Source organism: Kogia breviceps, chromosome 3 (assembly GCF_026419965.1).
Source record: "Kogia breviceps isolate mKogBre1 chromosome 3, mKogBre1 haplotype 1, whole genome shotgun sequence".
NCBI classification, from domain to species: domain Eukaryota; kingdom Metazoa; phylum Chordata; class Mammalia; order Artiodactyla; family Physeteridae; genus Kogia; species Kogia breviceps.
Genome location: NC_081312.1, coordinates 101,505,808 through 101,754,839, shown reverse-complemented (window position 1 = coordinate 101,754,839; position 249,032 = coordinate 101,505,808). Strand labels below are relative to the sequence as shown.

The following is a 249,032-nucleotide window of genomic DNA, read 5'->3' as shown; positions in this document are numbered from 1 at the left end:
ACAGAGCCAAGGGGACACAGACATAAAACAGTGGCAGCTGGTGGTGAGTGAAGGAAGAGTAACAGGGGGCCCAACCTGCGAGGGTCAAGCAGGGCAGTCTTCAGGGCAGGTGACATTTATGCCATGGTCTCCAGTCCCTTCCCGGCCCCCTTCCCAGCACTCATGCCCCTGGGAAGGGTGGTGGTCAGGTGCCAAGGGCCTCAGTGTTGCTTATGTGGGAAGTCCCCTCCTTGCCAGAACTTCACCCCCTAGAGCCTGTTCCTTTGTGCTGAGTCCTCATCTTCACGTCACAGGTCAGCAGCCCAAGCCAGAAGAGGAAACTGAGGCTCAGGGAGGAAAAGACTAGCCAAGGGTCACCCTAGAAGCCAGTGATCTGATCTCCAGACTCCCAGCCTGGGGTCCTTTCAGCCCTGCTGGGGTGAAGCCTGGGGTAGCATGAAGCTGAGGGGAGGGAAGGGGAGTGGGCAGAAGGCTGAAAGCGTGGGGCCCAGGTAGCAGGAAGCCAAGCTTTGAGGATTTTCCCAGGCCAGGGGGAGGGGGCTCTGATGTGAGTGAGGAATGAGAAACAGAGGTCCCTGGGGACTGCTCAGACTGGTTTCTCCCCTCCCCAGTTTCAGTTCTGCTTCACTTGCCCCCTGAGACCCTGGTATTGGTGGTGGGTTGGGTGGTGTTGGGGTGACTGTTAGTCAAGCTCATCTTGTTCCTTGGGGGTGGGGTGGGGTGATGGGCCCAACACCTGTCAGTGGGTCACCTCCTTCAGCCTGCCTTCCTGTCCCCACCAGATCCCACAGTCTGAGAGAGGAGACTGGAGGCCTGGCTGGGCCCATCCTCAGTGGGTGGGGGTGAGTTAGGGCAGGGCCTGGCTGACAGACAATGTGACCTGTTGATGGCCTCTCCTGCTTTCACATTTTGAAGCTTGGAACCTCCAGGGACTAGTGACTGGCGCTAAAACAGGGCTTGGGGAATGTTTGCTCAATGAACTCCTACTTTATAGGGCTAAGTCGAAAAGCGCTCACCCCCTTATTCCATACTCAGTGACTCACAGGGCACAAAGGTAAGTCCCTGGCCATAACAGGTGTTGTGGGCGAGTGGGGACAGGGTGGGACACAGTCCCCATCCTCCCAGACAGCAGGAGAGGCCCTGGTTCCCCAACCAGTGTGCTCAGGGCACTGGAAAAGGCAGTGGTGGTGGTGCTGATGGGGGTGTAGACAGGTGGGACCAGCCTGACTGGGGTGCTCAGGTGGGTGGGCTGGCAGTCCCGGGCCCTGCCTCAGCCTGGAAGAACACTTTCCATCTCCCCATGGAGATGTGAGCTCAGAGACCACGCCCCAGATTTATCAAAGATGGTCCCCATTTGGGGACTTGGACCACCTTGGCTTTGCCAGGGACCTTTGTGGCCCTGTGGGAGAGGTGTCTGGGGCTGCTTCCATGTCTTTGGTTCTCTGGGGTCTTTCCAGGGTTGTGGGTGCATCCTTTAGGGGCTCTGGCCAGTGGCAGAGGGACCTCAGGCCTGCCTTGACTTTCCCACACACACAGGTCCTGGTGGCCTGAAACTCTGGGAGCTAGGAGGGACCACATGTCTCTCAAGCCCACCATCTGCCCTCTCGTTCCCCTCACCCCACACCTCATTTCCTCCTCTTGGGGGGGAGCTCAGCTCACTCAGGCTGACGTTATCTTTTGATCTTGTTCCCCGGAAGTCCCCAGGCATGTCCCAGTGGCTGCTGTGAAGAAACTTGAATCGTGGGGGGGAAGTCCAAAAGATGCTGTCGTTGAAGTGCCTCCGGCCACCCTGGGCTCCCGAAGGTCTCACTTCCCCGTCTCGGAGCTCCCGTAGGGCTTCGGGGACAATTTTTGGATCTTTAACAAAGGGCCTCTGAGAGATTGGCTTTTCTTGGGGCTGCCCTGCTGCTGCGACACTGCGGGGTGGGGGATTTTGGCAACACCAGAGGCTCAGCATGGCTGAGACTCCCCTGGGCCAGCTTAGCTGCCCGAGCATAAGCCCCTGGGCTGCCGCAGCCTGGCCTGTGCCTCTGTGAGGACAGACATCAGGATGGCATTGTGCCTTTGGGATGAGCACTCCAGTGCTGGCCAGAGCGCTGACAGCAGTGAACCCAGGTGGGGAGCATTTAAAACCAATGAGGTAGTGTGTTAGCACAGCAGGTACTACCTTAGGCTGGCCAAAGCAGTTCTTGACTTCTGCCTTGTGGACAAGTAGGAGTTAGCTAGGCACGGAAGGAGCAGAGGGAAACTTCGTGATCAGAGGCACAGAGGAAGGGAGCAGAATGCCACAGCTTGGGGAACTGCAAGCGTTTCCATATGACTGAGGTGGGTGGAGTGGATGTGTGGGGACAGAAGGGCAGAGGGTGGGCAGAGCAGCTCTGAAAGGACCCCAAGGACTAAGGCAAGGAGCAGGAACTCTCCCTGGAGCCAGCAGTGGGGTGGAGAGCTGGGACCCTCCTGGACCACTTGCACATCTGTGCAGGGAGGCGTCCTGCACGAAGCTGGCCTGGCAGATGGCAACTGACTCAGCTCTGCCTCTGTGAGGGCCAGCAGGGGGTTGTCTGCCTACAAGAACAACCTGAGCTGTGGTGTGGGCCGGGGCTGGCTCCTCTGGGCTGCCCTCAGTCCCTTCCTGAACTCGGGTCCTACTTCCGAGGGTAAGCAGGTTGGTACAGAGGGGAGAGCATAAATTTGGAGTCACCCAGTCCCGGGTCCAGATCCAGGCTCTGCTTGTGAACACCAGGTTGGTGAGGCAGTGAGAAAGTGGCACAACACACCTTGCTAGTTACCTTTGACCCAGCAATACCACTTCTGGGAATTTGTCCTACAGAGACACCTGCACACATATGACGATGCACAAGATCATTCATAGCAGTACTGTGTGACAGCAAAAGATTGGAAACACCCTCTATATCCATCACTGTGAGACTTGCTTAGACTAGGGTATGGAACACTATGCAGATGTAAAAAAGAATGTGGAAGGTTTCTATGTATGAATGTGCAAAAAAGTTCTGGGATTTTTGTCAAGTCAAAAAGCAAGTACAAGTCATTGAAGCACAGAGAAAACAGCTCATGCCCAGGACTGGGGCAAGAAGCAGCGCGACATGCTCAGGAGACATGGAGAGTTCAGTGTGCCTGGAATGCAGGGGCAGTTACGGGCAAGTGAGATGGAGACTAGCTTGGGAGGGTCCCTGGGCTCAGAGAAGAAACTGAAAACCTCCAGGAGCCAAGGGACAGTTTTCAACAGGTGCTGACCTGCTTTTTCTGGTAACAAGATCTGGCAACTGCAAAGCAGTAACTCCCATTTATAATGTGATTTATGCACATTGTCTCACTATTTTTTTTAATAGTCTTTTTTTAAAAAAATTATTTTATTTATTTTTGGCTGTGTTGGGACTTAGCTGCGACACATGGAATCTTTGTTGAGGCACGTGGGATCTTTTCGTTGCGGCATGCGGCCTTCTCTTTAGTTGTGGCGTGTGGGTTCTAGAGAGCGTGGGCTCTGTAGTTTGAGGGACGCAAACTGTCTAGTTGAGGCGCGCAAGCTCAGTAGTTGTGGGGAGCGGGCTTAGTTGTCCCACGGCAGGTGGGATCTTAGTTCCCTGACCAGGATAGAACCTGCATCCCCTGCATTGTAAGGCGGATTCTTTACCATTGGACCACCAGGGAAGTCCCACATTGTCTCATTTAAACCTCTCAACAACTGCAAACCCCATGAGGGAAGTGCTATCGTCATCCTTATTTTACACAAGAGGAAATGGAACACAGAGAGGTTAGGGGACTAGCCCCAAATCGCACAGCAGAGCCAGAGAAAGAGCCCAGCCAGCCTGGTTCCTGAGCCCACACCTGAATCGCTTTGCTATCCTGCCTCTCAGAGTGGTGGCCTGGAGGGGCGTATCCTTAAGAGGACTAGCTGGAGGGCAGGGAGAGTCAGGAGGCTGTGTAACAACCCCGACTAGAAGTAATGAGGGCCTGGGAGGAAAGCAGTAGCTTTGGGGATGGGGATTCAGGTGTAGATTTGAAAGCTTTTAAGGAGGTGGAAACAAGACCCCGTGGTGAGTGGGGTGTAGCTGCTGTGGAGGGGGAGGAGCCCAGATCCATTCATTCATTCACTCATGTTAGCAAAATCGTCAGTGCCCCGTGGGTGCCAGGCACTGTTCCAAGAATTGGGCTTGCCTCCGTCACCAACGCAGACAAAGGTCTCTGCCCTTAAAGAGCTTTCTTTTTAGCTGGTGGAGACAGACAATAAATAATACACACAATAGGTATGTTAATTACATAGTCTTAGAACTGTTAAAAAAATGAAGGTACGGGTGAGTGGCAGTCCTGGTCAAGGAAGCTTCTGAAGTTTTAAATGGGGTGGTCAGGGTGGAGTGAGCCTTATCAAGGTGACATTCGAATGAAGACGTAAAGAGGGTGAGGGAGTGAGCCTTGCAGATATGGGGGGGAGGGGCATTGCAGGCCAGGAGCAGGAGCTGGAACATCTGAAACGTTTGTTAGATTCAAGTGGAGCGCAGAGTGGGCAACTGGGGAGAGATCTGGACAGGGAGAGGGTGGGCGGCACATTTGGGTGTTTGGGTGTCAACAGCACAGATGGCATTTAATGCCTTGAGGTGGAAGTAGATCAGGAGGGAGAAAGTGAAAGGTCGTGCTTGGTTTCAGCATCTGGGCCATCCATGATGGAGAGAGAAGCGAGGGAAAGTTTGGGGAAGATGACAAGCTGTGAGTGCCTGAGGGGGCATCTGGGAAGCAGTGTCCAGCGGGCATGTGCATTATTTGGTCTGGAGCTCCAGAGAGGAGCTGGAGGGCCAGCATCCTGAGGATCCAGGAGGGGAAGCTGGGGGTGGAAGAGGTCTGTCTCCTTGGGATGGTGCGGGCAGAGAGAGGAAAAGGCCCAGGACAGAGCTCTGGGTGGGGACTCACTTGAAGGTGGCACCGGGAGGAGAGGGGAGAACCAAGAAGGGGCCAGTAGGAGCAGCGGTCAGAGAGGTGTGAGGAGGTTTGGCTGTGCATCTCAGGAGTCAAGAGGGCCCATGTTTCAAGAGAGAGAGTAAGTGGCCAGAAGCATGGAACAATGCTGAGAAGCAGAGTGAGATGTAGGCAGAGATGTGGCATGGAATAACCATAGAGACGCTGCCCGTGACCTTGGTGGAGTGTTGGGTGGGAGTCAGATCTCAGAGGTTAAGAGGTGGGAGGTGGGTGGCGATGGAAGCGGTAAGTGGAGACTTGCTTTCAAGAGGCAGAACCTGGAGGTCAGGGTGAGGGGAGCTGTTGAGAGAGGTTTCTGGTAGGATGGGAGAGACTCAAGCAGTGGGTTTGATGCCAAGAGGTAGCAGCAGGAAGTGGGGGGAGGTTGGGATGCAGGCAAGACAAGGCCAATGCCGACAAGTTTCCTGGAGCCTCTCTGGGACACGTCTGGGGAGCCGCGCTCCTACTTCGCTCTGGTTCCTGAGTCTTGAGCAGGGAGGAGAGGGATGCCAAGGAGGTCACGGGAGGGGGAACGTGGTCAGGGCCAAGCGAGGGACAAAGGCAGGAGCAGAGGGAAGTGTCGACATCTTTTACAGAAAACATGATGGTTGTTTCCACTGTGATAAGAAGACCATAAAGGAAACTCCGTGAAAGCAGGGGTGGCTTCTGAAAAAATTTCCAGAACAAGTGGGTGCAGGCCCCTCTCCCAGCCTGGTTCTACCCCCACGCCTAAAGCGGGCAACCCTCAGAGGGACCCCAAACAGAAGGGCTTCCACGTGGGGCAACCCTATGGACACAGAGATGGAAGGAGGGTGGGCAGGGTGGGAGGGCAGCTTTAACGAAGACATGGAGGCAGGGAAGCCTTGTGACACCTGGAAAGCAGGACCAAAGGGACAGCTGGGGAGAGAGGCTGAGGCCTGACCACAGAGACCAGCCTACCAGGCGGGAGCATCAGGGTCCTGCTCAGCAGGCCCCGGGTGCTAAGGAGTCTTTGCTGAGCGTGACCTGACCAGAAATGCCCACTGGCCCTGTGTCTATCTCGTGCCCCCAGCCTACGGGCACCTCAAGGCACTCACCACACTCTCCAGGGCCTGCGCCAGAGGTCCCAGCAGGGAATGGCCACCTGGAGGTGGGGCTTATGAGGATTCAGGGAAGGAGTGCTGCTTTGTCACCTCTTCCCTTTCTGGGCACACCTGGACCTCACCAACTGAATCTGCAGAGTTACACACTTGTCTGGGCGTGGATCTTCCCCCTCCTGTCTAAGGTTTCTTAGGAATCCACCTACTTCCTCTCTTCTGAAAATTGGAACAAGCTTTTTTTAAACAAAATTTACTTAATTAATTAATTTATTTTAGTTTTGGCTGCATTGGGTCTTCGTTGCTGCGCGCCGGCTTTCTCTAGTTGAGGTGAGGGGAGGCTACTCTTGGTTGCGGTGCGTGGGCTTCTCATTGCGGTGGCTTCTATTGCTGTGGAGCACAGGCTCTAGGCGTGTAGGCTTCAGTAGTTGTGGCTCACGGGCTCAGTAGTTGTGGTGCACAGGCTCAGTTGCTCTGCGGCATGTGGGATCTTCCCGGACCAGGGATCGAACCTGTGTCCCCTGCATTGGCAGGCAGATCCTTAACCACTGTGCCACCAGGGAAGTCCCCGGAACAACCTTTTAACTTTAGGGAAAAGGAACTAACCCTTTGATAGCCCTCCCCCTACACACACACACACACACACACACACACACACACACATTCCCTCCCCACGGTGTGAAAAAGTGCCAGACCCGGAGCTGGTTCTTACCCACCTGTGTGATCCTCATGAAGACCTCACAGAGAGGACGCTGTTCCCCGCACTCCCCACTCAATTCAACAGGTGGGGAAGCTGAGGCCAGGGGAGACAGAGTGACTCACCCAAGGCCGCATCATGTATTGAGTGGTGAGGTTACTGGCATGACATGGAGAGGCCTGGCCATGGGGTTATCGGCATATGGCCAGCCACAAGCTCGCTGTGACAGGGTAAATTCTTAATCTTCCACTCCTATCTTCCACTCCTATCTTGGGTGTTAGTTTACCGGATGCCTTGGTTTCCTGTGGCTCTCATGGATGTGAGAGAGTTCCTCCATCCCTGGTGAAAGGCGCTCAGGCCCTCAGGGCCTGAGGAAGTTTCCGAGGGGGTACCTGGCACACGGCTGGCTTCATGGACACCCTTCAGTTTCTACGGGGACTCAGGATTGGCCGCTGGTGGCCAGAGCTTGGGGTCCACGCACGGAGGCTGGACCTGGCTTCCCAATTGTGACCCCCCGGCCAGCAGCCTGCTCTCTGCTTGGCACCAGTGCCCCACAAACACCCCAGCCAGAAATGCCCCACATTTCTCTGTGCCCGCTTGAGTACAAAGAGTGCAGGCTCTGGACTCAGAGATGAGGCTTTGAGACCACCTGTTTCATCCTGGGCAAGGCCTGTGAGCCCTCTGAACCTCCATTTCCTCACCTGCAAAGCTTGGGTGCTCACAATGACACCGTCCCCAGAGGGTTGCTGAGGATGAGGGGAGATCGTTCTAGAGCCTGGCTCATAGGAGGTGCTCAGTAAATCCTGCTTCCTTTCCCCCAGGGCCCCAGCTTCCTGGGACGACACCCCCCCCCCCCACTGTCAGCTGCTAGGTGCCAGGAATTGGGGAGCAGAGTTTTAGGACTTGGCCCTGCTCCCGGGAGGTGATGGCTCACCCTGGGGCTTTAGACATCATGTCTCCTTTCAGGGCCTCCCTTAGGAAGGAGGCCATGAACTTCAGAGCAAGAATGAGGAAGCACTGCAGGAAGTACCTCTGACAGGTCCACCCATGACATTTGTGAGGCTCAGGCCAGAGTACAAATGGAGGCCTACATTACATATATCTAGAGATTTGTTATAATCAAGCTAACAAACTGCTAAACAGAATATGTTTTAGCCTCCTACACTGGCAAATGTACCTTCATAATCACCTGGGAGGCCAGGCTGCATTTAGAATTCTTGGACTCCTGGAGTCCAGTGCTGGAACGTGGCAGAGTGGAGAAAACCAATCCCCAGCCCTGCCCCTGGCCCCAACCTGGGCCTCACGTGTGACCTCCCCAGGCCGTTGGTTTGTGGTCCGTTCACACACCTGGCAACAGCTGCGCTGGGGAAAGGCCCATGCAGACCATGGGGCAGGGAATTCTAGGGTCCTGCCTTTGGAGGAGGGACATGGGCCTTGGGTGGGCATGTCCCCTTGGCTCACGGACTTTTTGCTCCCCTATTGGGGGTGGTGAGGGCAGAGGAGGACCAGAGTGCGTTCTTCTGGAATGTGGGGTCCAAGGCAAGGGCCCTTCTTGCCTAGGTCTAAGTTTGATGCTGCTCTCAGGACACGCCCAGGACCTGGCTCTGGAGTGAATGTCCTCACCCTGCTTGCGTCCCAGCACTTGAGGCATCCCAGAGCCCCACGGGAGCAGGGTGACATGGGCCACTGTGCCTTGCTGAGCTTACAATCTAGGGAGCTGGCCCTCCCTCCCCCCAGACACCAGGGGGCTCCTCTCTAGCACCAGCCCCTCCCTTGCTACCCAGCACACCTCACTTTCCTCTTGCAGGTGTTGGGGAGTCAAGGGGGAGTGGGGAGGAGTGTCTGCTGCCGCCTGCTCCCACCTCTCCAGGACCCTGACCCTACCCTGCCTATTCTGGTTCTGTGGACCGCTCAGAGCTGGGCCCTGTGGGCAGTGGGCAGCCCTCCCTAGCTTGTGCCAGGAAAGTGGGACACTGACTCTACTTTAGCCAATGTTTCTCGCTCACTCAGCTGAAAAGCCACTGCTTCCCTGAGGCTCCTAACCCTCATTGGGCCTGGCAGCTCCTTCCCTGATGCTGTGTGACAGTCCCGATGTCAGGGCTCCCACACCTGTCCTGTCGCCTGGCCGGCTCCTGGGTGCCTCTCTCACGAGGGCACAACATCTGTCACAGGCGATCATCCTCCCCCATCGGTGCCACCTGCCTTTGGGCTCAGCAGGACCTCTTCTAGGCTCCCATTACTGTACTGTACATTCCCCCTCTTGCCCTAGAGGGTGTGGTGAACAGACCCCGCTGTCAGGTTGAGAAGCAATTCAGAGACTATGTCCATTGGGAGAGGAGGGCCCTGGGCCCTGGGTGGAGGGCAGTGACAGGGGTTTCCCGGCAAGGCTGACCTGTAACCTAAGCTGTGGCCAGGAGGGGCCGGTACCAGCCCTGCTCACAAGTATGTGGTCAGGAACACTGGACTGGAACGCTCATCCTCCCTCAGCCATGTAGCCTGTGGTGCCGGCTGCCACCTTAGGAACGAACGACTCCTGCAGACTCAGCCCCCACCCCCATCTTTGTTCACTGACGGCCTCGTTCTCGCTGTGTCAGCGTCATTGCTGTCCCCTGCCAGGTGTGGCCGCTGTCCGGCAGCCAGCACAGCTCCCTTGGGATGGAGACTCCTTGTCATTGGGGACTGGGTCTGTGACTGGGTGAGGGGGTGCCCACCTCATCCCGCCAGGTAATGGGGGGAGGGAGATGCACCCATCACCCCTGGGCTGTGGGCCCCCCTGGAGGTCTCTCCTCCTTCATCATCCGGATGGCCGCTGTCTCCCTCCTGGCAAGCCGCCCCTCCCCGCTGGCCCAACGGGGACCAGTGGCCTGATCTGTCAGTCAGTGAAAAGACTCCATGATGGGGGGCAGTGCCTGGGGCAGTTACCACATGTGGGGCACCCCAGATTCTCCCTTGGGTGGGACCCAGGCCAGTGGCATTAATCTGAGAGGGGAATCACTGAGACCGTCCTCTTTCCCACACCTTTGCACCAGCTGTGCCCATCTCAGTGTCATCCCCCTCCTTGTGGGCCTCGAGCCCTGCCAGCACCCCCTTTCTGAGAAGTCTCCTGACTGCAGAGCTCCCCAGCCAGTCTGACCAGTCAGACCCATGACCCGGTTCCTGGAAACCAGCCGTGTGTACCTTCTTGATCTTACTCTGCCACCCCCCTCTGCGTGCGCTGAGCCCTTAGGACCTTACAAGAGGTGATGGGCTCATGATGCTCACAGCATTCACCTATGCTTCAGTTGCCCATCTGAGAGACAGACACACCCTGTCCCCCACCCCATATCCCAGACAGAATGACCCAGCTACATCCTGGTGGGAAGCACCTCCCTCCTCTGGGAAGGGCTCGGGAAGCAATCGAGGATCTGACCTCATGTTTGCGTTCATCCGGCCCTGTCTGATGCCACCAGATGTCCCGGGAGCTTCTGCAGGAAAGGGGAGAGTGGGCAGGAGGTGGGGCTGCAGGACAAGGAGCTGGACCTGACCTTAGCCCCTTTGGGGGCAAAGCTGTCCTTTTTTCTAACTGGGGTCCCAAGCTGAGGGGTAGCCCAGGCTGCACAGCTAGGTTGCCCGTGCCTCCTTGCCCAGAACTATCCCTGACACGTGCTAGAGATTTGCAGGGGAAAGAACACCAGTGAATACCAGGCCTCGAGCCCACATGAGGGCTGTAAAAAGGAAGGTTTGTGGCTGCAGCTGACATGGAGGGGAGGCTGCTAGGGGCAGGGGACAGGAGACTCTGGGACACTGTGCCCTTCTGGGAGCATCACTGAGCTGGGCTTGTGGGATGGGCTGGAGGACCAGTCGCTTTCTCTTTCTGGACCATATCTTTCTAATGAGATCATCTCCTGCTTCACTGCCCAGCCCACCTGGCTGTTGCAGGAGCAAATGAGGTGATGCAGAGACTGAAAGCATAAAGGTGGTATTATTATTAGCAGGAGTCATATTTGACTTTCTAATTAGCTTCCTAAAAATAGCCACGTTTATAATAGCACAGGGAGAACCCTAAGCTGGAGCTGGCGCCCTGGATTCTTGGTACGGCTCTGTGGCAGCCTTGTTGTGTGACCTTGGGCTGGGCCCTGAACCTCTCTGAGTATCTGGTTCTAGATGGAGGCTAGACAGTCTCTGAGGGCCACAGGCCCGGAGTGTGAAACAGTAGTCAGATGCAAACTCAGGGAGGAGGGCTCCTCTGAGAGACTAGATCAGGGCAGTTGGTGCCTCTGAGGCTATCTCTGGCACCTGTTGGGGAATTTACAGGGGTCTTTAGTCTGGCCTTGATCCTGGGGCCTGGGGGCAGGCTGCCTGCCCCATTCCCACCACAGAGCCCAACCATTAGAAGGCTCTGGGGATTACAGATGAGAAGGGTCAGAGAGAGAGGACCTGGGGCCTTGTGGGGCGGGGTTGAGGGTAGGTGGGAGGAGAGGGGCTGCACACTCACCATGGGACAACCCGATGGCTGGGAATCCATTCATTCAGCACATGTTTATTGAGTGCCTACTATGTGCCTGGCGCTGTGCCACATGCTGTGGAGGTGAGGGAGGCCAACCTAGACCCAGTTCCGATCTAGTAGAGGAGGCAGGCGCTCACCACTAACCACACAACTAAACCTCACAAAATACACGCAACTCTGACAACAGCTAGAGAGAGGGATTCATGGTGCCAGGGGCACATGTAATGGAGAATTTGACTTAGTTGGGAGGTCAGGGAAGACTTCTTGGAGGAAGTGTCATGGGTTGAAACTGGAAGATAATAATAACTGGGCAAAGCCGTTATTGTTAATAATTGGTAATAACTGGGCACAGCACGGGGTGGGAGGGGAATTCCAGGCAGAGGGAAAAGAGGAGCAAAGACTGGCGAGCAGAAGAGTAGAAGGGGCAGAGGAAGAGCTGGGGTGGCTGGAGTGGAGAGGAGAGGGGTCCCCAGGAGGCCTACCTTGACCGACAATGTCAATGTGACGAAAGTCCCAGAAGGGGGAGGAGACTTTCGATTTGAAGCTCTTATTGTGGTCCAGGCCAAAGGTAATTGCAGTTGAAGCAGGGTCATGTTGACAGTGAGGCAGGGCAGGGTATTCAAACCATAAAATCCACAGCCAGACTCAGATGTCAGCGTGAAGCAGTGGGAGGGGTCACGGTGACTCAGAATGCAGACCCGGACATATACTTACAGGATAAAGCCTACAGGATGGGGTGTTTCTCCCTCCAGTGCGGCCCTGTCTGGTTTCAGCTCTGGGAGGAAACACCTCCTGTCTGTCCCTGTGAGTCACTGGCCCCTCCAGGGAGTTCAAGCCTAGGACCTGCCAGGACGCTGCCCCCCATGGGTCCCCATCTCGATTTTTCTTGCCCCTCTGTCCCCAGGGTGCTGCTGCTGTGACTCTCCAGCCCCCTGCCCCCACCCGTCTGCTCTCTGGGCAGGAAGGACCAGTCAACTTGTGAGAATAAAGGGGGAACTGGAACAACTGGCTCTTACAGGGGGCTTTCCTGAAGACAGTGCCCAGACTTGGGTGTATGGGGACACTGATGGGTTCCCGAGGAGGGTGATACTGAAAGGGGCTCCTGGGAGACCATCCCCTACACAGCATAGCTAGGCTGGGTGCTGAGGGCCCAGGAGGGTATGACTTACCCCAGCAAACTACAGCTACCTGGATGGGACACGCCAGCCTCCTGGGCATTTTAAAACTTGGGAGAGGCAGGGTTGTGGGGTCTTTCTGGACTGGGGACCCCTGATATCCTCAATGTCCCGGACCGTGCACTGCCTCCTGCCCTGGGACTTTTGCCCCTAGAAGGTGGACCTCTGGGACTTTGAAGGGAGGCCTCTGGAGATAGTGAGCTTTCAGTCAGAGCACGGATTCTGGCTGCCACCAGATTCTAGGAGACTGGTTATAGGAAACCTCTCCAGTGAGTAGTGTTAGGGCTACTGAGGGGTGAGCCCTCTACATCTCTTCTAGGGCTTGAAGGGATCATCCCTCAGACTCCTCTCCCTTGGCTTCCTGGGGAAATTCTCTCCCTTCACCCAAGGGAGGCCTGAGATGGCAGCAGAGACTTCTAGCTCCTCTCTCCGCACAGCAGTCTGGTCACCCTCCTTGCCCCCCATAGTAGGATTTCGGTAAAGGGACAATCCCAGGGTCCATATCATGGACACTCAGTGTGGAGACCTTGGGAAGTTAGTTCCTTCTTAGGTCTAGCCTCATTGTAAGACAACTTTCTGTGCAGGGCTGCAGCCTAGGATGCATTGTCCTTTCTAGAGAGCAGAGGTTGGATGGAGCCAGGTGCACATTCCAAAATGTTCTCTATGCTGGTGGGCATGTAAAGAGGGTGAAAGGGCTTCTTTTCTCCAGTGCTCAGGTGGGGAAACTGGACACAGAAGGAAGAGGGGACTGGCGTGAGGACAGCACCCAGGAGTCCTGATGTTCAGCCCTGTGCACTCTTCCCACCCTTGGAAACCCTGTTCTGCCCCTCTCCCCCCCATTCCATGTCCCCCCAACCCCCACCACCTGCCCTTGGACCTTGGGATGGACCCTTGGGGAGGTGGCTGGGAGCCCGGAAGCTTTCTATTCTAGGGCAGCAACCCCCTCTGCTGGCCACTCAGGGAGGCTCGAGGGGATGGAAGTTTCCTCTGGTCCCTGCTGGTAAACCCAGTAAGCCCAGTGAGCTGCTGGAGCCCCAGAGGGGCTGATCTTTATTTCTCCCCAAGGCCAGGCTACATGCCCCCTGAGACCACCCTCAGCCTGGCCTGCCTCCCCACCAGGCCCCAGGCCGGTTCAGGACACTGAGAGTGGAGGTTGAGCCCCAGCCTAGGGCACAGGTCCCAGCCTGGCCTCTGGCAGGCTGAGTGGCCTGAGACAAGTTTCTGTTCTTACCTTGGCCTCAATTTCCCCATCTGTTCAATGAGCAGGTTGACACAAGGAGGTTTCCCCCAGACCTCAGCTTTAGGGCTCTCTCTCTCAGCCTACCTCTTGTCCCCATTCCTGTTTTCCTGGCCCCTCCGTGCCTCTCTCCTTGGTGTCTGGCAGGCCCTAGCTCAGGGAGCCCTCCCTAGGGCACACCCGCACCTCCCCACTGCAGCCCCTCCCTGCTTGGCCCTTGATCTGCCTTGGGCCTGGTTGGCCCTGCTGGCTTAAGTATTTCCTCCTCTCACCTAGGTACTGTGCATTCTGAGCAGGGTCCTGATGGGTACGTAATAGGACCATGACATTATTCAGCTTGCCCGCAGTAAAATGGCATAACACCCAACTCCCAGAGCTGTTATAAGGATTAAACAAGCTAATAACATGTTTGCAAAAGAGGTTTGTAGGTGGTGTGTCGGAGGCCACGCTTCCTCACACCCCTGCGGGCAGGGCCACGCCAGCACGAGTGGCATTTGCTAGCCACAAGCCCACCTTCTGAGGGTTGGGATTCAGGTCGGACCTCTGCAGGGTTGTCCAGTCCTGGTTCTTCGAGGTGAGAGAGGCCTGAAGGAAGTCTGGTGAGAGGGAGGGCTGAGCCAGGTATAGCTCCACTACTTACCAGTACTAGAGTAGTCCAGGGGGCTGGTGGGGTCTGGAGTCAGAGCCCCCGCTTTTCCCCCCAACACCCCCCCTTCCCCCTCAACCCTGCCCAGCACCCCTGGGCAGGGCAGGTCTCAGCTTCTGCAGGAGAGAAGGCAGGACATCCCCTGGCACCATCTAAGATACCAAACTGATCGGAGACTTTATCCTGAAAGCTCCCCTCTCTTCTCAGGAGCAAGTCCACAGGTCTTAGTTGAACATGGAAGGTCTCATGGGCCGGGCCTTTGTGCTCTTTCTGCCTCATCTCATCCTTCTTCCTCCCAATCCCTACTGGCCACTCTGAACTCCTTGGGAAGCATTCTGTTCACAGGCGACCCTAGGAGAGGGGTGCTAATAGTAAGTAAAGGATGCAGAGACATTAAGTGGTCTGCTCGAGGCCTGTGAGCCCAGCTAGTAGTGCGGGAGATGGGAATGGATTCCACCTGGAGATGTGCACCTGCTAGCTCTGCGGCCCCTGAGGACTCAGGTGGGGAGACCAGCTAGGGAACTTTGCAGTGTTCTAGGTGACAGAGGATGGAGGCCTGAGTGGGGCGGGGCCAGGGGTTTTGGATACACTTGGGAGAAGGAGAAGGAGGTGCTGGAGTTTGAGGCTTTGAAGACTGGGCAAGGGGGGCAGGGCCAAGAGAGCTGGCGGCATTCGGTTTGGGGGTGGTGTGGGTATGGGTCATGGGAGGGGCCAGGGTCTGGGGCTCAGGAGCAGAGCCACTTGGGAGTTATTTGCCCAGAGCTGTGGGACTGGACGTTGGCACCTAGGAGTGTGTGTATAGGGAGAAGCCCCAGGAGCTGCAAATCAGGGTCTTCCCAGAAACTGGGGGTGCTGAGGGCCCAGACAAGGTTTGAGGGCCAGACATGTGCCCGGGAGAGGACCAGTGGGCAGCAGGGTCCATCGGTGCCCCCAGGACAGAGGGAACTGTAGCCCTGGGGTGGCGGGGGCAGGTGTGTGTGTGTGTGTGAGAGAGAGAGGACTTGTGGGCAGGAATTGCACAGACGGAGGTTTCTCTCTTTTTTTAAAAAAAATTAATTTATTTTTGGCTGCATTGGGTCTTCATTGCTGCGCGTGGGCTTTCTCTAGTTGCGGCGAGTGGGAGCTATTCTTCATTGTAGTGCACAGGCTTCTCATTGTGGTGGCTTCTCTTATTGCGGAACATGGGCTCTAGGCGCGCAGGCTCAGTAGTTGTGCTGCACGGGCTTAGTTGCTCCACTGTGTGTGGGATCTTCCCGGACCAGGGCTCGAACCTGTTTCCCCTGCATTGGCAGGTGGATTCTTAACCACTGCACCACCAGGGAAGCCCAGACAAGTTTCTCTTGATTTGAGGAAGAGCTTTCTCATCAGTGGAGCCCCCAAAGATAACAGAGGCTTCTTCTTGGGGTCCTGAGCTCCCTGTCACAGGAGGTGTGTGAGTCAGGGCTGGATGGCCTCTCTGCAGGTGTGGGCTGTTTCTGAGGGGATTTTTGCCGTAGGTGGTGAGAGATATGAGGCCAGAGAATCTGCAGCTAGTTGGAGGGCATTTCTTCCTAAACATTAAACAGACCCCTTCCTTGGCTGCAAGCTCTGACTTGTGTGTGATGGACCCCAGGCCTCTTGCATCACCACAAAGAGCTCCTGGCCCTCCCCAGGTCTCAAGCCCCTCTTCTTGGGGTGCTTCCCCTGCCTCCTTTCACCCCATGCCCACTTCAGAGCAGGCCTCTGAGCCAGGGTTTCCTGCCTGGCGTCACAGGAAGAACGCTAGCAAGGAGATCCGGCAGTAGCTGCCAGCCCCCCATTCCATTCCCGTTGACAGGCTGACCCTGGGGAGGGGGCTCCCGAGATGTTTCCTTAGACGTTTAATTGAAATTGCACTGCTTGGTAATTAGCAGAAGCAGCACACTGTTCTATAAATGACTGTAATTATAGTTCCTTTCTGCAGCCAAACCTGGAGTTTCACGGATCACCTGGGGGAACCGGGTGAAGGGGGGATGGGAAGAGAGGTGTAGACTTGGTAGTGGAGGGCCTGCCCTGGGCCAGACCCTCACGACGAGTTTACTGTACTCACAAGGCCCCTCCACAGACCCCTGGGGCCTGGAGATGACATGGTTCAAGGCCCCAGTGTGACAGAAGGGAGAAGCCTGGAGCAGGAGGGAACTTGCCTGGACTGACAGAGGCGTCCAAGGCAGAACCGGCATTGGAACCCAGCCTTTCCCTCAGCCAGACTGATCCTCTCATTTAGGGTCTTGGTCCATGCCAAGCGCTTTCTCCTCTCTTGGTGTTTCCCCACTACTCCCTTCAGCCTGGCACACTCCCCTCCCCCATCTCTGGGATACCTTACTCTTCCCTCTGGTCTCTGTGTGACAGCACCTCCTCCAGGAAGCCTTCCCTGAACCTCTGGGTGGGGTCAGTGCCTCCTCGGGTTCTCCATGGCTCCAGGGTGTCCCTCTATCCGCCAACAATGATCCTACACTGGGTGGACCTGTCTTCTTTAGAGATTATGATCTTGAGGTCATGGACCCCATTCTATTCTCAGTAAGGAACTGGAGCTGGCTTGTACTGGCTTTTGAGAACTAGTGGTTAAATTTTGAGGAATTTTGTGAACTGGTTGTTAAGTGCAGCTATTGTTAGTAATTAAATTACATAAATTTACAATTAAATACATTTCGTTAAAAAGGGAAATACACAGTAAAACCTCATCACTTCCTAATGACTTTACTGTTACCCATGCTCATAAGGTTATTTATGTCCATCGTACCTGGTGGTGGAGACGCAGTATACAATGGTGTGAACCAGCCCAGCATTCAACGACATCACATTGGTGGCTGATACCTGCTGCAGTAGGAATGTTAACACCACAGAAATGGACAAATGCAGACTTCCCTGGTGGTGCAGTGGTTAAGAATCCACCTGTCAGTGCAGGGGACACGGGTTCGAGCCCTGGTCCGGGAAGATCCCACATGCCGCAGAGCAACTAAGCTCGCGAGCCACAACTGCTGAGCCCACGAGCCTCAACTACTGAAGACTGCGCGTCTAGAGCCCGTGCTCTGCAACAAGAGAAGCCACCGCAATGAGAAGGCCGTGCACCGCAACAAAGAGTAGCCCCCGCTCGCCGCAACTAGAGAAAGTCCGCGCGCAGCAACGAAGACCCAACGCAGCCAAAAATAAAAAATATAAATAAATAAATAAATTTATTGTTTTTAAAAAAAGAAAGAAATGGGGAAATGCCACACATCGGGGCCCCTCATCGCATCCCAGAGAGCTGATGGTGAAACATTTCTCAGCTCACCACTGAATTCGGCTCTGACCCGCCTTGGCACACAGCAGTGCTCAGTGAAGTGTTGCCCAACAAGAGGAGAGAAAGAATGTGGGCTTTACCTCAAGATGCAGGGTTGTCTGCTTCCAACATCTGCCACCATTGCTGACTCTGGTCACTGCCCGATTTTCCTCTTGGGGCTCTTGTGGAGGCACAGGCCTACAGCTGGGGCCTGTATCTGAGGGCACTGGGGTGGAGGAGAGGCATATTTCCCAAGACAGGGCTGAGGGACCCCAGAGAGTCGGCAGGTGTGGGCGGCCTTGGCAGGGCTCACGGAGAGCTGGGCCTGGAGGAGGTCCTGCCACTTCCTCTCCCAAATGGTCCATGGCAGTATGCCACCTTCCCGCACCCCTTCCAGCCTGGCCATGGCAACAGGTGTGGGCAGAAAGGCTGGGCTGGTTTCAGAGAGGGTGTGGGAAGTGCCTTCTCCCGCAGAACTTTGGGTAAGAGTTGGCCCTTTCAGGTTCTTTCTTAAAAGTGGCACTCCTCTCTTTGGGGAGCAGACCCTTGAGAATCCCAGGTCAGGAATGAGGAAGGAAGGGGAGGCTGAGCACTTTCTACCCATTGCCACGCACAAGGCAACCTGGCTCTACCCCTCATTCTACAGAGGGCGATACTGATGAACTTGCAGTTCACTTAGCCCAGGGCTTTCCCGCAGCTTTTTATAGTGGTTCTCAACCAGGGGCAATTTTGTGCCCCCCACCCCTGGCACCCAGGGCACATTTGGCAATATCTGGAGACATTTTTTTTTTTTATCATCACAACTGGGAAAGGGGTGCCACTGGCATCTAGTGGGTAAAGACCATGGATGTTGTTAAATATCCTACAGTGCACAGGACAGACCCTCACAAGAAAGAATGATCCAGGCCAAAACATCAATAGCGCTGAGGTTGAGAAACCCTGACCTAGAAAGATGTACTCGGACACACACATGTATAATGTCAGAGGACACTTCAGTCCCGAGTTAGGAAACTCTGGTCTCCAACCTCTTAACTTATGAGAGAGGAACTAACCAAGGGCAGGGGGGATGGTAAACAGCTTGTTCAAGGTCACCCAGCAAGTTCTCCTGGTAACCTGTGCAGTATGCAGAGTACCTGCACACAGCAGCAACTCCATGAATGGTTGTTGAATTGGGAAGAAACCCAAGAAAGGATTGGACTCTGGGCTGAAACTCCTCTCAAGGTTGCCCCAGAGAGGACCCCCAGCAACATGCTCTTGGTCCTCCTTGGACCCCAACCTGTCAGCAGCCATCGCCACTTCTGACCGGCCCCTTCTTCACTGCGGTGAGGAGGCCTGAGCCAGGCTGATGGTGGGGCAGGCAGGGCTGTCTGAGGGATGAGGGGGAGGGTGGGTTGAAGCCAACATCACACATCTCAGCCAGAGAGGCCACAACAGTTTAAGGGTACACCATGGAGGTGAGCAGCCAGGGGTAAAGGAGGGCTGGATCCAGTTGCAGGTGGTGATGAGGGCTGGTGTTACCTCCCCATGGCCCCGTGGAGGGGCCAGACTTTCTGATCTTACTTGACAGACGACCTGACAGATGACCCAAGGTCCTTGATTAGCTAGAAGCCCTTGTCTGGTGCCTGCTTCCAGAACTGGCCTTGGAGAGCCCACTGGGGTTATGTCTCTAGGGACCTCAGCTGTCTCCTTCGTTGTCCATCTTCTTCACAGGAAGCAGAATTGCAGTGTGAGGCATGCAGGCTCTACAGCTCTATCCAGGGTTTTGTATCTGGGATTTACTCCTTACTGGCTGTGTGACCTCGGGCAAGTTACTCAACCTCTCCTTCTTCAACTGTAGAATGGGATTAACACAACAGTATCTACCTCATAGGGTTGGTGGGAGGATCAAATGAGGTAATTTTTAATAAAGCAATTAGAAGGATACCTGGCCTAGAGTAAGCACTCAATGAATGTGAACTATTATTGGTGGTGTTTTTATTAGGCTGCTCACGCCTTCTGGGGCAGGTAGGAACTAACCCAGGGCTCTTATCTCTGGCATCTCCATCTCTCTGCTGCCCTCTAGTGTCCACTGACTGCACTGTTCTGAGGGAAGGCAAGGTGGTTAACTTGGTGTGTCTAGAAAGATAATTTCTTCCTTTAGATTTCAAAGGAAGTCTGCCATTTAAGGAAACCTTATAGTTGATTTTTGGATAGAGTCGAACAACTAATTTCTTCCCGTTTCTCCCAAATAGAACTCACTTGTGGACTGGTATTTGTATATTAGTTTGCTTGAAGCAGTACCCTGGTACAACAAGGGGGCAGTGTATCTTCTTGATATTGATGATAACTGACTATTTCTGTTTTTACAAGTGTGATGAGCTTTGACACCCCCAACACGTTTCTGCAAACCTCCTTACTCCACCAGTTAAGGCAAACACTGCCCACCCACATTCCCAGTGGTGGGGATAACCAGTCCGCGTCCTCAAATTCTCTCTCTCTCTCTCTCTTCGTCCTACAGTTGGGTGTGAAAGTTGCGTAACAGCAGAGTCCGTGTCGGTTTTGCTCACAGCGCTAGCTCTGGTTCCCATCACAGGGTCTAGCACATAGTAGGTGGTCAGTACATGTGTGTGGAATGAGTAATGCACTCGCAGCAACCAGTGGCCATGTGGCCTCCCCTCCTCCCGCTCCATCCTCCCCCTCTACGGACACTGTGAGAACCACAGAAGAGTAGGGCGTTCTGTGCTGAGCGCTTTTGCTGTGCAAAGCTAAGTGCGATGTATCCGTGGGCCCTGGGGAGAGATTTTTTTTTTTTTTAAGGGAAAGATGAAGGTAAGGGGAGAGCATGGCTGCTATGAGAGGGGGCGGGCGGGTTGGAGAAGGTCTGGATACCTATTTGGTTCTGCTGATGGGAGGTCAGTGAGACAAAGGGGAGGAGCAGGCAAGAGTCCCAGGGCCCCCGAGTTCTGGAAGTCACAAGGCTACTCTGGTAGCCTTGAGCTTGGTCTCCCGCAGCACACCTGTGCTTGGGGACAACATGGCCGATGCTCACCCCAGGTGCCGGTCAGCTCTATAGCTCCTGCCTTGGCCTCAGTGGAACGCACAGCACCTGAGCCAGGTTCCTTCTCCGGGCTTTAACATCTCTCAGCCACGCCCTTGATCCCGCCCTCTCACCTCCAGCCAATCCGAGAACCTCAGCAACTCCCACCGCCTCCACCTGCAGCAGCTGCGCTTGGCGCGTTCTGATGCTGGGTTACCTGCGCTGGTTTGCAGAAGCCCGGGCCTCCGCTTGCCCCACCCCGTCCCACCCCTGAGGGTGGTGGAGGGTCCGGCAGCCAAGTGCCTGTGCCAGTCGTAGGCCCCCAGGCCAAGCGGGCGCTGCCCGGGATTGCCCTTTCTGGAGGCGGTACCTTCTTCACGTGCGCGCTCTCCATCGGCAGGGCACGGATTCCAGGAACGGGGCAAGGGAGGGAGCTGTGGTGCGGGCTCTGGCTTCAGCCCAGTCTTGGCTCCCCTTGTCGGGCCTCAGACTCGTCTGATAAATGGGGATTTGTGGCTGCCGGGGTCCGCTCTGGGACGATTTAGCCTTTACAGCTAGGGCAGGCTTTCTAAGCCAAATAAGTCCACCTTGGGCTGGGGCCGGCTGTCCCGTCCCCTCTCTGGCCCCGCTGTAGATTCATCCTCTCTTCCCCTGTCCTCTGCCTCCCAAGCCCACCATCCTCTTAAACGCTGGCGGCTGAGCGTCCCAGCCCCACGCTGTTGCCGTGGGCTTTGGCTCCACCTAGTGGCACAGTGTTTAACTTCAGAGGCGCTGACCAGTTCTGGGGCGAGGGAGGTGGCTGGTACACTGTGGATATACCTGGATGCCTCAAAGAGATCCAGGAGAGGACAAAGTGGCATTTCTCTGCCTCAGCCCTTGCTGCAGACCTGGCTGAAGGCTACCTCAGCCCAGACCCTCCCTCCTATTCCGAGGGAGGCTGGGGTACTGGGAGAGTACCAAGCACAGATGTCCCTCCAGACCCCTCTGTCTCTGCAGAAGGTTTTGGTAACACCACAAGGGCTCTCAGAGGAACTAGTGGCCCTGCCATTCCTGGCCACATCACTACACCACCCCCCCGGGCTGGCCCTGACACCCAGATGCTGCTGTCCCAGGGCCACCCCAATCCTGGGAGATCCTGCTTGCCTTCCCCTGAGTACTGGCACACAAACCAGCGCTATTCCCGCTTTTCTCCCTGCCTTCATTCTAGGTCCTTCTCAGCCATTTGCTCTCCCCAGCTTCTTCCTACTCACCTCTCTGCACCCTTCTGTCTGTATGTATGTCTGACTGTATGTCTGTCTGCCAACCTTTCCACATCCTCTTTGTAGGGCACTGCCCTTGAGCCACAGAGAAACCTCTCACAGCCCACTAGTCCTGATGTCACCTGCCCTGAACACAGGCTGTAGTCCCCATATAGGTTTGGGCAACTGGTCTGTGGCTGGCTGTGAAAACAAGGGCAAATGGTCCCTCCCCCGCCCCTCCCATCTACTCACCCTCCTTGGTAGGGAAGAAGCACCTGTGACAACCTCCAAGCCTGGCCTGTTTCAGCCTCCACGCCCTTAGCAGATCCAGCCACTGGTTGCAGTAAGAAAGCCCTTTTTTACGTGACATATGACATGACATGACATGAACTTGCTTCCATCCCTGATCTTAATTGGTGTCTTCCTCATTGGGAGCTAGACTCTGTCTCCACAGTCTAGCCAAGGTCACGTTTGTCCTTAGCGTGTGTGTGTGTGTGTGTGTGTGTGTGTGTGTGTGTGTGTGTGTGTAAAGGGGCGTATGCTTGGGGTGGAGGATAGGGAAGATGTATTGGCCCAGGTTACTTCTATGTTGCCCGCAAGAGGAGCCCATGACCTGGGGCCTCCACAGGGGCCTCGTTTGAATATTTGACAGCTGGAAAAAAATTACCGGCTCTAAGATAAGAACACCGCAAAATTGAAATCAATAAATTCTTAATCAAATGTCCAACTGTAATGTTATATCAACCTCATTAATTGTTAAATTTAGTATTCATAAAAATTACATTACACTTGAAAGAATGTGTGGGTTAGGTTTTTCTCATTTTACAAGAATTCCCCAATTGTAATTTAAATCAGTTACTCCTAGCCAAATGGTTTCAAGAGCAAAATTATAAATATCCTTTCAAAAATTTTACAAAGATTTTAAATATTTTCATATGTTTGCACTGATGTGGGGTGCAGCTGTCAAAGATAAAAATGCCTGGGCTTATAGAGGTCCTAAAACTGTGCTTTGTCTCAGGATGAGGCAGGAGTCAGTGCGGCAGTGAGGCTGCCGGGGTTGGCATGGGGTACAGGAAGGCCTGGGGACAGGCAGGGGACACTGGTGGCAATGGGGAGAGGGAGGCATAGTGTCTCCTCCCCGAAACCTGGCAGGGAATACTCTGGGCTACTTATTCACCTCTAAAGTTGGGGTACAGGGGCTCCTCTGGATTTACAAGGGTCTTATGGGTGCAGGGAGGGACCCACCAGGTAGATGAGGGAAGAATAGGGCTCAGGCTTGCGCTCACCCCATGGGAAGTCCATGTGGGTGCTCAGCCCTTGTGGAGTAAGTTCTCATAGGAGGGTTGTGATGGGTGGCACCATGGCCAGCCCTCAGAGGTGTACTTTGCAGGGATCCCCAAACTGGGAACACTTCTCTGTTGAGGGCTCTGGTCCCCTGGCTTCCAGGTCCTAACCTCTCCCCTCCTCCACCCTGTTTTACTCTCACCGTAAAAGTTCTGTCAACTCTGTCCCATATTTTCCTTCATTTCACTCTCTCTGGCCAGAAGGGATAGCCTAGGATCCACTAAAAGAAACAGTTCCCCAAGTGGGGTCCCCTCTCCTCCAGGGCATGAGCACTCAGTCTTTATCAACCTTGGCTACGTAATCGCCAGCCTGGGTAGGGAGGACAGATGTCATTCCATCCTGGGAAGGTCTCCTGACCCTCAGAAGACCATATGACCCCTCCTAAGGTGAAAGAAGGGAAGGAAGAAAGGAAGAAAGGAAGGAAGGAAAGAAGGAAGGAAGGAAGGGGGAGGGAGAAAGAGCAAAAGGAATTTAATGCTAATTTAATAATAATTTAAAACTGTCTGGGACTTCCCTGGTGGCACAGTTGTTAAGAATCGCCTGCCAATGCAGGAGACACGAGCTCGAGCCCTGGTCCGGGAAGATCCCATATGCCGCGGAGCAACTAAGCCCCTGTGCCATAACTACTGAGCCTGCGCTCTAGAGCACGCGAGCCACAACTACTGAGCCCACGTGCCACAGCTACTGAAGCCCGCATCCCTAGAGCCAGTGCTCTGCAACGAGAGAAGCCATTGCAAGGGGAAGCCCGCGCACCGCAAGGAAGAGTAACCCCCACTTGCCGCAACTAGAGAAAGCCCGCGTGCAGCAACAAAGACTCAATGCAGCCAAAAATAAATCAAAAAATAAAATAAAATTAAATTTTAAAAATGGAATTTAAAAAAATCTCTAAAAAAAATGTTTTAAGAGTCACCTTCTGCTCCTTAATATTAGAAAGGCCACAACCTTGAGACTTGTCTCCAGCATCAATTTCTCTCCAAACATCTCTAGGTCCTTCCCACCCCCCACTCCAGACTGTTTAGACTGTTTGTTAGAGTCAGGGTGGGGTTAGAACATAGAAGAGACTCACTCTGAGGAGGAAATAAGGTAGGGGTGAGTGCAGTTTGACTTAGTGACAGTTTGACACAGCCTGGATCTGTGCATGAGAAAAGAAACACGTAATTTTCATGTATGGCATCCACACCCTAAGCTAAGTCACAGGGGGTAGTAAGGTGCTATCAAATGCAATGAAGTTAGGTGGGCTACTTTGAGAACCCATGATTTTCTAAGTACTTTATTATCTTACTTAATCCTTACAACAACCCTGAAGAGCAGGAATGATTAGCCCCATTTTTAAAAAATTTATTTATTTTTTGGCCACGCGGCGCAGCTTGTGGGATCTTAGTTCCCTGACCAGGGATTGAACCCAGGCCATGGCAGTGAAAGTGCTGAGTCCTAACCACTGTACTGCCAGGGAACTCCTGATTAACTCCATTTTACAGATGAAAAAATTAAGGCTGAAGCAGCAAGTCCAAGGCCACATGTTCATTCAGTGGTTGACCTAGGATTTAAACCCACGTCCCTCTGGCTCCAAAGCTTTTGCTTGTTTCACAATGCAAAATAGTATTACTGTGTCTGTGGTCTGCCCAGTGCCTCTCTGGATTGGAGACTGCCTTTTCCCCATCCTGAGGCCCCATCAACCACAGAGGCTGCTGGTCCCTGGCTGCAGGGCTGGGTGGTGACACAATCCTGCTCATCAGGCCTAGTATAATGGCCCTGTCCACTATGATTGACTGAGAGGTCTGCATGTGACCCAAGCTGGGCAATTAGACCTCCTCTGTAAGATCTGTGGTTGTTGGAGTATGGGGTCCCTCTACCTCTAGGAGGGTGAGCTCTGGGGATCATGGAGTCTGCAGCTGCCTTGGCTGCTTCTTGCCACATGCAGGTGCCTGCAGGAGGGCACAGACAACATGGAAGAAAGGAGAATCAAGCGACAGGGAGAGGGCTTCCCTGGTGGCACAGTGGTTAAGAATCGCCTGCCAATGCAGGGGACACTGGTTTGAGCCCTGATCCGGGAAGATCCCACACGCAGCAGAGCAACTAAGCCCATGCGCCACAACTACTGAAGCCCACATGCCTAGAGCCCATGCGCCACAAGAAGGGAAGCCACCGCAATGAGAAGCCTGCGCACCTCAACGAAGAGTAGCTCGCCGCAACTAGAGAAAGCCCGCACGCAGCAACAAAGATCCAACAGAGACAAAAATAAATAAATAAATAAAATTAATTTTTTTTAAAAAAGAGACAGGGAGAGAGCTGCAGAGAGGGCATGTGAGCCCTGAAACACCATTGGATCACCAGCTTCTGTGCTGACTTTTCAAGTTTATGTCAATGAATTTTTATTTATTTATGTATTTATTTTTGTTTAAGCCAAGTTGAGCTAGATTTCTGCCACTTGCTACTGAAAGAATTCTGACAAACACTATTCTATAATTAAAAGTGTTATAGACATGAAGGCTGTTCCCTATTGGAAGGGGAAAGGTAATTGCAGTAGTCAGAGTTGTTGATGGCAAGTGACAGAAACACCACTTGATTTGGGTGGTGCAGACTGGGGGTTTACCAGAAGGAAAGAGGTGTAGCTGGGCCTCCGGGGCTCTGGGAACAGAGACAAGGTCTTGGCCATGACCTGTGTGCTTAGAGCTCTTCTCTGAGTTTTTCTGGCTCTGGTTTCATTCTCTTCACTCACTTCCTCCCTCCGGGTGGACAGAACATGGCCTTACTCCTCACTGTTTGGCCGCCAGAGAAGGATTGTTGCTCTTTCCTCACATAAACTTTGGAAGGTTCTGGAAAGGACCATGAATGGTCAAGTCTGGGTGAGTCGACACTCAAGTAGAACTGTCCTCTGTGGCCAGGACCCACCTCTGTGTTTTTGGGGTCTTTCCCAGAGAAGTGGCTGTCATCATGAGACAGGGAATTACCCCACAGTGTCTACCACAGAAATGAAAATATTGGTCATCTATCCTGTGCCAGGCACTGTGCTAGATGCTAGGGATTTCTGAGTTTCCAGGAACATTCCTGCCCCCCTGCAAGTTCTGCAGTGATTAAGTAATAGACCCAGATGTCAGACAGGGTCAGATTCTCAGCTTTATTCTTGCATGGAAGAACCAGGCTTCCTTCACATTCTTCCCTGACTTGGCCTAATTCACTGCAGTCAAGACTGCTATCTGGGTGTGTTGCCATCAAGATAAAAACTACATTTCCCAGTCTCCTTGTAGCTAGGTGCAATCATGCAGGTAAATTCTGGCCAATGAGATGTAACTGGACTTGTGAGGGACCTCGAGGAAGGCTGCGTACTTGGAGCTGGCTCAACAGGGAGGTGTCCTTTTGTCTTCTTTAGTTCTTCCTCCTTTTTATGGCCAGAAGCATGGTTAGAGCTCTGACAACATCTTGGACCATGACGTGGCCATGGGCTGCAAAGCAGGTGCTGGCACGAATGGAGCAGGAAGATGGGGCCTGGGTTTTCCACAGGACTGACCAACTAGCCCCGGACTGACCTTTATGTGAGAAAAAACCCACTCCTATTTTGTGTAAGCCTGTGGTTTGGATTTTCTGTTTATCCATCCAAATCTGATCCCAGGCAATATAATCGCCTTTTCGGTCATAGGCAGAATTTTAGATGGAGCTAAAAGTGTACTACCTCCACTCTGAGAACTACAGGGTAGTTCCAGAATGCAAGAGATGAGGGGAGAGGAGAGAACAAGGGCTTTGTAAGCACTGGCCAGCCCTCCTGAGACAGCCAAGAGGGGCTCGGGCATGCCTGCTCATGAATCCAACCGCATCCCTCAGAGAATTCACGTTCCCATTGTGAAGGGCTTGGTGAGGGTGGACCATAACTTCCTGTCATTTTTTTTTTTTTGCGGTACGCGGGACTCTCACTGTTGTGGCCTCTCCCGTTGCGGAGCACAGGCTCTGGACGCACAGGCTCAGCGGCCATGGCTCACGGGCCCAGCCGCTCCGCGGCATGTGGGATCTTCCCAGACCGGGGCATGAACCCGCGTCCCCTGCATTGGCAGGCGGATTCTCAACCACTGCGCCACCAGGGAAGCCCCTTCCTGTCACTTTTGAGAGGGTGAAAGTTTCAGTTTGGGCACTGGCAGGAACAGAAAGGGAGGAAAAAATAATATACATATGTATATATTATATATATATAGGAAATCTCTCTCTATATATATATATGATTTCACTACTTCCTACTATACTTGGTGGGGTGGGACTAATTCTTCCATGAACAGATGAGGAAGCTGAGCAATTGCCATGAGCCCCACAGCTGGTTGTGGTAGATATGAAACTTGACCACCTATTTGTCAGGTTCTTAAAATTGTTTATGCTTTTCCCATGACATGCAGGTGATGAACAGAGTTGGAAGTTGAAGGCATAGGGAGGGTGTAGGACCCATCAAAGTCTGAGCGCACGAACCTGGTCTCATTGCTGGGACTCAAGTAAAAGGTCTCCCTGGGTTTTGTTTTGATCTTAAAAATCTAGTATTTGAACATTCTGTCTGGGAAACAAAATGAGAAAATGCCAGCTGTGTGACTGTCCTGGAGTTTATTCTTTTTTTAAAAATAAATAGGGCTTCCCTGGTGGCGCAGTGGTTGAGAATCCGCCTGCCGATGCAGGAGACACGGGTTCGTGCCCTGGTCCGGGAAGATCCCACATGCCGCGGAGCAACTAAGCCCGTGAGCTATGGCCGCTAGGCCTGTGCGTCCGGAGCCTGTGCTCCACAACGGGAGAGGCCACAACAGTGAGAGGCCCGCATACCGCAAAAAAAAAATAAATAAATAAATAAATAAATAAATAAATAAATAAATAAATTTATTTATTCATTTATTTATTTACTTATTTATTTATTTTTGGCTGTGTTGGATCTTCGTTGCTGTGTGCAGGCTTTCTCTAGTTGCGGTGAGTGGGGGTTATTCTTCGTTGTGGTGCGTGGGCTTCTCATTGCGGTTGCTTCTCTTGTTGCGGAGCATGGGATCTAGGCGTGCAGGCTTCAGCAGTTGTGGCACGTGGGCTCAGTAGCTGTGGCTTGCAGGCTCTAGAGCTCAGGCTCAGTAGTGGCGCGTGGGCTTAGTTGCTCCACGGCATGTGGGATCTTCCTGGGCCAGGGCTTGCACCTGTGTCCTTTGCATTGGCAGGAGGATTCTTAACCACTGCACCACCAGGGAAGTCCCTGGAGTTTATTTTTGACCAAGTCTCCTCATCAGATGGAGGGTGCTCCTAGGCTGATTGTTACTTAAGAAAGAGCTCACTGGCTCCTGTGCACAGGGCAGCCCAGTGGGTGGGTGGGCAGTGTCCTGGGTACCTCCAGGCAGTGGGTGGGATTGTCCTTGAAATATACCATAGGTTGGGAATTCCCTGGTGGTCCAGTGGTTAGGGCTCAGTGCTTTCACTGCCATGGCCCAGCTTCAATCCCTGGCTGGGGAACTTAGATCCCACAAGCCGTGTGGTACAACCAAATATATATATATATATATATATATATATATATGCCATGGGTGACTGGACCATGTGACTCTGTGCTGTCTTTTTCATTCCTACCAGGGGATCAGGAGACATTTGATTCCAAGCAGTAGAAATCCCCACTCAAACTAGCTGAAACTATAAAGAGAATTCGTCGGCTCATGTAACTGGAAAGTCTCCAAGTAGGCTCGGTTTAGAGCTGGTTTAATCCAGCATTTCTACAGTGGCATCAAGGGCCTGATTTCTTTACATCTTTCTAAAAACTGGCTCCCCTTTGTAATTGCAAAGATGGCTGCCCAGAATTTGGGGGGCTGTAGGCTTCCTCAGTGAGGATTAAAATATGTCCACAAATTCCTTGACACTTCCTTTAAAAGGTGGAAACCCAATTCCCTTCTCCTTGAGTGAGGCTTGACTTAGGGACTTGCTTCTAACAAATAGAAAAAAGCAGAAGTGACAGCATGTAAGTTCAGAGATTAGGGCATAAAAGAGAATGCAGCTTTCTGCTTGCTGTCACTCAGATCACTTGCTCTGGGGAAAGCCAGCTGCCATGTTGTGAGGACACTCAAGCAGCCCTGGAAGATGCCCCTGAGGTGAAAAGCTGAGGCCTCTGACCAACGTCCAGGGAGAACTAAGTCCCCGCTGCCAACAGCCACTGAAAGGTCTTGAGGTAGTGCCAGTTTAATCCAATGAGTTTGGAAGCTCATCCCTGGCCCTGGCCAAACCTCAGGTGACAGAAGTCCTCATGAGACACCCTAAGCTAGAGCCATCCAGCAGAGTTGCTCCTGGATTCCTGGCCCTCAGGAACTGTGAGGTAACAAACATTTTTTTTTTTTTTTTTTGCAGTACCCGGGCCTCTCACTGTTGTGGCCTCTCCCGTTGCGGAGCACAGGCTCCGGACGCGCAGGCTCAGCAGCCATGGCTCACGGGCCCAGCCACTCTGCAGCATGTGGGATCTTCCCGGACCGGGACACGAACCCGTGTCCCCTGCATCGGCAGGCAGACTCTCAACCACTGCACCACCAGGGAAGCCCAAACATTTGTTGTTTAAGCCACTAAGTTTTGGGGTAGTTTGTTAAGCAGGAATAGATAACTAACATAGTCATCCTTGTCCAAAGAGAAAGATATGCTTCTAGAAATTCTTTCAGAAAAGTGAAGAAGCCTCTCTCCCAGAAGCTGTCCTCATACCCTGCCTCACGTCTTATCGATCACAGGCTCAGACTGATCACAGGCCTGTTCTTCAACCAGTGACTGGCGAGGGGGTAAGATGAGGTTGATAGCCTCTGGCCTGGGTCACTCCTGGGGGTCAGTGCCCCAGACACATGGGCTGAGGGGGAAGGATGGAGGCCTGACCAGAGTTGGAGTGTTGTCAAGAAGAGGACCATAGTCTTTCACGCCATGCCAATTAGGGTTCCTTCCACGGAGGACTGTGGGACCACTTAAAGAGATTGGCTTTAAGTCAGAAATATACAAATTTCACCTTGGTTCTAAGATTCTATGAAGGAAAACAAGTTGACTGCTTTTCCTTGTGGAAGCTCATTGCCCCAGTGCTGCCTGTGAGACTTGGCCTTCCCGGGCTGATGTCATTCCAGGCTCAAGGTCATCAGTGAGGCAAAACAGGCTCCCGCCAGACTCTCTTTATCAGAAAGTCATGCCTGGTTGGGGCAGCGGCCCCTCTCCTATAGGAGAACAATGACCACTCTTGACAAGTGCAGATAGAAAATATATATAAATATAAAATAAACAAATATAATATATAAATATAAAATACATATAAATATAAATTTAAAAAAATATTTTTTTTCTAAAAAACTGCTGCTCCAAATTTGTTGGAAGTGATCCAACACTATTGGAATCCTGGATCAAGTGGCTGTGTAGGGACAACTTTTACTGTTCTGGGTGATCTGCGGGCTGATAAACACAACAGAAGGGTTGGGAGGATGTCAGCTTGTGAGTGTGTGAGCCCGTGTGTGCGTGTGTGTGTGTGTGGTAACAGCTTTGTTGAGATGCAGTTCACATACGACACAATTCACTCAAAGTGTATAATTCAATGGTTCTTACTATGTTCAGAGAGTTGTACAGCCATTACATAAATCAATTTTAGAACATTTTCATGTTCATCCCCCTCAAAGAAACCCATTCCCTTTAGATATCATCCCCTTAGCTCGAAGCAACCGCCACTCTTTCTGTCTCTTATATGTGTGCTTTGAATATATCCTTTATTTGCCAGCAGGTAACATTTTGGGGGGAAAAAAAAGGAGAAATATCATATTGTCCAATGTAAAATGTAAGGTAGAGTGTAGATTGTAGTCATGAAGTGCGCTACATGGTGTGTGTGCTTCCTGACAAGTACGCTTTCATCAAATGGGCTGTAGTTTTGTTGAAATTCAATTAGGATTGATCCTTGTTGTTTGGGGAAGTGGTGGTGCAGGGAGAGGCTGTGTGTGGTGGCTGGGATGGGTCTGGGGGTGTGGTGTGGTGGGAAAGGGCTGAGGAGACAGATCGGAGAGGAAAGCAACAGAGCCAGTGTGTAGACTGGAATTGACATCCTGGGTTTGGTGCTGACCTGATTTGCCAAGATCTTGAAGTGAGTCCAGAGTGGCCTGACCGCAGACCTCAACTCAAGGGATCCGGGGCTCCTTCTGAGTCAGCCATGCTGAATTACAGCCCCAGATCAGGGCCAGCTGGGGAGGGATGACGGGGATTGGAGTTCAAGGTGAAATTGCTTTGTTTGTTCAAGTTCTTCCAAGGCCTGGGGAATAAAGGCCTTCTCATCACCTCCTCTTCTTGCTTTGGCCTTCCCCACTGTCATAGCCGGGCACCTTCTCTGTGGAAGTCTGCAGTGATTGCCCAGCTGGCCTTAAACAGGGCAGGTTGTGGGGAGGAGTCAGCCATGCCTCTCCAAATGGCCATTCCTCTTTTTTTGGTCTGTTTTAAATGATAAATTTTCTTTGAGGCTGAGTTTATTATTATTATTATATTTTAAAAATTATTTATTTATTGATTTGGCTGTGTCAGGTCTTAGTTGCGGCACGTGGGATCCTTTGTTGTGGCGTGTGGGCTTCTCTCTAGTTGTGGCGCGGGCTCAGTAGTTACGGTGCATGGGCTTATTTGCCCCGCAACATGTGGGATCTTAGTTCCCCAACCAGGGATTGAACCTGCGACCCCTGCATTGGAAGGTGGATTCTAAACCACTAGACCACCAGGGAAGTCCCTCCAAGTGGCCACTCTTGACTTGGGCCCCTCTGGCTCTTTGGCGGGGCTCGAGGCCTGGCTTCAGGCTTGCCTTTGCTCCTGCCTTGCTCTATTGACCCAGGGTAGGTCTCCGCCCCTCTCTGGGGTCTTCCAATCTGTACCATGGGAGACCAAAGAAATGACTCTTAAGGGCCTTTCTAGGTCTCTCAGCCTAGCTCAGTTAGGGTAATGAGGTCATTGCTCTACAGTTTGCAGGGTTTTGTCACATTGTTACTGCTCTCATTAGTGTCCTCAGGTCCACTTCTCAATGGCATGGGGATGGGGCTGAGAGCCCAGGCCTGGGAGAGGGATATCCTGACTTTGAATCCCAGCTCTGTCTCCAGTTAGTGCTGTATCTTTGGGCAAACACCCGTTCTGTCTATGCCTCAGTTTGCTCATCTGTAAAGCATTGGAAACCTACCTCATAATGGAAGTGTGAAGATTCAGTGGAACAATGCCTGTAACATGCCCTGCACATAGTAAACATTCACTATGTTCTACCAATACAGACAGGGAAAGTTACAGGGCTTTTCCAGGTGCAGAAATGAAAAACCAGGCTCTTTTTGATTTTTCTGAATCCAGATGCTTAGGAGGCAAGCAGCCTGGGAGCACACCTCTCTACTTCTGTTGAGGCTGTCTGGTTGGCCCCCATTGGCAGTGTGTCGAAGGTGGCTGTTGAGGAGGATTCTGGAGCCATGGACCAGGAGATCAGGATGAGACAGAGATGTGGGTGGCCTGTGGGGTGAGTGTCAGGCAGCTGAGCAAGGCTGTGTGCTGCTCACTGGGGGCTGAGTTCTTCCCTCTTGTAGGGGTCCAGGGCAGGGCCCCAGGCAGAGATACAGTGCCCAGGGAGTCATTTCCCATCTTGCAATTTCTTTTTCTCCTCCCTCTCCCTGAAACCTTCTTATCACTGCCAGGCATGGTGTGACTCAGAAAGAACTTTCTCTGCAGCCGATCTCCTTCCTGTTCCCACCGGCTTTGTCCCCACTCCCTCAATCCCCTGCACCTGGACTCCAGGCCCTGCCTCCCACCCTGGCCTCTCCTTTTCCCTCTTCTCCTCTCTGCCTACATAGGTTTCCCTTATATTGCCCCAAAGAAGGAAAGCGAAAGGTGCCCTGATTGGACCTGTCTGTCCCATTCGGGCACTGTCCAGGTTCCTTCCATCCATCACCTCACTCCTCCAAGGGAAGGTCGACACCCATGGTTCTGGAGTGCAAGGCTTCTGCAGAGGGCTCAGGACAGTATTCTCTGACTTCCAATGACCCTGTCTGGTAACTCATTTGACCGAGGTGGACACTCTCAGCGAAGATCCATAAGTTTCTCGGGTCACCAGCTGGTAAGAGGCAGAACCATAGCCAACCTGGTTGGCTTGATTCCGAGCTGTGATCTAATGAACCCCTCCCTGTTTCATCCTCTCCCATTCCCTTCTCATTTGTTCTCTGGAACCGATCCTTCAACTATTGCCTTGGAGAGGAGGAAATTGGCATGAAACCAGCAAGCTTCTCCTTTGTCCTCTTTCCTGGATTCTCATCTGAGAGCCAGAAAATCCCGCTTCATCCCTCTCTTTGGAGTCCAGAGTCCTTCTAGCCTTCCCTGCTTCATGTCTTTCTCACCTCCTCCCCTAACTGTGTCGTCCCTGAGCGCAGGGCCTGCATGGCCCTTGGACCCCTCCTCTAAGCCATCACCTGGCCCAGTGTCTGGAATAGAGATGTCGAATGTTGCAGGTATGGTAATAAATAAAACCACCAGTCCCCCCACCCCTTGGTTGTGACCTGATATGATCTGTTCCTACCTTATCACCCAAGTTAACTCTGAACCTCAGAGTTTTGAACTTAACAGAATAAGGCACAGATAACCTCGTTCACAGAATGTGATGCAACTTTTCCAAGAGATAGCTCACTAGTATTTAATAATAAATGAGAAATGCTTATGACAATTTTGGTAATGATGCGGCAGCACAGAAAGTTGTATGAATGTGATGATCATAGCCGTGTGCACAGAACACCTGGAGGGTTTCTGGGTCAAAATGTTGAGGTTTGCTCCTTGGATTCATTGAAACAGGAAGGCTCTGGGTCTGGGGACACCAGCCACAGTGAGGTAAGTGAGAGGTCTCATACTGAAAATTACAAGATTCTTCCTTAGGGAAAATGATCAGCCTAAGTGAAAAGTCATACAGCTGCTGACATTGGGGATCTGTCAGCGTCCTCTCTGATGATCTTGCCCCAAAGCCACAGCTGGGCAAGCCCTGCTCACCTGCTCCAAACTGGTCAGCCTTTTGGGTCCTGACTTAAATTTGGAGTCCACACAGGACAACTAGGGATCTGCTAAAAATTAGCAGGCATTTGAGGAAACTTCTAACATGAAAGGTAGGGACCAAAACAAATAGAAAAAGGAACTCAGAGGAAACAGAGATGATACAGAGAACAAAAGAAAACTGCAAACAAAAATACTTAAAAAAAAAAACCCTATGATTAATATCTTCAGAGGTTTGAGAAGCTGTCATGTCCATATTGTGTCCAAATGCAGATACAGGAAACGGCCCTAGGAAACTAGACAATGGATAGTGGAAATAAAAATTGCAACAGAGGTGCTGGAAGCTGAAGTAGGGTGTCTCTCATTAGGTGGAATGAAGAGACCAAGAAATGTAATACAGGAGAGAAAAGAAAAAAAAAAGATAAATCCAGGAGGTTCACATATAACTACTAGGAGTTCTAGAAATAGAGAAAAGAGAAAATAAAAGGGAGAAATTATGAAATAAATTATACAAGAAAATGTCCAGAAATTTGAGGTCATGAGTTTCCAGATTAAAAGGGCTTACTGGGACTTCCCTGGTGGTCCAGTGGTTAAGAATCCACCTTCCAATGCAGGCGAAGCAGGCTTGATCCCTGGTCAGGGAACTAAGATCCCACATGCCACAGGGCAACTAAGCCTGTGTGCTGCAGTTACTGAACCCATGAGCCACAACTAGAGAGCCCGCCCGCCACAATGAAGAGCCTGTGTGCTGCAACAAAGACCCAACGCAGCCAAGTAAATAAATAAATAAAATAAATAAATAAATAAATAAAATGGCTCACCAAGTAACCAGCCCAAGAACTAATGTGACAAGATGCATTGTATAATTTGAAGCAGCCAAAATAAAGAGAAGTTCCTATGAGTAACTGGAGGGGGGGGAAAAGACAAATGTGAAGGTTCAGGAATCAGAATGGATTTGGACTTTTCAGCAGCAATTCCAGAATTCTATATCCAGCTAAACTTTCAATCATGGTGAGGGTAGAATAAAGACTTTGTCAGATAAGCAGGATCTCAACATTTTACATTTCATGCACTCTTTCTAAGTAAGGTACTGAAAACAGGAGAGACACAGGATCCAGGAAACAAGGACTAAGGGAAATACATCAAAATGTATGCCCACCATCAAGTTCTACCTACAGTTTACTCTAAAAGGAATGCAGGAATGAAGGAATGAAGCACTCTGTACTCTGGGAAAAACAGGTAGAACATGCCCTCAGAAGTTAGATATTTTCAGGAGAAAATTGTCTGAACCCAGATTCTTGCATCTTCTCATACTTAGAAAAGCATTAAAATAATTTACTGTGATATCGGTTCCTCGTGACTAACAGTAACCTTCTACTGAGATGTGTGTTTGACTGAACGTACCCCTTCTCCAAAATCACGTATATACTGACCTCCCCTCTTACCTCTTTGGATCAGTTCCTCAGAGCTATCTGAGAGGCTGTCTCCTGGGCTAGATTCCTCAGTAAGTCCCCCAATAAAACTGAAACTCACAGTTCTCACATTGTGCAGTTTTTTCATTCAACATATGGTTTATGTTTATCTCGGGGTGATGGAATGACAGGTGTTACAGTGGCAGTCCCCATAACAAACCTATTTGTTTCCATCAAACACCACTTTGTTATGAGACTTCCTCTCTTTGGTTCCCAGAATGTCCCCATAATGAGTCTATAGGGCATAAATTAAAAGTAGGATGGTACATAATGATCCATCTTAGCTGTATTAATTTAGTTGCAAATGATGTTTGCCATGTAGAAGTGTGATGAACTTTTAGTAATATAATAGTTTTTTACTATTGATTCATTGAGCGTTCTTAGTTGTCAAGAACAGAATTCACTCTAGCTAATATTTCTCAGGGAAGGAATTTATCAAGGGATACTATATAGTTCACAAAATCTCTGGGAAGGTAGATAATCAGACTTGGATGCCATGATGTCAGGAACATCAGTTGAATCACATCCAGGGATGCCTTGGTGGCCACCCACTGACCCCACAGGGCTCACATGCTGCAACTGGCCCAGGCTGGAGGTCTCTGCCACCATGGGTGCCAGATACCTTCCACATGGTGCTGCCTCTCCATGTCACTACCTTCTCAACTAAAATTTCACAAGGGAGCATTTGATTGGTGGAGCCCAAGTCATCGGCTCGCCTGTATACCAGGTATAAGGGATGCTGGGAAAGTGAGCTTCAGGCTTCTGCCTCCAGAGGGGGTGTGGAGTTGTCAGATGGAGAATCTACAGAAAGAGCAATGTATGGGCGTTTGTCCCTGGGCAGCCCAGCACTGGATGTCCAGCAGTTTTTGACAAAAGCCAGTTTTTGATTCACTGGCCCCATAAACAGTGAGTCTGATGGCTGCCTTCTGGGCTAGCAGGACAGAGGTTCAGATGTGGCAATGCTGTCATCCTTGCCAGAACCTACTGAGCAAATTGCTGCCCCTTCCCTGCCAGAGGGCAGTGCTGTGCAGAGCTTCTCAGGGCCAGGGCTTCCAGTACCCTACCCGATCCTCTGGGCTCTGCCCCCAGTGACTATTCACTCACCCACAGCCAGGGACTTCCTTCCACTGTACCTAAGGATCGGAGATTTGCACTAAAACTTGATTTGGGTTTAACTCCTAATTAGAGAGGCAGTGTCCTCTTTGTAAAGGCCCATCGTTTTTTTGGTTTTGTTTTGTTTTTTAATTAATTTAAAAATTTTTTTATTATTATTATTTTTTGCAGTACGCGGGCCTCTCACTGTTGTGGCCTCTCCCGTTGCGGAGCACAAGCTCTGGACGCGCAGACTCAGCGGCCATGGCTCACGGGCCCAGCCACTCTGCGGCATGTGGGATCTTCCCGGACTGGGGCACGAACCCGTGTCCCCTGCATCGGCAGGCGGACTCTCAACCACTGAGCCACCAGGGGAGCCCTAATTTATTTATTTTTGGCTGTGTTGGGTCTTCATTGCTGCTGGCGGGCTTTCTCTAGTTGCATCGAGCAGGGGCTACACTTCGTTGTGGTGCACAGGCTTCTCATTGCGGTGGCTTCTCTTGCTGTGGAGCATGGGCTCCAGGCACACAGGCTTCAGTAGTTGTGGTGCACAGGCTTAGTTGCTCCGCGGCATGTGGGATCTTCCCAGACCAGGGTTCAAACCCATGTCCCCTGCATTGGCAGGCAGATTCTTAACCACTGCACAACCAGGGAAGCCCTAGGCCCATTGTTTTTTTAATAATAAAAAGAATCTATTAGAAAAAGATGAATGTTTTTCTTTACATTTTAATTGTACATATTCCATAGGATGCAAATGTCACAAGTTTATGGCTCAGGTGAATTTTTACATATGTAAACACATAGATCAAGACAGAGAAATTTCCAGCAGCCCAGAAAGTTCTCCCATCCCCTCTCCTAGTTACTACCCCATGAGAGAACCACTTCTAACACCATAAATTCATTTTGCCAATTCTTGAACTTTGTCAAAATGGAATCCAACAGTATGTACTCTTTTGTGTCTGGCTTCTTTCACTCAACATGAAAGACTCAGGAGGTTTTAATTTTTCATGTTTGTCCTTTTCCTTAGTGTTCTACAGTGAGCAAATATGACTGTAATTCAGTTTTATTTTTAGATAGTAATATCTTTAAAAATAATAATAGCAATACCTGTTAATTACAACATTTTCAGAAAATATAGGGTTTTTTTATGAGCAGAAAGAGTAGAACTTTAAAAATCATGAAACTATACAAAAACATATAAATAATGGAGCTGCAACTAAGATGTATGTTGCCCCAAAGCTGAAGGTGGCTCCAACCTCCTCTTGGGCCCCTCATTATTACCTCTAATCCCAGGCTGTCTTCACATCCTCATGGGTGTCTGCCAGCAGCTAGTGTTACTGAACCAAATTTGGGTCTGTTTGTCTGATGTGCAGTAAAGCCAATCTGCTGACACCAGGTTGTGGCGAAGGAAAGTACAGTGTTTATTGCAGGGCGCCAAGCAAGGGAGTAGGAGACAAGCTTCAGATCCACTCCCACTCGATCTTTGAGTTAAAGGTTTTTTAAAGGGGAAGAACAAAGAAGTTGGGGTTAATCACAGTCTTGTGACATTTCTGTGACATTTCTTAATCATAGGAGTCAGGATGTCTCTGGTTTACGATCTCTGGCCAAGTGGTCCATGGCTTGGGGGTCTGTTATCTCATCTTGTCCTGGAGAAATAACCTGAGTTTGTACATTGATGATGATGGCTACAGCAGCAATTTTGGTACATTAACGATGTTATCGACAACAACAATTTTAGTCATCTGACTCTGGTAGCACAGTTAGCACAGGATTGAGGTCAGAGGGGATGAGAAAGGGAATAAAGTTTTGGACAGAGAGATTAATCATAAACTTGGTAAGGGAACTCAGTTTTAGGGGGACTCAGTTTCAATGAGTCCCAGAGCAGGGGTTAGCAGGAGGCCCCAGCAGAGGACTGGCACAAATCCATATCATTTCAAGGCCCCACTGGGGCTGGCACTGAGGACAGAGACAGAGGGGTCTCCTTGTGCTTTGGGGAACCTCTCTGACTGCAGGAAATCCAGACCAAGCCTTGGTACTATCAAGTGAAAAAACTGCACAATGTCCGAGCAGTGGGTTTCAGTTTTACTTGGGGACTTATTGAGGCCTGTCAGGAGGAAAACATTTTCCTCTACCTTTCTCGTTTCTTCTGTCTGGTCTAGGAATGAAATTGACACAAGACAGATTAACAGGAGAAAATAAAACAAAATTTAGTAACATAAATACAGGGGAAAGACTCAGAAGAACTGAGTAACTCGCCAAAATGGCTGAAACCTTCACCATAAACACCATCTTCAGCTGGAGACAAAAGAGGATGCCGGAGGTAGGGGTTTAGGACTTTGAAGGGCCGTGGAGATGGGAAAGCAAATGTTTGGTAAATAAATGTTTGCTGGCCATGCAGAGACTATGGGATGCAGAGTGGTCTCTGGTCTCTAAGAATTTCCCTCACCACACTTAGCCCATATTCTTTGCCGATGTCTCTGGTGATTCTTGAAACAGGCCCTCTATCTAACTTCTTTAGGCAGCTAGGGGGAAGGTCAAAAGTTTCTTCCTGAGTCTTTTGATTGTTCTCATCTTGAAATAATCTGCATTCCGAAGAGACAATTTGGGGTGGCAAGTTTTGCTTCCCTACAGTCCTGCCTTTGAAACTTTTAAAGAATTTTCACCGTCCAGAAGCTGAGTTGGTGGATTGTTCCACTTACTTAAACCACTCTCTTAGCCCTGACAGCAGATCAGTTAAATTCATTTTAGGAAATGGTGATACAGGGGGATTCTCAAAGTTAGGCCTATGAGGTGCAAGCAATTGGGTAGTTAATAAGAGGCATTAAGGATTGGAGCAAATTACAAACCCAGTGTCTGAGTCCTGAGAGCTGCCAGTCAAGAAGACTTCTAGACGTCAGGGTCGAAGCACCTTTTGAAGTTTGAAATGTCTCTGATGATGTTGTCAGGTATTCAGGTAAGCTTCCTGAGTGGCCCGGACAACAGAAATTAAAATTGTCTAAACATGAGCTATTGTGGTGATTTCTCTGAAGTTTCTATCAAGTCATCTAGCTTTAGTTTGCAGGGCTTCAGAAAAGTGCAGTTTTAGTTCTCAATGATTCCAAGTCAAAGTAGGCGAAAAATTGGAAAAGTTTGGAGCGTTGTAGTCAAATCTTTGAGGAAACTATAAGAATTCAGGATACACTCCAGTTTACTGATAGAAAAACAAAACCTCAAAGGTGATAAACAGAACTAGAATCTAATATCCGTAACCGTTGTGTTATAGTTTCTGCTGAAACTGTTTTTTTTCCTCTCTTAAATCACCTATCATCCCAAGATATTTTTCTTGCTGACAAATTTTGTAACAGAGATAACATAAACTTATTTGACTTTTGGTAAACCTGGGTAGAATAAAAGTTTTAAGTTTTAAGTTTAATGCTGATAACATTAAGACATGCCTATTTAAATTAAACCAATAATTTAAAATCTGTTTTTATTTACTAAAGAGTAGTCCTACATCACATGAACTTGAAAAACATTTGGGTTCATTTCAATGACACTTTTGAGATTTAGAAATATTTCATTTAGAAGTGCTTACTTTTTTTTTTTTGCGATACACGGGCCTCTCACCGCTGTGGCCTCTCCTGTTGCGGAGCACAGGCTCCGGACGCGCAGACTCAGCGGCCATGGCTCACGGGCCCAGCCGCTCCGCGGCATGTGGGATCCTCCCAGACCGGGGCACGAACCCGTGTCCCCTGCATCGGCAGGCGGATTCTCAACTACTGTGCCACCAGGGAAGCCCATAAGTGCTTACTTTTAAGCCAATTAAATAAAGCTCTTTTACAAATTAATTTTGGCAATACTATCAAGAGGTAGAAAAATACCACACCAATAATATACACATTGAGACCTATAGACAGACACAACCAGAGACCTCATAGCTTTCATTTAAAAATTTTAGTCATGAATCAGGCATGAACTAGAATCAGGCTGTGAACTAGATTTCCAGCAGTTTGTAGTTTTTAAAAGGCCCCCCCCTTTTCCTCTTTTTTCCTTTGGCTTCAAGTTCTACCTGATCAAGTTAACTAGGCTCTGTCTCAGGCTATTGCGTGCTGTATTTATATTTCTGATTTTGTAAGTTTTGCAAGACAAAGACAGTTGCTTTCAATTCCCTGGATAACTGGGCTGCTGTCTGAATGATATCAAAAGATTGATTTGCCCAACTACATTTTCTTTAATTTGCTTCTTTGTATCAGCGAGATTTCCAACTAAACTAGAAATCAAAGGATTTTTATGTTCTACAACTTCAGCGTTCAGTGCATCATGCCTTCAAAAGTTTGCACGAGGCATTCAACAAAGACCTTCTTTCCAAGCGCACAAGTCAACCCCAGACCAGTTCACCCTAGAGGCAAAAATCTTCCACTATTGCTCATGTTAGCACCTGAATATTAGTCCCCAGGTTTTACCTCACACCGTGTGGGTTCAGGCAACCCTACTGGTTTCTATAGCTTGTTCAGTTAACGTTGCCTGAAGGTTGGATTTCTATGCCCTGTCTTAAAATACCAGGTGGGGGAAGCGTTCCCCCCAGTGAGACACAATGTCTACCCTCACAATACAATCAGGCAAAAGAGATGCAACCATATTACAAAAAACCCATTCAGATACACCAATTTCCTTATAAACTTTCATCCCAATTCTGTTAACTCTTACACCTTTAACCATAGCCTCCATTAGGACCCCATCAGCAAGTCTTTGTCTTACCCCTGCTACCAAATTGAATTTGGGTCCACTTGCCCGACTCCATGGCAAAGCCAATTTACTGACATTGGGTTGTGGTGAAAGAAAGTACAGCGTTTATTGCAGGGCACTAAGCAATGAGAATGGACAGCTTATGCTCAAAACACCTGAACCCCCCTGTGGCTTTCAGGGAAGGGTATTTTTTTTTTTTTTGGCTGCATCGGGTCTTAGTTGCGGCACATGGGATCTTCGTTGCAGTGCACAGGCTCTCTAATTGTGGCGCGTGGGCTCCAGAGTACGTGGGCTCTGTAGTTGTGGTGCAGGGGCTCTGTTCTGTAGTTTGCGGAGCATGGGCTCAGTAGTTGTGGCACTTGGGCTTAGTTGCCCCGTGGCATGTGGGATCTTAGTTCCATGACCAGGGGTCGAACCCACGTCCCCTGCATTGGAAAGCGGATTCTTAACCACTGGACCACCAGGGAAGGGTTTTTAAAGGCAACATTAGGGGTGATGTTTGCAGCTTGTGGGCTTTCTTCTGATTGGGTGGTGGTGAGGTGGCAGGGTGATATTTCAGGAATCTTTATGATCAGTCTTCTGGTTCCAACCAGTCTTGGCTCTACACGTGGTCATCGTGTAGTCATCATCCTTTACCAGGTGTGGGGCGGTCTTAATTTCTGCAGAACAACTCTAAGATATGCACCAGATTGTTATCTATAGTCTTTGAGGAGGAACTAGGACTGTTTTATCACTGAACTGTTGTTTAAGCTACGATTACTTTTCTTGATTGACTGCTTTTCCTTTATTTCTGCATTCCCTGACTTCTCTAATTAACTTCTTCTGCCTGCTCTTTGAAACTCGGGGAAGGTCTAGGAGACTAAAGTTTTTTCTACAAAAAAGAAGTGGGGGATACAGTGAGATCTTGTCATGGGGAAGGCCCTACAGGGTCCTGCTCAGTTTCAATCTCCCTTTTTCTTCGATATGCCTCAATCTTGAGGGAAACAGGAATGGGACAAGAAAGGGAATAAAGTTTTGGATAGAGAGGTTAACCATAAACTTGGCAGGGGAACTCGGTTTTAGGGGGACTCGGTTTCACAAGGAGTCCCAGGAACTTTTTCCTTGTATCCCCTGGCTGTTTTATCCACTCCTGTATAAAGGGCTTTGGGTCCCCACCGAGGGGGGGAGCAAAGTGTCCCAGGGCCTTTTGTGGCTCTTTAACTTGATTAATTGGTCTAACTGTTGCCCTAAGCGATTGCTGGTCAGGTTTTTCAGTGTATTTTTATTTTCTTCCAGCCTCTAAAATTTTTCTAAAGTAGGGGTAAATAGAGTAGACATGTTTGGGGGGATCAATAGGGGGTCCCTTTGGTCCATCCAATGTTAGGTAATGCTGTATTAAAATCTTTTTAAAAATCCCATCAATGTCTGTTTTATTAATCCCATTTCTTAATAACCATCTAAAGATTTCCATTCTGCTGGAAGAGTCCAATGACTCTTCCCTTCCTGATTTCTCTTTATTCCATTACTTTCTTTTTTTTAAATAAATTTATTTATTTATTTGTTTTTATTTTTGGCTGTGTTCCGTCTTCGTTTCTGTGCGCGGGCTTTCTCTAGTTGTAGCAAGTGGGGGCTACTCTACATTGCGGTGCATGGGCTTCTCATTGTTGTGGCTTCTCTTGTTGCAGAGCACGGGCTCTAGGCACATGGGCTTCAGTAGTTGTGGCTCATGGGTTCTAGAGCGCAGGCTCAGTAGTTGTGGCGCATGGACTTAGTTGCTCTGCAGCATATATGTGGGATCTTCCCAGACCAGGGATCGAACCCGTGTCCCCTGCATTGGCAGGTGGATTCTTAATCACTGTGCCACCAGGGATGCCCTCCACTATTTTCAATATTTGTTTTATTTACCTTATTTTTAAATAACCCTTAAAAAATTCCCACCTTGTTCCCTATGAGGGGAAGCTGGGATATCAAACTCCATAAGGCTTCCCAAACTGTTTTGTTTTGGTTTTATTTCTCATTAGGGCATTCTTAAAATTAGTTGTTATATTTCTTTGTATCCACTCTTTAGTTTGTTCTTTTCATAGGTACCAATAAAATAGCTATTTATGATGAGAGCTCTCTAAAATATTTTATCAATTTAGAAGTTATTCTAATTTAAAGGATCCATCATCTGGCCATTGCCAAGTAGGGTCTTAATAGTGACTCAAACCGATAAGATGCAAGAGGCATCCCTACAAGATAGTGTAAAGGATGTTGCCCTCACAAGATCCAGAAAGTTCAGTCTCAAAAATAGTCTAAGAAATTAAAGACCTTTGTCGCATCACTAACAAAGCAATGAGGGTTGAGATGACAAAGGTCCCCATATGGACTGGGACCTTATATGACAAATCCCCCTGAGAGCTGGCATGGCTGGACAAAGAGACTGCTAGGAATCCCAGTCTATTCTACAGGCTGCCAAATGCACACTGATATGCGCACCTTCCAGGTGGCAGAGACCAGAGAGACTATTCTCACTGGTTTACAAGCCAAGCTCTCAAGACATAGAACAAGATGAAAGGAAAACCTAATCATTTGAATGGTTTTCCTCCTTATGAGAAAGGACACCAAAAACAGAGACAAAGGGGCTTCCCTGGTGGCGCAGTTGTTGAGAGTCCACCTGCCGATGCAGGGGACACGGGTTCGTGCCTCGGTCTGGGAGGATCCCACATGCCGCTGAGCAGCTGGGCCCGTGAGCCATGGCCACTGAGCCTGCGCGTCCGGAGCCTGTGCTCCGCAACGGGAGAGGTCACAACAGTAAGAGGCCCGCGTACCGGGGGAAAAAAAAAAAAAAAACAGAGACAAAGGAAAACAGTGACCATTTCTGGGAGCAGAAGAATCAACAAAGCAAGGGCACCCTGCCAAATTTCAAACCAAGAGTTACCCAATCCAAGGAGCTGCCCACAGATATTTTCTCCAGCTAATCTATTTTAGAAAAGAGAAAAACTCACCAGTCGTTTCCAACAGACCCTGAAGGCAGAGATCCGGGAGACTGACATAGCAAGAATTCTTACATTCTGGGGCCTTTTGTCAGTTATCCCAGGGTGTCTTAACTGTAGCAGCTTTGGAGTGAGTAGCGTCCAGCCAGTAAAGTTGCATCCCACCCTCGTTGCCACCTGTTGGGGAGGAAGACATTTTCCTCTACCCTTCTAGGTTCTTCTGGCTGGTCTAAGAATGAATTTGACATGAGACTAATGTCTCATCAGAAGAAAATAAAACAAAATTTAGTAACACATCTAGGGACTTCCCTGGTGATCCAGTGGTTAGGACTTCGCCTTCCAGTGCAGGGGGTGCAGGTTCGATCCCTGGTTGGGGAGCTAAGATCCCACATGCCTCGTGGCCAAAAAACCAAAACAAAACAGAAGCAATATTGTAACAAATTCAATAAAGACTTTAAAATTGTTCCATATCTAAAATAAAAAAATAAATTTCTAAAAAAAGAAAAATAACACACATACATGGGAGAGACTCAGAAAAACTAACTCGCCAAAATAGCTGAAAATGTCACCTTAAGCACCATCTTCAGCTGGAGACAAAAGAGAATGCCGGAAGGGCCGTGGAGATGGGAAAGCAAATGTTTGGTAAATAAATGTTTGCTGGCCATGCAGAGACTATGGGATGCAAGGTGGTCTCTGGTCTCTAAGATTCCCCCACCACACTTAGCCCATATTCTATGCCGACGTCTCTGGTGATTCCTGAAACAGGCGGTCTATCTAACTTCTTCAGGCGGTTAAAGGGAAGGTCAGTTTCTTCTCAAGTCTTTTGGGCCTTGATTGTTTTCATCTTGAAATAATCTGCATCCCAAAGAGACATTTTGGGGTGGCAAGTGTTGCTACCCTATAGGTCTATCGCCTAGGAGACAGCCTTTCAGATAGCTCTGAGGGTCTGCTCCAGAGAAGTAAGGGAGAAGCCACGATTTATATGAACGTTTTGCTGGAAAAAAAACCATGTAGCCTAACATGAAAAGATTACCGCTAATCACAAACAACAGATGTCTCAGGTTAATGCTTTTAGTGCTTTTCTATGTAGGGGAAGGTGCAAGAATCCGGGGGCATGGAAATTTTTCCTTAGATATACATCTTAACTCTCTAGGGGCCAGTATAATCCAAATGCTTCCTGTTTTTCTTCATCCTGAAGTCTCCCTCAGGGTGCACTGAAGGGTTCCCCTCAGGTGGGTGAGGGCAGTGGCTAATGGCTTGATCTTTGTAGAACTGGAATGGTGGACAACATTCCTTCTTTACAGTACCCGAGTCTGGGAGGGGCTATGTGGGCTGGAGTCAGAAGGAGGAGGAGGGAGGCTGACTGCTTTGTCAGCTTCTTGCTTAACCTTGAGCTGGTGGTTATAAGCTGGGGCCCAGGGGCCCAGGGCCAGAGTCACCTCATCAGGCCCTGCTGCAGTAGGAGCAGTTGTAGGGGCAGCATGCTGGCCAGGGGGCTTCCCCTCCACTCAGTCCTGGTCAGAGGCTGCCAGCCCCTCCTGAGCACCCCGAGGGAGGGCCTGGGGCATCCCAGGGTGGGCACTGGAGAGGGAGCCAGCATTTCCACTAAAACCCCTCGCTCCTTCAATGAGATCCCCACCCCTGGTGACAATGGCTGGCTTAACCTATACCGTTTCTGGAGGGAGAAGGGCTCACAGAAAATCCACTATCACCACGTCCAGAACTTCCAGAAGTATGGCCCCATTTACAGGTAAGCCTGAGGTTGGGGGCTGGTGGGATAGGGCAGCCCTGCTGTGCTCCCCTCTCCTCGCATGGTCTGTGCCCTCCCATTCCAGGCTCTTGTTCACCTCTGACTTTATTTCTTCCTGCCTGAGGGTGGCAGGAGAAGGGATAAGGCTTCCCAGACAGTGGGTTCACTTCCCAGCCCTGAGGCCTCAACAGTCCCCAGGTCCTCTACCCTTTGAAACTTTAGGGAGGTGGGAATGCTAAGAGAACAAGCCCTGACAAATGCCTCCCTACATCCATTATCCGCAGGACACCTTGCAAGGTAAGTTTATCATCCCTATTATCAGAAGAGAATGAAGTTCAGAGAGGTTAGGATACTTGCCCTGGTCACTCAGCTAGAACCCTGTCCTGCTGGGGCGCTGGCCTTGCCCCTTGGCCCGTGCAGCTCTGGAGCAGCTGATTTTGTCCCTTCTGCTAGGCCTGGCTGGAGCCCCTCTTCCCCAAGCATCTGCCTAGCTTCCTGCCAGGAGGAAGGGCCTTTGGTCTTTTGACCACTGTGTACCCCACCTTCTTGCCCTGGGATGGGGGTGGGGCCTGGGGGCTGCCCTTGGTGGTAGGCCTCACTTGTTCTGGCCTAGCAGTTTCTAAGGTGGGTGGGCTTCAAGACACACCTGGGTTCTTTTCTGAGAGCATAGATGAGGGGGATGGGAGGTGGTGAAGGTGGTGGTTGAGGGCAGGGAGGGGACACCAGGAGGGACAATACTTTACTTTTACCTTAAGTGAAAGGGTTGAGATGGGGAAAGGGCATCACAGGACATGTTAGCTGGTTGGATAGGTGGGCTGGGGGAGGAGGCTAGTTTGTGTAGGGGACCAGCTGCTTACTCCTCAGGGTCGCTTCCTCCCTCTCCCACAATGCCTTTTGAAGTCTTAAGTGCCTTTTTTATAGCTGGCTAGAGGCAGGGTACTGCCCCGCCTCCCTCCCCCGCGCCCCCCCCCTGCCCCCCGCCAGGCTGAATGTCAGGCTGGGGAGAAGTTTGCTCCTGAGTCTCTCTTCCTTGTCTGTCTGTCTGTCTCTTTCTCTCTCTTCCAGGCCTCTATCCCCAACCTCACTTCATGGAGTTCTCTTGTTATCTCCTTCTTCCTCCCCTCCTCCTCCTTCCTGCCACTAGTCCCTGTAGGAACTCTTTATTTTATAAAGCCCCATTCTATTTTCTGAGTCACTTTCATTTGAGGCTTGGCACCTGTCCTTAAAGTTGGTGTTATTATCTCCAATTTACAGATGGGGAAACAGGCCCGGAGAGGAGAAGGGTCTTACCAAGGTCACACGGCTCATCAGGGCAAAGCCAAGGCTGGAACCCTGATTGTCTAACTTCCAGTTCAGTGTGTCACTATTCTAACTATAGCCTTGAAATAACGAACTTCTAAATGAACGTGAGGAATTTAAAATACAAGTTTTGTGGACTTTTCCTTAATACAAGGCTGTTCCTGTTCTTTATCAAACAATTTAGAAAAATTGAAATCAGATATAATCTCAGTTTTGATAATATTTATGTTCCATTCAGAATGTGAATATATTTATACGCTGTTTGGCGTTGTCCTATAGCAATGTATGGAGGACTTCTTTTCTCTTTTCTCACTTTAAGATAATTTGAAAAGGCAGCATAGTAGCCCATAGCATGGATAAGGCATATTCTTTTAGCCAGTTCTTTAAAGTGGACATTTAGTCCACTCTAGGTTTTTGGGTTTTTTTTTTGCTATTAGACATCCTTTTCCATTTTTTTGCTATGAACATTCTCATCCATCAGGCATCATTGTCTGATGTCAGATAGCTGCCTTGGGCTAGATTCCCAGAGGTGGAATTGATAATAACAATAGCAGTTCAAGGACTTTGCTTAGTTTTTTTTTTTTTTTTTTAATGGAGTCAGTGGTTTGAGGCCGTGTGGCAGCTGGGAAAACACTGAGAGGATTTTCTAGGAGGCCGTGGATTGACATATGTACACTAATATGTATAAAATAGATAACTAATAAGAACCTGCTGTATAAAAAAATAAAATTAGGGACTTCCCTGGTGGCGCAGTGGTTGAGAGTCCGCCTGTCGATGCAGGGGACACGGGTTCGTGCCCCGGTCCGGGAAGATCCCACATGCCGCGGAGCGGCTGGGCCTGTGAGCCATGGCCGCTGGGCCTACGCGTCCGGAGCCTGTGTTCCGCAACGGGAGAGGACACAACAGTGAGAGGCCCGCGTACCGCAAATAATAATAAAAAATAAATAAATAAAATTAAAATTTAAAAAAAAAGGAGGCCATGGCTAGCCAAGGAGACTTGGGGAAGGTAGGTCCAGGCTCTATGGGTCAGTGGTTAAAGCAGTGCTCTTTCCATCTCCCCATCCTTCCCTTCCCCCTTCCCCTCCCTCTCCTTTCTCCAGGAAGAGGGAGGAAGAGAGGGGAGGGAGGGGGGAGAGAGAGAGAATGAGAATTTGGCTTATACCTGTATGTTACATGATATTTTACCTTAAAGTGTATCTTTTTTTTTCTTTAGAAATAAGTATCTTTCATTTTGCTATTTTACTCTAAGAACTTAATTTATAAATATATTTAACTCCTTTTTTTTCTTAACATTTTTATTGGAGTGTAATTGCTTTACAATGGTGTGTTAGTTTCTGCTTTATAAGAAAGTGAATCAGTTATATATATACATATATCCCCATATCTCTTCCCTCTTGCGTCTCCCTCCCTCCCATCCTCCCTATCCCACACTTCTAGCTGGTCACAAAGCACCGAGCTGATCTCCCTGTGCAATGTGGCTGCTTCCCACTAGCTATCTATTTTACATTTGGTAGTGTATATATGTCCATATATATACTACCACTCTCTAACTTTGTCCCAGCTTACCCTTCCCCCTCCCCATGCCCTCAAGTGCACTCTCTAGTAGGTCTGCATCTTTATTCCAGTCTTGCCCCTAGGTTCTTCATGACCATTTTTTTTTTTAAAGGGTATCTTGAATTAACTTTCTTATGCAAAAGACAGATGCAAGTGAGAAGTAAAATTTCCTGTTGTTTCACAATAGCTGTGCTTTAATACTATCTGCAAAGTGCTTTGAGGTATATTTATACCTGGGGTCTGATGTTTTACTGTAGTTTTATTTTAATAGCGACAAGGTACTTTGTGGGACATCTGATTCCAGGGGGCAGGGCAGCCACTCCCAGAACTTCAATCCTAGAGCCTGGAAGGGATTGTCTGGCCCGGTGCCTGGCTTGCCTGGCAAGCTACATGGAGTCACTTCCGTACAGGGTCACTCCAAGCTGCCACGAAGGTGCCATGTTTCTGAGCTCTGCCTGGGTAAGAGGGTGGAGGGTGCTGAGAGTGTGGACACAAAGGAAGAATGAACATGGAGGACTTGATGGTCCACGGAAGGCCTTGGGTAAGTCTTGGGGATGTGCTGAGGTAGGCAGGAGCCACTGTGATGATAAGATATGCACAAAGCTGTCACTTACAGAACGTTTAATGGGAATCACACCCCTAGACTTCATAACATCTTACCATTCAGCAATCCTGTAAGACAGGTACTACGTTTGTCACTGAGGAAACTGAGACTCAGAGAGGGTAAGAGACTTAGGTCACACAGCGAGGAGGTTGTGGAACAGGATCCACTCCCAGACCTGTCTGCTCTGCGCTGTCAGCGACAAGGTGGTTACAGATGAGCCGAGACCTGTGTCCTGATTGCCCAGGATGTGCGTGGCTCTCCTCAAACCTTATATCACAGCACCCCTTCTCTGCCCCTCCAGAGAGAAGCTCGGCAATTTGGAGTCAGTTTATATCATCGACCCCGAAGATGTGGCCCTTCTCTTTAAGTTCGAGGGACCCAACCCAGAACGATACGACATCCCACCCTGGGTTGCCTATCACCAGTATTACCAGAAACCCATTGGGGTCCTGTTGAAGTGAGTCTTTGGCCATCTCCCAGGGGCTGGAGGGAGATGATGGGCAGCTGTGGCGAGGGCAGAGGCTGGGGGTGAGGGGCTGGGGCCATGCGTGCCCTGCCCTTTCTTTCTAGCTGGGGCCTCTAGACAAATCCCTGTCATCTTCCTGCCTCCATAAAACAGATGATGGGGATGGTGAACTGCCCTGCCAACCTTCAGTGACATGGTCAGGCAGAAGATCTTACCGAGTAATTAAAGACCTTGAAAAGTTCTCATTCACTGGTTCATTCATTAAGTCCCATTTTATTGAGTGCCTACTATGTACCAGTCCTTGTGCTGGGTTCTGCGTGACAAGTAGGGCAGGGCCCTGCCACTGTGAGTCCCTTATAGCCTAAAGGAGCAGTGAGAAACATGAACAAATCAGTGTATTTAAATGTAATAGGTACCATTTTCCACCAAATTGCTCATCAAAACTTTAAAATGTGACCATAGCAAGTGTTGGTGAGGATATAGAGCAACTAGAACGCTCATAGCTTGCTAGTGGGGCTGAAAACTGATGGCACCACTTTGGAAAATGGTTGAACATAACTTCCTGCAGTTGAATATTCACATGCTTACAATGCAGCCGTTCTGCTCTCAAGGATATACTCCAAAGAATATCCTGCCCCCCCCGAGGCGGAAATGTACTAGAATGTTTGCAACGTGGTTGTTCATAATAGTGAAAACCTGGAAACCACTTAAAGGCCCAACAGGAGCATGAATGAATGACAGTAGCATACCCCAGTCCAAAAGAACAGACTCAGTGACTCACAACAATACAGATGATACCTAGAAATATAAAATTGAGTGAACAAAGCAAATCAGACAGCTTTTATAAGAAGTTGAAAACAAGTATACGTTTTTTAAAAGTATGTTTTAGAAATACATGTCAGTCAGATAAAACTATATACAAAAGCAAACAAGGGATTCAGGTTGGTGGTCCCCTTAGCCGGGGAGGCAGGATGTAGGAGGACCAGGAGGGCTTCTGTAAGTTATTGTCAAGTTCCTAGTTTTTCTGCTGGGTGGTGAGTTTATAATAACATTCTTGTAAACCAACAAAGCCCCAAAATGACAGAGAGGGCTTTGCATGGATTTATTTTCAAGAATGGGCCATAAGCTGAGAATAAGAATGGGCATTAACCCTATTCTGGGCACCTGAGAGTCCCCACCAATGTGAGTAACGGGACGTGTTGGGGGTGCAGAGGTTGGTCAATTGTGTCTGTGCAGGGGTCAGAAAAGGTGATGTAGAGGGGCCCTTGAATGGTAGCAGGTGAGATTGGCCAGGAGCAAGGGGAAGTGGTGAGGAGGGCAGGCCTGTAGCAGAGGCAAAGACTAGAGGGTTTGAAAGGTGCTTAAAGGCTCTAAGAATATGATTTCCTGGCTTGAAGCAGCAGCAGCAGAGAGAGTAGAGCAGGGTTGGGGTTTTGTTCTCCTTCAGCCTCTTTTTTTCCTGTCACACAACTCCCCATTTCTCTCCCCGCTGCTCCGCCCAGGCCAGGCAGAAGCTGGGAGGAGGTGAGGGCAGAGGAGGACGTGGATGTGAGTGCTGGACTCTGAGCTGTGGCTCAGCCTCCTGGGAGAGCCAAGTCAGCCCCCTCTGTGTTTGCCAGGCCTGGGGTTTGTGACCATGAGGGCCCGAGGGCCCATGTTTTCTCAGGAAGGCAGGAGCTTGGAAGAAAGACCGGTTGGTCCTGAACACGGAGGTGATGGCTCCAGAGGCCATAAAGAACTTCATTCCCCTGCTGAACCCAGTGTCTCAGGACTTCGTCGGCGTCCTGCACAGGCGCATCAAGCAGCAGGGCTCTGGAAAGTTCTCAGGGGACATCAGGGAAGACCTGTTTCGCTTCGCCTTTGAGTGTAAGGGTCTTGAACCTACCTGGCCACAGTCTTGGGGGGTGGGAGAACCCAGCGTCCCACCTAGAGACCCAACACAGACCCTGAAGAAGTGTCGGGATTGGCTTGAGATGAGCCGCTGAACACATTCTCTGCCATCAGCCACCCAGGGGGAGCTGCGCGCTCTCATTTGATTCATGCTATGGGGGCAAGAGTCTCTAAAATGTAGGTCCCTATTGCCACTTTCCTCCAAAAGCCAGGCTTGGCTTGGCCCTTCATTCTTCAAATCTCCCTCTCCTGGGACAGAGGCCTTCCCTTTGAGGTCTGGGAGGGAAGGGGAGGGTTGGGTGGTTAATCCAAGTAGGGTATTGGAGGATGTGTAAGAGTTATCCAGATGGAATAAGGAGGTTGGACAGTGTAGGCAGAGGAAACATGCACATGCAAAGGCCCTGTGGCTTGATGGGGGCTCATGTGGTCACTTCAGGAGATTTGGAGTACTCAGAGTTTGGCATGAAATCAGCATTCAGATTCCTCACCCAGGAGGTAGGAAAACCTTGGAGTTGTTGTGTCTTCTTATATCCAGCCAGAGTGGGCCCTGAATGGCCAATTACCAGGGACTGATGTCCCCCAGGCACCCATCTGACATGTTTCAGGAAGTACGTAGCCTCTTTGGTCAATTATAGACGAGAAACCTCTCTTTCCAGGAGGAAAGCCGAGAGGCTGCTGGGGGTGCTGGGGGAAGAGGGGCTGAGCAGTTTTATCCCAGCCTGGGCTGGAGGCTCTGCTTCCCACTCAAGTGATCCCTTTTTAGGGTCTGCCACATGACCCTCTGAAGGACCTGACTGGCTGCCAGAAGGGCAGTTTTCCTTAGCCCTGCAATTTTAGCCCTTTGGGACTCAGGCCTCAGTTTCTTTACTGAAGGAAGCTGAGGTTGGGTGCAGGGGCTCTTATGTGTTGGGAGGGATGGTTTCCTGGGAGCAGAGGCTCTCAGATGGTCGGAGTGGAAGAGATTCCTCAACCTTGCTTCCTCTGCAGCCATCACCAATGTCATATTTGGGGAGCGCCTGGGGATGCTGGAGGAAGTTGTGGACCCTGAGGCCCAGAAGTTCATTGATGCCGTCTACCAGATGTTCCACACCAGTGTCTCCATGCTCAACCTCCCTCCAGACCTGTTCCGTCTGTTTAGGACCAAGACCTGGAGAGACCATGTAGCTGCATGGGACATAATTTTCAATAAAGGTGAGGGTTGTACCCTGGGCAGCCATATGTGGGGGCCAGGAGAGCCCTGTCTACCTCAGGAGATGGGAAATCCAGGCCTGGGTTGGCAGGGATGAGGTTTGGGGGAGTGGGGAGAAAGAGACAGAGGGAGAGAGAAAGTCAGCTGGAAGCTCCAGATCTCAGCCTGCCTCTTTGTCCCAAGTTATGTCAAGGAACACTGGCTTGCCATGTAGAAAACCCACCCTCTGGTGGGCAGGGATGGACATCAGGAAGGCCCAGGAACCCCTGAATATGGTGGGCCAAAGGCTGGCTAATAGGGATGATTAGATTTTTCTGGAGAAAGAAGATTTAAGAGGTCCATGATAATCTTCCAAGGAGCCTGTGATTCCCAACATGGGTTAAGGACCAGTATTTCAGACACAGCTGTGCTTGGTGACAGAGTAGGACTTTGGTGAGAGAGATTGGTAAAGGGTGGAGAAGGCTGACTGGGAGGTGGTGAAGATGCTAGGCCTGGAGTCAAATCCTGCCCCTGCCCCTGACACCCTTGTGACCTTGGGCAAGTCATTATCTTAGATGGACTTCTGTTCCCTTATCTGTAAAATGGGGATGATAGCACTTACCCCAAAGAGCTGTGGTCAATAAATCAAAAACACAGATATGGAGGATTTAGCAGAGAGTGCTGCTCAGAAAGACGGCAGCCTAGAAAGTGCAGGGCTCTAGAATCCCCAAGCCCCTGTACCACCTCCCACCCTCCCCTCTGCAGAGAGCCTCACTCTATTATTATTCTTCTTTGGCCTCATGGTAAGGCATGCGGGATCTTAGTTCCCCAACCAGGGATCTAACCTGTGTCCCCTGCAGTGGAAACACAGATTCTTAACCAATGGACCACCAGGGAAGTCCTGGCCTCATTCTAATTTCTTTCTCCCTGCCCCACAGCTGAAAAATACACTGAGAACTTCTACTGGGACCTGAGACGGAAAAGAGAGTTCACCAATTACCCAGGTATCCTCTACCGGCTCCTGGGAAATGACAAACTGCTCTCTGAGGATGTCAAGGCCAACATTACGGAGATGCTTGCAGGGGGCGTGGACACGGTGAGGACACAGTGAGGTGGCTGTAGGGGCACATCCTGTCCCTTCCTGTGCCCCTATGCCCCCTCCCACCAGCCTGTCTCGTTGTCTGACACCCTGTCCATGTGGGGTCCATCTTCCTCTCCTGACTCTACTTCCTAGATACTAATCTCCTAGGAGGGTGAGGTCAAGATGGTCATGCATGGAGCATGCCTTGAGGCTGATCCACCATTTTTTCTTTGCCTCTGAGGAGGCAGTGACTAGGCACAGGTGGGTGACACAGCTCACTCTGAGTCAGGAAGGAAGGCAGGACCTCAGAAAAGCTGCCCCTGATGTCTGAAGGCATCATCCGTGGTGTCTCCCAGAGGCCGAACAATACCCCAGAAACTTCTGTTCTTTATTTTTTTTTAAAGGTCCTGGATGGCCAAGTCATTTTTTTAAAAAAAATTATTTATTTATTTATTTTTGGCTGTGTCAGGTTTTTGTTGCTGTGCGCGGGCTCTCTCTAGTTGCGGCAAGTGGGGGCTACTCTTTGTTGTGGTGCATAGGCCTCTCATTGCGGTGGCTTCTCTTGTGGAGCACGGGCTCTAGCACACACGGGCTCAGTAGTTGTGGCTTGCAGGCTCCAGAGCACAGGCTCAGTAGTTGTGGCACACGGGCTTAGTTGCTCCGCGGCATGTGGGATCTTCCCGGACCGGGGCACGAACCCGTGTCTCCTGCATGGGCAGGCGGATTCTCAACCACTGCGCCACTAGGGAAGCCCTGAGCATATTTTAAATATAGTTCATCATCAGTCACGTAGAAGAGATCTTCGAAAAAAGCTCACCTGCAGCAAAGCAGCTATTATTCTTAGGTAACATTTATTAAGCGAGTACTGTATGGCAGGCAGGGTCCTGAGCTTTTCACATGTGTTAACTCATTTAGGATTCACAAACAACCCTTTTTCAGATGAGGAAACTGGGGCACAGAGAGGTTAAGAAACTTCGTCAAGGTCACACGACTAGTAACTTAGTTGACTACTTTATTCAACAAGTATCTCCTGAGCACCCATTCTGTGTCAAGCCTTGGAAGTACTGAGACAAATACATGCGTTTGATCTGAGCCTTGAGGAAGGAGTACACACTTGCTTCCTAGGTTGGGGAAGGGAATTGTAGGGAAAGGGAGCGACATGAGGAAGATTTCTGGGCTTCAGGAGCTGTGTGTAGCTCAGTGTGGCTAGAGCATGAGGAACATGTTGGAGAGAGGTGGCGGTGGGCTGGGAGCAACAGGCAAGTGTTGCAGGGGGTCCATAGGTCCGGTCAGAGCCTCTGGACTTGATCTGGGGACTCCAGGGAACCAGGCAAGGATTTCAAGCCAAGAAGTGACTGGATGGCATTTTTTCACAATTGTTCCTGCTGGGAAGAAGAAGGAGCATGTCCAAACCTCTTGGACCAAAATATGGTCCTTGGTAAGATAACATGCCAACAACTCGTGTCCTAGCCCTAGGGCAGAGGGGCTGTTCCAGCCCAGGGTCCCGCCACTGAGGAATCTGAACTGTGGGGCTTGATGAGGGACACTCATACATTCAGTGAAAGTTAACAGTCACGACCTTGGGCTAATACTGAGATTAGCTGGTTAATCTCAGTATATACCACGTGCTAATTGCAATACTGATAGAAAACAGGTCTGGTTGTTCTGGTTTCAGCATTTTTGAGCCTCACTTTATGCTATGCTGCTATAGGCAGATGCTAAGTTTAGGGGGAAGTTCTACTGGGGAGAGGGCTGGTCATTTAACAGGCATTTCAAGATGAATGGCAATCATTCAGGAGTACAGCTGTTACAGAAGCAGGATTTGGCCTCTTAGGGCCTCTGGAGTCCTTTGGAAGAAGGCATTAGCTATGCGGATGACCCTCTACTGGCTGGGGAGATGGGTGGGCTCTGGCGACATGAGGGGGAGGGCAGGGACAAGTGCTGCTCCAAACATTCCTGCCTGGGCCACAAGAAAGTCTTCTTGGACATTTGCCTTCTGAATTGTGGTTTGCTTTTTGTGAATGGCGGTTTCTGGATACTGGGAGAAGGGTGGGGAGAGGTGTTTGGCAACGAAAATTTAGCCTGGGTCTAGGTGTCCCAGGAGTGACCTGTCCTCTTGGTTTTCTGTACCCTCACACTCCCTGCCAGACATCCATGACATTGCAATGGCACTTGTATGAGATGGCACGCAGCCTGAATGTGCAGGACATGCTGCGGGAGGAGGTCCTGAATGCCCGGCGCCAGGCCCAGGGAGACATGAGCAAGATGCTGCAATTGGTCCCGCTCCTCAAAGCTAGTATCAAGGAGACACTGAGGCAAGCCCACCCCCACCTATGCCTGTCCTCCTCCCCCGCCGCCCACAAATCCCTGGGCAGGGGCAGGGTGGTGCCTGTGCACAGGGTTACAAGAATGGGCTGGTGGAGGAGACTGGTAGCAGGAAGTGGGAAGTCTGGGGAAGATAGCTGGAAATAGGGAGAAGGGTCCTGCCTCCAGGTCCTCCAGGGTGCTGCAGCTGGGGCTGTGATGCCATGCTAGGTGCAGGGCTTTGTCCAGGCCTTAGGGCATCAGCTTCTGAATGCTTTTCACTGGCAGACTCCACCCCATCTCCGTGACCCTACAGAGATACCTCGCAAATGACTTGGTTCTTCGAGATTACATGATTCCTGCCAAGGTAGGTGCAGCAGGAGGGCTGCAGGCTCTGTTAGTCAGACAGACGAGGCCAGGGGCAGATTGCAGTTATGTACAGATGGGGGCGATGGGGGCTTCTGTCCTGTCTTTCTTCCTGGAGCTGGCTGGTGGGGTCCTTGGTGGCAGTGGTCCAAGTCTGAATGAAGGGCAGAGGTGGTGGACACAGGGGGTGATGGTCTTTGGAATGTTGCTGGAGTGTAGCGTTAGGAGGGAGATCCCACTGGCTGCCTGGGTCTCTGGGGACCCCCTGGTGCTGAGGAAAGGGGCAGGACAATCCCTTGGGCCGTGCCTGGCCTAGTGTCTTCAGTCACTCCCATTTAATGGGCGAGGTTCAGGGAAGCGGGGGAGGCCTCGTTCAAGGTCACATAGTGGGCAGCGTCCTGTGCTGCACAGCTGGGTAGCCAGGCTAGGGACTGGGAGTGGAGATGCTGGGTAATGCTCTTGGCTGTGAGGAGGTGAGGCCTACTCAGACCTTGGCTCACTGTGTCCCCAGACATTGGTGCAAGTGGCCATCTATGCCATGGGCCGAGACCCTGCCTTCTTTTCAAATCCGGACAAGTTTGACCCAACCAGGTGGCTGGGTAAAGACAGGGACATCATCCACTTCCGGAACCTGGGCTTTGGCTGGGGGATACGGCAGTGTGTGGGCCGGCGGATTGCTGAGCTCGAGATGACCCTCTTCCTCATCCATGTGAGTCAAGCCTGGGGACATCTGTCTCCCATTACTTTGTCTCCCCTCCTCCACAATTCCCTCCTCTCTGGGCAAATCCACTCACCACCCACAGGTGCTCCCTGGTCATATGTTCCCCACAGTGGTGATGGGATGGGGGTGGGGTGGGAAAGGTCTTGTAGAAACCAAGGTGAAAGCCTGAACCAAGGGGACAAAGCACTAGTGGCGTGTTCAGGCTCTGCGCAGGGAGCTGCGCAGAGCTGGCAGTAGACCCCTTGGAGCCTCTCAGATCACACTCAACAAGCACTGCTCACAGGTGAATAAGCCTGGCCTGGGGGAGACAGACCCTCCCTGCCTCTCTCCTAAGCCCACAACCCCTCTTTCTCAGATTCTGGAGAACTTCAAGGTTGAATTACAGCATCTCAGTGATGTGGACACCATATTCAACCTCATCCTGATGCCCGACAAGCCCATCTTCCTTGTCTTCCAGCCCTTCAACCAGGACTCACCCCAGGCGTGATTGGAGAGGGTGGGCACTGCCCTTCCCGCCAGTCAGGCTAGCAGGGGTGTGGGAGGACGGCCCGAGGGGGTGGGGCCCATGGAAGTGTCCACATCTCCAGTGCTTGGTCCCCACCCCTGCTCCTTTCTGGCCAGCTCTGACCAGATGGAGTTGGCGCTCAGCCGAGGCACCCCTCTCTCACCCCACCTCTTCCCCCTCTTCTCCCATCCCATGAAGGCAATAAACGGCTGAACTCTGTAAAGTGTTTTCATTTCCATCGGACCCCTAAGGTATCCATCACTCCTGTAGACATGCTCCCTGACCCAGATCAGCAAATAGATCTGAGCGTGAATGGGGAACCCAAGGCAGCTGCACTTGACACCGTTTCTGCTGGGACCCACCCACCTACAGCAGCTCAGGAGCCAGCAGGATCAACCTCCCTGCTGTCCCGGTTGGGTGTGAGGCAGAGTTGGTGGAGGGCTATTGCCGCTGCACCAGGAGCTACTGGAGCAGCCCGCAGAGGGACAAAGAACTTGGCAGAGTTCTGCTGAGAGTACAGGGCAGCCTGAGAGGTGTGGGCCAATCTTGGCTACCAGGGCAGGCCCACCTATCAGGAGGCTCGTATAGGGCTCTGCTTGGCTGAGCCCTGAGTGGGAATTCCCTGCGGGGTCATGAGGACTTCCTGCCAAGGTCCAGCCAGAGTTTTGGGCATGTCCGGGGACGATGTGGTGAAGAGATTGTGGGTGAGGGGCTGGCGTGAGGTGACCAGCCCTGGGGATGAGAGGACAGCATGCTTCCTCTACCCCACCTGACCCTTCTCTGGGCTTCCCCAGGCCTTAACTTCTTGCTCCAGCGGGACGTGCCCACTCGTCCAAGCTCCGGGCATGAGGCAGGGAGACCGGGGCAGAGTCTTTGGTACGTTATTTGGACTGCCTGACAGTGGTCTCAATTTCGGCCACCTTAACCCCCTCTGAACTTCATGACTCCTGACTCGACCAGGTACATGATCCTTCCTGGCCCTTGGCTACCCAAGTCTAAGTTCTTCATGTAGACGGGGGGCTAGTGCTGCTAGGGACAGCAGCCCAGCTGGCTTGGCCTCTTCTCCCAGGATCTACAGGTTCTGAAACCATTCTTGGAGGCTTTCTGCTTTTCCTCATCACAATCCTCTTCCTTGTTGTCTTTCTCTCTCCTTCCTGCTTCCTTTGCTTTCTCCAGGCTTGAAAATGTTAGTGTTGGAAAGGGCCTTGCTGTCAAGGATGTTAAGCTCTTTGGGGATAGATGAGGCAACTGAAGCCCAGAGAGCTTGCTTGAGTCACCCAAGGTCACACAGCATGCTTGTAGCTGGAAGCCAGGCCTCCTAACTCTCAGTGGAGGGCTCTTTCTTCTGGCCCTGTCTGCTTTTCTGTCCCTGGACACATTTAGACACAATATTCCCAGCTCAGCCTAGTTCTGGCAAATGGGGTATTTCACACTAACATGTAACTGATGGTTACAGGCAGGTTTCAAGTCTTTCCCTTCCCAAGAAACAGATAAACCAAACTTGAAAAAAGGGATTTCAGATATGATAGATGTTTGGGTGCAGGTAGGAAGTTGCAGCCTCTCACACCAGCTGGCCTCTGGTGGTCTCAGTTCTTCCAGAGGTCTGGACAGGCCTTGTCTCCCTGGATCCTGCTTTGGAAGGCCTCTTTTCCCCCACCCCCACCCACCCCCTGTCTGGGGTCCACTGTGGCCTTTGGTTCTGCAAAGATGGTAGCTCCTGGTACAGGCAGGAGGCTACAGGGCTACAGCAGAGGACCCAGGCCCAGAGTGGGGTCCGGAAGGAGGAAGCTAAGGCACCCCAGGCTGCCCTGCTCAACGAAAGAGGTGCATGCTCACTGACCTACAGAGTTTAATAAAGTCATTTTAGGGAGTGGGGCTGAGACTCCTCAGTACACAGAGAGGGAGGCCTGCTCCAAGACTGAGGTCTGCTAGGACTCAGTCTGCTGGGATTTAGAGAGCTTGTTGAGCTTAGTCTCTGAGCTGGGCATCAAGGGGTCCAGGTTGGAGGGTTGCCTTTGGTTCTTGGAGAGGGTGGAGGGGTTCTTTGGTGGGCAAAGCAAGATGAAGTGAGTATGCCCCTGCCCCCAGCAGCGTGACTCAATAAACTGCATCTTGCCTGGCAAGTCATGCCTCAGAGGATCCAAAATCCAGCAGGCCATGACTTCTCAAAGATTTCCAAACCCATTTCACCACAGCAGGTCATACCTGATTTCTGCCAAAGTCTCCAGGGCTCAGCGGGTGAGTTTGCAAAGGTAGCCCTGTGTTCCTCCCAGTTCCCCCATCCTTTTCAGGCCTTTCCAGTGAGCAGAGTACTGATGGTTCAAGAGCGGAAGCAATCAGGGCGTTTGCTTTGTAGGGCTGGGTGGCCCAGGCCTGAGCTTGAGGGACAGTTGTGAATAAGCCTATTTGTTCTTGGGCAGCTGGCAGTGTTTCTCTCTGGCAACACGCCCCCAACTCTGGCAGGTCTGCAGCACCGCAGGGGCCCAAGAAGTGCGTGTTCATGGGAGAATCTTAGGCACTGCGGAGTGGAGAGGGGGCCACAGCTACTCTACCCATGAGCAAATCCAGTCCTAAAGTACAGCCAGTGCCACAGCATTCGAGAAATGCCCCTGTGGGCAAACTGTCAACCACAGCCCCTCCTTTTTGATACTCATCACCACCCGAAGGGGAGGGGGTGTCTTGGCAGGGTTCTCTATTCCCCTTAGACAGGCGGGGGATTGAGGCTTTGGTTGGTAACTGAGCAGAAGTTGAGCCCAGGTCTTCTGACTACCAGCCAGGGAGCAGGGCCCTCCGGACAGGTTTTCACAAGGTCCAGTGACTCGGGGGGTGGGGTGGCTGCCAGACCCACCCCCCGAACCCCACAGAGCTCCTCCAGAGGGATCACTCACGGACTCATCTGTGATGATCGTGTTGGAAGGGGGCCTCAAGACGTACTCTTGCTCCTGCAGCCGTGTGGCCAAGTCCTGCTTCTCTCGTCCCCAGCGTCGAGCTGAGTCCTCTAACTATAGACATGAAGAGACACAGATGGAGAACCACTGGGCAGCAGTGCCCATCCCTGAGAGCTGGGACAGCCCAAACCTCAGCCTGCTCTTTGAGCAGAAAGCAAAACCCCGGGCAACGTGGGCCTGCTACCTTCCCAGGAGACCTCAGGATAACGAGGGTGCGTGGACCAAGCGACAGTTTGAATATGACTGATGGACCTTCTCTGAGTTCCACCAACATACGGAACTTCAACACTGGTCACAGTGAGCCCTGACCCTCCTGACACACAGAACCCCGTCAGTCCTCAACCACGGAGCTGCAACACTCCTCACGATGAGCCCCAAGCCTTCTCAAACATGCAGCCTTGGCCCTGGTCACAAAGGGAGCCCTGACCCTCTTCACACACAGAGCCCCAGCCCTTCTCTAACACGCAGCTCTGACTCTGGTCACACACAGAGCCCAGACCCTCCTGAAACACAAATCCCTGATCCTGGTCACAAAGGGAGCCCTGATCTTGGATGCAGACCGAGCCCAGACCCTCCTCACACAGGGAGGAGTCCTGACCGTAGACAAACACCGATCACCAACCCGACACACACGGAGCCCTCACCCTGATCACACACAAAGTCTCGGCCCTCTTCTCACATGGAGCACCGATCCTGGTCACAAATGGAGCCCTGACCCTGGATGCAGACTGAGCCCCGACCCGCCGTACCCACTGAGTCCAAACATGGCTAAACAGGGAGCCCTGACATTCTAAATACAGGGAGCCCCAATCCTGGTCAAAAATTGAGTCCTGACCCCCCTCACACATAGAGCCCTGATCCTTTTCAAACACAGAGCCTCGACCCTGGTCACAAATGGACCCTGACCCTCTTCAAACATGGAGTCTGGACCCTCCTCACACACGGAGCCCCGACCCTTCTGAAACACAGAGGCTGAGCCTGGTCTCAGGCTGAGTGGTGAAGCTATCTGGCCTGTGTGACCCCTGCACCTCACCTACCTGGCTTTCCAGGGAAAGAATCCGGCTCTGAGCGCGTTCCAGCTTGGCTAGGAGGTTAAACTTGTCTGAATTATTGGCAAGAAGATCCTGTGGGCAAAGCAGAAACTCACACATGGTCCCCACTGGGGGCTGAGCTCAGGAGGCCAGGTGACACTGAGGGAGAAATCAGCCAGGTCTGAGTTCCAAATTCAGGTCCCCGATGCAGAGCCTCAGACCCAGGGCCAAAGACCCTGAGGCCAACGAGCCTCAGACCCCTGCCCGGAGTTTGAGACCTGGCATGTGCCTTTTTCACAGTTGCTCTCCCCACATATTTTGACTGTATGAAATTTTTGCACATCAATTTTTAAATGTAAAATGCACCAGGGAGCACTAGCTTAGTGCACAGAAAGGAGTCTTGATCTGGGGGTCATTTTGTAAAATGAAGGATCTATTTGTAAAGCAAGGGTTCCCCATCCTCCGCACTTTACACGGATGTCCATGCATCAGGTGTGCTTTCAAACAGAACTCATCTCCTGCGAGTCCTGGGATGAAGAGGGGTAGGATAGGGAGGGTGGGAGGGCGACGCAAGAGGGAAGAGATATGGGAACATATGTATATGTATAACTGATTCACTTTGTTATAAAGCAGAAACTAACACACCATTGTAAAGCAATTATACTCCAATAAAGATGTTAAAAAAAAAACCCCTGTGCCCAGCCCACCCCGCTTTTGTAATTCCAAATGTTCTGTCTTCGGGTTTGCATAAAGCAGGTGCACCTGTAACAACCTCGGAGGTAGGGAGGGGCCATGGACACCCACCTGTGTGGGCAGGGTACTGTCTCTTGTAGCTTCTCTGCCAGGTCTCCTCTTGTTCCCAACTCCCCAGAGTCCACCTGGCAGGGGGGAAAAGGGCTCTCCAAGGCTGTACCAATCCCAGGAAACGCTCCAGAATGGAGTTCTGAGAGGCCTGTGTGGAGCCCAACTGCAGGGCAGCCAGGTGGCAAACGGGGTCAGGGGTCAGTTAGGGGCTTGCTTTCTCTCCCAGGATGCTAAATGAGGGTAAGGGTGAGGATTTCAGTCTCATGTGTATTACCCAGGGGAAAGGAGCCAAGGCCTGAGAGCCAGAGGCTCTCCAGGAGACTCCAGGCACATTGGAGACCCTGGGAAACCTTGCTCCTGGTCTTGGACTTCAACTTGGATTGTGCCTGAGTGATTTCTGGGTGTCTGGTGACCTGCGCAGGCAGGCCCAGGCCAAGCTTGTGCTGGTGGCTCTTACCGACAGGGCCTGCTGCTGCAGAATGATGGGGGCCGACTGGTGGCGGTTCTTGTCCAGCTCTGCCCGCAGCCTCGAGTTTTCCGCCAGGAGCATCGAGTAAAGGTCAACAGACAGATTCTCTCCCGTCAGACCCGGGGGAAGGTCAGAGGCTGAGAGCATGGGGAAGGCTGTGGAATGTGGCCATAGATGTTCATGAGATGGGCTTTCCTGCCTCCCTGTCCCTGGTCCAATCTGCCTCAGCGTTTTACTTCTTTCTGCCCCTCCTCTGCTCCCAAGTCTTCAATGGCTCCCTACTACCCGTGGGATCAGGTCCATACTCCTCCTCAGGCCATCGTTCTAGCCTCTTTAGAATCTGACACCAATATTCTCTCTGATCACTCCCCCACCATTTGTCCTGGGTCTGTTTCAGCTCCTCACCTCTATTTTCCTCCCTTCTCTGCTCCTGGCCTCGTCACTACCCAGGCCTGTGCCTGGCTGTTTCCCCTCCTTCTCATCTCTCACCTTAACCTCAGGATTCCTGAAAGGTGGGCCCAGCTTTCGTTGTTTCTTAAAGACCTTCAAAAATGCCCCCTACCGACACCCCCATGCACTGAAGGCTGACACAGGGCTGGGCTCACAGGGGTCCCCAGTGAAATCCCCAGCACAGAAATCCTCTGCTTGGGCTGGCCTGATGCGGGGTGACCTGGTTCTTTCCTGCTCATCAGAGCTGCCTCTGATTGGCAGTTCTAGGTGGCTTTGGTTAACATCAGTGGAGAAAGCAAATCATTGATTTAACCAAAATTTTTTTGTGTGTTTTATAGAAGCAGACTCTTTGAAGATACAGGGAGATGAGCAAATAATTTGAAGGGTCTTGCAGTTAAGAGGTTGGGAAGTGCTGCCCCAGACAGCCCCTCTTTGCAGGTAGCCCATCTCTGCTCGCTCTAATCTCAGAGCATCTTCTGGAAGGTCTGAGCCTCTTTCTAGCATGGCTCACACACTGTGTCCCCTCCATGTGTTCTGAGGGACTCCCTGGTAGGAGAAGGGAGCTTGGGGGACCTCTGGAAGTGCTCAGTGCCTGACTGAGTGGGGAACTAGCACCCTCTGCTGCAGTTTGAAGGTGCTCCTGAAACTGAGAGGCTCCAAGAAGGCAGGGCCTCCAGGGATGGGACAAAAGCCGGAGAGCAGACTCACCGACGTTGGGCTTTCCCTGCAGCTTGTTCTGCAGGGGCTCGTTCCTCTCCCGCAGCTTGTCCTCCAGCACCCACTCCATCTTCTCAATCACCTGGAGGGCAGAGCACAGAGGCTGGAATGGCCTATGGGCTCCACACCTTCTCGTCTGTGGCTGGGCCTGGGCAGCTTGGCCCTTCTGGCACCTGCCTTCTCCTGGTGCCTCACGGTCTCCTCCAGCGCCTTCATCTGCTGCAGCTTGTCCTGGTATCGCCTCAGCAGCGCCGCCTGTGGCTGCTGAGCCTGGTGCAGGAGGAGCAGCTCCTTTTCTCTGTCATTCTTCTGATGGTGGGGGAGGGAGGGGAAAGGGGGGAAAGCAGGGGTGCCCTTGACCCTTAGGGTCCACCCCAGTCCACTCTGCTCAATCCTCCACTGCCCTGGCCCCCTGGCCCCTATGTTCTTCTCCCTTGTAGCTCCAGACGCTTTTCCAGACGCTCCCTCCCGAGCCCCCTTCCTCTCTGCCCTCCAAGCCCAGGCTCACTCGAATCAGTTCATTCTGCAGATGCTGCACCTTGTCCCTCAGCTTCTTCACGTCCAGCTCACTCAGCAGCAGTTTCTGCTTCATGGACGCTGGTGGAGGAGGAGCTGGCTCAGGGAGGAGGCACCTCCCAGTTCAAATCAGCATAGTTGGGGGGGTATCTCTCAGTCCTGGGGCTTGACACAGGACTGGACTCTCAGTTTCCCACCTCAGAGAGGACCCAGCCAGGCTTCTACTAGCCTGTGTCCTGGGAAAGGCTCCCGCCACCCTGTTCCCTTGGTGGCCTGTACACCCTCACCCAGGTTCTGGGCTCTGTCAGTGATGTCTGGCTCCTCTTTTACCCCCTCCTGGGTCAGCTGTCTCCTCAGCATCTGGTTCTCTGCCTCCAGGATGTTGGTCTGTTTCCGCAGTGACAGGATGTCCTCTGCCATCTTCTGCATGGCCCGCTGGTAGCTGTTCATCTCCTGTGGACCCCAGAGCTCAGAGCTGAACCCCTAGCCCCACTGTAGCCCCCACCCAATATCTACCTGGAAGTCAGTGAGTCACTCCCGAGGACAAAGAACAGAGAGAATCCCAAGCTGTGCCCTCAAGTCTTAGCAACTCCTTGGAGGGGTGGTCATGACAGGGTCTTCACCCCTTCTGGCCGTGTGAGAGCAGCTGCACAAATGTGCTCTCCTGGGGGTGACACCGTTTCCCGGGAGGCCAGCTAGGGGGGACCCAGGATTCAGACACTAGGTGAGGAAGCCCATGAGTGATGGAGACTTGAAAGGCTCCACGGCCAGGTTTCCAGGGCCATTTCTCCACCTTTTCCCTTCTCCTTCCTCCACCTTTTCCCTTCTCCTTTGTCCACCTTTTCCCTTCTCCTTTCTCCCTTCTCTAATCCCTCTTCTTCCTCATGTCACTGAGAACCCAGGGAAGAATCTCTCTGAAATCTCGCTGAATGCTTCTTGGGAGTCAACCCTAGGCACCAGCCTCCCAAGCAGCCCAGGGGGCGTGAAGGGACACGGGGTAGATAAGCCTGGGAGATCCAGAAAAGGACTCAGGGTCAGGGTTGGGATCCAGCTACAGGATCTAGGGTGTGAGGTAGGGACGGGATGTCAGGCTCTGTCAGTAGGTTAGGAGTAACAATAATACTAATATCTGGTGTTCATTGAGCATTTACTATGTACCAAATCAGGCCCACCTCCTTCATTTAGCTTATGAAGGCGGATACTATTATCATCCTCATTTTACCGATGAGGAATCCAAGGCCCAGAGAGGCAAGTAGCATGCTCAGTCACAAAACTAATGAGTGGCAGGGTCAAGGTCTGAAATCCAGGCCTGCTGGCACTTGAGTCCGTGCTCTTAAACGCTGTGCAATCCTGCCACGATGCCCCCATATATGGAAACTTCACAGTATGTTGAGAAGTGATGAAAGCACGTTACTAAAAACAATTATGATCTCAATTTGGGAAAAAAAAATTCATGTTTGCCCTTGTGTGTGCATAGAATTAATAGGCTATATTTACATGTACTTGTTTCATAATCAGAATTTCCCTATTGTTATTTATAAAAAGTTTTGGAAAGGGAGTTTCTTAATAGAAATAGTACAACAAAATATAAAAGAGGGACCCAAAATGTGAAGCCTGGAAGCTCAGTAGAGGGGGAGGAGGTAGGAGCTAGGTTTGGAGGAGGAGTGGGAGGAGGAAGCGAGGCCAGCCGGAGCTTGTTAAGCCCTGTCTTTCCTGAGACTGTGAAGGCCTCGCCTGTGGGGGGTGGGCCTCCTAGGCCCGGCCAGGAACGGGCTCCCAAGTCCTCAGGAAGCAGAGCTCTGTCCCCAGCTCCCACCTGGGCCCCATGCTGACTGGGGATGTGGCCTGGCTCCCAGACACTGCCTTCAACCTGCTGCATGGTGGGCCACTGGCTGCCTGGGGAGGGGTTTCCAGACAGCAGGGGTTCATCAGACACCACTTGTCACCTGCTGCTGTCTACCCTTCTGGCTAGACTCCCTCTAAATGGTGCCAGTGCTGGGCCCATCTCCCCAGCACCTGCCCCAGTCAAATTTCAGGTCTTGGCTCCTCCAGATCTGCCCATCTGGTGCCCTCAGACAGCTTCAGGCACTAGGACACTCAGCCCAGAGACTGCACACATACACAGGGCTTTGTGGTCAGGACTCAGTCAGAAGCCCAGCTTGGCCACTGACTCACTGAGTGAGCTTGGACAGACCCCTTCACCTTTCTGAGCCTCCGATTCCTCTCATGGGAGAAGCATGGAGTATCTGGAAGCTCAGAGTCAGTGTGTGTGGTTCAGGGCCCTGCCTAGGGCAGACATGACTTGGAGGCAGTAGTTCTCATCCCACCCCATTTCTGTTCTAGTGCCAGCTTTAATCAACAGGCCAGACCCCTTCCTCTTCCACCTTGCTACCCTCACCCTGGGTTCCCTTGCTCTCTCCTCTGCTCTGCTCTACATCTTCAATTTACAGCAGCCTCTTGATGGATAGGGATTTGGGAGGTCCAGTAGACTGTCAAGAGGAAGCACATGATATTTTGGAAAAGGGAATTAATCTCTCCTTTCCCTCTCCAGCCTAGTTCAGGCTCTTATCATGTCTGCTCTGAACAATTACAGTAGTATCCAAATGGGTTGCTTTGCTTTAGGGTTATCTTTTAGAGGAGGACACAGTCGTCCAAGAAAACATATTCAAGGATGCTCCATACACTGCAGTTTATGGTTCTATTCTAGGGCACGCTCAGTCACTGGATACAGGCAGTACTTACAAAGAATGACCTAGATTCGGAGAGGAGATTGGCTCGGGATGGCAGAGTAGAAGGACATGTTCTCACTCCCTCTTGAGAAAACACCGGAATCATAACTAACTGCTGAACAATTATTGACAGGAAGACACTGGAACTCACCAAAAAAGATACCCCACATCCAAAGACAAAGGAGAAGCCACAGTGAGATGGTAGGAGCGGTGCAATCACAATAAAATCAAATCCCATAACTGCTGGGTGGTTGCGTCACAAACTGGAGAACACTTATACCACAGAAGTGCACCCAATGGAGTGAAGGTTCTGAGCCCCACGTCAGGCTTCCCAACCTGGGGGTCCAGCAACAGGAGGAGGAATTCCCAGAGAATCAGACTTTGAATTCTAGTGAGATTTGATTGCAGGACTTGACAGAACTGAGGGAAACAAAGACTCCACCCTTGGAGGGCACACACAAAGTAGTGCGCACATTGGGACTCAGGGGAAGGAGCAGTGACCCCATAGGAGACTAAACCAGACATACCTGCTAGTGTTGAAAGGTCTCCTGCAGAGGCAGGGGGTGGCTGTGGCTCACCACAAGGACAAGAACACTAGCATCAGAAGTTCTGGGAAGTACTCCTTGGCGTGAGCCCTCCCAGAGTCCTACATTAGCCCCAGCAAACAGCCTATAGCCTCCAGTGTTGGGTTGTCTCAGGCCAAACAACCAAAAGGGAAGGAACTCAGCTTCACCCATCAGCAAACAAGTGGATTAAAGTTTTACTGAGCTCTGCCCACCAGAGCAAAACCCAGCTCTACCTACCACCAGTCCCTCCCATCAGGACGCTTGCACAAGCCTCTTAGACAGCCTCATCCACCAGAGGGCAGACAGCAGAAGCAAGAAGAACTGCAATCCCGCAGCCTGTGGAACGAAAACCACATTCACAGAAAGACAGACAAAATGAAAAGGCAGAGGACATGTACCAGATGAAGGAACAAGATAAAACACCAGAAAAACAACTGAATGAAGTGGAGATGGGCAACCTTCCAGAAAAAGAATTCAGAATAATGATAGTGAAGATGATCCAGGACCTAGGAAAAAGAATGGAGGTAAAGATTGAGAAGATGCAAGAAATGTTTAACAAAGACCTAGAAGAATTAAAGAACAAACAGAGATGAGCACTACAATAACTGAAATGAAAAATACACTAGAAGGAATCAATAGCAGAATAACTGAGGCCAAAGAACAGATAAGTGACCTGGAAGACAGAATGGTGGAATTCACTGCTGCAGAACAGAATAAAGAAAAAAGAATGAAAAGAAATTATGACAGCCTAAGAGACCTATGGGACAACATTAAACACAACATTAGCATTACAGGGGTCCCAGAAGGAGAAGAGAGAGAGAATAGACCCGAGAAAATATTTGAAGAGATTATAGTCGAAAACTTCCCTAACATGGGAAAGGAAATAGCCACCCAAGTCCAAGAAGAGCAGAGAGTCCCAGGCAGGATAAACCCAAGGAGAAACATGCCAAGACAAACAGTAATCAAACTGGCAAAAATTAAAGACAAAGAAAAATTATTAAAAGCAACAAGGGAAAAATGACAAATAACATACAAGGGAACTCCCATATGGTTAACAGCTGATTTCTCAGCAGAAACTCTGCAAGACAGAAGGGAGTGGCACAATATATTTAAAGTGCTGAAAGGGAAGAATCTACAACCAAGATTACTATACCCGGCAAGGATCTCATTCAGATTTGACAGAGAAATCAAATCTTTACAGACAAGCAAAAGCTAAGAGAATTCAGCACCACCAAACCAGCTCTACCACAAATGCTAAAGGAATTTCTCTAAGTGGGAAATGCAAGAGAAGAAAAGGACCTACAAAAACAAACCCAAAACAATTAAGAAAATGGTCATAGGAATATACATATCGATAATTACCTTAAATGTGAATGGATTCAATGCTCCAACCAAAAGACACAGGCTTGCTGAATGGATACAAAAACAAGACCCATATATATGCTGTCTACAAGAGACCCACTTCAGACCTAGGGACACATACAGACTGCAAGTGAGGGGATGGAAAAAGATATTCCATGCAAACGCAAATCAAAAGAAAGCTGGAGTAGCAATACTCGTATCAGATAAAATAGACTTTAAAATAAAGAATGTTACAAGAGACAAGGAAGGACACTACATAATGATCAGGGATCAATCCAAGAAGATATAACAATCATAAATATACATGCACCCAACATAGGAGCACCTCAATATATAAGGCAAATGCTAACAGCCATAAAAGAGGAAATCGATGGTAACACAATCATAGTTGGGGACTTTAACACCTCACTTACACCAGTGGACAGATCATCCAAACAGAAAATTAATAAGGAAACACAAGCTTTAAATGACACAATAGACCAGATAGATTTAATTGATATTTATAGGACATTCCATCCGAAAAGAGCAGATTACACTTTCTTCTCAGGTGCACACAGAACATTCTCCAGGATAGATCACATCTTGGGTCACAAACCAAGCCTCAGCAAATTTAAGAAAATTGAAATCATATCAAGCATCTTTTCCTACCACAACGCTATGAGATTAGAAATAAATTACAGGGGAAAAAAATGTAAAAAATACAAACACAAGCTAAACAAGCTAAACACAAGCTAAACAATACATTACTAAATAACCAAGGGATCACTGAAGAAATCAAAGAGGAAATCAAAAAATATCTAGAGACATATCACAATGAAAACATGACAATCCAAAACTTATGGGATGCAGCAAAAGCGGTTCTAAGAGGGAAGTTTATAGCCATAGAGTCCTACCTCAAGAAACAAGAAAAGTCTCAAATAAACAATCTAACCTTACACCTAAAGGAACTAGAGAAAGAAGACCAAACAAAACCCCAAGTTAGCAGAAGGAAAGAAATCATAAAGATCAGAGCAAAAATAAATGAAATAGAAACAAACAAACAAAAAAACAATAGCAAAGATCAATAAAACTAAAAGCTGGTTCTTTGAGAAGATAAACAAAACTGATAAACCTTTAGCCAGACTCATCAAGAAAAAGATGGAGAGGACTCAAGTCAATAAAATTAGAAATGAAAAAGGAGAAGTGACAACAGACACTGCAGAAATACAAAGCATCACAAGAGACTACTACAAGCAACTCTATTCCAATGAAATGGACAATCTGGAAGAAATGGACAAATTCTTAGAAAGGTATAACCTTCCAAGACTGAACCAGGAAGAAATAGAAAATATGAACAGTCCAATCACATGTAATGGAATTGAAATTGTGATTTTAAATCTTACAACAAACAAAAGTCCAGGACCCGATGGCTTCACAGGTGAATTCTATCAAACATTTAGAGAAAAGCTAACATCCATCCTTCTCAAACTCTTCCAGAAAATTGCAGAGGAAGGAATGCTCCAAAACCCATTCTACGAGGCCACCATCACCCTGATACCAAAATCAGACAAAGATACTACAGAAAAAGAAAATTACAGACCAATATCACTGACGAATATAGATGCAAAAATCCTCAACAAAATACTAGCAAACAGAATCAAGCAAAACATTAAAAGGGTCATACACCATGATCAAGTGAGATTTATCCCAGGGATGCAAGGTTTCTTCAATATAGGAAAATCAATCAATGTGGTACATCATATTAACAAATTAAGGAATAGAAACCTATGATCATCTCAATAGATGCAGAAAAAGCTTTTGACAAAATTCAACACCCATTTATGATAAAAACTCTCCAGAAAGTGGGTATAGAGGGAACCTACCTCAACATAGTAAAGGCCATATATGACAAATCCACAGGAAACATCATTCTCAGTGGTGAAAAACTGAAAGCATTTCTTCTAAGATCAGGAACAAGACAAGGTTGCCCACTCTCACCACTATTATTCAACATAGTTTTGGAAGTCCTAGTCATGGCAATCAGAGAAGAAAAATAAATAAAAGGAATACAAATTGGAAAAGAAGTAAAACTGTCACTGTTTGCAGATGACATGATACTATACATACACAATCCTAAAGATGCCACCAGAAAACTACTAGAGCTAATCAATGAATTTGGTAAAGTTGCAGGATACAAAATTAATGCACAGAAATCTCTTGCATTCCTATATACTAATGATGAAACATCTGAAAGAGAAATTAAGGAAACACTCCCATTTACCATTGCAGCAAAAAGAATAAAATACCTAGGAATAAACTTACCTAGGGAGACAAAAGACCTGTATGCAGAAAACGATAAGACACTGATGAAAGAAATTAAAGATGATACAAACACATGGAGAGATATACCATGTTCTTGGATTGGAAGAATCAATATTGTGAAAATGACTATACTACCCAAAGCAATCTACAGATTCAATGTAATCCCTATCAAATTACCAATGGCATTTTTTACAGAACAAGAACAAAAAATCTTAAAATTTATATGGAGACACAAAAAACCCTGAATAGCCAAAGCAGTCTTGAGGGAAAAAAATGGAGCTGGAGGAATCAGACTCCCTGACTTCAGACTATACTACAAAGCTACGGTAATCAAGACAATATGGCTGGCACAAAAACAGAAATATAGATCAATGGAACAGGATAGAAAGCCCAGAGATAAACCCATACACCTATGGTTAACTGATCTATGACAAAGGAGGCAAGGATATACAATGGAGAAAAGACAGTCTCTTCAATACATGGTGCTGGGAAAACTGGACAGCTACATGTAAAAGAATGAAATTAGAACACTCCCTAACACCATACACAAAAATAAATTCAAAATGGATTAAAGACCTTCATGTAAGACTGGATACTATAAAACTCATAGAGGAAAACATAGGAAGGACACTCTTTGACATAAATCACAGCAAGATCTTTTTTGACCTACCTCCTAGAGTAATGGAAATAAAAACAAAAATAAACAAATGGGACCTAATGAAACTTCAAAGCTTTTGCACAGCAAAGGAAACCATAAACAAGACAAAGAGACAACCCTCAGAATGGGAGAAAATATTTGCAAACGAATCAACGGACAAAGGATTAATCTCCAAAATATATAAACAGCTCATGCAGCTCAATATTTAAAAAATAATCCCAATCAAAAAATGGGCAGAAGACCTAAATAGACATTTCTCCAAAGAAGACATACAGATGGGCAAGAGGCACATGAAAAGCTGCTCAACATCACTAATTATTAGAGAAATGCAAATCAAAACTACAATGAGGTATCACCTCACACCATTTAGAATGGGCATCATCAGAAAATCTACAAACAATAAATGCTGGAGAGGGTGTGGAGAAAAGGGAACCCTCTTGCACTGTTGGTGGGAATGTAAATTGATACAGCCACTATGGAGAACAGTATGGAGGTTCCTTAAAAAACTAAAAATAGAATTACCATATGACCCAACAAACCCACTATTGGGCATATACCCAGAGAAAACCATAATTCAAAAAGACACATGCAGAGAGGAAGAGAGAATAAACTTTTTCTTTATTAAAAAAAAGACACATGCACACCAATGTTCTTTGCAGCACTATTTACAATAGTCAGGTCATGGAAGCAACCTAAATGCCCATCGACAGACAACTGGATAAAGAAGATGTGGTACATATATACAATGGGATATTACTCAGCCATAAAAAGGAAAGAAATTGGGTCATTTGTAGAGGCGTGGTTGGAGTTAGAGACTGTCATACAGAGTGAAGTAAGTCAGAAAGAGAAAAACAAATATCATATATTAACACATATATATGGAATCTAGAAAAATGATACAGATGAACAAGTTTGCAGGGCAGAAATAGAGACACAGATGTAGAGAACAAATGTATGGACACCAAGGGGAGAAAGTGGGGAGTGGGGTGGTGTGATGAATTGGGAGATTGGAGTTGGCATATATACACTACTATGTATAAAATAGATAACTAATAAGAACATGCTGTATAAAAAATAAATAAAATAAAATTCAAAAATAAGAAAATGGAGAAAAAAATAAATTAGTGCTTAATATTGGGAGGATTCTAATATCCTCCAATAGAGAACTATTTGGAAGTGTTAGATATAGGCTTAATCTAAAAGTATAAAGCAAGGAAGGGCTTCCCTGGTGGCACAGTGGTTAAGAATCTGCCTGCCAATGCAGGGGACATGGGTTCGAGCCCTGGTCTGGGAAGATCCCACATGCCGCGGAGCAACTAGGCCCGTGAGCCACAACTACTGAGCCCGCGCGTCCGAAGCCTGTGCTCCACAACGGGAGAGGCCGTGACAGAGAGAGGCCCACGCACCGCGCTGAGGAGTGGCTCCCGCTCTCCGCAACTAGAGAAAGCCCTCACACAGAAACGAAGACCCAACACAGCCAAAAATAAATAAATAATTTTTTTTAAAAAAAAGCAAGCAAAATTAATCTTGTCATTTGTTGATTCTGTCAGTTTTCCTACTGTTATGTCATGCTGTGTATAGTACAGTTAAGAGAGCAGAAGGTTTGAAATTACAGCAAAATCTACATTTACTATAGAAAAAAACTCCCAACTTCCCTGCAGAGTGTTGAAGCACCAACTTTTCATCATTTAAGCCTATTAACGGTTACACCAAACAATTTCACACAAGTGGAACAAGCACATTTGCCTATAAGGATGAAGAATCTTAGGATGTAAGAATACATAAACTATTTTCTAAACTGAATTTAATAAAAATTATGGAATGGTCTAATACAGTATACTTATAAGCACATAAAATATCTTAAATGCATGTAATATCAATTATCCAATAAAATCTGAAACAGTAAAGCTTAAAAAAAAAGAATGACCTAGATTCACTTATTCTGACACAGAGATGTCCACACTGTATTATTAAGTAAAAAAAATGTGACAAATTAATATGATCCCATCTGTCACTTGTATGTGTGTGTGCGCATGTGTGTGTATGCACGTGTGTGTGCATGAGTGCATACATGCAGATGTATAGTTAACAGTGGCTACTACTCAGTTTGGGAAGAGAAAGGAACACTTGCTTAATCTCTATTTTTTGCGTTTTTACTAAGAATTTGTCCATATATTACTCATCAATTTAAAATAATTTAAACCTAAATACATTGAGGGCCATACCATGTTTCTGGATTGAAAGATGCAATATTTAAAGAGTTAGTTCTTCCCTAAATTGATTTATAGATTCAATGCATTTCCAATTAAAATCATAACACTATGTGTAGAAATAGATGAGCTGATACTATGAGAAATAAAAAGAACAAGTGTAGCCAAAATATTTTTGAAGAAGAACAGGTGGGAAGACTTGCTCTATCAGCTTTCAAGACTAATGATAAAGCTACAATAATTAAGACGGGGTAATATAAATGCAAAGATTGATAAGCAGACCAAAGCAAAACAAGAGAGAGCCCTGAAAGAGACCCATACATATATGGATCCTTAATATATGACAAAGATGGTGTTACAGGGAGGCAGGGAAAGGATTCTAATTTTAATAAATGGGGTTGCATCAATTTGATATCTATCTGGAGAAAAGGGTAACTTGACTCCTATTACATACCATAATTAAATTCCAGGACTTCTCTGGTGGCGCAGTGGCTAAGAATCCGCCTGTCAATGCAGGGGACATGGGTTCGAGCCCTGGTCCAGGAAGATCCCACAAGCCGCGGAGCAAATAAGCCTGTGTGCCACAACTACCGAGCCTGTGCTCTGAGCCCACAAGCCAAAACTACTGAGCCCATATGCCACAACTACTGAAGCCCGCACACCTACAGCCCATGCTCCACAAGAGAAGCCACCGCAATGAGAAGCCCACGCACCACAACGAAGAGTAGCTCCCGCTCGCTGCAACTAGAGAAAGCTCTCATGCAGCAATGAAGACCCAACACTGCCAAAAATAAATTAATTAAAAAAAAAATAAATTAATTCCAGATGCATTGTAGATCTAAATGTAAAAGGTAAAACAATAAAGCTTCTAGAAGACAAGGATAAGAATATCTTTATGCACTTGGGCTAGGGAAAAGTTTTTCACAACAGGACATGCCACAAAAACACGAACCAGAATGGAAAGGATTGATAAGTTGGGTACATTTAAGTTAAGAACTTTTATTCATGAAAAGACATCATTAAGGGGGTGAAGTGGGCAGGAAAAGTGGGAGAAGATACTTGCAACAAACACAACCGATGATGGACTCATATTCAGATATAAAAACAATTCCCACAAATCAATAAGAGAAAGACAGACTAGACCATAGAATAATGGACAAGAGATTTGAACTGGCCCTTGGCAAAATAAGCCAATAATCATCTGAATTGGTAGCTGTCCTCATTAGTCATTTAAAACCACAAGATACTACTATACAACCCACCACAATGACTAAAACAAAAACAAAACAACCCTGACCATATCAAATGTTTGTGATGATATAGAACAAGTAGAATGCTTAGTCACTGCTGGGGGAACAGGAAGTGTCACCATCGTTTCCGAGAACTGCTTGGTTACTGGATCCTGTTCAAGTTGAACACATGATCTAACCTATGCTCTAACAATTGTACTCCTGAGTATATACACAGTAAAAATGTGAATGCATCACATTGATGCAGTGAATGCATTACGAAGCAGGGGTAAGAACATTCCTAGCAGCATTATTTGTAATAATCCCAAACTGGAAATAACACAAGTGCCCATCACAGTAGAATGGGGGGACAGTCATGCGATGGGATACTAAACAGCAATACAAATGAATGAATGATGGTCACGTGAAACCACATGGAGGAATCTCTCAAACTAATTGTGAGCAAAACAAGTCAGACACAAGGTGCGTACTCTACAATTCCATACAGAGTTTCTTCAAAAGCAAGCAAACTTAAAAGAGTTAGAAATCACGGTATTAGATCCCCTTGGGGAAGTGGGTGGGGCATGAGGGAGCTTCTGGAGTGCTGGCAATGCCACTCTCCTTGACTTGTAGGGCCTGTGGGGTTACACGTGTGTGTTTACCTTGTGATGATTCATCGCTGTGAATATATTTATGCTTTATGCATTTGTTTGAATGGCTGCTGTACTTCACACCATGACCCAGATTCCTGTTATGGTGCTGTCCCTCCACCTACTCTCCCTTCCCCCCAGCTCCCAGGCTATTCTGATGTGCGGTGTGGGTGGGATGTCAGCCCCATCCCTGCCCAAGGTAGGGGTTGGGGGAGAGAGGCCCTAGGAGGGGAAGAACCCTGCTGGATGCTGGAGTCCGGGACACCTTAGTCTATGTGTGTGCGGGTGGAGGGCTGAGATTTTCACGGTTGTGGTTCAGAATGAGCTCCTGAGGTTTGGACCAGCTTCCTCCTGGCTCTGCATCAACTCAGATGCAAAGTCTGAGGCGTGGCATTCAAGGCGTCTTACAAGACACCCTCTCATGCCCATCGACCCTGCCCTTTCCCTCCAGCACACTCTTATTTCCCCCTTCACACCTCCACTCAGGCTGAACTATCTGCAGAGAACCCCTCCCTCATTCCGACTACCTAACCTTTGACATTTTATACATTTTATACATTTTTACTCAGTAATTTGTAATTGCATGAGGACTGACAGTGTGTGCTGCTCCTGAGTGTGCATGTTTGTGCACACATGCACGAGTCCTTGGGAAGGCACTGCCGGCGTTTAGTCTACCCCATGGGTCTAATAAGCTCCTCTTCTCATTCAGGGGTTCACCTTTTCTAATACCCTGTTGTTTTTCACGCAGCAGTCCTGGGGGTGAGCAGGGCTCACCCCTCCTCCTTGACAAAGAAAGATGAGGCCCAGAGCAAGGGGAAAAAAAGAAATGGAGGAGATGGAGAGCATGCCTCCTGATGAAGTGGGGCATCCTCGCCTCATCCGGGTGGCTGATGGGTTCTTGCGGACTCCGCGCCTTGGAGATTAGCCCTTCCACAGGCCCCTACACCATCCCCAGCCGGGCTGCTCTCTGAGAGTGAAATCTCCCCAGTAGGGATGAAGGTGGACCTGGCCCTGGCTTACCCTCCCTCAGTCTCTACCGTGGCCGGCGCCCTCGGTCCCAGGGGACCCAGAGAAGAGGCAGCCTGGTGGTCCTGCCCCTCCTCCCCAGCTCCACCCACCTTCACAGCTGAGCCATGATTCTAGACTGCAGCCCTGACCTCTCCCCACAGACTGGGATGGGCTCCCCACTCAGGGCCGTGCTCTGCGTCACAGCCCAGCCTTGAGAACATACAGGACACCATGACCCAGATTCCTGTTGTGGTGTTGCCCCTCCACCTGCTCCCCCTTCCCCCCAGCTCCCAGGCTGTTCTGGTGGGGGTGTGGGTGGGATGTCAGCCCCATCCCTGCCTCCTCTCTGGGCTAGCACACCCTCTAGGGACACTGACTCCACCTGTTCCTGACCCTGAGTGCCCACTGCAACCCCCTCACCCACTGACACCCCCCCACCAGGACCCCAGCTCTCAGAATCAGCTGAGGTAAGAAGTGTCAGGTGACCCTGGGTTCGAATAACTCCCCTGCTACTGGGTACTGGTGGCCTTTGCTGCACTAACACCCCCTCTCTGGCTCTGGAAGGGTTGTAACTATTCTCTGAGCCTCAGTGTCCTCATCTGTGGAATTGGAAAATAAGCCCACCTCAAGGAGTGGTGGTAGAGTTAGGGAGTGTGAGGAGGGCCAGCCTGGCCTGGCATATAGGGTGCCTGGAGATGCTACCGCCATCTCTGCACTGCCTTTTGAGTGTTTGTTTCTTTTTTAAAATTATTTGGACAATAGCCCTGGGTACCAAGCACAGAAGGTATGATTATCTGACTGCTCTCACTTTACTGAAACTGAGGCCCAGCACACACCTCATCCTCCCTTACCTTTAATTAAGGAGGAGGGGTGGTGGTTATCTTTCACAAAAGCCTGAAGAGGGCAATGCTTGCCTCTCTCCCCCACAAATAAGAAGTTTCTTATGGTAGAATCAGAGGCACCTCATCCAAGTGGGGATGTTCAAATATCCCTGTGGTCACTACCAACTATGTTGGCCAAAAGGGTCCTTATACCTTCATTGTTCAGATGGGGAAACTGAGACTAAGAGACAGCAGTGTGCCCAAGGTCTCAGAAACTCAGTTATAAAGCCTTGACTGGGAGCAGCTCAGTAAACACATAGTCAACCAACAACTTGCTGAGTGCCGCGTCTGCTATGCTGGGGACTCGGAGCCCAGAGGAGCCCAGACTGTCCCCACCTGCAGTGGGCTCTCCTCTACACTGAGGAGATGGCAGGAAGTGCCTGTGACAGAGGGAAACTCAAAGGAGGCTCTTAACCCAGGCTACGGTGGGGCGGTGGGGGGGGAAGGAGGGAGGCCTCCTGGAAGAAGTGATGATCTCAGCTGACTCTTGGGAATGAGTAGGTGTTACCTGGGGGTAGGGAGAGGACTCTCAGGGCAGAGGAGACAAAGGCAGGGAGGTGAGAGAGCGTGTGATGAGGAACAAAGCAGGTGAGAGCAGGGTGCATGCAGGAGAGGCAGGGGTACAGTTGGAGAGGTGGCAGGGCAGACAGAAGACAGCCTTGAAGGCCAGTCTCAGGAGCTTGGACTCCATCCTGAAGGCCACTGAAGGGTCTAGGCTGCGGGGTAGTGGCTGCCTGTGAGAAGCTCTCTCAGGCTCTGAGCAAGGAGTACCAAGCAGGAGAACGAAGGCCAGTAACAGCCAGCCTGGTGAACGTGTTGGGACCTGTGCCAGGTGGAGGCGATGGGCGTGGAGATGAGGAAGGGGGACTGCGGAGGACAAGGAACTGGTGCTGGGTGTGAGGTACATGCATGCCCTCCAGGTGAAGGTGGTCACAGGCAGCTGATGGCTGTAAGCTTCAAAAGAATCTCAGCTGGAGATAGAGGGGTGGGAGGACAGCCCGCCAGATGTGATGGAAGCCTTGGAAGGAAGGAGATTTTCCAGAGTCAGGGGAAGTGTAGAGTCAGGAGGAGATTCAAGGACAAATGAAAGGGGTGGTGGTGGGAGAGGAGCTCTCAAGTTCAGGGAAATTGCCAGACGGGTGGGTGGAAAACGGGTGGGAGCAGGCTGGCAAGGCCAAGGCCACAGAGCTTCAGAAAGGGGGGAGATGGCCTTTGGCTTTGGGTAATGGCACATTTAGTAATATAGACCAACCTTCCCTTTAGATAACTTAAAAACCTGGACATAAAGTAAAAGTCACCTTCTTAAACATATAAAGAGCTGATGGGACAGTGAGGAATTATTGGACATAGATAAGAGAGGGGGGTGGGGGAAACCCACACAGTGGAATACCACACAGCAATGAAAAAGAGGACCCACAGCACCAAGCAACCATGCAGATGAATCTCACACAAAAAGTGGAGCAGAAGAACTATACATAAAATAAAACACACATGGCACGATGCCCTTTATAGAAAGTTAAAAACAGGGACTATTAGGCCATAGCAATTAGGGAGGCATACGGAGGTGATGACAGTATAAAGAAACAAAGCAAGACATGAGTGGGTCTAGGGTCCAGGTTATCTAAAGGGAAGGTTTGTCTGTACTACTAAATGTGCCATTACCCTAAGCAGAAGGCCATCTCCCCTCCTTTCTGAAGCTCTGTGGCCTTGGCCTTGTCAGCCTGCTCCCACTCTTTTTCCTCCCACATCTAGGAGAAGAGGGGCACCAGGGGCTTTGGGTGCTGGTGATATTCTATTTCTTGACCTGGGTGGTGGTTTCACGGATGTTTGTTTTATAATAATTTGGTTGTGTTTTATTGGGTTGGCCAAAAAGTTCATTTGGGTTTTTCCATAAGATCTTACGAAGATTTTGGCCAACCCAGTATTTTATGTTCAGTGCAATTTTCTCCATAGGGATTGTATTTCACAGTTTAAAAGTTTTTTTTTCTAACCCCACATTTGTTTATTTATTTACTTTTGGCTGTGTTGGGTCTTCGTTTCTGTGCGAGGGCTTTCTCTAGTTGTGGCAAGTGGGGGCCGCTCTTCATCGCGGTGCGTGGGCCTCTCACTATCGCGGCCTCTCGCGTTGAGGAGCACAGGCTCCAGACCCGCAGGCTCAGTAGTTGTGGCTCACAGGCCCAGCTGCTCCGCGGCAAGTGGGATCTTCCCAGACCAGGGCTCAAACCCGTGTCCCCTGAATTAGCAGGCAGATTCTCAACCACTGTGCCACCAGGGCAGCCCTAAAAGGTTTTTGAAAGAAGGAGAAAGTGCAATAGCTTCCTAACCTGCAGAGGGAGCCTCTGGGCTTGACCTCAAGGAGGTGTGGCCCCTGGTGACTTTGGCCAGTGCTGTGAATGCCAGGAAGAGGATGTGCAGGAGGAGCAGCACGGAGGGGGACAGTGAGGTTGAGGGAGGTCAGAGGTAGCTGAGGACACAGAGTTGAAGAGAGGCATGCAGATGGAGAGACAGAGGGTTTTCTGGAGGATGAGAAGGCATGCGGGGGAGGTGTATAGGGGGGCATGGGCTGGAGTAGAGGGGGTTGGGGGTCTGGGCAGGTATAGATGGGTGTCTGGATCAGAGGCAGTGTGGGTGGCAGGGCTCTGCAGGGGGTGGAGTGGGTACAGAGGGTTGGTGGCGACGCCCAGCCAGGGTGGTGGGTTTGATGGGCTGGGCACGCACCCTTCCCGCTTTGCCCTTCCCTAGGCAACCACTCTCAGTCCCCAGGCCTCAAGGATCCCTGGCTGGCAGGCCTAGGCTACCTGTCATGTGGTTTGCCTTTGCATCCAGCAGAGGGCATCCGCCTCCCACAGATGCTCTGCTTTCAGCCTGTGGTGGGACCGAGGCTGGTCTGAGTGTGCCCCGCAGCTCTTGGGGGGCATGTCTAGGGGTGCTGTCTTGCTGTCCAGCCCCAGGCACACATATCCCTCCTCCAGGTAGTCCAGGCTGCCTTCTCACACCTCCTGCCCCAGAACTCTTATCTGCTGGAGACTCTGCTGGGTGCCATCTGCTGAGAACTACCCATGGAGGCCAGAGAGGTGCAATGACTTGTGGAGGTCACACAGCAAATCCTGATCCTCAACTGAGGCTTCTGTTCTGAGCCAGGGAAAATGATGGGGTTGAGTAGGGAGGGGAGGGGCTTGGGACAAGAGCCATCTCAAAGCACTGAAGTGACCCTGACTGAAGTAATACCTGCACAACGGCAGGCACCTGAGGCTGACCATCGTGCAAAAGGAACAGTTGAGAGGGACTAGGATATGCAGTTTAAAAAGTGTACCCCGCCCCCCCCGACACATCCCCCAAAGCCTAAAGCTTTACAAGTCTTCTATCCACCCAGGAAGATACACTAAGCCCAGGTAGAGCTTGTAGGGGTCATGGGGGACTCATGACAGCAGCGCCCCTTTGTTGAACATCTGTCACTGGCCAGGCCCTATATATACTTCTCTAACCAGAGCTATGAGTCTGCGAAGGAGACATTTTCATTCCCAATTTTCTGAGGAGGAAGCTGAGGCCCACAGTGGGAAGAGCTGGGTGACTTGTTCAAGGTTGCCTTGCTCACAGAAGCAGAGCTGCAATTCCACCTGGGGCTCTCTGGGCCTTGTTGAGGGAGGGTGCCATGGAGCCCAGGGAGCCAAGCCTGGGTTGGGGGTACTGAGCTGTGGTCTCCAAGAGGACAGGATGAGATGCCACCCTGCCCTTGACCTTCTCCTTTTCCCAGGGACTGGGGCTATTCTCCTAGGCAACATGTCTGCTGGTAGAGGGGAGGCGTGCCCACCCCCTTCAAGCAAGGTGCTTTTAGAGCCCTTAGGAGCTGCTTTTCTGAGTCAGAGACAGAAAGATTCCTGCCCACAACCCTCCCACCCCGGCTTGGCCAGGCCTGTTTCCTGGTTTTCCGGGACCCCTACACAGGCAAAGAGGGGCCATTTCTATTCCTTCATAACCCACTCTGCCCCTGAGAAACCAGCTAATCATGTAGTAGTGTGTCCACCCTCCCGCCAGGGATTTTCTCTGCCCAGAAGGGCACAAGGGTCGGGCAGCCCCCTCCCACTGCTCCTGGCTGACTGGTCTGATCTCTGTAGCCTTCTTCAGGCAAGTCTCATGGTTCTTCGTCTCCCTATGGTTGGGCTTTCTTTGTACTGCCTCAATACACAGCCTACCTCTCTGGTAGAAGAAAGATGGCTGAAAATGCTGGCTACTCCCCTTGTTAGTCTAATTTCCCTCCCCGTGTAACTGGACGAGCCTTAGAGATTTTGCAGAATGCAGCATTGCAAAGTTCTGGGACTTCTCAGGCCAGGTCATCAGAAGCCTTGTAGCTTCCACCCTCCCTCCTGGAACGCTTTCTGTTCCCCCAGGGAAGGTCCCCCACTACCCTGAGATGGCCATGCTGTGAGGAAGCCCCACATCTCTCTCTCTGTGGGAGAGAGAGATGTCCACCTAGCTCCAGTTGCTTCAGCCCCCTGCCCCGTAAGTCATCGCATCTGGGAACCCACAGATTGTGGATTGAGACCAGCGCTCCCCGCTGTGCCTGGGCCTAGCTCCTGACCCACAGAACTGAGATAGAATTATAGAAGAAAGCATTATTGCTTTAAGTTTTGGGGTGGCTTATTATGCAGCAGCAGATAACTGGAACATTCTCCCCAGCCTCTAGAGCCCTTCAATGGCTCTTACATGCATAATAAACTTCCAACTCTGAATTTCAAGGTGGTCTGCCCCAGCACAACTACATCACCTGGCCACTCAGCTTATGGGCCAGCCTTCCTGGGCTCCTCCCTATCTTTTATCTCACTACTTCTGTCAAGAAGCCACCCCTGACCTCCCACCCCCACTCCAGCCTGGCACTCCTTATCCCACCAGGGACCACCTACACAGTTTCCCTTTAGTTCCTGGGAGACCCTGACATGTGGAAGGACCTCCCCTCCTCTCCTCAGCCTCTGGTTGCCATCCTGAGTTGGGGAGGTAAGGCCAGGAAGACCCCCTGGGACTGGTGGCCAAGGACCCTGCCAGATTTGTCATCACCTGATGGACAGAGCCCCTGTAAGTCCCCTCAGGACATCTGAGAGGCCATTCTTGGTTAATCCAATACCTTTAAGGATGAATTAACCACATTTCTTTAAAATAAAATGGAAACATTCCATTTGTACAAATTGGTGCTGGCTTCTGTAGTTCTTGAGGTCACAACTCTGAGCAAGAGCTCAGTTCTGGGGGGCTGCCTCAGGGAGATGTGGGAGAGCACAGAGGTTGTACCTGACATCAGAAGCAAACAGCAATTCCAAGACGCTGGAGCTGACCCATGTGATTATTTATAGTGTTTTCTTGATTTCTTTCTTTTTTTTTTTTTTTGCGGTACACGGGCCTCTCACTGTCGTGGCCTCTCCCATTGCGGAGCGCAGGCTCAGCAGCCATGGCTCACGGGCCCAGCCGCTCCGCGGCATGTGGGATCTTCCCGGACCGGGGCACGAACCCGTGTCCCCTGCATCGGCAGGCGGACTCTCAACCACTGCGCCACCAGGGAAGCCCTCTTGATTTCTTGAACATTTGCATATGAATCAAATGTTTTTTTTCTATCATGAGCACAATCCTATGCAGAGTTTAAAAATTAATCCAATTGTTGGTTTTATGGTCAATTACCTACGACCAGTACTTCTTGGTGGATTTCTCCTCTCTAAGGCTCTAATTGGATGACCCTTAGGAAATTTATTCTAGAAGAAAGAACTTGTAGTTCTGTTTAGGCCACTATTGATATTACTAGATGGAACCCACTTGGCCAATTAATCGTACTGGCTCTAAGGAAGACCATAAATTCATTCATAAATATGAGTTTTCTTTAAATTTACTCGTGCTCAGAGAAATGACTTACATTTCAGTCAAAGAATAGAACTTCCCAATTATTAGGAGGGACCCTTCCTCTGTTATGGGTTGGATTTATATGGCTTACACCAGGCTATTGCGGCTTAAGTTTAAGGGACCCCCCCCCCGGCTTATGTTGGAGACAGTTAAATTAGTCTAATAGCACTAGGAAATTGGGCTGGGTGCCTTACGAACAATGCCAATATTTCATTTCCCTTAGAGATAACAAATGGCACCAGATTGTGTCACATGACCAGGCATATGCTGGGCAGCACCTAATGGAAATTCTTGTCTTAAATTCTTACTTATGACCTTATAAATGCTACTACCTATATGATTATATTCTGCCTATTTTACAAGATTATTGTTTCTTGCATTACCCAATGTGTGACTGAGTCTCTGATAAAAATGATGACTAGGCGACTTGAAATGATTGCCCAGGTACCTAGTTGTATATAAGATCAATGATTGCAATAGTGTAATTGTAGATATGGGAAGAAGCAACAAGAGGGAATCTTTTCCTGGCCCAAAACAGACTAGTAAGACACGTGGTCCAAAGATTTTTGGCTACTGTTAACAGGGCCTAGTCCTGTAATAGCACATTGAGTGACCTATCAATGAAATCCCCTCCTGACCTAGGAATGAGCATTCCTAGTGCCGTGGAACAAATTGGTCATGCAATGCCTCCCAAACCTTGGTCGAATTTATGCCCCAAAGGGGGGGGACTGTAAAACAAAGAATGTTGCCCCCATCCAGTTCTACCTACAGTATACTCTGAAAGGAATTCAGGGCAAAGATCAGGAATGAGGCACTCTGTGCTCTGGGAAAACGGGCAGAATAAGGTCTTCAGACAGATATTTTCGGGAGAAAACTGTATGAATCCAGATTCTTGCATCGTCCCATACTTAGAAGAGCACTGAAGTCATTCACTGAGATATCTGTTCCTTGGAATTAGCAGTATCCTTCTCCCAAGATGTGTGCTTGACTGCATTTACCCTTCTCTGAAACCACATATATACTACTGACCTCCCTCCTTACCTCTTCAGAGAAGTTCCTCAGAGCTATCTGAGAGGCTGTCTCCTGGGCTAGAGTCCTCAGTTAAATCTCCAAATAAAACTGAAACTCACAGCTCTCACGTTGTGCTTTTTTTTTTTCCAGTTGATGTCTTGACACCTCAGTTGTCAGCTGAGCCTCCCAACCACAAGCAAATCTTGCAAATTGCTGTTTAAAACTGGTTCCCTGAGGGGGAGGCAGTTGCTTCTTTGTTCAACCCAAGGTTACAGCAATGAAACAAAAGAAGTGAAATTTCCCTTTCTTCTGTTCTTTCTTTTTCTTCCTGCAGCAGCAGAGATGGCGCCTGGAAAGCTTTTGTGCTTAGCACACTGAAGCTCAGAGGGGTGGCAAGGCCTCGGCTGCTGACCCCAGCCCCTGCCTAATTGGCCCCCTACCGGAGCCAGGCTGGCTAATTGAGCAGGGCCTGGACAATGGGGCTGGGGGTGGGGCTGGCTTGGGGGCGGGGCTTCCTGTAGGATGCTCACCCATTCCTGTTTCCCTTCCCACGCCTACCAGAGCTCTGCTGACCTTCAAGGCTCCACTCTGGTCCCTCCTCCTCCAGAAGGATACCCTGGGCCACCTCAGCCCATCCATCGATCACTCTTCTTCAGGTTTGGGGCTCAGAGTCCTGCCTCTCCTAGACTCAGCTTGGGGTTAGCCCTTGACCTCAGCCCAGGGAAGTACAGGGCCAGGAACTCACAGGGTTGGTGAGGGGACAGACCCCAGTCCTGGCGTCACAGGTTCTGCTTACTCTCCCGTAAAGAACCCCTTCCCCAGTGGTCACCTCCTGTTAACATTCTCCTTGGTTAGAGCTTTGCTGCCTCTGAGTGCCCCGTGTGGGGTATGAGGAGAGCCCTGGCTGGAGTCCAGAATCTTGGGTCTTAATCCAACCTCTGCCCAAATCTGCTGAATGACCCTAAGCAAGGCCCTTGCCTACTCCAGGCCTCCTCACTTGCAGCCTAGGGATATGATTGCTGTGGGGTGTGCTCTGGTTCTTGCCACAAAGAAAGAACAAATGCTTTGGCTACTGGGGTCTGAATGAGAAAGTTGTCACTAACCCAGGCAATGCAGGCCCCCTGGCCTAAGGCTGGTTCATTTCCGTTTGGATGCCCCTGTCTGCCTCACTCTTCTCCCCTCACTAGCCCTTGTGAGCTCTGCCCTACCAGCAAGACTTCCTGGCCTCACTGCCCCAGGCTGGCCCAGGCCCAGCCACTTTCTAGGATGTAGGCCTGGACCTCCAAGAGGCCAGAGCCAGGGCCCAGATTAGCAGGAAACAATGATCACTTTAAGGGGTTTTCCCAGAAGTCCTTATCTCTTCCCTTTTGGGTTCCCAGGTGTGAGCTCCGGTAGACTTGGCTGGGCCTGGGAGGCCCCCAGAAGGTTCCTGTGACCATGGGCATCTAGGGGCCAGTGCCTGTAGGCCTGATCTTCTAGTCCTCCCTCTACCTTGCTCTGGGGACACCTTTATTGGTTGCCAGGCAACACACCCCAACACACCTGGCTGCTAGGTGAGCCAACCCATCCTCCCAGAACCAGCGAGTGTGGGAGCAGACTTACAGAGCAGCTGTCAAGGAGGCTTGGGGCAGACTTTGGGGCTGGAGGGGATGGAGGCTCTGGCTCCCCCATTTTGCGTGCTAGCAGTTCTGTTCCCCAGGATGGGGCCGCAGAGACGGTTGCTACAACAAGTGCCTGCCTGGTGACTGAGCCCCGCCCTGAGCTGGAAGCACGCAGGCCACTTCCTCTTTGTTCCAGGGTGGGGGCATCTGGGTGGGGTGGCTGGAATCAGACTAGGCTCATTCCTTGGCCAGGGAACTGCAAGGAGATGGCAAAGGCTCTGAAGCGCTCTGGCCTTCTGTCTCCCCAACCGCAGTCTCAGCACCCCTCCCCCTGACCTGCCCTCTATCTAGACCTCAGTCTCACCCTTAGTCTCCCCCTCCATCCCCACTGTCTCTGCCCCTTAGTTACTCTGTATCCGCAGGCTCCCCTCTCTCTGGCCCTTGCACTCTCACCAGTCCCTCCACAGCAGCCCAGGCTGGGTTCACCCTTCTCCTGCAGCTGCACAGCGAGGCCTAGGGCCCAGCGCCTGCCCCTGGGGCCTTCCCATCTCTGCTTTCCTGATAGTCGGGACAAATTCCTTTCCTGTTAGTTCAGTGGAGAAAACATGGGTGGATGTTTTTAAAAGGAACTCACTGGGAAGCAAATGGAAAACAAACCCAAACAAGGCAGCCCACCACCTAGAAACGGCCTTGGTCACTAAGGCAAAGCCATCTACTATAACTGCCCTTGGCCCAGGGTTGCAGAGACACCCTCCTAGGGCATGGAGCGGTCTGTCTGCCTTTTCCCCAACTAAACTGGGTCCAGCCTGTCTATCCCAGGCAAGGTTGGCTCCAGATCCTTTCCTGATAGCCCTAACCCTTCATCTGCCCCTAGCAAGATGCCTGCATGAAACTGGGACTCCATAAATATTTGTTCACCTGTTTAGTGAATGGATGGAAGAATGTCGCAGGTCTCTGGGGTGAGGGCCTCTGTCCTCTGTCAGTGTTATAGGAGGGCTCTTACTCTTTTCCTTTGCAGGCCTCACTTTTCATTTAATTTACTTTAAGACCCCAGAGAGTTCACTTTTTCTTAATGGGGTTTCTTCCTCCCTATAATAGGGATGGGGCAGGATTGTTGAATAGGGTAAGCCCCACACGGCTTTGGGGCTCATTTCTGAGCTGGCTGGGAGTAGTGGGAAGGCAGTGGGCTTCGAGTTTGCTCAGTGCTGTGTTTGAGTCCCTCTCTGAGCCTCAGTTTCCTCCTCTGTGTGAGATGGAGAGCGTGACTGCGTCCATCTCCTGGAACTGCTGGGGATGTACTGAGGCTGTGGGGATAAAGCTCCAAGCAGAGTGCCTGGCACGTGAGCGGCTCTGGAAATGTTATTCCTTCCTCTGAGGGCCTCATGGGGGCCCTGGAGGCTCTAACACTCCTCTAAGGAAATGAAAATGAGGTTTGTGATGGAGATGAACATCCTCTCTGGGTGGCACCAGCCACCCAGATGGTACCCCAGATGTGGGTCTAGACCTTCCTGATCCTGCCCCTCAGCCTCCCCACAGGGAATATGGGCTGCTACGTTCTGCTGTGTGTTCCCCCTCACCACCCACCTCTGTCCTGAGACCCTGGAGCAGAAGCCTGGGATAAAGGCAAAGCCAGACTGATGCCCCCTCCCAGCCCTGCCTTCAGCCACCCCCTCACTGAGTGGGGCCAGGGCTCCACGCCTGCTGCTCTGCCAATCGATTGAATCTGCTCCCATCCTCGGGCATGCCATGAATTTTTCATCAAAGGCCTGTAGACTTTGGGAAACGCACAATTAGAAGCCCCATCAATAATGCACCGTGTGGAGGCATCGCTGCGCTCAGCCAGGCCCTAGACACGGCTGTCTTCTAGCCCTGCTCTGGCAGGGGCAACGCGTGGAGCCCTCAGAGGGGTCCATCGCTGGACACAGAGTAAGTGTGGGATCCTGGGAGGTGGGGAGAAGCCGTACCCAAAGACTTGAGCCTGCCCCTTGCACCCCAGAGAGACCTGCCTGGTGTCAGGAGCTTCATCCATAAAATGGGTGTTAAGGAGCCCCCCACCCCTTAAAGCATAGTGAGGCACGGCAGAGAGCTGCTATGTGAAAACTAGGGTTCTTTGTGGGGCTGAGGGATGTCCTTCCTCTGTGGAGTCCAGGAAAGCAGGGTTCCTGATCCTGAAAGCAGGATCAGGAAGAGGGGAGAACAGAGAAGCCTGGTGGCATTGGGCGGGGTTTATTCACCCGGCTCGGTGGTCAAGGTCCAGGGGGATCCCGGCCCCGCCCCCTCCAGCCTCACAGAGCAGCTCCCTTTCCAAGAGTGCTCCCCACCCCACGCATCTGCTTTCTGCAGCCTCAGAACCAACTGCTGGGGGAAGAACAGAGGTTCTGTTCTGTCCTGCCTCTGTGCCTTTGCAGTTCCTGCACCAACAGGATGGAGGCGCCTTCACCCTGTCTCTGCAGATCTGTTCTAAAAGAGTCCACCTCCTGACAAAAGCCTTTCCACAGTCCTTGGTTAGAAGGGATGGCAGCTTCCTTTTCTGAGCTTCTAGAGCCTGAATCAGACAAGAAGCACTCACCGTGGGCGAGCACTGTTCTCCATACTTTGTATGGATCAATTTAATTTCATCCCTCCAGTAACACAATGAGGCAGCTGCCATTATACCCATTCTACAGAGCGGGGGAATGAGGCAGGAAGAGGTCAGGGAACTTGTTCCAGTGGGGGAGCTGGTTCCAGAGCCCACTCTCTTAACCATCTGCCCAGACTCTGGGGCTGGCTCACCTGTCCTCAATTGGCCTTCAGGTCCACCAAGGCAGGGCTTATGCTCCCCACTTCCTCACTCAGGGCTGGGAACTTGCCACTGCAGGGCCTGGTGCTCCCCTGCTCCCAGCTCAGGGGAACTCAGAGAAGGGCATGTGGGCCTTATAATACCCACTGGCTGCCTTACTCTTCCCACCCGCACAGGCTCCAAGTCTGGCTCCTACATCCTGAGGCTGTCTTCTCGAACGCTGCCCCTCCCTGCAGTAAAGCACACTGACACACAGGAGAGGAAAAGAGGGGACTGGGGATGAAGTGGTTTGTCCCGTTGCTTCCGGCATGTTGCTGTGTTTCTTTGGGCCCTGCCAGGTTACAGTCCTCTGCTCCAGCCTGGGAGGGGGCCCTTGGGCACCCAGGGCTCTGTGTCCCTGCACATGGGCCGTGTGGGACTTCAGACACAAACACCCGGAGGCCTGCCAAGGGCCCGTGGGTCCCCATTTCTAAAACTCTCTCCTGGCAGAAATGCCATTAGTGAGCCTGAAACACACATGGAAGCCATGAATCACACATCCCTCGCCTTGCACCACCCAGACAAATCCCAGCTCCAGGCACCCCAGCAAGGTACGGCTTGGAGCTGTCCGTGGCAGAGGACTCACTATGATTCCCACAGCAATATTCACACAGGGGCCCTACTCTGGGCCTGGGGCTGGGGTGGGTTGGGGGGAACATGGGCAGGGAGCTGGGTAAAGCCCCTCCTTGGGTGTCTCCCCGGTTGTGCATTGCATTTGGCCCTAATGAATCCACAGCCCACCCCCGAGACCTCTATGGCTCTAATAGTAGGGAGCCAACGAAGCAGGAGGAGCGTTGCCCTCCATCTTTGGGGGAGGGTGAGTACTGCTTTTCCCCCAACCCGGGCTAAGGATACTAGGGTCCATCTATTCAACACACACTGCCCAGCAGCCCCATTAGGCCAGGCCCGTACTGGGCACCAGGAACACAGATGTGACCAAGGCTTGGAGCTTGTATCGTCCCCGAGGAGCTTGTCTTGTAGTAGATGTGGCAGCAAACACAGTGTGATATGATACATCAGTGCGGTCGGTGCATTAGTGGGGGAGCCTCTCAGCCAGGCCCTTCCCCGCACCAGGGTGCAGGCAGAAGAGTAAAGGGAGGGCATCCCAGAGCCCCAACGGCCTTTGAAGGGTGAGAGGATAAAGGAGTAAATGGGTGGGTTCCTGGCAGAGGGAAGAGCAGGAGCAAAGGTGTGAAGGTGAGAAGCAGCCTGGCACGCTGGATGAAGTGCAGACAGTCAGGGTGTGTGGGGAGGAGGGTGGTGAGAGATGAGCCTGGGGTCACTGCAGGGCCCAGTCATGGGGACTTTAATGCCGCCGAGGCCTAAGCATGGAGCCTGTTATAGTCAAATGAGGTGGCCTGGGCTGGAGCGAGATGCTGGCACCAAGCCTGACTATGAATTTCCCAAGACCTTCCCAGGATAAGGCCTGGTTGCCTTGTAAACATGCCCAGTGAGCTGCAGAGGGCACCAGAGCCCAGAGAGGGCAAGAAGTTGCCCTGCTTCCCACAGCCCCTTCGTGGCAGAGCCCGCTCAGCATTCATAGTTCTTCAGGATTGGGAAAGCCAGGCCGTCTCAGGGATCTGCGCGGAGGGCTGGAAGCACAGTCTATTAGAGTTGGAAGGGGCCGAGACCTTCTGGAGGAAAGAGTGGCCCTGACGGGATAGGGTTGGGATGTTGGCCGCCAAGAACCTGGGGATGGCGAGCCAGTCACGGGCATGCAAACTTAGGATGCTGCCCTTTCTCGGTTCTCTGGGTGGGTCACCTGCCCTGGCATCTTGGAGCCACCAGGCCATGCCCCACCTCGCACTGGGGACTGGGCAAGTCTAGGCCCTGTACCACACTTGACCCACACTACTCACGGGAAACAGACTTGGCTGAGGCTTCTCAGCCCCCGCCCACCCTATGGCTCAATGATGTCCCTGTTCTTAGAGCAGGGACCTGAAAACCTCAGGCTGTGGGAGCCAGAGGTGGGACCAGGACCAGAGCCCTGCCTCTCAGCCCCCAGGGGCGGCCAGCCTTCTGCAGGATGGCTTGATTGGGACTAGAGGGCCAAGGCCCTGCCTGGTGGGGGAGGGCCCGGAGGTGGTCTGCAAGGGCCTCAGGTCAGGCACGGCTCACCAGGGTGAGGGGCTAGAGGTGGGGAGGGAGATGAAGAGGAGGACTTGGCCTTACCTTCAAGAGTCCTAGACTGAGCCGGGGGGGGACGGGGGACGGTGCCCCAGCCTGTGGAGCCCCAGTCTGAGGGGAGGTGCTATGTCCCTGCCTTGGAGCATATCTGAGGGGGAGGCAGGACCCACACGCTCCCGATAAGGACACATGAAAAGAGCAGATGGTGCCAACAAGTGCAAATTAATTGAGCGAAGCCTGTGTACATAGGTGCTGTGAATAGGCAGGCTGACAGGCCCGGGAGGGGGTGGAGGGGGGACAGGGAGCAGGGAGAAGCTATAACGAGCACTTATCGATGTCTCGCTGGATCTGCTGTCCCGAGCACAGTTATTGACAAAGCCTGTCTATAAATCTCCTGGTCATGTCTCTAGAAACCTTAATTACGGGGCCTCATTACCCCTCACACCTCTAGGCACAGGGGACCAGCCTGAGCCAGAGCGGCTGCTGACACTGAGGCTGGCCTGTGACAGCCAGGCTAAGTAAGCTGCTGCAGCAAGAGATGCCCAGCTGGGATGCCTGGGGGGACATAGCTTAGGGTCCTGTGCCCCAAGATGTGGGCGGAGGCTCAGCCTCCAGGCCAAGGGAAGGGGTGTGGAAGAGACTTTGGTGCCAGGGAGCTCAGGGCTCATGTTCTGGTTTTTTTTTTTTTTTTTTTTTTTTTTTTGCGGTTACGCGGGTCTCTCACTGCTGTGGCCTCTCATGTTGCGGAGCACAGGCTCCGGATGCGCAGGCTCAGCGGCCATGGCTCACGGGCCCAGCCCCTCTGCAGCATGTGGGATCTTCCCGGACCGGGGCACGAACCTGCATCCCCTGCATCGACAGGCGGACTCTCAACCACTGCGCCACCAGGGAAGCCCTCATGTCCCGGTTTTGCCAGTTACTCTTGGCTCTGCCAAGCACTTGGCCTCTCTGAGCCTCAGTTTCATCATCTGTACAACGGGGACAGGGCTGAGGTGAAGACTAAGTGGGCAGTGACTGTCTAGTGTCAAGCACAGTGCCCAGCACTGGTGCATGTGTAACACATGCCCTTCCCTCTCTTCTCGGTCACTCTGCTTGAAGCTACCGGGAAAAAAAGCAGCAGCCCCTCACGTGCCAGGAGCTGGCTTGGCACACTCAGCTAGACCTTGGTGTGCTCCTGTTGAACATAATTTCACAGCATCATATAAGGCTGCTGTCTGACCAGCAAGACAAAAAGAAGACCACTCCATAATCATGTCTGAGCACAGATGAAACATGAACATTGTCCAAACCACACAGATGACGAGACAGCAGCCTTTCCTGGCTAATACGAGTGCCTTCTCCTTCTTTACCAAGGACAGTTGCAGCCTCGTTATTCCCCTGTCTTCTGGATAAGGATCACTAAAATCCCCACTCATAGAATTATCCCCCTCCTGAGAACATCTGAACAGAGCAAAGCCTTATGTCCTTGAACTCTCCCCTGAATCACCTAACAGGAGCCTGAGTCCTTTATGTCCTTTCCCAACACACCTTCCTAATGCCCTCCACCCACCTTCTTGGTTGTCTTTGGTTGGAAGGAATTGAGATTATTAGTAGAACATCATCTCTTTAGATTAGTGTGCTCCAGGCCTGAATTCTAGAATCTCATTTTCACCCTCCCCCATCTCATCTTCTGTGAAGGTGTGTGCCCATGGCTTCCCATTCAGTGTTCCCTCCCTAGGCCAGGAGAAAAAAAGCCCTGGAGCAGGACTGTGGAGGGAAGAGGTCCCAGGGCCACCTTCCAGATATCTTGTGTGGGTGAAGGAGCCCCAGGCTGGACATCTGGGCCTCTTGTGGGGTTCAAGGTGGTGAGGGGGGGCAAGACAATCTGGAGCTGAGAGAGGAACAGTGAATGGGGGAGGGACTGGGGTGACAGAGGAGCTGAAGGTGGGGCCTCTCTTCCTTCTTCCCAGGGCTCACCTTAGCCCCTGGAAAGCCAGCACCGGGAGCGATCCTCTGCTCCAAGTGCCTAGGCCTGATATGCCAGAAGGGGCCGACTCCCAGGGCTTTCTGGGGGATGCTGGCATGGATGGGCAATGCCTCAGTGTAGCTGGGAATGGGCAGGTGTATGTCCGCAACCCTGGGAGCTCACTAGCCTTTTCTCTGCCTCTCTGGCCCCATCTAGATTCTTTTAAAAAGGCTGTTATGGCCTCTGCCCCCCACATCCTCAATGACTGGACCCTTTCTGGCTGGTTCTCCCTGCCTGCCTCCAGCCCAGCCCTGAAGTCCTGAAAACTGTGTTCCATTTCTGCCAGACTTTGGGCTTACCCCATAGTTTCAAAGAGGGTTTCTGCTCTCAGACTCCTGGGCGATGCTTCTGGAAATCTGTGTTACACTTTGCCTTCGGAGCCTTGAGTCACAAGGTCCTTTCAGAGCCCCTTCTCACCTGGCTGGTGACCCAGCCTCTTTTAGCCACTCTGCCCTCATGACTCGCCCCCCTCCCATCCCTGGGAATCCCCCTGGGCCCTAGCCCTCACAGACACAGGCAGCAAGGAGGGGAGGGGTTTCATGAGGGGATGCTCCTGTTGCCTGAGGGCTCCCTCTCTACCCAGTGTCTCTGGGTACCCATGCCCCTGTCTACCTCAGGCCCAGAGTTCAGTCTCAGAATGCAAATCCTGATTAGTCAGACCTGCCCCAAGCACATCTCCAGTCCTGCCTCAGGGCCAGCTCCCCTCCCACTTTTAACGTCAGGCCCCAAGCCCATCCTGCCAAGATGGCAGTAAGATTACTCACTCCATAGAGGATTTGGGAAGGTCTGGGGTGGGTAAGGCAGAGACCCATACATAGTGGAGGAATGTATTCCCCAAGGGAGTGGCTGATGTTCATCTAATATGAGGGTCTTGGAGGGGCTGAGAGAGAGGAAATCTGGCCTCCCCCCATGCCCCAAACTCTCCCATACTGTCCTTCTCACCTCCTGCTATGAATGTTAAGGCACCAGAGGCCCTTCATAGCTCACAGAACACTTTCCAGGCACCACAGGGTTTTTGCAGCCAGCCTGTGGGGTAAGCGTTATCATTATTCCCATTTCACAGCTGAAAAGACTGAGGTTCCTATAGGTGCTGGCTGGGTGCTGAGTGGGAAGCAAACTTCCTGCCTCTGATCCAGACCTGTCTTCTCCCCTGGGCCGTGTGGCTCCTTAGGAAGGGACACCTTACGCATCCGTGGACCCATTTACGGAGCACCTACTGTGTGCCAGGCCCTCCAGAGTGTGGGTGGGGAAAGGATATAAGGCAGAGAGAGCAGAGGAGCAAAGGCCTGGAGCTGTGAATGAGTATGATTGGAGTTGGGTGTGGGTAGAATATTCTGGGTTGGGGCACAGGCTTCAGAGGTCACAGGGGTCATCAGGCTGAGGGGCTCATGCAGCAGGTGAGGGAACTATTGGAAGGGTTTAGAGCAGGGGCAACACACCTGGTGGCTGTGTCCTAGGGTGGAGGCAGTCAAGCGGGCAGGAGGGTTCCATCTGACTGGCTCCTGGACTGAGCCAGCTTCCTGCGGGAGCCCCTCTGGCACTCCACAGGAGTTCCCACTTCTTAAAGGAGAAGGTGGGAGGGAGAGGACTTCATCTTGGTCTCCACAAGACTCTCCCCCACTGGTGAAGCAGGGCTCAGAGTGCGCTCCCTACCCAACCAGAGGAGGGACTCTGAGATGCCTCCAGTCTCCCAAACCAGTCTTCCGAGGGGCTCGAGTCACCAGGTCCTTGCCCTTGCTGGCCCTTCGATATCCCTGAGCCACTATCCAGCCATCGCCTCGGTCTACCACATGGAGGTGGATTTGCATATCTGAGAGTAAAAAATATTTTGCAGCAGAAGCTTAGCGCCATCAGGGCTGCTGAGCTCCCTTTTGTCTGTCTGAGTAAGAGCTGGCTAAAGGCTGGAGGATAATTAGTCCCCTGTGGGCAACGCTGTCCCCCTCCTTGAAGATTTAAAGGCACAGCCCACCTACTCAACCTGCTTCTCCTCGCCACAGTTCCCACTGGCATCTCGGCCCTTCTCTTGCAGCCCCTCCCAGCCCAGCTGCTCAGTCCTGGTGGCGCTGAGGAGGGGAGGTCTGCCACCGGAAGAACGATGAATGGGCATTTTATCTGATTAAACTGGGAGTGAACTGGCTCTTCTCTATTATCTTTGGACCTGATTGGATATTTAACACCAAATATAGTGTGTGTCAGTGCGTGTGTGTGTGTGTGTGTGTGTGTGTGCGCACGCGTGCATGCACATGAACTGGGCTTTTCTAGTGCATGTCAGGAGGAAATTGGATTGTACTGAAAAGCATTTAATCTGAGCTCAGGAGTCCACCCTAATAGAGTCACTGAGCTGGGGGAGGGACAGTTCTGCCCTTAGCCCTGGACAGGAAGGGGCCCTGCCTTGGGACCTGTGTGTTACAGGATCCTGCTCTGGCCCTCCTAGGGCTGCACCCTCCCCATGGGGTGAGAGGAGTTGGTGAGGCCAAGGGATGTGCCCATCCAGAGACTGAGTAATGTTCTAGACCGCACGTCGGTACAGGGTACCCCAGAATCCTCTCCTGCTTCCAGGGCCTCTCCTCCTAAAGGGGACCGTGCACTCTTACATAGGCAAAAGGTCTCACAAGATCACTGGGTCATTAGGGTGTGGGACCGAAACTGAGCTGCATGAGAAGGAAAGGGGATGTCACCTGCTACATATGAGGTGACTGGGGCAGGGGGCTGGGACCTGCTCTCCCCATGTCACCAGGGTCCAATGTGGAATCCAAGAATCCTCTGAGGTGGTTTCTAAGATATATTTGTCAAGGTAGAAGAATAGAACATGTATAATAGTTTGTGGGCTCCAGCTTGATTTATAATTTTTCCTTATCTGTGGTATAGTAATGTGGTGTGTAGACCTCCACATGTATTCTCAAAGGTTTGAAGTAGGCCTGGGGAGGGGACCTGCAGCCACAGAGCTCTGTTTTGGGGTTTAATAGAAACTAAGGCAGCCATCCCACCCAGACAGGCTGCAAAGACGATGAGTCAAACTCACCAGGTTCTTGACTTGAGTCATGAGGCTTGGCCAAGGCAGCTGCAGGAGCAGGCACTGGGTTGAAACCCCAAACCTGTGTTGGACCAATGAATGCTCTCCCACAGTCTTGCCCTGTGGCCCTGGGGGGGTTACTGAGCTACCAGCAGTTTCCCCAACTGTAAAATGGGGAAGATCATTGTACGTCCTTCATCAGATTGGCGCAAGGATGAAACAAGATTATGACAAAGTTCTGGGAGCAGAGTAGGAGCTCAATAAAGATTGATGGATATAATTAGTATTGTTAGAAGGTGGGCTAAGCTGGCAGTTTGCAGAAGGGATGGGCCCCATTTTCCAGGTTAGCAAATCTCTCCCAGTCCACCCTGGTTCTGTAGTCCGCCCTCCAACCATCACCAATCGATGATTTGAGCCCTCAGCAATTTATGGCCTCATCATCTTGGCTTTATTTACAGAGAGAGCTGCACTCCTGCCCCGCCCACCCACCATTTAATCAAGGAACTGAGATGGACAGTGATACAGGGCAGCAAGAGCCATCTCACTAAGGAGCGAAGCCAGGAGGCTGTCCTATCTCCGCCTGCCTTGTTTGCAGGGATGAAGGAGGAAATCATCAAGACCAGGCTCCTCACTCCACAGAGGAGGAGGCTGAGGCCCAGAGAGGGAAAGGGGTCAAACAGGGTGACTCCTCAAGTCAGTGTCAGAATAGAAACTGGACCCCAGGTCTCCGGATACCCTTCCCGTCCACTGCTCTCTCAGCTGTTGATTTTCTCTCTTCTGGGGGCTGCTGCCCCAGTGGCCCTCTCATCCCGGTCTCCTCTGAGCCCAATCTTTGGGTGTTTGGAGCTAGGCCCTGATTTAGCCAATCCCCATTTTATAGGCAAGGAAACTGAGGTCCAGAGAGGGAAAGGACTAGCCCGAGGGCCCCACAGTGTCTCTTGGTGAGATCCTAGGCCAGGGTTCCACCTGGGAGATACGGACATACACACACACACACACACACACACACACACACACACACACACACACACACATGTAATCTCCACTCATCAGATTGCTCTTGCAGGAACAAGTTCACCCACCTACACTTCTCTTCTACCAGCAAATCAAAGATCTATTGTGGGGCTTCCCTGGTGGCGCAATGGTTGAGAGTCCGCCTGCCGATGCAGGGAACACGGGTTCGTGCCCCGGTCCGGGAAGATCCCACATGCCGCGGAGCGGCTGGGCCCGTGAACCATGGCCGCTGAGCCTGCGCGTCCGGAGCCTGTGCTCCGCAACGGGAGAGCGGGAGAGGCCACGACCGTGAGAGGCCTGCCTACCGCAAAAAAAAAAAAAAAAAAAAAGATCTATTGTGGTTTTCATACTAACAACCACTGACAACAGTGCCATCTGTGTACCCTGCCTGGCATTCCGTATAAAGTGTGCCCTGCCTGGCAGTGGAGGTTAGAGTTAGGTACACTCCCCTCTGTGCTCCTACAATCCCCTGAGCAGGCTGCACCCGAGTCCTGACTACAACTCTCCTCCACTGAATGTTGATGTGTCTCTTCTGCTGAATGGGGGCTTCCTGAGGATAGGGACCTTTGTAGGGAGTTACCTTTATGTTACTGTCACTTAGTCTGGGGACAAGCTTCTGGAGAGGGATCAAAAGGGAAGGTCTTGGACTTCTCTGGTGGCATAGTGGTTAAAAATCCGCCTGCCAATGAAGGGGATGCGGGTTCGATCCTTGGTCCTGGAAGATCCCACATGCTGCAGAGCAACTAAGCCTGTGAGCCACAACTACTGAACCCGTGTGCCACAACTACTGAAGCCCGTGTGCCTGGAGCCCATGCTCCACAACAAGAGAAGCCACTGCAAGGAGAAGCCCTCGCACAGCAACGAAGACCCAATGCAGCCAAAAGTAAATAAATAAATAATAAATAAATTAAATTTTTTTAAAAAAGGGAAGGTCTGGGTGAGTTGTGCCACCTCTCCCTTTCTCCCTCCATCTCAGAGGACCCCATGAATGCAGTGACTATTAATAAGCCTCCTGCAAAGTGGACTGCCTTTCAGTTTCCAATGCACTGCCATCCACTCTTGTAAATACACTCAAAAGCCTCAAGAGTAGAGTAGGGAGAGAGTATTCCCTCCTTTTAACAGATGAGAAGGCCCAGAGAGGTGGAGTGACTTATCCAAGATTACACAGCTCCTGAGTGGTGGAGACAGGACTCAGACCTGCTATAGCTGCACAGATGAGTAGATGGGTCTGCAGTGGGAGATAACAGGGCTTGGCACATAGTAGGTGTTCAGAAAGCTGGACGAATGAGTGAACGAATGAACAAGTGAGTGCATGTGCCTGACTGTAAAGTCAACAGGGGAGGGGAGTGGCTCAGGGTGTGTGGGGGTCAGAGAGTGCTTGACATTTTTTTCCCTGTGCTCACGTGCACCTTTCTTGGCTCCTCAAGCACTGCTCAGACTTGAGGCAGAGCTCTTTCCCTTTCCCAGCCCTCGGGGAGGTGCCACTTTCTCACCTGCCTCCCTAGGCTGTCTCACTTCCCTTGGCCTCTGCAGGCTCCTCCTCAGTTAGGCTGGGGGCCTTCTCCTTGGAAGCATGCCTCGCCATCTCCAGATCTGCCCTTGATGTCTGTGAGGCCCAGGACAAGGGCGTAAATGGAGGTTCCCTGCAGGTGCCCACCCTCTTCCCTAAACAGCCATCACCTGATCCTATGGGTGCATCCCTGAAAGTATTTGACTCTTAGGAGGATAGATTTTGGGAAGAGGCCTGCAAGGCCCTCAGAAGCAGGCTCAGGTCCATTTGGCAGGAAATTCTGGGGTCTTGGATACCTAAAGACTGGTCTAGATTGTGGGGCTTGGGCTCCAGAGTACATTTACCTGGCCTTGTGGACCCCTTGCTCTATGGGGAGAGATGGAGCTGGAGGATGCCCAGAAAGGGCCCTCTAAATCATCAAAGGATGGTATCCCCCTCCCATTCTGTCTAATACCCTGTTCCATGGCCCTGGGGACATTTCCTGGAGCCAAGGCCACTTGCCCCTCTGGTCAAGTTGGTCAGAAAAACAAGTCCACTCCAGCAGCCAGTGGCTTTCCCTGGCTGGTCAGCCCTGGGCTCCCCACCAGCTCCAGGGACCTGGCAGGGGTGGGAGATGGTGTGGGGGGAGAGAGCCCACGAGTGAGAGAGTATGTAGAGTGGGGAGGTGGAGCCAGCCCGCAGTGGGCCTTGCTCAGCCATGCTCACACAAACACACACACACACACACACACACACACACACACACACACACACACACACACACCAAAACAATAAATCGACAAACACTTAATCTCTCTGCAAATTGAAATGGAGCTGTAAATATCTGCTGTATCCCAGCAGCTGAGTTATGAGTCTCGTTTATTAATCTCTTTAGTCCCAGGTGATGGATGGAGGAGGAGAATGGCCCACTGGGGAGATTCCGGGGATGGGGGAAGGAGGGAGAAGTGGGTGAGGGGTCTGGGAGTAGCCCTTCTGGAGAAGGGGTCAGAGCGGGGAGGCCTGGGGGATGTGTGTTTTCCCCCCTTTTATTCTCCACCTCGAAAAGCTCCATCAACACAGTGACTATTAATAAGCCTCCTGGCAAAGTGGACAGCCCTTTACAGTTTCCAATTCACTGTCATCCACTCTCTTGTTATTCCTTCCCATCGCCTCAAGAGGCTGGTGGGTGGGGGGCGGAATGTCTTTCACTTAACAATAAGGAGACAGGCCCAGAGATGTGGAATGATTTATCCAAGGTCACACAGCTCTTGAGCGGTGGAGACAAGCTCAAACCTGCTAGAGCTGCACGAATGAGAGGAAGCCAGAGGAAGGGTCTGGAGGGAGAGATAACAGAGACGCACAGGATGGGGTCCTTATTTCTCTCAAATGCTTGGTAAGCACCTTTCTCTCTCTCTCTCTCTCTCTCTCTCTGTAGGAACTGGAGGAGGAAGAGAAGGACAGAGAGGAAGAGGAGTGGAGCTGGTGAGCGCTTGCAGCCAAGCCTGGGAGCTGCGACTATTGCACCCTCACAAGACTTATTTTTAGAAAGCCCCGCCCCTCCCCGAGTGCCAGCATGCAGGGCTCACCACTGGGGCTGCAGGAGTGCAGGGGAGGAGCTGAGGAGGGCTCGAGTCCTCAGAAGACTTCCTGCCTGCGGGGAGCTAGGCCTGGGAGGGGTGGTGGGGGTTGTGGTGCCTGTGTGTGATGAACACGTGAGGACAGGTGGACAGGACAGGGGTGCTTGCAGAGTGACAGGGACAGAAGACTGACCTGGCAAATGGGACCACGAGCACTGGGCAGTGGAGTCAGGACTACTGAGACTGGGGTGTTGGAGCAGGAGGGATGGGGTGACAGTGATGTTTCTGGAAACACCTGGTGGCCTGTAGGGGGCACGGAGTCAGGGCCCTCTGATTGGAGGCTGTTGAGGTGGGCCCCAGAGGGCTGTGCTTTCTTTACCTCTGTCTCTATCTGTTTCTCTTGTATTTTCCCTCCCTCTTGTGGTCCAAAGATCTGGGTGGGGCTCAGACTCTCAGGGACCTGGGTGATCTGCCTCCCAGGTTGGGCTCAGTGTCACTCTGGTTTATGGAGGCCAACCCCAGGCTCCTGGGCTTTGTGATGCCAACACCCTGAGCTGACGTTCTTGCTAGTAGGTGCCACTGACTTCAGAAGTGTCCATACTCAGCTGACCACTGCTGGCAGCTGCCTCCTGCTCAGGACCCATCACCTGCCACCAGGTGGTGTCCAGGGAGCAGAGGTTGGGCCTGAGCTTCTCAGCCTCAGCAGTCTGCCGACCTCCTCCTGGGCCAGAGCCTGGGGGCAAGACCTAGGCTCCAGGAGCCCCAGGGGACTTTGGAACATCTGCTCCAACCTCCTCTGCTGACAGAGGAAGGGACTGGGGCCCAGAGAAGGGAAGGGAGTTCAAGGTCACTTCAAGGAGGTGGTGAGAGTGCTGTGAGTGCGGGAGATAGTGTGGAGCTGGGCTGACGGGCAGAGGGTATGTGTCCTGTGGCTGTGGGGTGCTGAGGGGGCTGAGGGGGCTGAGGGTGTAGCCGTCATGAAAGGAGCAGGGCTGGGGCAGGGGAGGGCCCAAGCCATGACCACATCCTGATTTGCCTAGGACTATCGGGTTTAGCACTGCAAGTCCTATGTCCCGGGACCCCTCAGTCCTGGGAAAACAGGGATGGTTGGATACGATAGGACCACACCAGGCGCACTCACAGGTGTCTCTGCTATACTGCCAGGCCTTTCTGAAGGCCCCTCACCTGTTCCATTTGACCCTCAGAGGTAGGTAAGGCAGGTAAGCAGCGCTCTTCTATTACAGACAGAAAAATCAAGGCTCAGAGACACAAAGGTCTCCAAGTCACCCCAGGAAGGCATGGGAAAGCCAGCACCTCTCCCCCTGGCTGGGAGGGAAGCAGTCCCTGGGCTGGGAAGCCTGCGCTCCTGTCACCCGAGCCCCAACCTCCACTGCTGTGTGACCTGGGAGGAGCCACAGCTTCTCTGGCCTTCCTTCTTCTCCTCATCCTTGAAATGGGGCCCTTTGTCCAGAAGTGCTGAAGTCAACCTACCAGGTTCAATGACGGTGAGGACAGCTGGGGAAGGGGACACTGAAAAACCAGGAGGTGAGGGGGATCAAGGGGTCATTCTGGGTTCAGCAGACTCAGGAGCGGGAGAGAAACAAAAGTGTTATGCTCAGAGCAGGGCGGGCACATGGGGACCGGGAAGGGGAGAGATGAAGGGAGGGGTTTAGGCTTTCAAACAGAGAATGAAAGAAATGAGTTATTCCAGTGTGGTGAGGTTGGAGAAACTCCACTGAATCTTTAAACAACACTTGTCAATTATTAATCTGCTGGCATGAGGGCCTTCTGGTCTGCCACAAATCTCCTCTGAGCAGTGGAGGAAAGGAGGGAGGGAGGGGCAAAAAAGGGGGCTGGGGGAGAGAGAGAGAGAGAGAGAGGAAGGCAAATATTTACTGGCTACTGTGCAACTACTCTGTCACTCCTGCCTGCCGGGGAACTCCCAGAGCTCAGAACCTTGGCCTCTTCCCACCCCACCTGCCTCAGGACCCTGCACTGCTGGGCACAGGGCTGGGCACCTGGTGGACGGTAGGTGTCTCTTTTCCTGGCTGACTGGAGGAACTGCTGATACAGATGCTGGGGAAGGGGAATCTGCGTAGTGGCAAAGGTTTTACAAGCCCAGGCGAATGGAGCTGGCTTGTCTGGGGGCTGCATGGAACCCCTCATCTCACCGGCTCTCACCGGTGTCAGAAGACATTGCCTGGCTCAGCATGAGGTGGGCTCAGGGAATCTAGGGGGTAAGCGGGGAATGCTTACAAGTTGTTTAGTGTTTGGAGAGTTACCATGTGTGGGATGCCTCTTAATATCTCATTCTTCACCCTCACTTCAAAGCCCACCTCTTCCAAAAAAGACTCCCTGGGCTGCTCAGAAGGGAGGTGAAGGCTTCCTCTAGCTGTGCCCAGGCCTTACACTTGACCCGAGGTCATACCCACAAGATCCTGACCCTGGTGGGTCCACTCAGGACCAGAGCTTTGCACCCACTTTGATAGAATGGAACTTGAAAGACCTATGTCAAAATCAGGTGTCCCGGATAAAAGGGAGGAAGAATTGATTGGATTGAAGGCAGATCCAAGGGCACACTGTGGGTAAAGGCGGCCGGGGGTGGTGGTGGGGTGGGCCTGGCAGGCCCCAGGGCAGCAGGGAGCCTCTGTGACATCCTGTCCGAAGACAGGGTACAAACCCTGGTCTCTTCCACTCCCTTCTCTGTTCCCAAGGTGATCCTTTCTCCAGAAAGTGTTCAATTTTCTATTAAGCTCTGGAGGAAATCAGTGGCAGAATTGTTTCTTGGGCCCTGGGGAGTGTGCTACGAGACCAGACACAGACTAGTGCACTCCTGGAATCAGGTGCTGCTGAGAGGCTCACAGCCCGGATACAGTGGCCGAGAGCTGAGGGACACAGTTAATCGTTTGCTCACTGCACAATCACTGCCGTGTCACTGGGGCCCACTGTTACACCCCCAGGCTCTGCTGCTGGTAGCCACTCCCTGACCGCACGTCCAGGAGTCACACACCTTGTGACAGTGCCATTGCCACCCAGATGTGTTCTAGGGCAGCCAGGTATTTTCCATGTTCTGTGACTCTGTCTACAGTGTACACACTGTATTCCGTGCTCATTGCCGTGTTCTATGGCTGCATCTTCCTGTAATGCAGTGTTGTGTGATAGCATTGTATGGCTTGGGTGTATTGCTATGCAACTACACTCCACGGCTCCTTCACCGTGTCCTATAGCTTGTCATTGTGTCTGTTGGTCGCATGAGCTCGCTGACTGCTATGTAATTTTGTTTGGTTGCTATGGAGCAGTGATCCATTGCTTCATGCTACCTGTCATGGAGCTGTGTGCTGTGGCTACCCACCCACGTTTTAGTGTTTGTTACTGGGCTCTACTGGCTGCATGAATGTTTGTCTGGCTCCTACCCTGGTCCTTCTGGGCTCTGCCTAGGGGCTTGGAACTGGAGCTGGGGGCTGAGTCTCTAGGACCCAACCGAGGCAGAGGTGGGAATAACCAGCATGGTAAATCTGTGCTGACAGACAGAGAAGAATGATGCGTTGGAGGACTGAGGCCGGGGTGGACGGTAAATAGAATGAAGCCAAAAGCCAGGAACAAGGAGGGAATAGGCTGGAGGCTGGGCCTGGGACAGACTGGGATGGGCAAGGGAGAGGGGCAGGCCTGCTGGGCCCCAAAGCCTTTACCTACATCTGTGTAGGGTCAGGCCTGGCCTGGGCCCTGGAGCCCAGAGATGAGGAAGGCGGTGGCTGAGTGTACCTAAGTCAACAGCAAGCTAGGGAGAGCAGCCAGCGCTTGTGACCTTGCCAGGTGGCCAGCAAGGGGAGGGTAGAGGGGCCAGCCCCCCATTGGGAGTGCTACCCAGAGAGGGCATGCTTGAATTAGTTGTCCATATAGACACAACTCACAACGTCTCTGACAGGGTAAAGGGCAGCCTTGAGCCGCCTTGTTCATACTCAGAGCCTCCCCGAATCCTGTCTTAGTGCCCTTGGGCCACTTATTTCTCCTCCTACCCTCTGTTTACTCAACCCCTTGCTCAAAACTGGTTCCTCCTCATTGCTAACCTTGACTTCTCAAATGCAGTCTAGTTTCATCTCCATCGTTTGATCCTTTCGAGAAGATCCACACTAGCTGGCCTACTACCCAAGTTATTATGCTTTAAATATTAAAGGATATGAAAAGTATATATATTGTTTCAATTGCTCACCTATTGGATCCATCCTATATGTCAAGGCCCTTCCCCCCCAGCTCTGCTTTTTTCTTCTCCTTCTTTCTCCCATTATCACCATCAACAATATCACCATTGCTTTTTTTTTTTTTTTTTTTGCAGTACTCGGGGCTCTCACTGTTGTGGCCTCTCCTGTTGCGGAGCACAGGCTCTGGACGCGCAGGCTCAGTGGCCATGGCTCACGGGCCCAGCTGCTCCGCGGCATGTGGGATCTTCCCAGACCGGGGCACAAACCCACGTCCCCTGCATCGGCAGGCGGACTCTCAACCACTGCGCCACCAGGGAAGCCCCACCATTGCATTTTATAAGCAGAATGAAGATTCCAACTCAGCCGATTCCAGCCCTTTCTACATCTTACCTCCCCAAGCAAATATATTAAGTCATCTCTAATTTCTCTCAAATAATCCAGACCCTGAGACCCACTGACCCCCACTCAGACCTTGGTTCCTTCGCCAAGCAGAAATGTTCACTAGACTCCGAACCAGAGCGGGCCTGCCAAGCACGGCATCAGGAGTGGGGCCCATACCACCCCCTCCTTGATCCTGCGGGTCCAGCACCCAGTGGCTGAGATGAGAGGCTCATCCTGCTCCCAGGGTCATGTGAGGTCTGCATCTGGCGGTGAGGTGAGGGCCTCCCTGGGTGATGCCTGAGGCTTGGCTGGCTCGGCATCCCAGGGGAGGCTCCTGGAGCTGGAGGGGTGAGGGGAGGAGAGAGCCCTGAGCTCTCTGCAGGGTAGTGACCAGGGAGGGATGCCTTCTCCTTTCCCCTTCCTTCCTGTCTGTCTTTCCGCTTCCATGGCGCCTTCCCTTTTCTTTCCTTCCCCGGCCTTTCCCCCTCCTTCTTTCTCACCTGCACTACCTCTGCTCAGAGACACAAGAGGGGAGTCATGAGGCCGGGCTGTGGAGGCAGCAGGCATTGGTTTATTCATGCTGCCCAAAGTTTCCAATGGCAGGTCTGAATCTTTATTTTCAACTCAACTGATGGTTGAGCTGGCAGGTCAGGCCCGGGAGCCGCCTTCCCGAGGGGCAGATGTGAGAGGAGTGAGTGTAGAAGACGGCCTCGGAGTGCTCTGGACCTGCCAGGGAGGGTCCCACTTGGGGTGGGCGGGGCGTTCCATGTGGGAGCATCCTGAGCACACCCAGCAGACAGCACCTTTCCTATTCATCCGATGGGACATGTTCCAGGAAGGTGCAGAAATGCCACGGGAAGATGTGAAGACTGTCGGTGGAGAGGGTCAGGTCCTGGGAGGAGGAGGCCCAGGGCTTCCCTATGGGCTGGTGGCCTTGGCTCCGGCCTTTTCTCAGGATCTTCTGGAGCAGCGTTCCCCATGAGATCTGCTGTGGAAGAAGGGAAGAAGTCACGTATGAATTCCCCCATGGTGGTTGGGACAGGACTTCAAATGGAGCCTTTGACTGGACTGTCTTTCTGGTGGCCTGTCCTGGAGCTTTCTGCATCAAGGGGCTAGGACTCAGCAATGAGCCCTGAACAAATTAAGGCATCACCTCGGCTGGCTGCCTGCACCATCCCTCTCCCAGCATCTTGTCAACTGGTAAGGGGAAGCCAGACAAACTCCCACAATCAAGGATAGAGACTCTGTGACCAAAGACAATTTCCTCTTTGCTTTGAGTCCTACTTTCCTCTTTTGAAAGTTAAAACTAATCTTTCCGGGGCTTCCCACTACCCAGAGGACAAGCTCTTGAGGAAGTTCTTAGTTGATGGCTACTTGAGTCAGAGGAACCTAGTCTTACAAGTGTTTCAGGGGTTGTTTTGAAAGAAATCACCTGAGAGTTCTATTCAAAGGTGAAGAAATTCTATAAGACGAAGACTCCACACCTTCCACCAGTTTAGGGTGACTCATATATAGAGTGTGCCTAAAGGGAAGGTCCACTCGCCACCCAAGGAGTGAACAGCTCACAGGTGGCAGGCAAGCCCCTTCTCCAGGCCCCAATCCTACTCTGGCCCTCTTGGCCCTGGAGGGGAGACACTCACCATTTCTCAGGACATCTTGGACACCTGATGCTCTTCCTCTGCTTCCTGAGAAGTGGATGTGTTGGAGCCAATTGTGGAGCTCACTGTGGCCTTGGACCAGGACTCACAGATGGTACCCAGCTTCTTGTCTAAGATCTTGGGGTCCAGGATGGGCAGAACCTTAATGTTGTTTGGTGTCAAGAAGTTTTCCAGCCTCTGGGAAGAGAAGGTGCAGAGACATTGCTCTGTGCCTTTCTACCATCAGTGTGCCTTTCTACACCCCCCAAGCCGCTCCTCCTCATGGCTCAGGAGGCCCTGCCTACCTCCCACCACCTGCCCCCTTGCTCCCTGTGCTCTAACTACACTGTCCTTGCCTTTTCTCTAACAAGCTGGGCTCTTTCCTTCCTCAGGGTCTTTTTATCTGCTGTTCTCTCTACCCAGAGAGCCTCACGGGTCTTTATATGCCTGTCCCCTTCTCATCATTCAGGTCTCAGCCCAGATGTGATCTTCTCAGAGAGGCCTTGCTTTTGAGATAGAGGCCCACCCCACCTAGAGTAACCCCTCCTCCAATATACTCTATTCACATTATCCCATTTTACTGTGTTCACAGTATTTACTCTACCAGAAAATTCATTTCCAAAAAATGTGTTGTTGACTGTCTGCCTTGCTCCTCCACTCTCCACACTCGAATGCAAATTACCTGTAAGCTGGGAACTCATTTATCCCTAGTGTCTGCCTCCTTGTAGGTACTCAAGAAATATTTGTTGAAAGAATAAATAAACCAGGGCTTCCCTGGTGGTGCAGTGGTTGAGAATCCGCCTGCCGATGCAGGGGACACGGGTTCGTGCCCCGGTCTGGGAAGATCCCACATGCCGCGGAGCAGCTGGGCCCATGAGCCATGGCCACTGAGCCTGCACGCCCAGAGCCTGCGCTCCGCAATGGGAGAGGCCACAACAGTGAGAGGCCCGCGTACTGCAAAAAAAAAAAAAAAAAAAAAAAAAAAAAAAGAATAAATAAACCATGCCATCTATGACTCCCACCCTTGGTGCAATAACAACAGATTCGAAAATCTCCATGCTCCTTTGACACCCTTTGCTGTGTAGACTTGCCTTCCATTCCATCTCCTTGTCATCCTCTCATCTTCTCACCCATTAAACAATGTCTCTTCTCTCTCTACTCTGATGGGCCTCTTTCTCCATCCATATTCTTTTTCCTAATTCTCTTCGTCCTCTCTTGACATGACTGCCACTCTCATCTCTGCTTGTGTAGAATTTAACCCCACTCAAAAACCAGCCCTTCCAGGAAGCCTTCAGGGCCTCCATCCACACTTTCTCAAAGCTTTTCGAGGTTCTCCCAGCCCAGCAGCTGGCTCTCTCTGCTCTCACACTGTCCTCTGATTCCAGGCTTATTTGTCATTTTTGTTTTTCTGACAAAACTTTAAGTTCCTGGGGCTTAGGGACATGTCTTATACTCCCTCTGGGGAGAGGTTATTTGAAAGCTCTGTTGGAAATCCATGGTTCGCCCTCAAAACGTGCCCATGGTTCAAAGAATCATGCAGACTCAGGTTTGTAGGGATCTCAAAGATGACCCGCTTCCACTCTACATCAGCTGTTGGAATCCTGTCTTGGCCACACAGTAGACAAATATTCCACTGTCTAGAGTGTTGTGCTAGAAAGAAGCAAATAGAACAATGGGCACAGTGCCAACCAAGACAGATGTGCTCAGGGTTAGAAGTGCCCAAATGTCTGACCCTGAACAAACAGAGAGAATGAGTGCAGGTGGGCCTCTCTTTAAGTGGATGCTCTATATGAAAAACCACACCTATGAACCAGATGAATCAGGGCAAGGACCCTTCCATTTACCTCTAGGATCCTTTAAATAACTACCCTTTAAAAATAAATTTGGTGTGCAGAAATTCATTAACAAGAAGTGTTTTCAGTCTTGCATCAATAGATTAAGGGACATTCATATAAGTACAGAGGTATCCAGTCCAGTCTGGGCCTCATCCCCCCTCCCTCTACCATCAAATAGGTACCAGGAGAAAGCTGCTATATGAAGACTCTGGGGTGGGGAGAGTGAAGCATTGGATGACTCTGAGGCTGACTTTGGCACTGACTGCACTTTATAACCAAGACTTCTGGGGCTGTTTTGTCCCTGGGTATTAGACCTGGTTGTCTCTCTCACCTGCTCCTCTCAGTAACTTTCATTCATTCAGAGGCTCCCCACTGAACATGCCCTCTGTACAGCATCTGAGTCAGAAGGTTTGGTGTTTTCTAGTTGTCTGTGTATTTTAGACAAGAAAAAGCACCACATCTGTCTCCTGTTCAGAACAGCTGAACACGATTGGCTGTAGCAGAAAAACTACAGAATGTATATTAGATGGATGAGTGGGTGGATGGATGTAGGAGAGAGGGAAGGAAGAAATAACTAGCCAAGGCAAAGACCGACTCGCCATTGACCAGGAGGCCCCTGGGGCTGGGGTGAGATGCTGATTCAGGACCTGTAATGACATTTCTCCTCATTTCCAGGCAGAAAGCCAATCTTGATGCCCTGGATTTCATAGACTGCCATCTAATCCAGTTAGGGGAGGAAGTAGAAGTAATGAAATCAAGGGAGAGGTCTCCAGAGGCACCCTCATCAGTTCTGAAAGCAGGGACACACTGCTGAGTCTCTTCCTCCACAGCCTGTCACCCTGACGTCCACCCTGCCTGGCCCCAGTACCAAGCGGGTCAGCTCAGTGACCCAGAGCTGACACTACTGGGCCCCTGATCAGAACTGGGCACTCACTAATTTTATGTGGATTCTGAAATTTACTATGTATAATTAATTTAATTTCATCACAAAGATGAAATAAAAATGAGACGGACCCCTCAGTCCAGATCACCCCATGAGTCTCCGGTGGGCAGGTGTGTTGTTCCAAGAAGGAGGAAAGACAAGGCAGAGTATCTGTGGACTTCAGTCTATTCTGCCCAACCCACCCACTCCTGACCCCCAGCTGCTCTTCCTGTAGCTTCTGCCAGACTCAGTGGTCCTGCTCTGCCCTCTCCATGGCTGGCTCTGGCCTATACCTGCTCCCACAGCTGCTTCATGAGAGTACTTCCCCAGCCCTCACCCCTGCAGGTCTCCCAGTGAACTTTGCCAAGATCCATCCCATCCTGGGGCTTGGAGTAAGATGCGTGGGTGACTTTTATAGAAAAATCTTTACACTTCCACATAATGCAGGTCCCAAAGGGAAGGTCAGAGACAGTTGTTCTAGTCATGTGAGGTTAGGGGTCCCAGGAGGACCACAATGCCTCACATAGTGCTTAACTTCTCTCTATTTTCCCTTACATTACCTGTCCAGACTCATCAGCTTCAGTCTGCGTACATTTTGGGGAGGGGCTTGTGCCCCCCTCTCCTTGCTCCTCCTGGGAGGGACCTTGTCTGAGACTACAAGGAGAAGCCAAGCTGCTGGAAGCGGTGGGTCAGGGTGGAGAATGGGAGAGAAACAATGCTAAAATGGGGATGAAAAGAGGGGGGATCTCTGGGGACTAGCTCTTCCGTATTTGGGCCCAGCCTTGCCTTGCTATCCCGCCTTCCTCCAGGTGGGGGAGGAGGCTTCTGGCTCACCCCACAAGCCTGCTTCTTTGCTTTTCTATTTGGCAGGCTTTGCCCTGCCTGCGGAGGCAGCTTGGGGCTGACAAGTGGCCCCTCACTCTGTGGCTCCGTGGCTACAGCACATCCTGCTTCATTAGGACTATAATTAGGAGACCTGCTTTGAAAGCTCGAAGTGATGCATGACCGTGCACTGGCTCAGACTCAGCGCCCAGCCCACTGCTCCTTGCCCTGCTGCAGCTGTCCCACACCACATGAGTGTATGGTTGGGGAGAAGACACCCCTTCTTCTTCCTTCTCAGCCCTCACTGTTGCCTGCAGAGGGTCTGTGGAGACAGACCAGGCCAATAGCATAACAGGCTCGAGGATTCTTGGGTCACCTGTTTCCCCCTCCTCCTCTAACATCTTCTGCCTCCCTCCTACCCAGTCCATCCCCTAGCTCCCTGATCATGCAAAATGCAACAGTTCCAGCCTGCCCTGGCAATTACAGACTAGCCGAGTTGCAGCTGCTGTCCTCGGTGCTGAATGTGCCTGTCTTGCGGCCTGCCTGCCTCTCGCCCCGCCCTGAGCCTTCTTGCTGGAGCGCACAGGCTCTTAATTCAATTAGCTGGCCCTGAACCCTCCCCAGGGAGCCTGGAGCGGAAACTGACAAATTCTGTTTAACAAAGACATTTGTCCCCCACCCCGCTGGCTTTGGGCTCTGCCCGCCTGTATCCTGCTCATTAGGTATCTAACAAAGTGCGTCCCAAGAAATCTGCTTCCAATCGCTAGTAATTCAGGAGGCCTGATGCAATTTTCTCCCTGATAAGGGTGTCTCGCCTGCTGGCAAGTGCCATATTATGCCCTGTGCAGCGGATCCCCCATCAGTCGCTGCTTTGTCATTTCCTGTGGCTGCAGTTGTAGGTTCTTATCTCTTCAGCTGAAGGAGTTTCAACGGGTCCCTCCAAGGGGGGCTTGCTGCCTCCCCTGCATATCGTAGGCCTCATTTATGACAAACCATGTGGTCTTGCAGCTGTGGGTGGGGTTTGAAGCTCTGAGTCTGTCTGCCAGCCAAGAAGGGCCCAAGTGTTAATCCTCATTGGGGCCATGATTCATTCTCCAGAAAATGGTGTCAGAGGGTTAATCTAAAAACAAGTTGTGGCGTCAGAGGAGGGGAGCCAGTGATAAAGATTTTTTTAAAATTCTGGCAGGGATTTTATTTATTTATTTTTGGGTGTAGGTACCATTCTTTTATCTATCTATCTGTCTGTCTGTCTATTTATTTATTTATGGCTGCTCTGGGTCTTCGTTGCTGCGCGTGGGCTTTCTCTAGTTGTGGGAGTGGGAGCTACTCTTCGATGCGGTGCACGGGCTTCTCACTGCGGTGGCTTCTCTTGTTGCGGAGCACGGGCTCTAGGCGCGCGGGCTTCAGTAGCCGTGGCTCGCAGGCTCTAGAGCACAGGCTCGGTAGTTGTGGCACAGAAGCTTAGTTGCTCCGCGGCATGTGGGATCTTCCTCGACCAGGGGGTCGAACCTGTGTCCCCTGCATTGGCAGGTGGATTCACAACCACTCGGGCAGGAATTTTAGTATTAAATAGAGCCCTGCCTATGGCTCAGTGGATAGGCTGTGGGCTCACTCCTGTTAGCCTGAAACCTGGTCTTTCCGCACTTAATCTTTTCCCTTGGGTTCCCCCTCTTCATATCTAGAGAGACACTTCCAACATATAGGTCAGATCACATCCTACTGTTGCTCACAGATCTTCCTTAGCTTCCTATTACTCTATGACGAAGTCTATACGCTGTATCCTGGAGTGCAGGCACTCCAGAAGCTAGGCCCCATCTAACCCTCCATTCTTACCGCCCACAACAGCTTCCTCACGTCCCATGCACTCCAGACACTGTCGTGTTTCCATGGCTTTGCACTTGTGCTTTCCTCTGCCAGAAGCACCCTTGCCTTGCCTATTTCCAAGCTACTCCCTGAGGCAGAGTGCAAACCATGCTTCTCTATGACTCTTCCCCTGACAACGCAACTACCTCAACTAGAACCCTTAGCAAGATGAATAGTGATGATCTTTTGAGGTGCTTTACTGCTTGGCACAGGTTAAGGATCTAACAAATGGTCGTCTGGCTTTGAGGTGGGAAAAAACGCAAGAGCAGTCCCCACTTTCTGAGAAGTCTGGTCTGGAAGCTTCTGCCCTGTCTTACTTCCTCTCCTCCCCCTTCTTCAATCCATCAGCTATGCATTTGGCTCATGCGGAGAGCAGAGCAGGCCAGGGAAGACCCGAATGTCCAGTTCCTTAGTGATCCCTGTATCCTGACTCAATCCGCTCCATCTGCGGCTGGGACCCACAGGCTCTCATTGTCAAGGTAACACAGGGTGGTTGGTGAGGCATTCAGGATGAGCCTGCAGTATGGCTCTGGGTCCATTCCTGCCCACCCTGGCCTGGGAGCTCACAGGCCAAGAAGCAGGTCTTCATTTCCTCTATCTCCTCTATAACTCCCAGCTCAGGGCTCTGGCCTCTAGAGAGATGAATGTCTGTCTCTTCTCCATTTCTTCATTCTCTGAAAAATTGCTGTGAGACCAAATGTGGTGCTGGTGACGTTTATCTTCAGCACTTGACAAGGCCTCCTGATGTCTTTATGGATGTGAATCTGGTGGAGCAGCTGTCATGAGGGGCGGGCGCCGAGTGATGGATTAGCAGGGCTCTGTCGTTCCCCTCCCCCTGGAGCTCTGTCGTCATCCCTGATGAGTTCAGCATGTTTGTCAGCAACTTGGGTGAACAATAGTAAGCGCTCCCTTTACTGAGTGTCTGCAAGACCCTTTGCTGGGCACTTACACACGGTCCCTTATTCAATTTTCACTACATTTCTGGCTGGTAGGAATCACAACCCCTTTCTATGGATAGAAAAGTAAAACTCATGGTGGCTAAGATCATGTGGAAGATCCAGAATTCAAACCCAGGTCCAAGGATGCACTCTCTTTAGCGCACATTGCAGCAAAGTGTCCTAACTACATGCACAGATGAGCTGGAGCTTGGGGTAGGGGTGGAGGTGGGGCTGTGAACGTGTGACGCATGATGAAATCAGGGTCCAGAGTGATCTCAAGCCTGGACAACATGCTGAGGCAAAGAAGGTGAGTTCAAAATAGAGCAGCAGAGGTTCAAGGTGAAGGTGTGCCACCTGACAGCGGTTCACATACCAGACAGGACTCCCAGGCTCTAAATGGACCCCACAACCTTGGTTAGGAATAAAGCAAATGATAGACTTTGGCTGCACCATGGGGGAGAATGTGTTTGCAGCCAAAGGATGATAGTCCTATGCTACCCACCAATACTGATCCAGCTCCACAGTTTTGGGGGACACTTTAAGAGGAGTGTTGTCAAGATGAGACAACCAAGAGGATGAGAAGCAGAAGCCCAGTGTGACAAAGAGCAGAGTCAGAGGGAGAGTTGGTCAGGCTGGAGATGACACAACTAGTTTGCAAGCAGCAACAGGGCCGACCTGGGCATGGGTGCTAACTTCTCTGGAGCCAGTCTCAGGAAGGAAAAGGCAGGACTGGGGGAGGCAACTGGAGAGAGATAGGAGGAAGAGGTCTACAAGGGAGCTGATAGAGGCTGGAGAGGGCTTCCTGAGAGGAAATGAGGTCCCTGTCACAAGAAGTGAGCAAGCAGAGTCTGTAAAACCCTGTATGTTGGAGGGAGTGTCAAATGCCCTCCCTGAAGTGGGGAGCATGGGGGGGAGTTGCATCATAACCAAGAGACTGTTGGGGGAGCATGGAGCACTGCTGGGAGGGGTTCAGGCATTGTGAAAAGCAGGCAGGAGTCTCTTATGGTGGGATGGTGAGCCCTGACCCTACGCTGAGCATCTGTGAGCCAAGGGCCAGGCTGGCCCCGGAAAAGCACGGGCTCTCCCCTCTCGCTCACCTGTCCCCAGCTTCCTTGGGTCGTATGGGATGATCTCTGAATTGGGCCTAGAATCTGAGCAGGTGGGGAAAAGGGTACCTGTGAGCTGGGGAGGGATAGGTCTTTTCCTCTGTCTCCTGCCATGTGGCCTGGGAGAGTGGGAGGACAGGGAGGTAGGGGGCGCAGGGTGAGGTTGGGGGCCTGAGTGTAGGGCAGGGAAGACAGGCAGGGATGTTGTGAGGTTGAAAGAGGGGAAAGGGTATTTTTCTCTGGATTCATCATTATCCTTACAGTAGTGTTTTCAGAGCTGGAGTCTTGGGGGTGGAACAGAAGCTCCCAGAGGATAGAAGCAGCTGAGGAGGCTGCTGTGCCACCCTGGACATTGGGCCTTCTGGGCAGCTGGGCTTGGTGAGGAAATGGAGGATGGCTTGTGTTGGCGCTTCTCTGAAGACCAGCCCAGGGCTGACATGTGTGGCCTTCCAAAAATCCATAAGAATTCATCAGAAGTCAGCATGTTTCTGCCTGTCCCCTGCCCTCCACTCCACATTTGCTAAACAGCCACTTGTCCCCACTCCGGGCTGGTCTCCAGAGAGAGTGGTTTGAATAAAAACACGGGGGCAGACTTTTACATGGCATCAAAGGCCTGCCCGCACCACCCCCCAACTCCCTTGAGGGGAACAGGGAGGGGAAGGTCAGATGGGGCTGTGGGAGCCGCCCCTTCCCTCAGTGGCAGATGGCAGGGGCCACCTCATCCTCTCCTCAAAGGCACATTCTCTGTGCCAAATCCAAGGAAGCAGTGGGCTTTGAATCCTCCAGCATCTCTCAAGTCTGTGGGCTAAGGAGAGGGGGCTGCTCATCTGAGAGGCTCTGCCTCTGCCTGGTGCCCTGGCACCCTGCCTGGGCGAGACCCTGGATCCCAAATCCCAGCCCCAAGAGGGCACCTGTTGCTGAACACCCGGATGACAGCATGGACTTGTCCCACCTCATGGGGAGGCGCATTTCCAGGCAAGGAGGCAGGAGTCGACACAGTGAGCACCTACTGTGTGCAAACCAGGCTCTAATCCACATTGTCAGCCTAGGAAACCTGGTCAGTTGTCTCACTTCAAAGAGGTTGTCTGCAAGCTGGAGGGCACCCAGGATGCTGTGGGATCTTGAAACCAGTTTTTTAAAAGAGGCAGAAGGCTTAGCCCGGAGAATCATAGACTCCTGGGGGACCAGATCACACTCTTCAAAGAGAAGAGGCCAAGATCAGAGGGTGAATGGAGGAGACTAAGGGTTGATTCATGTATGTATATATGGAGTAGTCATAGGCTCATGGGTTCTCAGAGGCTAATGGACCTCCAAGGTGAACTCCCACTGAACAGGGAATAAAGGGAAGTTTTCTGGGTATACATAGATGTCTGTGTTTTTCTAGTTTTTTTGTAGCTATATGTAGTTATACATGTATGTACTCATCTACACACACAACTCTAGCTTAAGGCAGAACACTCTGAGCAGCAGGTGTCCATAGAGAAGTTCCATCAGAGGGAAAACGCTTAACCCATCACCAGCAGAGCCAGCTTCAAGCACAATATCCCAAACCAGGAAAACACTCCTTCTTGCCATTGACCGTGACTGCTAGTCTGCCTGCCAGCGTGCTGGAAGGAGGCTTGCAGGGGTTGCACTGCAGCCCCGGAGGGCAGAGTCAGGAGCTTGGGGTGCAGGGAGAGCCGCTGGAGGTAGGGTGAGCTCAATATGGGGTAAGCATTTCTATCAGCTGTAGGCACTGAACCATGGGATGGGCTGCTTCTAGAGGTAGTGAACTGTCCCCTGACATGGCAGAGCAAGAAGAGAGGCTGGGATGCCACCCGTGGTGGATGGCAGCAAGGAGATTTCTGTCCCAGGTGGGCTGTGGAGAGACACCTCTGTGGTCTCTGCCTATTTGGAAATTCCACAATGTTCTTGTTCCCGGAGCTCTGAGACTGGGTGATATGGAAGCAATGGGTATGGGGAAACTGTGTTCACAAAAATGTCAGTTAACCAGGAGGGCCTATGCCCAAACCTCCAGGACATGAAGGCTCTCAGGAAAGAGGCTGTGTCCTCAAGTGGGAGGTACCCAAATAGGACAGGCATATTCATTTGTTCTGAAGCATTTCCTCTCTGTAGTACAGCTGTCTATGAGCAAGGAGTTGCCCCTAAGATGGAGATGTTAGCCAGATGGACAAGGGGCCCTGAGAGGCCCATTATCACAAACCCCGCTGCAGATGGAGTATCCACAGGACTCTAAGATCTCCAGGCTTCAGGTAGTGGCTCTTGGGACTTGGAGCAGTGTTTGATTTAAACAGTGGAATAATTGATAGTTCTGGTCCTAGGTCTGGCGCTTCCTTCCCACGGGCTGGAATGCAGAGATGAAAGCTGGGTGCCTCTCACCATGAATTGGTGGCCGACACATTAGGTGAAACAATAAGATGGAAGGAACCGGGTCCTCTCTGTTACAGCAGCTTGGCTGGTAACCTTACTCAGAGAGCACATCAAATCCAAAGAGCCTGTCTGAGCACTCCCTATCGTGTAACCTTGTTTGAGTTTCATCAGACCTCATATCATGAGCTGATATCTGCTCATGAATTGATTTGCTCTTATCTGGTCCACACTCCCTGCTCTCTAAGAATACAAGTTTTATGAAGACAGGGCCTTTTTCTCATCTTTTTCAATGGAAGATTCCTGAACCCAGGACAGTATCTGCTCCACAGCCAGGTGCTCAGCAAAGATTTGCTGTTGCACGGAGAACTGTGGTGGTATTACAGAGAAGGCTATGGTGAGGAATGGAGCTGGGGACACGCTGTAGATGCAGTGCCATTTGATCTGTTCATCAACACTTTGCCACCTCCACATAGGGAGGAGGATAACAAAAGGGCTCAGACAGTAGCAGAGAGCCATGTCCATGCCTGAGGGTAAATTCAAGCACACGGGCTCCATGGCTGCCGGCCCCTCCCTCTCCTCATCGCAGTCCAGAAGGGCAGCCAAAACTCTAGTCCTCATCAAATATATGTGGGATAAAAGAATGCATGACCGGGTACCATGGCTGTAAGGTTATGCCAAGTCCATCTTAGCTTTTCATATTAAGGCCCCCAAATTGGACTTCAAGCTTCTAGAATCAAAGTGAGTCAGTTGCTGGCCAATTCTCAGATAGTTTCACCAAGAAACAGTTTAACCACAAAAAGACTTCTCTTCTGTGTGCGCCAATGCAGGTGTGAAAACGTCTGTGTGTCAGTTTGCTCGGGTGTGGGAGCATGTATATATGCATTAAATGTGTGCACTCTTGCAGAGGGATGTGTATGTTTGTGTTGCATGTCTTTGCATATGTGATTGTCTGTGTGTGGGTATTCAAATGTGATTGTGTGAGACTCTGTATGTGTAGAACTGTGTGTGTGAATTCTTGGCTGCAGAATTTGAATTTCCTCCAGTACTATTTTCCTGGTACACACCCAATCTTGATCCCCTTTCTTTTCCTTTCTTCTCAGAAATCCACTACTGAAAGGTTTTTTTACCCGCCTCCAGGGGGAGGGGGCTGGGGGAAGGGGAAGCTAAAATCACAAGGCCCAGATCAAAACACTCAGCAGCTAAATGAATTCGGCAGCATTTTCCCGCATGACTTGGAGGGATAATTTAGTGAAGCCACCAGCTGGAATGAAAGGGATTAATTCTGCACTTAGCCCAGCTCCAGTGAATAATTCATCACTGAGACCTTTGTGCCCAGCCCCTGGGCAACTGGGGAAGTGTCCTGCCCACCTGCCTGTTGCCTGCCTGGGTCCCCCAGTGCCCTGACCAGCGGCACTTGACGCTTCTTTCGGTTCTCAGGACACACGTGCCCCAGCGAAGGTGTAGGAGGCAGTGGGAGGAGAGGAAGGGGCTGGCAGTGGCCACTGACAGACTCTAGACCCTGAGAAGAGCCATGGAGGGTAGAGCCCCAATCTGGGACATCTGGGATCCCTGCTTCCCCTTTCTTGAGGTCTTTTGTTGCCTCTGTGTCCCCTCCCCTCTCAGTAACTTCTGCATCCTGTACCTGGTTTGGTGGTGATGGTGGTGGTGTGGATGTCAGGTTGTATCTAACAAACTCTCTCTCACCAAGGATTAGAGGAGTCTCTACAGGGCAATGTGGAACATTCCACAGCGGGGAGTGTTAATGGGAGGTTTCAAGCACTCCCGAGAGGCCTTGCGAGCAGACAGTTTTGGATGGGTACCTTCCCAGATAGACCTCTCAGACCCTCCAACAAGGAACTCCCTGCGTTCTTCACATGTAAGGTCACAGGGCCAAGTATTACCCCAGAGCTGGTGGCTATTTTTCCTGGCGTGGGAAGCTAGCAGGAGTGGGCTGATCCAGACATCAGCCCCTGCAAGCATTTCCAGGGGGTCATGGTCCTCAACTGCCCACCTCCCAGCTTCATGCCTCTCTCAGCACCACAGAGAGAGAAGTGGGAAAATTCCAGCCTGTCAGGTGCACTGGAGCCTAATGACCCGAGTCCAAGCTGGACTTCAGAGCCCAGGTATAGCTGATAGAGGAAGTGATCCCATCCGTCAGGCAGGGCTCAGTCCCTGGGGACTTTCAACGTGGGGCAACCCAGCTGTGGTGGGCAGGATTCCAAAAATGAGCCTACAAGATTCCACACCCTAATCCCTGAAACCTGTGAATATGATGAGCTTTCACTCCTGTGATTATGTTACATGACACAGTTGACCTGAAGATGGGGACATTATCAGAGTGAGCCTGACCTAATCACATGAGCCCCTTTAAAAGCAGAGTGTTTTCTCTGGCTGCTGACAGGGAGAAAGTCAGTGAGCTTTGCAGTGGCGGGGGGGGGATTTGATATGTCTGCTGGCTTAAAGATGGACCAGGCATTGTGAGAAGGAATGTGGGAGGCTTTCAGGAGCTGAGAGAGGCCCCCCTCTGACAGCCAGCAAGGAAACAGGGACCTCAGCCCTACAACTGCAGGGAACTGGATTCTGATGAAAACCTAAGGGAGCCTGGAAGCACACTCTTCCCCAGAACCTCCAGATAGGAACAGAACCCTGCCAGTATCTTGATTTCAGCCTTGCTGTATTGCACTGCCTACCTACAGAAGTGTGAGCTCATATAAGTGGGTGTTGTTTTAAGCCACTAAGTCTGTGGTAGTTTGTTACACAGCAACAGAAGCTAATATCCAGTTCATGCTTGTAGACTCTTGATCCCAGTAAGCCAGGCTTGGCTTGGGCTGAGTTAGAGAGGCTGACTCCCAGGTCTGAGTGGCCCTCTGTTGTCAACTCTCTCTTCCTAATCTCAGTTTTTTCAAGCCTTAAATGACCCTCAGAAATTTCCATCCAAAACAGCAGCCCCATCCTTCTAAAAGCCCCTGACCCCAGCCCCTGAATAAGGCCAGCGATTGAAAAGGAGATTGGAACCCACGGAGAGGCTACAAGAGCTGGCACATGGCTGCCGGGCCCTGAGCTTCCCCTGACCCACAGTCTTACCTCAGAGGAAAGCAGCTGGAAGGAGAGGTCCACTGTGGGGACCTCACCATTTATGGTTTTCAGCTTGGTGTCCTGGAGGAGAAGGGAATAGTTGGCCACACTGGCCAGGGCAGGCAGCTTCTGTCTCTGCTCTGCCCTTTGTTTCAGATTCCCCAGGGAAGTACCTGCTGGACGCTGTGCCCAGAGAGTGGGAGGGAGGCGGTAGCTGGTCTCCCACCTCGGCTCCACCCTCACTGCCTCCGTATTATCCTTCCCAACTCCACAAGAGACCGGGCCGGCTCCTTCAGACCTGTCTCCTGGCAGATTGGGGAAGCTCCAATTTGTTGAGGTCTATTATGTCAGGATGGCCAGGGTGTTTTTTGGGGAAAAGGTGGCATAGAAATAGACAATGATCATAATAACACATTGATTCTTATTGAGAACGTATTCTGTTCCAAGTGCTTTACAGGTATTTCCTCCAAAAAACCTCATAGCAACCATATGAGAAAAGTACTATTACTATGAACCCATTTTACACACAGGGAAACTAAGTCACTGAAACCAAATAATTTTTTCCATGGTCATGTAAGCTGGTAAGTAGTAGAACCAGACCGTCTGGCTCTAGACTCTCTCACTATGCAGAGAAATAATGTACGGCATGTTGTTCCTATTTTAGAGATGGGCATTCTAAGGTTCAGAGAGGTTAAGTAACTTGCCCCAGGTTCTACAGTGAGGACCTGCAAGTCAGGATTTGAACCCAGGTCTGGCTGGCTAAAAGTCTGAACTCTTGCTGCTATTCCCTAGGGCCTCCCCCTGTGCTTCTCGCAAGTTGTCTGGGGGCAATTTCATCACAAGCCCAGGGGTAAGACTGAGTTTTGGTGTTGGGGGTACTCCTCACACCTGACAGTGGTCAGATTCCCCGGTGCAGGCTCTGGTGGAAGCTGCTGGAGAAGCCAGATCCGCCTCTGTTGGCGGGGGCAAGGTGGAGCAGGCTGGGGAGGGGTGGGACCAGGTGGATCTGCCATGGAGCCTGCCTAGGGGGATGGTGGTGGGTACTCACAGTGATGGGGAGCTTCTCCACACGCAGCCCATTCAGGCCCTTCCCTGTCAGCATCTTGAGGTACAAATGGCTCTTTAGCGGCAACACAGAGATACGCAGGGGCTTGTTGAGGGTCCATGGTCCACTGCCTTTCACTGTGGAGGTAGGACGGACTGGGGTTCCCATCAAAGCCCTCAGCCCAAGCTTCTTGGATCCCAGTGTCTGAGGTCCCAACGGGGCCCATCCTTTGGTACCTGACATCTAATTCTCCCATCCCTCACCACCTACCTGTTTCCTGCCTCCTGGACTTTCCCTGCAAAAATCTCCTCTTCCTCCTCTGCTCTTCAGGGCTTCCTGAGTTCAAGACCAGCTCTAAACATATTCTGTGTCTCTGGGTGTTTATATAGCTGCTCTCCCTTGTCTCTGTCCTTTGGGGGCTTCACTTTTAGGGTGTGGAACTAAGACTGTGGATCAGCCGGTCTCTGAATCCTGTCTCCCCACAAAGCTCCCCCTGTGAGCTCTGAGGGCTCTTGCCCTCCCTGATAGGCACTGTGGACGGGGTGGTGGTGTAATAGTACGAGGGTCTAGTATGGGAATAGGGCCCATGTGTCCTGGCCCATATCCCAGTGTTGTCATTGGGACAAGGAAGCCAGCCAGGGGCTCCCCAACCTGTCTGCACACATGAGGAGGCTTCCTTGGGACCCCTCACCCACCCCCACAGGAGGCAGAGGCAGGATGGTCTGAACACCCTTCCATACACATGTCCTGGTATGTGGCGGCCCTGACATGGCAACGGGGGTCACTTACTTGAAGACGAGGAGTAGTACTCCAGCACCAGGGCTGTGTCCTCTGAGAAGCTGGTGGCTTCATCTCGGCCTTGGAAGAGGAAGGACTGATTCCACAGGGGCAGCTCTGGGGGTCCCCCAGGCTTGGACAGCTGAAAGGAAAAGGTGGGAGAAGGTGGTGAGGGCACAGCTTCTCCCAAATCAAAGGATGTCCAGATATTTGGTTGTGTGCATGTCTATATATGTCACAGATGTTTGTCCCGGTTATCAAAGCAATAAATACACACTTAATGAAGAAACTTTGGGAAAAAAAGTAGAAAGATGAAAAAAAAAACCCACCTAAATTCTTACACTAAAGACAACTGTTCATAAGATTGTTTGTTTCTTTCTAGTTTTTTCCCTATGCCTATTTTGTATATAACTGTCATCCTAACATCCTGCCTTTTTCATTTACCATTAAAACCTAAGCATATCCAGAGTCTTAAGTAACACTAATTACCCAGCTTTAGTAGCTGCAGGATATTCTGTCATGTCCAAGTGTCCTGGTTTCTGCCCCCCCATTTGTTCAATAACACTGCATTGAATGTTCTTTGATACATAGCTCTGTATCTCAAATTATTTCCTTAGTTCAAGTACCCAAAATAGAATTACTGAGTTAAAGGACATGCATATTTTAAGGTACTTGATTCATCCTGGGTAAACTGTTTTCCTAAAGAGTTGCACCAGTGTTCCCACCCATGGCTGGTGGTGTCATAGATGCCAAATTAGACGAGACCTCTGCCCTTGTCATCACCAGCCCTTCTCTTCCCTGCACGGGCTTCCCAGCCCCTCACAGGAGCCATGGCAGGTCTTCAATAGGGGATCTGGGGGACTTGATGGCATGCTAAGCCAGCAGCTGGAGCACACATGTGGGTAATATTTAAACAACAAAATAAGACAACATAACTATAGCCCCTAAACAAGGGACTATCTGAGACACTCCCGTGGGTGATCAGAAAAGCCATCTTGGAGGAAACAGGACTAGAGGAAACCTCTGAGGGAAGATCTGGCAGACTGAAGGGAGGGAGGATGTTATTCTGGGTGGGAAAACAGCCTGAGCAAAAATGTGGAGGTGGCATCAAGCCTGGCATGTGTGGACACCTAGAATGAGGAAGGACTTCAGGGGAAGGAGGTCCAGCATCTGCAAAGGCCAGAAGGTAGTGAGCGAGGAATGGGACTTGGGGGCATCAGCCTGTGACACCCAGCAGGCAGCCCTTCATGGTCTCAACACAGGCAGGGGCTGGGGGTCATTGGCACAGACTCTCCAAGTGGCTGCCTTGCCTCTGCCTCCAGCCAGGGGCTGTCAGCAACAGTGGCAGCCGCTCCTACCTCCCGCCCCTCTGCGGGAACCAGTCATCACTAGAAAAGGTCAGCACAAATGCACCGCCAGCTCCAGGAGTTATTGATGCAGGATCGTGAAATATCAGTGTGGGTCCACTTCCCCCGCCACGGCAGGGCCCTGATGCCTGTCACACTAATGTGTCTGCTCCTGTTCTCCCAGGCCCAGCCTGTGTCCCAGCTGTGTCTGCCCCTGTCCCTGGGGAGATGAGCTGCAGTCACTCTGAGGCTAGGGGGCCCTGAATACAGGGACAGTGACTGGGGTGACGGGAGTGTTCTTGAGAGCAGGCCCTGGTGGCAGCTCAGGGACAGCCACTTGGCCACCAGGCCAGGCCAGAGAAGCTTCTCTGTGTTCTGTGGTGCCTGGGAATGGCCTTTCAGGATTTATCCCTAAACCAGGCTCTTCCCAGAGCCACCCCATTCTCCTGAATCCCCAAGGGGGATCCACACATGCCTGGACCATCTGCCAGACACTGGGGCACTCAAGGAGGACCTGTGACAGCCCCCTCCGCCCCATCGCTTGCTCCCACCCAGGAAGAGGGGTGTTTAATGGACGCTGGCTGTCCTCTCTAGGGCCTATTAATGTGTCTAAATGGAGTCTACAAAGCAAGAAACAGTGTCTGCCTGCCCAGGAAGAACAGCTCCTTTCCTGAATGGTTTCCCAGATAAGTCCCCGAGGAAAGAGCCCTTGAGACCTAGAATTGGGGAGGGAGGGTCAGCCTCTCTCATGTGTGTATGGGGTGGGGCAAGGAATCAAGGTTAAACCACCTTCAGAGTCTGATGCCAGGGACCTGGCGGAGGTGATGGTGGCATGTTGGAGGGGAGGGGCTCTGCGAGTGGGGAAGCCATTCCCCACTGATGCTTATGGGAAAGACCGTGGCAAGCTGTGCAATAAGGAATGTGATTAACCTTCTGCTGTGATCTTCAGCAAAGCCATTAACCCCCAGCCACTGAGGCAGACCTGCCTTCTCTGGGGACAGAGCCTTCATTACATGGGCCTATGGTCCACCCACACCTGCACCCACACCCACACCTGCACCCACACCTGCACCTGCACCCACACCCACACCCACACCTGCTGCTGCCTGCTCTGCCCAGATGTAGTGGTGGCCATCCTGGGAAGAGTAGCTGCTGGGGCAGCTGATGCTGGGTGTCTAGGACACCTAGGCTCTGCGCCCAGGTTTGCCTCAACCTTGCTCTGTGACCTTCAGCAAGTCCTTTCCCCTCTCTGGGACCTGGTTTTGTCATTGTCCGGTGAGAAAACATCTTATGCTCCATGCTTTGAAAGGTTGTTCTGAGGGTGGAAGGAGACAGTGGATGTTTTGCTATGAAGGTGCAAGTTCAATTCAATTAAACTCAGCAAATGCTGATTGGCAGCTTCTCCATGCTAGTGGTCTCTGGGGTTCAGCAGGGCATATGGGAGAGCTAGAGCCAGACCCTGCTCCTCTCTGGAGCTCACCGTCTTGCAAGAAGATAGGACACACACACACACACACACACACACACACACACACACACACACACACACACACACACACACACACTGCTATGATCCATGCAGAGGCCTAAGCAAGTTGTGGGATGTGGAAGTTGAATGTCTGAGGGGAAAGCTATGACTTCCAACCTGGGGAGGGGAGGACCTTAGGGATCATGCAGTAGGTATGAAGGTAGAAGGGTATTTATTCCAGGCTTAGAGTATGGCAGAGGCAAAGACTGGGAGGTGACAGAGGGCAGCATGGGTGTGAACAGCCAGTCATCCAGTGGAGCTAGGGAACGCCTGGGTGAACTGGGGCAGTGAGCCAGGAGGCTGGAGGGGACAAGTCCTTGTGTATCTGGCTGAGAGTGAGGGCTTTGTCCTGTCCACGGTAGGGACAAGGAGTCCAGGGGTAGGACCTAATCCTGGGCAGGGGGTCACCCTGGCCACTTGTCACAGGATGGATGGGATGGGAGTCCCTAGTGGAGGCTGCTGCAATGGTCCGGGCAAGAGAAGATGCCAGCAACGTCTATGGGATGGACAGGAGACCATGAGAGCTTGGGTACAGACTGCTATGGGGGCTGAGCAAGGAGATGAGAGTGGGCACAGACAGGTTTTTTCACCACTGCTTGTGTTTCATCAGCCAGGAGCTCTATCAGCTCTGTAGGAGGCCAGGCCAACAGGAGCCACCTGTTGGGCAATGGCCCCCCTCAAGAGTACAGGGTGCAGGGCAGGAGTGACTCTCAAGTCCCACCCTACGTTGAGTCCCACAGGCTGGTCCAGGTCAACAAGTGCATGTGATCAAATTCTGGCAAAAAAGATGAGAGGAGGGAGTCTGCTGAAGGGCAGCTGGAGGGGAGGTTTCCAGCTCCTCATAAAAACCATCTGTGGGCTTCCCTGGTGGTGCAGTGGTTAAGAATCCGCCTGCCAATGCAGGGGACATGGGTTTGAGCCCTGGTCTTGGAGGATCCCACATGCCGCAGAGCAACTAAGCCCGTGCACCACAACTACTGAGCCTGCGCTCTAGAGCCCGCGAGCCACAACTATTGAGCCCGCATGCCACAACTACTGAAGCCTGCGTGCCTAGAGCTCATGCTCTGCAACAAGAAGCCACCGTAATGAGAAGCCCATGCACCGCAACGAAGAGTAGCCCCCGCTCGCCGCAACTAGAGAAAGCACGCACACAGCAACAAAGACCCAATGCAGCCAAAAATAAATAGATACATACATTTATTTTTAAAAAAAATAACACTTGTGGGAAGGGGAGGCTCTCTCTTCCTCTGGTCTTGGTCATGTCTGCTGGGGGGGTGCCAGGAACATTTTGCCCCCTGAGCTCTTAGCCAGCTGAAGATGGCAATCCAGGGGTGTTGGAAAGATCCTGAGTCCTTGCGGATGCTGCTGAGCCCAGGCATTAACCAATTCTGGCAGCATCTTCATGGAGACCCCTCCCAATGTGCCACAGTAAATATCCTTAGAGTTTAAGTCCATGTGAGTTGGGGTTTATATTACTTGTAGCCAAATGTAACAAGAGCAATGGTGAGGCTGGCCTCAGAAGGGGCATTGGCACTAGGGTAGGGGAAGCTCTGAAAGTGTCTGAATCCGTTTAGCTTCCACCTTGGACTTGGACGTTTTGCACAGGTTATCTCAGTAAGTTCTCCTAATAGCCTAATAAGGTAGGAATCAGGAATTGGAGAAATTAAGAAGCTTGCCAAAGGTCACACAGCCAGTAAGTCACAGAAGACGGGTCAAACCCAGGTCTGCTAGGCCCTCAAATCCCTGCCCAGAGTGTTTTGTCATGGTGGGCAACTGGTGGGACATCACAGCATCCCAAGATGTCAGAGAGACAGGTCCTAGAAATAACCTAGTCCAACCGCCACCCGCTCAGCTGAGATGAGGGGACTGATGCTTGGACAGGGGACAGGGCATGGGTCTGTGTGAGCTGTGGACTGGTGGCCCTTCCAGGTAGGGCTCTGCCCACTCCCCCCATCTCCCCACCTGTGCCACAGAAGCTTGCCCCTGTCCTCTCACTGCTGGCACCTGGTCACCTCTGCCAGCTGCCAGTGAGTTCTCAACCTGGCCCAACTGCCACAGTGCAGGGTGACTTTCAGCGAGCATCCTGCCATCGCTGGACACCTGGCCTCGAGTCCCACACATGCAAGAGGCACTGGGGACACCTCCCTCACCCAGACTAGTCAGGCAGCAAAGGCAGCCAGAGAGGCCCCGGGGTAGGGAGGGGGCTCACTCATTAAAGCAGCCAGCGCTTCCTGCCCCTCGGGACTGCCTGCTGATTGGTTCATAATTTTCTGGGCAAATGCAGGGCCACGTGTGAGATGACTCTGGGGAAATCAGGTTGAGGATTGGTTTGGGTTTGAAGCCTCTGTCCCCCGAGTCCCCCTTTGCCCCACCCCTCCTCATCACCATCACTCTTGTTCGTGTCTAAGCCTTCTTCAAATGTCTTTGCCTTTAAATGAAGGCAGGGGCTCCGAAGGGGTACCTCACTCTGTATTTGCCATGCCAGACATGAACTCTGGTTGGCAGACAACAGAAAGGACTTCCCAAGCTCTCCTGTCTTCTTCAAGGCCCCTAGGAATGTTGGGACCATCGTGTGGGGCGAGGTCCCACTGAAGTGTAGACTGTGGGAAGAGATCGATGAGGTCACGGCCCTGGACCCAGCCACAATCTGCACACCCCTCCCCGATGTACTCAAACCTACCACCCTCCTCTCCAACCCTGATGTGTATCATGTCCGTGCCTCCCCATCTCCACACCTGTGCTCTTGTTCTCAATCGCCCTGCACCAACATTCCCCTATTAAAAACCCAGGAGTCCTATGTCTGGACACCTGTTCAGCCTTCACATCCCTCTCACCTCTGGTTTAAAAAAATTTTTTTTTATTGTGGTAAATAGGCATAACATAAAATTTATCATTTAAACCATTTTTAAGTGTATAGTTCAGTGGCATTGAGTACATTCACAATATTGTATAACCATCCCCACCAACTATTTCCAGAACATTTTCATCATCCCAGACAGAAACTATGTATGTACCCATTACATAATAATAACTCCCCATTCTCTCCTCCCCCAGTCTCTGGCAACCACAACTCTACTTTCTGTCTCTATGAATTTGCCTGTTCTAGGTACTGAATGTAAGTGGAATCATACAATATTTGACTTCTCTCCTCTGATTGTTATAGCTCTGACAGTCCCTCCCGGTGTGTTATTAATTATACACTATCTTGTGTTGATATTTAACTTTTTCACATGTATGACTCCTGCCTTCATCAAACCAAGGGCTCCCTGAGGGCAGCTTCTCCACAGCACAGACAGGCATGGCCCTGGGTTGGGATTCAGTAAACTCTTACTTAATTGTTAAGTGAACAGCTGACTGAGTGAGTGAGTGAACGAATGCACAAGTCGGTAACTTACTAGAGGTATAAGCCAGAGAGAGGGCAAATGAGGGAAAGAGCCATACCTGAGGGCGCCCATCCTGGTTGACCCGAGGAACATCAAAGTTCATCACGGATGGGATAGGGAAGGAGAGTGGGGTGATGGGAAGGCCCAGGGATGCTGGGTCCCAGTTTACCTGATTGACTCTAGGAAGCCAAAGAGACAGGGGTCAGCACAGGAGTGCTATGGGTGTCCAGCACTGTTGGCTCTGCCCAGCCAGGCAGCCAAGGACTTCTACGTGTGCTCTGGATTGATGTGAGAGAGGAAAAGATGAAGTCGCCCATGTAGTTCAGGTCTGGACACCCCGACAGGTGGTGGACACTGGTCCTTCTGATTGCTGGTCCAAGCCTTGAGAAAGCCTTGGTCAGGAGATGGGCTGTAGCTCCCAGGTTCCCTTCCCCATGACTCACTGTGGCCTTGACTGAGTCCCCTCCTGTGGACTATGAATCCACCAAACCCAAAAGAGGCCTGGGGAGGAGGGGGATGAGCCAGGGTTGGGGTCAGGGAGACCTCCCGGAGGGTGAGGAAGGGGACTCCTAGGCAGGGATAAAGGTCCTGAAATTGAGGGGACCCTTAGGCTGCCTCCTCTGGGGACAATCACTTGATGGTGCCTGGCCCTGAACTAGAGTGGGAGGGGAACTGTGGATGTGGTGGGTATAGATGGGGGGGCACGTTTGGGGGGGTGCTGAGGACCCTTCTCCTCTACGTGCTGGCTCCCCCCACTCCAAGCCTGCTCTTGTGAAGGGTCTGAGCTGCCCCTTTCCAGGGCTGTGGCAGCTTCCTGGGACCTCGGCCCCAGTGGGGAGGTTTGTCGGGCCTTGTGGGCAGGGCAGGCTTCTAGCCTCCCCCCTCCTCTATCCCCCACCCCCACCCGGGCCCCACTCCCTGAAACTCCTTGTAATTGGGAACCACCCGGGCAATGACTACCATGGGGCCGGGGCTGTTGACCAGGAGCTCGTTGACCCTCCGGAGAAAGACCTGGGGAAGAGAGGAGGCAGGTGAGCCCTGGGCGGCCTTGGGCCCTCTCGGGGACATGGCCAGCCCACCATCTTTCTCCGCAACAAGGAGACCATCCCTGCATCCACATCTCTGCACATGCTCCCGCCTGCTCCTGCCTCACTCAATTCTTGAACAGAGGTTCAAGGCTGCCCTCCTTTAGGCCCTGGGCCAGACATTGGGAAGGCAGCAGGAGAAGACGCTGATTCTGTCCCCACATACCTCCACTGCCATCCCAGGGGCTCCTGATCTGGCTCCTGGTCCTCACCTCTGTCTGCTAATGGGCTCCCACTCCCCCTTCAGCCCTCACCCCAAACCCCACCCCCCAGCTGTGGCTCCTTTTACTTCTCTGACCCTTCGTTGGCCTTGGCTTCTACTCCTGCACCCAACCCATTCCCTTTCCCAGGCAATTTGGTACCCGGTGACAAAAGCTGCCTTCTTAAAAATGAATTGGATCATCTTATCTCCCTGCCCCAACCCCACTGCCCTTAGAATGGATTCCATAATTCTAACCATGACAGCCAAGGCCTGTACGGGTTGGCCTGTTTGTCGCTCAGCCCACATCTCCTGCAGCCCCCCCAACCTCTTTTGTCTCACCCCTCCAACATGCCCCACTTGTTTCTGCTTCAGGGCCTTTGCTTGTGCTGATGCCTCTGCCTAGACTCCCCACCTCCACCCCCACCAACTCAGTGGCTGGCTCCTTCTCTTATAGAGCTTAAATATCACCACCTCGGAGAGGCCTCCCGTGACCACTCTTACTAAAGAAGGCCACCCCCACTCTCTCAGCTCCTAGATTGCCTCTTCATAGCATCAGCATCACTTGTGTTATTCTAATTTCTTTCTTGTTTATTTTCTGTCCATATGACTAGAACCCTGGCTTTGCAGGGGGAGGGACCATATCTATCTTATTCACTGCTGTATCCCCAGCTTTTAGCAAAAGTATCTGACAGAGAGTAGAAGCTCAATATGTGCTTGTGGGATAAATGAGTGACATTAATGAAGGAGAAAAGGGGAGCACAGGCGCGAGAGAGGTTGACTGTGTTTATGAGTGTGAGAGAGAGAGAGAGAACAAGAGTTCTGGGAGGGGGAGGAACAGGAGACAGGCAGTGGCCTCAAGGAGGCGCTGGGGTTGAGCTGGTCTGATTACTGATTACTGATACTGATTACACGGTGCTGATGGGAAGAAAAGCAGGAAGAGGAAGGGACTCTGGACCTGGCTAAGGGGCCACGTCTCAGGAACACCTCAGGATGGGAAGAGGCCCCTGCCAGGTTGGACCATACCTTCCCTGGTCCTTCTAGCTCTGCCTTCAATGGGAGAAGAGAGGCTGGGGGTAGGGGCTTGTTCTGGATCTTTTCCTTTTTCTCCTCCCCCTACTCCCCTAGCACCCTCTCCTAAGCCCCTCTGCCAGGACCCATCTCAGCTGGTTGTCAGCTCACTCCACACAGGTGTGGGCTGATAAGGGCTTGAAATAGTGATGAGGACTTTTCAGGTCTCACTGGGGCCTCTGGAGACTGAATCCCTTTACCAAATTCAAAGGACCGAATCTCTGATGGTGGCATTTCAGACTTTGGATGGGGATGAGGTCTGGACCTGAGGGATTTCACTGGAACCTGTTAGACTCTCTGTTGCGCACAGGGACTCCAACAGGTGTAAGGGCTGAGAGGTGGGTCTGAGAGGTATGTGTGTGGGGTGCTAATTTACAGCTGTTCTGTGATGAATGGTCAGGTGTGAATGAGACAGCTGCCCAGGCAATTTCTTCTTCCACTGTGCTCCCTGGTCTGCCATCAGGAGCAGACAAGGAGGACATCTGTGATGGGGCAGGGGAGTGGGTAGGGTGCTGGAGGACAAAGGGGCCCAGACTCTGTGGGACAAGTCAGAGGGCTGGGGTGGGGTTGAGGCAGGTCCACAGGGAGGCGCCCTGCAGGTCAAGGTTCAGCCTGGATCTCAGAGGTGTGGTCCCCTCTCTGTGAGGCATGGCTTGGGGACAGCAAGGCCAAGCTGTTGTCACTCTTCCTTGTTCTGTGTGTGCATGTGTGTGTGTGTGTGTGTGTGTGTGAGAGAGAGAGAGAGAGAGAGAGAGAGAGAGAGAGAGAGAGAGAGAAGGCTGCTGGCTGTCCTCAGGAAAGATCATGATCAAAAGGCAGGGGGAGATGGGAGCAGAGGGTGCCTGCAGGTCTGACAAATGCTGGCATCCAAGGATGGCTGAGGGGAAGCAGAGATGTGGGTCAGGAGCTCTGGGCTCCCATACCAGACTCTCCTTGGGTCTCAGTGTCCCCAGCTGTGAAATGGGGCTAGTGCCCTGCCGGGCTTACAGTGATATGGGGCAGATCAGATCAGCCCTGCTGAGGCAGCGGAAGCCCAGAGCTTAAGCCCCCTTGGCTCCCACCCTGATCATACTCAGGCCATGACTGGATTTGAATCTGTCATCCTGGGCAGTGTGAAGGCTGAGGGAAAGGTAGAGGGGCTAGGTCCCAGGACCACATCTTCCTGGAGCATCTGCAGTCCTCCTGGGGCTACTGAAAGACCTAGGGATAGAAGGTAATGGGGGGTGGAGAGCAAGCATGGAAGCTAGGCTTAAGCTGGGCCCAGCCCCGGCCTGGTTAATGGAAGAGGCTCCAAAAATAGTCGTCGAATGAATGAATGAAGACCTAATTGGAAGGCCAGCCAAACAGAAACAGGACTCAAGGAAGAGTGGGGAGGCCCCTAAAATTTTCATTTAGGGGATATAGATCCTAGGTCAGGAGTCACTACTCCAGAAGGGAGCGAAGAAGAGAGAAAACACCAGAAAATGTGGGCCAAGGTAGGGGCGCTTTACTTCCCCACATGAGAGTCAGCGAGACATAGACTTTAGGAGCCTCCTGTCCTCCCTATGGCACTCCCTGCAGGGAGTGTGAGGAGCACAGCAAGGGAAGGCAAGGTTAGGGCAGGGTCATATGCCTGGAAAGTGCTGGAAAAGATTAGGCAACATCATCATCATCTTCATCCCCGTCAACCCTGCCATCCCAGGGCAGGTTCTATACCAACTACTTTGGCTATTTTTTAAGAACACAGTTGCTTTTTTCTTTCTTGATTTCTTCCCCAGACACCCCTGTCCCACACCATCAGACCAACCAGAGGTGGCCAAGGGCAGAGCCTGGGGCTTGCTCAAAGCTTGGCCCCTTCCCACCGCATCCCACCCCTGAGGGTCCCGGTCCCAGCACCTCCAGAGCTGTGTGGTTGTGGCCCACATCGTGGGGAATGAAAAGCTGCACTTCCGAACGACTGTTGCATAAAGTTGGGTCTTGGCGGTGGCTTCATCAGCTTTCCCAGACTCAGCGGGCTGGGGACAGGGTGTGGGAAGAAGACACACAAGGAGGAGAGTGACTAAGGGGCAGACCCTGGCCATAAATCCAGCCCTCTACAGACAGTCACTTGGCATTGCTCCACTGGGGCTCCGAGCTGATAATTAAAGTTCATGGTCCCTGCGAGCCCTTCCAAGGAGATCAATATAATAAATCTTCCCTTTTCTATTTGAATATTTCATCGCCCTCACAAGGACCACTGCCTGCCTGCTCTCTTTGTAAAGATTTGATAACAAGGTCTGGGTTGTAAGTGGACAGAGAGCCAAGAAGTCTGGGTGATGTTCCCAGAATTACAGCTGAAGTGCTGAGTCTCCCAGGTGAGTCACTAACCTCTCTGGGTCTTTGCTTCCTCATCCTGAGGCCCTGGGCTTGGGGTTCTCCTTTAGAGTCTAGGGAAGGTAAAGACCCCTGGGGCCATGGTTGAAGAGTTGCTTGGAAAGAAAGTCAGTGCCAGGGCCTGGGGGAGGGAGGGAGGAGGGGACCTAATCTGAACTGAGCACTTACTATGTGCCAGGTCCCTTGCTAGGTGCTTTATGCCCATCATGGCACTTGACCCTCCAAATGGCCATGCCAGGAGGGATATTATCTCAATTTTGCTGATGAGGAATTGAGGCCTGGGGTTTTTGGATATACAGTTAGCAAGCAGCAGACCTGGCTTAGGAACCCAGGATAACTTCACGTTGTTCTTTCCTCTAAACAACCATAGTGGTCTGGAATGGACATGGAGAGGGAAAAGCGATGCTTCTGCCCTTCTCTTCCCAGTGCCTGGCACACAGTAGGTGCTTAATAAAGTACTTGAGCAATGAAAGAGTGAATTCTCCCTTCTATCAATCAGCACTGGGGAGAGGGGTTGGGCAGGGGGGCTGGCCTGGGAGGTTTAGGCCATGGACTACAGGGCCCTGAGGCTCCCCGCTCCAGGCTCATGCCCTATTGCCCACTAGAGGGGTGCATTCCAGAGAACACTTTATTTCCCACACACCCCAACTCTCCTGGGCCTTCTTCCTGTCAATGCAGTGTGAGGAGACAGCACAGAAAGAACTGGCTTGGGAGACAGTGTGACCTAGGCTCACACTTGACTCTGCCATGCACTTGCTTTGTAACCCAGGATGAGAGGATTCTGCTCTCGGGGTCCCAGTTCTATGTATGTAAAATGTGATTCACGTTGAGGATTAGAGTTGGTGTGTGTGGCGTCCAGCCCAGAACCTGGAACTTAGTAGGTGCTCTGTAAACACTGTATTTCTTTGATATTTAGGTACATTTCCACTCTTTAAACATGTATGAAATGAGAATACAGCTTTAATTGGTGTTTTCATTTAATGTGGTAGATGTTCTATGCTTATTGGGCTGTTTTATGGAGATGAACTTGAAGAATTCCAAATTCTTATGGACATCATTCCTGTCTCTCTTCCAGGAGCTATTTTTCCTGAGCCCCCACATGGGCCAAGAACTGTCATACTTCTGGGTGGGCATGGGATGCCCAGGGTTGCTCTGAAGGAACAGCTAGGGGCATCAAGGTGGTTCCCACCTGCTCTCCCCCTACCTGTCCCAGGCCCAGATGGGCTCAGAGCCCAGGGCTCTGACTCACTTTCACCAGCTCAAAATGGTAGGGGTGGAAGGCATGCAGGTACTTGATGGGGATTTGCTAGGACAACAGCTCCTCTTTCTTTTTATTGTCCACCACCTTGAGGATCACATCTGGAGAGAGAAAAGATGAACACAGGGTCATGGCAGGGCTTATCTGACCCCCGTCCCTCCCAGTGAGGTGAGACAGTGAGAGGTGAGCAGGGGAGCAGGGCCCACACTGAAGAATCAACATGCACGCACATGTGTGGAACACACAGATGCATACAACTTCACAAGCATAGTTTGAGCCCCTGCACAGGGCAAGGCTCCTTGCTAGGTGCTGTTAGGACTGAAAGATGCAATTCTCTCCTGTTCCAGAAACTCCCAGCCCAGAGATGAACACACACAGAACTGACCCCAGTCCCCTTAGCAACAGACACATGTGCAGACACAGAGACACACACATAAGCAGGAATAGGACCCCTTCCCAGGAATAAGGCCCCTTCCTCTGGTCACAGACACTCTCACTAACTCCTCAGGCAGGAAGGGGAAGGCTTATCTCCCATATGCTGTAGAGGGGGAAACTGAGGCTCAGTAAGGAAAGGTGATCTGCTCAAGGAGTCTTTCAATGCAAATATCAATAAAAGTCAACTCCAAGTAAATGAAAACTGGTCTAAACACTAAGAATGATGCACCACTTTGGAAACTCCTTCCAAAGAGACTACATTTTGCCATCAAATGCATGAACTTCGGGATGAACTCTGAGGAAAATACCAATGACCTGGAAATAATCATGGTGGTCTTACTTAGTGAGCACCTACTGATTGCCAGGCATGGGGACGGGCATGCCTGAGCCATTATTCCAACAAATTCCCACAATCCCTCAAGTGGGAATCACCATTTCTGTTTTCTAATGTGGACACTGGAGCTCAGAGAGGTTATATAACTTTTTTTTTTTTTTTTTTGGTGGTACGTGGGCCTCTCACTGTTGTGGCCTCTCCCGTTGCGGAGCACAGGCTCCGGACGCACAGGCTCAGGGGCCATGGCTCACGGGCCCAGCCGCTCCACGGCATGTGGGATCTTCCCGGACCGGGGCACGAACCCGTGTCCCCTGCATTGCCAGGCAGGATTCTCAACCACTGCGCCACCAGGGAAGCCCGAAGTTATATAACTTGATCAGCATCACACAGCTAGTAAATGGCTGATATGAGAGGCTGGATTTAGTGACCTTGGAGTCATCTTCCCACTCTGGAAGTCTATGATTTAATGAAGAATAGGAGACGGGGAAGGAGCGAATGAAGAGGTGGATGGAGGAGGGAGGGAGATAAAAGAGAGATCTATAGAAGAATGGGAAAGGGAGGAGCGGGGTGGACGGGCGTACCCGAGGGAGACTTTTTTTTTTATCATCTTTATTGGAGTATAACTGTTTTACAATGGTGTGTTAGTTTCTGCTTTACAACAAAGTGAATCAATTATACATATACATATGTTCCCATCTCTTCCCTCTTGCATCACCCTCCCTATCCCACCCCTCTAGGTGGTCACAAAGCACAGAGGTGATCTCCCTGTGCTATGCGGCTGCTTCCCACTAGCTATCTAATTTACATTTGGTAGTGTATATACGTCCATGCCACCCTCTCACTTCGTCACAGCTTACCCTTCCCCCTCCCCATATCCTCAAGTCTATGCTCTAGTAGGTCTGTGTTTTATTCCCGTCCTACCACTAATCTCTTCATGACATTTTTTTCTTAGGTTCTATATATATGTGTGTTAGCATACAATATTTGTTTTTCTTCTTCTGACTTACTTCACTCTGTATGACAGACTCCAGGTCTATCCACCTCATTACAAATAACTCAGTTTCATTTCTTTTTATGGCTGAGTAATATTCCATTGTATATATGTGTCACATCTTCTTTATCCATTCATCTGTTGATGGACACTTAGGTTGCTTCCATGTTCTGGCTATTGTAAATAGAGCTGCAATGAACATTTTGGTACATGACTCTTTTTGAATTATGGTTTTCTCAGGGTATATGCCCAGTAGTGGGATTGCGGGGTCGTACGGTAGTTCTATTTGTAGTTTTTTAAGGAACCTCCATACTTTTCTCCATAGTGGCTGTATCAGTTTACATTTCCACCAGCAGTGCAAGAGTGTTCCCTTTTCTCCACACCCTCTCCAGCATTGATTGTTTCTAGAGTTTCTTTGGGTAGCTCCTTGCCCTCTGCCTCGCTTCTTGAGACAAGGACGTTTCAGCACCAGGGACAGCTGCCGCTCTGCAGGCTCACTGGGAGCACAGTGCTGCTGGGTCACTTGGAGCTGGGTGGGTCATTTGGATGAGGGGGTGGAGGAGGAAGTTGACAGCTTTGCTGATTACTCTTCCTTTCTTCTTCCTCCCCACAGCTACCCGGGATGCACAGAGAGGGAAAGACACTTGCCAAAGTCCCTCAAAGGCAGGCCACATGGGATTCATGTTCAAAGGAAAGAGGGGAAAATGGTCACCAAAAGGACTTGAGGCTGTCTTGAAGAAACTAGAGTAAGGGACTTCCCTGGTGGTCCAGGGGTTAAGACTCTGCACTTCCACTGCAGAGGGTGCAGGTTTGATCCCCGGTAGGGGAAATAAGATCTCATACGCCGCATGGCCAAAGAATAATAAAATAAAATAAAATAGAAATATGAGCAAAGTAAGTGATATATTAAAAAAAAAAAAAAGGCAGAGTAAGGCAAGAGGTGTGAAGTCAGCAGACCTGGTTTCTAGTACTAACACACCAACTTGCTTTGTGACCTGTAGCCAGTCATTTAACCTCTCTGAGCTTCATGTTCCTGCTCTGCAAAATGTTAATACTTTAAAGAAGAAAAACTCTGTCCCTCTCCTAATAATTGCTGTAGGGAGGCGAATATGTTTTTCAACCTATACAATTCTAAGCAAACGCTCCTCGTAGCTGTCACCATTTTCCTGCTCGTTAAACATCTGTAGTGCTCCATACGCTTACCCAGCCCTGAGCAGATTGAAAAAACTCAGCTGGGGGATTCCAGTGCTCCCAGCCAAAGCTACAACAGTAGCTGTGGAGGCTGAAGCCTCTCATGGCCACTACCCATGGGCCCTGAGTCCCCAAATTCAGTTGGAATTTGCTGAGGCCAAACAAGGGGTGAGTGCCCTGCATTTTTCCCCCTGCTCCCGTCTCTGCAGCTCTGTGTGGGCAGCCACACAGATGAGCTGTAATTGGAGGGAGTGGACAGCCATTCCTCCCTGTTCCTGTCTCCATGCTACAAACACGCTTCATCAGCTTCTCCTCTGGGCATTGTGCCCCTCCGGCCTCCTACAGCTCCCTTTGTGCGGCCAACAAGCCATCTCTGCCGCCAGCCTGCTTCAGCCCTGACACAGGGCCTGCAACTCCCCTTTGCTTTTCATTAACACTTCCTCGAGCTACCTCCTGCCCTTCCCCCACCTCTTGGTCAGGACCCCATCTCCCCCACCCTCCACCGCAGACATCACCACAGCAACCGGTTCCAACAAGCATCCAGCGACTTCAGTCTGCAAAGAGCCTCCTGCCAATATTCTCTGCTTGCCCATGAGGCCTCCCCACCCTCCTGTCCTTCCTGCAGTGAGTCCTGCTTCCCTCTCTGCTACACAGATGGGCCCCAAGGTCACTGACTCATCATGCCCTTTCCTGTAATCACCCCAGATGTGTAGAGCCCAGGACAGGATCACAGCCCTGGTCCACTCATCACAGCCCCTAACTTCCTGTCAGTCGCATAGATGTATACACACACACACACACAAACAACACACACTTAGGTACCAACAGGCACATATCAGCTCCCAGGTAAATCTAGGTGCACACATAACACATGCACATGAACCAGCGTGTAGGCATTTACACACAGGCACACACGAGCATTTGCATGAGATCCTAGGTCAATTTCTCCTCCTTTTCCACATTTTCTCAACAGCTCCACCTATCCCTTTACAGGCAGAAGAAAATCCTCGGGCTTGACCTAGAACTAGCTTCTTCTCCTTTTACTGATGCTCCTCTTCACCCCTTTTCTCTCTCCTTTTCCACCGTCTTTAGCAGCTGGCTTTCTGCTCTTTGTGAGGTAGACAGAGAGCTCTAAGTCCCTGGCAAGATTTTCAAGGGCAGAGGTAAAGCACGTCATCTGAGGTATGTCACTTGCAAGATGAGAGCCTGAGGCTCTTCTGACTAGATACGACCAGAGACATCACAGGCACCTGCGAGTCTATGCTGACAGTGCCTGATGCCGGTACCCACAGCTGTCCTGTCATCAACCAGCCAATATTCCTGTGTGCCCGGCTTGAGTTCTCACCTGAGAGTGGAAATCACGTGGGCCCCCAGTGTGGAAAACACAAGTGTGCACACATATGTGTGTACACTGGTACCTTAAATTGCCTGCAGTGTCAGAATTTGCCAAAAACACAGGGACTGGAAAGCCTTCTGGGGGTGGAGGAGTGAGAACTATTAGGCAGTTTCTATGACAGCAACCCCCGACTTTGGAAGCACAGACACACTACTGTCTGACAGTGGGCAGTTCCCGGGGAGGACTAGGCAGGATATGAAGCCATTCTAGGGAAGCAGCTAGAGCTCAGGAGCTATACTGAGAGGGTGGAATGCTGATCCTAGGTTCCCCCACTTACTGATTACTTGAGTTGAGCCTGTGATATAAGTTCCCTGAACCTCAGTGTTCTCATCTAGGCAATGGGAGCAGCATTGCTCCGCTTGGGAGGGGTGATCCAATGAGCAATGCATGGGGATGTGCCAGGAAGCTGTAATGTGCCATTTCAGTGGGAAACGGTGGTAATAACAACCATGAAAATAATAACAATGATCGTAAAATAGATGAGCTTTCATCGTCTGGAAAATTCATTTATGTGGAACAACTCATTTTTCGAGCAGGCTGGGGAGATGAGGCGTGACAGCATTATGATTTTTTTCCTTTAAAGTGCTTTTAACTGAGCCCAAGGAGACGTTCAGGTGGCTTCCATCTGCATTGAGAGGGAGGCTGGTTCTGCCCTGCACCCCTCCTAAGACCCACCTGCCCCCTCACCGCTTCATCTTCATGCCCCGCATCCTTAGCTTGGATCTCCACTTTGACTGTGTCCCCCCAGATGGGGGCTTTGCCGGGCTCCGAGGGCACAGATGTGACTGCCTTGGAACTCTTGGTTCTTCGCTTCCTCAGATGTGGTTTTCCTGGGGAGGGGTGGGGCAGGTTGAGTCAGAGGGAGGGTGCCCTGCCTGTTGTTCCCCCCTCTCAGACTCCACCGTCCATAAATCTGAGCAAAGAGTAGACGGGGCATGAAGTACTCCCTCTCAGGCAGAGACACTCATGTCATCCCAGGCCCAGGGAATGCCAGGCCTCTCTCCTCGGCTGCCCTGCCTGCCCGGGTGACCAAGGCACCAGAGGATGAGGGTGGGGGTGGAAGAGGAGGTAGACACCTAGACTGTCTGACTTCCTGCCCCCTGCCAGGTCAGGGCCTCCCAGCAGGCGCCTGAGTACACAGATTCCCCATCCTGATCCTCTTCTCGAGGTTCTGTTTGGTGGGAGGAGACCTCTGGGCAGGGCAGCTGTGCAGTGCCCACCTGGCTGATCTCTCCTTTAACTTTCATCTCCCCAAGCTTCTGGCCCAGCTAACCAGCTCTGAACCTTTTCAATGTGGGTACACATGCACCACTGTCTTCTGCAGCAGCCTTCTGCGGCCCTGTGTGCAGGGCCCCGGGCAGGGCACTTGGAGCTGGGCATGGGGCAGGGCAGGGGCTGGTGAGGGGTTTCAGGCCTGCAAGCCCTCAAGGTCCTGCAGGGTCAGGCTGTCCCAGGAGAGGTGGGAGCTTGGGCCTTCTGCATCCCAGCACATCCCACAGGTATCTGGAATGTGTCCCTGAGATCCTGAGCCATCAAACAGTTCAGTGAGAGAGTTAATACTTCTTCTGTTGAGGAGGTTATTATATCAGGGCTGTAAGCGGTGCTGCTACATTAACTGCAGCAATCATGGGTGAGGACTCATCTCAGAGAGCCTTGGCAGGGGGAGCCACACCACACACTCGGGAGGGAGAAGCATCGTGCACAAATGGTACCCCAGGGCGGGAAGCAGAAATGGCGTCCACACCAGCCCTTGACCCCCACCCTCAGATGCCCCCAAAGAGAGTGTGGGGCAGGTGAGTTGGCCCAGAAGCTCAGAGCCAATGTGCCCCATGCGTTAGCAGCCCCAGCCTTGATCCTTCCCAGCCCAGCCTGTTCCTCTCTTCCAGGAAGCCATCTGGGACCCCTTGGTCCTCACTGCTCCCTCTCTCCTCTTGACTTAAGTGACACAGTGGCCTGGATCTTTCCTTCTAATCATTACAGCCCTACTCCTGTGGACACCCATTCTTGTGGGAGTCCTGTATCCAAGCTCCAGTGGTCAACTAAGGATTCCCCTCTGCTTCAACTGAGAGGCAGTATGACATGGTGATGATGACAAAGGGGTCCCTGGAGTTAGACCACTTGGGTTCCAAATCCCAGCTCTAACTCTTAAGTAGCTGTGTGACTTTGGGCAAGGTTCATAACCTTACTGTGCTTTACTTCCTTCATCTGTGAAATGGGGACACTAATGCAGGGTTGTTGTGGGCATGAAATGAATTAATATGTGTGAAGTACCTGAGACATTGTTAGATACCATGAGAGTGTTAATAAAAATAATCGTAGTAGTAGTAATAATAATAATAATTTTAATTGCCCCAGGTCCGGTGTCTCCCTATCTTGATCCCCAACTCTGGGTCTGCAACTGGAGGTCTCTGGCTGCTGTGATCAAGGTAAGTCACAGCTAAGAATACACAGAAAGAGTACAGGCTTTGGAGTCACACTGACTGGTTTCCAGCCTACAGTTCTCTTCTGGCCAGGTCCCCTCCTCCCTCTGAGCCTCAGTTTTCTCTGCTGTAAGTAGTACCTCCCTCCGAGGGTTGGTTATAAGGACAGGGAGAAAGCATGTTAAGCTCTGGCACACAGAAGGCCCCCATTCATGTTATTCCCTCATTTGTGATACAAAACAACCTGGGTGTGTCCAAAGCCACCTGAATGAGGGCAGCCTGAAGGGGAAAGGGATGCACTGCGGGAGAGTAGAGGTGAGAAGGGGTGTGTTGCCCAGAGAGCCGGAGCGATGGAGCCCGCCAGACTCGGTGCCCACCCAGACACAGCCGTCACCTCCCCATGCCTGCAAAGCGGGTCCCTCTGGCCCAGGGCTGTGCAGGAGGCTGCCAGGCTGGAGAGAACAAGGCAGTGAGGCTGGCGGGTGGTGGAGCCCAGCCTGCCCACAAGGCTCCTCAGGCCCCTTCCTCCCGGCTCTGTGACCTCTGCTAACTGAGGGGAGTGACCTGGACCCCTCTACCTGCCACTCTGCTCTGCTTCCCCCTCTGACAGCCGCCCCCCCGAGGTCAGAGGCCTCAGAGCTCTCAGCAGCCTCCCACCAGCTCCCATTCCACCTGCTCTGTTCATTCTCCACACCTCCCTTCCTCTGGGAAGCAGGAACTGGGCTCCACAGAGGACAGAGGGCAGAGAGCAGTGGAAAGGCAGAAGCACTAAGCGGTGAGTCTTGCAATGACGCATGTCAGGAGGATGTCAGACCTTCTACACCCTTACAGCAAGCTTGCCCCTGCAGGGCACGTGGTATTTGCATCCCTGGGGCCTTCCCGGTGCAAGGAGAGGACAGAATCAGGGGTGAGCGATGGACTTAAGTCGCAGCATTGCAGTGAAACAATTCAGGTTGGAACCCATGACCCCAACTTGCCAGCCTGTCTTCCACTCTCCTGATGTCTTCAGCCCCTTGTCCCCTCCCCTGGGCATCTGGCAGGAGGAATTCCAGGTGGAAAGAGACGGGGAAGGGCAATGCACAAGGCTAAGGGAGCCTGCTGGTGCTGACTCTGTTCAGGCATAGAAAGAGTTAAGCAAGCACTTCCCTCAACACACACCACAGAGGTCGGACAGAGCTAGGTGAGCAGAGAAGAAATAACTCTGGAGGGGTGAGGCCCCAGGGGAAAGAGGGAGGCTTTTAGCAGGTGGAGGGAGGCTGTCAGAGTAATGGCTTTTCCTGGCACAGCTGACTCCTCTGGGCCTTGATGCTATTCTAGAAACTAGAGCTAGAGGGGCCTCTGATTCCTCACAGAGTTGGAGAAGGGGAGCAGCTCACACGCTCTCAGCCCCTATTCTATGCCCTCTGCTGGCACAAGAGAAGCTGAGTTCTAGGGTCCCCCAGACCTCTGATGGAGCTCGGGTCTCCCAGTGCAGTCTCAGAGCCCAGGGGGCCTCTCTGGGACCTGCCTCCACAGAGCCGCCCGCAAGTCTGAGATCCTCCCTCCCTGTCCCTAAAGCCCTGGCCTGGCTCTAGCAGGGGCCCGTGAGGAGCTGCCAGGTGCTGCCTGCTGTCCTGAGGCTCAGACTTATTCCAGCCATAAGGGAGCAGGGCAGCCACCCCAGGATGGAGCAGGGGTTGGACTCAGAGGCACAGTGCGGTAGTCCTGGGTCCACAGGTGCAGGAAATGCAACCCCCGCTTCAACCCAGCCCACCCCTCAGGGCACTGGAAGGATGTATGTATGTTTGACAAACTCCAGCCAGGTCCAAGCACAGCTGTGAGTGGGAGGGGAGAAGGACTCGGCTTTCCCTCTGCGAGGTCAGAACTAAGGGGAACATGTTGTCTGGTTCCCAGGGGCTGCAGCTGTGAGTGGAGGTGAGCCGTGGAAACGCACAGGATGTTGATGGAGAAAGAGGGAAAGTTCCTGAGGTACTCCCCACCCTCCACTGTCCTCTGAATGCCCTCTAGGGCGCACACCTCACGGGTGGAACCTGTGTGCCACTGTCCCTGTGTCCAGGAAGTCTCCCCTCACTCCTCTCTTTCCCCTCCCCCATTACAAGCGCATATGTGCATGCATGGATGTGTGCAGACATACACAGGCACAGGATGCTGCCCCAGAGAGGTTTGCATGCCACGCTGTACCCGATCTCTGTACACAGTCCCCAGTCTACCAGCCCTCAAGCTGCCTCCACGGTCTCTAAGCCCACCTCCTGCTCTGCCTGTCCTTTTGGTCTTCCACATTCCTCAAAGCATCAGAGCACGAACAACTGTCAAATCTGGCCTCCTCCTGGGCAGGGCTTTGGAAGGATGCAGGCCACCTGTCTTGTCCTGAGTGCCAACCCCAGGGCAGCCCCTGGGAGATCATGGGAAAGGGGAGTGCCCCAATTTGGGTCTGTTCTGGCTGCTGGGGTCCTGGCTGGGCAGGCTCCTGAATCCTGAAAGACCAGAGGGATATTCCCAGAAGCCCTTGGGAAAGAGGTTGCTGGGTAGATGGAGAAGGATATGACGGAGGGCAGAACCTTTAGGTGGATGGGTGGCAGAACAAGAGGTCTTGTGACCTTTGGACCTGTCCTCCACAGCCCTGCTGCTCTCTCCCAGGGAGACTTAGAGGGAGGTGGGGGAACAGGTTCAGATTAAGATTCCTGCAGGCCTAGCACAGGGAGTTCAGCTTGGTGCTTTGTGACCACCTAGAGGGGTGGGATAGGGAGGGTGGGAGATAGGGAGACGCAAGAGGGAAGAGATATGGGGATATATGTATATGTATAGCTGATTCACTTTGTTATAAATCAGAAACTAACACACCATTGTAAAGCAATGGTACTCCAATAAAGATGTTAAAAAAAAAAAAAAAAAAGATTCCTGCTGGCCAGATGCTGGTGTGTCATGATTGGGCCTTATCCTGTCCTGAGGAGGCAGGGCAATTCCGTTCTACCTGGACCCTCCATGCAGGTCTCTGAGTCAGGAAGGCCAGCCTCCCTCAATCTCCGGAAGTCTAAGAGGCATCCAGACTCCCAGGTCACAGGCCTACCTCTATCCCTGGAAGGCACAGAAAAACGCCATGACCTCCTCCTCCCCCAGAGGCCCAGCCTTGTGCAACAGGGACAAGATGGGAGAGTTGGCCTCTGCAGAGGTGGTCATCTGAACGGGCTGGTCAAAGGCTGGATTCTTGTGTTGCTGACCCTGCCTGGGCTGGACTAGGGAAGGAATGTTTCCTGGAGGAAGCAGGGTTTGAATAAATGGAAAGGAGGACCTTCCCAATCGGAGGATAGAGCCTGAGGCTCAGAGGGGCCATGAGCTCATGGGCAGCTCTGGGGAGGGGCTGGCTGGCCCATCTAGGGTCAGTGGGTGGGGAGCATGGGTTGGAGTAGTCAGAGAGGAAAGAGAGGCTTGTGGTCCTCCCTTACCTCATTCCCTCCCCAGCCCCTTCTCTCCACACCCAAATGCGTCATCCTCTGAGGCCAGACAGGCAGGAGGGAAAACCCCTGGCCACCACAAGGCCAGAGGATAGCTGGGCATAGCTGGGCAAGAAGATGCTGCCTGAGGCTCCATGAAGGAGGAGCTGAGATCTGAGGCAAGGAGTGTCTGTTCTGAAGCTCCCTTCTCTCGCCTCTCCCACTTCACCAGACTACAGCCCATCCATGGCACCCCCCACTCCATGATTGCCTCTCCCCAGCCCCCAGTGCATCTGGTCCTTGTGGGTTTTGAGCTCTTGGGAGGCTGCCACTTAAAGGCATGAGCGGGGCTGCTATTCTCAGCAAAGTGATGGGCTCTCATCCTGGGTTTCATTTATTAATTGGACTCTAATGAACCATCACTAATTGTTGATGGTGCTACACCACTACAGGTGGTCCTCAATTTCGAGAATTGAGGTGTAACGGGGGTGTAAACCGGAGGCCAGCCATCTCGCAAACACATGGGCATGGCTCCTCCCCTGCACTTTCCTGCAGGGAGTGGGGACTGCTCTAGAAATCAGAAATGGCACATTCCAAGGAACTCTGAGATGAGCACTCTGGCAAAGGGAAAAATCATTCTGTAAAACCCAGAACGCTCCCCACATCTCTACCCACACATCATCTGAAATAGTCCTGCTGTTCTCAGGGGAGCCCCTTCTGGTCAACAGGCACCCCTCCGCATGGCATCTCAGAAGGGCAGCAGGGCAAGGATAGTCTTTCCATATGGTCCAGGGGAAAACCAGAGCCCACAGAGCTTTGTGACTGGTCCAAAGTCAGACTCAAGCCCCAGTCTGTCAGACACTGTCACATCCTTTATCCTCTCCAGGGGAGAATTTCCTTGTTTTCCAGAGAGCCCTTTTTTTCTCCGTTGAGGCAAGAGATGGTACGGGGCCAAGAAGGGCCCTGCCTGTGCCATCTGCCAGCCTTTGGAATATCTAGCTGTGGCCTATCCCGTGGCCTAGCTTGGTGGGGGGACCTGGGGGCCATCTTCTTAGGCGGAGGAGAGAGGGTCCAGCTGTCAGTCAACACCATAGCCCTAGGGGATGGAATGACAGTCCCCTTGACAAGGGACAGCCCTGGGTGGGACAGCCCTGTGAGATCCACCATGACTTGGAATTCTTCTTGATAGGTCACTCTGAATATCCCCTCTTCTGAGTATCCCCTTTCTCATGGATGCAGCTTTAGAGCAGGAGGAATGTGGGCAGACATATAGGTGAACTTCCCAACCTCAGAAGAATGACTTAAGACGCAGAGCCCTACCTCCTGCCCCCTTCCAAGAGACAGCCTCCCTGAGGGGTCCTGGTACCCAAGTTCTGGGGCCTGGAACCTGCTCAGCTGCCTTCTGCCTTGGGAAACTGTGGGCACAGGACAAGCGAGTAGTGTCTGCCGCCACTCCCCTCCTCCCACTAGACTGTGAGCTCCTAGAGGACAGGGATTCGCCTTGTCACTGCTGTAGCTGTTTCCAGCTCCCAGGCTGGGCACAGTGGGACCCAGCAAGTGTTTGTTGAGTGAAGGGAGGGGTGACAGACCCTTGGAAAACCACGTGGAGACAGAGGTAGTCCCTCCTCTCCAGCTCTGTTAGGCCAGCCCCCAGTCCAGACTGCTGGGACCCTGCTTTAAACGGTGGCAGCTCATCAGTTACCGCCCTGGAAGCAGCTCTTGGGCTGGGAGGAAGGTTCAGATCCTAAATTCTAGTCCAAACGCATGTCCTCAAAAGGAGGGAAGCAGAGCCCAGCTGTGGGGACTGGGGTCCCTTGAGATTCTGGGGCCTTGGGGCCTTGAGACCCTTGGTCCAGCCTGGGTCCTGGACTCTCTGTCCCTGTCTGGGGCCCTGTGGCTGGATCCTGGGTCTGGTCCTCCTGGCAACACTGACCATCCTGATTGCCCGCAGCTGTAGTCATGGTCTGCCCCCCACCCCCCAGGCCCTGCTTTTGAACATCCACAGAACACCTCAGCATGCACACGGCACTCCCCACGGGCCCTGGGGCTGCCTGGGAAGTCAGAAAATGAGAGACGGGGGAGGAAGAGGGGCTGATGGGGGACCACCACTCCCTCCCCTCACTCAGGGCGAGCCGCACCTCTGTCTGTTGTGGCCTCTCCCGTTGCGGAGCACAGGCTCCGGACGTGCAGGCTCAGCGGCCATGGCTCACGGGCCCAGCCGCTCCGCGGCATGTGGGATCCTCCCTGACCGGGGCACGAACCCGTGTCCCCTGCCTCGGCAGGCGGATTCTCAACCACTGCGCCACCAGGGAAGCCCTGCCTCTACCTTTGTGAGAGCAGGGAAGGAGGAGGCCACAGCCTGCCCTCCCCAGAGATAAAACCGCTCAGCCTTCGGAGCATTCCCGGGCCAGACAGACTGGATTCGTGCTCAGGCTCATGGGCTGTGGGTCTGCGTCCTGGCTGTACTGCCTACTGACTGTGCAGGCTCATCCTTTAAAAATCTCTGAGCTCAGCTCCTCCCAATAATCGCTCTCTGTAACTCACAGGTTTCTGGATGGACGAGAAGGCCAGTTTGGGGAAGGCTGAGTCTGGGGTGGAGTGTACACTCACCGGTGGGTCCAGGGGCTAGAGCTTAAGAGAAAGGCCTGAGCTGGATCGAGACATTCTGGAGCCTTCGGAATAGGGGTTGGGGTGGGTAGCCTGGGGTGAGGGAGATCTCTCAGGAGAGTAGAGATGCAGGGGAGAGTCAAGGACTGAGCTGGAGCATGGGCGTTCACAGGGCACAGGGAGAAAGGACCCCACAGAGGAGTGGGTGGAGAGAGAAGGGGGATCAGGATGGGAGTGTGCTGGAAGCAAAGAAAGGAGGGGCTTCAAGAAGGGGGATGCCTCTCAGACTCGTATAAATGATGAGCAGCCGTGGGGAAGTATCTGGGCCCTGGGAGAGGAGGACAGTCGGTGAGGCCGGCTGTGGAGGTTGAGTCTGAGCAGGCTGAGGGTTCAGGAGGGGAAGACAAGGAGGTGAGACTCAGATCCAGCTGAGCAGAGGTGTTTGTTCTGCCGGTTAAAAGTGGTTGATTTCACATAACAATCTGGATTTCTGGCTTCTCTTGAAAAATTAAGAGCACCGACAACCCAAGCCTGAATTCCTCCCTCCTTGGCAGAAATCAGCGGGGGTGCCTGGGGGCTGCTCTCAATGAGCCAGTGCCCTCAAGTTTGCCAGTGGATTCAGCTCTCTCCTGCATCATACACCCGGCTGACTTCAGTGTTTATTAACTGGCTTGGGCCTTGAAGGCACTGACCGTGCCATCCCTGGCCATGCCTTCTGGTGGAATCTCATCGTGTGTGTAGGGATGGGAATAGACAGATATGGGGAGAGTACAAGGGCAGAAAGAGCTGAATTGGAACCCGAACCCTGGCTCCCTGGCCAGTGGCCTCCCTCCTTCTTCGACAGATGCTAGACTACGAGGCATGTGACCCTGAAGCCCGTAGGGGCCAGGCAAGGGCAGAGCGAAGCCAGACCGAGCCTGGAGGGGGCACCAAGCCTCCTGGCTGCTCATGGTGTCCTGGGAGGGAGGAGGAACCCCATCAGCAGCAGCTTTGTCCAGGCTCAGAAATAAGCAGACCAGACAGCCTATGTCTGATACAATGAGGACACCAGGAAGGCCCCCACTGGCTTGTCTCATTTACTGAAATCTCCCCACTAATACTTGCTTCTTTCGGTAAGCATTGTCCTTTTGGGCTGCTCCTCCAGGATTCCAGCAGTCCTGGGGGAGAGCTCAGGCTTTGGGGGTTTGAATAAATGTTTCGGCATGCGAAGACCTCAGGAGCCCTTGGCAGAGGTGATGGGGGAACATCTGGAAAGAATCCTGTGGCTTCAGTGTGGCTGGGGGTCTCGGGCCAGCCTCCTTTTAAGCACTGATGACAGCTGTGTTTATAGCCCTGGGACATGGGGATGTTCTCACTGAACAAAAATTCTGAGGCTCTGAGCCTCAAGGGACTGACGTCATTTGGAACAGGTGCAGGTAGGTCAGGCCACGCCGTAGGCAGGAGGCCCTGCATGGAAGATAAGACCCAGGATTCTCAGGGCCTTCTCTACCACGTGACTTCTCTCACAGGAATCCTGCTGGGAAGGAAGGAGGCTTGGCCTCTGCCAGAGCAAGTGGCCAGTTGTCAGATGGATACAGTCATCTTCATCTGCTCCACTCCCACTGGCCAGCCATGTGGTCGTCGTCAAGACCCTTCACTGCTCTGGGCCTTGGCCTCCTTGGCTATCACGTGGAGCTAATGCAACCTGCCTCCCAGGGCTGCTTTATTAGAGCCAGAGTGCCTGGAGACCCAAGCTCTGAGTGAGCTCAGTGTGGGACTCGACCAGCAAATGAGGGCTGCTTTTTACTCCTGGTGCTGTCCCATGACCCCTGTCACTGTGAGTGTTATTGTTATTTTTGCAAGTCCAACCCTCTGGCTGCTGAGACAATCTCCCAGGTCACCTGTGGTTCATACCAGACCTCCACCTACTTCGCCCAAATTCCTGCCCTCTGGGGCCCTTGGCCAAGGCCCACAGCCAAACAAGGGAAAGTGTGAGCAGGCAGGTCCCAGGAGGGGTCTTCAGACTGGTCACTGGATCTTCTCTGCAAGGCTGGGTTAGGACCCTGATGCCAACATCCCCTTCCAAGGGCAACAGCTATGTGAAGATCAAGGCAGAGAGTGAGGTGGAAAGAGCTTTTGGATTTTGGAATCCTGGATCCTGGATTGGTTACCCACTAGTTCTGTTACTTTGGGCAGGTCACAAAAATGCTCTGAGCCTAGTAACCTCATGTATAAAATGAGGACAATGTTACCTAGTTCATGGGACGGAGTGATGATTAAATATCACACACACACACACATACACACACACACACACACACACACACACACCTAGCACATTTGACAGGTATCTGGTAGACACTTGAAAAATATAACCTTCTTTAACCTTCCTTTCTTACTAGGACTTCTGACGAAACTGCCCTACTTTCAATATCTTCTTCAGTTAGTCACCAGGGTCAGGCTCAGTTTGGGGCGAGGGTCAGGGCTCTCAGGCTTATCCAAGAAAGGAAGCAGCCCTTCCCCTCCCAGTACTTGCTCTGTCCCTGCTCATTAGCTCTGGGCAGCAGGCCGTCAGAGAAACAGCTGCCAACTGGCAGCCCAGCCATCCAGCCTTTGGCCAAGGGTCAGAACCCCACAGGCCATCTCCTGGCTGGCCCCTTTTCCACACTTTGCCTGCTGGGGTACTCCCCACCTGTCAGGGCCACTGCCTTCCTGATCCCTGCTGGGCTCTGACAGGTCTCTCTGTGCCAAGCTGAGAGGCAGGTGCCGGGCACTTCTCAGGACTCAGAGCCTTGAGCCAGGGCCAGACCACTCGGGGGAGACCCTGGGCCTGGCCGCTGACCCCGCAGACCTGGGTGTGGAATCTGTTGGGCCGTACAACTGGGGCTCTTGTTGCCTCTAAGGAATTGAATCCTTTTCCCAGGCCAGAGCACAAATCAGCCCGGCAAGCCTGGGACAGTGTGGAGGCCAAGCCTTATATCCTGGCCATGGGAAGGCCAAGACTCAGAGACGGGCAGTGACTCCCCCGAGGTCACACAGGGAAGCAGGAGCTGTGGGCCAGACTCTGGGTTTTCCTGATTCCATTCTGGCTTCTCTCCACTGACCTATGGTTTCTTCTGCTAGGTCTCACGTGCCCTCTGTGACTCTTACTAAGGATATCCACTCTCCCTGTGTGATACTTTAGACCTGTCAGAATCTCCCAGATGGTGGTCTGGCTCCATCATCTCTTCAGCCCATTGGGACAGGTTCCCAGGTGAGGTATTCAGCATTGAAAGGTAAAGTAACTTTCCCAAACTCACAGAGCATGCTCAAAACATGACCAGATTCATTCATTCATCTGTTTATTCATTCATTCAACAATTATTAATTGAGAACTTCCTATGTTTCAGAGTCTGTGTTGCAAGTAGGAATAGGATGGTCAAGGAAACAGACCTGGTGGTTGCTCGTGGAACCAGCGGGGCACAATGGGATGAGGCACTGATGAAGAATAAGCCAAGAATCGCATCAAAGCACATAAAACACGTGAAACTGCAGCTGCAACACTGGAGAAGTACACAGTCCCACGGAGGCATGTAATGGGGGAGGATTTGGCCTGATCTGGGAGGTCGGGAGGGCTTCCTTGAGGAGGTGATGACTGAGCTGAGATCCGAAGAGGGGAGGGGAAGAGAGAATGTTCTAGGGGAGGGAGAGTGCAAAGGCCGGGGGTGGGAGGGAAGAGGGTCTGTTCAGAGCATTGAGAGATGTTTGTCCATCGGGTGTGGCTGGAGCAGAGAGAGGGGGGTGGGGTCATGCTGCTGGGGAGCTGGAGGGGCTGACAAAGACCCAACCATACTGGGCCTAGAATCCTCTTTACCCTGAGAGCAATGTGAAGGGTTCAAAGAATGGGTTCCTCTGGTACTATGGCACCACAGTATTAATGGTAACCTGCTTTTGAAGGGGGTCTGAAGAGGGGCAATATTAGATGTACCAAGAGCAGAACAGTGCAGTAACCCAAGGTGGTGGAGCTGGCAGAGAGAAGTGGATAAATTCAAGATTGGAGAGGAACTGACACGACTTGGCAATGGATTGGATGGGGGCAAAAGAATGATTACTGATGCCAGGATGCAGATGAGCTCACACGAAGAGAGAGTATAGAGAAATAAGAGAGACCTAGGGTTGAAACCTGGGACAGGCCAACATTTAATTCCAGGTAGAAGTGTTGAAAGGTACACATAGAAGAATATAAGAGTAGGGCATCTTGGAAACCAAGAAAAGCAAGGGCTGCCAACACAATCAGTGGTCATGAGGGGTTAATGCCACTGAGAGAACGCAAAAGATGAGATACCCATTGGAAGGAGAGCTAGGCATGATGATCTCTGGTGACTACAGAGACAGCTATTTCAGTGGAGAAGTGGGGTCAGGTTGGAAGCAAGTCAATGGCTTAGTTGGAAAGAGGCAGTACCAACCACAAGATGAGCCAAGTGGACCTGTTGGTCTGTCATAGTCACCACTGGAGGACACACCCTATTACTAGATTGTCTCAAGGCTAGAGCCTGCATGGTGGAGGGAAGTGGCTACACCCCAAACTAGGGAGGCCTCATCTTGGACCTGAACCCTATTCTGCTCCTCACTAATGGGTGGAGTAAGTGGCTTTGGGGCACTCTCAGGCCCGTGCTTCAACCCTCCCCCACCTTGGGGCCCCACAATGGGCCTGCCTGCTGAGGATGCAACACCCCAGAGAGGAGGAGGGACCTAGGCAGAGACAAGAACCTCCAGGACCCCATTCCCAGTCTGAGGTGAGACAAATGGGATGGAAGAAAGTAGGAGACTAAGCCAGGAGATGGAGCTGAGGGCACCAAAACACAGGCAACAAAAAGATAAGAAAAAAATGCTTTGAAAGACTATAAAATTATATATATATATTCAATATATATTATGTAATATGATTTAATAGTATTTAATATATATATAGTATATAATATATATTTTGAGCATTATTCATTGTGAGAAAAATGAAAACTTTGGTGGATTTGCTTCTGCCTATTACATGCTTTGTTACTGTGTATTTGGAATCAGACATGGTGGAGGGGCGGATATCATATCCTTTGCAGGGGTTAGGGCTTCTGAGGGTCTCAGTCCTCCCTCTGGGGTTCCTGCCTCGGGCTGGGGGCTCGCACTGAAAGCCCTTTTCAGGTCCTGACAGCTGGGCCTTCTTTCTCAGAAGCCCTCCCTTCTGCTTTCATTTGCATCTCATTAGCACCTCCTCGGCTGGTGGCAGCTCAGCCGCCCGGAGCCCTGGAACGCAGGCTGCCGGCTCGCCTAGGCCCTGCTCCCTGCCCCCTCTCTCTTGGTGGAGATGGGTGCAGCGATGCCCTCCCCCGCCCCACCAACCCCTCCACACCCCTCACCCAGGCTCCGCGGCTTGGCTCCCGCTGCGCGTTCCCATGGCAACCGGGTGATGGCGCAGGTCGCGGTGGCTCTGTCGAGGAGCCACGGGCCGCCCAACTCCCCGCCCCACCGCCCAAGCTGGATTGGTGATAGGCGGGGCCTCAATCTCCCGAGATGATCGGCGATAATTGGTTTATGGAAATAGCTGAGGGGAGAAGGCGAGCTCCCTGCCAAGGCTGCTCTCAGCCACCTGTCCTTCTTCACCACGGAAATGGAGTCGGGGGAGGGGAGGGCCGAGGAGCTGGGCAGGGGAAATGGGGCTTTCGAGACAAGCGTTTCACCTGTTGGGCTCCAGCACCTCATCTATCCCACTTTCACTGTGTGTGTGTGTTGGGGAGGGGTTGTTGTCATAGTAACCTGGGGTGTTTGCCTCAGTGCTCCTTGACCCCTAAGTGTGCTCAGGCCTATACCGGGCATATTGTTGGGGAAATGGAGAGGGAGACATGGGATCTGTCCGTGGGAGCCCCAGTTTAGGGGACAGAGGAGCAGCACATAACTTCATTTATATAAAGTACGTCAGACCAGTGTTGCCACTGCTGTCCATCTCCAAAGGAGGGAGAGCTCAACTTGGACGGGAGCCTGGAGGAGGAGGCTCACAAGCAAGGCTTTGGAAGTGGATTTTGGCAGATGTTGGTGCAGGCACTCCCCAAAAGAAAATGTGGGCAAAGCCTGTAGGCAGGCACTGAATGCTGCTGGTATTGGTAGAGGAGGGGAGGGGTAGGTAGCTTGGTGGGGAGGCCCCAGTGGCTCCCAGTGTCTACAGAAGGGGCTAAGGGATGGCAAGCTCATGGGAGGGGATTACTGCACGGGGCATTATAATCAAGACTGAGTAGATGTCCAACATCCATATAGAAGCTTGGCTGGATGGAGACTGTCACCCCTGATACCCTTCCAGGAGAAGTGAGGCCCATGAAGTGGGAAGTGGACATGGCATGGCAGGCCTCGGTCAGATACCGGCCTGTGAGAAGTGTGTACCCTGACTCCGGCTGGTTGGAGGGGAGCATGCATTAAAGGATCAGAAGGAAATAGGGAAGCACCTGTAATAGAAATGACCGGAGAAGTGGTGGGGGCCAAGGAGGAGGATGGTTTTGAGGATCCTACCCCAGGACTGGGCATGGTAAGATGGGGCACTCAGAGGCTGGGAGAGCAGCCCTTAGGCCTTCTCCTTCCTTTGACCATCACCTCCCACTGAGTCCAGCCCAGGCCTCTGCATCCAGGGGCCCTGCCCCACTGAGGTCGATTTGTGGCCAAACACTGGTCAGCTGGTTGTGGGATCACGGAGTGGCTCTTCCCTCCTTCCCCAGCCCTTTGGGTGCTCATATCCCAAATATCCATACCCTGGTTTCTGCTCCAGCTTGGACACCATCCCCTGCCCTCACTCTCAGCCAGCTACTTATACTACCACATAGGGCCATGGCTCAGAGCCATCCTTGGAGGCAGGAAGGTTGGTGGCCCCATGGAGAGTGACTGTGATGACCTCCTTATCAGAGGGAGACAGGTGGCTGATGACAGAGTCCACATTCTGGGAGGTATTCGTGGGCTCCTCTGGGCCCTTGGTGACCTGTGGGGAAAGCCAAGGCTGAGCGCCTCTTCCAGTGTGGTCACCTCCCTTTACTGCCTCCCTATAACTCTAGCCCCCTGTCGGTTCCCCTCCAAGTGGCTGTTTCCCTCTGTCAGCCCCACAGCCAGTCTGGAACTACAGGGGCAGTCACCTTTCACCCCGTTTTCTCCCTACCTCTGTCCTGCACTCCACATCTCTGTCTCCATCTTGCTTCCTCCAGTCCTGGATCTATCACGTCCTGCAGAATGAGACAGGCCACTTCACTTTTCAAGTCCAGTCCCACCTCTAAGCCTTTGCTTTTGCTGGTATCCTTGCCTGTAATTTCTAAATCCTGCCCTACTTTTGAGGTTCTAGCAATTGGCCCTCTTTGCTCCTGCAGCCTCACCCCAGGCCAGCTGTCACTTCAGGTCCCCCCTGTGCACAGCGCTTTATAGTTTACAAAGCCTCTCCACATCCATGGAGTCACCCAAAGCATTAAATAGGGATGAATGAATGTGTCTTTCCCAGATGCCTCATCCATCATCTACCCAGAAAACCCTGCGGACCAGGAAGGAGGGAGAGGTACCTGCCTGTACTCGGGGCCTCCTAGGCTGCTTGCCCCAAGCAGACATATGTGCAGGAGCTCAACAGCATCTTGTGGATTCACACGCTGGAAAGCAGAACCCTGAGCCAAGGCAGTGCAAAGTGGGAAAGGGAGGGAGCTTACCAAGGCCCAGGGCAGGCTCAGTTTGACTCTGGAGGCAGTGGGGAATCCAGGGAGGGTAGCAGAGTCGGGGTATGGACATGGGGCTGCTGCGGTTGAGGTGTCCTGTCCTCCCTCGGCACTGGCTGCCTGGCTCTCATTCCCAGTCCCGGGGGTTGACACAGTTGACCCAGATTAAGCCTCATCTGGCAGTAGGCCACCCCCCCACCTTCTGTCCCTCCCTCTGATTAATCAGCACCAGCTGATGTGAGAGGCCCTCCTGGCCCTGGGAGAGAAGCAGTGGACGTCTTCATGTTGGAGTTGGGGCCCTGGGGGAGGGCGTCACTGGGGGCTGACCCTCTTATCTGGGAAGCTTGGCATGTCAGTCCTGCATTTCAGGGCAGGCTGTGGCAGGGGTGGTGGAGTCCTCAGAGCGGGAGGAGTCCACGGAGACCATAGAGAACGATGTGAGACAGAGGCCCAGAGAAGAGGAGGGCCTGGTCCGAGGCAGGCTTTGTGTTGGTGGCAGCCCCAGCAGGCTGGGTCCCCTGACTCCGTCCTGATGAGCACTGAGTGTCTGGAGGGCTGGCTTTAAACCAGCTCTACCTCTCCCCATGGCGGGACCCAAAGCCAGTTGTGCTCTGAGAATCGGTTTCCCCAATGGAACGATGAGTGCTTAAACCAGACCGTCTGAAACTTGCCCTGCTTCCTCTGTGAGGGTCCAGGTTCCCCATACACTTCTCCCCCTTTGAGCCTTGGGGTCCCGGGCACATTTGCTTCTGACTCTGGGAAGCCTCCGGGCCGAGGCAAAGGGAAGAGCTTTTTATGGCTATTATTTCATGCAGTTCCCTGCGCTACTCCAATCTATCAGCATCTCCTGCCAGCTCTACCTTCACACCATCTCTAGAATCTGACCTCTTCTCACCATCTCCACTTGGGTTCAAGACATGGAGTTCCTGCACTTGCCTCCTCATTGCTCTCTCGTTTCTGTTTGTTCCAGCCCTCCCTCTGCACTGCCCCATCTCACAGAACAGCCAGAGTGATCTTCTACAAATTTCAACCAGACCACATCACTCCTCTGCTCAAAATCCTGCAGTAGCTCCTTGTTTCACACAGAGCCCCACTGTGGCCCGTTAGGACTATACACACTGGTCCAGGAAACTGACCTCGTCTCATCCCTGGGCCCCTTGCCCACTCACTCCAGCCACACTGGCCTTCTAGTGGTTTCTCACAACCACCAAGCTGGCTATTGCCTCCCAGCCTTTGCCCTGGCTGACACTTCTGCTTGGACTGCTCTTCCCTACATGTCCATCTCTGGCTTGTTCCTTCACTTCTAGCACGTCTGACTCTTTCTCAGAAAGACCTTCCTGGCTGTGGTCCTTGCCCAACAAGATGACTAATTAGGAAGCGAGAACATCACCCCCCTCCCCAGCCCCAGAAGTGCCAGCCCTACAGAGACTCTCTTTCCCTTCCTCTGGCGGAGGAGCCCCTCCCCCAACCCAGGACTCAGCAGAAGCCATCACCATCTGCAGAGGTGTTGAAAGCTGCCCCCTCCTCCCCTATTCCTCTGCCAGGCCAGGGCGGGAGGAGGGGGAGGGAGGTCAGTACTCAGAAGGAAAACCTGCCAGGTGGAGGGGGAAAGAAGGAGAAGCAGCCACAAAGCCACCCCCTACCCTCATAGATCAGTGTCCCACCCTCACTGCACACCCCGTAACCCACTCACTTCCCAGCAGGTTTGATCTGGTTTGGTGATATAGGAGCAAGACTAGCAGCCTAGGGGTCGAGAGACCTAGGTTTCAGCCCAGCTATGCCCCCAACTCTCTAGGTGACCTCTCTGAGCCTTAATTTTCCCACCGGGTCAATGGGGATATCTGGAACGGTTTGTAATTCAGCCTTCCTAATAACTGGCCTGAGGTTCTTGCAGTGAGGTCAGGAGAGGTAACGAATGTCCCTCCCACTCCCAGATTCCTAGGAACTGCCTAAGATGGTAGCTCCAGCCCCCTGATTGCTGTGATGAGCTCCCTAGGGCCCCAGAAGTGAGGGCCTAGCAGCATGGCAGTTGCCCAAAGGCTCTCAGTGACTCCCTGGCAGCCCCAAGTCCAGCCAGGCATTTGGCAGACCAGGCCATGAGTGGTGCCTCATCTACGTCCTCTGCATCCTCTGCAACCTCTTTGTCCTCTGTGCCTCCCCTCTGGGACAACTATCCGGGAAATAAAGCTTGCAGGGAGTTTGGCAAGAACTGCTCATGCTTCACCTTTGGGCATGAGGCCAGCTGCCGGGCTGGCGCCTCCTGGTGAGGCCTGCAGGCATGTGTCCGCTGGGCAGGCTGGGGCCAGGGCCAGGGAGCCCAGGGGCCAAGTAGGAGGCCTCGATGGGGGACAGTGGGCCAACTTTTCTGCCTTCCCCTCTTTCCTGCCTATGTCTGGATGGGAATCTGCAGGCTTCCCTCAGACATGTGCCTGCATCAGGACTGATGTCCTCTCCACGCCCCACCCTTCCCAGGCCTACGTTGGAGACTTCAGGGAACAGAAAATGTACAAGCTTGGTTACATGTGGGGGAGTGAACTGTGGGTGATGATGAAACTAAGTGTGAGGTCCTACAAACCCATCTGTAGGGGTGACATGAGCCCGAGGAAGGGAATTCAATTCCCCCGAAGACACCTCCTGCAGGCCAGGAGCAGGGCTGGATACTTACACACCACTGGTTTACTCCCTGTTAACTCATACAGCACTGCTAGGGTGCAGAAATCAGTGGGCAGTATTTCTAGGCAGAGGTTTGGCTGGTTTACCACCGCCCAAGGCCACTCAGATGGTACTGGCAGGGCAGGGTTATGATTCCAAAGCACAGCTCTCTCAGCTGCTCCACTGGGGCCTGGCATGTGGGAAGGCTCAGAAATTGCTAATTCCAATGTCTTACCCTCCAGACAGCCTGCCTTGCCCTCAATAAGCCAGGATTAGCCAGCAGATGTCCTGAGGGACTTGTGACTGCCCATCACTCAGGGCATTTGGGGATATGTGTGCTGGAGGGAGGGGACAAGGTGGGAGGGAGTAGAAAGATTGCACCAGCAGTGAAGGAGTTAATGGTCGATTGGGAAGGGACTTAAATTGGTTCTCCTGAGGGGAGAGATGGAAGAAGACAGTCTTCTCCACCCTTCCCTGGCCACTCCTCTGCCCCAGCAATCTGGGAGGCCATGGGAAGCAAGGAAGCCAAGTTCCACCCTCCAGGATGCCCCTGAATCTGAAAGCCATGCCACTGGAGAGGCTCTGATGGTGGCCAGAGGAGGGGGCACTGGGCTGGGAACAGTCATTTGGGCTAATTCACTCCAGGGGCCTCTGTTTCCCCAGCTCTATCACCAGGGCTTCGAGTTGAAAATGGTCCCTCATGTTTCTTCTTGTTTCAGCATCTAAACTTGCCTGGGAGCTATGATGGCCATGGTGAGGCCCTTCTATAGGTGAGGAAACAGGCCCAGGGACACAAAAGCCCTTGCACCAAAGCACACAGCTTAGCTCACAGGCACAGAGCCGGAAAGAGAACCAGGGTCCGTCCACCTCCACTTCCTGCTGTTTCTACTCTCCTCTCTCACCAGCCGTTCTTTGTATGTGACGTGCTTTCTCTGGGCCATAATGTATACACTCTAAAGCTCATAACCCGAGTAGCTAGTACTAGTACATGGTACTAACAATAGGAGTTGTGGTGTTTGGAGCAGTAGAGGCTTTTCAAAAGGACACAGAAGTCAAAAATCATAAAGAAAAGGATTGATATGATTACATTTAAAAATCCAAAATGGGGCTTCCCTGGTGGCTCAGTGGTTAAGAATCCACCTGCCAATGCAGGGGACACGGGTTCCAGCCCTGGTCCCGGAAAATCCCACATGCCGCGGAGCAACTAAGCCCATGCACCACAGCTACTAAGCCTGCGCTCTAGAGCCCACGAGCCACAACTATGAGTCCACGTACCACAACCACTGAAGCCCGTGCGCCTAGAGCCTGAGCTCCACAACAAGAGAAGCCACCGCAATGAGAAGCCCGCGCACCGCAATGAAGAGTAGCCCCTGCTCGCTGCAACTAGAGAAAGCCGCATGCAACAACAAAGACCCAATGCAGCCAAAAAATAATAAATAAATAAATTTATTTTTTTAAAAATCCATGCCAACTTCTATAATGGTTCAAAATTCACTACAATACATTAAAAAAAAAAAGACAAATTGGAGGGCATATCTGCAGTATATATAAAAGGATGGATATCCCTAATACACAAAGAACACTGAAACCTGTAAATATTACCATAACAAAAAAAACATGAATGGAGGACTCACAAAGAAATACTAATATGTGATATTAATATGTGACATGTAATTATGTACATTATGAACATCCTTATAGGGGATTCTACCCAGCTATCAAAAATGTTTCCCAAAGCTATGAATCAAATAAAACAAATCTGGCTCTTTCTCAGGGCTCCCATGCACCCTCCCTGGATCCCAGAATCCAGTTGGGTGGGCAGGTAGGAATGAGCTTCTGGAACCAGCTGGCAGCTTAGGGCCCCCAGGTCAGGCCGGCTGGGTGCCTGGTCCCATGTGTGTGACATTCCGGAAGGAGGCTTAAAGCAGGAGGGGGGAGTCAAGAGGAGGAGCCAGCTGTGGGTAGAGAACACAAGGAACCAGAGACACCAAAGTCAAGGGGAATAAAGTAGAAACCGCACTGGGGTCTCGGTACCCTTAGCTGTTTGGTTTATTTGACCTAAGAGTATAACTGCAAAGAGGGTGTTCCCTAGTTAGCCACTACCTGTGTACCTTTGGCAAGTGACACAGTGAAGGGCATGGGTTCAGCCTTGCCAGTTAGCACAAGTAAGGGTCATGCTGCTCTGTCCCTGCTATTTATTAAGCACCTATTATGTGTCAGGCACTGTTCTGTGTACTGGGAATAGAACAGTGACGGAAACAGACAAAAATCCCTTCTCTCCAGACATTGGAGCATTTGTGGCTGGGAGAGAGGGCTGGGCCAGGGCTGGGAGACGGTGGAGCAGTGGGGCATGGGCACTGCCAGGGCAGCAACCTGGGAATCTCCTGGAGGATCTTGGAGGATGATGCTGAGACATCGCAATAGGCTGTCTGAGCCTCTGTGACCCCCCCCAGCAACAAGAGGACAAAAACTCCTTTCCAGGCTGTGTGTGTGTGTGTGTGTGTGTGTGTGTGTGTGTGTGTGTGTGTGATATACCCAGTTCAAGCTACGTTTCTCTCTGGGTCACAGGGAGATGGGCAGAAATCACCAGATTGAGTTGATGACACCTGCAGGCACATCGCATTTCAGATCCCATGTGTTCCAGGAGTATAGGACACCTCACCGGGAAGAGCCACAGAGCCTACCTCCTTCCCCATTTCACAGCTTTGAAAACTGAGGCCCAGAGAAAGGAAGCTTCTGTCATGATTCAGGAGCAAACAAAACAAGGGACTTTGAAGGAGAGATGAGTTCATGCAGGTGCACGCCCCATGCCCCCAGGCATCACCTTTTTCTTTTTCCATACCATCCTCTTGGGGGCAGGAGTGTTTGGCCTTGTTTGCCAATTTGGGGAGCAGTCCTTGGTATTGCTGGGTGATCAATCCTGCTCAGACAGCTGGCCTGGGTACCTTGGAATCTTTGGGGGTGGTGCACAGCATGGAGCATCAGTGTGGTCTCAGGGGTGCCAGACACCAGCTCTGGGACCTGGGCAGGGGGAAGGGGGAGGGCAAGGGTCTGGCACTTTCTCAGCAGGGAGACATTCTGCGAGCGGAGGGGCCAAGGCCAGCTGGGCAGAGGTCAGCAGCTGGGCAATCGGCTCTTGGTACCACCAGAAGGTAAAGATAGTGGTGGACCTCTCTCTGCCTACGCCTGGAAAAGCAATGAACTTCTCCACCCACTTGGGTCACCTGGGCAACACTGCGTGAGATCACAGGGTGGGGCAGAAGTCACACAGACACCTGTCAGGTGCAGTGGCAGGGGAGTCCGAAGCCCTTCCCCTATTCCTGGGGCTGTGTCCTGCCTGCTCTCTGGCATTCAGTCCTCATCCTTCCTGCTCTGGGTACCCCAGCCTATCAACCAAGATTCACCAGTGGTCCTGTGTGCCCAGTCACATGCTGACCACGCTGCAGGAAAGGAGGAGACCCAGACACTGCCTGCAAGGAAGTTGCAGTTTGGTTGGAAAAACAGCTATTTCTGTTAGTGAACCTGCCACCATCCTGCCTCTTTGGATGCCTATAGCCTTCTGTTTGTTTAATAGTAATAAACACAAAGTTCAGGAGAATGGTTTCCTCATGGAGGGCGTGTGGGAAGATGGGGGAGAGAACGGGAAATAAGTAGATGTGGTATTGTAACGTTGTCCCCTTAGATTGGGTGGTCAGTTAAGAGGTGTTCATTGTATTATTGAAAATAAATGATAAATAACTAAAGAGGGCTATGTACGGGTCAACAATTGTTCTACAGTATGGACCAAAGATTATGACTGATCCAATTCTGAGCTCCACAAGTAATTATTACATAAATAACGACTCTTTATTTTTTTGTTTTTGAGCACTTACCACACGCCGGGCATGGTTCTGTCACCATGAAATGGCAAATGAGGAGTGACTGGCCCTTGGCATGGGGGTGGGGGTCTGCTCCATGGGGAGACCAGGTGTGAACTGGCCTCAAAGGATGATCAATATGGGGTGGGGTTGAGAGATGTCTGGAAGACCCCTGTGGCCTGCCCCATTCTTCTGCCAGCTGCTTTAGACACCATACGGAGGGTTCTTCCCATTTTCCTTGGTTTGGGGGCCAAGAGCAGGCCCACCCTGGCAGCAGAAAAGCTGAGGACTCACCTTTGATTAGAACTGAAAGGTCACCAGCCAAGGTCATCCAGATGGTTGGGGATGCACGCTGCGAGTCCCACTTCCAGGTTTCTCCCCTCCCAGGCCAGGTCACAAGCTAGCATGCGTGGAGAAGGCCTCAGTGGGTGGTCCCCAGTCTCCCTAGAGAGCCTCCCCCTTCCACACAGTCCCAAACAGTTTGGCAGCAAGTCGTGGTTGCGGGAGGGGACCAGAGCTACTCCAGTGCCTACGGGGGGCCATTTGTGGCTCAGTTCAGGGCCCTGCAGCAGGGCTGGGAGAGGCCAGCAGGTCTCTTAGGGATCAAACTTTAAGGAGGCACTTGGCTCTCAGGGCTATGTGACTATTCCTGTCACCACACCTCCTTAAATTCTGCACCCTAACTGCCTTGCCTGCCCCGCCCTGCAGCTCTCTACTAGCATCTGAGCTTTCTACAGCTGCAGCTCCCAGCCCATCGGCCTTCCTGCCTGGGAAGAAGATAATGCAATTGGGCGCTGGTTCCAGGCCGTCTGGCTCCAGAGCCCTAGTGAGCCCTGAGCCCTGCACACTCAGCAGCCAACAGAAAAAGGGCCTTCCCACCGCCTCACTCGCTGGCTGCCGGGCTCCCTGGACCAAAGGCCCCTGGGACACTCACTCCTGTGCTACACTAACCTTCCCTCCAGAACTGCTTACTCCTCACCAGTGAGACGGCCATCAGCCTGGGGACTGGATGTGGCTCTCCTACCTAACAATGCTATGAACCCCATCCCCCCTCCCGCGCCCAGCCTCACTGCCCTTTCCCAGTAAGGGGAACTCCGCCTCCCTAAGCCAAGGGAAATGAACCTGCTCCCCAAATGTCCAGAAGACCTTCTGCTCCCCTGCCCAGGGGACCAGCCCCAAGCTTTGATGACTCAAGGAGATTCCACTCTTAGGGGAAGCAGGTAATGATTGATCTCACAGCTAATAAGTAACCCTACCCAACCCCTCCCCTCAGGAGAGAACACTTGGTGCTGCATCATTCGGCAGGGCCAGGGGTTAAACACAGCCATTAGGGAGCCCACAGTCACTGCGCACTGGATCTGAGGCTGGCTCTTGGGGAAGGAGGGGTCCTGCTTCTTCCGCTGGCTTTGCACTGGGCTTGCTGGGCAGCAGGAAGAGCCTACCCCTCCGCCTCCCCCATTCTTTCACCACCACTTCCCCACCCCCATCTCTTTCTCTCCACCTCTTTTGGGCAGTTGAATTGGGCTTCTGGGAAAGGGAAGGGATAGATGAGGTGGAAATTTAGTGTGATTTTTGTAACAAATAGCAGCCAAGAGCTGTGTGATGTTGGTTCATATACTAACCCTCTCTGAGCTTTGGTTCCCTTCTTTATACAGTGGGGAAATCAGGCAGCTATGAGGACTGAAGGAGACAATACAGGTCAAGCCCTTAGTACTGACACTCATTTAAGTACTCCAGAAATGTTCACTCTTTTCCCTGTTAAACAGTCTTGGACTTGGCAGGTTGTCCCCAGAAGAAATGGGCCAGAAAAGTGAGAAATGTCTGCAGGGTGCAGTCTCCCCCCAGCGCCTGAGCCTTCACCCCCACCTCAGATATCCCAGCCTCCCTCTTCTCTTCCCCAGACCCACTCTGTTCCCAGCTTCCAAGACCATGCCCACAGCCACCTTTCTCCAGGCAGCCCCCTCGCCAGAAATCTCTTCTCCCCTCCTACCTAAATCCAATTTATCCTCAGGGTCCAGCTCAAGACATTTCATCCAGGAAGTCTTCCTGACCCCCCTTCTCTCCTGCTCTGAACAGTCCTCTGTCCACGGTAACACCTGCCTGTGCCTGTGTTTGTGAGTTCACTCCCGATAGGAAATAAACCTGAGGTCAAGTGCCTACCCCTCCCCGCGTTATTGGCAATTGTCAGCCAAGGCAGTTCTTTTAGAGCGTCTCTGCGCTCCAAATGCCACTTCCCCTCAGCACCAGAAGTGTATACAGCAGATGCTCACTCATTGGCTGAACGATGGCAGTCTCCAGGAGGGCCCCCTCCTCTGATTACAGTGGTGAATCCACAGTCTGCTAGGTCAGGGTCATCAGGGGCTGCTCTGACCTCACATCAGCTGAAGCTCAACCTGGGAGTTTCTGCAGAGAGATTTGGGGGTGAGTAGGGGAGGACTGGCTCTGCCTTGTGCTTCAATTTCATCTCCCACTGGGGCCCCTGGGGGCCAGTTCACACCCTACCCCTTAAGGCACTGGGCAGAGTTTGAGCTTAAGTCACTGCAGCCAGGGCTCCACTGGGGGCACCCGGAAGCCCTTCTCTCTGTGGTTCCCTCCAGCCTGTCCTCCTTCCTGCCCTTAGTCCCACCCACACCAAAGAAGCAGCCCAAGGACAGGGCCACCGGCTTCCTCTGAGAGTGTTCCAACTGGGGAGCAGGTGAGTGTGGCAGGAGGGTCCTCTCCCATCACCTATGGTGCTGGGCGGCTCCCATTTGTACCGTACATCCATTCTCCCTCTTCTCCACCCTGCACTGTGCCCAGGGGGCTGACCCATATGGCCACTTCAGTGGGTTTTGGTTGGGTTGGGTTTACGGGAGGGCCATCAGGGAGCTAGGAAGATCCTCCTGGCTGGTTCTCTGGGTTGGCTGGTCCCTCTCCCCAGGGCCACCCTGCCTGGCAGGCAGCACTCTCCATACAGCTGCCCGTCCAGGTCATCTTGCCCCCTCTTGCCTGTTCAGGTCTAAGAGACAGTGATGGCTCCTCTCATTTACCAACCCCCAGGGGACTACACTGTCCCTCTTGTTTTTCCTAAACATCACCCTCAACTTTGCAAATAGCCCCTCTAATAAATTCCCCTCAAATGACAGAATTTGAATGCCTTCTTTTTCCTACAAGGCCCCCAACTGATGCACCTCCTGCGTGAGCCCCTCTTTGTGGGCCTGAGTGCTCATCTGATAAATACCCTGATATCGCTGCCATTCTCATCACCTCCACATCTTCACACCCTGCTAACGATGAGTGAGCTCTAACTTTGTGCCAGGCGCCGTGCCCAGAGTTTACCTCACTGTCTCATTTCATTCTCACATTCACAGCCCCAGGAGTTATTGTTTTTACTCCATTTTAAAGAAGAGGAAACAGATGCTCAAAGAAATGAAGGGACTTGTCCAAACTTTGAAGCAACAGAGTTGGGATCCGAATGCAGAGCTGCTGGCTCCAAAGCCTGTGGTCATAACCACCAAAGCATATTGCTTTTTCTTTACTCCCAGGGCAAGGGGTCACATCTCTCCATCCTCCACTCCTAAAACTGGGACAACACGTAAAAGGTCAAGTTCAGAGATGAAAACACCTGACCTCTTGAATGGGGCCAGAGAGATGCTCTGTGACAGTGCTGTCCACAGACACCAAGAGTCAAAGGAGAGAGGTGGAGCATCCTGGAGGCTCACTGGGCATGGCTGGGCCAGGCCCCTGTAAACCGGGGCAGAAGCTGGAGTGTCCAGAGGAGGCCATTCTATCCAGCACAGATGGGTGAGAGTGTTGTTTGGTGGAGTCCTGGCGCTTGGGGGCTATATGACTGCGATCACGAATGGGAGCTTTTGCTCCGATTTCCAGCTAAGCCCCTTCAATGCAGCCTGTCTGATGTCTGGGTGGTGGATCCTGGAGGCACTGGGCGGCTGCCCTCTGACCTTCCTCTGGCGCCCTACTCTGCAGAGGAGACCTGGATCTGCTCAGTCAGTGGCTGCTGGGCCTAATGCATGTGCCTCCATCATGGCGTACTTGATAGTCCCAAACTTGTCACTGCGCCTCGTTTCTGTCCCTCAGGACTGACCAGCCTGGCCCAGCACCATCACACTGGGCAGCAAAAAACACCATCAACCGGCTTGGAATCCGCCAGGCGAGGCTTTAACTGTGGCTCCTCCAGCCCCAGCAGCAAGCATTTGCACAAGTCCTTTGACCAGCTGGGGCCTAAATTCCTCATCTGCAAAGCAGCAAGGAAAATCTACCTTGCAGGGGTGCAGTGAGGATCAGGTGAGAGAATGGACACCTGGCTCATGGCAGGTGGCCCAGAAAACAGAGCTTCCCCCATGTTTACGCCAGTCTGTGCCAATCCGGAGCCCCTGTGGCCCCAGCTGTGCAACGGGAGACTTGGGGTGATTGTTATGGATATGCTGTTCTCCTTGTTGACTGACACCGCGTCCCTTAGCTCAGCAGGCATGTTTATTGATCACCGCATTGAAGGAGTCCCCTCAGCATTGGTAACCAGAGCTCTTGTTTGGGGCAGCCCAGGTCCCATCATCCTGCCATGAATCACTTTGCTAAAGAAGCAACGTGGCTTTGAGGCATTTTTCTTTTTCAGAATCAATAACTCGTTAACAAAGGACTGAATAAAGGGGTAAGCAGGGAAGGCCACCTGCCATTCCCTTCCATCAGGAGGGGGCAGAAGAGGGACCCTGCCAAGGTCGAGTGGCACCAAGGTCGAGGGGTCCACTCAGGGCAGAGAGGCCTGGGGGGGGCAGTAGGCTCAACCAGTTCCCTCACCCCAACTCTTCTGACCCACAAGTCTGACCAAGTTCCTCCTCTGCTTTGATAAACACTTCAGTAGGCTCCACTGCTCTCAGGAGAGATGCTGACTCTCTCAGGAGCCTCATGGTCGGCTCGCCACAGCCCCTCCAGCCTCATTGCTGCCGATACCTGCCTCACACCCACGCTTCGGCCACACTACCCGTCTGCAGTCCCCTGAAAGGGCTCTGGTCTTTCCAGCCTCCTGGCCTTCACCTAAGCTCTGCCTGGACTGTCCTCCCTCTCCCAGCCTGAATAATTCATCGTGTTTCTTCAAGACACAAATGGAACAACCTCCAGCAAATCTTCCCTGAAACCTTCCCCCACTGCCTCCACTTCCACCCAGAGGCATCAGATCCATAGCCCCTGGGCCTCCCCCTGGCCTGGCTCATGACCCACTATTGACATTTCTGGGAGAGGGTCTGTCTCCTCTAAAGGCAGAGACTGTGCCTGGTGATGCCTTGTCCCCAAGGCCCAGGCTGTTGCCTGGTACAGAATTGGTGTCAGGTGGGCGCTCACTGAATGAGTGAGGGATGATGTTAGCATCAGATGCTTTCCTCCTCCCTGCTAGTTCCCCAGATGCCCCCACTTCAGCCTGGGACAGTGATGCCTGCTCCCCAAATAGCCCTCTCTCTTCCAGAGAACAAGCCCTCAGGGGCCTTCTTCCCCTACGCGGGCATGAATATTTGGTGTGAACCTCATAAGAAGAGCTAACAATTAACAAGCGCTTGTTATGTGCCAGGCACTATTCTATGCATTTTACATTTGTTAACTCGGTGCTCACAACTGTGTGTGAGATAGGTACAACTGTAACCCCCTTTTACAGATGGGAAAACAGAGGCAGTACCAGGAGCTGAACAGCCAAGCTTAGACCCAGGCCATGTGGCTGTAGAACCTGCATTTGTCATCACAGCCCTCTCCCTTAATGAGGTGCTTATGGGGAGTCTGGGGGTGGGGGAGACAGCCCAGAGCACCCCACTCCCAGGATGGGGCCTCAGGGCCCACTCTGCAGCTGGAATGAGCCAGCAGGTCTGAGGAGCTCCAGTTACAAGAAACTGCTTATTCAGGCTTTACCTGCTGGGATCCCTTGATTCCCTCCCTCTCATTCCCTCTTCAGCACCAGTCCCTCGTCCACACTGGCCCAGGCCCACCGTCTCTACCAGAGATCAGAGCCTCTGGCCCTAATCTCATTTGTGGCCATGAAATCGCATTTGCAGCGTATTAATGCAGCATGGAGCTGGCCCAGCCCTGCCTGTCTCCTGGAGGAGAGGAGCCTGGAAAGCAATCTTGTGGGGAGGCGAGTCCCGGAACACCCACCGACAAAAAGCAATTATGCTTTAAGAGGAAGATAAAAATAATATCCTCTGCTACAATCCCCACCGGGGGGCCTCAGCTCCACCCAGCCTCCACCACCTCCCCACAGTGATTCAAGGGAGGCTTCCTGCTGGGGGTTGGGGGCAGCAGACTCAATTCTCTCCCTCCCAGGAGGACGTGCCCCCAAGGCCTGGCTCCTCACCTGCCCCTGCATTCACCACCCTTTACCTCCCTGAGTTCCCCAAAGAAACTATGCCCTCTCAAGCCTCTGGGCCTTTGCCTAGGCTGTTCCCTCTGCCTGGAATGTAGCCCCCCAACCCTTGTTTATCTGGCAGGCTGCCATTCACTCCACATAATAATCATAGGTTAAGTTTTCGAGCATTTAGGGTGTTCTTTAAATTTACTACATATTCAATTCAACAATTCTGTCAGGGGACTATTGTCATTATTCCCATTTTATACACGAAGAAAGAGGGCCACAGAGAAGCAGTCCCATAGCTAGAAGGTGGCAGAGCAGGAATTTAAAGGAGAACATTCACCCTTTCGCCCAAGGTAAGCCCAGTTGCTTCCCCTCCTGTACCCATGACTGCAGCGGTCTCACTGTGGTGTCTTATCTCCCTGAGGGCTCTGAGAGGCCAGGTCTGGAGGAGAATCGGGGTTTAACAAATAATTCTTGGGTGGAAGAATCAACACACCTCCCTGCAGGGATAGAAGGGGTGCGGATGTGTGTCCCACTCCTGCCTCCGAGGCTGTATCCTTACCGTGGTGCCTTCTAGTTGATCCGTATTGGAATTGGAATCTATTTGGAATGCCCTCTCCTCCAGGAAGGGCTCCGGGACTGCATGCAGTCAGGTTAGCCTATCATTTAATCTTCATAATCACACTGCAAAGTAGGCATCATTATCCCCGTATTACAGAGGAGAAAACAGAGGGTCAGAGAAGTGAAGTGACTTGATCAAGAACACTAAGTATGAGGCAGAGCAGGTATCTGAATTCATGTCTGAATCCAGCGTTGATGTTTATCCACAGCATCTTCTTGGCAGTGACTCACTCTCACTCCTCAGATAGGGTGGGTAAGAGCTTAATTCTGTGCTGGGGCTATTTATGCAACACTTTTTTCTAAGTGTCATCAGCCAACTCCAGTAGGCCAGGGGGTTTGCCTGGGGACTCTGAGTCACTGACAGCCCCAACCCCATCCCCAGTCCTACTCCCAAACCACCCGGCACAACAATGAGCAATTGCTGTTAGGGTCAGCTTAACACTGAGTAATCTGTCTGGGCTGGACTTGGTGTGAGATGGGGCCACCAGGAAGAAATCTGTTGCCCCAAATGCTTGCTCATGAGCCTGTCATGTTGCCTAGAAAGCCCATTGAAGAATGAGTCTCCCTGGGAAAGAACGCTACAAGTCATTCCCTCCTCTGTGCTGATTTCTGTATCAGAAAAAGCAAAATATACGGTGGGGACGTGGATTCTAGCCTGGCTTTGCTACCGAGTCAATAGGAAGCCATGAGTAAATGGTTTACTTCCCAAGGGCTCAGTTTCTTGCTCCAGAAAATGGATATTATCAAGGCTAACCTGCCCACCTCCCAAGACCCATGCAGTGCTCTAATGGGCTTTGTAGCTTCCCCCTTTGCCAGCCTGGCTCCAAGCAGCCTGGGCAAATGGTATAGCAAAGGGCTCAGAGCCCGGGAGCTGGCACCGACCCTCCATTCCCTCGGCATCCCCCCTGCAACTCCTCATCCCACAAAGGTGCTCTCTCCACTCCATCCTTTCTCTCTGCTTGCTGTTCCTTCACACGCCTCATGCTCCCACACCTTTGCTTAGCCTGTTCTCTCCGCTTGAAAACGACTCTCCTCAGTCCCTACTGGAATCGCACCCATTCTTTGAGGCAGGGATCAGATGTTCCCCATTTGTGAGGTGGGTTTTAACGAACCAAGCAATTCTCCACCCTCTTCCTCACCTGAGCCTCACAACCTCCGTGTCAGTGGGTACTGCTCTGCCCACTGTACAGATGAGGAACTTGAGGCCCAGGGAAGTAAGTGATTTGTTCAAAGTCATACAACTGTTATGCAACTGCAAAATGGAGTCCTAAATCAAGGTCTTTTGATTCCCAGTCAGAACTGGCTTTCCTACGGCAGACTGAGTCCTTGATGACCACCCAGCTCATGCCCATCGCTTCCTCCCCAAGCTCCAGCAGCCCTCACAGTGAGCTTTTTAAGTCATGGTCTTCCAACTCCTCCTATTTCCTCTCCCCACCTAGCCTGGTGGCTCCCCAAGGGCTGGGAGATCAGCTACCTTGTTTACTGCTGGGGGAGTGGATGGATGAATGGTTGGATGGACAGATGACCACTGTCGGCCAAGGGAGGTTGAACCATTGGACCCAAGGGCAGGCTGTCAGATCCAGGTAGACAAAGGATACCCCTGACTCATCCTCCAGCCATCCTGCTGGCCTCAGCTGTGCCTGAGCCCAGGGACTCTGCAGAACCAGCCGGGGACCCAGGCTGGGGTGTCTCGGCTGACTCCTGATGGGCCAACCCCTCACCAGGGCCATGGCAGGCCAACTGGGCACTGTCAGCTTTCTTTCCCTGCTGCCCTCCCCCACCTGCTGTTTTATTACAGACCAGTTATTAAAGACTGGTTTCATATGGGGTTTTAATTTAACCTCATACATCACACATATCATATCCCCAAAGCTTCTTTCTCCTCTGCTAGAGGCTGCACTTGGAGGGTTTGTACAGAGATAAGCCAGGAGGGTCCCAAGGAGGTATGGGTCTGTGTGGGGGAGGGGGTGTGCCCCATGTATGTCCATCAATGAGTTGGTGTGAATCTATCATTGTGATGTGGGGAGTGGGTCTCTGCATGTCCAGGATGTGGTGGGTTTGTGTATATCCAACGTGTGTGTCCTTGTGTGTCTGCACGCCTGTGAGAGTGGCTGTGTTCCCAAGTGTCTGTTGGGGGAACATCTACTTTCCAAGGGTGTGAGCAAGGGAGAAGAGAGAAAGATGACCCTAAAAGGCATGACAACTGGACCCTCCTGCCCCTCCTCCCTCCTTTCACATGAAGGTAATTTCTGGAGATGAGAAGGCTACCATAGTCCCCCCTGCCCCCTCACCCCCACCCCGGAGCCCTTCAGCTGCTGGGCCTGGGCTGGCTGGGAGGACATCAGAGCCGGGTACCCCCTTCCTCTCCATTTCCCCTTCACCACACACATATCACACATTCACACACACACACACAGAGGGCCTCCAGGAGGTGTGAGTCAGCAGCAGCCCCTGGCTGGGGTGGGGGAAGGCAGTGATGGGGGAGGGGCAGCGGGGCCATCTGGTATGCTCACATACAACAATCTGCTAATGGAGTTTCTTCCCAGACCAGCGCTCAGGCATCCAGCCTTCTCTACCCTGAAAACTGGTACCCGGGTCCCAGAGACAGTGGGCTTCACAAGTTCCCAACACCCTTCCCATGGGAGGCCAGCTAGGCAAGTAGGAGCTACCCTCTTTTCTAGATGCAGAAACTGAGGCCCAGACGCATCTGCTTTGCCTAGTACAGACATCCCAACTCATTACTAGAAGAGCACTTTTTTTTTTTGCGTTATGCAGGCCTCTCACTGTTGTGGCCTCTCCCGCTGCGGAGCAACAGGCACTGGACGCACAGGCTCAGCGGCCATGGCTTACAGGCCCAGCCGCTCTGCGGCATGTGGGATCTTCCCGGACTGGGGCACGAACCCACGTCCCCTGCATCGTCAGGCAGACTCTCAACCACTGCGCTACCAGGGAAGCCCTAGAAGAGCACTTATTAAACCCTGCCTGCACGGCACGGTTAACCGTGTACCAGCTCATTTAATTTTCCCAGCAACAGAGGGCATAGGAATTGCCCTCCCCCATTTTACAGATGTGAAAATGGAGGCTGAGGGAAGTTATATAACCTGCACAAGGTCACACAGCTACTAAATAAATGTTAGAGACTGATCTGAACCCAGATCCACCTGACCCCACTGTACCTGCCTCTCACTGCAAGTTGGCTGAACCCCAAATGCTCCTGTAACCCACCCGTCTGAGCTCTAGGCACCGACTCCAAAGGCATATATAGAGACTTGGAAATCAGGCAGGCGGGGTGAAGAGACTGGCTCAGGCAAGGACATAAATATGGGATCCCCCCAACTTACATATTTTCAGGTCATATCCACTATACCCAGGGACTTTTGAGGCCCTTCAGAGGCCCCTGTGGGCAGAAAGTCTTTCAGGGCCACCCAGGAGCAAGAAGGGACAGCAGGCAGCTTGCAGGGTCATTGTGGTACAAATAGCCAAGGGCCTTTCTCTTCCTGAGGGTCTGGCCGCGTCCCTCACCGCCCCTCCCCCCCTCCCTGGGGCCAGCCCTGGCCAGCCCCGCCTCTCCTGCCAGTCTCAGCTCTCGGCGACTGGTGGATGGGTCTACACCCCTCCCTGCATGGGTGACAGCGCCCTTTGGGAACGTCTTGACAGTGCCTTTGTTCCCCAGAAATAAAAGAAAATCGAGCTACAAAGGGAAACCTCAGGTAGCTTTTAACGGAGCTCAGCCGCCTGGGGCAGAGTGTGTTTAAGCTGGAGGCAGTTGTCACAGGAAGAAGGGGGGGAGCCGCCCGCAGTCCTCCCCCACCCCCCTCGCCCCCTTGATTGAGTTTACACAAGGAAAAGGCTCTTCCAAATAGCAGCAAAGGAGAAAAATCAATGAGAATTGATAGAGAAATGTAAAGCAGCCGTGTGTGTGTGTTAGGCACAGCAAAGTATGCTGCCTGGACCCAGGCTGACCTGCTCTGGGACCCAGGCCAGGGGAGCGGGGGCTGGGAGTCATTCCCCGGCACGTGCCCGTGGAGGGGTGCTGGTGGCTGGGGGAGGGGCAGCAGCCGAGTCTCTCACTCGAGTTAAGAGAGAGATTAATATATTCAATCCACTCGGGGTAATTGAGGGAACAATTGGAGTGTTTTTCTAAAGCCCGTAAAACTGCCTCATTTGCAAGGAGGAGCTGACCTGCTCACATCCTGGTATGTGATGGAGCACAGGAAGGGAGGGGGAAGGGTGACATTGGGGCCCCAATATTGAGGGACTGGGGCATTAGCTTGGGAGGGGGTTAGCAGTCCTGATCTAACCTGTTCTCACCTTTCGCACCTTGTTAGTAGCAGTCCAAGCCTCTGTTTCCCCACCTGTGAAATGGGCTGTGGGCATCCGCCTCCACCATGAGATTGGATGCAGGAGGGAAGCCGACACTGACCCTGAAGGTCTGGCACTGAGGTGTAGGGGCCTGAGCAAAGAAGTACCCAGCTCCCCCGCCAGGCCAGCTCCCCACCCCCACCCCAGATGAACCAGGCAGGAATGTTAATGAAATCCAACAGTGTGTGCGCCTTTCCCCACTAGAACCATTCCCATCTCCAGGGCAACAGAAATAGTATATACAATAGTGCGCAATAAAAGGCAGAATGAATTGAAAAGCAGAGCAGGAAGGGGAAGAGAGTGAGGGCCTGGAGTGCGCTGGCCCGAAGGCAGAAAGACACCTGGGGATGGAAGTGTGCGGGTCTGGAGATCTAGGCAGAGCTGGGACCCGAAAAGGATGGAGAGAATCAGAGACGGGGGTGGGGGAGGGGAGGAAGGAAGGAACAAAGGGACACAGACGCAGAGACACAGTTTCGGGGACCGCAGGCTGCAGCGACGCCAGGAGAGCCACTGACTCCTTGTTCCCCTCCACTCCTTTTTATGAAAACCCCCCAGCCTGTTGGTGCCAAAGCCATAATCAGAATCCACAGGATTAGAGCCAGGTGCTCTGCATTTGGTGATTGCTTTATTAGCTTTTTCTTCTATTTTTTTCCCTTCCAGGGCAAAAAAAAATGTTTTAAATGGAAAGAATTTTTTTTTAAAGACCCTTGAAAGCATCATTTAAAAGGCTCCTCGGGAACAGAATCATTTCCTTGAAACAAAACTGCGATTGTTTGCAAGAGGTAAATGCAAGGGAGGGAGCCCACCTCGCCCCCTTCTTCCCCTCCCACCTCCTTCCCCTCCCCCTTCCCCTCCCCCTTCCCCTCCCCCCTCTTCCCCTCCCCCTCCTTCCCCTCCCCCTCCTTCCCCTCCTTCCCCTCCCCCCTCCTTCCCCTTCCCCTCCCTTGTGGGAGGAAGCTCCAGGGCCTAGCATGAAGGAGCCCCCACGATGGCTCACAGAGTTACCAGCAAGGAATTTTAAAGTTCATGTTTCCCAAAATTTCTTGACTGGGAATTTTCAGTCCACAGTTTCCCTCTTAAACGGCATTGCCCCACAGGAGTTTGTCCTCATGCCTTCAGGATTTCTTAGAGAGGTGAGTGAGGTACGGGGAGGGATTGCGGCCCCTGATGGCCCTTTGGCTCCCGGTCCAAAGCTGTTGTGGCCTCCCCTGCTCCGTAATTTCCCAGGAGGCCTCATATGCCCTTAAAAGAGTTGAGCGGGAGTCACCCCCAGGGGCTCAGCAGCCAGATTTGGCCTGCACCTTGCTGCTTCCCTCATCCTTGGGGACCTACTCTGCCCGGCACTGGACAGGCCACCCTTATTCTGGTCAGATAAACTCTCTGGTGGAGCTCCTCCCAGAAAGGAAGCCGCTAGAGGACACTGTGCAGCTGGCAGGAAACCTGGAGCTGGTTCCCTCCCATGCACAGTAAACTTCCCTCTCCAGCCACTGCCTGCACGGCCCAGTCCCCCAACTCGTGGGTCAGGGCCAGAGGGAGTGATCTCTACCCTGGAGTCTGTTACGTACCTGCTGGAAATACTCATGGGGGATAAGCCCACACTACCACCAACCCCCACTCCCTCCCCACGCCCCCACCTCCCCATCTCCCCACACACAAAACAGGAAATGTGAGTACTGAAGAAGAGAAGATGTTAGCTCAGGAGAATTCATTGTCCCAGCAGAGTCTCCAGGATTTCTGGAATGCTATGACCATGGCTATGAAGCCTTTGAACCATGGCAGAGAAGCAAAGTGATTCAAAGTCAGTCACTGAAGCTTCACACGGAGCCCTGCCTCCTGTTCCCTACTCACTCTGATCACTGCATTAGTAATTCCCCTGCCCTCTGACCCCGCTCCACACTTACCCCATCTCTCAACCCATAACCATCATCAGTTCTGGATTAAAAAGCTGACACACAAGTTGGAGAGCAACTTGTGAGCTTACAATAAAGTTTGAAATTGAATAGATTCAATGGTTGAAATGCTTGATGCAGACAGGACGGAGGCTAGTTTGGAAGGGACAAAATCGATGCAGGGAAGACTTCCTGTATGAGGTGGCCTTGAGTCTATCCATTGGCATCTAGAGCCTAGAAATCCACTCCTGGCCTTGAACTGAGTATTGCTGAAGTTGGGCTACACTCAAGAATGCAGTTCCTTCCTCTCCATCCCTCCTGCTCACTGCCTTTTCCCCTCACCAGCCCCACCCGCCCCAAGATTGCTTTCTCCTCCTCTTCAGTTAAGAATCAAAGAGAGCTGGGTTAAGTACTTCCCTCCTGGGCTTCATTTTCCCTATCTGCAGGGAGGGGAGGGAGGATGGTTTTAAGGATCCCTGTGGTTCTAGGCCACATCCACTTCCCCAGGGAGCTGGCCACAGGCCCGGAGGACAGCCTGCGGCCCCACCCCGCGCTGAGAGCCTGGTCATGGTACTGTCCTACCCACTGTGTCTTTGAGCCTCCAAAGATACCAGAAACGTACCCACCCCCCTTCCTCAGGCTGAACTGCTGGATGAGTTTGCCTGAGCTGAAAGAAACAGCCCCTCTATTCTCCGAAGGACCCCTCTCCGTTGTCTGTTCCCCCCTGGCTTCCTGGCCCTGTTGTCAGGGCTGTGATGGCTGACCCCACCCCCAGGAGGGAAGCGATTTTCCTCTCCCTTGAAAGCCATTTTCTTGTCTTGGTAGAAGCAGACATCTGACACTTTAAGAGGGAGAAGGCAGGGAGATGACAGCATTAAATAACAGAAATTAGAGCTGCCTCAGGTGGCTCAGCCATCTCACAGTCCCCCTTCCCTGCAGCAGTCCCACCCTCCCTCAGAGGCATTCAGAGCTGCAGCCTGCAAAGAGCTGTCCACGTGGCCCCTGACTCAGGTGGCAAGGGCATGCTGGGACATAGACAGCAGGGAACTGCTTCTCCCTGAGCTCTGAGCTTCTTGCATATCTAGTCCTGTAACAAACTGTAGAACATGTCCGAACCCAGGTATCATCTGTCTCACTCACAAGCTCACCGCTGTATCCTCAGCACCCAGCACAGAGCTGGGCATACAATAGGTAGTCAAAAGTATTTGTTGATCGACTGAGTAACGAATGAATAAACAGGGGCCAAAGTAGTCCATGTAACAGACTGAGACCTGGGCAAGAGAAGTCGGTGCCTGGTCCCTGGTCCATCCTTCCAGTTCTCCTGGCACATTCTACCAGATTACTCTCTCTAAACCACGGGTCAGATTGTCTTTCTCATGCACAAACCCCTCTGGTGGTCCCCCATTGCCTCCTGAATTGAATATCCACCTAGCTGTTTTGTCACTGTTCCTGATTCCTTCCACTTTCTCCCATCCATTAGCCGTCTTCCAGCCCAACTCAGCCCACCACAGTGGGCTCCACTTCAGCCCAGACCAATGCGCTGTGGGGTGGAGGTGCTGCAGGAGAGCCAGGCACCTTTGGTTGTAAACTTTTGGTTTCAACCTCAGCTCATTCTGCTGCCAGCTAAACCCTTTCCTTTTCAGCCAGCTCATTCTGGTCCCTCCTCCTTGGAATATGCTCCTCAAAGTCCAGAATTGCCATTCCTAAATCTTACCCACCTACCATGGGATCTGATAGAGTCAGCACTTAACAAATGTTTGATGGATGAATGAACGGATGAATGAGGGAATGAATGAATGAAAGATTCACCTCAAAGGACATCTCTTCTGAAAAGCCTTTCCTAGGCTCTGAAATCAGACCCACACACTTCCTCATCAGAGCTCTCCTTCCAGCACATAACTTGTGGGACCATATGATGCCCACAATATGCCAGACTGTTTTCAAGCCAGGTGGCACCTTGAACCCGGGGTTTGACCTAGCTTTGGATTCCATGCACTACTGTGCACTAAGGTCCCCAGGAAATGTTGTTGGCATTAAATGGAATCAGGCATCCTTGGGGATGATCCTCAGTTTCTCTACCTGTGAAATGGGCTGCTTGCTTTACTAGTGTCTGTCTATACTGACTTCGAGGCCCACCAGACACACCGTCTGGTTGCAGAACACTATCACCTTGGGGAACCTTCCTCAGCTCGGACAAGGACTAGACCCTCTCACCTGGGCCTGAGGCTGCCAGGGTCCTGGTTCAGGGCTGAGTCCCTCCTGGCCATGGTGGGAGCTGGATGGGCTTGAAGATGGGCACAGAGAGACTTCTGTCTCCTGGTCACTCCAGGCCTCCCTCAAAACCTGGTGAGAACGTGCGAGAGTGAGTTTGAGGACTGAAGGGTCTCAGGGGACACTCACCCACGGCGTGGAGAAACCCCACCCAGTGATGTCCTTGATCTGTGTGGCCTTGGCTCCATTTTCTGTCTCCTCCTTCAAACTGGGAGTCCCTGCTGCACCCTCAGACTGCTTGTTCTTAAGAACTGAATGAGGCAAGCTTGGCAAGTCCTGCTGCTCTGCTCAGTGAAAGATTGTGGGGACAGCCAGGCTTATCAAAGACACAGGTCTTCTAACTGGGGGAGCAGTGATGCTAGAACCTGATGGGGACCCAGGGAACACCCACCTGCAGCCTGGGCAGCTGGGGCTCTGGGCGCAGTGGCATTGGTTCTGGCTGGCTGGCGCTGGGAGGGCAGTTTGTGGCAGGAGGCTGAGGGGCCCAGTGCATGTGGAAGGCCACCCTGTAGGCCAGACCCCCGCAGTGGCAGGCCATGGGGTCTGCACTGGCCCGGAGCAGAGCCAAGTGGCCGCAGTAGTGGTGCGGGTCCTCATGCTCCCAGGCCGAGAGGTTCATTCGGGGTTGGTCTGGACAAGGGTAGATGGGAAAAATGGCCTCGCCCGCCTGCTGGGCCGCCCTTCCGGAGGCCCCGCTCAGCCTTCAGGTGCAGCTGTGCGTCGTGCTGTCCATCATTCTTGCAGAAAGCTGGGTAGGGAACAGGGGTCTCAGAGGTGGTCTCTGGGGTCTCTCTCTGCCTCCCACAGGGGATGAGGAGGACAGGCAGGGTCCCTGGGAAACCCTGACTGCCCAACCTTTGAGTTGAAGCCAGGCTTGGTTTCCATGTGGATGACCCCCCTCTCAGGCCCCATCCATGGCCCCCTCCCTTTACTGATGTGGGGAGTGGAGGGCTCTTAGCCTGTGAGATGGTCCTGGGTCCTGCCACCCAGAGGGAGGAGTTCAACCTGATTCTGATCTTTGACCACATGAAGGCCTGGAACTTTGGTTCCCTATTCCTGCATGTGCCTCCTCCTCCAGGAAGCCCATTTGGATGTCTTCACAGTCTAGGCATGGATCTTCTGCTGTTTCCAGGTCACTTAACTATTCTCTCTTTGGAATTCCTGCCTCTCTACCTGAGGGCTGGAATCTTCCTGATGGCAGGGCCCAGGTCTCCATCTCTCTGTCTACTGTGCATGCGTACCCACAGTCCAGTGGCTCTAAGGCTACTCAGTGTGATGGCTGGTGGGACTGGCCCCAAACCTGCTGTATGCTCAGCTCTTACAAATTCACAAAGCCATTCCTCAGCTGTCGTTTCATTTCTTCCTCACCCGATGCTGGGTGACCAGTGTCAGCATCCCCATGTCATACTGAAGGAGGCAGGGGCTCACAGAGGGTCAACTTGGCCCAAGTGACACAGGCAGAGCTTTGGGATTCAATCTGGAGCTCTGCCCCTGTCCCTCCCGGTTCCCCTGAGGCTCCCTGGAGTCCCTGACAGGGGCCGGGCAGGATTTGCAGGGTCCCTGTCTCTCTCCGGCCTCCACCCTTACTTCATACCTTTAAGCAAAGTAAAGACAAACTTGTTCCTGGTGAGGGTGAGGCTCTGGCCAGGGTCTTTCTGCTCAATGACATCAGTGACAGCAGAGCAGGCAGCAAGGGGGTCCCCATCATTCACCTGCAACTGCACCCCAGCCCCAGAGCCGGCCTGCCGGGGCCTCTAGCTGACAGGCGCAGGGCGTATCTGCCCTCCTCGTTAAACCCCACGCTCAAGACCCGGAACTCCAGGTCCAAAGTCTTTTCATCAGCCTTCAGCCTCTGGCTCAGCAGGGATGCAGGGACCCAGGGTTCAGGCCCCCTGAAGGCCAAGCCCATGTCAGGGACTGAGCCCCGGGCTGAGCGCTGCCCCCTCCCAGCCACGTCCCTGCCTGGGCCCAGTCTGAAAGCCTACACGCTGGGCGCTCAGGGCCACACCCCCACGTTTCTCTGTTTGAGGAGAACCCAGGTAACAAGCCAGGAAGCTGGGCCCATCCCAGGGGAAAAAGGCAGCAATGGATTCCTCCCATTTAGCTTTTGTTCATTCAGCAGATATTTATTGAGTGTCTACTGTGTGCCAGGCACTATTTTAGGCATCTAGAATATAGCAGTGAACCAAAGATTCCTGAAGCTTATCTTCTAGTGGGGGAGGGAGGTGGGGACAGATAAAGGTAAACACTAAATATAGAAGGTAAGTTAACTCTGATGTCTGCTAGATGGTGATAAGTTCTATGGAAAAATTGGACCAGGGTCAGGGATAAGGAGTACCAGTGTGGGGAGCACACAGGTATGGGGTAATCAGGACTTCCCATTTCCAGGAGAGCCTATCTCCACATGCCTGTTCATTCCCTAGAGTTCTTGAGTTGGGGGAGTGTCTGTTCCCTTGGAACATACCCTTAGCACCTGCTTCTAGAACCAGTTTGTTTACCTTCTGAATCAAAACGCAGAATATGGGGCACAGCTTCACTTTACAGAGAGCCCAGATCTTGTCGCACCAAAGAATTGTCGGGCTTCCCTGGTGGCGCAGTGGTTGTGAGTCCGCCTGCCTATGCAGGGGACACGGTTTCGTGCCCCGGTCCGGGAAGATCCCACATTGCCGCGTAGCGCCTGGGCCCGTGAGCCATGGCCGCTGAGCCTGCACATCCGGAGCCTGTGCTCCACAACGGGAGAGGCCACAACAGTGAGAGGCCCGTGTACCGCAAAAAAAAAAAAAAAAAAAAAAAGAATTGTCAAGCTGGAACCCATCCTTCCTGATCCTGGGTCAGTGGGAGAGGGTGGATTCTGGACACTCCTCAGGAAGAACCATCTCTTCCATCACCACTATCACCACCATCATTATTCTCATCATTAGCCAATATCATCACCACCATTTGTGATACTCTTCATTGAGCAGTTATTGGGTACCAGGCACTCTATATGGCTCTGTGAGATAGATATAATCATCTTCATCTTACAGATGAAGAATCTGAAGCTGAGAGAATCTCAGATAACATAGCTAGTAAGAAACAGAGCTGAGATCTGAACCTAGAGATTCTAAACCTATCTACATTTTCCCCTACTAAATGTGTCCTGGGACTGGCTCAAAGATTTAAATTCAAACTATTAGGAATTTCTGTACCTTCGTTCTGAGTCTAAAGAGTATATTTATGGACAGCATAGATTTCATTCAAAAGAGTTCGTTTGAAGTCACCTTGACTGGAAGGCATCATTTTCAAAAAGTAAGAGATAACCAGTCTAAAGATGGTCTGGCCAGCCCAGATAAGGGTCCTGCTGTATGTGGCAGGCTTCCTCTGCAATGATTAAAATTCAGTTTCTTCAGGTCCCCCAAGGAGAAACTGAGGCAGAGAGGGTTTATTAAACCAGAGTTCTAGTCACCTGACTTGCAGGTGATCTTGGGCAGATTCCTTTCCCTTGCTGGGTATCAGTGGACCCATCTGTATGATGGGTAGGAGTTGGATGGATAAGTTCTGGCGGTTTAAAATTCTGTAAGTCATGTTGGAAAAGGCCACAGTCTGGCCATTTGGGGAAGAGGGTGGCTGGCAGAGGTTACCTGGAAACCTTTGCTTCTACAGCTGGGCCTGGCCAACCAGCCTGGGTCTGGAGGCCATGGTTTGCCTCTGCTAGGTCTAAAGTCTTGGAGACTCAGTGATTCGGTAGAAGTAGCTCTCTTCCCTTGCATGTTTGAAGTGACCCTCAGAGATGTTACAAGATGGGAGCCAGTCTCTTCTGCCCTCGGGCAGACGTCTGTGCACTACAGCCAGACCCACGCCCCTGCAAGCAGGCCCCATGCACACCACCGTTCAGGGTTTATCCTGAGCCCCTTCCTCAATGCTTCTCTCTTTCCCCCTTCCTCCCTTCTTTCCCTCCCTCCAGCTTTCTGCAGAGGATCTGAGGTGACTGTGCCAGCAGCCACAGCATGGTTCGAGGGCCCCCTACATCTGATGACCCACCCCTCCCACTTCTAGCCTCCCCTCCCCTACTCAGTCTCTGGGCAGAGCTCATGTTTTGGTGTGTATGTTTGCTTATTTTTTTCTTTTAAATTCTGGTAAAATATACACAGGATAAAACCGACCATCTTAACCATTTTTAAGTGCGCAAAGTTCAGTAGTGTTAAGTATATTTACACTGTTGTGCAACCAAGCTCCAGAGCTCTTTTCATCTGGTAATACTGAAACTCTACACCATTACACAACATCTCTCCATTGCCTCTGGCAACCACCATTCTACTTTCTGTCTCTGTGAATGAGATTACTCTAGGCACCTCATATAAGTGGAATCACATGGTATTTGTCCTTTGGTGACTGGCTTATTTCACTCAGCGTAATGTCCTGGGGAAGGCTCACTTTTGCCCCAAGCCAGGCCCACCCCATCTCTCCTCCCTGCCTTTGCTGGTGCCCTTTCCTCTGCCCAGACTGCCCAGCCCCACCTGATGTCATGCTACTCCCCCTCCAGTCTGGCTAAAAGCCTCCTCCTCTGGAATCAGGCTGGTGACTCCACCCGATTGCCACACACAGCACACACCTCAAACTTGACCACGCTCAACTGCAGGTGACTTCAAGAATCACGTCTGTGTGCCCAGGACAGGGCCTGGGCAAGAGATAGGTGCCTGGGGGACCTCTAACGCCTTCTAGAAAGAAAGGAAGGGAGGGAGGGAGGGAGGGAGGAAGGGAGAATTGATCAACAAGCCCAACCAGCTTTTGCTTGTGCATAAAAGAATAAGGGGGCTTCCCTGGTGGCGCAGTGGTTGGGGGTCCGCCTGCCGATGCGGGGGACGCGGGTTCGTGCCCCGGTCTGGGAGGGTCCCGCATGCCGCGGGGTGGCTGGGCCCGTGGGCCATGGCCGCTGAGCCTGCGTGTACAGGAGAGGCCATAACACTGAGAGGCCCGTGTACTGCAAAAAAAACAAAAACAAAAACAAAAACAAACAAAAAAAAAGAATAAGGAATAGTTGTCTGTGAGAAGGGAAGACCATTTCGGGTTTTTGACTCGCACTCGGACTCAGAGGTGCATCCTGGTGTCTCAGTGGGCAGGCTGGTGCCCAGGAGGGAGGGCAGCAGCGCCGGGGGGTAAGCAGCAGGGCAGGAGGCAGTGTTCTGATGCTCAGGCTTCTCTGGGCCTGGCCTCAGTCCCACTGAGGAAGTCTCTGGACACCTCAGTGAATTTTAGCAGGTCAGGACCAGATAGTTCCCCCATGTTATAGATGGAGAAACTGAGCCCGGGACAGTAGAGCAGGACCAGATCTCAACTCCCTTCCCAGGGTTCTCTCTACTCCCAGCTGCCTCCCTGATTCAGCCTCCTGTGGTTTTTCAAAAGGTTTAAACTCCAGGAAGAGGCCCGACTCCCACAGAAGGAGCCAAGAAGGGGCAGAGTGTGAGGTGAAGACAGGGGGCGACAGTGCTGACTTCCAGGCCACCTTCCACAGTCCCAGCATGAAAGGACTTCATGGGGCCCTCAAGTCGTCTTTCTTCTCCGGAAGAATGGCCACTCAGAGGCCGCTGGCTTTGTCTGGAAGAGCCTGGGCCTGTAATTAGCCTGCCCCCGAGAGCCCCCTTCCTGCTTCCCACAATAGCTCCTTTCAGCCTCCCCTGTTGACAGCCCCCATGGCTCCTGTGGGCCCTCAGACCCTCATCCCCAAAGGCCCACCTCCAACTTCCCCCTCCCTCACCCTCACCCTCTGCTCAGAGCTGCGTGCTCATGGCAGGGACATCTGTGAGTTCACTGGATCCTCCCAAGGCCTGGGAGCTGGGACTATTAACCCCAGATGGGGTTACACATGGCAAAACAGGCACAGAGAGATCAGGTGGGTGAGTGAAGGGATGGACCTGGACCTCAGACTCCTGATTCCCAGGCCAGTGGGATCAAGCGATCATCACTGCTTCACCTTGGGATTTCAGCCCCCAGCTCCCCTCCAGTAGCCTCTGCTCTCCCACTGTGGAACTGCCCGAGGTCCGCATCCCACTCCCTTCAAATCCACAGTGCCAGAGGCTCATGGGATGATGGAACAGACTCCAACTGGCAAAGTGAAACGTAGCAGCCAGTCTCTCTCCACTGCACAGATGAGAACACTGAGGCCCAGAGCTGGAAAGGGCCTTGTTCGTGGTCACTCAGCTAGTAAGTGGTAAACGCAAAATTAGAAGCCTGGTTTCTTCCCTCCATTGATTGTGGTGGTTAGGACTGGGGCCTGGCTACCTTGAGACTCTCACCTCTGAGTGGCAACTGATCCAGCCTCCATGCCGCCAGGTCGCATACCCTTCCCCTCCCGGCCTTTTGCTCCAGGCTCCAGCATGGAACACTGCCAGGAGAGTCTTGGGTCATCCCTGAAGCCCTCTGTCTCTGACCTTCAGCTGAGCCTGAGCTAGGGCCATTCCCATGATCCCTGGGCTCTCCCCAACAGCCTCCTCTGCCAGCCTTGGCTCAGAAGGAATGAAGTTCCTGGGGTCGCAGGAGGGAAAGGGTGCTAGCCTCTCTGGCAGCATCAACGGCACTGACCTTTGCCTTTTCTGTGCCCGGTTGCCCAGCTTCTCCACTGGCTCCAAGGACTCAAACCCCTGAGAGGGTGTCCAGCCTGCTTGGGGGCCAGAGCAGGTAAGTGGGGGAGAGAGGAGGCAGGAGCTGGCAGGGGCAGCACCAAGTCAGCACACAACATGACCCAAGAAAAGGTACTGCCTGAAACCTTTAGGAAGAGAGATGTACTTCACAGTCAGGCTCAGAGAGAGGGAGACAGAGAAACAATACAAGAGCAGGAGAGAGAAACAGAAAGGGAAAGACAGGAAGGGTAGAGAGAGACAGAGATTGACAGCGAAAGAATGAGGTAGAGACAGAGAGTTAGAAAGAGACATAGAAAGATAGCAGACAGGCAGACTGAGGCGGACAGAGAGAGATGATAATATGGATGAAAAGAGGTGCTAATGGACAGGGACAGACAGAAGGACAGAGAGACAGAAAGAAAGAAAGAAGCCAAATAGGAGATACTGACAGACTCACTAGTGGGCAGAGGTTCTGCTGTGTTCTTATCAGAGTGCTGAGAGGTGTGTCCCAGGCCTACCACTTAACCAACTCTGGAGGCCTTCACCCAGTCCTCGGACTGGGCCCCAGAGGGTGTCCCCTAGCCATAGAATGGAGCAGCATTAAAGCTCTGGGAAAGAAAGTTTTCTGGGGAAAGAACCATGAACTGTGTGTGTGCCTGTGGGTGGGGTGGGGGTGGGGGATCTCGGGCAAAACTCCTAGCTCAGTCACTGCCCCTGACACATCATGTGGCCTCTCTGGTCCTCAGTTTCTTCTGGATGTGAGGGTGAGTAGGGGTAGAGCAGGGATCTCTGAGGTCTCCTCCAGCCCTAAGATCTGGTCTTAGCTCAGACTCCGTCTTTGCAGCTCACTTACTGCTCTATCCTATTTAACTCATGACCTTCACCTCATAGTCCAAGATGGCTGCTTGAGAGCCAGCCATCACAAGCACATTTCAACCAATTGGAAGTAGGAAAGACTAAAGAAAACACCTCTCTTTTAAAGAACACCTCTTTGGAAGTTATGCTCAACATTTCTCTTTCCATCTTATTGGCTAATACTTAGACTCAGGGCTGCATCTAGCTTCAAGGGAGGCTATGGAATGTGCAATACTAGGTTGGGGACAGAATGTATTTCACACAGTTCAGTGATGCCATCACAGCTCCTCACAGCAGCTTCAACACAGCCTTACAATGTTTTCCTTTTGCTAACTAAAGATAGATAGATAATAGTTTTTACTAGTGCAAATCTCCCTTCATTTCCCCAAATTCATCCCGCCCCTGAGTGTGATCACTGTGAACAGTTTGCTGTGTGTCTTCTAGATTCATTTTTTATGTATTTACACACACACACACACACACACACACACACACGTATACCTAATTTAAAGGAACATGGGTGTGTATTATTCTGCAACTTGCATTCTTGGTTATTGTTACATGACATTATGTCTTGGAGGTTCTGCCATGCCAGTCCACAGGAGGTAGGTACCTCATTCTTTGTGACAGCTGAATAGTGCCTTACCATATAGCCTTGTCAAAGCTTATTGATGGATATCAGGCTTGTCAAATTTTTACATTACTAACAGTCTTGCGTATCTTCTCTCCATATATATGCAACTGGTACTTGAGGATAGATTCCTAAAAATGGGCCAAAGTTTAATTCTCTCCTAGTGTCGTGGGTTTAACTCTTTCTATGAAAATCCTTCTTCTCCATGGGGAAAATAGCAGTCAGCTCAGAGACCCCTTCCATCTTGGTTTGGACTGCTCCCTCTCCCTTCCTCCCTCCCTCCCACTGAGCAAGCACAGCCCTGGCACCATCCTCACTGTGCCCTCTGTTCTGGGGTCTTTACCATCACTGGAAGCCAATCTCACATCTTAATGCTGCCTGGCTGCCCCAGCCTTTTATTTTTTTTATTTATTTTTGCGGTACACAGGCCTCTCACTGTCGTGACCTCTCCTGTGGCGGAGTACAGGCTCCGGATGCGCAGGCTCAGCGGCCATGGCTCACGGGCCCAGCCGCTCCGCGGCATGTGGAATCTTCCCGGACCGGGGCACAAACCCGTGTCCCCTGCATCGGCAGGCGGACTCTCAACCACTGCGCCACCAGGGAAGCCCTCCACCCTTTTATTAACTGTACACTCTTTCTCCTTTGAGAAGGAAGAAGACACCTCCCCTGGTATCCTTCTCTTGGGAATTTAGGGCCCTTCTTCTGGTCCCTACCTTTTATCCCTTCCCTCCCTGACTACCATAGCACCATGTTTTAGCACCTTCTGAGTCCTTTTTTCCTTCTCGTTTACCCACCTCCAGGGCACCCCTGCTAGGAGGGGGAGGGAAGAGCATGGTGAATCTGAGCTAATCACTTCCGCTTCCAAGTTCTGGGACGGTGATCGGGGCGACTGTCCCTGCAGACTTGGGGGTTGTAGGAAGGTGCTTGGGGTGAGTAGCAGGCCCCAGAACCCCAGACTTCTAGAGACAGACTGAGCTATGAGGAGTTGAAGAGAAAGCTCTCTGAGAGAGCTTTTTGGCTCTCCCCCTGGAATGGATCATACCTGAAATTTGAGCCCCAAAGCCCCATGAAAGTGTGACAAATTCCGCCCTTCCCATGGTCAGGGCCCTCAGCCCAGTTGGGCAGCAGCAGGTTGTTGATCCGGTTATTAAAAGCTTAGCTGGTGGTTCCCCTCGGGCTTGGTGCAATTCATCAGGCAATGGCTCCCCGGGAGTGATGGATGGTGACAAATGAAGGTAGGTAGGGGGTTCCTTAGCCCATCCTGGGCCACAGCTGGGGAAACTCAGGCATTAAAGCCCTGTGCAGGCTTCTCCACTGAGGTGACTCTGAGGGCCAAGGAGATCAAGTTTCGGGCAAATGGTTTGGGGGTTGGAGAGTCTGCGCCAAAGACAAGCCACCCTGTGTGTTGTGTGGGGCCCCAGCTGGGCTGTGGGCCTGAGCTGGGGAGGTGGGGGTGGGGTGGGCTTCTCTGATGCTGGAATCACAGGCTGGAGGCCTGGGGGGCGGGAGGAGGGGCAGGGCCACAGCTGGTGGGAAGGAGGGAGCTGCCTTTCTGGGAGGAGGAGATCAAACACCTTTTAAAGCAGGTGCTGGGGACTCTGCTCAGGGCTGAGTGCTGAGACTGCACAACCAGCCTTCCCTCGGGATCCCAGCCAGAGCTGGTGCTGGCGTTCAGAGGAGGAGGCCCCAGGGGTTGGGGAGCACCTTGCCTGCCTGGAGGCACAGGACTCCCCAGGGTGACCACTAAGGAGAAGGAGGAGATACAGAAGGGAGAGGTCAAGAGAACGCCTGGTGGAAGTGGGGCTGGAGCCAAGCCTTGCGGGCAGGCCAGGTAGGATCGGGACAGGTGAGGGAGCAAGGAAAAGGCACGGCGGGGAGGGGGTACGACAGAGCACAAACAAAGGTGTAGGGTGGGAAGGGGGCAGGAATGGTAGGGTTGAGCAATTCTGAGGGATGAGGTTGGAGACCTGGAGATGGCTGTACTTGAGGGACCCTGGGGAGCTAGTACGAGCTCCAAAAGGCAGGGAGACATCAGAAGAGTTGTGTCTGAGTAGGGTCTGTTGGTGGGCAAGAGATTGATGGAGAGCCCTGTCCTGTGGTCAGCAGGGAACAAGGAGAGAGAACTCAGGGGATCTGCCCAGGAGTCGGTGTCCTCAGTGAGGAAGGAGGGCAGCACGAAGCCCCCATCTCAAGACCAGACCATGGTGGCACCACCCCAGGGAGGACGTGCTGGGAAGGGAGAATCCAGGCCTCTAATAGCTGGGGACATCTTCATGGCCTTTTGGCCAGTCCTCCTCTGAAGGCATCTTGATGTTACCAGCCTATTCTTGATTGCCTCCTCTGATGGGGGGCTCACTGCTCTGTGAGACAAAGAAAGCTACCTTTGTCCTGAGCTGAAACCTGCCTCCTCTGAGTCAGTTCTAGCCGGCACTCTGGGAGCAGAAGAACACACTGCTTCCCTGGAACAGTTGGCTACCCTCCTTCTCCTCACCAGTGTCCACACTCATACCAGAGCAGTCTGGCTTACTTCCCTCATGGTATGATGATGTTATTGGTGAGGCGGGCAGGAGAATTCTAAGAAAGGCATGTCTTAGATGCTTCTGATGCTCTCACATGGCAAGGGAGGTAGGAGGTAGAGAGCCATCCACACTTTGCTGTCGTGGGCTTAGCAGCCAACAGCGCTGCCTTCCGGCCACTGAATGGGGTCAGGCTGGGTCTGGAGCCAGGGTTAGGAGCCTGTGTGTGCCAGGGGCAGTTCGATATGTGTGTTTGTGAGTGTGCTGTGTAGATGGGGGAAGACCCAGAGCTCACTGGTCCACATGGGGTTGAATCCGCCTTGGCTATTTATCCATGGGTTCATGGTGGGCTGGGCGGCACAGGCAGGCACATGGGCCATCCCCCACTCCTGGACTGAGGCAACCCTTGGCCATTCTCTGCTGTGCTGCTGGGGATTGGGGTGTTGCTGAGGCTCTGGGTGTTACTGAGGTTTGGGTGCTGTAGAACTTTTGGGGGGTGCAGTTGGACTCAGAGAGCCAAAAGCTGGGATGGGAGGGTGGTGAGCAATGAGGGGTCTCTGGGCCTTTTGCAACTGCTTACCATGGTTTTGACCATCTTGCCCCTACCAGTGCTTGATTTGCCAGAGTTTGAGGGTCCTTGGAATGTGGGCTGAGGTTCTTAGGTGTTTTAGAGGTTCTGGTGCGTTACTGAAGTTCTGTGGGCTCATGGCCGGCGATACTTAAGTTCTGGGAGTTCTTGTGGTGTTACTAAAATTCTGGGGGTATTGCTGAGATTCTGGAGGTGCTCTGGAGGGTCTGAGAGTCCTTGGGGGTGTTTCTGAGGTTCTTCCTCACTCCTTCAGGCCCACTGTCAGCTCCTTTTAAGCTTAGCCCTTTACCCTTTGAGGATTTTGATAACCACAGGCTGCTGAAGGCACACACGTGGGTCTCTGTTCCTGGATGCCAAAATTCCTCAGATTTAATCAACTTGAACAAAAACATGGGGAGGAAGGAAGCCCTGTCCCGAGGGCTTCGTGGTCCAACTCCAGCCCAAGGGGAGCTCCGTGCCAGGCCCAGATGGCAGATGGCCTTCGTCTGCTCAGAGCCCAGAGGCTTTTTGTGACCCCCATCTCAGAGTGAGTGGGACTTAGCCGCCCCCCAATCTGTGCTAAGCTAGGAACATTGCTGGCCTGGGCTGCTCCCTGGGTGTTGGTGTCAGCCTCATGTGAATGTGCCCGTGTGGGCTCACAAGGGCACAGCCAGGCAGCCCTGAGCCCTGCCCTGCTCTCTCCTTGCCTCTCAGACTCCCTTTGCAACTCTTGTATGACACTTACACCTCATTCTTGCTGCTATTGCTGACCCTGTCTGACCTCAGGGCCCTGCTCCAGGCCCCCTCCTCCAGGAAGCCTTCAAGACTGCTCAGTCCATCTCCTTATTCTTTCTCCTTTCTTCTCCCTTCTCCGAGTTTTTACTGTCTGTCTTCCAGGTAACTCCACCGGCCAGCTCCTCCTCTCCTGCAGGTCTCTGACTTTTTTGGATACGAGTCCCTCCTATAAAGGGTAGGCCCAACTCCAGAGGGTAGGCCCTGCACTCTGCTGCCAGGCCTTTGGAGAAATTTTTCAGGAGCATATCATTACCATCTTTCTCCTCTCAATACTTTTCCTTGCCAGCTTGCAGTCTGGCCAGGTGGCATCCTTCCTAACACGTCAGAGGTAACCTTCCATTTCACAGATGTGAGCTCTCCTAGCTTCAATCTGAGGAGGTACTTTGGGCTCAAGGAGTGGGGTCCCCTTCCCAGCCTGAGCTATGCAGCCACGTAGTAGCCATGGATCTTTGACCCGCCTGCCTCCCTGCCCCCATCAGAGCGTATAGGGGAGCTGGGGGCCAGGAGGGTGGGTGGAAGACAATGGGGGACGCCTGGGCAGTCACAGCTGCTCTCTGTGGCTTTGACCTTCTTACTACAACCAGTGCCTGGTGTGCTGGCTCTACATTCCTGGGCTGTGAAGTCATTGAGGGCAGGGAGTGGGGGCCTTGCGGGAGAGGAGAGCCCACAATCAAAGAATCTCCTGGCTGGATAACCTATCCCTCCTGGGAGAGAGGCAGGGTTGAGACTCAGAGAAGCCAAGGGAATCACTCGAGGTCACACAGCCGGTCCCAGGGCTCCAATCCAGGTAGGCTGCCTCCCCAACCAGGGCATTTCTCCCTGCCATATGGAAACCCAGCTCTTTCCTTCTGGACCTGCTTCCTCCCATTTCAGCCTGGCCCTGACTAGAGGTACTGAGCAAAAGACTGCCCTCTGTCCGCTGTGCTTGTACCTGGGGAGAGAGATGAAGCTCACACTTTCTCACCTCTGCTTAGGGCCTCCTTGAAGGTGGCCTCTGCATCTCCCCAGTAAGGAGGGAGGTGGTGCCATGGGCACTGGGCTAGCCCGGGCCGGGGGGAGGGGGCGGGGCGGCAGCGGGGGTGGCGGGAGGCGCTGTCTCCACTTGAGGTCTCTTTGGGGGCAGAGCAGGGTTTGGGTCGGGGAATAGTGCAGTGGGGAAGGGACTGTGCCTGAACTTAGCTTGGGCCCCTCCCTGCCGGCCTCGCAATAGCCCCTGAGGCTGATGGAGTCTCCTCCAGGCAGCCTGAATGTCTTTCCTCAGCTCCCATTTGGGTACCGCCCCCCTTTGTTCAGGGGTCTGCACATGACACATGTTTTGTCCCCCCCTGCCCCCCACTACACATGAGGTTCCCTGGGGCACAGGACTTTATCTATCTTGCTCGCTGCTATATTCTCAGCGTGGAGAACCTTGCCTGGCACATAATCGGCATGCAGTCAACATCTGTGGAATAAATGAGGGAATGAACAAACCAGACTGAGGAGGCAGACTCAGCCTCCTCGCAGGGTAGAAAGCAGTTTCGGACAGGGATTTATCCAGCTATGAACTTCTCTACCTTGTAGAGGGAGTGAGCTCCCCGGCACAGACTGGACTCCAACTGTTGGAGGAATCATGAGGGGGATTGAAAATCAGATAGTGAGTTGCTCCCTAAGCTATGGGTCTAAGACTCCTGAACAGTGAAGGGAATGCAGGGCTCTGGTGTTGGAGCAGAGGGCTCTGGAAACCTGGCTGGAGAAACAGCAGCCTGCACGGAACAGGCCCATGGAGGAGCGATGGTCACCAGGACAAGCAATGGCTTTGCCAAACCCAGTTTAGAAAGTCCCTGTGGCCCCAGTGCTGGGTACTGTGCATCAGGGGAAGGAGGCAGGAGGAGGAGGAGAAGAGGTAGAACTCTGCCCTCAGGAGATCATAGCCAGGTCTGATCCCTGGGATCAGATGGGCAGTGTGGGCTCCTGCATCGCATCAAACAAAGTTCAGGTTCAGCTCTGAGTCAGCAGATGCTGACATCTCTGTGGGGTGGCAAAGGGGAGGCCAGAGCCCTCTTCCTGGAAGAGGGGTCATTTGGGAAGGAGGGGGAGGAACCAAAGCCAACAGAGCCCTCCGGCCCTAATTCTGGAAGGCCTTGTGAGCCTGGCTACAGAATTTGGATGGGGAGCTTTTAGGATTTCAAGCTCTGTCCCTTCTGAGCATTCCTCATGCTGTTCCCTCTATCAGGGACACGCTTCCCTCCACTACCCACCCCACCCACCAACTCCACCCTCTGCGCAGCTGACTTTTCCCTGCCCTCAGATCTCCACTGAAAGGTTTCTTTCTTCAAGACACACACGGCACCACCCCCGCCCCGCATTCTTTCAGACCAAATTCAGTTTCCGGTGATATACATCAGGGCACTTCGTGCCTTCCCTTTGTAACCCTCAGATTTGAGGTCATTTACCTACTTGGCTGTGTCCCCCTGAACTGTAGACTCTCCCTTCCCAGGACCCCAAACAGTGCTGGCACTTAGTAGGTGTTCAATGAATTTATGTTAAAATAATAAATGGATGAACGTCCTTTTGAAAAGCTTGTTGAGTGAATGCCTTAGCTGGGTAGGGCCATGGCCCAGGCACCCTGTGGGGTATTGGAAGGGCAGGGACCCTCAAAGTTTCAGGGGGCCTGACTCCCATCTAGGGATAGGGGGCCTGAGAACTGCTCTCTGCCTTGTCTGCATCTTGCCATACCTCCACCCCTGGTTGGGGGCTAGGAGGGGGAGAGGAACTTCCATCTCCTGCCCAGGCCTTGCCTTCCATACCCTCACTCTCACCCCACACTCCAGGAGGAACAGGAGGCAGGCAGGGTCCTTGCCTACCCGTGGGTCTGGTTCGTGTTTAAAGGACTAATTTCTGCCTTGTGGGGGTGAGTTATCTCCTTGTGAAATCAAGTTGGAGAAACAAAAAGATTTTACCAGCGAGACACATGTTCCTCCAGGAGAAGGAATGGACAGGCTCCCTCCCCTCCTTCTGGCCCTGGCCCAGCAGTCTCCCTGGGTTGCTGGAATGCCTGTCTTGTCTGTAGGGCCCTGCAGATGTGTGGGAGATTTGGGGCAGGCACTGAAGGCAGGTATGTGCGTGCAGGCAGGTGCCGGCCTTCCTGGCCGCACTCCTCCCAGGCTAAGGCCGCCAATGGAGCTGGACCTCCGCCTCTGGAAGGGGGTCTTGTGAGGACCACGGTGTGTTCCCATCACTGAGGCCCAAGGGGGCCAGCGAGGGGCAGGCTGAGGCTGGGGGATGGTCTCGAGGGAGCCCGAACAAAGAGGGGGGATTGGGCTGGACCCCTGAGAGCGGAAGGGGCTGGGAGCCCAGCTGGGAGGGGCCGGCAGACTGTGCTGGGCCCGCCCACCCTTTCATCTCCCCAGCTCCTTCCTCCCTGGTCCTTCCTTGAGTGTGTGTCTGTGGGTCCATCTGGGTGGGCTTGAGGAGGGGGAAGGAAGGGGGTGCTCTCTGTGGGCAGCTTGGATTGGACAAAACTTCTTTGAAAATGGTGCTTTGAGTCAAAACCTACCGGTGGCCAGTCAGAGAGAGAGACAGACGGGTACTCCAGCAAAAGCCCAAGGACCCTGAGGGGGCACCATCCCCAAGGGATAACTACCTCCTGCAGGACCTCGTGAGACTGGGTGGGAAGGGACAGGAGCGGACAGGAGAAGCCCTTCCCCTTCTCCTGTGCCAGCCGGCCCAGACCCTCACTCCCAGGAGGGCTTTTCCCAGAGAGCTAAAAGCAAGAAAGTAACGTTTAGGATTAAAGAGAAACGTTTCTTTGTTTGGGTTTTCTTTCTTTTTTTTCCCCGCCCCAAGCCTCTTTTCACATCTGTAGTGGCTTTTTCCCTCTGGTTTGGGGGTCAGAGGAAAAGGGCCAGAGAATGTCGACCCAGGCAGCAGGAAACCAGACCTCCTCCGGGGCCACAGATGAAGAGGACTCCTACGGCAGCTGGTACATCGACGAGCCCCAGGGTGGCCAGGAGCTCGAGCCAGAAGGGTGAGTCGGAACCCCTGGCCCTGTCGGCCAGTACATGGGGTGTGGCAGAGGTTACTGGTGGGGGGCATGGGGAAGACCCTGAGCAAGGGCTGCTAAGAGGGGCTCTGCTGCTCCTTTGCTGTGTGAACCCGTGGCAAGTCAAAGCCTCTCTGGGCTTCAGTCTCCTCGCCTGTTAGGTGAGAACAGCCCTTGCACTGGTGTTAAGAAACTTGAGGTGGAGGACCTGGGCCAGGCTAGTCACCCAAAAAGCACCTGTGTGGTGTGTTTGGTTTTTTTGACTGTATTTTATTTTATTTTGGGGGGGCTGTGCCATGTGGCTTGTGGGATCTTACGTCCCTGACCAGGGATTGAACCCCGGCCCCGGCAGTGAGAGCGCTGAGTCCTAACCACTGGACCGCCAGGGAATTCCCTGTGGTGTGTTTTATAAAAAGATTCCTGGGCCCCATCCTTGCAAACTCAGATCCAGCTGGGCTGCGGTGGCTCCCTGGGTGACTCTGGCCTGTAACCAGGGTGGAGAGTCCTGGGTGAGTGGTTGAGGGAATCGGGCCCGCCTTTAAGGTGCTACTGGCCCCTGTGGTGACCATCTGGGGTGTGCTGTTAGCAAGCTTCAGGTTCTCTGGACAGGCCTGGGACAGGGGGAGGTCTGAGGAAACATGCCGCCCCAGTTGGCTTTGGCTGGTCTGAGGCTCCGTGAAGATGAGGAGGCCCTGTTCTCTTCAGCAGGAGTGCTCGTGCCAGCCCAGGGGAGGGAGGCGGCCTCAGCCCAGCCCAGTGTGGCCTGAGGACTCGACCCACAGCCGCCTCTGCCCAGATCCCTTCTATCTTCGTTTAGTCTGGGTACCCTGGCGGAGGAGCTGGGCCTCCTTGTGCCCCCCTGCTGCCAAGGACGCCTTGCCTGCGTGGGCCCCAGAGCCCAGTTCTCCCCTTGTTGTCCCTGGCCCCGGCCCCATCCCCCACCTCCCTTCTCTGTCTGAAGGTTTGGGGAACTAGAAAGGTGAGACTGGGGGTTGCCGAGCCAGTTGTGTGCACATCTGTTCTCCATCAACAACCAAAACCTGAGAAAGGAAAAATGCTCGCGTGCCTCCCCAGGGGCCAGGGCTGTGGCCTGGCCAGGCTGGGGTCACCCGGCAGGGATGGAGGCCCCACCCAGGCCTGGGGGAAGGAGATGTTGTTTGGAGGACTCGGGGTTCTGACCACCTGGAAAGCAGCCCTACTGTCAGTAAAAGTGTGCCCTCTTCCCCTTCCCTGGCTGATCTCGAAAGCCCGGGGCTCCCCACGTTCCTGCTGTGTATGTGTGAGGTGAGGGAAGCAGCAGAATGGAGAGGGGCCCAGGAGCCCCAAGAGGACACGGAATCTTCCCTGAGTTAAGGCCCTAATTTGAAGCTGTGTCCTTAGCCACTTCAGGGTCCAGGCATTGGCTGGGGCCAGGTGCCTGCAGCCTGCTCTGTGGCTCAGGTATTTAGATATGGCCTTAGAATAAAGTTGGGTGCATGGCAGGGACTAGGTAATGAGGAGTACTACCCCTAAGGTGGGTGTCATCTAGAATTTGTAGCTCCCTTCTCCCACTGCAGGTAAGAATGAAGAGCTTTGTTTGAATCTACTTACTTGGCCAAACCGAGTCGAATTTCCTGCCAAAGGTGGGAGTGGGAAGCTGGGATACCGGGCGAATCCCAAGGAGGCAGACTCGGACTAACTTCTCCCTGTGTGAGTCAGACACCCCGGCGAGGTGGTACACCAAAGCTTTGAGGAGCTCTGGACGGTGGTCCCCCCTGTGCCTCAGCGTGCCCCAGCAGGCTGGAGTCGAGGTTGTGGGCACTGGTGACAGTGTCTGGGATGGACTCAATCTCCTGGTCACATTTATCCAAGTGGCCCCGTGGCGCCAGGACCTGGTTGGAGAGGTTGGGGGTGGGGCTGAGTCTGATGGCGATGGGATGCACTGTCTGGGGTCTTCTGTGGACATAGGATTGATGTGTATAAGCCGAGCTGGCTCTTTCCTACCCCCAGAGGCTCCTCTGGTCAGGTTATGGGCCCTACTTGCCATGTGCTCATGTGTCATTCACCCATTTCATCAATACCGAGTTTCCCAGCCAGAGCCTGGGGATACAAATACATCTGTGGCAGCTGTCCAGGATGTCAGTCACCTCCCCACCACTTCAAACGGCTGCCTGGAAGGCGGAATTGGGAGGCTCCCTTCATGGCCTGCCCTCCCACCAAGAGAGGTCAACGCCAGGGTGATCTGCAGGCTCTTCTGCTGTGGGAGCAGGGAGAGGGTCAGGCAGCAGGGCTCCAGGCCCCCCGGGGACTACAGGCCCACAGACCCCCGCCCCAGACAGTCAGCCTTTCCCTCTCACCCACAGAGATGTGTTCTGCCCTCCCCTCTGGATGGGGCCCTTTGCAACCTCTCACTCAGAGCCAAACTTCTAGAAACAGTTGCCTTGCTTCTTCTCTGTCTCAGTGTCCTCACCATACTGCAGTCCGGCCTCTGTCCCTGAGTACCCATCCCCACCTCTGAATTGCCCAAGACCAAGCCTCAGCTTCCTTGGGTTCCATTTGACTCTGTCCTCACTCTTCGTCTTGGAATAAGGCCCAGAACGCTGCAGTCATCCCAGAAACTCCCCTTCTCTCTGCTCCTCCTCTACATTAAGGCATGTAAAGTCTGCCACCTAAATACCTCTGAGATACTGCCTGACATGTCTGCTCCCCCGTGACTATTTATGCTGAACCATTTGAAAATGCTGATATTCAACTGTTTTTGATAGAAAGAAATGGCAATTTCATATGGTTCAACTTTATATCTTCCTCCACGTACTCCTTGCCTCTCACATCCTGGTCACATGCGGCTGCTGAAGTCAGACTACCTCAGTTCGAATTCTGGCTCTGGTGCTTTACTAGCTGTGTGATTTGGGCAAGATACCTAGCCTCTCTGAGCCTTGTTCTCCTTATCTACGCAAGGGGGATACTAATAGCACCCACCTCTTAGGTAATTAACTGAGTTAATACATAGAAAGTGCCTGGCACTTACTCAATACTTAGTAAATACTAGTTACTGTTGTTGTTATTCAAATCTAGCCACAGAAATCTCCTAAAATCCAGAACACTGTCCTGCTCAAATGCCCTCAGTGGCTCCCTAGTGCCTCCCGTGCCTGCTATTACCGGCCCTCTGCTCTGTAATCAAGCTGAAAACCTTGCCTGGCCCCAGCCACACTGTCTACTGCCTGCCACTCTTTCCTCTACATGGAGCTCCCTGGCCCCTTCTTTGCCTAAAGAGATGCTACCATCTTTCAAACTCAAATACCACCCCCTCTGAGGCCTTGCCCCAAATTTCTCTCCCTTTTCTTCATCCTTTAGCATCTGCTTGTACCCCCTCAAGGATCAAGCTCCCACCCTCCCTGACATAGCCTTCTCTGTGTCTGTGCCATCCTGCCTGTCCCACGGCACAAAACATGGGTCCACGAGCTGTCAGCCAAATTTCTGTTGCTCAGACCTCAAACATTTGAGGGTCCATGAGCCTCAGCCAAACTGAGTTAAGTAAAGGGTAGATGGGGGGCCCTGGGCGGTACAGAAAGGACCAGAGATGCCCCCAGACAGGGCCCTGGAGGGGGTCCATGGAGGTGAGGGTGGCTCCTGGTCTGGGGGGAGTGGGAAATGGTCAGGCTGCTCCAGGGACAGTTTGCGGAGCCCCTGCCCTGGCTGGGCCTGGTGGGGGGGCGCAGGATTGAGTAAGACTTTGTCAGGTGACGAGATGCAGGCTGAGAGGGCCTGGAGTGGTGGTTCTGAACTCTTGGGGCTGGTGAGGGGCCCTGCCTCACCCAAAACCCACTCCACATACTGGAGTACAATGCCTCAGAGTTGCAAGTGGGGAGTGTGAGGCCTGAGCTCAGACAGCAGGAACCTGATCCCCTACATGACACCTACTCTGCTGCTTTGGGAAGAGGCTGGCTCTACCCTGGCCAAGAAATTGCACAAAACACACTTCTTCTGTCCCTTCACCCCAAGGACAAGCCCATGTGACTGGGTTCTTTCCTGCTTCTCACTCTCTGGGATTTCCAAGCTCAGGGAGGTAGGGCTGTTCCAGAGTACTCAGGCTCACCCTTGGGATCCCTCTTTTCCACACAGCAGGAAGGAGCCCAGCTGGGTGGGTGAGCCCTGCCTGCGGCAGGGAGGGCCCAGCTGCAGGGCTTCCTCTGATTCCTCACCCACCAGAACTTGGTGGCCTTGCCCACACTGCTTACCTCCTTCTGGTGCTCCCAGGCTCCAACTGGGCAAACTCAGAGGTCTACCCCTCCCCCAGGAACCCAGTCCTATCAGCTCTCCCAGGTTCACATCCAGCCCTGAGCTCAGGACTCCTACCTGATACCTTTCTCTACCACGTGACTCAGCCCTTAATAGAACAGGTAAAGAAGAGACATAAATCCTGGAAGACCAAGGTAGATCATTCCAGTCAGAGACACAGACCAAACTTGGATTCCAGTGAGTGAAGGGCAAATCAGAGGACCAATTGCTGATTGCCGGACCCAGGCAGTGTGTTCAGCCACAGTTTTGAGGAGAGATCTGAGGCCTGGAGCAGTCAGGGAGGCTTCCTGGAGGAGGGAGGAATGAAGTGGGCCTTGATGGATAGAAAGGCCAAGCTGGCCCATTCTGTTTCTCCCATGTCTTCCCCTGGGAGCCCCCTGTCTCCTTCAGCCCTGTAACCTCAGAGCTGGGCATGGGACCGGTACACTGCAGGGTCATGAGAGGCCCAGAACGGCCCTGAGAAGTTGAACTGTCTAGGAGAGATCAGAGGGTCAAGGGAGGTGGTGGGTGGAGCCCCAGTATAGACAGCATGGAACCCCAGACTGGGCTGCACACCTGGGGTTTCCCTACCTTGGCCTGACCCAGCCTTCACTCGCTCTGCAGGCTGGTGCCCTCCTGCCACCCCAGCGTGCCACCTGGCCTCTACCACGCCTGCCTGGTTGTGCTGTCGGTGAGTCCCAGTTGGCTTGCCGCCTACCGCCAGCCTGAACAGGGGCATGTGTGTTCTTTGCTGGCGCTGGTGAAGGGATACTTGGGGAGCCCAAATATGGGAGTGGGTACCGGGAGTTCTCCCAGGGTGGGGACCCAAACCAGGATGCAGACCAACCTTTCAAAGTTCTGTCACCTCCTAGCCACTCCCCAGTTGCTGCAGGAGTGTGCATTGTGGGGTAGGGGGTCCTGGGATCAAGTGCTCTGACTCAGCCCCTCAGGGAAGGCCTGGGCACCCGAGCCGTCCTCTGTGCTCTCCTTTCAGATCCTCGTGTTGCTGCTGCTGGCCATGCTGGTGAAGCGCCGCCAGCTCTGGCCCCACTGTGGGCACGGCAGGCCTGGGCTCCCCAGGTTGGTGCCTTGGCCTGGGCACCCCCCATCAGGGGGCCCAGCTGACAGGGCCACTCTGGGAGGGTGGTGGCTTGTTAGGTACCTAGAAGCCATCTCTGGCCTCTGGGACACCCCAAACTCTCTCAGTCTGGGGGCTCTCCCCATCCCCACCCAGATCTCCAGGCTTAGTTGGGACCCCCTGAGGGAAGGGGAGAGACCCACTCAGGTGCACCCACTCCTGTTCCAGACCCCAGGGAGACCGAGCCCAAGAGGGCCCAGCCCTAGGACATACCCCCTCAGGCAGCCCATAGTCTCAACAGACCATGGTCACTCCACGCCGTCTTTTTTTTTTTTTTTTTTTTAATATTTTGGCTGCATTGGGTCTTCGTTGCTGTGCGCAGGCTTTCTCTAGTTGCAGTGAGCGGGGGCTACTCTTCATTGCGGAGCACGGGCTTCTCGTTGTCGTGGCGTCTCTTGCTGTGGAGCATGGGCTCTAGGCGCATGGGCTTCAGTAGTTGTGGCTCGCGGGCTCTAGAGCGCAAGCTCAGTAGTTGTGGCACACGGGCTTAGTTGCTCGGCGGCTTGTGGGATCTTCCTGGACCAGGGATCGAACCTGTGTCCCCTGCGTTGGCAGGCAGATTCTTAACCACTGTGCCACCAGAGAAGCCCCACTCCATGCCATCTTGACCCTCATTTCCCTGAGGGTGTTACCTGGACCCTGATGCTTCAAGGCAGATTTATGAGGGATTGCCCTCCAGTCCCTCTGGCTGAAATTTTCTCCCCTTGTCTCCTTCAGCCCTGCAACCCCAGAGCCTGGGACGGGGATGACCCTGAGGAGACAGGACTGGGCAGCCTTGTGTGGGAGAGACCAAAGGCCTGGGGGAGGTGGTGGGTGGAGCACCAGTGTAGACAGCCTTGCACCCCAGGCCTGGGCTGCACGCTGAGGTGGGGCCTGCCATGTTGGTTTTGTGAGGAACTAGCCTGGGGTTTCTGCCACACTGGCTGGCCCAGGAAAGAGCGTGCCCTGCCCGGGGGAGGGCCTGGGGGAGACCGAAGCAGGATGGACCCCTCAGGGCATGAAGGCAAGCTGGAGCACAGAAGCAGAGGGTCTGAGTGGCTTGCCCTGAGCCCAGAGGGGTGATGCCTGGGACAGCCATGCCCGCTATCTGCCCTCTGCCTCAGGGCCACTCCCAGGCTAGGGTGGTGGCTGTTGCATAAGGATGTTGTGACTCTCCAGCTCTCTGAAGGTCAGCCAGCCCAGACAGACGGATTAGTGTGGAGGCGGCTGTTTCCTGAAGCTTCCAGGGTGGGCGGGTGGGGGTGGTGGGCGGGCGGGGGAGTAGCGCTCAGGCTTGTTCCTTCTGTGTCTGCCTGTTGCAGGGGGTGGGGCAGGGGATGTTCCTGAGTCACTTTGCCACAGGGCCCAGATCTGGTTACATAGGAGGCACTACACAGACATCTGTGTAATGAATACACGAAGGGACCTCAGTTTCCCCATCTGGAAAGTGGAACTGACTCCACCTCCCCGGTTTATGGAACTCAGGTGTGGCAATGGGCGTGCAGGGCCTGAGCGACTCTCCCCTGTCCCGCCCCTGCCTCTGCACCAGCCCTGTGGATTTCTTAGCTGGGGACAGGCCCTGGACCGTGCCTGCTGCCGTCTTCATGGTCCTCTTCAGCTCCCTGTGTTTGCTGCTCCCCACTGAGGACCCACTGCCTTTCCTGACCCTCGCCTTACCACCCGGTCAAGGTAGCCAGCACAGCTGAGGCCCTGGGCTGGGTTGATGGGAGGGGGCAGGTGGGAATCCCAAGCACTGGGGCTCCTCATTCCAGTCCTGAGCCGTAGGCCAGGAGACGCTGTCCCATTACCCTCCCCAACTGTCCCACCACAGTGCCTGAAACCTCTATTGCTCTGTCCTTGGGTCAATACTGCCCTCTCTGCTCTTGTGCAGACCCCACCCTTGGGAGGGAGGGAGCACAGGCTGAGTCCCCCCAGACAGCCCAGTCCTGTGTGAGCATGAAGAAGGGTGGGGAGGGGTACGGGGAGGGGTCTTGGAGACTTGAGCTGGGCCCAAGGATGTGATGGGAAAAAGGACAGCTGCCATCCAGAGGCGCCACCGCCCTGCAACATGACCTCCTTAGATCATCCGATCCTCACAGCAACTCCACAAAATGCAGATATTCGCCCCATTTTACAGTGGCAGATGCTGAGGGTCAGAGAAGGGAATAGCAATAAAATAGTAGCCTAATTTATTGAGCACTAACTCAGGCACTGTGCTAAAGCACTGTACACATACCTTCTCATTTTATCTTTGCTAATGTACTATATATTATTTCCATTTTACAGACGGGGAAACTGAGACTCCAAGAGGTAACTTGCCCAAGATCACAGAGCTGATACTAGTCAGAGCCTGGATTTGCATGCAGGGCTCTTGCCCACGGAATCAGCTGAGGGGCTGGGAAGATGGAGACAGGAGAGAAGCTTGGGTGGGTTGGACCCAGGCCCCACATCTGCCCCTCCATCCTGTGTCTCTCTGCCTGTCTTGCCTTCCAGGGCCGTGGAAGATACTGGCTCTGCTCTATTACCCTGCCCTCTACTATCCCCTGGCTGTCTGTGCCACGGTCAGGCATGGAGCCGCACACCTGCTCGGCAGCGTGCTGTCCTGGGCTCATCTGGGGGTCCAGGTCTGGCAAAGGGCAGAGTGTCCGGTGTCACCCAAGGTAACCACTGACTCACGACGGCCTGGGGCGGCGGGGCGTGGAAGAGCTGCTTAAACCAGTGTGGCTCCTTTCCTTTCTGTCCTGCTTCCCTGTTGCACAGGATTCCACGCCTTTACACACATGCTCATTCCAAGCTCTGCCCCTCTGTGGGAGAGGGTGGGGACCAAGCAGCGGGGCCTGCCCTCAGGAGCTTCCAGTCTGGGAGGGGGAAGGAGGGGGGAAGGGGCAGAGAAGGAGGGAGAGGAAGCCTGAAATCCCCCCATTATTGATCTCCCAGACTTCCCTTGGCCAGACTGGAGTGGGAGTGAAGAGAGCTGGAGGATGCAAGTGCTGAGCTGGGGGATGGTCTCAGAGGGCTAAAAAGAGAATTCCAGAACCTCAGGACCTGGTTCACTGAAGCTGGCTGGGGTGTGAAGCTGACCAGTCCAGAGCCCAAAGGGTGGGGGTGTGGCTTCCAGAGTCAGACAACCCAGATTTGAATCCAGCTTTATCCCTTCCTTCCTTTGTTCATTCCACAAACATACCTGAGCATATACTCTGCACCAGGGAGATTTCCAGGCACTGGAATACAGCTGCGAACAAGACAGATGAAGTCCCTGACATCCCAAGAGCTGCCATTCCAGAAGGGGACACACAGTCACACAAACAAACAAATATACGAAATGATACCAGGTGGTGCTAGGTGTTTTGAGGACACCTTAGCACATTTCTGAGACCCAGGTTCCCCCCTACCCTGCTCTGCCGCCATAAATGAAGTTGATAACACAAATCCCTCAGGGTAGAGTTGAAGATTAGGTGGTTTCCGTGAGAGCAGGGACTTCATTGGTCTTTTTCACCAGCCAGGACCTGGCACATACTAAGCTCTCAATAAAAACATATTGAATTAACAAACAAATGACTACGTATTCAACCCTAGGAGGGCCTCAACCCCAGGAGGCAGAGCATGTACTTCCCAGATGCCCAGGTTGCAAACTGTAATAGAAAAAATCAGGCCTGTGTCAAAGCACCAGGAACGTAGGGATATAGAAGGTGGATGTCCCCCGTTTCAGGCCCCATCCCAGCCCCCTGGGGTGGGTAGGAGGGGATTACAAAACATACTCCCTTTGGCTCCTGTAAGGCACCTGGGAGTCCAGGGGCCTGGGAGAGGAGCAAGCACCTCTGCAGGGCCTGAGAAGGGGAAGTAGAAGTTGGTGCCAAGTGGCCCTGTCTGGGGAGTATTAAAAGAACCAGAAGCCTTCCCATGCACCCTAGACCACCCTCAGGGCCCCCTGTGAGCTGGGAAGGGAAATAAACCCTTGTCTTTGGTTGAGGGAAGGAGGCAGAAAGTAGGTGTGTCTAGGTGTTTGTCTGTCCATCCAGATCTACAGGTACTACTCCCTGTTGGCCTCTCTGCCTCTCCTTCTGGGCCTTGGATTCCTGAGCCTTTGGTACCCGGTGCAGCTGGTGAAAGGCTTCAGTCCTGGGGCAGCAGCGGGTTCCAAGGTAAAGGGGCAGGGCTGGGGTGGGCTTGTACTCAGCACCCAAGACACCCTGGACTTGCCCATATCTATTGTTCCCCTACATGTGGTCATGCCTGGTATGGAGTCTAGAACATAACAGGTGCTTAGAAAATGTTTGCTGAGTCGCAGAGGGACTGGTTGGTTCTCCCTCCCCAGGCAAAGGCCAGGCCAGGCCAGGCCCTCGGCTGGCACCCAGGATGCCCAGGGCACCAAACTGTTTGCACAGTGGGGACTCAACAAAGGAGAAGTGGGCCAGAAGACAGAGAAGTCATAGCTCTGTTTCTGAAACACTGAGGATCCTGCTGGAGAAATGAGACAGGCCAGGAGCCTTACGCCTAGTAGGAGCTCTGCAGATGCTGACATGATTCAGGAAGCACCCAGGGCAGAACTGCGTTATGAATCAACCCTAGGTTGGATAATGTTAGATAAAGGGATGCGCTGGGAGAACTAAGGCTGGCTGAGGGGGCTTCCTGGAGGAGATAGACATAGCATGGACTAAAGGACGGTGAGGATCTGGAATGGGGAGAGAATGAGGAGAAAGCATTACAGGCATAGGGAAGAGCATGAGTGAAGGGGCAGAGATGGGTTGCATCTGTTTCATTCATGCATGATTTGCAGCACCGGACAGGTCTTAGCACATAACAGACACTCAACAAATACTTCTGAAGTTTTGGGAAAGCGAGTCGGTGGGTGGGTGGATGAATATATCATGGCAAGAGAGAATTCTTACAAGATATGGCAATCTTATTTGAGATTAGGTAGACCTTCTAAGCACCTGCCCTGTGCCAGGCCCTAGGCTGGGTTCATGGACTTAGCCGAGTGACTTGTGTCGGACCTCCAGGACTCCCAGTGTGCTGGGGGAGATGGATGCAGCAACATATATTTACAGTGCACTGTGAGAAGGGCAGCCAGGGCTCATCCAGCTGACCTGGGAGCACGGGTGGAGGCGGGGCCCAGTGCTCTTCCTGGCGAGAGAGGAGGATGAGGGAGACTGCTCCGCAGAGGCCCTTGAGAAAGGTTAAAGACACAGATGCAAAAGGCTGATTGCTCTGCAGATGTGGAGGATGAAGGAAAGGCTCGAAGGGTGGCATCTAGGACAGACAGCAGGTGGGTGGTGACGCCAGTTGCTGACTGACATACACAACACTGGATGAGAGCAGGTGTGCGGGGGACGATGTGTAGCTGTAGGTGTGTGGCGCTGAGGGGTCTGGCGGGCAACTGGACCGTGGGCCTGGAGCTCAGGAGAGGGGCTAGGACTGAAGCCAGAGAAGAAGCAAGGTCCCCATGGAGGGATGAAGAGTGAGGGGAGAAGAGGCGGGTGGGCTCAGCCTCTCTGGGGCGACCCTGGGTCCCCCACAGGCCCACCTGACTCTGGGTTTCGCTCTCACAGGGTAGCAGTAGGGTCCTCAGTACTTGTCACCACTGCCCTCCAGATGCTCAGAAGAGGGGAGCAGCTCCCCAGGATACACAGCACCTCGTCCAGGCCCTTCCCTTCTCTTCCAGGGATTTTCTTGGCCTCTCCCTCCATTGCGTGCCTTTCCTCTTGGGAAGTCTTAGGAGAAATAAAATCCTCTTTGGCCCTTGGTCAAAGAGTTTTAAGCCTCAAAGGGCACAGTCAAGCTTTGAGCTGACCCACACCCCTGGATCCCAGGGTTGCCACAGCAACAGGTGACAATGGCCTATATTTTCCTAATCGTCAGGGGCCAGGGGCTCACTGCATCTTACTGTGGGCCTCTGCCACTTGGCAGGGAGTTTAAGTCCTGGAATGTGGCTTAAACAAATCAGGTCACCCTTGTGATCTCCCTGGAGTAGGAGAGGGCTGGGGGAATCTGACCCGAAATGGCCCTATCCCGTGTCCTGGTCAGGGATATGCTCGTGGGACATAAGTTCCCTTTTGCTTCAGTCTTAGCTACTAGAGGTCAGAGGGCCAGGAGGAAAGCAGTGATGTGATGTGACTGAGTAAAGCTGGAGAGGGTTGGAGATAGACCTTAGGAAGAACTTCCCAGCATTGAGAGTTCTTAGATAGGACACTGATTAGTCTTTTATTTACGGAGGAGGAAAGAGCAGCTTTGGGGGGCATGGACCTCGTCCCCACGGGATGGCCCTTCTCTGTACTCCACCACAGCCAAGAGGTTTGTACGCGCATCTACTATGGTACCCTGAGCCAGGGGCCCAGGATGGCTCGAGACAGGTCCCATCTGCTTGTCCATTTGTCTGTCGCCACAGGGGCTTCAGAACAGCTACTCTGAAGAATATCTGAGGACCCTCCTTTGCCAGAAGAAGCTGAAAAGCAGGTGAGGTCCTAGGCAAACCCTTTGGGCCAGGGGACAGGCCTGGGCAGGCAGGCTTGTTTGGGAGGCTGGCACTGGGCAGCATGGTGGGGCAGAGACAAGGAATGAACCAAACCCTGGGGCCCAGGCTCAGGGCAGGGGTTCTCCTGAGAGCTCCCTCCTGCCTGGGTCTTTTTGCAGCTCCCACACATCCAAGCAGGGCTTCCTGTCCCAGGCCTGGATCTACTTCAGATGCTACTTCTACATTCCACAGCGAGGTATGGCGTGGGGAGCTGAGGTCAAGAGTCACAGGTGACCTCACCCCTCTTTTGCCTAGAACAGCTGCAGCAGAAGGTCTGCTCCTTTCCCCAAAACTCTTGTCATCAGGAAGAACAACCCCAGCTTGGGACAAGGGGAAGCCCCTGGCCTGGCCTTGGTGGTCCAGGGTCCTGTGAGCCCTGGCCCTTTTCCTAGGCCTCTTGGGAGGGGTGGGGCTCCCAGGGCTGGATGGTGCTGGGGTTCACCACACCCCTCCTTTTGGGGACTGCAGGATTCCGACTCCCCTTGAAGCTGGTGCTTTCAGTCACCCTGACAGGGACGGCCATCTACCAGGTATGTCCTGCCTCTGTAGTGCCATTTGCCTCTGGACCCCTGCTCCCAACCCCCAAGCCTGAGATGGCTCAGGCCCTCAGCTCAGCTCTCCAAAAGCCCTGCCCCAAATCCTGTCCAGCTACTTCTGGCCATCTTGGGAATGCTGGCCTACCCAGAAGAGAGGGGATGGTAACTCTTGTTGGGCTCACATAGGGTCAGAGCACGAGTTTTGGAGTCACATAAATGTGGATTTAAATCCTAGCTCCTTTATTTACCTCCTGAGTGACCTTGGGCAAGATACTCAACAGCCCTGAAACAATTAGCTCAGCTGTGACATGGAGGAAATAGAATTTCTTCCTTTTAGTTGTGAAGATTTAGTGAGATAATATATGTTTGATAAATCCCCACCACCACTACCCACCCCCCCACCTCAGAAAAAAAAAAAAAATCAAAAACCCTGGAAGGTAGGTATGACTTTTCTCCATTTTACAGATGGAGGAAATTGAGGCTGAGAGATGAACTTGACTTGGCCAAGTTCCTACAGTTAATATCTCAGGGTAGCCAAAATTTGAATCCAGGTCTGTCCAGCTTCAGTGCCTGTGCTGGCACTTTATAGGACACTTTGCTTTCTCCAACATGGAAAAATTGGAAACTTTATATTCTGAAGTTTAGATAGATAGATGATTGATAGGCAGTCAGAGATATACACATATACTTGTGCTGCTTGAAAGCATATCTGAGGCCCATGAGGCTAAATTTGTATCTGTTTGTAATGTGCTGATTAGAGGCACAAGGATGCTGCTCTAAGGGACAGATGAGAACACTGTGAAGGGTGATATGGGCATGTAGATGCAGCCCGTGTGCTGCCAGAGTTTCTTCCCTGAAGGCTCAGAACACACTTTTCCTGGGATGGGAGTGCCTGGTGTGAGCACAGCCAGGCCCTGCCACCCTGATCTGGGGGTTCTTCCAGGTGGCCCTGCTGCTACTGGTGGGCGTGGTACCCACCATCCAGAAGGTGAGGGCAGGGATCACCACGGACATCTCTTACCTGCTGGCTGGCTTTGGGATCGTGCTCTCAGAGGACAGGCAGGAGGTGGTGGAGCTGGTGAAGCACTACCTATGGGCTCTGGAAGGTGAGGCCTCTCGGGAGCCCCTGAGGGCCGGCAGTGGGGACCTCAGCTGGGATACCTGAGCTCTGTTCCAGGTGCTGCGGACATGCGGGGTGTCCTTGGGCATGTCCCTTCCCCTTTCTGCGTCTTGGCTGCTTCATCTCCAAATTGGGGTGGTTGGAGCTTCCAGTTCCAAGTCTCTGAGACCTGAAGGTCATCTCAGCGGGCCCCTGTTAGCTTGTGTGGTGTCTCCCACGCCCACCCCTAGTGACTTTGCCCAGCTCCGCAGGCATGGAGATGGGGGAGGGTGTGGTATGTGTGAGCTGAGGGGACAGCCCTGGGCCTTTGCTGCGGGTGGGGAAGGGGAAAAGGAGGCAGTGAAGTGGGACAGTGCGCCAGGATTCTGAGCTAATCCTCATGGCAGGTGGGTGGGGTCAGGCAGGGCGGATGCTTTCTCTTCCCCAATCCCTGTCCTCCAGGCACTTCCTTTCTCCTTCCTTCCCTTGACCATGTGCTCCTGGGCCGGGGAACTATACTAGTCTCCCCATCTGTGGTCTGATGCCTCCTTATCCCTTAGCCCTGTTTCCCACCTACGCCACCTCCACAGCCCTGTGGAGGAGACTGAGAGGTATCCTCACTTGACACATGGGGAAGGAATCACCTGAGGTAGTACAGCCAGGCAGATGGGAGCCAAGAGAAGAACACAATCTCCTGATGCCCAGGCTGGGGCTCTCTATCACCTTGAGACAAAGCCTGGTGGTCAGGTGTCACGGGGCCTGCACCCTCTGCTGGCTTGGGAGTCCCTGGCTGGCAAAGGCATCCTAGCTCTTGAGGAGTAACATGTGATGGTCAGAGTCTAGGCTGCCAGTATTGCAGGTGGAGGTGTGATTGCTCTACAGCTCTTCCTTACCATTACCATCAGGGAGGGAGTAGGAGTGGGCAGAGGTGTGTGCAGTGACTGCTTCCTTCCCTGGCCACCACTCCCACCACTTTCCTGAGCGTGTCTGCTCCCTGGAACTGTGGCCAAAGCCCACAAGATAGACAGGTGACAAGTTCTGGATGGGCTGAAAATGACATCTCCGGGGAGATTTTCCAAGTTGGCTGCAATCTGGGCCACAGGCAGGAGCAGACATGGCCCACATCAGTCCACATCCAAGCTCACACCTTGCTCACAGCAGCCCTGTTAGGTCAGCATCATTGATCTCATCTCACAGAGCAGGAAATCAAAAGGCAGAGGGAGGAAGTGACATGTCCAGGACAATGGATTTGGTTTCTAGTCAACACACCTGACACTGCTAATCACATGTTGCAGTTTCCAAGCCCAAATGCTCCCACTTTGGATCTCCTTGGATGCAGGGGTCAAAGAGATCAGTGTTTAACCTTCTAGTTCACAGACAAGGAAAACTGAGGCCCAAGAGGATTAGAGATATGCCCCAAGCACTCAGCAAGACAGGGATGGAACTGAGATTAGATCTGAGCTTGGGGACCCTTTGGTCTGTTCTTAGCCTAAGAAGCAAATGTCTTCTGAGCTTCGAGAGCCTGTTTTAGGGCTGCCCACCTGGCACCTGGACTATAAGCCTGGCATCATTCACAGAAAGCTCACACTCTGAGTCAGGCAGACTAGATTCGAATTCCTGCTCCATCACTTACCAGCTGTGTGACCCGGGCAAGCCACTTTACTCCTTTGGACCTCCATCTTCCTACCTGCAAAATGGGTGCTGCAGCTCTAAAGGCAACCTTGTCCTAGAGGTGCTTGATTGAGTAGGGGAGACAGACTGATCCACAAAATCAGGGCCCAGAAGGGGGAAGGTGCAGAATCCTAGAGGAGGCAAAGTGCAGGAAGATTTTATGGGTACCAGGATTAGGAGGGACCCAAGTTTGGACACATTTGAGGTAGAGAGGAGCAAGAGGTAGACAAATGGAGACCAAAGGCCAGGCTGGGGCCAAGGGGGCTTGCTAACTCTTCACCCCAATTAACCTATTCACTCAGCTGGGCAGGCTCAGCAGGCAGGCTCCTCACCTCCTGGCAGAAACAGTCCAGAACGTACCTTCGCTGGCACCGTGTTGGCTCTAGGAGGGCAGGTGGAGCAGGGCAGAGCTGCGCGTGCCCAGGGCTTTCTCCTAGCCTTACCTTTCAGGAAAGTGCCCCCTTCTGCCCCCGGAGGAGTGAGCCAGGGACAGGCAGATTGGCCCCAGGTTTCTGTAGCATTCATCCTCAATACTGGTTGTGCCTGAGAATCACCTGGTAACTTGTAAGAAATCCCAAGGCTCAAACCAGACTTCAGAAACCTTGAGGGTGGAGCCCAGCCTCTGTGATTGGACAAGCCCTCGCCACGATTCTGATGCCAGCCTGAGTTTGAGAACCACTGTAGTAGGAGCTCTACACATGTTGGTTGGCTGATTGATTTCAAACAGTTGCTATTTGAAATAGATCATTAAGACTCTGTCTTTGAAAAAACAAGACCAAACAAAACCCAGTTCAGTGGTTCTTAACCCTGACTACACATCGGAATTACTGGGGTTGCTTTCCCAAAAGCTACGGCCTGGGTCCTATGCCCAGAAATTCTGATTTAATTGGTCTGAGGTACAGCCTGGGCCATGGGAATTTGAACAACTCCAGGTGATCCTAATATGCTGTCAGCACTGAGACCCACATCTCCAGAACCTGTGGCTACAAGGACCTAGTGCTTGCCTTTCCCATGTATGTTTGCTCCCCTCCTGAGTCTCTGATGGGAACCAGGAACACTTCCCTTGGCTGACTAATGAGATCAGAGTGCAGACACCCTGGGCTCATTCTGGGTCTGCTTGAAAATGATTGCACCACTCGCTCTGTCACTTCCTAGCAGTGTGGCTGGTGGGTCAGGCCCGCTCTCTGAGTCTCAGCTTCTTTGTTGGTCCCATGTCTCCCTGTGCCTCTTCTGTGGGGTTGCTATGAGGGTGTTCAGTAAGACTGGATGTGGATATAGGGTGGAAGAGTTGTAGCCCTGCATCCCTGCTATGCTAAATGCCAGGCTTGTTCACAACACCATGCATTCTCCCCCAGCTGCTGGTGATACAGGGAGCTCATGATCTGTGCAAATGGACAGGGTGGGTGGCGACCCGGGGAGGAGATGGGTAGCAGTGGTCACTTCCCTCATTCTGATGGACTCAGGCCACACTGACGGGCGCTCACATCTTAACAAAGGCCATTGATGCAGGCCCTTGATGGGGTTTTATGGCTCACAACGTGCTGGGAGATGGGCAGCCCAGCAGTGTGCCCGGCATGGGCAAGCTGAGGCTGGGAGATGAAATGACCCTCTGAAGCCCACACAGCCAGGAAGCCATGGAGCTGAAGGCAGATGCCACATTGGATGGAGTCTCTCACTGGGGGTCACACAGCAATGGAAGCAGCAAGACCAGGGTGAGGGCCAGGTCTGCAGCCTCAGAGCTGGCCTCTCTCTGTCTTGGCCACCAGATGTCACCTGGCAGTATTGGTCAACCAAGTTCATCGACTTATACTGGATCTGAGAACAGGGGATGTGACAAGAGGCCTCCGCTCAGAGTGGAGCGTGGGGCAGGGATAACTCCCACCCAGGTACCACCCTGGCAGCAGTTCGGGCTCTCCCAGGAGACCCCCAGCCCTGACCTCCCACTTTGCTCCCTTTCCACCTTCCAGTTTGCTACATCTCGGCCTTGGTTCTGTCTTGCTTGCTCACCTTCCTCATGCTGACCCGCTCGCTGGTGACACACAGGTGAGTGACAGGCTCTGACTCCCCCCCACCCGGTGCAGACGTGGGGAAATGGTCAGAGCCCTATGGGCCTGCAGGACCCCTGACCCAGGAGGCCTGTGGGGAAAAGCTTGGGGCTGGAGGGAGGGAGAGTCCCTGCAGGACCAGGCTGTTACTGAGCCCAACTGCCCAGCTGCCCTGTGGTGGGTGGAGAAGGTGGGGCATCCCTGTCCAGTTGGAGAAACATCTGCGACTGATGTACAGCTGATGAAGGGCTGGCATGGGGCCACCTGGGAAAGCTGGCATGCTACCTGGGAATGGAGATGAGGGAGGAAGGGTGCCACAGGTGGGAGGAACTGTGTGGGCAAGAACAAGTGTGAAGTGTGGGTGAGGAGTGGACTGGCTGGCGCTGGGGCACCAGAGAGATTATTGTGGGACATGGAATGCCAAGCCGCCTACGTTGCCCTTTCATGGTGAATGGTAAGGAGCACTGAGGAAATGTGGGCAGAGAGGGAGAGAAGCTTCTAGCTGGGAGTAGGGTGGGTGGAGAGGGGAGAGCCAGGGACTTGGCAGGGAGCTGGTCCGTATGCTGTACATTTATCAGGCCTCAGGGTTCCTGCCCCAGGATCTTTTCTCACAGAGTTGGCTCTACTTAGGCTGGCATATCAAGGCCCTCAAGCCTCTGCCTGCCTGGAACCTTGCCTCCTGCCCTGACAGCCGAGCTGCAAATCACTTTCCATCCCTACTGTTGTGTCCCACGTTCCTGACTTGGCTCAGGTTGAGCCTTCTGCCTTAATTTGTCTCCCTTGATCCCTGCCCTGCCCCCCACCAGCTTAGTCTTATTCATCCTTTAAGATGCACCTCAGGCATCACCTCCTCTGGGAAGCCCTCCCTGATCTCCCAGGCTGGATTAGTAGCTCCTCTGGGCTCCCACAGCTCTGGACTTCCCTGCCCATGGCCGCGGGTTGTACTTCGACTGGGAGTTCAGCCAGAGGCTGGCCCAGAGCAGGAAATTAGGGAGCGTGCATGCTCCCTGACATCGCTGGCTTCCTCACTCCCACCCCAGGGCCAACCTGCGAGCTCTGCACCGAGGGGGTGCCCTGGACCTGGGCCCCCGGCCCCTGAGCCCTCGCCCCTCCCGCCAGGCCATATTTTGTTGGATGAGCTTCACCGCCTACCAGACTGCTTTTACCTGCCTTGGTGAGCGCCCCGTTGCCCACTCCACCTGACCTCGGCAGGCCCCACTGGCCTGAGTGGGGGAGGGGAGGGTGCTCAGCAGGTTTTGGCTGCCTCTGCGCGTCTGCCTGTGCTGGAGCTGGCTCTGGGGCAAAAGCAAGAGGAGGGATCCACCTTGCCTTCCCTGCCCTCAGGGAGTCCACACAGGTGGGGTGTGGAGGTAGGTGCAGGGGCCCTTGGTAGAAGGATACCCATCACATGAGGATGGCTCCTGGGTGCCACCAGGGGTTTACACAGAAGGTGACCCAGGGCTGGAAAGTTCGAGGAGGCGTATTCCTGCTTTTGTAAGGGAGGGCAATATCATGATGGGCTGTCTCAGGAGGTCATCTCTGTCACTGGGAGTATTCAAGCATGGTTATGTGGCCACGGTTGGGGGCCATAAGGAGGGCTGTGCTCTGAGAGAACTGGACTAGATTAACTTCAAGGACCCCTCCAAGCTCCCTTGGGCACTGCAGTGAATAAAGTCCTTGCAAATGTGAGGGGACTGGGGCCATTGTTGCCAAAGCAAGGGCCTGATTTTTCCCTCTGCTGCTGACAGAGCTGGAAAAAGATGATAAAGGGGTAGACGAATCACTAGCACTAGAAGTCATAATTCCTCGTAGAGGTAAACTTTATGCCTCTGAAACCCTTTTGTACATATCCCATGTAAACAATTAGCCAGCTGTTTCAACAGGTAACTTTCAGGTACCTAACCATGTGCCAGGCTTTGGCCAGTAGGAATGCAAACATTAATTTCAAATACTGTCTTGTCCTCAAGGACCCAGGAGCAACTGGGGGAAAATAACATTTGCAAAGCACTCTGTGGTTTTCAAACAGTTGCCACAGATACTGTCTCATTGGATCCTCACAACAGCCCTCCTGGGTAGGGGCTGCTATCCCTTTTTCACAGAGGAAGAAACCAAGGCTCAGAGAGGTAAAATAACTTGCTCAAGGTGGCACAGCTCAGCAGCAGCAGAGCAGGTATCTGAAACCAGGTCTGCCCAGTTCCAAAGCCTTGGGCTCCTGGGAGTGGCAAGGGTGGGCTGAGTCCTTTCCCTGTTCTCCTCCCCATGCCGGCAGGGCTCCTGGTGCAGCAGATCCTCTTCTTCCTGGGGACCTTGGCCCTTGCCTTCCTGGTGTTCATGCCCGTGTTCCACGGCAGGAACCTTTTGCTCCTCCGATCCCTGAAGTCCTCATGGTGAGTGAAGCAAGGGGCCAAGGGCTCTGGGACTGCTTCCCCGAGGACCACTAATAGTGACACCCTCCCCATCCCCTCACCCCCCACAGGCCCTTCTGGCTGACCTTGACCCTGGCTGTGACCCTGCAGAACATGGCAGCCCACTGGGTCTTCCTAGACACTCACCATGGACGCCCAGAGCTGACCAACCGGTGAGGTTGCTCCTGGGCTTGCGCCTCCCTTAGGCCCTCAGCTGCTTCTTCGGTGTCTTTCTTTTTGTGCCCTTCTCCCTCATCTGCCAACTTTCCCCTTTCTCTAATGGGGAGCCCAGTGAGTAGTAAAAAGAGCTTGCCTTAAAAGGGGTCAGTGACCCAGCTTAGTCCAAAATACCTCTCTGTTTACCTCACAGGGCCAGAAATACCCCCATGAGCCTTTCCTGTTTTGGGGATCGATACTCCTCCCTTTTGCAGGAAGGAGGTTAACAGAAATATTATTTCTGTGCTAGGCTGTGGGAGGACCTTGGCCCCAGGAGAGACTTAGAGTCGGTGGACAAGGGACCCAGAGGAGGGAGGTGGGGACAGCAGGGTCATAGAAAGATCCAGGTGGACCTGGACTTAAACCCCACTGACTAGCCAGACAGCCTTAGCGAAGTCACCCAGTCTCTCTGGGCCTCTGTCTCCCAGATGGGTGGGATGAGTGAGCTGGGCTGAGAGAGCAGACCCAGCCCAGAAGCTGGGTACACAGAGGTGCACTCAACCAATACACGGCAGTTGTGGTCATCTAGGTCTGACATTGACCCTGAGGAAGGGACTCTGTGTGAGGACCTGCCTCAGCTCTCTTCTCCCTGACCCCAGGCGAGCACTCTATGCCACCACCTTCCTTCTCTTCCCCATCAATGTGCTGGTGGGTGCCATGATGGCCACCTGCCGAGTGCTCCTCTCTGCCCTCTACAATGCTGTCCACCTTGGCCAGATGGACCTCAGCCTGCTGCCACCTAGAGCCGCCACTTTCGACCCCGGTAAGGTTACTGGGCAGGAGCTGGGGGCAGGGGATGCTCAGGCTGCCCAAGCAGTGCGGGAGGGTCTGCCCTGACCTAGTCTCTACAGAGGATGTCTGTAACCCCAAGATGTGGGTATGTGTAGGGGGCCATGTGCAGTGCACGTGCAAGACGCTCAGGTGCCCACATGCTCGCAGGCAGGGTGTGCAGGGCACCTCCCTGTGTCTGTGTTCGGTGCCGGCTGGGGCCCCCCCACACTAGCACTGCCATTGCCCACCCACCCAGGCTACCACACATACTGCAACTTCTTGAAGATGGAGGTCAGCCAGTCACATCCAGCCTTGACAGCCTTCTGTGCCCTGCTCCTGCGAACTCGGAGGCCCCAGCCCCACGCGGTCCCCCGGGATGGCCTCAGACTGGGGGAGGAAGAGGAAGGTGAGACTTTCCACCGGGAATGGGGGGAATTGAGCCCACCCGGCTTCTCCCAGGGAGGAGGCATGCCCCCTCTCCAGCAACGCAAGGGAGAGAGGGCTAGGAAAATGCCCACTTCCTCTCTGGGCTGCCTGTGAGAGAGAAGAAGTGAGAATTCTCCGGGTCCATCTCAGGGTACTTTTTCCCATAATACTAACATACACACACTTTCTGTCACGTGTGTGCACACACACTCACTCCTCACGTGGAGAACGAGACAGCTGTCTCAGAGCTAAGGGGCTCTGTCACACCCCAGGCCACCCCCTGCCTCTCCTAAGCAGTACGTCCTTCCCCGCCCTGCTGCCTGGGAAGTGTGTAGTAGGGAGAGGAACCCTCCTCCCAGCCCTGCCTCCAGTCCCCTCCACAGAGCTCACCCTTTCCCTCTTCTGCTGGCCACCCAGAGGATGACACCCTGGGCCTTGACAAACACGCTCCTGCACCGCACACTCTCCTGGCTTCCCACTCTGTGAACGGGCCCCTGGAGCCCCAGTCTCGGCCTCCCTCACCCTACATACACAAGGGGTTTTCAGACTCTGCTCAGGTCTAGGTGCTGGGGGTGGGGCTTGGCTGGGCGTGTGTTGAGTGACTCACGGAAGGTCTCTTTTCAGGGATGCAGCTGCTGCAGACCAAGGACCGGGTGGCCAAGGGAGTGGGGCCCAGGGTAGGCCGAGGCAGGGCCCTCTGGGGTCTGGCATACACGCTGCTGCACAACCCAGCCCTGCAGGCCTTCCGGAAGACAGCCCTATCAGATGCCCGGGCCAACGGTGGCCAGCCCTGAAGGTGGGGAAGGCCACCCCGCCGTGTCCTTGCCTGTGCTGGAGCACTTCCCATCCTCCCAGCCCACTCCGTCCCCAGCTCTCCCAGCGTCGTCGCTCCAGCCATGGCAGCCTCTCTGCTTGGCACCAGCTCTGTCAGCAGGTCCCGGGGGTTCAGGGCCAGCCGGGGTTGCTTTGCTTGGGTGGAAATCTGTCAGCATTATGAACCTCAAGCCTTGGGAAGGCTCTGGTCTGCCCCCTTGACCTTGGGAAGCCAGCTAGGGCTCTGGAGAAAGCAATCGGTGGTTTAGGCCCTTGGTCCAGGAGCCGATGGAAGCGGGGCAGCCACATCCAGGCTCCTCCGGACACTGGCTCTGCCGCCAGCCTTCAGGCTTCACGGAAGCCTTCTCCTGATCGGGGCTGGTGATGCAGGCCAGGACAACCTAGGATCCCAGCTGGGCCCACTCAGCCTTGGAACACACCACCGTGACCAGACACAGCGCTTCCTCTCTCCTGCAGCTTTCCCCGCTCCTCCTGGGGGGCCCGTGGCCTGCAAGGCAGCCCAGGAGGAAGCCATGGGCTCCTACCTGGCAGCAGTCACGGCTCAAACCAGGCCCCACACTGAGCTGGCCACACTTGAGAGCCTGATATTTTTGTAGCTCGTATGCCTTTAGATATTATGAAAGAGGTTAGTGTGTTCCCTGTAATAAACTTGTCCCTAAGGAACAGTCTTCCTGAAGGGTAGGGGTACGTGGGGAAAACCGCCCAGCATCCCAGTCAATCAACACTGTGTTTATGGGGCTTGGGTGGGGTTGGGGTACTCTGATCAGTGCTGGGCTGGGCACTGGGTGGGGGGCAGAACGGGAACCATGGCCACATCCCTTGGGGTGGTGGAGAGACTGGGGACCTATGGTGCCACCCCTGAGCTGTGTGAGCGTTGGCTTTGGAAGTAGGACTGATTCTGGGTCTTCGAGAATGAGCAGGATTTGGGGAGGAGGAGAGATTTCAAGAGATGGGGAGACAATATGAATAAAGGTATGGAGGTAGGAGGAGACTAGTATGCGGAAGGGAGGACAGTTGAGGGGGTCCCTCCCCCTGCTGGGGACTGAGGTGCGGGCATGTGTGAGTGAGGCTTTGGGGGCCACTGTGGGGCTGGGGCTAATGAGGGTGGGGCAGATGTGGCCACCCCACACACCTGGATCAGTGGGGCCTCCAGAAATATCTGCACAATTACACCACGTTCCTGCACCCAAGCTACAGCCTCAAACTCGCAGGAAGCCAGGCAGGGCCAGGGAGCGTCAACCCACCGTCGAGGAGGCCCAGGAAGAGGGCAAAGAGGGCAGGGTCTGATCCCACTGCAGCCCACTGACAAATGTCTTCCTAGCCCTGTGGGTTAGTGATTGACAGGGTCTCAGGAATGAGAAGGCAGACTGGGTCTCTGCCCTTAATATGGAAACAGAGTCATAATAGAGTGTAATCAGGCTGGGACACAGGACACTCAGGACTGTGTGAGCCAGAGGAGGGGGGCCTAGTCCAATTTGGGGGCAGGTGAGGGAAAAGCATCCAGGAAGGCTTTCTGGAGGAGGTGGTACCTCAGCCGACTCTCAGAAGCTGACTTAGCCAAGTGAGGAACAGGAGAAGGGTGTCCAGACCGATGGAACAGTATAAGTAAACGTACAGAGGATGAGACATCTCAGACTGTTAAAGGAACAATTAATTAGCTATTCCAAGAGAGGTGGGGAGGGGTGACTTTGGAGAGCCAGTCAGAAGGGCCACGAACATGTGGCTGGGGAACTCGGGCTTCACCCGGAGGGCATGGGGGCCATGGATGACTTTAAAACAAGCGAGTAGCTAGTTCATTCAGAGCACAAATGTTCCCCAGCTGCCCCGGACTCAGGTCTTAGGCCCACATCCTACTCCAAGAAGCCAAGCCTGCTCATCAGTGAATGGAGCCAGAGATGTCAAGGGGTCCAAGCTGGGTTAGGATTATCAAGACTTAGATAATCAGAGTCAATGGGTCAGAGTCAATGAGTTACCATATCCTAGCCCATCCTTTGTTTGATGAGGAAACTGAAGTCCAGAGATGGGCAGTGACTTACCCAAAGTGGCACAGCACAGGGGACTCGGCACCATCCTGCTGCTTTCCATCAGAGGTGCAGTCATCCTTGACATGTGCTCTGGTGACAGCAGCTCAGCAAGAGCTGCAAGCTGACCATGGGGGAGGGGCCTCGGTGGAAGGAGGAGGAAGCGGGGCTGGCCAGCCTCCAAGGCTCACAACTGCTACCCCACGTTCCTTGGCCTCCCTGCCTCCACTTTGCTAGACTAAGCAGTTCTGGGGGCTCTAGTCAGAGGCTTCAGATCCTCTCTCATGCGGTCTTGTCCCTACGCATAGCACCATTTGATCGGGAAAGGGGCAAGGATGAAGGCATTAGGGAGATGCATCTCTGACCCAGCACAGGTTCTATGGTCTCCAGGTTCTGACCCCATCCTAGGAGACCCACAGGTTGCTGCCAGGCCCTCCACCCACCAGGTCAGTTCCTGATCCCCCTGCTCTGTGAGGAAAAGATTTTCCTCCAGGAATACTATTTCCTCTTTCTGGAAATGTGGGAGGAAGTACCACTCATTTCCTTTGGCGTCTCCTTCAAATATGTTCTCTTGTCCTCAGTCTCTCTGGGTCTTTCTCTTTCCCTCTCATCCCATCCTACATCCCCTCTCTCCTCCCTTCTCTCTCCCCTCCATCTTGCCTTGCCCGTCCCCGCTTTCCTCACTGTTTGTTCCCTAACATCTCTTCCAGGAGCAGGACTGGGAAGAGAGGCCACAACCCAGGCACTTGATTTCCCCCACGCCCCCTCCAAAACACCTCCTTCAGGCCACTGCTCAGGGACCCCAGGGAAGCCTTTGCAATGGTTGTCAGGCTCATGCCCCCATTTGTGCCGTGGGCTAGGTGGCGGGTGGAGGAGAACATCTGCAGCTCAACCCAGCCCTGAGCCCCCCGCCGGGCCACCCCTCCCTGCCTCACAGGCCCCGGGACATGTGGACAGGCAGGCCGGGGGGCCCCTAGGTCCAGACGAAACACCAGGCAGATGCAGGGGAGCATCAGAAACGCTGTTTATTTCTCTGCCACCCCCAGGCTGCCTGGTATCTCTGGAGGGGCAGGCTACAGATGTGTACCTGGAGAGGAAGGCAGGGCAGGTATCCAGGATGGAGGGGCACACTGAGGGAGGAAGGGTGAGGAGATGAGTGACATTCTGGATACTCCAGTCCTGTCTGAGATGAGGGCAGAGCCTCCCAAGCCCCCAAGTCATCAGAGAACACCAAAGGTCAGCAGGAGCTCAAGCAGGTCAGAGAGCCTCAAAGCCATGCCAGCCACTTCTGCTACATCCTATGCTACATCTCCTGTGCCCTGTCTGCTTCAGCCTACCTCCCTGCCAAGCCCCAAGCCCCGAGCCCCACCCATAGCCTTCAGCAGCTTGTCAGTCCCGGTGACCAGAATTCCATCAGTGAGGCCCCCCCCACCCCGGTTGGTTAGGGCACCGCCCTGTCAGCACGCTGCCCCTGAGAAGGGAGCATGGGCATTGTGGTTAGCAGCAATTAGCACCATAGACGGTGAGTTACGGGATCAAATCCTGTCCTAGTCATTAGCTTTGAGCAAGTCTACAAGTTGGGGTGGTGAGTGTTCCAGAAGAGAGGAGAAAGGGAGGTAGGAAGATGGGAAGTCCCCGATGCAGGCTTCGAGAGTTGCCGAGCCCAGACCCCTGCAGCACTTGTAAGGGACGGCTGCAGAGTCAGGGGCAGGAGTCAGCGAGGCCTTGGGCCTGCTCCAGCCCAGCCTGGGTGGGGGTGGGGCTAGAAGGAAGTGAGGAAGAGGAGGAGGAGGCTCTGGCCCAGCAGAAGCAGCCCTGGGGGCTGCTTCCCAGAGACCCCTCCTCCTGCTGCTGCAGCCTCAGAGCCCCCAGTGCGGCTGAGGTAGATGATGACGACGTTGTCCTCAGGACCCGACGGCTGCACCTCATTGTCAACCGTGTAGCAGCCCTTACCCTCGGCCGCTTTGCCATGGAACCTGCGCCCCAGCGCATCCTCGCCACCCTCGCCTGGCGTGGCCAGTGCCACGTTCACAGAGCTCTCCGCACTGCCCAGCTCGTTGGTGGCCAGGCAGCTATAGGTGCCCTCCTCCAGCTTGCCGAAGTCGGGGATGAGCAGGCTGCCATTGGCAAAGGCCTGAAAGCGTGGCCGGCTGCTGGCTGCCAGGACACCGGGCAGGGCACGCCCATCGGCACCCACGTTGGGGCTGGCAATCTCCACGGTGCCGCCGGGAGTCTGGATGTGCCAGTGAAGCTGGGGGGCTGGCTGCCCATCCACGTCGCAGTGGAGCGCCAGCACGAAGCCAGGACGCAGCTCGGCCCCGTCCTGGCTGGGCTGGTAAGTGAGCTGCACTGAGGGTGCCAAGCAAGGCAGCGGCAGCAGACGGTTCAGCCGTGTGCCCTTGAGCACATGGGGTGAAGTGCAGGTGATGTTATCCTGCTCTGGGATGGACACAGCAGTGGTCAGGGCCCACGTCTTGAACCACACGATGCCGCAGGTACAGTCGAAGGGGTTATCGTTGATCTGCAGGTGGGACAGCGCGGTGAGCGGTGCGAAGATGCCCTCTGCCAGTGTGTGCAAGCGGTTGTGATTGAGCTGCAGTGAGCGCAGGGCACGAAGGCTGCGGAAGGCGTCGCGGGGGATGAAGGTCAGCTCGTTGCTATCCATCTTGAGCAACTGGAGGGCGCTGAGGTTGTTCAGGTCGCTCCAGGCGAAGTCAGAGATGAGGTTGTGGCTGAGGTCCAGGCTCTTGAGTTGGCCCAGAGGGGCCAGGGCACCAGCGGCCACCCTGCGGATCTCGTTGTGCGCCAGCCACAGCGACTGCAGCAGGGGCACCTCCCTGAAGGCGCCCTCTGGTAAGCTTGGCAGCCGGTTGGCCGACAGGCTCAACGTGGTCACGTTGGCCGGGAAGCCAGGAGGCACGGCCTCCAGGTCACGGTAGGCACAGTCGGCGATCTGGAAGCCGTACTTTTCCCCACAGTCGCAGGACTCAGGACAGGCCTGCACCAGGCCCACAAGGACCACCCAGCACAGCAGACGCAGCTCCTGCATCCTACCTCCTGCAGAGAAGGACATGCCACCAAGGTGACCCCGAGGACACGCGGAAAGCACTCGTCCCTCTCAGCACCCTGACCCAGAGCTCTTCCCCATCAGAAGGACCTGCCAGCATCATCCAGCTAAGACCCAACACCACCTAGCCCACCACCCCTGTTCTATAGGAGGGGAAACTGAGGCCAAAAGAAGGTCCAGGACTTGCCCGAGGTCATGCAGTCAGGAGCGGGTGAAGACCGGACGGAAGAGGACCCCAGCTCCTTCTCTGAGCAGAGAGCTCTCCCTGCATCGGCCAGCTCCTAGCTGACTTTATGGCTTGAAATCTGTTTTCCAGCCACCTCCTCCCCCCAGCACTCAGCAGAACCTCCCTCCTGCCCTCCCACATCCTGGCCGCAGTCCCTCCCACTAGAGCCCCCCATAGGTATGCTTTGCCCCGGCCTAGACAAGGCCCCTTGTGCAGTGCACACCACCCCGATCCGCCCCACCCACCGCTCTCCCACTCCTACCGGCCTGTGACCACAGCAGACACCAGACCCTTTCTACAGAATCACACCCTTGGCCTATTCTGTTCAAACTACACCAGGCAGCTGCCTAAATAAACCCCTGCCAGGACCTCTCAGCTGGCTTGGGTGAGGCCAGTGGCTCAATCCAAATACTGCTGAGATTTCCAGGGCTGAGGTTGTTAGAGGGACTGAGGCCCCCTGGACAGATCCAAGCAAGGGATTGTCCCAAGCACCCCAAACCAACAGGAAAGTGCCCAGGGGAGCCCAGCCCCTGTGCCCGGCAGGCTGCCCTCTCCTCCCACTGGCCTTTGGAGCCCTCTTCCAGCTGGCTTACCTTCAAACTACTCTTTCTTAGTCAAGCAGAGTCTCTTCTAAGATGGGACCAAAAAAGCAACAAAGGAAGAGTTAGCCCTGGACAGTCTTCAGGGCCAGGGGAAGATGAAGATGCTGGAGGAAGGGGCAGCCTGGTCTCTGCCCCACCTTCACTCTGCACATCTGGGCCTGCCCTTTCCTTATCCGGACAGGGTGCCTGAGACTGTCTGCTGAGAGGAGGCTGCAGGAAGGGAGCCCAGGCAGCCCGTATACTTCCTCCTTCCAGCAAAACAACTGCTTCTCTGCAGCAACAAGGACCCGTGTTTCATAAGTGACACCAGAAACTTGAGGGGGAAAAGATGCCAAATTTTTTGATTTTTTTTTTTCTCTCTCTCACTCACTTTTAGCAGCTTCAGCTTCCTTAAAGACACAGCACTAGCTGGACAAGACCCAAGAAAGGATGTGGCCAGAAGGATTTTTATGGGGGGAAGGGTGAGAAACTGAATCTCGTGGAAGGTGGGATACTTCTAAGGTCGCTTTGAAGAAGAAAAAAATGCGTGGGGGTGGGGGGCATTCTCCAAGCTGAGATCGTGTGAGGGATTGTGTGTACACTTGAGTGTGCATTTCTGAGTGTGGGTGTGACATCTCTATGTGCAGATGAGTTTGTATGTGTGTTTGTGTGGATGTGGGTGTGAGACCATGCATGGGTGAATTTGTGTGTTGGAAATGTTTGGGTGTGTGTATTTGTGTAGGTGTGAGGCTGAGTCTTTGTGTGTCTCTGTGTTTGTGTGGGTGTATGTGTATCTGTTTGTATATTTGGGCGTGTGTGTGTGTGTGCATGTTTATGTGTAGAAGTGAGTGTGCATATCTGTGACTGTGTGGGTGGTGGGTGTGTTCCAGTGAAAAGCTGAGGCCAAAGTGTATAAAACACCCACGATGCTCCAAAGCCTCAGTAAGAAGCCAAAACGTTAGAGCTGTTTTTGTAAGAAAACACATCATCCTGGCCCGCCCGTGTCAGGCCTGCCTGCTGGCTCTGAGGTTGGGCTGCCCTAAACACATGTAGTCCCTGGAGGTCCCCAGGCTCCAAGGCTCCAAGGCTCCAGCCCTGGCTCCCCACTGGGCTGGAAGGGGTGGGTGGGATGCAGGGGTGTGACTGGGCTCCAAGCGGGTAAAAGAAAGCTCCGGACAGGAACCAGCTGGGCTTCAGTTTCCAGACTGGGATTCTGAGACACTCAGGCTCACGGAGATGGTTCCATCACCCAGGACTATCCACCCGGCAGCCAGGTGAGGTCAAAGAACATCGCTCCTTTTGGAATAGTCTCTCTGGGGCCTCCCAAGTGCCTGAAACACCACCTTAGGTGCTGCCTGTCTGGGGACACAGCGTCGCTCCCTGGGCTCTGCTGTCCCAACACTAGCATCCTCCAGGGGGAGGATACTTGAGTACAGTTCTTTTTAAAAGAATTTTATATTTTATACAGCAGGTTCTTATTAGTTACCCATTTTACACATATTAGTGTATATATGTTAATCCCAATCTCCCAATTCATCACACCACCACCCCCTCGCTTTCTCCCCTTGGTGTCCCTATGTTTGCTCTCTACATCCATGCCTCTATTTCTGCCCTGCAAATCGGTTCATCTGTACCATTTTTCTAGATTCCACATATATGCATTAGTGTACGATATTTATTTTTCTCTTTTTGACTTATTTAACTCTGTATGATGGTCTCTCACTCCATCCACGTCTCTACAAATGACCCAATTTTGTTCCTTTTTATGGCTGAGTAATATTCCATTATATATATGCACCACATCTTCTTTATCCATTCCCCTGTTGATGGGCATTTAGGTTGCTTCCATGACCTGGCTATTGTAAATAGTGCTGCAATGAACACTGGGGTGCATGTGTCTTTTTGAATTATGGTTTTCTCTGGGTATATGTCCAGTAATGGGATTGCTGGGTCCTATGGTAATTCTATCTGAAGTTTTTTAAGGAACCTCCATACTGTTCTCCATAGTGGCTGTATCAATTTACATTCCCACCAACAGTGCGAGAGGGTTCCCTTTTCTCCACACCCTCTCCAGCATTTATTGTTTGTAGATTTTCTGATGTGCATCCAGTTCTTGTTTCATGTGTATATATTGTATTTCTCTGATGTTAATAATAGCTTTTTTTTTTAAAGCTTCCTTCTATCTGCATTGTTGGATTCTTCAAGTTGCATTTTTTTTTCTGTTAGCTTACTTATTTGGAACTGTCTTTCCTATTAGAGATTTTCTCAGTTAATTCACTTGACATAAATTTATTCTCATGTGTTTAATGGGAGGCCCCTCTACTAGAGAGGAAGCCTGTTCAAGGCAGACATCTTGTCTTCCCAGTTGTTGTTAATCCCTGGTACAGAGAGGATGCTCAGTAAATACCCCTTGACTCAGTGAATGGGTGAGTTGGGTGGGCATCAGCTGCCAGAAATGAAAGCACTTTGGAGGTCACCTTCTCTACCCCCTCATTTTACAGATAAGGACCCTGGGCCCAGACCGGGTTCCTCAGAACAGGATATTTTAAGAATATTTCATACAGTGTGGGAGACCCACACTCTGTTGGGTGAGTGAGCACGTTACCAGACTTCTTGGGGGTCCTTTCACCCCCATTCCCCATCATCAAAGACCTTGATGGCAGCCCAACACTAGGCTGCCCTTGGAATCCCATGCAGAACAGCGGGGGTGGAGGCAGGGGGGAACGGGGTAGTGCTATGGCAGGAGAAGCAAGAGGGGCCTGCCCACCCAGGCAGAACTGAGTCTGTACACATTGGTCACTGACAGCTCTCTCCCATCTGCCCAGATCCCGTCACCTCCTGAGGGTGCAGTGTGCCCCACCTCTACCAAGAAGCACAATAGGACAAGGGCAGTCAGGCTCCAGTGGGCCTCTACCAAGAAGCATGGTGTCCTCCAAGATGCTTCACAGTGGGCCATGCAGGGCCACTACCTGCCGAGCCTGAGAAGCGGTGGTACAACTCCAAGGACTGGGCTTATCAACTCTTAGGCAGCACCCCCGCTCTCCCTGCACCGTCATCCCCTCATCGACTGAAAGTTCTTCCTGAAAAGCCCATCCCACAGGAGATAATGCGAGCAGGCAAGGACACAAACCGGAGGTCGGCTCCCCTTCCTCTTCCCAGCTGGGAGCTCCCTGTGGACCTGGAGATGGGGGTCCTCGGTGAGTATGTGGATACCTTGACTGTCCCCAGATCACAGATGGAGGCCTAAAGGCCTAGGGCTAGAGAGCTTCTCTCAGACCCTAAAACCCCTCCACCATCCCTGGATCCTCAGCAGCCCTGCACTGGAGGAAGGGAGAATTAGGAGGTGGGGAGCGGGAGGAAAGGAGTCAGGTCTGGGAGCCCATCCTGCCAGCCCCATCCTGGCTCCTGTGGGCTTCAGGGTAGAGTGACCAACAGTCCCAGGATGCGGCGCTTTCAGTGTTAAAATCCAGACAGTCCCAGGCCAACTGGGACAGGTGATCACCCTAGCAGGGGAGGTGGTGCTCACTTCTTCCCACAGAGTTTTTCTTCCTGCTCCCCCTTCCCCAGCCCTCCGCAGAAGCCCAGCCCTTTCTCCTCCCATTTCTCCTGCCTTCCCCTCCCACCAGGGCGGCCAATCCCTTTCCTGCTGCAGAGGCTCAGCCAGCCTGACTCCACCACCCCAAAGAGGCCTCATTCCAGCTGACCAGGGGGCCACGTCAGCTTTTCCTGGAAGGCAAAAAAAGATCCTGGAGAGAGAGAGAAAATAGAGTGAGAGGGACAGAGCCCAGCACAGAGGGAACCGGAGAGAAACTGAGAGACTGAGCAAAGGAAGACAGAGATGGGGGAAGAGAGAAAGAAAGCAATCACCGACAGCCAGGGTTAGACCTGAAGGTAGAGAAAGGACGACACAGAAAAGGAGATGGAGAAAGAGGGTCCGCTGGGCCCTGAAATTTGCTCTGAGAAGAAGGAGACCGTTGGTGCTCAGATGTGTGGCCAGCCGTGGTTGGGGGCTGTTGCCATCATGCGGAGAGGGCAGGTTGGTCTTGATCCCAACCCCACTTTCCCTCCACACAGCTTGCTGGAATAATTGGGAGGAAGCTCAGCGGCTCCTGGTGGGACTTGGTTACGCCTGTGGGTCTCCCAGGAGGAAGAGTCTGGCCTGGGCCATTGAGAATACAGTTTCTCTGTCCTATGTGGGAGTCAGATGAGATGGTCTGATGTCCTTCAGCCCTGATGTTCTAGAATTTCTAATGCCTACCTTCACATGAGGAGTCTGCGTGCACTCGTGAGTTCACGCACAATCATTTGTTTGCACGCACGTGAGCCCGTGCTGATTTTCCATATGTGCTTGTTGGTGCACGTACACTGCGGGTATGTGGGGATGGCTCAAGCGTCAGCATGTTGTGTGGGCTCCCGAGGCTGTGGGTAGGGCTGGCAGGCCAGGCCCCATCTCCTCCCCTGCATCAGCCTCAGCCCAGAGGCCCCAGCCCGGGCAGAGCCGGCCTGGCCCCTGGCTGACCCTACCACAATGCCCTCACTCCCATTTCCTTTCCCACCCTCCACCTTCCTCTCCACACACCCCTCCCTTTCCCTCAGGTGTGAGGGCCTCTGGGCTCTTCTCCAGTCTCAGTTCTTCAGACCTTGGAAACCAGGAGGTGCCTCTCTGATCTGCCCCTGGCTACTTGTCTGGCCCCATCTCCCCCACCACCGACTGTGTCCAGCCTCACACATCACCTACTCCCACGCTGGGGGTACTGCTTTTACTCTTTTCTCAAACTGGTCTCTGTAGGGCTCACTCCCTCTAGTCTATGGAGATTTTCAAATGCCAGCTCCCCAGATAGGCCTTCCCCAACCACCTTACATAATCAGCCTTTGTCACTCTGTCCCCTCACCCTGCTTTATTTGTCCCTCTTCCTTTTTTTTTTTTTTTTTTTTTGCCATGCTGCTCGGCTGGCAGGATCTTAGCTCCCCGACCAGGGATTGAACCCAGGCCATGACACTGAAATCGCCGAGTCCTAACCACTGGACCAGCGGGGAATTCCCTGTCCCTCTTCCTAACACTTACTTCTGACGTATCTGTGAGTGTAATTCTTGTCCATCTCCCCAGTCTGAATATGAGCTCCACGTGGGTGGGCACTTTGTTCTGTTCACTGCGATACCCCCAGTGCCTGCCAAAGGGTCATCCACTTAGTAGGTGCTCAGTAAATAGTGTTGAATTAATGAATGAATGAAGAAAGACCTCCAGTCTGCTAGCAGGAAGCCTCTGCTCCCCGGCCCTCCTCCACCTACCCAGGGCCTCCCCAGCCCCTCCCTTCTGTGTGGCACTGCCCTTTCTGTCACTGGACACTCTCTAGCTGGCATTTCTGGTTCCTGCCTCCTAGTACCATCCTCACTGCCCCCTCCTGACCTTTCCCTTTGTTCGCAGGGGCCATTTTCAGCAGTGGCACTAACTGAGGCATATTTCATTGGAATTATTTTTGTTCTTCTGCCAGCCAATCCCACAATTTCCAGAAATTCAGACCTTGGCCACACACCCAGGGCACATAGCAGATCTCCAGTTTTCAGCCCCAGGCCTTCTCAAAGGCTAGGGGTGGGACTGGGGAGTGCTGTGAATGAGTGAGTCTCTGAATTAAGTTTCTAGACTGGGACCAGTGATATAAGGTCAGGATCCCAGTCCCTTAGTAGCTATGGTGCACTGGAACAGGCAAAGGCCACTTGTTAGGGGTCAGCTTGAAAGGCCAGGATTAGAGATGCGGGTGTAGATTTAGAGGGTGGGGTGGAGGTATTTTAACGCCAGGTATGAAGCAAGGTCTGGGGTCTGAAATAGTAGCGATGGTCCCCGTGCGTTGGAAAGTGCAATAGAGGCAGGGGGCAGAAGACTACAGAGCAATGCAAAGAGACAAAAGGAGAAATAGGGAGACAAGAGCAGAGAGAGAAAAAGAGAGAGGGGAGCAGGCAGGGAGGAGACATGAGAGAACAGGGGTGGGAAAGGAGGGGCCAGCCAGGAGGAGCGTGGAGCACCTCACGGACAGCAGAAAGCCCTCAGGACACCCGCTTCTCATCAACAGGCCAGGCTGCAGCGAGGTTTCCACGTTATGCTGCTCCACACCAACCTGCAGAAAGAGGTTGCAGTCAGGGCTGCAGGCTTCTCCCAACCCTGAGGGGCTTCTTAGGGTGTACAAGTGGGGAGCATCAGCTGGAGGTGGAGGGAGGAGACGAGCTCCGGCCAAGGCTGCTGACCATGGGGAGGCAGGGTCACAGGGCCATGCTGACCTCCGCCCAAGGCCACCTCTCAGGGGAAGACAAGGAGACAGGAGGCCGGTCGGCCTGGGGAGGTGGCATTGGCTGCAAAGACCTCTGGGAGAGGGCCAGGTAGGACAGAATGCTGCACAGCATGGGGTATAGGGGTTAAGAGAAGGGTGTGTGAGCTGGGGATCAGGAAGACTTAAGGGAGGAACTGGGAACTTGAATACTTTTCAGAACAAAGTAAAGAATATAAATCACACAACAGAAAATCAAATGGACAGAGAGGCTTAATACAAAATACTGCAGTCCTCTGCCTCCCACCCTTCCCTCTCCCATGCATTCCCCAGAGGCAACAACTTGGGATGGTGTCTGTTTTTAGTTCTGCTGTGGTTACACATATCAGGCCTGCCCAGAACGTTTGCAGGACCTGGGGCAAGGGTACATTTGGGGGTGCACATATGTCTAAATATTTAAAAGTTGTAAATCCTGCAAACTACATAATATGTTTGATTCTCCTACCTTGACAAATGTACCTTCATAACCACTTGAAGGCCAAGTTCAGCTTTAGAATTCTTGTACTCTTGGAGTCCCAGCCTAGAACTAGACAGGCAGGCAGAGGACTCCCCACCTACAGCTGTCCTATTTCTCTTCCCGTCCCAGGCTCCATCCTGTATCACGAGGGGCCCTAGGCATAGGGCAATGAACACCCGCAGCCCTCACACCCAAGCTCTGTCCATATTTCCTACCTCCCTCGAACTGACTCAGGCCTAAGGGTACACACAACTTGGTGTAGTTCTGCCTGGGGAGGAGTGGTCAGGGTGAAAAGATTTACAGAGGCCCTGGAAGCAGGCTCAGGCCATTTCATTTGGGCAGAGAATTCCATGGCCCCAGCTCCAGAAGTTGGGGTGTAGGATCTAAGTGGAAAAGTCCCCTTGAAAGGCATGTCTCAGGTAGGAATGCCAGATAAAATACAGGTCACCCAGTTAGACAACAATAATTTTTTAGTATAAGTGTGGCTCCAATATTACATGGGACATACTTATACTGAAAAAAAAAAAAAAAAGACCCTATTTGTTATCTGAAATTCTTCTAAGCCTGGCACTGTAGGCTAGAGTCAGGGCCGAGCCCTCTAAAGCATAAGGCTCAGGGCTGGTGCCCCCATTGCCTGGAATGAAGTGATATTGACCTGCATAAATCTAAATTATATGCATAGAATACCTTGTCTTGATACAGAAACTTTTAGACAATATCTATGACTCTTTGCTATGCATTGAATTGTATTCCCTCCAGAAAGATATGTTGAAGTCCCCCAGTATCTTAGAATGTGACGTTTGGAAATAGGGTCTTTAAAGAGATAATCAATTTAAAATGAAGGCATTAAGGTGGACCCTAATCCAATAAAATTGGCATCCTTATTAAAAAAAAGGGACACAGAGGGAACACCATGTAAAGACACAAGGAAGGATGCCTTGTGAAGGTGAAAGCAAATATTAGAGTGATGCATCTACAAGCCAAGAAACCTCAGAGGTTACCAGCAAACCTCAGAAGCTAGGAGCCATAGAGAGGGTGTTCCCTCACAGTCTCAGAGGAACCAGCCCTGCTGACACCTTGATCTCAGACTTCCAGCCTCCAGCACTGTGAGACAGTAAACTTCTGTTGTTTAAGCCACCTGGGTTTTGGTACTTTGTTGTGACAGCCTTAGGAAACGATAACACTGTTCTATGGAAAATCACGTTTTAGCTCACTTATATGCTCCCATTCTTCTCTCCCCCATTCCTCCTGAGTTTTGCTAGTTAAAATAGTTTTGGTTCTTTTGTTGGTTACATTTGCACTCTAAACACTACATCTTCCTTCCTACTCCATAGAGTGGAGACACCATCTACTGCCTTCCCACTATATAAAATGAGAAATTTACCACTCCTGTCTCTCCTCTTCCCCTCCCCCCATTCATCTACCTCTCAACCTGTCTGTAATATCTTACATTTTAAAAGATGATAATATTTAAATGCTGTTTTGAAGTCATAATTATGACAGTTGCATTTTGTCCTTAGATTGGCTTTAAAAGTTAAAAAAATCAATAAACCAATATTACTATGAGTATAGTCCACTGCTGAGCGAAGGAATATGTGCCCAAGGATTATATTTCCTTCCCTTCCGATCCAGTGTCGTGATGCCCAGGCCACTCAAAGGATGGCTAAGAATGCATCAAGGTCACATGTATTCAATTTCCTTAGGCTCCATCAGCTACTCAAAGACTTGCCATATTTTCATTTGCTTTATATTTGGGTGATGGCTGTTTTGTATAGCTTTTGATTTTCCTGGAGTTTCTAATTGCTTTCTTTATTCTTATTGTCAAAAGAATAATGTGCCTCCACCAAATTCTAAACATGACCGAGCTTTGTATACATCTCCTTGTGCTGACATTGCCTCATATTAAAAGCCCCTACTTTCCTCAATGACTCGCTTTATTGACATACGAGCTTCTTCTTTTTATTTTTGCTTTTCAAGCAGCTGGAAGCCCTTTGAAACCCTGAAGCCTTGTCAGTTATAGATCCCAGAATGAGGCCGGGCTTGAGAGGGCATCTCATCAAACAGCCCATTTGAAGCTTCATGCTCCACCCCGATGCTCCAACATAACGTTCCCTCTGGAATACCATCAATGCTAGGGAACTTTCTATTCCAAGGAGGCCCATTGCTTTGGAGAATTTTGAGGGTCCCCTTCTTGGAAGAACTCCAACCATCATTAGTGTTTTCTGGAGCCCTTTGCCCAGTCCCAGCTCAGTGACTGCCCTCAGGAAATGCCTGGTCTCTTGGTTTATCTTTGTCTTCCCCCTTCATGAGGGTCTCACATGAGAGAAATCCAACTGTCCACCTGGGAAAATGAGAGATCTTCACTGGCACTTCTCCCTACCACTTCCCATTGGGCACTTTGGTCTTTTAACCCATGAGACCTCTCTCCCAAGCAGGAAGGCTGGTTGGGGGTGGGAAGGGGGCAGAGGGAAGATGGGGGGCACCTCAATTCACCAGCTCCTCTTTAGGGTGTGTGAGCCATTAGGCTGGGGGTTACCCCAAATGCCAGGGTGGGGACATTGTACTCAAAGGCAGCAACACCTACACTTGAAACCCTATCTTTTCCAGGCCGTTCCTTTGATGATTCTAGAGAAGAATCCTCCAGTTTGGGGCTGGAAATGGGTTTGAAAAAAAATTAATTAATTATACCCCTGTTTTTAACCTTTTTTTTTTTTCTACTTGAGGCAGGAATTACCAATGATTTTTGATTATTACCAAAAATCATATCTACCATGTGCCAGACCCTTTATACAAACCATCTTCTTGCAACCACACAAAAGGTAGGTATTTTTATTGCCCATTCTAGAGAAGGGACCACTGAGGCTGAGGTTAAGGAATTTGTCAATGTCCCCTTGCTTAGGAAATAAGGGGACCAGAGTTCAAACCCACCTCTGTCTGGTTCTCAAGGGGCCCAACAGGCTGGATTGGTTGTGGCTTCAGCAGGAAAGGGGAGGATAAAAGACATGAAGGTGGAATTTGACCAAAATGCCAAGCCCCCAGAGGGCCAGTGGGAGGAAGGGAGCCAGACCCAGCCTGCCCGTTGGCTTTTCTCTTGTGGATACCTAGGAGCCCGTGCAGAAGCTTGGATGTGAGCGCTACAGGATAAGAGCTGGGATTTATGAATTCAGCATCTGGTGCAGATAAGATAGATTAGAAAGGGGGAGAAAAGGGAGAGGGGGGTACAGGGAGAGTTGTTCGAAGGCTGTGTCAATCGCCCAGAGAAAAAGCAGTAGGGAGGGGGGAGCAGTGGAGTGGGCAGGGGTGAGAGGTGGTGAGGAAAAGACCACATGGGCCACAAGTTGGACCTGGGGTGAGCAGAGGGGCTTTCCCTGGGCTGGCAGAGAGGGCAGTCACTGCTTCTGCACAAGGTTCACAAAGGGATGGTGAGAGGGAGCAACTTAAGCAGTCCAGAGACCCTCATTCATTCATTCCACTGTATCTCTTGGGCTCCTGTGATAAGCAACGAGCCAGCTTCTGGGGATAGAGAGCAGGGGACAAGATTGACAGCAGGCTGCCTTTTTTTTTTTTTTTTTAAACATCTTTATTTGAGTATAACTGTTTTACAATAGTGTGTTAGTTTCTCTTTTACAACAAAGTGAATCAGTTATACATATACATATGTTCCCATAACTCTTCCCTCTTTTGTCAACCTCCCTCTCACCCTCCCTATCCCACCCCTCTAGGTGGTCACTAAGTACAGAGGTGAACTCCCTGTGCTATGCTGTAGCTTCCCACTAGCTATCTAATTTACATTTGGTAGTGTGTATATGTCCCTGCCACTCTCTCACATCGTCACAGCTTACCCTTCCCCCTCCCCATATCCTCAAGTCCATGCTCTAGTAGGTCTGTGTTTTATTCCCATCCTACCACTAATCTCTTCATGACATTTTTTTTTTTTTTAGATTCCATATATATGTGTTAGCATACGGTATTTGTTTTTATCCTTCTGACTTACTTCACTCTGTATGACAGATTCCAGGTCTATCCATCTCATTACAAATAACTCAGTTTCATTTCTTTGTATGGCTGAGTAATATTCCATTGTATATATGTGCCACATCTTCCTTATCCATTCATCTGTTGATGGACACTTAGGTTGCTTCCATGTCCTGGCTATTGTAAATAGAGCTGCAATAAACATTTTGGTACATGACTCTTTTTGAATTATGGTTTTCTCAGGGTATATGCCCAGTAGTGGGATTGTTGGGTCATATGGTAGTTCTATTTGTAGTTTTTTAAGGAACCTCCATACTGTTCTCCATAGTGGCTGTATCATTTTACATTCCCACCAGCAGTGCAAGAGTGTTCCCTTTTCTCCACACCCTCTCCAGCATTTATTGTTTCTGGAGTTTTTGATGATGGCCAATCTGGCCAGTGTGAGATGATATCTCATTGTAGTTTTGATTTGCATTTCTCTAATGATTAATGATGTTGAGCATTCTTTCATGTGTTTGTTGGCTATCTGTATATCTTCTTTGGAGAAATGTCTATTTAGTTCTTCTGCCCATTTTTGGATTGGGCTGTTTGTTTTTTTTGTTATTGAGCTGCATGGGTTGCTTATAAATTTTGGATATTAATCCTTTGTCAGTTGCTTCATTTGCAAATATTTTCTCCCATTCTGAGGGTTGTCTTTTGGTCTTGTTTATGGTATCCTTTGCTGTGCAAAAGCTTTTAAGTTTCATTAGATCCCATTTGTTTATTTTTGTTTTTATTTCCATTTCTCTAGGAGATGGGTCAAAAAGGATCTTGCTGTGATTGATGTCATAGAGTGTTCTGCCTATGTTTTCCACTAAGAGTTTGATAGTGTCTGGCCTTACATTTAGGTCTTTAACCCATTTTGAGTTTATTTTTGTGTATGGTGTTAGGGAGTGTTCTAATTTCATACTTCTACAGGTAGCTGTCCAGTTTTCCCAGCACCACTTATTGAAGAGGCTGTCTTTTCTCCAATGTATATTCTTGCCTCCTTTATCAAAGATAAGGTGACCATATGTGTGTGGGCTTATCTCTGGGCTTTCTATCCTGTTCCATTGATCTATATTTCTGTTTTTGTGCCAGTACCATACTGTCTTGATTACTGTGGCCTTGTAGTATAGTCTGAAGTCAGGGAGCCTGATTCCTCCAGCTCCATTTTTCGTTCTCAAGATTGCTTTGGCTATTCGGGGTCTTTTGTGTTTCCATACAAATTGTGAAATTCTTTTTTCTAGTTCTGTAAAAAATGCCAGTGGTAATTTGATAGGGATTGCATTGAATCTGTATATTGCTTTGGGTAATACAGTCATTTTTAGTATGTTGATTCTTCCAATCCAAGAACATGGTATATTTCTCCACCTATTTGTATCATCTTTAATTTCTTTCATCAGTGTCTTATAGTTTTCTGCATACAAGTCTTTTGTCTCCTTAGGTAGATTTATTCCTAGATGGAGCTTATGGATGCCTCTGAGAGCGAACTTTCTGAACAAGAGTTCTCCTCTCCCCTCCCCCATTCCTTCTTTTCTCTGAGAATTTTCGGGCCTGCGGGTGTGAGCTTCTGGGGGAAGGGAGGGTCTGGCTGATCCGCCTTCCTGTTCTTCCCCAACCACAAGCTGACTCTTTACCCAAAATATGCTCCAAGTCACGTACATTCCCCAGGGCCCTTTCCACACCTGTCCCATTCTCCAATTTCACTGGGGGACTTTTCTTTATGTTTTCTTTTTGTCTCAGTTCCATTCGAGGCAGTTGTGAATGTCCATCAAAATGACTGCTGTAAAACGTTAAAGTAATGAAGTAGCACTATTCATCTATTAAAATGACTGAAAAAGGAAAATGTTTTAAAACTCTAAAATTATCAGGTGCTAGCTGGGATGCAGAGCAACTCATACATTTCTGGGGGAATGCAAAATGGTACAGCCACTTTGGAAAACAATATGGGAGTTTATATTTACTGTATAATCTATCAATTCTACTCTTAGGGTTACTCAAGAAAAATAAAAATATATGTTCATACAAAAACATGCATACATATGTTTAAAGTAGCATCATTCATAATCACCCCAAACTGAAACAACACGAATGTCCATCAGCCAGTGAATGAATTAAAAGAAACATCAGGGGTATATCCATAATATGGAGTACTTCCAAGCAATAAAAAGGATCGAACAACTGATACACACAACATGGATGAATCTCAGAAGGATTATGCTGAATGACAAACAGGTTGACCAACTTTTGATTTTTATTTATTTATTTATTTGCAGTACGCGGGCCTCTCACTGTTGTGACCTCTCCCATTGCGGAGCACAGGCTCCGGACGCGCAGGCTCAGTGGCCATGGCTCACGGGCCCAGCCGCTCCGCGGCATGTGGGATCTTCCCGGACCGGAGCACGAACCTGCGCCCCCTGCATCGACAGGCGGACTCCCAACCACTGCGCCACCAGGGAAGCCCCGCAACTTTTTAGAAAGACAATCCAAGACAGCTATGCCATGCCAGACCAAAAAAAGAAAAAAAAATCATAATAATATAATATGTAATAAATAATTAGACACAGATGAGCTATTACTTTTTAAATTTTACTATACAAATATAAAAATAGGTGCTTTTTTGAAATTATGTATCATTCTGTATTGTTTACTTTCTGCTACATAAATGCTATTATTTAAACAAAACAATTAATAATAGCAGTTAGTGGTAATAATAGAACTAATTGACATATGTATGAGAAAAAAATAATATTTTCATACTCTTTCTATCCTCTGATACAGCAATTTATTTTAACTTTTAAACTCTATTATATATTTAAATTTTATAGACTAGTGACTTCCCTGTTGGTGCAGTGGTTAAGAATCCATCTGCCAATGCAGGGGATACGGGTTCGAGCCCTGGTCCAGGAAGATCCCATATGCCGCGGAGCAACTGAGCCTGTGCGCCACAACTCCTGCGCCTGCACTCTAGAGCCCGCGAGCCACAACTGCTGAAGCCCGCACCCCTAGTGCCCATGCTCCACAACAAGAGAAGCCACCACAATGAGAAGCCCGTGCTCCGCAACTAGAGAGTACCCAGCACGCAGCCACTAAGACCCAATGCAGCAAAAATAAATAAATAAATTTATTTTTAAAATTTTTATAGACTAATTATTGTATATTCTTAAGATACATACATGTAACACTTCTAAAAAGGAGTATATAAATATAATAGTATCAGTTAAACAGATATTACCCATATTTAATAAAAAGTAACGACATATTTCCTTCTGTCCCACGCTATGGTGGCATATTTTTACTCTTTCAGCTTTCTTTTCCAGTAACACCTCTCTGAATTGCCTGCAGCCTTTATGACATCCTTCTTTTCCTTTATGTAGTGGTAAAACGGAATAGAGACAAATGTACACTTTGACCTGCAGCTCTGCTTTTATCAAGCCCGCACTACACTGGTTCCTAGTGTCAGCTCGATATGATGACATCGTGCTAGACAGCCTCTCAAGAAAAGTGTTTGAGACTGGAATACTTAGGATTTAACTTATTAGCATCAGCAGATTTTTAGACTTGTAGGAATTAATCTCCACCTCTCCAAAAATGCCCATCCTCTTTGTATGTACAGGCTCGTTTTGGGAGACTAGCTGTTTGTCAATCAGGTCCTTTGTGTCCATAAATTCCTCCTATAAGCTCTCCATGTCTAAAATGTCCATCATTTTAAAACATCTCGAAGCACATCAAATGTCATTGCAAGTTAAACCTCTTTTCTCAGGAAAAATGGTTTTAAAGCACAGAGGCAATTTGAACTTGTGAAATTGAACTTGTATTTCAAATAAGTGACAGTAAAGGAATCGAGAAAGTCTTCTTCAACTTGGCTGTCCTTTACTGATGATAATTTTTTTGAGTTCTGAAGCAGTATTACTTCCAAGAAATGAGTCATTTTTTTCACTGGATGAGTTTTTGTCCAACCTACACCTGAATGGAACTAGTCAGGTGCCCTCAGTTCATCATTTTCTGTGGCCTCTTCAAAGATCATCAAACAATTTTGGAGAAATGACATATAGATTTCCAGTTCACAGTAACCCCTTTCTCCACTCTCATCCTCAATGTAGTTTTTTTTTTTTTTTTTTGGCCAAGCCAAGCGGTTTATGGGATCTCAGTTCCCCGACCAGGGACTGAACCTGGGCCGTGGCAGTGAAAGCCCGGAATCCTAACCACTAGGCCACCAGAGAACTCCCTCTCAATGTACTAAGGTAGAGAAGGACATCCTTCTGGTCCCACATTTGGAAAAGACTATTTTACAGCAAGCCAATGTTTTTTTTTTTTTTTAAGCCAATGTTTTAATGTCTATTCTATAAGACATCTTGTAAGCATATGTCTAAGGAGGCTATCTCCTTTTGCTTCTATAAATTAAAAATCTCATTAAATGCTTCTTCATGCTTTCAGGAGATGGAAAAGTGACCTATAATTTCTTTATGAAAATCTCAATATCATAGATAAGCAAATCAGATCTCTTTTTAGCAGTGTTATGTAAAAGGTGTGCAGGACATTTAGCTGGTAAGATTTTAAAATTTTTCTTTGGTTCATAGACTGAATGGAATTTTCCAACATTTACATTTGCCAATATGCAGACAGATGAGCAAAGTTAGTATTTGGATAAGATAACAATCTTTTGTTTCATATAATCTGTGATTTCTCTAAGATCTTCAGAGAAATCCGGAAAACAGTTTAAAACTCTATCTTTCGACTCAAAATACCTTGGAGCTTGGGAGAACCTGTTTTGGTTGCCATGTTCAACGTGCTGCTTGATACGCTACAGAATGTGTGCTTGTTGGAACAGCTTACAGAATCAGCTCTGCCCTGCAAAGGGCCGACACATCTGTTAAGCAAAATTTCCCCATTTGTTTCCCCAAAGGACATTTTCATCTCAACTTCTGAATCAGGAAATGTAACTTACTTAGTTTCACAAGGCAATCGAGCAAACAATACAATAATCAGAGTTCATTTGTGTGATGTGCCCAGTCTAATTCAGTGGCTGCTGTGTTTACTTGAGCATTAGTGTCTTTTGGGAGATGAAAAATTTTGATTGATTTAGAAGCACCTGTCTCATCCCAGACTTGTAAACAGATTCCTCCCTCCCCAGCCAGGCTGCTGCACTCAGCCTGTAAGGTACTCCCCATTGCAAGGACCACAGAAGATCACCTCTTAGAACAAAACAAGAGTGTGTCATCTCCCCAAACTAGAGCTGGCTTTCAGGGTGACTTTTCTAGACTGATGCACAGCTGGTCAACTGTGTAGCTGAAAAGGTAGGAGGTGATGCTATAATCAGTGTAGCTGCTTATGGGCCCACATTCATGGAAAAGGGAGCACGTTGGGTGCACAGATCAGTTGCACCTTTGTCATCAGTTACCTGTGCGCAGGCCTCTCTCTGCTCCATTCAGCTGCTCCTCCCCTACCGTCCCACTGCTGAACAAGAAAATGCTCTGTCAGAGTGGGTTGGACCAGGCAGAGGTCAGCTGTTTGGAAACAGGCTAGGCCACCAGACTACAGGTTAGCTACAAGTGAGGTCACTGGGAGGAGAAAAGTAAGCCCCAGCCTGCAGCCTGATCACAGAGGGCCCACACCAGGTGACGGGGAAGTATCTCTCGTTAATAATTACATTGTCTGTAGCTGTTCTAGGAACAGCTCAGAGAAGGAACAATCAGCTAAAATGGATTTAAATGATTTTTTTCATTTAAATCAAGTAAAGGGGAGAGAAAAATTCATCAAAATTAACATCAGAGCATAAAAATGCATGGAGATGGGTGTTTGCTAAACCTCTTCGTGGGGAAAACCAGTGATTGGGGAGGTTTAGTGACTAGGGACATTCACGTGTGCCCAAATTGCTTTGGACAAATCTCCTTTTTTGCCACAGCGGAATGCTGGTTCAGTTAGACAATGTCGTTTTTCCATGCCTCTCAGAGTTACAGACACCAAGGAGCTGGTGGAGATGTGGGATTTGTCAGAGGACAGATATGGGATCCAGAAATAGTCCAGAGCCAGTCAAGAGTGATGAAAAGATAAACAAGGCCTGACAAAGCCACCAAGGGAATGGGGACTCGCCTTAGCAGCAGCTCTGGAGGAAGGGTGAACAGATTTTAGCCCACGGGGCTTTGTCAAGAGCAGCTGAGACTAACAGAACAGCTTCCTGCCTCAGTCACTAGATTGGGCCAGGCTGCTCCTGAAACACACTTATGCATCTAGTTGCAAGAAGTTGGAGATGGTAAACATGGAGAAAGCAAGGCAAAAGTGACAGGGAACTCAAATACTTAAGTGGCAAAAATGTTTGCATCTCTAGCTATTGTTTTGGCTTTATGTGAGACTGTCATCATTAACTGTGTGACTCCACTATTGTCACGCAGTCACTGTCTCCTTTAGGAGCAAGGACTTTAGAGATCTTCTTCCAAATGATGTAGCTCTTTTAAGTAACAAAATTTCCCACTCTGTGACTATGCATATTTCCGAGGTAGAGGATGTGTTTCTAGATCTCTGGTAGTTACAGCTGTGAACGGGCAGAATCTAGCTTCTAGGGCAAAGAGGGACAGGCACCAGGTCCCCCAGTCTCCTTCTCTGTCTCCTGAGTTGAGCAACTGTTTGTTCATTCATTCATTCATTCATTCATCCATTCAGTAAACACATATTTAGTACATCATGTTTCAAGAGCAGTCTAAGTTCTTGGAAAGAAAAGTAAGGGGACTATTCCTTCTGCGCTTAAGGAGTATACCTTCCAGGTTTCTGATGTTATCCAGGTTTTTGGTCTCAGCAAATGATGACTATATCTTGTCAAATAAACACAAACCCACGGACTTCTCCAGTGGCACAGTGGTTAAGAATCCTCTTGCCAATGCAGGCAACACAGGTTCAAGCCCTGGTCAAGGAAGATCCCACATGCTGAGGAGCAACTAAGCCCATGCTCCACAAATACTGAGCCTGCATGCCACAACTACTGAAGCCCGTGTGCCTAGAGCCCGTGCTCCGCAACAAGAGAAGCCACCGCAATGAGAAGCCCACGCACCGCAATGAAGAGTAGCCCCCCGCTCACTGCAACTAGAGAAAGCCTGTGCATAGCAACGAAGACCCAATGCAGCCAAAAATAAAATAAATAAATTTATTAAACAATAAATAAATAAATAAAATATGTAGTTTAAAACACACACACACACACACACACACACACACACACACAAATCCAGACTTAGGTAAAAGACTTAGATAGAGACTTTAATTAGAAAGACTATTGCAATAGGGAGAACACTCCCATCTCAGACATCTCAAATGTCTTATAAAAGAAAACCCTTTTACGGGGTAGAGGAGAGGCAAGTATAGATAAGCAGAATCTTTGGAGGGAAAGCTGAACATGCAAGGGGAAATACCAGTGAAGTTTGGCAGGAAAAGTGTTCCGTTGTGGTCAGGCAATTCTCAGGAGAGGCTGGTGGGGGACATATCCCAGTGTTTTTGTGCTTGCTCGAGCTTGGGGGAAAGCAGAGTTCAGGAGCCTGGAGTGAAGAGAGAAGCCTGCCTAAAGCGTGGTCAAGGTAAAGCAGAGGTTAACCAAGAGGCAATTGTGAACCCTTGGTCCATCTGCAGACACTTTTGATAAGTGTCGGGTGGGTGGCCGAAGTCCAAGACCAGTGCTGATGAGCTGCCCTCCTGCCATTTTCCAATAACCATCCACTCACACACCCACACACGGACAGACCCATAGGGCTCCTATCCTGTGGTGATTTTGATTGCTTTACTCTATATTTTATATTTTTCTAGGCCACAAGCAGTAGCTTTGCTTCCAATGGGTAAAATTTAACCTAGTTATCCCCAAAGCACACCCTATAGCCAAAGAAAATGAGGAAACAGGTTCAGATATATTCTTCTGTCTCCTGGATAAAAAAGTCAGAAGAATGAGAATAGAATTTGTAACTTTCAAATCATGAGAAGAAAAATAAAATAAATAAAAATTGACCAATCTAACAAAAGGCAAGAAATAAGGAGGGGAAAAAGGCAAAAAAAAGAAAAATGTGGTAGAGAGAAAACTCAAAATAAGGTATTAGGAAGAGATATGAACATATCATTAAGTACAATAAATTATGAACAATTTGTTATCAAAGAAAAGAAAGGTATTCAATCTGGATTTTGAAAATCCAGTTACATGTAACTGTGATTTACAAGTGTTCAATTATCTATTGCTCCATGACAAACCACTCCAAAACTTAGTGGTTAAAGACAAAAATGTTTCTCACAATCTTGTGGGTTGGCGATCTGGGCAGTTCTGCTGGTCTTGCCTGGGATCACTCATGCGGCTGCTGCCAGCGGACAGCTCGACTGGCGCTGGAGAGTCTGGGATGTCCTCAGTCCCTGCGTGGCGGTTGGTAACAGCTGTCGGCTGGGCCTCCTCAGTTCTCTTCTGCGTGGCATCTCATCCTGCTGGGGGTTGGGTGGGGCTTCTTCACAGCATGATGATCATGGGGTTCCCTGGGGGGGGGGAAAGAGGGAGCTGCAAGGGCTCTTAAGATGCAATCTCAGAAGTCACAGGTCACTTCTGCCACATTCTATTGGTCAAAGCAGTCACAAGTCCAGCTCATGTTGGTTGGTGTTAGGAGTGACTGCAGGAATATCTGGGATCAGATTAAGAATGTATTGAGCTGGGGATACATTTAGTTTGGGTTCAGTGACATATATATGTTTATGTGGTTTTCAGTCACTTCCTTATGCAATTGTGATTGCTCACATCTGATTGTAAAAATGATGTTTGGGAATACTCCCATCACCCACTGGGCCAGCTTACCTGGCACTGTAACTGGAAGGTGAAAGGCCAAACATTTTATCATGACATGAATCTGTAATGGCATCTGGCAATTACATATGTGAGCAGAAGAGAAAAAACAAGGTTTGAGATGTATGGAGCCAAAAGCTGGTCTGTGGAAAACTCTTCCCATCATCAGACTTATAAAATTGTAAGAAGAGAGTTCAGTTCTCACTGAAGCTTGGTCAATGCCAATGGTCAATCTTGTCAGGAATATATTCAATATTGCAAAATAGACCAATACCTTCCAAATACTAAGGGAAAATAATCTCAAACTTAGAATTCCATACCCAGCCAAATTATTGATTAAATGTCAGGGCACTCTTCTATTTTCTTTTTGAGTGGGAATCACATGAGATGGAATTTATCAGAGTCCCTGTGTGTGTGGGACTCAAAACTATAATAGTATTATAAATGTCAAGTCCACTCATGTGAGGGTGTGTGTTTTATGAATCTCAACTAGAAATAATGGAAAATGAATTTTGATCAAACATGCTACAGGAAAGACTGAAGTAACTTTTTATTCTCTCAATGGGAAATATAAAATGTTACAAAATCATAACCACTATGAAGCACTGGTGGCTTTGGAATGTGTGGACTTGGCCAGGCTGAACTATTCCCCAGAATTCCCTTTCTTATATGTCTCCATTTAGGGTGACCACCAGAGACATCTTGGAGGGAGATTTAGAGAGCAGGAGGGAAGCAGCAGCTACTCAGTAGCTCACACACATTGCTGCTTTCCAGCTGGCTCACCTCCTTGGTGTGGGGCAGCAGCCGGGCAGGTAACTGCTCCACCTTCCCCTAGATCCTCTTCAGCATCTGCAACTCCTGAGTCAGCTGTGTTTTTAGCTCTGCGTGGTACAGTACCAGCTTCCCCCACAGGACATCCACACCATCAAGGTTGGAGACAATTCCAGTCTGTCCTTGTGGGTCCCAGCTTATGCTCTTGGGTGCCAGCTTGTCCTTACTCTCCCCATTTACATCCAAATTCCTTTCCACCCTGCCTGCCCTGCAAATTTCAAGCTCCAGCTGCAGATGCAAAGGCAACAGTCATATAAAGCATGTTTAACCAGCTCCCACAGTATGCAAGGTCAAAGCCCTGTAACAGGTCCATAGATAGATAGATAGGTAAGATACATATATGGACAGTTAGATGATAGGTGGATGGATAGATAGATAAAAGATACATAGATGGATAGATAAATAGATGATAGATGGATAGATAGAAAGAAATTTTTCCTTCTAGTGAGATTGACCTCTGATTGAACCTCAACTAATGCAGAAGCCATCAGAGACACAACTAAAATTTCAGGAGGAAAATTATTACAGAGGTATGTCATAGAGTTTAATGTTAGACTAATTTCCTGGATTTTGTGATGTTTATGGTATTAGTTACCATTTTCAAAACTGCAATTTGTTGTGATTTCTTTTCTCACTCTAAGTAAGTATTTTCTGTCATATTTAATTTTGTATAATTATATATCTTAGGTCCCACGAAACCAGGATCCTTTCCTGCTTCTCTAGAAAATGTGCTCCATCAAAAAGAGGGAATAAACCAAAAAGAAGAAGACAGAGGATCCAGGAAACAGGAGGTCTGACATCAGACAGGGCAAATTGGAGGATGATGGTGCAGGGAAGTGCCAGGATGGCAACTGTGCAGCAGGCCTAGGGAGCAAGCAGCCTGGATGGGAGCAGAAAGAAGGAGGGCTTCAGGGGGGTGTCTCCAAGAAAAGAAAAGAAGCTGACCAAATATCTCACCTTTAAGAATATACTGAGAGAAAATGTATATTTCTGCAATAAGTTTTAGGGTACAGTAATAGAAACAAAGAAAATAAACAAATGAAAAAAAAAAACCCAAAAACCCAAGGTGGGCTTCTCTGGTGGAGCAGTGGTTAAGAATCTGCCTGCCAATGCAGGGGAACAGGTTCGAGCCCTGGTCCAGGAAGATTCCACATGCTACAGAGTAACTAAGCCGGTGCGCCACAACTACTGAGCCTGAGCTCTAGAGCCCACGAACCACAACTACTGAGCCCATGTGCCACAACTACTGAAGCCCAAGCTCTCTAGGGTCCGCATGCCGCAACTGCTGAGGCTGCGTGCTGCAACTACTGAAGCCCGTGTGCCTAGAGCCCGTGCTCCGCAACAAGCAAAACCACTGCAATGAGGAGCCCATGCACCGCAACGAAGAGTAGCCTCTGCTTGCTGCAACTAGAGAAAGCCTGAGCGAAGCAACGAAGACCCAACGCAGCCAAAAAATACAGTAAAGGTAATGATCAGCTCCAGGGAGAACAAGAGCGTCTACAAGAAAAGAAATATAAGCGTAATTAATTACATGAACCGGCTGTGAATAATGTTTGGGTAATTATTATAATTGTAAACACTGAACATTGATTTAGGCAAAAACTGTAATTTAATCATATTGGAAGGATAAAGGGAGGGGGGTGAGAGAAAGAGAGTTTGTGAGAGAGCTAATTCTTCAACTTCCATAGACAGTCAATAAGTAATATACAAAATTGAAAAAATAACACAAAAGCATTTTTTTAATATGGTGGGAAATATTGGAAAAAGTAGATGAAAAAATTGAAAGTTTTTGCCTTAGGGAACTGAAATCAGGACAATTCTTCATTATAAGTCTTAGAGAATTATTTCATTAAAAAATTTTAATAGAAAAAGATACATTAGGTGTATACTTTTTTAAAAGCAGGAGTTGTGATATTAACATCAGAAAAAAATAAAATTCAAAGCAACCCACATTAAAAAAAACAAGGAGGGCTTCCCTGGTGGCGCAGTGGTTGAGAATCCGCCTGCCGATTCAGGTGACACGGATTCGTGCCCCGGTCCGGGAAGATCCCACATGCCTTGGAGCGTCTGGGCCCGTGAACCATAGCCGCTGAGCCTGCGCGTCCGGAGCCTGTGCTCCGCAAGGGGAGAGGCCCGCATACCACAAAACAAAAAAAACAAGGAAACTATTTTATATTAATAGATGGTATAGTCCACCAAGAAGATATAATGGGCATAAACATGTATGCATCTACTAATACAGCTTTGACAGAGTATAAGGAGCAAACAAATCTACAATCAAAGTGGGAGAGTTTTAACCATCTCTCAGGAGTTCAGATCAGATAGAAAATAAGTAAGGCTATGAATGTTTTGATAATAAATAGCTTGATGTAAAAAGTTACCTAAAATATTTTACCCAGTAATTGGAAAGTACATATTTTCTTCAAGAACACATTAAGTTTTCCCCCCAAATTAAAGATTTTTAGGCCACAAAAGAAATCAATAAAATTCATGAAACAGAAATCATACATGATACCTTCACAAACCACATATAATAAAATTAGTTGTTTGTTGTTGTTGTTTTGTGGTACATGGGCCTCTCACTGTTGTGGCCTCTCCCGTTGTGGAGCACAGGCTCCGGACATGCAGGCCTAGCAGCCATGGCTCACGGGCCCAGCTGCTCTGTGGCATGTGGGATCTTCCTGGACCGGGGCACGAACCCGTGTCCCCTGCATTGGCAGGCGGACTCTCAACCACTGCACCACCAGGGAAGCCCTGCCCAACTGATTTTTAACAAAGGTGCAAAAGCAGTTCACTGGAGGAAGGATAGCCTTCTCAACGAATGGTGTTGGAGCAATTGGATATTCACAGGCAATGGCCTCTCCTCCTAAACCTCCCACTTTATACAAAAATTAACTTAAAATGAATCATAGATGTAAATGTAAAACCTATAACTAGAAAACTTTGGGGAAAAAAAATAAAAGAAAATCTTCAGGAACTAAGGCTTGGCAAAGAGTTCTTCAACTTGACAGCAAAAACACGATTCATAAAAGGAAAAATTGCTAAATTTGACCTCATCAAAATTAAAAATATTTGCTGTTTGAAAAACTCTGTTAAGAGGATAAAAAGAAAAACTACAGTGTGGGAGAAAATATTTGCAAGCCGTATATCCAACAGAGGACTACTATATGGAATATACAAAGAACTTTCAAAATTCAACAGTAAAAAAACCCCAAAAATCTAATTAGAAAATGGGCAAAAGACATGAACAGTTAGCTAAGAAGGATATGTAGATGGCACATAAACACATAAAAAGATGTTCAACATCATTCGCCACCAGGGAACTGCAACTTAAAACCATACAATGAGATATCACCTCACACATACCAGAATGACTAAAATAAAAAATAGTGATGGCACCAAATCCTTGTGAGGATGCAGAAAAACTGGATTGCTCATTGCAGTAGGAAGAATAATGGCCGTCCAAAGACATATATGCCCTAATCCCTAGAACCTGCGCATAGGGGAACTAAGGTTGCAGATGGAATTAAAATAGTTAATCAGCTGACTTTAAAATGCGGAGATTATCCTGGATTATCTTGGTGGACTCAATGTGATCGAAAGGATCCTTAAAGTAGAAGGGCAGGGCTTCCCTGGTGGCGCAGTGTTTGAGAATCTGCCTGCCAATGCAGGGGACACAGGTTCGAGCCCTGGTCTGGGAAGATCCCACATGCCGCGGAGCAACTGGGCCCGTGAGCCACAATTACTGAGCCTGCGCATCTGGAGCCTGTGCTCCACAACAAGAGAGGCCGCGATAGTGAGAGGCCCGCGCACCGCGATGAAGAGTGGCCCCCGCTCGCCACAACTAGAGAAAGCACTCACACAGAAACGAAGACCCAACACAGCAAAAAATAAATAAATTAAAAAAAAAAAAAAAAAAAAGTAGAAGGGCACAGAAAAGAGACACAGAGATATGATGACAGAAGTAGGATCAGAGAGTCTAGAAAAACACACACATATACGTATGTGGTCACCTAACCAATGACAAAGGTGCCAAGGCCTTATACTGAGGGGAAGATCATCTTTTCAATAAAAGATGTAGAGTCAACTGGCTATCCACATAGAAAAATATGAATCTGGACCTCACCTTACTCCATACACAAAAATAACTTCCAGATGGCTTGTAGATCTAAATGTAAAAGGCAAAAAATAATGCTTTTAGAAGAAAACATAGAAGAATATTTTCATGATCTTGGGATGTGCAAATATTTCTTAAACATGGTCCAAAAAAGTTCTAACCATATAGAAAAAAAATCAATAAATTGGAATACATTAAAATTAAGAATAGCTTTTCATTAAAAAAAAACAACAACACATGAAAAGAGTGAAAAGAGAAGCCATAAAGAGGGAGAAGACATTTTAAATACAAAGGCTTCCTATCCAGAATATATAAAGAACTCAAGGAATCAATAAGAGAAGGATAGACAACCCAATAGAAGAATGAGTAAAAGACACTTTAGATAAGAGGATATCCAAATGGACAATAAATAAGTGTTCAATTTATTAATCATCAGCGAAATGCCAATTATAACCACAGTGCAATGCTGCTACACATCTAACAGAATATCTAAAACCCAAAGCAGACAGCTCTGAGTGTTGATGAGGACTCACTGCTGGTGCAAATGTCAGTTGGCACATATTGAAAAACTGTTTGGCAGTATCCACCAAAGCTAAGTATATGCACACTGTATTGACTTGCAGTTCTTTTTTTTTTTTTAAGGAAGTATTCCCTCTGCTTTTTCTTTTTCTTTTTCTTTAATTGGAGTGTAATTGTTTACAATGTTGTGTTAGTTTCTGCTGTACGACGAAGTGAATCAGCTATATGTATACATATATCCCCTCCCTCCCTCCCCATCCCACCCATCTACATCGTCACAGAGCACCAAACTGAGCTCCCTGCACTATATAGCAGGTTCCCACTAGCTATCTATTTTACACATGGTATTGTATAGATGTCAATCCTAATCTCCCATTCATCCCACCCTCCCCTTCCCCCCTTCTCCGTGTCCACATGTCTGTTCTCTATGTCTCTATTCATGCCCTGCAAACAGGTTAATCTGTCCCATTTTTCTAGATTCCATATATATGCACTAATATACGATATTTGTTTTTCTCTTTCTTTGCCCTGCAATACTGCTCCTATAAAAATGTACAAATTCTCCAAAGATATCTACAGGAATGTTTATAACAGCACTATTTCTTTTTTCTTTCTTTTTTTTTTTTTTTTACAAAACTAAACAAACTCTCAAAAATTTATTCATATTAATTTCTTTTAATTTCTTGGAGTACAGTTGATTTACAACATTCTGTCAGTTTCAGGTGTACAGCAAAGTGAGTCAGTTATATATATACATATATCCATTCTTTTTAAAATTCTTTTCCCATACAGGTTATTATAGAATATTAAGTAAAGTTCCCTGTGCTATACAGTAGGTCCTTGTTGATTATCTATTTTATATATAGTAGTGTGTATATATAACAGCATTATTTTTTTAAATTTATTTGTTTATTTATGGCTGTGTTGGGTCTTCGTTTCTGTGCGAAGGCTTTCTCTAGTTGTGGCATACGGGGGCCGCTCTTCATTGCGGTGTGCAGGCTTCCCACTATCACGGCCTCTCTTGTTGTGGAGCACAGGCTCCAGATGCACAGGCTCAGTAGTTGGTGGCTCACAGGCCTAGTTGCTCTGCGGCATGTGGGATCTTCCCAGACCAGGGCTCGAACCCATGTTCCCTGCATTGGCAGGCAGATTCTCAACCACTGTGCCACCAGGGAAGCCCCTAACAGCATTATTTCTAATAGCCCCAAGCAGTTGCATGAATGTCCATCAACAGTAGTACGAATAAATGAATTGTGGTATATTCACATGATGAAATACTATACAACAGAGAGAATGAATATATGCAATGATGTGAATGAATCAATCTCACAGACACTATAAATACAGGCAAAACTAATCTATGATGTTAGAAGTTAGGATAGAGGGGGAAGGGGAGTGACTGGAAGAGAGCATGGGGAGGCTGCTAGGTGCTAATAATTTTCCTTTCGTTGATGTGAGTGCTGGTATACATGCTTTCACTTTGTGAAAATACATTTCTGTATGCATGTTATACTTCAATAAAAATCTAACTGAAAAAGAATATATCTTCTGACATGCCTCAAAAATGTACAATGTAAAATGAGCAAAATACAAGGAAAAATACATAAATCCACAATCATAGAAGGAGATTTTAATACATCTTTTTCAGAAATTAATAGGACAAGCAAACCAAAAAACTGGTGAGGAATAGAAGATGTAAACAATAAAATTGAAAAACTTGATCTAATGAACATATACTCATGAACCCAACAATTCAATAGTAAACATTCTTTTCAAATATACATAAACATTTACAAAAATTAACTACATACTATTCCTCAGAGCAAGTTTTAATAATCAAATAACCAACGTCATACAGTCCTTATTCTCTGAATATAATACAACTACTAGCATCAAAAACAAAAGTGGTGGGGAAAAATACATACATTTGGAAATTTAAAAGCACATGTCTAAATAATTCATGAGTCAAAGAACAAATCTCATGGAATAAAATATTTAAAAATTATGACAATGAAAACACTCTCTATCAAAAATTGGGAGATGTTGAAGTGGCACTTAGGGGGTCATTAATAGTTATAAATGCATATATTGAAATGAACAATTAAAATATATTAAAATGAAGAAAGTTTAAAAATTAATGAATTAAGAATGGAACTCAAAATGTAAACACCGAGAGTTGTATTGGTCTGACTCAGAGGGAGCCTGTGCCATGAGTCCCTGCAGCGCTGCTCAGAGAGAAAAGTATGTCGTTGGTACCAACAGGATCCTGGGCAGCCTCACAAAAGAGTTCCGTGCTCCACTGTGGTGTGAAAGCAGAAAAAGACCTTTGTGCGAGGCCTCAGTGGAAGCTGAGCCCTGCCTGCAGACCTCTCAGACTTCATCCTAGCAAGCACCACCATCAGTCAGGCTGGCCCTGGGCCACAGGCTAGCTCCCTCTCCTGGGAGCATCTCTGCGCTGAGACTGTTCTTGGTCCCCTGTCTGACTTGCCCCAGGTGACATTTGTTCTTACAAAACCCTGGGACCGCAGTAGCTCAAGATGGAGAGGAGTAAAGCCCTAGATCCCTGGTGGGGTGTGGATAGTGGAGGTAACACCCTTCACATGCACTGGGGGAAACTGAACTGAACCATATGGAAGCTCCCTGAGCTGGGGTTATGTTAGACACTGCTTATATTTCCATACAGATGCATACATGTTTACAAATACATGCAAAAAAGGCCTGAAAAGATACATGCTACCCCAGTAAGAGTGGTTATCACTGCGGAGAGCTCTGAGATTGTGGGTAGTGGTCAAGGGGTTTCAGTTAATCAGCATTTAATTTAGGGCAAGAATGCATTCATATGTCACTTAATTTTTCACTTTAATTTCATAAAAATTCTTTCAGAATGAGACTGGATGGTTTTCATTGGATGGGGTACTATAAATAATGCTATTTTTCTATATACTTCTGTATTTTTCAATTTTCTATTGAAACACTACCAACAGAACTTTCTGTGATGATGGGAATGTTCTATCTCTCTGCTGTCCAATATACATTAGCCGCTAGCAATGTGTGGCTATTGAGCACTTGAAATGTGGATAGTGTGACTGAGGAACTGAATTTTTCATTTTATTTCATTTTAACTAAGTAAAATTTAAATCTAAATAACCACATGTGGCTAGTGGCTGCTGTATTGGACACTGTGGATCTATAATGACGTATTACTTTGTTGCTTTATTTCCAAGTGTTATTTTTCCACTTTTAAAAATCGAGGTATAACATACAATAAAGTGCACAAATTTTAAGTTTGTAGCTTGATGAATTTTGACAAACCACCATCCAGATCCAGATATGAAACATTTCTTGCACCTCCTTTGATCGTTCCCACTCCTAGTCAGTGCCTTCCAATACTATTCTGACTTCTTTCACCAAAAATTAGTTTG

The 249,032-nt window shown here is 51.5% G+C and overlaps 4 protein-coding genes across 6 annotated transcripts; 2 read left to right on the top strand and 2 right to left on the bottom strand.

Annotated features, from left to right (window-relative positions):
* Positions 1-45,861: 45,861 nt before the first annotated feature.
* Positions 45,862-58,070, top strand: CYP11A1 (cytochrome P450 family 11 subfamily A member 1). Its single transcript, XM_059058659.2, has 9 exons — positions 45,862-46,130; positions 49,889-50,044; positions 51,720-51,919; positions 52,931-53,134; positions 54,050-54,207; positions 56,341-56,507; positions 56,785-56,863; positions 57,374-57,571; positions 57,939-58,070. Exons 1-9 carry the CDS (start codon positions 45,862-45,864, stop codon positions 58,068-58,070), a joined length of 1,563 nt encoding a protein of 520 aa, XP_058914642.1.
* A 1,946-nt stretch (positions 58,071-60,016) lies between these two features.
* On the bottom strand, positions 60,017-178,717 carry CCDC33 (coiled-coil domain containing 33). The gene is given in 24 exon segments (XM_059057551.1): positions 60,017-60,130; positions 60,977-61,090; positions 62,074-62,160; positions 63,329-63,495; positions 64,499-64,589; positions 64,685-64,816; positions 65,016-65,104; positions 65,311-65,476; positions 107,373-107,567; positions 120,310-120,381; positions 121,349-121,482; positions 122,135-122,264; positions 128,438-128,558; positions 129,284-129,390; positions 132,610-132,651; positions 132,654-132,728; positions 134,336-134,445; positions 139,363-139,505; positions 148,213-148,235; positions 153,961-154,108; positions 177,237-177,512; positions 177,514-177,556; positions 178,403-178,555; positions 178,558-178,717. Coding segments are annotated over 24 exon segments (2,892 nt in total).
* A 7,345-nt stretch (positions 178,718-186,062) lies between these two features.
* STRA6 (signaling receptor and transporter of retinol STRA6) lies at positions 186,063-215,341 on the top strand. The gene is made up of 19 exons (XM_059058678.2): positions 186,063-186,125; positions 192,595-192,775; positions 197,672-197,738; positions 198,042-198,127; positions 199,714-199,853; positions 200,451-200,474; positions 200,658-200,824; positions 202,184-202,306; positions 204,550-204,617; positions 204,795-204,871; positions 205,144-205,205; positions 206,155-206,317; positions 209,949-210,024; positions 211,067-211,200; positions 212,296-212,413; positions 212,503-212,604; positions 213,247-213,410; positions 213,675-213,824; positions 214,469-215,341. The coding sequence occupies exons 1-19, from the start codon at positions 186,110-186,112 to the stop codon at positions 214,636-214,638; spliced, it is 2,088 nt and encodes a 695-aa protein (XP_058914661.2). The 5' UTR covers positions 186,063-186,109; the 3' UTR covers positions 214,639-215,341.
* A 2,358-nt stretch (positions 215,342-217,699) lies between these two features.
* Positions 217,700-220,902, bottom strand: ISLR (immunoglobulin superfamily containing leucine rich repeat). Of its 3 annotated transcripts, none has more exons than XM_059058670.2 (2): positions 220,586-220,902; positions 217,700-219,756 (listed from the first exon to the last, which is right to left on the bottom strand). In XM_059058670.2, exon 2 carries the CDS (start codon positions 219,746-219,748, stop codon positions 218,462-218,464), a length of 1,287 nt encoding a protein of 428 aa, XP_058914653.1. In that variant the 5' UTR covers positions 219,749-219,756; positions 220,586-220,902; the 3' UTR covers positions 217,700-218,461. The 3 variants fall into 3 exon arrangements, with proteins under 3 accessions (XP_058914653.1, XP_066885442.1, XP_058914652.1); XM_067029341.1 differs by lacking the exon at positions 220,586-220,902 and adding an exon at positions 220,255-220,408; XM_059058669.2 differs by lacking the exon at positions 220,586-220,902 and adding an exon at positions 219,954-220,062.
* Positions 220,903-249,032: the final 28,130 nt, after the last annotated feature.

Excerpts from the sequence above, each read along its gene's own strand:
- CYP11A1 (XM_059058659.2), top strand. The coding sequence starts at position 45,862 with ATGCTGGCCAGGGGGCTTCCCCTCCACTCAGTCCTGGTCAGAGGCTGC. Across the intron at positions 46,131-49,888 it reads AAGTATGGCCCCATTTACAG|AGAGAAGCTCGGCAATTTGG; the intron begins GTAAGCCTGAGG and ends CTGCCCCTCCAG. Across the intron at positions 53,135-54,049 it reads GGACATAATTTTCAATAAAG|CTGAAAAATACACTGAGAAC; the intron begins GTGAGGGTTGTA and ends CCTGCCCCACAG.
- STRA6 (XM_059058678.2), top strand. Across the intron at positions 197,739-198,041 it reads CCTGCCTGGTTGTGCTGTCG|ATCCTCGTGTTGCTGCTGCT; the intron begins GTGAGTCCCAGT and ends CTCTCCTTTCAG. Across the intron at positions 204,872-205,143 it reads CTTCTACATTCCACAGCGAG|GATTCCGACTCCCCTTGAAG; the intron begins GTATGGCGTGGG and ends TGGGGACTGCAG.